The sequence below is a fragment of the Pelophylax lessonae genome, assembly GCF_965119305.1.
Source record: "Pelophylax lessonae genome assembly, chromosome: 1".
Taxonomy (NCBI): Eukaryota; Metazoa; Chordata; class Amphibia; order Anura; family Ranidae; genus Pelophylax; species Pelophylax lessonae.
Genome location: NC_138768.1, coordinates 350,734,603 through 350,955,284, shown reverse-complemented (window position 1 = coordinate 350,955,284; position 220,682 = coordinate 350,734,603). Strand labels below are relative to the sequence as shown.

The following is a 220,682-nucleotide window of genomic DNA, read 5'->3' as shown; positions in this document are numbered from 1 at the left end:
GGGTTTCTCCACCAAGTACTGAGGTAAGATGTTTCTTATAGTTGGTTACCAGGTTTGCACACATCTCAGGAGGGATTTTGGTCCACTCTTCTTTACAGATCGTTGAGGTTTCTTAGCTTTCGCATGGCAACTCAAAGTTTCAGCTCCCTCCATAAAGTTTCTATAAGATTAAGGTCTGGAGACTGGCTAGCTAGACCACTCCATGACCTTTTGTGCTTCTTCCTGAGCCACGCCTTTGTTGCCTTGGTAGGATGTTTTGGGTCATTGTCCATGACCCATCTTCAATGTTCTGGCTGAGGGAAGAAGGTTCTCATCTATGATTTTACAATACATGGCCCCTCAATGCGGCAAAGTCGGCCTATACCTTTAGGAGAGAAACAGCCCTAAAGAATCATTATTCCACTGACTGTAGGGATGGTGTTCTTGGGGTCATGGTCAGCATTTTTCGTCCTCCAAACACAGCGAGACAAGTTAATGTCAAAGAGCTCAATTCTGGTCTCATCTGACAACAATACTTTCTCTTTCATTCATCGACGGACATAGTGCTCCATAAATCATAACTACTGGGTTATATTGCCTCCTATAGGAGTAGGACTAGGTAGAACAAAAAAAAAAAAACAACCTAGCTAAACCCATGGGCCGTCCCCAGCTGTTATATAACCCCCCTCTCTGCTCTAGGTAATCAGTTTTAATCTGTCTAGTCAAGAGTAAGGACCTAGGCTCCTGGCTGGGATCTCTGGTCCTAGAAATTTTCTCCTTCCTTACATCTTTTTAGTTTTTTCTCTTAAGAGACCTACAATCAACTGCCAGGCTGGATAATCTAGATCCAGTGGTTCCCCCAGCCCAGCCAGCAAGTGCATGCAGACCGCAGCTACGTGCTAGGTCGGCTGCTTCATAGCCTCTCAAACAGAGGCTGGCCTGAGAGTTAAACGTCTCCCAGGGTCGCATATGACCGGGCTTGGGTCTGAGTTGCAGCGATCCCTTGGCTGACAGCTCCCCTACTTTGGTGGTGAGGAGTTCTGTCTGGAGCGTTACCCACACCAGGGAAGGGTAAGTACAGTCCCCCCGCTCCCCTTTTGGTGGTTTCTTTAGGGTGGACGCGGGTAACCTCCAGAGACGGTCGGACCTGCCTGCAGGTTCCCTCCTCCAATGCCTAAATACCTTACTGAGCTGGGCTTCCCCTACTCCCATTCCCCCCTGTCTGGACCTAGAGTCTGGTGGGGGTCCCAGGGCAGAGAATGCAGCAGAGACCCCTAGGGTCTCCCCCTCTATCCCCACTCTGTAAGGGTCCCGGGATAGTGTATGTCCCGCCCTGGTAGTCTGGAGGGGTCCCAGTGTAGGAGACCCCTAGGTGCTTGCCCTGCTGTTTGCAGTGTGGGTATAGTGCAGGGGGTTCCAGTGCAGAGACCGGTGCAGCATGCTTTAGTTTGTTGATGGTGGCCATTTTCCCTTAGTCTGACTGGTCTCTGATTGGCGCCCATGTTTCTGTAGCCAGATGATGTCACGGAGGCCATTTTCCCTTAGCCTGGGAGATGCTGGAGACAACTGAAGCCTCATGGGGACGCCAAAGCTTTTCCTCCTTAGTTTCCTCTTCCTGTGCCCGGGACATATGAACAGGGATAGCGTCCATGATGATGCTGGGTTTGAATTTTCAGGGCTTCTCTGGTAGGGTGAGTCTTTGGGGGGCATTGTTATCTCTCGCTCTGCTGATAGGTACCCTGAGCCTTGAGGGGATCCTTTAGTGGTGGCAAAAGATTGTTTCTCTGTCGCTCATTGACAGACGTAGTCTTCTTGATTCACAAGAACTGGGTTATGTTGTCTCCGCAGGAGCAGGACTAGGCAGAAAGAAAAAACGTTCTGGCTCCACCTTAGGGGCAGTCCCTGAGGGTATATCCTCCCTCTCTATGCTGCAAGGCATCAGTTTTTTTCTGTCTAGTCAGGAGTAAGGACCTAAGTTCCTTGCTGGGATCTTTTTGGGTCCTGGCAAGATTTTTTCTTTAAAAAAAAAAAATATATATTTTTTAGGGGCACCCCGGATGTGGATCTGTTGGCATCACGATTCAACAGGAAAGTACAGAGATTCGTGGCTCGCTCCCGCGATCCTCTAGCAGAGACCGCAGACGCACTGATCGCCCCGTGGGGGCAATACCAGCTAATGTATGCCTTCCCTCCTCTCGGGTTACTGCCAAGACTTCTTCGCAGGATAGAGGAGGAAGGAATTCCAGTAATCCTGGTAGCTCCGGACTGGCCTCGCCGAGCTTGGTACGCCGACGTGGTCAGACTGGTGGCGGACGTCCCGTGGAGACTTCCTCTCAGGGAGGACCTACTGTCTCAGGGACCGATCTTCCCTCCTGCTTTACGATCGCTGGCTTTAACGGCCTGGCTATTGAGACCCAGGTGCTGAAGGACAAGGGATTGTCAGCTTCAGTTATTCCTACTCTAGTTAAAGCAAGGAAAGCGACTTCCAGAAAGATTTATCATCGTACATGGAAGTCCTACATTGCATGGTGTGAACCTCTGGGGTTCCGTCCACGGTCTTATTCGGTTAGCCGAATATTAGCTTTTCTGCAACAAGGGGTTGAGCAGAAACTGGCCTTGAGCACTATCAAGGGTCAGGTCTCAGCATTAGCCATCTTCTTTCAGAAGCCTTTGGCTACTCATTCCTTGGTGCGGAATTTCATCCAGGGGGTGCGACATCTGGCTCCGCCAGTGCGCGCGCCGTTACCACCCTGGGATCTTAATTTAGTATTGTCGGTTCTTCAGAAACCTCCCTTTGAAGATATTAGGGAGATTCCTCTACCTACGTTGTCCCAGAAGGTGGCCTTCTTGGTGGCTATCACTTCTGCACGCAGGGTGTCAGAACTGGCCGAATTATCTTGTCGTTCCCCATATCTGGTGGTTCATAGAGATAAGGTGGTTCTTCGTCCGAATCCATCCTTCCTACCAAAAGTGGTTTCAGAATTTCATCTGAATGAAGAAATTGTATTACCTTCCCTGTGTCCTAAGCCCAGTCATCCTCGGGAGTTTGCTTTGCACTCCTTGGATGTGGTCCGGGCGATCAGGGTATACTTGAAAACGACAGACTCGTTTCGCAAGACGGATTCACTTTTTGTGGTCCCGGATGGACCCAAAAAGGGGTTGCCTGCATCTGCCGCGACTATTTCCAAATGGATCAGACAGACGGTGGTACAGGCTTATTCTATTAAGGGTCGGGAGCCCCCGTTCCCTGTTAAGGCGCACTCCACTCGGGCACTTAGTGCGTCATGGGCCTTTCGCCATCAGGCGTCAGTGGTCCAGGTGTGCAAGGCGGCTACCTGGTCGTCGGTGCATACCTTTACAAAACATTATAAAGTTGATGTAATGGCATCGTCTGATGCCTCGTTTGGCCGCCATTTGAGGAGACCAGTGGTCTGCCTCGAGGGTTTTTTTCCGTTGAAAATTTTCATTTGAGTCTCATTCTTTGTTTATAATGAGCCTTTAAAACTTCTAGTTTGGCACCAGTTGGGCCTTCTAGATTGGATTTTGATTTCGGTCAATCCCACCCCTCATTTGTGGCACTGCTTCTGGATGTCCCAGTTCTTGTGAATCAAGAAGACTACGTCTGTCAATGAGCGACAGAGAAAATCGGATTTTTGTAAGATCTTACCGTAAAATCCTTTTCTCTTAGCTCATTGACAGACGTAGTACCCGCCCCTCTATCATTGAGTTGGGTTGGGTTAAATTCTCTGTTGCTGCTTTGTGACAGAACTGATGCCTTGCAGCAGAGAGAGGGAGGATATACCCTCAGGGACTGCCCCTAAGGTGGAGCCAGAACGTTTTTTCTTTCTGCCTAGTCCTGCTCCTGCGGAGACAACATAACCCAGTTCTTGTGAATCAAGAAGACTACGTCTGTCAATGAGCTAAGAGAAAAGGATTTTACGGTAAGATCTTACAAAAATCTGATTTTTTGTCCTGCAGGTCTTCCTTTCCTTATGGAGCCTCAGGGTCACATCTCCCCCACTGACCCCCTCATGGAGGTGGCAGGTCCCTCATAACCCCAAAATAAAGGAGAAAAAACAACTGCGCTAATTCAAAAAAGCAAAGCAGCAGCTTCAAGTGCGACTGACACCCCAAGAAGAAAATATATAAATAAAGCTGCGCTAACAAATGAAACAGTCCATGTGAATGTCCATAAATGAAAGGGAAAAATGATGACCCTTGTGCAGGTACCGCTTACCAGATTCCAATCATTAAAGAGCCAAGAAATTAAAGGCAGAGTCTTCAAATGTGGAACACAGCAAGCTTCATAGGGCTCCGATGTAAATCTCCTCAGTGGTATATGAATAGAAGGAGAAAAACAACACCATAGTGTAAACCAGTAACAAAAATGGGAAAAAATGCGTTGTGACTTGTGCGGGTACCGCTTACCAGAAGTAGCAGATACTGTAGCCAAAATAATGGGAACCGAATCCACAGACCTCAGAAGGCAGCAACCCGTACCGTGGTGATGCAGGTGTCCAGGGATACGTTTAAATGAGGAAAAAAAAGGCAAACGCCATAGCGTAAAACCATAAAACAAACGATGATAACACCCAAATAGTGATAACTAAAAATCCAATAGTGGTGAATAGTGACAGCCACCACCGAAGAGGATAGGTTCCCTTATAGACTGTACCAAGAAGTTTAAGCAGGTAGTGAGATAAACCGCTTACCAGATAGACTAAAAGGTGGACGTATAATAGAACCTAGAGGGCACCAGTGAGAATGGGTACTCTTACCAGCTCCAGATATTGATTGAGCGGGGGTTCAAAGTGACACTGGACAACACTCCTGATAGCGCTCGTCAACCAGACTGGTATGTTAATGTGTAGAACAATTGCTACTGCTGTGGAGCTTTCAGCACTTTTCTCTGAAGAAATAGCTGTTTGTTTCATTTGGTCTTTGCAAGACTGATTCCTGAACAGGAGGATCAGCACTCATGAGTGTTGTCCAGTGTCACTTTGAACCCCCGCTCAATCAATATCTGGAGCTGGTAAGAGTACCCATTCTCACTGGTGCCCTCTAGGTTCTATTATACGTCCACCTTTTAGTCTATCTGGTAAGCGGTTTATCTCACTACCTGCTTAAACTTCTTGGTACAGTCTATAAGGGAACCTATCCTCTTCGGTGGTGGCTGTCACTATTCACCACTATTGGATTTTTAGTTATCACTATTTGGGTGTTATCATCGTTTGTTTTATGGTTTTACGCTATGGCGTTTGCCTTTTTTTTCCTCATTTAAACGTATCCCTGGACACCTGCATCACCACGGTACGGGTTGCTGCCTTCTGAGGTCTGTGGATTCGGTTCCCATTATTTTGGCTACAGTATCTGCTACTTCTGGTAAGCGGTACCCGCACAAGTCACAACGCATTTTTTCCCATTTTTGTTACTGGTTTACACTATGGTGTTGTTTTTCTCCTTCTATTCATATACCACTGAGGAGATTTACATCGGAGCCCTATGAAGCTTGCTGTGTTCCACATTTGAAGACTCTGCCTTTAATTTCTTGGCTCTTTAATGATTGGAATCTGGTAAGCGGTACCTGCACAAGGGTCATCATTTTTCCCTTTCATTTATGGACATTCACATGGACTGTTTCATTTGTTAGCGCAGCTTTATTTATATATACCCTCATAACCCCAGCTGCCTATGATTGCCCGGATGGCGGTCCTGCAGTCCTTAGTGTCCCGAGTGGAAGTGGCATGTGGACAAAGGCCCAGGAGGAAGCGTCACCCCGCCTTCCCCTGCTCAGTCTGTCTCACCTGATTCTGATGCCGCCGTGGACATGGCACGCAGCAGCAAATGAAAAAGTGCTGGTAGACACTCTTATCACTGCAGTGCGTGAGACTTTAAAAATGGAGGATGCGGCTGATGTAACCGCAGACGTGGCTGTGTCGTTTGGTACGCACAAGTCGCATCGTACTCCAAAGGTGTTTCCTTATGTGCCTTATTTTGACAGGTTTTCCTGTAAGGAATGGGAACAACCAAAATGACCCTTTGTGGTTCCCAAACATTTTGCTGTATGTTACTCTTTGAGGAGTCACTTTTAAAACAGTGGGCTAGTCCACCAGTGCTGGACCCTACTGTTTCCAGGTTGAATAAAGCAACCATGATCCCAGTAGAGGAATCCCCGTCCTTTAAGGACCTGGCTGACAAGAAAGCAGAGGCTGTGGCACGCATGTTTACTATAGCTGGTTCGCCATTGCGGCCAGTCTTTGCCTCAGCCCTGGTGTCTCAGACTCTAACTGAATGGGCCAAGCTTTTGCGCCAGGGCCTGGGGGGGCGAGCAGGTCCCCGCTGCTTATGTTGATTTAGCGGACCAGTTTGGTCCATGGGCTGTAGTTTGTTTGTGATGCAGCTTTTGGATACAGCTCCTGTGCTGTCCAAACTTTCTGTTTCAGTGGTGGTGATTAGGTGCGTGCTGTGGCTTAAGAATTGGTCCGCAGACCAAGCCTATAAGAAAGCTCTCATTGATCTGGCCTTTCAAGGCGATTGCTTGTTTGGGGCTGGCTACCTTGAATGATATCATTAAGGGTATCATGGGGGGAAGAGTACCTTCCTGCCACAGTCAAGGAAAGGGAAGGAGCCTCGCCGCAGATGGGGGGCCCTCCTCAGCCCAAAGAAAATGTTGTGCTTCTGGGATGGAGAATAAGGGAAATTAATCTTTTAAATCTTCCCTGGGAGGTTCCAAGCAACCTTGGTCTGGTAAGCCTAGAGCTAGCTTCCCTGGGCCAGCAGACAAGACTCCTTCAGCATGAAGATCTTCCCTCACCCATTATTGGGGTGGGGGGGGGGGGGGCATCTTCGCTGGTTTCTGGTCCCGTGGGACTTCTTTGGTGAGTGTCAAGGAGATCCGCCAAATGTTTCTTTTGGGGGGGACAAAGTTTGTCCTTTTTCAGGTTTAGGTCCTGAGTCTCCTTGTGTGGATTTAATCCCTGCAAAGGTTCAGGTGATGTCTCAACTACCTAATGTCCCCCCTATCCCTGTCCAGGGAATTTATTTACATAGGTCTAAGGCTGCATTCACATGTCAGCGTATGATCGCGGGCAGAACCGCCGCGATTTTGTTTGCGTGTTGCCGCGATTCGGCGGGCGTAAATCGCGGCAACATCGATCAGCGTTTGGGGGGCTATTGCAAATCAACGGGCAACGCTAGGCGTCCCGCGATTTGCAATAAATCTCCGAATCGCGGGCGGAACCGCGGCGGTTCTGCCTGCGATCATACGCTGACATGTGAATGCAGCCTAAATTGGTGATCGACTGATATCGTTTTTTTTTTTCATTGCCGATACATATGCAGGGAGTGCAGAATTATTAGGCAAATGAGTATTTTTGAGGATTAATTTTATTATTGAACAACAACCATGTTCTCAATGAACCCAAAAAACTAATTAATATCAAAGCTGACTATTTTTGGAAGTAGTTTTTAGTTTGTTTTTAGTTTTAGCTATTTTAGGGGGATATCTGTGTGTGCAGGTGACTATTACTGTGCATAATTATTAGGCAACTTAACAAAAATCAAATATACAGTATACCCATTTCAATTTTTTTTTTTTACCAGTGAAACCAATATAACATCTCAACATTCACAAATATACATTTCTGACATTCAAAACAAAAACAAATCAGTGAGCAATATATCCACCTTTATTTGCAAGGACACTCAAAAGCCTGCCATCCATGGATTCTGTCAGTGTTTTGATCTGTTCACCATCAACATTGCGTGCAGCAGCAACCACAGCCTCCCAGACACTGTTCAGAGAGGTGTACTGTTTTCCCTCCTTGTAAATCTCACATTTGATGATGGACCACAGGTTCTCAATGGGGTTCAGATCAGGTGAACAAGGAGGCCATGTCATTAGCTTTTCTTCTTTTATACCCTTACTTGCCAGCCACGCTGTGGAGTACTTGGACGCGTGTGATGGAGCATTGTCCTGCATGAAAATCATGTTTTTCTTGAAGGATGCAGACTTCTTCCTGTACCACTGCTTGAAGGTGTCGTCCAGAAACTGGCAGTAGGACTGGGAGTTGAGCTTGACTCCATCCTCAACCCGAAAAGGCCCCACAAGCTCATCTTTGATGATACCAGCCCAAACCAGTACTCCACCTCCACCTTGCTGGCGTCTGAGTCGGACTGGAGCTCTCTGCCCTTTACCAATCCAGCCACGGGCCCATCCATCTGGCCCATCAAGATTCACTCTCATTTCATCAGTCCATAAAACCTTTGAAAAATCAGTCTTGAGATATTTCTTGGCCCAGTCTTGACGTTTCAGCTTGTGTGTCTTGTTCAGTGGTGGTCGTCTTTCAGCCTTTCTTACCTTGGCCATGTCTCTGAGTATTGCACACCTTGTGCTTTTGGGCACTCCAGTGATGTTGCATCTCTGAAAATATTTGCGCCTTGGTTTTTCCACACGCTTCCACACGACCCTGTTGACTATTTAGAATGAAATGCTTGATTGTTCGATGATCACGCTTCAGAAGCTTTGCAATTTTAAGAGTGCTGCATCCCTCTGCAAGATATCTCACTATTTTTGACTTTTCTGAGCCTGTCAAGTCCTTCTTTTGACCCATTTTGCCCAAGGAAAGGAAGTTGCCTAATAATTATGCACACCTGATATAGGGTGTTGATGTCATTAGACCACACCCCTTCTCATTACAGAGATGCACATCACCTAATATGCTTAATTGGTAGTAGGCTTTCGAGCCTATACAGCTTGGAGTAAGACAACATGCATAAAGAGGATGATTTGGTCAAAATACTCATTTGCCTAATAATTCTGCACTCCCTGTATTATGGTCATCGCGTATCGGTATCGGCCGATATTTTCATACATTTAAAACATTTTTTTTTTTTTTACTTTACAGGTACTCTTGTGGAGGGATCTGGGGCCAGTAACCGGAACTTCCGGAAGTGATGTCATGACATCACTACCGGGTGTTTGCATAGAGACCCGATCAGAGCTGAAGGCGGCTTTGATTGGGTCTTCGGCGGCCGTGCAGCCTGGTTGCCCGGGTCCACACGGGGGGACGTCCCCTCCTGCTCCTTGTAGTGACAGCCGCATCGGTTGTCATTACAAGACAGCCGACTGTCTGCTATGGACGCCGGTACTGGGATGATGCCTCTAGCTGCAGGCATCACTCCGGTACAAGCACTTTCCCCAAAATATCGGTAACCTCCGGGGCCGATTCCGATATATCGGGGAAAATGCATATTGGCCCTCGATATATCAGCATTGCCGATAATCGGTCTATCCCAAGTCTAAATCTATTTCTGACCAGGGTGGTCCTTCCTCTGGACAAACTTCAGGAACCACAGGCTGTGATTCACCGGCTGCTGTCAGGCAGATAGTTCTCTCTCCCATTTTGCATACAGGTTAGGAGTCTGGTGGTATCCACCTTCAAGACCGTTCTGTTTAATCAGTCTTAAGCCCCGTACACACGAGTCGAAATTCGGCAGGGAATTTTCGTCCGACGACCGATCTGCCGATTTTCGGCTCGTTAGTATGATGCTTCCGACAACCGACTCCGACTTTTCGGCCGGAAAAATCCTGGTGTGCAGGCTATATAATTTTTTGTCAACCATCAAAACACGTCCGATTTTCATCTCATTAGTACAGATTTCGATGGGGAAAAATCTTATGAGCAAGACTAGACATGCTCCGAGATGAAAGAACACATACAAAGCAATCCAACACATGACATCACTTCTGAAGTAGAATTCTGTCGTGCGGGAAAATTCGTGTGCAGTCTTGAGCACATTCCAACCAACAGACACCACTCTGGACAAAAGACGGACGACCGGTCGGCATGAAATTCGTTGCGTGTGTACGAGGCTTTACATGCAGCTCCTTTAGCAGGTTTGGCTCCACAGGAGGATACCGAGGTTCGTGACGGGATCCTCTGACAGACGCTGCAGGCGTCCAAGGGCCATGTTTAGGCCAGTATCATCCTCAGCTAAGGCTTCTTCTGCAGTCCCTGTGAGGAATCAAGAGCGAGAATCTTCCAATCATCCTGATGGCTGTAAACGTCCCTTGGAGCCTTCCTCTCAGAGAAGACCAGTTGTCCCAAGGGCTGATCTACCATCCTGCTTTACAGTCGCTGGTTTTAATGGCTTAGCTGCTGAAAGCTAGGTAATGAGGGATAAGAGGTCTGTCTGGATCAGTGATCCCTACTATGGTGAAGGCGAGGAAGTCCTCTTCCAACATGATATACCAGGGGTATTGAATTAAAATTAATGGAGGTTCGATTAGTAAAATTTTCTTCCAGCAAAAATCCAGATTGCAATTTTGTGTGATGACTTGGATTCTTTACATCACAGCCCAGGTGTGCAGACACGACAGCCTGCTGTGTCTGCGTTTTCTGCTGGGGAAAAGCCCTGGCACCTTTTAAAAAATGCAGTCGCATGGAAACTGCATGGTACGTTTGCACCATGCAATTTCCATGTGCGGGAAACCGCACCTTGTATTTCATTGCGTTTAAGAGTCAATAGTACCCCTGCACGTTTTCTGTGCAGCTGCTTCTCCACCTTCACGTCTTCCCCACCACTCTCAGCACAGTCCCCCTTCACATCACCACCCACCACACACAGCATTGTCCCCCTTCACATCACCACCCACAGCGCTGTCCCCCTTCACATCACCACACACAGCATTGTCCCCCTTCACATCACCACAAAGCACTGTCTCCCTTCACATCACCCCCCCCCCCCCCCATACACACCACTGTCCCCTTCACATCATCCCCACAGCACAGCACTGCCTCCCTTCACATATCACCCCTGCAGCACTTCCCCCTTCATATCCCCTCCACAGCATTGCCCCCCTTTACCTCCTCCCACAGCATTGCCCCCTTCACATATCCCCCCCCCCCCACAGCACTGCCCCTGTCACCTATCACCCCCAAAGCACTGCCCCTTTCACATTCCCCTCACAGCTATGTCTGCCTTTACATCACCCCCCTCCTGCACACACGCCACTGCCCCCTTAACATTTCACCCCCCCCCCCCAACAGCACTGTCCCCCTTTACATCACCTCCCCCCCCCATACACACCACTGTCCCCTTCACATATCATTCCCACAGGACTGCCCCTTTCACACCCCCACCCCACAGCACTGCCTCCCTTCACATATCACCCCTGCAGCACTGACCCCTTCACATATCCCCCCCCCAACAGCACTGTCCTTCTCACATCCCCTCCACAGCACTGCCCCTTCACATACCCCCCCCCCCCCAACAGCACTGTTCCTCTCACATCCCCCCCACAGCACTGCCCCCTTCATATATCACCCCCAAAGCACTGCCCCCTTCATATATCACCCCCAAAGCACTGCCCCTTTTACATCCCCCTCACAGCACTGTCTCCCTTTATATCACCCCCCTCCTGCACACACACCACTGCCCCCTTTACATCACCTTCCCTCCATACACACCACTGTCCCCTTCACATATCATCCCCACAGGACTGCCCCTTTCACATCCCCACCTCACAGCACTGCCTCCCTTCACATATCCCCCCAACAGCATTGCCCCCTTTACATATCCCCCCACAGCAGTGCCCCCATTCACATATCCCCCCCACAGCACTGCCCCCTTCATATATCACCCCCAAAGCATTGCCCCTTTCACATCCCCCTCACAGCAATGTCTCCCTTTACATCACCCCCCCCACAGCACTGCCCCCTTCATATATCACCCCCAGAGCACTGCCCCTTTTACATCCCCCTCACAGCACTGTCTGCCTTTACATCACCCCCTCCTGCACACACACCACTGCCCCCTTAACATTTCACCCCCCCCCCAACAGCACTGTCCCCCTTTACATCACATTCCCCCCATACACACCACTGTCCCCTTCACATATCATCCCCACAGGACTGCCCCTTTCACACCCCCACCCCACAGCACTGCCTCCCTTCACATATCACCCCTGCAGCACTGCCCCCTTCACATATCCCCCCCCCCCCCAACAGCACTGTCCTTCTCACATCCCCTCCACAGCACTGCCCTTTCACATCCCCCCCCCAACAGCCCTGTCCCTCTCACATCCCCCCCACAGCACTGCCCCCTTCATATATCACCACCAAAGCACTGCCCCTTTTACATCCCCCTCACAGCACTGTCTCCCTTTACATCACCCCCCTCCTGCACACACACCACTGCCCCCTTTACATCACCTTCCCCCCATACACACCACTGTCCCCTTCACATATCATCCCCACAGGACTGCCCCTTTCACACCCCCACCCCACAGCACTGCCTCCCTTCACATATCCCCCAACAGCATTGCCCCCTTTACATATCCCCCCCCCCACAGCACTGTCCCCTTCACATATCCCCCCCCCCCACAGCACTGCCCCCGTCACATATCACCCCCACAGCACTGCCCCTTTCACATCCCCCTCCCAGCAATGTCTCCCTTTACATCACCCCCCTCCTGCACACCCCTCTAACAGTACTGTCCCCCTTTACATCACCTCTCCCCCATACAAACCACTGTCCCCTTCACATATCACCCCCACAGCACTGTCCCCTTCACCTTCCCCCCCAAAGCACTGCCCCCTTCACATATCCCCCCCAACAGCACTGTCCTTCTCACATCCCCTCCACACCCCCCCCCTACAGCACTTCCCCCTTCACATATCACCCCCAAAAGCACTGCCCCTTTCACATCCCCCTCACAGCACTGTCTCCCTTTACATCACCCCCCCTCCTCCACACACACACACTGGCCCTTAACATATCACCCCCACAGCACTGCCCCTTTCCCCTTAAGCACTGTCCTCCTTTACATCACCCTCCCCCCCACACACACACATATCACCCCCACAGTGCTGTCCCCCTTTACATCATCCCCACACACATACACAGCACTGCCCTGTTAACACACACCCCTATACCCCCCCACCACACAAACACCACTGCCCTCTTAACATATCACCCCCACAGCACTGCCCCCTTCACCTCCCCCCTACAGCATTGCTCCCCTTTACATCCCCATACATTGCACTACCCCCTGCTCCCCATCCCTCACAACATCACAGCCATGTCCTCCCTTACACAGAGTGGAGAGCAGGAGGTGGGACAATTCTCAACTGAAGACAGAGGAACAGCAGCACTGCATGGAGAGAGGCAGCCGACTGTGTGACTCCCAGCCAACGAGAAAAGTTCATTCAGGCAGCTGGGAAGAAAAGCGGCAGCCAAATGGCGTGATCGCGGTGGTCTAGATAGAGCAGTAGCTTGGGTTGGACGCGTGCTGCCATTTAGTGATGCCTGTGATATACCATCGTACGTGGAAAGTACACATTTCTTGGTGTGAGTATATATGCACACATTCTCGTACCTTTTCTGTGGCTCAGGTCTTAACCTTACTTCAACAGGGCGTTGATCAGAAGCTGACCTTGAGTACCATCAAGGGCCAGGTGTCTGCCTTGGCAATCTTCTTTCAGTGACCCCCCTAGTCAGGCACTCTTTAGTTTGTATCTTCATTCAGGGGGTTCAACCTGTGGCTCCACCTGTACGGTCTCTTTTGCCACCATGGGGTTTAAACTTAGTGCTTTCAGTTCTCCAGAAGCCTCCATTTGAGAATATTCGGGAGATTCCCTTGCCTATGTTATCCCAGAAGGTCACATTCTTGGTGGCTATTACCTCAGCCTGCACGGTATCCAAATTGACAGCATTATCCTGTCGCCGTCCCTATTTAGTAATCCATAAGGATAAAGTGGTTCTTCATCCCTGCCCAGAGTTTGTTGAAGGGAACTATAAATCCCAGCATGTACTTTCAGGCTCAGCCCTGCTAACTCCTGTGACATTTTTTTTATTTTTATGGTGAGGAACTATAAATCCCAGCATTACCATTCACGCTTATCTCAGCTAACTCCTGGCTGTGTCTCTGCCAATTCAAACAGCGCATAGGGATGCTCACAATTGTACAATTACTGTGGGGGATAGCACTGTGTACGGGTTTTTATCTGCCAATAGTTCCAACTGTCAGGCACTGCAGACCCATGGGCGCATGTGCAGTAGCTTTGTGCTGCCGAGAACTCCAACTCTCATGCACTGCTTTGGAGTTCTCTGTGCACGGGCGTTGGCTTTGCGCATACGCAGTAGCTGCAACTTGCCAAGATCACTGACCGGAAGTGATGTGGGTTGGAGATCTGGGCAAGTTGGAACTATGGGCAGGACACCGGCTCATCCCAAGGAATTTGCTTTGCATCCTTGGATGTGGTTCGGGCAATTTTTGAGTATATTTGGCAGCTACTGAGTCTTTTCGGAGGTCAGACTCGCTTTTTGTGGTTACAGACAGACCAAGAAAAGGGCTGGCCGCTTTTTCGACTACGATCTCCAGATGGATCAGACAGACAGTGACTCTCTCTGCCTAATCCATTAAAGGTCAGGTTCCAGCATTCCCAGTCATGGCACATTCTACTCAGGTGCTGAGTGCTTCTTGGGCCTTCTATCATCAGGCTTCAATATCGCAAGTTTGCAAGGTGGCCACTTGTTCCCTCTTGAGGGGTGTTTTCTTTAAACTTTAATTTTTTTTAGAAGGGGATCCTATGACCCGGGTTAAGGCTCCTGTGTCCATCCTGGTTAAGGACTCTTATGTTTTAGCCTTGGGTTATTTTTACCACCCCTCATTTTCCTTTTGGATGTCCTACTAGTTATGATTTATGGAGCGCTGTTCGTCGATGAACGAAAGAGAAAACTGGATTTTTGTTTTACCGTAAAATCCTTTTCTCTAAGGTTCACTAACGGACACAGCTTCATGTCTTCTAGACCCTTGGGCTTATGCTGCTCACTCTTCAGGAGAAAGACTAGGCGGAAACAATTCTGGCTAAAAGCCTCGTACACGCGCAACGACCGACCAATCGGCCGTCTTTTGTCCAGTGTTGTTGTGTTGGTTGAAATGTGCTCTAGCTAGCCTGCACACGAATTTTATCGGCCAACAAAAACCAATTTCAGAAGTGATGTCATGTTCTGGTTTACCTTTCGTGTTTTTTCTTCTCTGAGCATGCCCAGTCTTGCTCATCACATTTTTGTCTGCCGAAATCTGTACTGACTGAAGAACAAGCGGCCGTTCTGTTGACAACCAACAAAAATTTTATAGCATGCACACCAGATTTTGTTCGGCCGAAAAGTCGCAGTCGGTTGTCGGAAGCATCATACTAACAAGCCGACGATCGGACGTTGGCCGAAAATTCACGGCCAACAATCGTTGCGTGTGTACGAGGCTTTAGCCCCTGAGGCAGTCCCAGGGGGTATACTATCACTTCCTGCTTTAGGACTTCAGTTTGTAACAAGCAGTGTCAGAAGAATACATATCTCAACCCAACAGAGGGTGTGGTGCTGTGTCTGTCAGTGAACCTCAGAGAAAAGGATTTTACAGGAAGACAAAAATCCAGTTCGGAGAGATACAGCTCCATGTCTTCTAGATGCTAGGGATGTCCCAAAGCAATATCAACATGAGGGGTGGGGGAAAAACACAGCAAGCCATATAATTCCCAACAAAGCTAAACATAGCTCACCACCAGAAAAAAAGAAATCTACCCTCAAGAGGCGGGAGCTTCTGCAACCACAACCTGCAAAACTTTGCAGCCTTGCACACCTGAACCACTGATGACAGACAGAAGGCACTAACTGCCCTCGTAGAATGCGCCATGACAGGGAAAGGAGGAACCTGACCCTTAATAGAATAGGCCTGCACCACCGTCTGCCTGATCCATCTGGAAATGGTCGCAGTAGATGTGGCCTGCCCCTTACAAGGTCCATCCGTAAGAACAAACAAAGAATCTGATTTCCAAATCGACTCAGTGACCACCAGGTACACCCAAATCACCCTGACCACATCTAAGGAATGTAAAGCAATTTCTTTAGGATGTTTCGGCTTAGGACATAAGGACGGTAACACAATATCTTCATTCCAATGAAACCCCGAGACCACCTTAGGAAGGAACGCCTGACAGGGTCGCAACACCACTTCCCTGTGACCCACCAGGTAAGGGGACAGACAGGACACCCTACGTGCAGAAGTAATAGTGACTAAAAGGGCCACCTTCTGCGACAAAGTGACCAGAGGGAGTTCATGGATATTTTCAAAAGGAGGCTTTTGAAGCACAGACAGTACCAAATTGAGATCCCACGGCGGTATCAGGGATCAAACCGGAGGAGCCAGATGGCGAGCTTCCTGCACAAAAGTGTGAACAAAGGATTTCGCAGCCAACAGCCTTTGGAAAAAAAAATATGGCCAAGGCAGAAATCTGGCCTTTTATGATGCCCAGAGCCAAACGTTGATCTAGACCTAGTTGTAGAAACTCCAACAGGCGAAACACAGTAAAAGGAATGGGGAGAAACCACCCCCGGACTCACACCAAGTAATGTGTGCCTTCCAAACTCTATGATAAACTTTTCTGGAAGTAGATGCCTACTTTGTTAAAAGCTAGGAAATCACTGACTCAGACAGCCCTCTGTCCTTCAGCACTTGGCTTTCAATAGCCAAACTGTTAAAACCAGCAACTGTAAAAGTAGGATGGAAGATTGGTCTCTGAGACAGAAGATCTTCCCTGAGAGGAGTTTCCAAGGGACGTCTGCTACCAGCCTTACCAGGCCTGCGTACCCAGACCAGCGAGGCCAGTCTGGGGCCACCAGAATGACTAGAATCCCTTCTACCTCGATTCTGCATAGCAGTCTGGACAGAAGTTGAATTGGAGGAAAAGCGTAAATCAGCCGATACTGACTCCCCAAGGGGCCACCAGGGCATCGGCCAGAGGATCCCAAAACCTTGACACAAACCTCTTCACCTTCCTGTTTAGATTGGAGGCCAACAGGTCCAGATCAGGGGTCCCCCACCAAAGGCACAGCTGATGAAACGCCTCCGGGTGAAGAGACCATTCTCCTGGATCAAACATCTGCCGGCTGAGATAGTTTGCTTACCAATTCTCTACCCCCAGAATATGCACAGCAGAGCGGACCTGAACATATAGTTCTGCCCACCTCAAAACGCCAGCTGCTTTGTTCCCCTTTGATGATTGACATATGCCACAGCCATAGCATTGTCTAATTGTATCTGCACAGGGCGTCCCTGCAGGCGATCTGTCCACTGAGACAGACAAAGCCTGATCACTTGAATCTCCAGGATGTTGATCAGCAGACTGGACTCCTCTCGAGTCCAAACACCTTGGGCTGAGTACACTTCCAAGACACCTCCCCACCCAGACAGACTGGTATCTGTGGTAATCACTGTCTAATACAGGGGAAGAAAAGATTTTCCCAGGGGAAGCGCCGGGGAGCAGAGCCACCTTATCAGAAACTCCCTCGTATCCCCAACTCAACAGGAACAGATCGTTTAACAACAGTGGATCCTTGTTCTATTTGGCCAGAATCTCTCTTTGCAGAGGTCTGGTATGGAACTGAGCAAACGGAACCGCCTCGAAGGTGGTAACCATCAGACTCAGCACTTGCATGCAAGTCCTGAGCGATGACCGTTGGTTGGAAAATAGGAGCCAAATCGCATCCTGCAGCGTCAGTAGTTTCGCCTGTGGAAGAAACACCCAGGCTGATGCTGAATCCAGTGTCAGACGCAAGTAGTCCAGCTTGGTGGACAGAGTCTAAGCCAATTTCTGAAAATTCAATGTCCACCTGAACTCCTGAAGAGTTTGCACAGTAATGTTCAAGTCTGCTTCTAGAGCCAAAGAAGACTCTGCACGCAGAAGCAGATTGTCCAGGTAACCCAGTACCATGATCCCCTTCTGCCAAGGCCAGCACTGGGGCCAAAACCTTTGTGAAACCCGAGGAGCTGAGGCGAGACCAAAAGGGTAACGCCACAAATTTTATATATATATATATATATATATATATATATACTGTACGTATAAATATACTGCGTTAGGCTTTAACTGGTTGAATATAAAAAGACGCAGCTGACACACAATCTTTGAATGCATACAAAAGATCAAAACAAATAAGTATATATAGGTGCAGCACTAATCAGTTTCTCAGAACTCCTCATCCAAGAGGACGAAAAGAAAGTCCTTGAATAGTGTGCTGCGGCGACCAACACCCAATTTCACAGCCTCTTACCAAATGACACAGACCCTCATTATAAAAGGTCTATGCAAGCAGGTCTACGGCAGCAACAGATGGTTCATTAGGTACTGGCAGTATTGGAATCCCAGTGACTTGTCTCCAGAGTAATCCTCTCCTCTATATCTCACCCAGAAAAATCGTCATGCAGAAATAAATAGATTCCTCCTAGTGTATACCACACGTGTCAAAGACAAGGCCCTGGGGCCGAATCTGGCCCTCCAGGCCATTTCATGTGGCCCTTGAAATAGGGTTGCCACCTCATCCCTTTAAACCAGGACACACAATTACACAGATTCTGTGGCTGATTAAGGTGGTAATTAAACTCACTCAGTGCCTTGTGTGCATTATATTAGCCTCAGAACCTGTGTAATTAACCACTTGCCGACTGCCGCAAGTACATATACTGCGGCGGTCAGCCCCCCCCCGGGCAAAGTGATGTATAGGTACGTCACTCGCCCGCGAGCCAATAGGGGGGAGGCGCACCCCCGCTCGTTCACTGCCATCCCAGCGCTAGTGACCGGCGGCTCTGATGTCTGTCGGTCACTCGCAATCTCCCGCTGGAGAGGGAGAAAGGCAGGCGGCTAATGTAAACAAAGCCTCCGGTCATTCTCCCTGATGTAAGAACAGAGATCATACGATCCTGATATGTAGGATCGTATGTCTCTTTGGTTACATCAAAAGCCACGCCCCTTTACAGTTAGAAGCACGCCCCTAGGGACACACTTAACCCCTGGATGTCTAATAAAGTTAACCCCTTCCCTGCCAGTGTCATTTTTACAGTAACAGTGCATATGTATAGCACTGACTACTGTAGTAATGTCACTGGTACCCCCAAAAGTGTCAAAAATATCAGTCAAGGGTCCGATCTGTCCGCCGCACTGTCGCAGTCCCACAAAAAAAAAAAAAAAAATCGTAGATCACCCCATTACTAGTTAAAAAAAAAAATTGCGCAAACCAATCACAATACGCTTATTGCGATTTTTTTCACCAAAAATATGTAGCAGAAAACAAATTGGCCTAAAATGTTAAATTTTGATTTTACATTTTTTTGGGGGGGGGGAATTTCATACAAAAAATGTGAAAAATATTGTTATTTTTTCAAAATTGTCACTCTTTTTTTTGTTTATAGCACAAAAAGTCAAAATCGCACAGGTGATCAAATACCACCAAAAGAAAGCTCTGTTTGTGGGAAAAAAAAGGACGTCAATTTCATTTGGGTACAGCATCGCACAACTGTGCAATTGTCCATTAAAGTCACACAGTGCTGAATCGCAAAATAGGCCCTGGTCTTTGAGAAGCCAAATCCTCCGGGGCTTAAGTGGTTAATATGTGTCCTGGTTTAAAGTGAGGAGATGGCAACACTACCCTCGCACCGCTCCTGCAGTTGTGGCAACCCCTTCATAGTTGCCCCCACCTTGTCTCAGCAGAACCCGTGATCCCCTTGATGAAGGAAAGCTACTACCATGTGGATGGACTCCATCCAAAGTTTCTGAACCCACACAAAACGGTTCAGAGCCTTTAGGTCCAAGATCAGACAAACCTTGCCTTCCTTCCTGGGAACTGTAAACAGATTTGAATAAAAACCTTTAAAACGTTCTGACTGGAACCGTCACAATGACTCCTTGTACTAACAGGTCCTGCACTGCCCCCTAGAGGCCCTGTAGCCGATCATGAGACAGGCACAATTTGGAAGAAAAGAACCTTGGCGGAGGCAAGGACTGAAACTTGATCTTGTAACCAAACGGAATCAACTCATGGATCCATTTGTCTTGAATGAACAAGGTCCACGATTCTGGGGAAAAAAGGCGAATACGTCCCCCCCCCCGCCCTCCACCCCAGATGCGGGTGAGGGCATTGTTTCAGGCTGGGAAAGGCTTGTCTGCAGGAGTGTGCCCATTTTCGACTTACCATTTCAGGGTCTCTTGGAGCCTCCTACAAAGTTACGGGTGGATCTCGAACCCTTTTCCTGCGATCCAGACTGCTTGTGAGCCGAGAAAAAAAAGGCCACGTTTACGACGAGGTTCCTTACCCCTAGCAACCTGCGGAAGTAATGTATTCTTACCTCTCCCGTAAGGCCCAAATGATCTCCTACATAGAGGCACCGAACAAACAGTCACCTACAAAATGTAGATCAGTCAGCACCTTTTTAGAAGCCTGGTCGGCCGACCAGTACTTCAACCAAATCATGCGGCGAAGAATCACCGTCGTCACAGATACCCTGCCGACCAAAGGGGGCCGCATCCAAAGATTCATCACAAATGTACTGTAACCCCTGGACCAACTGATCCGCCAGCTCAGGAGGGTGTTGACCCCCCTCCAGATCCTGGCGTAAAATTTTAGCCCATTCTGTTAAGATCTGGGATAGCAAACATCGGCCTCAACATTGGTCCGTTACCTTTTCACCATGTCACGTTCAGAGCCTCAGCTTCCTTGTCCACAAGATCCCTAAAGGATGGAGAATCCTCCATCAGCAAAAGTGTGGCCTTATTAAGCCTGGAAACCTAAGAGTCCACCGGCAGTGGAACCTCAAAGGAATATCTTCAGGCGAAACGCTTAACCACTTAAGCCCCGGAGGATTTGGCTGCTCAAAGACCAGGGCCTATTTTGCGATTCGGCACTGCTTGAATTTAACGGACAATTGCGGGGTCGTGCAACACTGTACCCTAATGAAATTGACGTCCTTTTTTTCCCCAACACCAGAGCTTTCTTTTGGTGGTATTTAATCACCTATGCAATTTTTACTTTTTGCACTATAAACAAAAACAGAGCGACAATTTTGAAAAAATAATATTTTTCACTTTTTTTATATGAAATTCCCCCCAAAAAAATTTAAAAAACAAAATTTTTTAACACATTCTAGGCCAATTTGTTTTCCGCTACATATTTTTGGTGAAAAAAAAAATCGCAATAAGTATATTTTTTTTTTACATAGTTAGTGAGGTTTAAAAAAAACTGAATTTTTGTAAAATCTTACCTGTAAAATTCCTTTCTCCGAGTCCTCCGACAGTCGCCGCCATCTTCATATTCGTCACAATGGGGTATTAGACTTTGCTCCGAAGGAGTAGCTAGGCAACAGAATATGTCAGTATTAAAGCTTTTAACATATCCCCACCCCAGGGGGTGGTCCCCTCAGTCTATACCCTCCTGCTTCCTGTTTCCTGCTTCAGTTTCAGTGGAATAGCAGTAGAGTACCTAAACCCCAAAAGAGGGGCGGGGGCGGCGACTGTCGGAGGACTCAGAGAAAGGAATTTTACAGGTAAGATTTTACAAAAAACTGAATTTTTGTAAAATCTTACCTGTAAAATTCCTTTCTCTGAGTCCTCCGACAGTCGCCGCCTCTTCATATTCGTCACATATGGGGTATTAGACTTTGCTCCGAAGGAGTAGCTAGGCAACAGAATATGTTAACATTAAAGCTTTTAACATATCCCACCCTCAAGGGGTGGTCCCCTCAGTCAAAACCCTCCTACTTCCTGCAACCATATCTCAGTTTTAGTGGAATAGCAGTAGAGTATACAACCAAACCCCAAAAGAGGGGCGGGGGCGGCGACTGTCGGAGGACTCAGAGAAAGGAATTTTACAGGTAAGATTTTACAAAAATTCCGTTTTCTCTTACGTCCTCCGACAGTCGCCGCCTCTTCATATTCGTCACATATGGGGACGTCCCAAAGCAGTGCAAACATGAGGGGTGGGAAACGCATCCGCGCCGAAAGGCAAAGCAGTCTCCGCATCAAAGAAAGGAACCTTACCAAAGGAAGGAAACCAGCTGGGCTACAGGAAAAACAAGTGCTCAACAGGAGCAACAACCCAGGAAGAGACAAATAACCAGGGGATAGAAAGCTTATCCCAACAGCCAGAGGTCCCCAACAAGGGACCCTAGGGAATTGCCGCACTAAGAACCTTGCGGCCAAAGGAAGCATCCGCCGATGCCTGAACATTTACTTTGTAGAATTTTGTGAAAGTGTGTACGGTCGACCAAGTCGCCGCCTTACACACCTGGGCTACAGAAGCCCCATGACGACAGGCCCAAGACGTACTCGGAGATCTAGTAGAGTGCGCCTTCACAGGCACAGGGGGAACCTTCCCCTGCAAAGCATAGGCCTGTTCAATGGTCTGCCGGATCCATTTGGCGATGGTAGAGGCCGACGCCGCCATGCCCTTCCGAGGACCCTCTGGAAGAACAAACAAGGAGTCCGTCTTTCGAAAAGACTCAGTCGATTTAAGGTAAACCCTTATCGCCCGAACAACATCCAGAGAATGTAATCTCACCTCCTTTGGATGTTTAAGCTTCGCGCACAGCGAAGGCAAGACAATATCCTCATTAAGATGGAATTCCGAAACACGTTTCGGAAGAAAAGAAGGATTAGGTCGCAAGACCACCTTATCCAAATGAACAACCAGATACGGAGACTTGCAGGACAAAGCTGCCAGCTCCGACACTCTGCGAGCCGAAGTGATCGCCACCAAAAAGGCGACCTTTTTGGACAACATAGACAACGAGATCTCCCTGATCTGTTCAAAAGGAGCACGTTGCAACACAGACAGAACGAGATTCAAGTCCCAAGGGGGCAAAGGATCCCTCCTAGGAGGAACCAGATGCCGCACACCCTGAACAAAAGTGCCAACCAAGGAGTTGGAAGCCACGGGACGTTGAAACAGAACGGCCAGCGCAGACACCTGACCCTTTATCGTAGCCAGCGCCAAACGCTGATCGACACCCGTTTGAAGGAAGGACAGCACTCGGGAAACCGAGTACGTGCGGGGTGAAAACCCCCTGGACTCACACCAGGCAAAATAGGCCTTCCAAGTACGGTAATAAACCTTCCCCGAGGAAGACTTCCTCGCGTTGATCAAAGTATGAACGACCTCTGGGGAGAGACCCTTCTCCTTCAGGACCTCGGTCTCAACAGCCAGGCCGTCAAAGCCAGCGACTGTAAAGCAGGATGGTAAATCGGTCCTTGAGACAGGAGATAGTCTCGAAGAGGCAGACGCCACGGGGCGTCGACCGCTAGATTCACGAGGTCTGCGTACCAGGACCGGCGAGGCCAGTCCGGTGCCACAAGAATCACCGTGCTGCGTTCCCAGTGTAACCTGCGAAGGAACCTGGACAGCAACTGAATCGGTGGAAATGCGTACATCAGCCTGTACTGATGCCACGGGGCCACTAACGCGTCCGACGCGTCTGTCCGAGGGTCGCGCGTCCTTGCCACGAACCTTCTCACCTTGTTGTTGAGACGAGATGCGAACAGGTCCACATCTGGAAGACCCCACTTCGCGCACAACATCTGGAAGACAGCCGGGTGGAGAGACCATTCCCCTTGATCCAGGGTTTGGCGACTCAGATAGTCCGCCTGCCAGTTCTCCACCCCGGGAATGTGAACCGCCGTTATCGCCGGGACATGAGTCTCGGCCCAAGACAGAATGTCGGCCACTTCTCGAGCCGCTCGGGCACTCCTGGTGCCCCCTTGGTGGTTGATGTAGGCCACCGCCGTGGCATTGTCCGTCTGCACCCGAACCGGGCAGCCCTGCAGCCGGTCCGTCCAGCGATGAAGACAGAGATTTATCGCACGCAATTCCAGAATGTTGATCGGAAGGGAGGACTCCCCCTCCGACCAAGTTCCCTGGGCGGACAGAACGCCCAGAACACCACCCCAGCCAGACAGGCTGGCATCCGTGGTGATCACCGTCCACGAGATAGGACGAAACGACTTGCCCCCGGACACCATCGGGGACTGGAGCCACCACAGAAGGTCTCTTCTGGTGCGATGACTCAACGAGATTTGAAGATCCAGAGATTGAGGTCGCCTGTCCTACATGGACAGGATCTCCGCTTGGAGACCCCGCGTGTGAAACTGGGCGAAGGGAATCGCCTCGAAGGCCGAGACCATCAATCCCAGACATCTCATGCACGTCCGCAGAGACGAGTGCGGAACGTCCCTGAGGGACCTGACTTCCTCCTGAAGAGTTCTGAGTTTGTCTTCCGGCAGGAAGACCTTCGCCTGCACAGAGTCCAGAATCATTCCCAGGTAGGGAAGACGAACCGACGGACTCAGTGTCGACTTTGGAAAATTTATCGTCCAACCAAACTCCTGCAGAGTTTGCATCGTGACAGACAGGTCCTTCTTCAGACCCTGGCTGGTCGCAGACCGAACCAGAATGTCGTCCAGATACCCCAGGACAGAAATGCCCTGGGCCCTCAATAATGCCAGAACCGGTGCAAGCACCTTGGTGAAGACCCGCGGAGCCGAGGCGAGACCAAAAGGCAACGCCACGAACTGGTAGTGATCCTCTGCAATGGCAAATCGAAGGAACCTCTGGTGACCCTCGAAAATGGGGATGTGAAGATACGCATCCTTCAAATCGATGGAGGCCATGAATTCCCCCGGAACCAGGGCAGCCACCACCGACCGCAGGGATTCCATGCGGAACTTGCGAACCCGCACAGAGCGGTTCAGAGCCTTCAAGTCCAGAATTGGACGAACCTTGCCCTCCTTTCTGGGCATGGTGAACAGATTGGAATAAAACCCCCGAAACCTGTCCCGATGAGGCACCGGAACTACCACTCCCTGAGCCCTCAGGTCCCGCACCGCCAGGTGCAGGTCCCGCAAACGCTCTGGAGACAGTTGAAGATTTGAGGGAAAAAATCTGCTCTCCGGCCGAGAGAGAAACTCGATCTTGTAACCAGATCGAACGATCTCCTGAACCCACCTGTCCCGCACGTGGGTCAACCAGGGTTGAAGAAAACCGAGCAAGCGTCCCCCCACCCCAAAACTGGGTGAGGGCGCCCCTTCAGGCCGCACTGTTATGGGCTGCGGATCCGGATTGACCGGACTTCTGTTTTCCAGACCAGGGCTTCTTCTGAGAGCCTTGACCTTTGAACGGTTTGCCCTTGTAGTGCGACCGAAAGGCACGAAAGGACCCCTGAGGGGGCCGAAAATTAGCATGCTTCTTCCCAGAAGCCCCCTTAGCCTTGGGGAAATGGGGCAAGAGAGTGCTCTTACCTCCGGTGATCCCCTTAATCAACACATCCAAGGACTCCCCAAAAAGGCGAGACCCATCATAAGGCAGATTGGCTAAGGTCTTACGTGAAGACTGGTCCACCGACCAACATTTCAACCAAACCAGGCGGCGAGACAACACCGCCACGGTGTGCACACGCGCAGCCAACGGGACTAGGTCCAAGTCCGCATCACACAGATACATGACACCCTGGTGGATTTGATCCACCATATCCAGGGTCGCCGGCGAGGCCGAATCGGCCACTAGGACGCGCCTAAGCATCTGCGTCCAACTTGCGACCGCCTGGGCCGCCATGAGAGAGGCAAACAGAGCCTTGAGCATAGAACCCGTAACAGAATAAGTATGACGGGCAAGAGACTCCAATCTCCTATCCGTGGCATCACGGAACACAGGGGAATCCTCTGCAGGAATCGCAGTGGATTTGTTTAAAACCGCAATAGCGTGATCCACTGGGGGTGGCACACACCACCTTTTTATCAGTGGAAGGCGAGAAAGGATAACGCAGCTTGAACCTACTTGGTACAGCAAAGGGTTTGCGTAGATTGCGCCATTGTTCCTTAACAGCGCGCTGAAAATCATCATTGCAGGGAAAAACCTGCGGCGTCCTGCGTTTTCTCTGCGTCCCATAAGCCGCCAAGGCAGCGGGGGGACACACTTCATCCTGCAAACGCAGCGTTTGTTTTATGGAAGCAATCAATTCATCCATGATTGCAAGCTCTTCAGGCGAGCCAGGGGGAGAATTATCAACCCCTTCAACTTCAGCCTCCACCTCGGACCCCACTAGATCTAGGGAGGAGCGGGACCCCCGATAAGGAGGCCCCCGCCATAACAACCCCATCACCTTCACCCTCAGAATCAGAGGAAAGAGCAACTCTGGGTCTTTTAGTAGATTGAGCAGCCACCAGCATCTGCACCTGAGCAGCAAGGCCAGCCACAATAGTGGCTAAATCCCCCCCTGGGGGGGAAACAGCGGTCCCCTGGCTTTCCACCAAGGCGGTAGGAAATTTGCCCTCCTGAGAATCCATTGCCCCTATAACAAATGCCGGATAATAAAGGGTTAACTGCCCCTTTAACAAGCGCGGCGAGCGCAGCCCACCGCACCACACACAAGCACAAAGAGACCCCCACAGGGACAATAAAACTGACACAGGCAATGGATAGGAAGGATATAACCTGAGGAGACCCTCGCCGCTGCTGCTGCCTCGATCGGTGTTCCTGGAGAAGAGGATGTGATGCTGCCAGGGCGCTCTATGAAAGCCTATGGGAGGCTACAAGAAAATGGCCGCCATGCATGTAGAACATGCGGCCGGAGCGAGTGTAGGCAAAATGGCGCCGTTTGGCGCCGAAACCGCCGCTCCACAGTACAGTAATGCACACATGTCTGTATATAAAAAAACATGTCAGATCGCCTCAGCGATCGCTGTATAATGCCCAAACATGCCACAAAACATGCCCCACAGCACACAGCTTCTCACACTGACAAGGCTGACATACACAGTGTCACACAGCTCCCCCCCCCCCCCTTGCAGCCCACAGCATGCAGCCGAGAGATAGGGAGACAAACAGTGTGAATAGAGGCAGGTTACACAGTCCCAGACTGACACCCCCCCAGACAGACAGGTCCCCACATAAATACACTTACCTCACAGTGGCGTGGGGGACCCGCACAGGCGAACAAGCCGCTGCACATGAGGCAGGGAGAGTCGCATACAAGACGCACAGAATGGGGGTTAAGAAACCGCACAGCGTCCAGTGAGGTAGCCACCTCACCAATCATCCCTGCACCGAACAGGGATGGGTCGTTCACTGTGCCAGGAGCGTTACCTGGCTGAACGCTCGATGGCAGGCTGGGAAGCCACTGACCCACGACCTGCGACCAGGGGGATCAGCCCGAGACCCAGCCCGCATGATCCTCTTCATCCGAAGAACTAACTAATGCTGACAAAAAGAACAGCTAAGTAAAGGTAGAGAGAAAACTCAAACAAAAAATCAAAAAATAAGAAAGAGTCTGGGGCACAAAGCCCCAGCACAGAGAGAGCCAGCCACTCCTGACAAGCTAGACATTAAAACTGAGATATGGTTGCAGGAAGTAGGAGGGTATTGACTGAGGGGACCACCCCTTGAGGGTGGGATATGTTAAAAGCTTTAATGTTAACATATCCTGTTGCCTAGCTACTCCTTCGGAGCAAAGTCTAAAACCCCATATGTGACGAATATGAAGAGGCGGCGACTGTCGGAGGACGTAAGAGAAATTCCGTTTTCTCTTACGTCCCCCGACAGTCGCCGCCATCTTCATATTCGTCACAATGGGGACGTCCCAAAGCAGTGCAAACATGAGGGGTGGGAAACGCAGCCGCGCCTAAAGGCAACGCAGTCTCCACATCAAGAAAGTAACCTTACCAAAGGAAGGAAACCAGCTGGGCAACACGAGAAAAAAATTTGCTCAACGGGAGCAATAACCCAGGAAAAAAACAAATAACCCAGGGATACAAAGAAATCCCAAACAGCCCAAAGGACCAAAACCAGGGACCCTAAGGGACCGCCGCACTAAGAACCTTGCGGCCAAAGGAAGCATCTGCCGATGCTTGAACATCCACTCTGTGGAACAGAGTGAAGGTGTGCACGGTCGACCAAGTCGCCGCCCTACACACCTGGGCCACAGAAGCCCCATGACGACAGGCCCAAGACGTACTCAGAGATCTGGTAGAGTGCGCCCTCACAGGCATAAGGGAAACTTTTCCCCGCAAAGCATAGGCCTGTTCAACGGCCTGTCTGAACCAATTGGCGACGGCAGAAGCCGACGCCGCCACGCCCTTCCGAGGACCCCCGGAAGGACAAACAAAGAATCCGACTTGAGAAAAGATTCAGACGAGTTTAGGTAAACCCTAATCATCATGAACAGCATCCAAGGAGTGCAACACCACCTCCTCCGAATGTTTAGACTTCGCGCAAGGCAAAGGCAAGACAATGTCCTCATTGAGGTGAAATTCCGAAACCCTCTTCGGAAAAAAAGAAGGGTTAGGTCGCAAGACCACCTTAACCAAGTGATTGACCAGATACGGACAATGGCAGGACAGGCTGCCAGCTCCGACACTCTGCGAGCTGAATTGATCGCCACCAAAAAAGGTGACCTAGGACAACATAGACAACGAGATCTACCCGATCCGTTCAAAAAAAGAACCATGTTGTAACACGGGCAGAACAAGATTCCAGTCCCAAGGAGGCAGAGGCACCCTCCTAGGAGGGACCAGATGCCCCCGACCAAAAGTGCCAATCAAGGAGATAGATGCCATAGGACGTTGAAAAAAGAACGGCCATCGCAGACACCTGACCCTTGATCATAGCCAGCGCCAAACGCTGTCAACAGCCTTTCAAAGGAAGGACAACACCCCAGACACCGACCACGGGCGAGGTGAAGACCCCCTGAACTCACACCAGGCAAAATAGGCCTCCAAAATACGGTAAAAGACCTACCCCGAGGAAAAATTCCTCGCGTCGATCAAAGTGTGAATGACCTCAGGGGAGAGACCCCTATCCCTCAGGGCCTCGGTTTCAACAGCCAGGCCGGCAAGGCCAGCGACTGCAAGGCAGGATGAAATATCAGCCCTTGAGACCAGAGACCTTCCCGAAGAGGCAGACGCCACGGGGCGTCGACCGCCAAATGCACGAGGTCTGCGCACCAGGACCGGCGAGGCCAGTCCGGTGTCGCAAGAATCACCGTGTTTTGGTTCCGAGACCAACCTGCGAAGGAACCTGGGCAGCAATTGAAACGGTGAAAACGCATACATCAGTCGGTACTGATGCCACGGAGCTACCAACGCGTCTGACGCGTCTGCCCGAGGATCGCGTGGCCTTGCCACGAACCTGTACACCTTGCTGTACAGACGAGACGCGAACAGGTCCACCTCCGGAAGACCCCACGTCGCGCACAACATCTGGAGAACACCCGGACGGAGGGGCCATTCCCCCTGGTCCAGGGACTGGCGGCATCAGATAATCCGCCCGCCAGTTCTCCAACCCCTGGAATGTGAACCGCCGATATCGCCGGGACATGCGTCTCGGCCCAAGACAGAATGTCGGCCACTTCCCGAGCCACCCGGGCCCTCTTGGTGTCCCCTTGGCGAATGACGCAAGCCACCGCCGTGGCAATGTCCGTCTGCACCCGAACCGGACAGCCCTGCAGCCTGTCCGGCCAACGTTGAAGGCAGAGAATCATCGCACGCAATTCCAGAATGCTGACCGGAAGGGAGGATTCTCCCTCCGACCAAGTTCCCTGGGCGGACAGAACGCCCAGAACACCACCCCAGCCCGACAGGCTGGCATCCGTGGGGACCACCGTCCATGAGAGAGGACGAAAAGACTTGCCCCCTGACACCGGCGGGGACAGGAGCCACCACAGAAGAACCCTTCCGGTGTGATGGCCCAACGAAATCCGGATCCAGAGATCGCGGTCGCCCGTCCCACCTGGACAGGTCCTCCGCTTGGAGACCCCGCGTGTGAAACTGGGCGAAGGGAATCGCCTCGAAAGCCGAGACCATCAATCCCAGACATCTCATGCACGTCCGAGTGGACGAGGACGGAGCGACCCTGAGGGACCTGACTTCCTTCCTGAAGAGTCCTGAGTTTGTCGTCCGGTAGGAAGACCTTCGCCTGGACAGAGTCCAGAACCATTCCCAGGTAAGGGAGACGAACCGATGGGCACAGTGCTGACTTTGGAAAAGTTATCGACCAACCAAACTCCTGCAGAGACTGCATCGTAACGGACAGAGCCTTCTCCAGACCCTGGCTGGTCGCAGACCGAACCAGAATATCGTCCAGATACCCTAGGACAGAGACGCCCTGGGCTCTCAACAAAGCCAAAACCGGTGCCCGCACCTTGGTGAACACCCGTGGAGCCGAGGCGAGACCAAAGGGCAACGCCACAAATTGGTAGTGATCCTCCGCTATGGCGAATCGAAGGTACCTCTGGTGACCCTCGAAATTCGGGATGTGAAGATACGCATCCTTCAAGTCGATGGAAGCCATGAACTCCCCCGGAACCAGGGCAGCCACCACCGACCGCAGAGATTCCATGCGGAACTTGCGCACCCGCACAAAGCGGTTCAGCGCCTTTAAGTCCAGAATCGGACGTACCTTGCCCGCCTTCCCGGGCACGGTGAACAGATTGGAATAGAACCCCCGAAACCTGTCCCAATGAGGCACCGGGACCACCACTCCCTGAGCCCTCAGGTCCTGCACCGCTAGATGCAGATACCGCAAACGCTCCGGGGACAGTAGAAGATTTGAGGGAAAAAATCTGCGCTCCGGCCTATAGAGAAACTCGATCTCGTAGCCAGATTGAACGATTTCCTGAACCCACCTGTCCCGAACCCGGGACAGCCATGGCTGAAGGAAACCGAGCAAGCGTCCCCCCACCCCAGAGTCAGGTGAGGGCGCCCCTTCAGGCCCCACTGTTGTGGGCCGCTGAACCGGACTGGCCGGACTTTTGCTTACCAGTCCACGGCTTCTTACCAGGAGCCGTCTTAGCCTTGTGGGATTAGGGTAAGAGCGTGCTCTCACCACCCGCGATCCCCCTAATTAACGTATCTAGGGACTCACCAAAAAAGGCGAGAACCATCATAGGGCAGATTAGCCAAGGTCTTACGCGAAGATTGGTCCACCGACCAACACTTCAACCAAACCAAAACGGCGAGACAATACCGCCACACCATGTACACGTGCAGCCAACGGAACCATATCCAGGTTCGCATCACACAAATACACGACACCCTGGTGGATTTGATCCACCATATCCAAAGTCGCCTGGAGGGCAGAATCAGCCACCAGGACGCGATTAAGCACCTGCGTCCAGCTCGCGACAGCCTGGGCCGCCATAAGTGAAGCAAATAAAGCTTTCAGCATAGAACCCATAATAGAATAGGCATGACGGGCAAGGGACTCCGTCCGTTTGTCCGTGGCATCCCGGAACACCGGGATATCCTCAGCAGGAATCGCAGTGGGCTTATTCAGAACCGCTATCGCGTGATCCACCGGAGGTGGGACACACCAACGCTCATCAGTAGCGGGCGTAAAAGGATAGCGCAGCTTAAACCTACTTGGTATAGCAAAAGGCTTGCGTATATTACACCAATGTTCCTTTACAGCGCATTGAAAATCATCAGTGCAGGGAAATACCTGCGATGTTTTGCGTCTTTTCTGCGTCCCATAAGCCGCCAAGGCAGCAGGAGGACAAGGTTCATCCTGTAAACGCAGTGTTTGCTTGATAGAAGCAACCAATTCATCCATGAGTGCAAGCTCTTCAGACGAGCCAGGGGGAGAAATATCAACCCCCTCAACCTCAGCCTCCATTTCTGACCCTACAAGGTCCAGGGAGGAACGGGACCCCGACAAGGAGACCCCAGCAACAGCAGCCCCATCACCAACACCCTCTGAATCAGAGGAAATTGAAAACTCTGGGCCTTTTTGAGGATTGAACAGCCATCAGCAATTGCACCTGCGATTGTGAGTCGCAAGGCTAGCCACAATCGCAGCCAAATCCCCCCCCCCCCCCCCCCCCCGAGGGGGAAAAGCGCAGTCCCCTGGCTTCCCACCAATGTGACAGGAAATTTGCTTTCCTGAGAATCCATGCCACAAAATGAGTAAAATAAAAATGGGTGACCGCCCCTTTAAATAAGGCGCTGCGAACGTAGCCCACCGCCACACAAGCACACCCACACCAGGGACCCCCACAGGGAGAAGTTATACTCAGGCAAGGATACAGAGAATAGAGGGAAAAAACCTGGAGAGACCGCTGCTGCTGCTGGCCAGATCGGTGCTCCTGTAGAAAAGGAATTGCTGATATTCCGGGCGCTCCATTAAAGCCTATGGGAGGCTACAAGAAAATGGCCGCCATGCATGTGTACCATGCGGCCAGAGCGAGTACAGCCAAAATGGCGCGGTTTGGCGCCGAAACCGCCGCTCCCCCACCTCATGAAGGTGGAATAAAAATACACCACATAGTTATAAAGAACATGGTGGACCGCCGCAGCGGCGCTGTAATGTGCCCCAAACATGATAGCATCAAGTTCCACAGCACACAGCCGTTCACACACTCAGACTGACACAGAAGTGCAGCACAGCCCCCCCTCCTTGCAGCCCACAGCATGCAGTGTGAGAGATAGGGAAACATCAATAGTGTGAACACAGGGCAAGGTAACACAGTCCCAGACTGACACCCCCCAGACAGACAGGTCCCCACATGAATACACTTACCTTTTACATGGCGTGGGGGACCCGCACAGGCGAACAAGCCGCTGTACATGAGACAGGGAGAGTCGCATCCAGGAGGCAGCAGAAGGTGGGTTGAGAAACCGCACAGCGTCCAGTGAGGTAGCCACCTCACCCTAGCATCCCTGCACGGAACAGGGATGGGTCGTTCAGAAAACTCAGGAGCGGTACCTGACTGAACGCTCGATGGCGGGCTGAGAAGCCACTGACCCACAACCTGCGCCTGACCCACAATCAGCCCGAGACGCAGCCCGCATTATCCTCTTCATCCGAAGATCTAACTATTGCTGGTAAAAATAACAGCTAAATAAAGAAAGAGAGAAAAAACTCAAATAAAATCAAATACGAGAGAAGGCAGAGACAACCAGCTACTCCTGACAAGCTAGACATTGAAACTGAAGCAGGAAACAGGAAGCAGGAGGGTATAGACTGAGGGGACCACCCCCTGGGGTGGGGATATGTTAAAAGCTTTAATACTGACATATTCTGTTGCCTAGCTACTCCTTCAGAGCAAAGTCTAATACCCCATTGTGACGAATATGAAGATGGCGGCGACTGTCGGAGGACGTAAGAGAAAAGACAACAGTCCATCCAATTCAACCTATGATGTGTGTGTGTGTTTGCTTTTAACCGTACATTGTATACCCCTGTATGTTGTGGTCTCTAAGGTGTCCATCTAACAGTTTTTTGAAACTATCAATGCTCCCTGCTGATACGACTGCTTGTGGAAGAGAATTCCACATCCTTACTGCTCTTACAGTGAAGAACCCCTTACGCATTTTAAGGTTAAACCGCCTTATATTTTGATTGATTTGCACAAAAGTTATTGCGATTACTAACTACGGGAAAGATTTATGTAATTTTTATTGTTTTTTTTTTTTTTAACTAGTAATGGCGGTGATCTGCAATTTTTTTTTTTGCGGACTGCAACTTTGCGGCGGACAGATCTGGCCCTTGACTGACATTTTTGACACTTTTGGGGGGGACCAGTGACATTACTACAGTAATCAGTGCTATACATATGCACTGTTACTGTAAAAATGACACTGGCAGGGAAGGGGTTAACTTTAGAGAGCAAGGGGTTAAGTGTGTCCCTAGGGGCGTGCTTCTAACTGTAAAGGGGCATGGCTTTTGGTGTAACCACAGAGACATACGATCCTACATAGCAGGATCGTATGACCTCTGCTGTTACATCAGGGAGAATGACAGGCGGCTTTGTTTACATTAGCCGCCTGCCTTTCTCCCTCTCCAGCGGGAGATCGCGAGTGACCGGCGGACATCGGAGCCGCTGGTCACCCACGCGGGGATGCCTGTGAATGAGCAAGAGCGCGCCTCCGGCGGCGCAGCGCTTGCCCCCTATTGGCTCGCAGGCGAGTGACGTACCCATACGTCACTTTGCCTGCACGGGGCTGACCGCCGCAGTACATGTACTTGCGGCAGTCGGCAAGTGGTTAAGTATTCCAACCATGCGTTTTGGGGGAACCCCACGGACTAGTGACAATCTCGACAAAATAGTCAGGAGAGGGGAACACCTCTGTCACCTTGGAAGATTTACAGGTGCCAAACTGCACCGTCGTCGCCGACGCAAATCAGCCGAGTCCTCCAACTTTAAGGTTTCCCGCACTGACACAATTAATGCCTCCACCAGCGCCTTTTCATCCGCAGCTGTGGAAGAGGAGGAGGATTCGTCCTCACTGTTAGAGCACTCACACCCAGTGGGCTGAATCTCATCTACGGTGGTCAAATCCACATAAAATCTCTGAGGAGGCAGAGGATACAGGTGAAGGCGGGGGACGCTTCTTGTTAGGCTGCCTTTGCAGGGCCATATCAACCTTAGATACAAGTGAGTGCAGGGCCGCTAGGGCAGACTGAGACCCTGAAGGTCCCGCCACTTCAAGGAGTGGGTCAGGTGGTGATGCACGCTCCAGAAGCATCGTGCACAAAAAAATGTTTTCTTTATTTCAAAAAGAAGCCCCCTGCATACCGCTGGAGCACCACAAGAATCAGTGCACCCACAGTGCTGTATATAGCACAGGAAGGATCGTATACCCTAGAACTCACCATCCCAGAGCTGAACTGCGCCAAACAGCCTGCCACACTGCGATCAAAGAGGAAGCGCCAGCACGAACACTAGAGGCCCCCATCACTGCACTCGGACTACAATGGGAAACCCAAAACATGGCCGCTGGACTACACAAACTTGGCCGCCGAAGCCAGTGAAGATCATCCACGGCAAAATGGCTGCACCACGTGGGAAATAAGAATCCACCAGGAGGAGACCCCCCCCTGCAGCACCCAAGGTACAGGCACCCCCAAAGGGGGGGCAGGCAGCGACACACACACCCACCGCTCTCTGGCCCAGTGCCAGTAAAGCCCCACACGAACACAGACCCATGCCCCCCAAAAGGGGACTAAGGGGCGGGGGGATATAGGGGGCAGGTGAGGGCGACCTACACAGGGGAACCCCACTAGGGAGAGGGGGGGGGGAAACGTGAGGGGAGGTAGGACACAGAGGGAGGCCTACCATCCCCAGGGAGAGCCCACAACCACCCCAGCAATTCCCAAAGAAAGGAGGGTGATTTTCCTCACCACAGCATGGCATTAGGCGGGCGCCACTCCCAGCAGTCCACCACACACCATCTTGGAATGTGGGTGTTGCGGCCCAAGGTACGCTGCGACTCTGATCATGACCGCTGTCATGACCAGTGCTATGCGACCTCGTGAGGTGTTTCACTCGCAGGCCAGCCCCCGTGCAGTGGGGCTATGGCACGGTCAACCTAGCGAGAAGCTAATAGTTAGGCAGGCCAGATTGGGAAGACTGTAAGGATTTAGAATATGAAGTGCATCGTCCAGTCCAGCTGTTTGTTGATTGTAGTTCACACAGGAATAAAAATAAGAAAATGGAAAAAAAAATTCCATTATAAAAGAAAAAAAATGCCAGAACCGCAGATCTCAGCACAGATCCAAGTCCTTACTCCAGACTAGGCAGAAAAAATTGAAGTTCTATAGCAGGAAGTGATGGTATATCCCCCTGGGACTGTCTCAGGGGCGCAGCCAAAGTTGTTTCTGCCTAGTCCTACTCATGAAGAAAGAGCAGCATAAGCTCAAGAGACCCAGGAAGAAGACATGGAGCTGTGTCCATCAGTGAACGAAAGAAAAAAAAAAAAAATGGGATTTTTGTACTTACCTTAAAATCTATTTCTATTTCTTAAAATCGATTTCAGCACCCACCCCTCTATGGAGTTCTGTTACTTTTAATACTGCTTTCTCCTAAACTGATTATCTGGAGCAGAGAGGGGGGTTCTATACCAGCTGAAGACCATAGGCGTAGCCAGGTGTTTTTTGTTCTGCCTACTCCTGGAGGAAGCAATATAACCCACTAGTTATGATCAACGGAGCGCTGTGTTAAACTCAGAGAAAACTGGATTTTTGACTTCCCATAAAATCCTTTTCTCTGAAGTTCATTGACAGATGCAGCTCCATATTCTTTTTAACCATTGGGTTATGCTTCCCCCTAGAGGAGTAGGACACTAGGCAGGAAAAAAAATTTACCACGCCTATGGGGCAGTCAACTGCAGGCATACACCAACTCACTCTGCTATAGGATTCCGTTTTGTTGCAAGCAGTGTCGGAAGTAAAAACCCACTCAAAAATAGAGGGGCGGGTGCTGCGTCTGTCAATGAATTCGTCTTAACCATTGGGACGTCCCAAAGCAGTATTTGCATGAGGGGTGGGAAAACAATCCAGAGAAAGAAAGTAATATCCCAAAGGCTAAATTTAGCCAACCAGGTAACATGGAGCTCAACCAGGAACAACTGGAGCTCACCTAGAAACAACATACACCCTCAAAGAGAAAAAATTGCTCTTTTAAACAGCAGCCTGCAAAACCTTGTGGCCAAAAGAAGCATCCGAGGATGCCAACACATCTACTTCCTAGAATTTAGTGAACGTGTGCACAGACGACCAAGTCTCTGCTTTGCAAACTTTTATTACGGACATCTGATGGCGAAAGGTCCAAGAGGCACACAGGGGAAAGGTGGACCCTGACCCTTCAGTGAATACGCCTGTACCACCGTCTGCTTGATCCATTTGGAAATGGTCGCAGCAGATGCAGTCAATCCTTCCGAGAGGACAAAAGGCGAGTCTGATTTCCTGAAAGACTCAGTAACCGCCAGGCAAACCCCAATTGCCCAAACCACAGCCAAAGAATGCAAGGCATTTTCTTTGGGATGCTTGGGCTTAGGACAGAGTGAAGGCAGCACAATGTCTTCATTCAATGGAAATCAGAAACCACCTTAGGAAAAAATGACTGATTAGGTTGAAGTACCATTTAATCTCGAGCAAATAACCGTGGAGGTTGGCCCATGCCCCAGAATATATGCAAAAACAAAATACAGAAAAAGTAGGGGTTTTGAGGGCAATTGGGAGAAGGAAGACCAGGGTATGAACACTTAAAAATAAATCAGTTTATTGGTATGTATAAAAGAGTTTTGTGTATAGATGACGGATACAAAGAGAAAAAATCCCTCATATATTCACCAATGTATTAAAAACAGAATAAATATATCCCCAATAAGGGAACAATACAGGCTTCAAGCTGATGTTGACGCAAGAAGTCTTTGATAATATTTGGTTTGAAGGTCCCAATGAGCCATTGGGACCTTCAAACCGAATATCAAAGACTTCTTGCGTCAACGTCAGCTTGAAGCATGTATTGTTCCCTTAATAGGGATACATTTCTGTGCTGTTTTTAATACATTGGTGAATATATGAGGGATTTTTTCTCTCTTTGTATCCCTCATCTATACAAAAAACTATTTTATACATACCAATAAACTGATTTATTTTTAAGTGTTCGTACCCTGGTCTTCCTTCTCCCAATTGCCCTCAAAACCCCTACTTTTTCTGTATTTTGTTTTTACCACTTAATCATGGTGGACCACCAGAGAAGAATGGCAGGACAGCGCCGCCAATTCAGACACTCTGCAGGCAGAGGTAATAGCCACCAAAAAGGCTAACTTCTGTGACAGTGTAAGCAGAGGAATCTCCCCAAGTTTTCAAAAGGGAGGTTTTTGAAGAACAGACAGTACCAAGTTAAGATCCCACGGAGGTAGCGGGGACTGAATCGGAGGAGCCACATAACGAACTCCCTGGATAAAAGTGCAAATGAAAATGCGAAAAACATCGCCAAAGCCGACACCTTGCCTTTAATAGTACCAAAGGCCAACCGCTGTTCAACCCCTCTTTGGAGGAAAGCCAATATCCTAGCCACTGAAAAGGAGCGTGGATGCACCCTAATCGATTCAAACCATTAGATGTACGATTTCCACGTACAATGATAAAGCTTCCTGGAGGTAGATTTTCTAGCCTTCAACAGTGTAGGAGTCAGAAAGACCCCTATCCTTCAATACATGGCTTTCAACAGCCATGCCGTTAAAGCCAGCGACTAAAGCAGGATGGAAGGTCGGCCCTTGAGACAACAGACCAGATCCGCATACAAAGACCGGCGAGGCCAGTCTGGGGCCACCAGAATGACCGGAATCCCTTCCAACACTATTCAGCACAGAAGCTTCGTCAGAAGTTTCAGTGGAGGAAATGCATAGATCAGCCAATACTGACCCCAAGGAGCCACAAGTGCTCTGTGGCATTGGCCAGAGGATCCCGAGACCTGACTATAAACCTCTGTACCTTCTCGTTGAGCCAAGAAATGACCAGGTCTACATCGTGTGCCCCAGTTCTCCATTCCGGGTATATGCACAGTCGAGAGGGTTGGAACAAAATGTTCTGCCCATATTAAGATCTCGGCCACCTCCCGGCCCGCCAGGACACTCTTGGTGCCCCCTTGATGATTGACGTAATCCACAGCCGTGGCATTGTCTGATTGAATCCGAACTGGACAACCCTGCAGACGATTTTTCCAGTGACTCAGGCAAAGCTTTTATCGCTCTGAGTTCCAGAATATTGATCGGAAGTCTGAAATCTTGCAGAGTCCCCCCCCCCCCTCCCCAGCCAGACAGGCTGGCATCCATGGATACAATCGAAGGAAGGACTTGCCCTGACGCAGGGCCAAGGAATGGAGCCACCACAGAGGAGCACTTCTTGCATTTTTACTCAACCAAATCAGATTGTCCAAAGATTTTGGATCCTTGTTCCGCTTGACAAGAGTACCCCTTTGCAGAGGTCTCGTGTGAAACTGAGCAAACGGAACTGCCCCGAAGGTTGAGCAAACTGAACTGCCCTGAAGGTAGATACATCAGGCCTAGAGCTCGCATGCAAGTCCGCAATTAGGACAGATCGATAGATAACAGCAACCGAATCGCTCTATGCAACTTCGCAGCTTTTCCGGGGGAAGAAACACCCTTGCAGTCCAAAGTCAGTCCCAGATAAACTATTTTGGAGGCTGGGACCAGAGCAGATTTTCTGAAAATGATGGTCCAACCGAACTCTTGCAGAGTCCGTACAGTGATTGACAGATCGCCCACCAGAACGGAGTTCGAGTCTGCTCTTAACCACTTTACCACCGGAGGATTTTCCTGCTAAAAGACCAGGGGTTATTTTGCGATTTTTTACTGCGTGACTTTAACGGACAATCGCGCGGTCGTGCGACGCTGTACCTAAACGAATTTCACGTCCTTTTTTTCCCACAAACAGAGCTTTCTTTTGGTGGTATTTGATCACCTGTGCGATTTTTTGATCACGCGCTATAAACAAAAAAAGAGCGTAATTTTTGCAAAAACAACAATATTTTTCACTTTTTTTTATATGAAATTCCCCCCAAAAAAAATGTAAAAATCAAAATTTTTTAAAATTTTCGGCCAATTTGTTTTACGCTACCTATGTTTGGTAAAAAAAAAATCGCAAAAAGCGTATTTTGATTGGTTTGCGCAAAAGTTATCGCGTTTACTAACAAAGGGAAAGATTTTTGTCATTTTTGGTGTTTTTTTTTTTAACGAGTAATGGCGGCGATCTGCGATTTTTTTTGCGGTACTGCGACATTGCGGCGGACAGATCGGACCCTTGACTGACATTTTTTACACTTTTGGGGGTACCAGTGACATTACTGCAGTAATCAGTGCTATATATATGCACTGTTACTGCAAAAATGACACTGGCAGGGAAGGGGTTAACAGTATTGGACAGGGAGGGGTTAAGTGTGTCCTAGGGGCGTGATTCTAACTGTGTAGGGACAGGTCTACTAGTGTAAAAACAAAGATCAACAGTTCTACATAGTAGAACTGTTTGATCTTCACTTTTACACAGGGAGAACTGACAGGTGGCTTGTTTACACAAGCCGCTCTGTCTTTCTCCCGCTGTAGCGGCGATCGTAGTGTGACCGGCGGACATCGGGTCCGCCAGTCACACTCCCGCACTCCTCCGTGAACGAGCCGAGGCGGGCGCGCGCCCGCCCGCTATTGGCTCTGGAAGGAGTGACAGGCGAGCGACGTAGACCTACGTCACTCTGCCTGGCCGGGGCCGACTGCCGCAGTAAATATACTGTGCGCAGTCGGCAAGCGGTTAAGAGTAGATCATCCAGGTATCCCAGTATCGCAATCCCCAGCTGTCACAGTAATGCCAATACTGGAGCCAACACGCTGGTGAAGACCCTGGGGGATGGAGGCGAGACCAAAGGGTAACGCCACAAATTGTTCCTCTCTTACAGCGAAAAAAAGAAAAACGCTGGTGTCCAGTGTAAATAGGGATGTGCAGATATGCGTCCTCGATATCGATAAGAGGCCAAAAAGTGCCCTTGGTGTAGGAAGGCCACTAACGTGCAAATGGACTCCATTTGAAACCTCTGTACCCGCACAAAGCGATTCAGAGCCTTGAGGTCCAGAATTGGATGCACTTTCCCATCTTTCCTGGGAACAGTAAACAGGTTTGAATAAAACTCTTGAAAGTATTCCTGAGAGGGAACCGTCACAATCACCCTTTGCGACAGCAGATCTTGTACCGCCTCTCGTAGATCCCTTAACCTATCTGAAGATAGGCGTAGATTGGACGGGAAGAATCTGTCCAACAGTCGGGACCTGAATTTGATCTTGTAACCCAATTGGAGCAGCTCGTGGGCCCATTTGTCCTGAATCAAGGAGGTCCCTGGTTCCGGACAGAAAACTAAGACATCCCCCCACCTCGGATAGGAGTGAGGGCGTCCCTTCATGCAGACAGAGATTTGTCCGCAGATCTGGAGGGGCCTGTTCTCGGCTTACCCGACCATGTCTTCTTGGAACCCCCAGATGACCTAAATGGCTTAGGTCCTTTTTCCTGCATAGCAAAGGCTCAAACAGGCCGCCTGTGCGCTGAAAAATAAGGGCCCGTCTATTACGCCGTGACTTGCCCTTAGTGGATAGAGGAAGAAGAGTACTCTTCCCACCTGTGAGTTATTTGATCAGTTCATCCAACAAAGACCCAAATAGGCGGACCCCTGTAAAGGGGAGTTCTGATAAAGCCTTTTTAGAAGCCTGGTCCGCAGACCAGCTTTTCAGCCACACCATGCGTGTTTACTGACTTGCGATATTGACACAGTAGGCGAGAAAATGTATCCCGCTTTTAGGGGGATCTGTGGGCCCCGAGAGGACCGGCACCCCCCATGTTAACATTTGCTGCACCGATACAATCAGTGCATCCACCAGTGCTCTTACATGGGCATGTGCAGTAAAAAGGGAATAATCCTCACCGCAGAGCACCCGAAGTGCGTGGACGCAGACCCAGTAGAGTCGCTATATGCTAAGCTCACCCTGAGAATATAACAAGCAGGGGAGGTCGCCGACCACAGTCCCGCAAGGAGATGCTGGCTAAAGTTCCACAAAAAGACCCCTATCAGACCAAAGGGTTGCCCACCATAAATGACATAAAAGGACATAGCCCCCTATAAAGGGGAAGAGGGGGCCCATCGTGATGCAGGCAGAGTACGCCCCCCCCCGTTCAAGGGAAGGGGAGGGCGGAAGCCCATCCGCTGCTCTTTCACCCCGGTCAGCAGCTTGGTCAGCCAGCCTCGAGTAGGCCGCAAAGCTGCTGCTTAAATTTGGTGCCTGATCTGGTCATGAGTCTGCTGTCAGCTCTGTCAGCAGCTTGGACCGCTCGGTTAGAAGCTCGGATAGCCTGTTCAGTCGCCCGGTGAGCTTGGTCACTCAGACAGCCAGCTCCGTCAGCCACGAGTAGGCCGCAAGCCGCGGCCTCAATTTTTGGCCCGATCCGGCCACGCAAGGCAACCACCGGTCAGCTTGGTCAGGCACCTCAGCTCGGTCAGGTACCCGGACAGCCACGAGTAGGCTGCAAATTTTCGGCCCGACCCAGACAGTGAGGCGCAGACCCGCAGATGAAGAAACATCCGCTCCCCCCCCCCCCCCAAGCCTATAACCACCGCAGGGAGCCCAAAGGACATCACTGCCCCAGTCACTAACACCCAGGGGGCTGGGAACTTGCTCAAAGACCCCCGTGTGTGATTCGGACAGCCCGGTCAGCAACAACCACATCCACCCCCCCTTACTGGAGCAAGTGGCAAAGCCAGCTCCTACCTAACCCCGGGAGGGGATGGCATGGGGGTAGGTTGGGGCCAAAAGACCAACGTGACTGTCAGAGGGGCTGGGGGAAATGGAAGGGAACCCGGGGGTCCGACCATCACAAGGAGGGGCCCACGTCCACCCTGAGATTGCAAGCGCTATGGGGGGGGACACTACTCACCATTCCAACAACAATCGGGTGAGCCCCACTGTGGACAGACTACCTCTCCACTTGGGGTGGGGTTGCTGACCACCAAGGGGCACGCTGCGACTCAGGCCGAACCAGGTAGTGTGCGTCCTGGCGAGGCGTTTCACTCGTGGGCCAGCCCCTGTCCATTGGGGGTCTGTCGTGGTGAGGCCTAGCGCTGGCCTATAACCTGCACACGCTCACTGGCTGGACTGGGAGACCTTAAGGATCTAGGACATCCAGTCCAGGTGTTGATTACACTTCTCTCAGGAACAGAACTAGCTAAAAAATGTAACATTTTAACAAAGGTTCCCTTTAAAATAAAAAAACAAGCTAAGACCGAAGTCCTAGCCGGGAACTAGGTCCTACTCCTAAACTAGGCAGAAACAAACTGAATCCTATAGCAGAGTGAGTGGGTGTATTCCTGCAGGGACTGCTTCATTGGCGTGGTAAGTTTTTTCCTGCCTAGTGTTCTACTCCTGTAAGGGGCAGCATAACCCAATGGTTAAGAAGAACATGGAGATGCGTCTGTCAATGAATGATAGAAAAATGGATTTTATGGCAAGTACCAAAATCCCATTATTTTAAAGTGTTACTAAACCCAGGAGCCTGCATTCACTATATCTGGTCTCCCACAGTACACAGAACATGGAAATGCAAATATTTTAGTAAATATAAACTGCTAAATACCTTTTCTCATCAGCAGTGCATAGCGGTATTGTGACTTGTCCCACACAGGGGGGAATGGGAGTGGGGGCAGCCCAGCTCAGTGAGGGCTTTAGGGATGGGAGGGGAACCTGCAGGAAGGTCCGACCGTCCCTAGAGGTTACCCGCGTCCACCCCGAATTAAACCACCAAAAGGGGAGAGGGGAGACTGTACATACCCTTCCATGGTGTGGGTAACGCTCCAGACAGAACTCCTCGCCACCAATGTAGGGGAGCAGTCCAAGGGACAGCTGTGACTCAGACCCAAGCCCGGTCGTATGCCACCCTGTGAGATGTTTAACTCGCAGGCCGACCTAGCGATTAGCTGCGGTCTTTACGCGCTCCCTGGCTGGGCTCTGGGGACCACTGGATCTAGATTATCCAGCCTGTGGCCTAGCCCGGCAGTTGATTGTAGATCTCCTGAGAGAAAAAACAAAAAAGATGTAAGGATGGAGAAAATTGCTAGGACTAGAGATCCCAGCTGGGAGCTAAGTTCCTTACTCCGGACTAGACAGATTAAAAAACTGATTACCTAGAGCAGAGGGGGGGGGGGGGGGTTATATAGCAGCTGAGGACGGCCCAGGGGCGTAGCCAGGTGTTTTTTGTTCTGCCTAGTCCTAGAGGAGGCAATATAACCCACTAGATATGATTTATAGAGCGCTGTGTCGGTTGATGATTTTTACGGTAAGTACAAAAATCCCATTTTCTCCCAATCCTTCTCTGAATCATTTAGATGTTCATTGGCAAATTTTAGATGGGCCTGTACATGTGTCTTCTTGAAGAGGGGGGTGCAGGGTGCTGCAGGATTTAAATCCATAGTGGCTTATTGTGTTACCAATAGTTTGGTGACCGTAGTCCCAACTGCCTTGAGATCATTAAGAAGCTCCTCCTGTGTAGTTCTGGGCTGAGTCCTCTCTTTTCGCATGATCTTTACCCCATGAGGCGAAATCTTGCATGGAGCTCCAGGCCGAGGGCGATTGATGTTTATTTTGTATTTCTTCCATTTGCAAATAAATCATTCCAATAGTTGTCTCCTTCTCACCAAGCTTCTTGCTAAAGGTCTGGTAGCCCATTCCAGCCTTGTGCAAGTCTTCAATTTTGTCCCTGACATTCTTTAACAGCTCTTTGGTCTTGTCTATGATGCGGAGGTTTAGATTGAAGAAAGATTCTGTGGACAGGTGTCTTCTATACACATAACTAGTTGTCGTTAGGAGCACCTTCTTAAAATTAACATGACTAATCTGTGCACCACATGAGCACATACTGTAGCCAGTCTGTAGGAGCCAGATTTATTGTTGGTTGGTAGGGGATTAAATACATATCTTACTCACTGAACTACAACTCAATTTAGAACAGTTGTATTTTTCTGGATTTTTGGTTGATATTCTGTCTCTCATTTAAAATACACTTATGATAAAATTTATAGACCCTTAATTTCTTTGTAAGTGGGCAAACTTACAAATCTGCAGGGAAAACAAATAATTTTCCTCAATGTATATGAAGACATCTCACCGGGCAACCTTCTCTTTTAGAATACACTTGTTAGCTAGTTCTAAGATGTTTTAACCTCTACTCGCATCACGGTGATAAGAATGGCATTCAATTTGTTTGCTTGCCAGAGTTGTACCTGTAGAACTAATCCCATGGGAGCTGCTGGTTACAGATTCCCCTGGGTTACCCATAGCAACAACACGACAGTTTAGCATTTTCAAAGTGCTTGGCTCACTCAGAAAACAGTCCAGGGGTTTTGTTTTTGTGTGGTTTTATTTGAGAACTTGGATAGGAGAAGGGATGAGTGGGATACTACAACTTGAATAACTATGCACAATTGCTGGGACTGCTGAATAATTGAATGCGGCAAGGCCGCTGCTTCACCTTGACTATGCAGTGAAGTAGTATTTAGATGAGTTGTACTGTAATGTAGAACACTCATGTAGAACTAGTAACTCTCTGTGTGAGCTGGCTCCCTGATCCCCTGACTTCTCCGGAGTGATCCCCCTTCCTGGGCAGACCCTTAGGCAAATCTCCTGGTACTCACGGACACTTTTTCCCGAGAGACTATGCCAGCAGCTCCACTGTCCGCTTCACTGGAACCTCTGCAGCTCAGCTCCACACCTGGTGCACTAGGCCGACTGCCTAAGACCACCTTCCTCATACACAGCCGTCTGCCTCCTCCTGGGACTCTGCTTCCCGCCCAAGACGCCCTGTCACATGTCCCCCAGCTCTTATGAGCAATCCCAGGATGCATTGCGAGAATGCCCTTCCACTGGGATTCCCACAAATGCCAATGTGTCACTGGCTGGGTTTCCTCCACTGTCCAACAAACTCCCTCATTGGATACAGTGGGGACACTCCCTCAGACCCAGTGAATCACACCTGGACACATGTAACAGGCAACCTAATAGATCAGGCTCCCCTGATAAGCAGAAGGAGCGATGAATGCTTTTGCCTAGTACCTACCTACCTAGGAGGGTGCTACATATCATTTGAAGATTTTGTTCTACATGCTAAATTATAGGCAGCTATTAGCATACAATTATAGTGGCTGCTACTGGCGACTTTTTAAAAAAATGCAAGTTCTTGGCCTATATTCCTTTTCCTTGTTTGTACATTGTACATTTTTTTTTCAAAATAGGTGACCAGACAAGTCACGATACTCAATTTTTCTTGCTTTGACTACTGACTCATGAAGTAAAGTCAAAATTTACAACTTTCCCCCATCAGCAAAATCCTCATACAAATTTGGTGGTAGACAGCAGCAAAATCCTTCAAGCCTCCCTCTTGCTGAGAGATCGCTGTCATTGGTTCTGGTTACATCTCTAGTGCATGCACAGTTGAACACTTAGTAAGAATACTTCACCTCCAATGTTGGTTTCCTAGGTGTGTGGATGAAGCTGCTGCAATATGTATAACTTAGGTGCATTTACTGGTGTAGTGTACAGCCTCTGCAAGTCAGCCTGTACAAAGCATTGGCAGGCAGCAGCTTTACACATGTATATGTGAACTTGAGCAGCTACACAAGTACAGAATGCCTGCATATGGCCCTGTAAACATGTAGCTACTGGGATTCTTGTATATGGCCACCTCCAACTATTAAACTATACAGGATGAGTAGTGGTGGATGTGAATTGTACCTGTCTCTCCGAGCAGGATAAAATGCAGCCATGTGCATGAAGCCTTATATATTTTATTCCACACTAAAATTTCTTGAAGTCCCTGATAACATTTTCTTGTCACATAAGTAAATGAGACATACATCTTGCGTCAGAGTGTAATCTCTATTTTAATACAAATACAACAAAAAGGTCATAAATTAAAAATCGTTGCTGAACAATTTACCTACGCCATGAACAATACAGTACTATCCCATTTAAAATTACAAATTATTCCTATGAAAAGTAAAAATAAATTGATCTTTAATCTTTTTAAGAAAAGAAAAAAATAATTAGAAAAAGGAGCACGTACCCTGCATTTCAAACATCAGTTAACCTAAACAAGTCCTGGTTCAGGAATTCATTTTAGCTACATTCATAGTACATGGTCATGCATTTCATATTAAGGCACAAAATCATGAGTTTAGTATTTTGGTAATACAGACGCTCTGGTGCACATATTTCTGTAGAAGTGAAACATAAATCTGGCAATTTCACTGTGAAGTTTGTTGTGTATATAGCCATTACGTGAAGGTTTTTATGAAAATACCGTTTGAACCTTAATGCTGGGCAATACGATATGAACCAGCATGGTCATCTATATGAACAGCAGGTGCTATTTAGTTGCCAGAACATACTCTCTAATTGGTCAAATTATAGTCTGTCCCACTAATCCAGGGGCTATGCACTATGCAAAATACCAGCTTAGCTGTGGGTTGCTGCTCAACAATAATATTTAGGCAACTCATTACATTGTTAGATGTGGGGAGTGTTATGCATAGGCACTGCAACACGGATAAAAGCATATGTACACTGCATGTATCCAAAATTCATGTCCGGAGTCCCCTGTCCAAAAGGAAGGTATTGATTAGCATGTTATGGTGCCTGCTATTGCAAGAGAACACTGGTTAATAATATACGGTCCAACATTAGGCCCAAACCTACATTAACAGTCCTTACACACAAGTGCCAAAAGCAGACGCTCATGGTCTTGAGCTTACTGTATACATTCTTAAAAGCCATGGCTCAGTAAACGCAGGCATACAGTGAAACCATTGCTTAGCACTGTCTGTGTAGCTGAGACCTGCCAAAGTGTGACAAAAAAGAAAAAGAAGAGTGTTTTCACGTGGTGTTCAGGGAATATAAGCATCAGTTCCCTAAAGCAGAACGAACAGTATTTACATAGATCACCAATAGTAAGTTCCGATGAAGGTTTAGTGAGGAAAGCAGAAAACTGAGTTATCCCAGGTAGAGATAGAACTCATGGGATAAACACTAATTTATGGGAAATAGAAGCTTTCAAAGATTTTGTGAACTGAACATTTTGATGCAGAAATTAAAAAAGAAAACAAACCCATTTAAAATGACTAAAGTGGCTTTTTGAAATTACATAGTACTTACGATGCAGTGCTGGGCTTCCCTTTCACAAATGGAGACTGGAGTGACACATTTTAACACAGCCTTCATGTCTCTAGCATGCGTATCCCGATCATTTAATGTGTGAATGTTAAAAATATAAATCACTTCTTTTGCTGGTGTCTGGAGTGCAGTTGCACCTACCCACACATGCATACATACACGCACAAAAAAACAATCTTTTATATGTACCAGTAACATATGTTCTATCCTATACTTAAAGTGGACCTAGATTCAGCATGGGGTCCTAATAAACACTGTCTCACTTTCAATTCCTTTCGTTAGCTGTGGTTTATGTTTGGATCTGCATGAGCCCTTCTTTTTCTTTACCATGGCTAACAGAGGGAATAGGAAGTAAAGCAGTGGTCACTGGGACCGCATTCCAAAGACAGATACATATCAAGGGGGACGTTTTTGTAATGGCAGCCTCTAGAGGGACCAAGAGGCTTAAAAGTGTTTTTCTGAATTTAAGGCCACTTATTACACTAGAACAGTTTTTTTACAGCCATTGCTCTTAAAGTGTGCCTAGCTGTCATTGTCATTCTCAGCTCCTACTCAAGGTGTACTGACCCAAACAAATCTGCAGGTAGGAAGTTGTGACTGCACTAGATGCATATTTGTAATGACCCAGTATACAGTGGAGAAAATGAAGAATAATGGCAAGGCAACAAGATTTAAAAGTCAACAACCATAGGAACCCCATTTTCAGCATTGACTAACTAAAGGGTTAGTCAACTCTGAGCTGAATCTTTGTAATGAAAGTAAACTGGGGCATAGTGAATGACCTAACGACTTCTTATTTCTCTTTAGGAATCACGCCAGAGTTCCAAACTCTGCCCTCTCATACCTTTGGCCAACTAGTCTCCCACCTGCAGCTGTATTAATAGCCAATGTATAATAATAATCAAAAATGGAGAGCGAGACCTCATAATAGTGAGGGAGATAGATGGCTCCGAGTTTGTGTACAGAGATCTCACCTCGAGTCTGAGAGACAGAAGATGGTTGTTTGGTTACTATATACAGCATACTACAGTTCTGGGGATCACTATTTTGGTCTCGCCAATTTTACTTGGAAAGCTCTGCATTTGCGTTGACTATGACTTGGAACATGTGTGATTTATTGGAAAAAAAGGTAACTTCACAAACAAAACCTGATAGGAATTGGAAAACAGGAGTGACTAGGGCAAATGCATGATGTGCTGATGACAGATTCTATATCAAATTATTGACAGTAAGGCATTCGCTTTTAAAAGAAAAAGTTGAGAGCACTATTCTAAAAAAATATTTTAGTCGGATAACTGTATTAAAAAAATGTAATGATAGTATTCAGTAAAATAATTCCATATTATATTATAAATAACACGGTCGGGGATGTTTACAGCAGCCACCCTTTATTCCCATGGTGTCAGTCTACTTTAACAAATATGAGATAAAAAGGAGTCCATATACTGAATACTGTCGTAAGTATAAACTGCCACATACAGTATAGTTATCAGAATAAAATATTTTCTGCAATAGTGGTTCTTTAATAAAAGCCTTAAATACAAATTTTTTTTAAATAAAGAAAATTAAAACCTCCTTCAAGTCCCATTTGCTTGTGCTGTATTATGCAAATGTCTTGAAAAGTCTTAAAAAGGGACAAAGAACAGTCTGATTTCATGTCAAGAGTCTATGTGAAGGGGAGAGCTGTTATTTTTAAGTTGGATTGTCGTCGTCCTCTGCTTCTTGTACATTCAGTCCGATTTGGATTTTATCATCTGTTAAAAAAAAAAAAAAAAAAATTGTAGCTTACTGCATAGTAACAAATGTGGCTGTAACTTTTTTTAAGGAAGCACATTTAAATACTGACAAAAAGGTTTTAGAATATATTAGATTGTAAGCCCCACGAGCAGGACCCTCCCATCCCTTCTGTATTGTAATTGTACTGTCCCCACCTACATTGTCAAGTGCCACGCAAACTGTTGGCACTATATAAATCCTGTATAATAATAACAACAACGTATGCCATTTATAACTGATCACTTCTCTAGAAAACAAAAAAAACAGAAGGGATAATAAAAGTGCCACCCACAGCAAGCAGAAAGGTCACAGATGGCATTCTTTTACTGCCTATTACCATTTTGGATACAAAGATTTGGTTGCTGTGAGTACAACATTTTCCTTTAACAGTCTATGGGGACCTAAAGGATAACTTTGAAACCACTTCGCTAGTTCAATATACCCAGCAATACCAAGCCATGTGGCAAATATCTTTTAGGGCATGTTCACACTTGTGGAGAGAGCAGCATTTCTATGCAGAAGAAAAATGCAGCTCTCTATAAGGGCACACAGAAAACAATGGATCCTGTTTCTTCTTGCTGGAGGTTGCCATTTTGCTGAAGCCCAGAGCCCTTGAACAGCAGTTAATCATAAAGTGGAACTAAACCCATCAAGTTAACGAGCAATTGCATTCCTGGATTGCCAACTGTCACATTTGCTTGTGTCCTAAACCAAACGGTCAAACCATCAAATGGCTGTTGTAATAACTGATCACCTGTGCAGCACCATGGCGGTTACAGATCAAACAGAAGCAGCATTCTTGGCTGTAAAAGATAGGAGGGTTTACTTCCACTTTAAGGCTGTCAGTAGATCTGCCTCTACAAATTTAGTAGTGCCTCAAAATGGAGAGCAACTGAGCATGTGCGGAGCAGGGTGGCACAGTATTACTGGATTTTAAACAGTATAGACACTTATTTTTAATGTTTTACATAGCTATACCTGCAAAAGGGGCCAGACTGAAGTCATCTAGCAGAACTTTGTTTTCCAACTAAAGTTCCACTTTAAGACAATGACTTAAAGTGGAACTTTAGTCATAAAAATGAATTTCTGCTAGAGGACTTCAGGCTGGCCCCTTTTGCAGGTATTGCTTTGAAAAGCATTAAAAAATAGGTGCCTATACAGTTTATAATCCAGTAATGCACGATTTTACCCTGCTCTGCACATGCTCAGTTGCTCACCAATTATTTTAGGCACTGCTGAGTTTGTAGAGGCAGATCTTCGGACAGCCTTAAAGCAGAATTAAACCCTCCTATCCTTTACAGCCAAGGAAGCAGCTTCTATTTGATCTGCAACTGCCATGGTGCTGCACATGTGATGAGTTATGACACCAGTTATTTGATGGTTTGACAGTTTGGTTGGGGACATTATTTCTCTTTCGTTCATTGACGGACACAGCTCTTCATCTTCTTGACCATAGGGTTATACTGCCCCTACAGGAGTAGGACACTAGGCAGAGAAAAAGCTTGAACACGCCTATGGGGCAGTCCCTGGGGATATACTCCCACTTCCTGCTGTAGGCATTCAGTTTTTTTTCTGCCTAGTTAGGAGTAAGGACCTAGTTCCTAGCTGGGATCTCTACAATGAAGTGCTGGACTGGGCGACGAACTGGATAATATATATATATAATATTATATTAGATCTCCTTAGGGTCCCCCCAGTCCGGCCAGCGAGTGTGTGCAGACCACATTACGATGGAGTGGTGTCTACCCTGTTCCTGGTGTGGCAAGTAGCTGTTCCCCCACTACCACTGGAAGGTTTTGTGGTGGACATGAGACCCTCCCTGGGATGGTCGGACCCCCGGGTTCCAAACCCCCCTCCCCCCAGCCCTTCTAAAACTTTGGTCACTGTGGATCTTTGGGATCCACTAAATTTTAGGCCGCAGCTTGAGGCCTGCTAGGCCATGTGGTCAGCTTGGCACCTCTATTGGAAGGGAGAATGCGGTTGGGGAGTTTTATTTATTTTTTTTTAATGACAGCCTTGCCGCCATTATTGTTATTACTGTATTAGTGAAGATACCCTGCCTGCGCTTCTGCGTCATGGCGGGCGGCCCCCTTTTAAGGGGGCTATGTCCTATTATGTCCTCTATGGAGGGCGACCCCCTTGTTTTTTTCTGTGGGGTCCGATAGGTGGTCCATTGTAGGCTCTTGGCTGGCACCCCCTTTGCGGGATCACAGTCGGCGGCCTCCCCTGATTAGATTTTTTGGGGTGAGCTTAGTCTATAACGACACTACTGGGTCTGCGTCCATGCACCCTGAGTGCTCAGATATTGAGGATGATTCTTCTGCTCCTCCAGCCAAGCTTAAATAGGCGCCGATAGATGCACTGCTGTTTTTGTCAGTGCGTGACATTTTACAAATGGAGGTTGCGGCTAATGCTGCCTCAGAGGCACAGTTTCCTTTTGGCACCCACAGGCCCTCCAAAGCGGCAAGGGTGTTCCTCTTTCCGCTCAGGGGCTGGTTTGGCGATTAGGCCGGTAATTACTATTGCCCTGGTGTCGCAAACTCTGACCGAGGCGAGTGGACTAAGTTTTTACGCCGGGACCTGGAGGAGAAGCAGCTTCCCCCCTGCCTTGGTGGAGCTGGCGGATGAGTTGGTCTAAGGGCTACAGTTTGACACCTCTTTGGATGCCGCTCCCCTGGTTTCTAGACTGTGTCTCAGCAGTGGTCCTGCAATGCATTATCTGGATGATATGCTGGTCTGCATATCAGGCATATCAGGCTTCTAAGAACATCTTGTCTGATTTTCCATTAGTGGGGAATCGTCTGTTTGAAGCTTCCTTGGATGACATCAAGACCCTCACAGGGGGAAAAAGTACTCTTCTTCCTCAGGCTTCCAGGTGTAAAGAAACCTGTCGCAGATAGGGACCCCCCTTTTTGGCTCACAAGTGACTAGGGATCCAAGCCTAAGCCCTTACAGGCCTCTGCTGGGTGTTCCAAAGAGTCTTGGTCGGGCAAACCACGAGCATATGCTGCCAGACCTGCGGATAAAAATTCCTCCGCATTAAGGGGTGCCCTCACATTTCTCTGGAGTGCGGGGACGTCTTCGCTACTTTCAGAGTCTGTGGACCTCCCTGATCCAGGACAGGTGTGTCCACAAAGTCATTCGCTCCAGCTACAAGATCGAGTTTCAATCATATCCCCCAGAAAGGTTCTTCCCTTCCAACCTGCACTTATCCCCAGATCGCCTAAAGATTCTCTATGGGGTGGTACAAGATTTGTTACTTCAAGGGGTGATTGTTCTGGCTCCAAAGTCAGAACATTTTCAAGGTTTTTACTCAAATTGGTTTACAGTTCCCAGGGGGAAGGGCAAAGGGCGCCCAATACTGGACCTCAAGGCGCTAAACCGCTTTGTGTGGGTACAGAAGTTCTGCATGGAGTCCATGTGCACGGTGGTGGCGTCCCTACATCAGGGCCGATTTCCTCGCCTCCATCGACATCAAGGATGCCCACCTTCACATCCCAATATGTGTTGCCCCTCAGCATTTCCTCCGCTTTGTCGTGGGAGAGGGGCATTATCAATTCGTGGTGTTACCCTTTGGTCTCACTTCCGCTCCTCTGGCCCTCACGAAAGTGTTGGCCCCGGTTCTAGCATTACTGCGTCAGCGGGGGATCGAGGTACTGGGCTACCTTGACGATCTGCTTTTACGAGCAGAGTCTTCGTCCACCTTCTTGGACAACTTGGAGATTACTCTGCAAACCCTGAGTTCGGTTGGATTCGGAATCTTCTGAAGCCTAGTTTATCTGGGTCTGACTCTGGACTCGTCCTCACCCAGAGCGTTTCTTCCTCGGGAGAAACTTCAAAAGTTGCAGGAGGCAATACAGCTTTTGCTGACCAACAGACGGTCGTCTCTTCGGACTTGCATGAAAGGCCGGGTGGGGAGGCATCCTCAGCACAGATAGTGCTCAGGGGGTCTGGTCTCAGGAAGAGTCCAGACTACCGCTTAATGTACTTAAGCTCCAAGCGATCAGACTTTGTCTGGATCATTGGACAAGTCGTCATCGGGAGTGCCCGTTGCGGATTTAATCGGGCAATGTCAATCACCAAGGGGGCACAAGAAGTGTCCTGGTGGCTCAGGAAGTAGCTGGCATTCTAAGGTGGGCAAAATGGTTAGTTCAAGCCCTCTCGGCTGTGCACATTCCAAGAGTGGAAAATTGGCAGGCGGACTATCTTATTCGACAGGCATTAGACCAAGGTCCGCAGGTGTTTCATCAGTTGTGTCTCCAGTGGGGTACTCTCGAGGTGGATCTGTTGGCCTCTCGCCTCCACAGAAAAGTACAGAGGTTTGTGCCATGGTCTTGGGATTTTCTAGCCGACGCCACAGATGCCTTAGTGGCTTCCTTGAGTCAGTATTGTCTAATATACGCCTTTCCTCCTCTCAAGCTTCTGCCGAGACTCCTGCACAGGATCGAGGTGGAAGGGATTCCGATCATACTAATGGCTCCAGACTAGCTTTGCAGGTACGGCTAGTCACCGATGCTCCTTGGTGACTTCCTCTCAGGAAAGATCTGCTGTGCCAAGGACCGATCTGCCATTCTGCTTTACAGTCGCTGGCTTTGATGGCTTGGCTGTTGAAAGCCAGGTGCTGAAGGATAGAGGGTTGTCTGAATTGGTGATTCCTACACTTTTAAAAGCTAGAAAATCTACTTTAAGGAAGATTTGTTATCGTACTTGGAAGACATACATTGCATGGTGTGAATCCCTACGGGTTCACCCTCGCTCCTTTTTGGTGACTCGGATCTTGGCCTTCCTCCAGGGAGGGGTCGAGCAGCATTTGGGCTCGAGTACCATCAAAGGCCAGGTCTTGGCCTTGGCGATTTTCTTTCAAAATCCGTGGGCCACACACTCCTTTGTGCGTACCTTTCTACAGGTAGTGAGACACTTGGTCCCCCCCGGTGTGTTCTCCATTGCTGCCGTGGGACCTCAATTTGGTGTTGTTAGTTCTCCAGAAATCTCCCTTTGAAAATATTCGGGAGATTCACCTGCTTACGTTGTCCCAGAAGGTGGCCTTTTTAGTGGCTATTACTTCTGCGACCGGGGTGTCAGAGCTGGCGGCGCCGTCTTGTCGTTGGCCTTACCTAGTAGTTCACAGGGATAAGGTGGTTCTTCGGACATGTCCATCGTTCCTTCCAAAGGTCGTCTCCAATTTTCATCTGAATGAAGACATTGTGTTGCCCTCCCTGTGTCCCAAGCCTAAGCATCCTAAGGAAGTTGCATTGCATTCCCTGGATGTGGTTCGGGCAATTAGGGTGTACAGTCAGGCTCGCCATTTGTCCTTACGGATAAACATCGCAAGGGGCTGGCTGCTTCTGCAGTGACAATTTCCAGATGGATCAGACAGAATGTGATCCAAGCTTATTCTTTTAAGGGTCAGTTTCCTTCTTTCCCTGTAAAGGCACACTCTACTCGGGCGCGCCGATTAGTGCCTCCTGGGTCTTCCATCATCAAGAGTCAGTGATGCAGGTTTGCAGGCGGCTACCTGGTCTTCTGTACACACATTCATGTTTTATAAAGTGGATATGTTGGCATCTGTGGATACTTCTTTTGGCCGCAAAGTTTTGCAGGCTGCGGTTTAGAGGACAGTTTAGCCTTGGGGATGTTTGTTTTTTCTGCTGTTCCCACTCCTCATGTTTGACACTGCTTTGGGACGTCCCTATGGTCAAGAAGATGAAGAGCTGTGCCCGTCAATGAATAAAAAGAGAAAAACTGAATTTTTCTCTTACCGTAAAATCTTTTTCTCTGGTGTTCATTGACACAGCTCCATATCTTCTTTGACCCTTGGGTTATGCTGCTCTCCATAGGAGTAGGACTAGGCGGTATACTTCCACTTCTTTCTATAGGACTTCAGCTTGTAACAAGCAGTGTCAGAAGAATACATAACTCAACTCAACAGAGGGGTGGGTGCTGTGTCCGTCAATGAACATCAGAGAAATGGTTTTTATGGTAAGACTAAAATCCAGTTGTTTTCTCTTTCGCTCATTGATGAACACAGCTCCATATCTTCTTTGACCCTTGGGACGTCCCAAAGCAGTGTCAATATGGGGGGGGGGGGGGTTACACAGCAGTAGATAGAATTCCCAAAAAGGCTAAGCACAGCCGACCAGGTAAAACTAAGAGCTCAACCAGGAACAACTGGAGCTCACCAACCAGGAAAAAATACACCCTCAAGAGGCAGGAGTCTCTGCAACGGCAGCCTGCAAAACTTTGCGGCTGAACGCAGCATCCGCAGATGCAAGTACATCCACCTTGAAAAACTTTGAAAATGTGTGCACAGACGACCATGTGGCTGCCTTGCACACCTGGACCACTGACGCCTGATGACGGAAGGACCAGGAGGCACTAAGTGACCTTGTAAAACGCAGCTTGACAGGGAAAGGAGGAACCTGATCCCTGATGGATTAGGCCTGCACCAACATCTGCCTGATCTAGCTGAAAACGGTCGCAGCAAATGCGGCCTACTCCTTACGAGATCCATCCTTAAGGACAAACAAAGAATCGGATTTGTTACACCCTGATTCCCCGAACCACATCCAGGGAATTGAAGACAATTTCTTGTGGATGTTTTGACTTAGGGCACAAAGAGGGCAACACAATGTCTTAATTTAAGTGGAAACCCGAGATGACCTTAGGAAGGAACGACCGACAGGGATGTAACACCACTTTGTCCCTGTAAACCACTAGATAAGAAGACCGAATAGGACAATGCAGCCAGCTCCGACACCCTGCGTGCAGATGTAATAGCCACCAAGAAAGCCACCTTCTGTGACAAAGTGAGTAGAGGAATTTCACCAATATTTTCAAAATATTTCAGTGAGGTACCCAGACCTCACTGAAGGAGCCAAATGGCGAACCCCCTGGATGAAAGTGTGAATCAAGGAATTGCAGCCAACGGTCATTGGACAAAAATTGCCAAAGCTAAAATCTGGCCCTTGATAGTGCCCAGAGCCAAGCGCTGATCTACACCCTGTTGTAGAAACTCCATCAGACAGGACACGAAAAAAGGAACAGGGAGAAACCCCCCCAAGACTCACACCAAGAAATGTACGCTCTCCAAACCCGATGATAAATCTTCCTTGAAGTAGATTTTCTAGCTTTTAACAGCGTAAGGATCACCAAATCAGACAACCCTCTGTGCTTCAGTATCTGGCTTTCAATAGCCAAGCCGTTAAAGCCAGCGATCCTAAAGCACGATGAAAGATCGGTCCTTGAGACAAAAGATCTTGGGAGTCTCCAAAGAGCATCGCTACCAGCCTTACGAGGCCTGCGTACCAAGACCGACAAGGCCAGTCTGGAGCCACCAGAAGGACTAGAATCCCTTCTGCCTCAATTCTGCACAGAAGTCTCAACAGAAGTTGTAGTGGAGGAAAAGCGTAAATCAGATGATACGGACCCCAAGGGGCCACAAGAGCATTTATGCATCGGACAAAGGATCCCAAGACCTTGCCACAAACCTCTGAACTTTCCTGTTGAAATGATAAGCTAACAGGTCCACATCAAGGGTCCCCCACCTGAGACACAGTTGTTCAAACACTTCCAGGTGAAGAGACCATTCGCCCGGCTCCAACGCCTATTGACTGAGATTGTCCGCCTGCCAATTTTCCACCCCTGGAACGTGCACAGCAGAGAGAGCTGGAACATATCGTTCTGCCTACCTTAGAATGCCGGCTACATCCCGGGCCGCTAGGGCACTTCTTGTGTCTCCTTGATGATTGATATATGACACAGCCGTGGCATTGTCCGATTGAACCCTTACCGGGCACCCCTGCAAGTGATCCATCCACAGGGACAGGCAAAGCCTGATCGCCCGAATCTCCAGGATGTTGATTGGCAGACTGGACTCCTTCCGAGTCCAAACTCCTTGAGCTGAGCCTGTGCCCAAGACACCTCCCTACCTGAACAGGCTGGCATACATGGAAACCACTGTCCAATACAGGGGGAGAAAGGACGTCCCATGCTGAAGCACTGGGGAACGGAGCCACCAAATCAGGGATCCCCTAGTACCCCGGCTCAACAGGATCAGATTGTCAAGTTATTGAGGATTCTTGTCCCATTTGGCAAGAAGCTCCCTTATGGTATGGAACTGAGCAAACTGAACCACCTCGAAGGTGGAGACCATCAACCCCAACACTTGCATGCAAGTCCTGAGAGATGACCGACAATTGAACAGGAGCCAAATCGCATGCTGCAACTTCAGCAGTTTCACCTCTGGAAAAAAATACCAGGGCTGAAGCTGAATCCAGAGTCAGGCCCAGGTAGTCTAGGTTTGTTGGACGGAGTCAGAACCGATTTCTGAAAATTCAGTGTCCAGCCAAACTCTTGCAGATTACGCACAGTGATGTCCAGATCCTCCTTTAGAGCAGACGAAGGCTCTTCTTGCAGAAGGAGATTATCCAGATACCCCTGTATCACGATCCCCCTCAGCCTGAGCACTTTTGTGAACACCCGAGGAGCTGAGGTGAGACCAAAGGGTAACGCCACAAATTGATAATGCTCCTCTCCCACTGCAAATGGAAGGAAACACTGATGCCCGACATATATAGGACATCCTTGATATCGATAGAAGCGATCGCTGCATATCCGGATCTCGCCGCTGAATGCTGGGAGGATACAAGCAGACGCGGTGAGAGTGGCGTAGCACCTGGGATCCTTGTATATACATGCTTATGGTTGCTTTTATTGATGTAAGCAGAATATAATTGGGGGAACCTTTGTGTAATATGTGTGGGCAATAAAAGTTTGAAAATGGTATTACACTATTGGTCTCCTTTATCTCACTCCCCTCCAATTGGTGGCTCTGTGATTTATGATCCGGCCATTTGAGGGAAAACCAAGAGGCTTACTGACCTGATTTGGGGAAGCTGTACTGGCCCGAGGAACCATGTTTGCTTATAAGAGCTGAGGAGGAGAATGATTTGAAGAGAGGATTAGATGCTGATAAAATAGAAGTGCCTTTTTTACTGTTTATCCGGTGAGTTTTCATTGCTACGGGGTGCACTGGAGGTGTGGTGGAGGATTTACAGCCCATACTGATCCATCTATCCGAGCACTGGGAGTACCACCGTTTGTCAAGTTCCTTTGATTTAAATGTATACAAACGGACTAATGCTGAGATATACTCACCTAGCGATGTAGCAGTTTATGGACAAAAGTTTGCTTTTTTGATTTCATGCATCTATTTGAACTCTCTTGATCACTGACATTGAGTAATTAATGTAGGATATGTGTAAGCATATTCAGCGCTGCTGAGTTGTGATTGATGCTGTGGTTCGTGGGGAGTTGCAGTATTGGTTACATTTTTTTGGCTTGTGGTAACTTTACAGCAGCTGCTATCAGTGGCGTTTTGTTTATTTTTTATCCTATAATTGATCATTAGCGCTGGGTGAGTGTTTGTTGGTCCTATTGGTCAGCAACCCCTTTTTATAGGAAAGGGGAACACCTTAGTCATCTTGGATGGTCTACAGGGTGCCAAATTGCACAGGCACAGCAGTCGCAGCATTAGCGGCGTCCTCCACTTTTAAAGTTTCCCGCACTGATACAATCAGTGCCTCCACAAGCACCTTTTTATGCACGCCCCTAGTGGAAGAGGATTCATTCTCACTGTCAGAGAGCTGGGGTGACTCACGTCCCTGGTGGCCGAATCAACCTCAGAATCTGAGGAGGCAGAGGATACAGATGAAGGCGGGGGGGGGCGCTTCTTGCTAGGCCGCTTTTGAAGGGCCATATCAACTTTGGACACTAATGACAGCAGGACTGCCGTCATGGCCGCCAAGGCAAACTGAGATCCAGAGGGTCCCGCAGCTTCAGAGACTGGGTCAGGTGGTGACACATGCTCCAGGGACTCCATGGCTACCCCGGGGGCCACCCGCAATATCTGAAAAAATTGCAACAAAAAAAGCCCCCCACCACTGCAGCGGTAATACTTCAAGTCCCAGCGCACCAACGGCACGGAGCTGTACACCTGCAGAGACTCACCACCACCGACTTAGGGAAGGATAAAGAGCGCCAAGCTGCTTGCCATGCGGCAATCAGAGAGAAGGAGGAAGCAAAGTCACTGCCACCAAAGGTCCACTGCCACATCACCGCTCCACAGGCTACAAGAAAATAGCTGCCGCATTGATTTTAATAGGATACTCCAAAAACATGGCCGCTGGACTACACAAACATGGCCACCGAAGCTTCAGAACAACCATTCACAGTAAAATGGCGGCATTGCACTCAGGACCCCCAACGGCCCTCCAGGTACTTGTAGTCTGCCAGGGGGGCCCTAACTATGAGCCGCCGGCTGCACCCTCCCTCCCCCTCCAGCCCAACACCGCATTAACCGGTACCTGAAAGAATAAATAAAAGAAAGGAAAAGGAGGCACAAACACCTAGTGCATTACCCGTGGTACTGTTAAAATAATTTAATAAAATGCTGAATGCATACTCACAAACATGAAGAATTAAAATCGTATTGCAAATTCCCGTCACCCATGTGTTGGACCATGTCCTGGAAATTGCGACCGCTAACGCGTTTCGGGAGTCAAGCCCCCTTCCTTGGCGTACCTGAAAGAAGCCTGACCACCCCGGAGAGGGGGGACTAAGGGGGGTAGGTAAGGATGACATGTGCAGGGGAACCCTGCTAGTGAAGGGGGGTGGAGGAAACTACACCATGTGGGAAGAAAGGGCACATAGGGGGTCTACCAACCCGAGGAAAGGGCCCAGAGGAGGGGGGCACTACTCACCTACCTGGGAACCAAGCGGGCACCACTCCGGGCAGTCCACCCCACCATCTTGGAATGGGGGTGCTGTGGGCCAGAGGTACGCTGCGACTCAGGTTGTGATCAGTGTCGTGACCAGGGCTATGCGCCCTTACGAGGTGTTTCACTTGCCGCCAGCCCCCGTCCAGTGGCTCTATGTCGTGGCCAACCTAGTGCAGAGCTAAAGTTGGGTTGCGCTCGCTGGCCAGACTGGGAAGACCATAAGGATCTAGGATATCCAGTGCTTCGCCCAATCTGGCAGTTGATTGTAGTTCTCACAGGAACAGAAAATAATAAAATAAAAAAATTCCATTTAAAAAAGGAAAAAATGCTAGGACCAGAGATCCCAGCAAGCAACCAGGCCCTTACTCCTGACTAGACAGAAAAAACTGAAGTTATGTAGCAGGAAGTGAAAGTGTACCCCCTAGGACTGCCCTAGGGCCATAGTCAAATTTGTTTCTACCTAGTCCTACTCCCTATGGAGAGCAGCATAACCCAAGGGTCAAAGATGATATGGAGCTGTGTCCGTCAATGAAAGAAAAATAAATGGGATTTGGTCTTACCGTAAAATCAATTTCTTTGATGTTCATTGACGGACACAGCACCCGCCACTCTTTGGTTTTTTCCTTCTGACGCTGCTTGTTACAAAACTGAATACCTATAGCAGGAAGTGGGAGTATACCCCCAGGGACTGCCCCATAGGAGTGTTAAAGCTTTTTCTCTGCCTAGTGTCCTACTCCTGTAGGGGGCAGTATAACCTTACAATCAAGAAGATGAAGAGCTGTGTCCTTCAATGAACATCAGAGAAATGGATTTTACAGTAAGACAAAAATCCATTTTTTTTATCAAGCGGTTATGGGTAAAGTTCCACAAAAACTAAACCTATCAATTTATTGGTTTAAAAAAAAAAAAAATACATTCAAGGCAATGCCGGGAAAGCTAAATGTCACATTTGCTTATGCTCCTAGCTGAACTGTCAAACCATCAAATGGCTGGTGTTATAACTGATCACATGTGCAGCACCATTGCAGTTGCAAATCAAAGAAGCCAAGATAGCAACTCAGCCTCCTTGGCTAAAAAGGACAGGAGGGTTTAGTTCTGCTTCAAAAAGATACACTAGATTACCAAAAGTATTGGGGCGCCTTCCTTTACAACCGCATGAACCTTAATGGCATCCCAGTCTTAGTCCATAGGGTTCAATATTGAGTTGGCCCACCCTTTGCAGCTATACTAGCTTCAATGCTGCGTAAATTGATGGCGTTATACAAGTACCTGAAATAAACTCTTCTGGGAAGGCTGTCCACAAGGTTTAGGAGTGTGTCTATGGGAATCCATTCTTCCAGAAGCGCATTTGTGAGGTCAGGCTCACAGTCTGCGCTCCAATTCACCCCAAAGGTGTTCTGTCGGGTTGAGGCGAGACCCGTTCCTCCACCACAAACGCGCTCATCCATGTCTTTATGGACCTCACTTTATGCAATGGTCCATATCATTTGGTGTGTGGGGGGGGGGGGGGGGGGTTATGGTGCGGGGTTGTTTTTCAGGGGTTGGGCTTGGCTCCTTAGTTCCGGTGGAGGGAACTCTTAAGGCGCCAGCATACCAAGGCATTTTGGACATTTTCATGCTCCCAACTTTGTGAGAACAGTTTGGGGATGCCCTTCATGTTCCAACATGACTGCATACTAGACTAATCACTAAACCCGCCTATCCTTTTCAGCCAAGGAAGCTGCTATCTTAGCATTTTTTTGATCTGTAACTGCCATAGTACTGCATATATGATCAGTTATGACACCAGCCATTTGAGGGTTTCACAGTTTGGTTGAGAGCAAAAGCAAATGTGACAGTTAGCATTTTCGGCATGCCTGGAATGCAACCTTTTTTTGAACCAGTTCAATTGGATGCTTAAACGGAGCTAAATCCATCAACAGATTAAAACTGTACCATGCATAAATACTATATAGAAATGCTGGAAAGCTCACATTGGTTGAATTATAAAACGCTATCCTTAGTATTAAAGCCCAACTAAACTCCCAAAAAGGAGTTAGTTCTGCTTTAACACTCTGCAATAAGACTTGTGGAATTTGTTTTTTCTTTAAACAAAATTATAAACAAAACACTTTTGTTTTTTCCCACCCATTTTTCATGAGCTGAACTCAAAGATTTAAGACTTTTTCTGTGTACACAAAAAGCCTATTTCTCTCAAATATTGGTCACAAATCTGTCTAAATCTGTGTTAGTGAGCACTTCTCCTTTGCTGAGATAATCCATCCACTTCACAGGTGTGGCATATCAAGTTGCTGATTAGACAGCATGATTATTGCACAGGTGTACCTTAGGCTGGCCACAATAAAAGGCCACTCTAAAATGTGCAGTTTTACTGTATTGGGGGGGGGGGGGTCCGAAAGTATCTGTTGTGACCACCATTTTCCTCAGGCGGTGCAACACATCTCCTTGGCATAGAGTCAATCAGGTTGTTGATTGTGGCCTGTGGAATGTTGGTCCACTCCGCTTCAATGGCTGTGCAAAGTTTCTGGATATTGGCAGGACCTGAAGCATGCTGTCATATACGCCGATCCAGAGCATCCCAAACATGCTCAACCGGTGACATGTCGGGTAAGTATGCTGGCCATGCAAGAACTGGGATGTTTTCAGCTTCCAGGAATTGTGTTCAGATCCTTGCAACATGGGGTCGTGCATTATCATGCTGCAACATGGGGTGATGGTCGTGCATGAATGGCACAACAATGGGCCTCAGGATCTCGTCACGGTATCTCTGTGCATTCAAAATGCCATCAATAAAATGCACCGGTGTTCGTTGTCCATAACATATGCCTGCCCATACCATAACCCCACTGCCACCATGGGCCACTCGATCTACAACATTGACATCAGCAAACCGCTCACCGATACAATCTGCCATCTGCTCTGTACAGTGAAAACCAGGATTTATCCGTGAAGAGAACACCTCTCCAAAGTGCCAGACGCCATTGAATGTGAGTATTTGCCCACTCAAGTCGGTTACAACGACGAACTGCAGTCAGGTCGAGACCCCAATGAGGACGACGAGCATGCAGATGAGCAAACCGATTGTTGCAGCAGCTGTCCGGGTGGCTGGTCTCAGACGATCTTGGAGGTGAAGATGCTGGATGTGGAGGTCCTGGGCTGGTGTGGTTACACGCGGTCTGTGGTTGTGAGGCCGGTTGGATGTACTGCCAAATTCTCTGAAACACCTTTGGAGACGGCTTATTGTAGAGAAATGAACATTTAATTCACGGGCAACATCTCTGGTGGACATTCCTGCAGTCAGCATACCAATTGCACGCTCCCTCAAAACCTGCGACATCTGTGGCATTGTGCTGTTTGATAAAACTGCACATTTTAGAGTGGCCTTTTATTGTGGCCAGCCTAAGGAACACCTGTGCAATAATCATGCTTTCTAATCTGCATCTTGATATGCCACACCTGTGAGGTGGATGGATTATCTCGGCAAAAGAGAAGTGCTCACTAACACCGATTCAGACAGATTTGTGACCAATATTTGTGAGAAATAGGCCTTTTGTGTACATGTACATAGAAAAAAAGTCTTAGATCTGTGAGTTCAGCCCATGAAAAATGGGGGCAAATGTATATTTTTATATATTAGCCCCCCGCTACCATTCTGGTCCTGCAGTCCCCTGGGATACTTACATCACATCTCCCAGGGGGCTGCAGGATTGGCACACACAGCAGCTGGGAGGTGGGATGGAAGGTGTGCCAGAGGGTGGGGGTCTGGCAAGTCATCAGAGTTGACTACCTGCACCCAGAAGAGGCAGCCATTTGGAAAGGACCAAGACACCACAGGTAAGTGTGGGCGGGGGGGGGGGGGGGGGTGAGCAGAGATAAGCATTTAACTAAGTGTTTGTGTTTAAGTGCATTTAATTAAGCGTTTTAACTAAGTTATACAATAATAATTACATAAAAGAATTGCTGATGAGGGAGAACCTACAAAAACTACTTTTAAGAAAACTTTACAGTGATGGCTAAAGGAATGTTACAATAGCTAGATGGCAGAAAGAACGAAGAAAGATAACATATTCAAAGCAAAGATAAAGGTAAATGTGTTTACCTTCCAATGCAAAGAATTAAATTGCATCTTGGTATTGATTCAGATTATTACAACTGTCCACTGGTGACTGATTCTCTCCAACGTTAAGAAGTATGTGCATTGACATACTGACAGTTTGTCAGAAAATTACAAAATGAGTCAGCAAAGTGGGGCATTTATTCAGCCACATTAATGCGGAGTTATATGTGTTTCCCAATCCAACACAATTACACAGCCAAAAACAGTGATTGGCTTTTTAAATAAATAAAAAAACATGATCATATTTTAGCATTAAGGTCATTATCCTGTCTTTCCAGGGTAAAGCATTATTATCTTAGGCACCGATAGATGTTCAAAACACAACCTTGGGGAGGAATAGAGATCATCTGTGTTGTATAATATCAAGTAAACTCTTCCATTTTCTTCAAGATAAAATTAAGTTTTTCTGTCGTAACCCTTCACTCTTTGTTACTGATACTTTAATTATTGGTGTGTGTCAAATTTAGGTGCAAAAAAAAAAAAATATAAAAAAAAAAAAAAAAAAAATGTAAAATACCTTTCAAGTTCGGTTTATTGTCATTCAGCTCAGCCTGTTTTTCTGCCTCAGATTCAGCTACATTTGCTTCATCCCCATTGTAGTCATTTGGGTTTTCTGCATCTTCTTCCTGTTCATTCTGTTTTATGCCTTAAAATAGAAGAAAATATCTTCAATCAAGCACCAATCAGACTAATTAAAAAGCAGAACCTTGCAGTTGTCTCCACTTGTAATGACTGATGCTGCATTCATGCATGCATGTGTCAGATTTGGATGTTTTCCTACAATACAAGCATTTATTTTGATTGTATATATTTGTGTAAAAAAAAAAAAACCCAAAACAAATACAGGTCGAATCGCATGACAAGTCGTACCCTATTGTCAGCGATGGCAGTGTTCAAATCTGGGTGACGTTGCTTTGCAGCACCGATTTGAAAAAGTACTTCCTGCACTATTTGGCGATTTTGGGTGTGATTTGCATAGATATCTGTGCATGAATCCCCCCAGATGTCTTCAAAGGACCCGAAAACCAATCGCTGCATTTAGGCTTTCTAAGGGCGGAAATTGTTGATTTCACTCCTCACTACCTATCCATTTCGGAGGCCATGAAATGCCAAGACAGCACAAACCCCCCCCAAATGACCCCTTTTCAGAAAATGGACACCCTAAACTATTTGCTGAGAGGCATTTTGAAGATCTCGCTTTTTGTCGCAAAGTTTTGAAAAAAGAAAAAAAGAAATAAATAAATTTCCTTTTCTTTCTTCATTTTCCAAAACAAATGAGAGCTGCAAAATACTCGCCATGACTCTTATCAAATACCTTGAGGTGTCTACTTTCTGAAAAGGGGTCATTTGGGGGGGGGGGGGGGGGTTTGTGCTATCTTGGCATGTCATGGCCTTCGAAATTGTGATAGGTAGTGCGGAGTAAAATCAACAATTTATGCATTTTGGGTTGTCATGTAACATATAGCCATGGCATGTTTATGCAATATATAAATTTATGTGACAACGTTGTGAAAAAAAAAAAAAAAAACTGAATTTTTGTAAAATCTTACCTGTAAAATTCCTTTCTCCGAGTCCTCCAACAGTCGCCGCCATCTTCATATTCGTCACAATGGGGTATTAGACTTTGCTCCGTAGGAGTAGCTAGGCAACAGAATATGTCAATATTAAAGCTTTTAACATATCCCCACCCCAGGGGTTGGTCCCCTCAGTCTATACCCTCCTGCTTCCTGTTTCCTGCTTCAGTTTCAGTGGAATAGCAGTAGAGTACCTAAACCCCAAAAGAGGGGCGGGGGCGGCGACTGTCGGAGGACTCGGAGAAAGGAATTTTACAGGTAAGATTTTACAAAAATTCCGTTTTCTCTTACGTCCTCCGACAGTCGCCGCCATCTTCATATTCGTCACAATGGGGACGTCCCAAAGCAGTGCAAACATGAGGGGTGGGAAACGCAGCCGCGCCTAAAGGCAACGCAGTCTCCACATCAAAGAAAGTAACCTTACCAAAGGAAGGAAACCAGCTGGGCAACACAAGAAAAAAATTGCTCAACGGGAGCAATAACCCAGGAAAAAAACAAATAACCCAGGGATAAAAAGAAATCCCAAACAGCCCAAAGGACCAAAACCAGGAACCCTAAGGGACCACCGCACTAAGAACCTTGCGGCCAAAGGAAGCATCTGCCGATGCTTGAACATCCACTACGTGGAACAGAGTGAAGGTGTGCACGGTCGACCAGGCCGCCGCCCTACACACCTGGGCCACAGAAGCCCCATGACGACAGGCCCAAGACGTACTCAGAGATCTGGTAGAGTGCGCCTCCACAGGCATAGGGGAAACTTTTCCCCGCAAAGCATAGGCCTGTTCAATGGCCTGTCCGAACCAATTGGCGACAGCAGAAGCCGACGCCGCTACGCCCTTCCGAGGACCCCCGGAAGGACAAACAAAGAATCCGACCTGCGAAAAGATTCAGACGATTTTAGGTAAACCCTAATCGCCATGAACAGCATCCAAGGAGTGCAACTCCACCTCCTCCGGATGTTTAGACTTCGCGCAAGGCGAAGGCAAGACAATGACCTCACTGAGGTGAAATCCCGAAACCCTCTTCGGAAAAAAAGAAGGGTTAGGTCGCAAGACCACCTTAACCAAGCGAGTGACCAGATACGGACAATGGCAGGACAAGCTGCCAGCTCCGACACTCTGCGAGCCGACGTGATCGCCACCAAAAAAGGTGACTTCTAGGACAACATAGACAACGAGATCTACCTGATCCGTACAAAAAAGAACCATGTTGTAACACGGACAGAACAAGATTCCAGTCCCAAAGAGGCAGAGGCACCCTCCTAGGAGGGACCAGATGCCCCCGAAACAAAAGTGCCAACCAAGGAGTTAGATGCCATAGGACGTTGAAAAAAGAACGGCCATCGCAGACACCTGACCCTTGAACGTAGCCAGCGCCAAACGCTGTTAACACCCTCTCGAAGGAAGGACAACACCCCAGACACCGACTACGGGCGAGGTGAAGACCCCCTGGACTCACACCAGGCAAAATAGGTCTACCAAGTACGGTAAAAGACCTTCCCCGAGGAAAAACTCCTCGCGTCGATCAAAGTGTGAATGACCTCAGGGGAGAGACCCCTATCCCTCAGGACCTCGGTTTCAACAGCCAGGCCGGCAAAGCCAGCGACTGTAAGGCAGGATGAAATATCAGCCCTTGAGACCGGAGATCTTCCCGAAGAGGCAGACGCCACGGGGCGTCGACCGCCAAATGCACGAGGTCTGCGTACCAGGACCGGCAAGGCCAGTCCGGTGTCACAAGAATCACCGTGTTTCGGTTCCGAGTCCAACTTGCGAAGGAACCTGGGCAGCAATTGAAAACGGTGAAAACGCATACATCAGTCGGTACTGATGCCACGGAGCTACCAACGCGACTGACGCGTCTGCCCGAGGATCGCGTGGCCTTGCCACGAACCTGTTCACCTTGCTGTTCAGACGAGACGTGAACAGGTCCACCTCCGGAAGACCCCACTTCGCGCACAACATCTGGAGAACATCCGGAGGGGCCATTCCCCCTGGTCCAGGGACTGGCGGCATCTGATAATCCGCCCGCCAGTTCTCCACCCCCGGAATGCGAACCGCCGATATCGCCGGGACATGTGTCTCGGCCCAAGACAGAATGTCGGCCACTTCCCGAGCCGCCCGGGCTCTCTTGGTGCCCCCTTGGCGAAAGACGTAAGCCGCCGCCGTGGCAATGTCCGTCTGCACCTGAACCGGATAGCCCTGCAGCCCGTCCGGCCAACGATGAAGGCAGAGATTCATCGCACGCAATTCCAGAATGTTGATCGGAAGGGAGGATTACGCCTCCGACCAAGTTCCCTGGGCGGACAGAACGCCCAGAACACCACCCCAGCCCGACAGGCTGGCATCCATGGTGACCACCGTCCATGAGAGAGGACAAAAAGACTTGCCCCCCGACACCGCCGGGGACTGGAGCCACCACAGAATATCCCTTCTGGTGCGATGGCCCAACGAAATCTGGAACCAGAGATTGCAGTCGCCCCTCCCACCTGGACAGGATCTCCGCTTGGAGACCCCGCGTGTGAAACTGGGCGAAGGGAATCGCCTCGAAAGCCGAGACCATCAATCCCAGACATCTCATGCGCGTCCGGAGTGACGAGCACGGAACGTCCCTGAGGGACCTGACTTCTCCTGAAGAGTCCTGAGTTTGTCGTCCGGTAGGAAGACCTTCGCCTGGACCGAGTCCAGAATCATTCCCAGGTAGGGAAGACGAATCGACGGACACAGCGTCGACTATGGAGAATCAATTGCCCAACCAAACTCCTGAGAGTCAGAATCGTGAAGGACAGGTCCTCCTCCAGACCCTGGCTGGTCGCAGACCGAACCAGAATAACTTCCAGATACCCAAAGGACAGAGATGCCCTGGGCTCTCAACAAAGCCAGAAACTGGTGCAAGCACCTTGGCGAAAAAAAAAAAAACCCGTGGAGCCGAAGCGAGACCAAAAGGTAACGCCACGATTGGTAATGATCCTCCGCAATGGCGAATCGAAGTCACCTCTGGTGACCCTCGAAAATCGGGATGTGAAGGTACGCATCCTTCAAATCGATGGAGGCCATGAATTCCCCCGGAACCAGGGCAGCCACCACCAACCGCAGGGATTCCATGCGGAACTTGCGAACCCGCACAAAGCGGTTCAGAGCCTGGAAGTCCAGAATTGGACGTACCCTGTCCTCCTCCTTGGGCACAGTGAACAGATTGGAAGAGAACCCCCGAAATCTGTCCCGATGAGGCACCGGAACCACCTGAGGGAAAAAATCTGCTCTCTGGCCGGGAGAGAAAACTCGATCTTATAACCAGAACGAACGATTTCCTGAACCCACCTGTCCCGAACACGGGCCAACCAGGGTTGAAGAAAAACCGAGCAAGCGTCCCCCCACCCAAGAACTGGGTGAGGGTGCCCCTTCAGGCCGCATTGTTATGGGCAGTGGATCCGGACTGGACGGACTTATGCTTACCCGACCACGGCTTCTTTTGGGAGCCTTGGCCTTTGAATGGTTCTCCCCTATAGGGCGACCGAAAGGCACGAAAGGACCCCTGAGAGGGCCGAAAAGAAGCATGCTACTTACCATGAGCAGCCTTAGCCTGGTGGGATCGGGGCAGGAGCATGCTCTCACCACCCGTGACCCCCTTTATCAGTGCATCCAAATATCCGCCAAAAAGGCGAGATCCATCATAGGGCAGATTGGCTAAGGTCTTGCGCGAAGATTGGTCCACAGACCAACACTTCAACCAAACCAGGCGGCGAGACAATACCGCCACACTGTGTACACGTGCAGCCAACGGTACTATATCCAGGTCCGCATCACACAAATACACGACACCCTGATGGATTTTATCCACCATATCCAATGTCGCCGGTGAGGCTGAATCAGCCACCAGGACGCGCCTGAGTGCCTGCGTCCAATTCGCGACAGCCTGGGCTGCCCTAAGCGAAGCAAATAGAGCCTTTAGCATAGAACCCGTAATAGAGTAAGCATGACGGGCAAGAGACTCCAGCCTCCTGCCCGTAGCATCCCGGAACACCGAGGTATCCTCTGCAGGAATCGCAGTGGACCGATTCATCAGTAGCGGGCGCGAAAGGATAACGCAGCCTGAACCTACTTGGTACAGCAAAAGGCTTGCGTATATTGCGCCATTGTTCCTTAACAGCGCGCTGAAAATCGTCAGTGCAGGGAAAGACCTGCGATGTCTTGCGTCTTTTCTGCGTCCCATAAGCTGCCAGGGCAGCAGGAGGACGTGGTTCAACCCGTAAACGCAGTGTTTGCTTGATAGAAGCAACCAATTCATCCATGAGTGCAAGCTCTTCAGGCGAGCCAGGGGGAGAATTATCCACCCCATCTACCTCAGCCTCCACCTCAGACCCCACAAGACCCAGGGAGGAACGGGACCCCGATAAGGAGACCCCAGCTATAGCAGCCCCATCACCAGCACCCTCTGTCAGAGGAGATTGAAAACTCTGGGTCGTTGTGTGGATTGAACAGCCACAAGCATTAGCACCTGAGCAGCAAGATTAGCCACAACCGCAGCCAAAACCCCCCCTGGGGGGGAAAACAGCCCTTGGTCACCCACCAAGTGGTAGGAAATTTGTGTCCCTGAGAATCCATTGCCCCCATGATAAGCCGGAAAATAAAGGGTTAATTGCCCCTTAAACAAGCGCGGCGAGCGCTGCCCACCGCACACACACACTGGCACAATTTTTACCCCCACCGGGAGAAAAAGGCTCAACACAGGCAAGGATAAAGGGATAGGGAGGTAAAAACCTGTAGAGACCATCGCTGCTGCCTCGATCAGTGCACCCAGGGAGAGGAAGCGATGCAACACAGGGCGCTCCATGAAAGCCTATGGAAGGCTACAAGAAAATGGCCGCCCGCAGTGATACCATGCGGCCGGAGCGAGCGCTGCCAAAATGGCGCCGTTTGGCGCCGAAACCGCCGCTCCTCCACCTCAGCGAGGTGGACCAAACATAGCATAGCATGTAAAAACATGGCGGACCGCCGCAGCGGTCGCTGAAAGTGCCCCAAACATGATAAAAATCATGCCCCACAGCACACAGCCGTTCACACATACACAAACTGACACAGACAGTGCAGCACAGCCCCCCCTCCTTGCAGCCCACAGCATGCAGCCAGAGAGATAGGGATTTCAATAGTGTGAACACAGGCAGGGTTACACAGTCCCAGACTGACACCCCCCCCAACAGACAGGTCCCCACATAGATACACTTACCTCCTAATGGCGTGGGGAACCCGCACAGGCGAACAAGCCGCTGCGCATGTGGCAGGGAGAGTCGCATCCAGGACGCAAAAAAATCGGGGTTAAGAAACCGCACAGCGTCCAGTGAGGTAGCCACCTCACCAATCATCCCTGCACTGAACAGGGATGGGTCGTTCACTGTGCCAGGAGCGTTACCTGGCTGAACGCTCGATGGCAGGCTGGGAAGCCACTGACCCACATCCTGCGACCAGGGGGATCAGCCCGAGACCCAGCCCGCACGAATCCTCTTCATCAGAAGAACTAACTAATGCTGACAAAAAGAACAGCTAAGTAAAGAGAGAGAAAAAACAAACAAAAAATCAAAAAAGAAGATAAAAGGCTGAGACAAAATGCCCCAGCATAGAGAGATCCAGCTACTCCTGACAAGCTAGACATTGAAACTGAAGCAGGAAACAGGAAGCAGGAGGGTATAGACTGAGGGGACCACCCCCTGGGGTGGGGATATGTTAAAAGCTTTAATATTGACATATTCTGTTGCCTAGCCACGGAGCAAAGTCTAATACCCCATTGTGACGAATATGAAGATGGCGGCGACTGTCGGAGGACGTAAGAGAAAAAGGATTTTGGAATTTTCCCGATACTTGTGGCAAAATAGAAAAATGTTCCATGGACTCACTATGCCTCTTAGCAAATAGCTTGGAGTGTTTACTTTCCAAAATGGGGTTATTTTGGGGGGGGGGGGGGGTTGTGCTATCTTGACATTTCAGGGTCTCTGAAACTGATAGGTAGTGAGGAAGTGAAATAAGCTATTTACGCCCTTAGAAAACTTGGAGGTTTCACATATACCCATAGCATGTGTGAGCAATATATAATTTGACAACTTTGTGTAAAAAAAAAAAAATAATAATTTTCCCAAAACATGTGGCAAATTATAAAATATTCCATGGAACCAACATGCCTCTCAGCAAATAGCTTGGGTGTCCACTTTCTAAAAAGGGGTAATTTGGGGGGGGGGGGGGGTGTTTGAACTGTCCTGGCATTTTATGCCCAATATTAGAAGCTTGTGCCACACATCACCCACTCTTCTAACCACTAAAGACCAAGCCTTTCTGACACTTTTTGCTTACATGAAAAAATTACTTTGAATCCCCAAACACTATATATTTTTTTAAAACAAACAGAGGCCCTACAGAACAAAATGGTGGGTGTTGCAATTTTTTTTTACACGGTATTTGCGCAGAATTTTCCAAACCCAATTTTTTTTGGGAAAAAAAAAAAAAAAATAAAAACACTTTTTTTAAAATTTAATGCACAAATACACTATATTGCCCAATTGTTTGATAAAGTATAAAACATGATCTTATGCCGAGTACATAGATACCAAATAGGTTACCACTTTAGATTTACAGAAGAGGTCTACTGCAAGAATTACTGCCCTCGATCTGACGTTCGGCGATACCTCACATGCATGGCGCAATTGCGGTGTACATATGACACTAGACCGAAGCTCGTGTTCGCCTTTGCGCGCAAATGCGGAGGGACAGGGGTGCTTGAATTTTTTTTAAATTATTTCTTTTGCAATTTTATTTTATTTGGACACCTTCCCTATCTTTTTTTTTAATCATTTTTATTCTTATCACATTTAAATATCCCCTATGATAGCAATAAGTAGTGACAGGTACTCTTTTTTTTCAAAGAATTGGGGGTCTATTGGACTCTAGATCTTTCCTCTGCCCTTAAAGCATCTGACCACACCAAGATTGGTGTGATAAGATGCTTTCCCAATTTTCCAATGGTGCTGTTTATATCTGGCGAAACTGAAGTCGTGAAATGCTCAAAGCTTCCGGTCTCTTAGGCCATGGAGATGATTGGAGCCATTCTGGTCTCCAATCAGCTCTATGGTAAGCTGACGGAACCACCGGCTGCAGTCTCGGGTTACCTGGTGGGACAGGAGAGCCCAAGAAAACTGTGGAAGGCGGCGGGGAGGGAGGGTTGGGAATCCCCTACTACTGCTTCTAAAAGCAGTCTAGCGGCTATTTGTCTGCTAGGATTGCTTTTACATGAAAGCTGACCGTTGGCTGTAAAAAACGATACCAGAAAGTGTGTGGTATTCCCACCATTAGACCTCTTAGCATCCACCCACTTCTAATGATGGGCATACATGGGCTGAAGGAAAAAGAAGACCATAGCAGATTCCTCCAGTCACATCGATCGATGTGGATGAAATTTCTTTTTTTTTTTTTTTAACTGCGGTGGTGAAATCACCTCCTACAGCGCTACAATCATTGATTACGTATATGGTGAAAGCAAACGCTGTTGCTGTCAGAACAAATCAGTGCTGCAGTTGATGAGCATACCTGCAAATCAAACAATGGTTAACAATAAAACACAGTAACAATTAGTGATCGATCGATATCGGTTTTTCGTTGCCGATACCGATATTTTGGCCATTGCATATCGGTATGAAAACAAAGTATGCAGCGCTTAACAAAGTAATCACAGAAATTGGTCAACAATTGAAGTAATGATATGCACAGTACATCAACAGGTGACTAAGAGCAATTAGTACAGTCCATAGGGAAAGAAGTCCATAAAAAGTCCAAGACCCAAGTGTTGAATCGGAAGATAAAGCCTCCACCAATCACCAGTGAGAATGGCCCCTTACCCTGTTCAGATGACCCCCATTACAGGGATCTCAAACGCTAATGATAAGGACTCCTCACACCCCAACATATGGACAAACGGGTGATATCCGCCAACAAGAAAAAGCCTCTAAGTGCTCAATCCCCATCCTCTCAGGGGAGTGTCATTGGACCCAATCAGCATGAAAAACAGGAAAAACTCCTCATGGTGCATTATGTTCAAACAAAGACACTTTATTAAGTAGGAAAGCCAATAGAACACTCACATGTAATCGATGTATAAAAGCCTCAGAAGTCAATATCCTGTGGGGGAAACACAGATGGATAGTGTGGTTGCTGTAGCCATGGCATCTATTCGACCACGATGAAGTTTCTCTTCTGTCCTTTGTCTTATTGGACATTTTTCTCTTTTTGAAGCATCCTGCTCTTCCACATTAGAAACCTGCTCTTCTTGGACTTTTCTTTTCGGCAGGAACATCCTGCACCTCCTGTTGAATATCTTCTGTCAGCCATTGTTTTGCTTTGGCCAATACATCAGAAGAGAAAAGATGGTTCTTGTATTGAGGATCCAAAAGACATGCAAGCACAACATTTTTATTCTCTTCATGCTTCTCAAAACGTTTGGCGAGGCTGTCCCTCGTGGCCTGCCTACATGTTTTAGTGCCACGTGTGTTGGGTCCTTCATTCTGTTGAAGAAGCATCTTCAGCACTCTCACACATGGGATGACAGATGACACAGAGGAGTCGTAATGACTCACATCTAGCGTCACTTTCTCTATGGGGAGGAGGGTCTCAATGATATTGGCTACAATGTCCCACTGATCAGCAGGACAAGAATATCCTCCATATTCACCTGAGCTCGCTTCTGCTCAAGCATTCTTTGCAGCATGTGAAGTGTTGAGTTCCATCGTGTTGGAACGGTGTTAATCAAGTTGTTTTTGGGTAGGCCAAGGTCTTCCTGAATGCACCTCAGTTGCTGCTTGGCAAGGATTGAATGGTGGAAATGGCCTGCGCACCTCTTCAGCATGCTAATTATGTCAAGCAAAGCTCTCTGGTTTGATAGACCATCATTTACCACAAGTTGGTGGGTGTGTGCCACTTCAGCAAGTGTCATTCCTTTCACCATGTTCGCTCCGCTGTCTCGAAAAACAAGCATCACTCAGTCTTTGGGGATCCTCCATTCTTCCAGCATGCCTAGAAACCTTTCTCCAATGTACTCCCCAGTGTGGGATCCTTGCATCACTATTGTATTCAACACCAAATGCCTTTGTGTCCATCTGCTGTCAATGAAGTGGCATGTAAGACTCATTAGTGATTCAGTTTGTCCTGACCAGCAGTCAGTCGTGAATGAGAGTGAGTTGCCAGCATTCTCTGGTTTCAGCGTAGCCTTTACTTTCTCAATGACCTTCTGGTGAATCTTTCCAAGCATTTTGGTTTGATAATACTTGTCACTCTTCAGTGTGTACCTTGGCTCAAGTATGGACATCAACCACATAAATCCAGAGTCAGACATCATTGTAAATGGCTGGTTATCAGTGAATATCATCATTTTGATTACTCTGTCCAGCAGTTGGGATCTTCCATCCGATTTTAGCAACCTGTTTTTTTTTTTCCCTGAAACAGATCTGTTATTGTTGCCTGGGATAGTGATGTTTCACTTTGTTTTTTCCTTTTGTTTTTTCTGTGCTGCATGATATAATTCAACATGATGAACTCTTAGATGGGCCCAAAGATTTGACATATTTTTGGTTTTTGCAGTCATGCTTATATTGTTTGTGCATGTGTTACACATTGCTGCTGCTTTTCCTGGAGATGGAGATGGAGATGAGAAATAATCCCAGACCACACTTAAATTTTTCCATCTGCATCTACCTCCATTGAAATTTGAAAAAACACTACTGAATTTGAATATAGGCTTAAAAAAAAAAAAAAAAAAAAACTGGCTGGCTGGCACCCGGTGGTGATGAGTGGTCCTGGGCCTGTACCAGGCAGCCACCCACCACACAGGGTGCCAGTCAGCCACCCACCATACAGTATGCCAGCCAGCCACCCACCACAGGGTGCCAGCCAGCCACCGCAGGGTGCCAGTACCCTTTGGGGGCTGCTGGCTGGCACCCTGTGGTGACTGGCTGGCTGGCTGGTACAGGCCCAGAGCCTGTGGCTCACAAGCTGGTACAGGCAGGGCCTGTGGCTGACTTGCTGGTACAGGCCTGTGGGTGGCAGGCACCGGGCAGCTGTGGGTGGGTGTTATGGCCGGGTGGCTGTGTTAAACACACTGACTGTACTGTATGAGAATCACTCACTGTCCCGACTCCAGACTCCGGTATGTGGCTGTGTTAAACACACTGTGCACTGTGACTGTAGTGTACGTATACTCAATGTCCCGACTCCAGACGAAGCGGAGGGAGGTGGCCTAAGAAGGCAGAAGCTGTGCCAGTGCACAGAGGCACATGGCGCAACATACGCAATGACTTAACGAAAATAAATCGGCAATATTGGTAACCGCTGGGGCCAATTCGGATATTGGGGAAAGTGCATATCGGCCCTCGATATATCGGCTTTGCCGATAATTGGTCGATCTCTAGTAACAATAAAACATTACAGTATAATAGTATATTATAAAGTACAGAAAGAGTAGAAAAGTAGAGTAAGAACAGAAAATGAACTCAATAAAACGACAACTGTTTTTGGCTTATTTTTTTTACACTTTTTTGTAACTGTAAAAAAACTGCTCCAGGCTAGGGTCTCTCAAAATGTGATAGCCAACATCTTTCGAGACCATGTGTGAAAAAAAGTGTGCCCTAGACTGTGCTGTACCCTATACTAATATTCTACTAGTGTGTGGTAGTGACGGAAACAGTCACTGATGCAGAAACCAGGTTGGCCAGGACAGGAGGGTGTCATGCCTAAACCCGCATTTCCTACAGACAAATCTTCTTTGGGGTGCTCTTTGGGTAGGGGTACTAGGGAGGACATCCAGAAAATGCCTCTTATGCAGCCGGCTCACTGCATCTGCATAGTGAATTTGGGCTACAGCACCTCCTGGATACAGAAGGGCTGTGATGATCTCTTCCTGGAATTTTAGGAAGGATCCACTTTTTCCTGACGCTTTGTATAGCACATAAGCGTTCAGCAGAGCCTATTGAAATAAGTATACAGACACATTTTTGTACCGGCGTCTGCCCTTACAGGCAACTAAGTATGGCACCATCATCTAGTCGTTGAAGTTCACCCCTCCCATATGAAGGTTGTATTCATGGACACAGAGAGGCTTCTCAACAACACCAGTCGCCGTTGCAATTTGGATTGTTGCATCTTCGTGAATAAAGGACAGAACGAAAACATTTTGTATGTCCCTCCACTTCACTGCAAGCAATTTATCAGACTTCAAGCAGGCTCCCTCTCCCCGTCCAAGTCGGGAATCTAAAAGCCGTTGGGGAAAGCCCCGTCGATTAGGTTGAACGGTGCCAAATGCGCCAAATTCAAAATAAAAAAGGGGTCTAAAAAGCATCACGCTTGTATAGAAGTTGTCCACGTATAAAATGGTACCCCTTTGCGAATAAGGGTGACACCAAGTCCCAAACAATCTTGCCACTGCTCCTCATGTGGAATGAGCAGTTGGGGGGCTCCACATTGCTACATTTTCCCTTGTAAACCCGGAAACTACATGTATAGCCTGTTGCCCTGTCACAGAGCTTCTACATCTTGACCCCGTTATCTGGCACGCTTGCTGGGCATAAACAGTTTGAAAAGCAAGGCGGCCAGAAAACTTAATCAGGGACTCATCAACGCAGACAGCTTGTTGGTGAGTATACGAGGCTGAAAAATTCTGGTTGAAGTGGTTTACAAGGGGCCGAATTTTGTGGAGCCAGTCATATCCAGGGTCACCCCGGGGACAGAGTTCATGGTCACTGAAGTGCGTGAACCCCAAGATTTGCATGTATCTAGTCCAGACCATGGCAGCAGAGAACACGGACATATGATGAATTGGGTCAGTGGACCAATATGACTGCATCTCACTCTTTAGTAATGCCCATAAGGAGGGATAGGCCCGGAAAAGTTTTAATTTCAGAAACTGCGATAAGTTTCCATGCAAATTCTCTGGCAGGGGTCAAATTTGGATTTGTGGGATGAATTGATCGGCATATAAATTGCTTTGGTCCACAATAGATCTGTAAAAATCTTCCGTGGAAAACGGCTCAAAAAAACCAAGAGAAGTAAAATTGTCTGTTTCCACCTGAACTCCGGGTTGGCCAGTGAATGGAGGAAGTACGGGCGCTGCAGAAGTGGTTGGCTCCCAATCAGTATTTGCAAGCGCATCAGGAATGATACTATGGGCTCTACGGGCCTGTGTTTTAATTATTGGTGGCTGCGGGACACTACTTGTGCTAGCCACAGCACCAGCTTGAGCTGCACTTATGGGATTCGCCACATCACCGAGTGTTACTGCACTGCTGGTTTGACTATGACCAGGATATACTAGGCCGCTGGTGCTTGCCAGTTCACTAGAAAGTTGGGCGGCACTAGTACCGACACTCTACTCCATATGAGAACCCTGCAGTTGTTGCACCTCAGCAATAGAAGAACGGGTCAGGTATGCCTGACCTTAGCAGGGACCACTACTCTGTTGTCAGAGCTATCTGTCAGGGTGCCGCTGCTGTCTACAGGTTCAAAAACTGAGCCTGATTCTGACAGTGAGGCTTCCCCATCACTCTCATCTGTCATGCTCAGCATCGTGTAGGCCTCTTCAGTAGTATACAGTATCTCACAAAAGTGAGTACTCCCCTCACATTTTTGTAAATATTTTATTATATATCTTTTCATGTGTAAACACTGAAGAAATGACACTTTATACAAGCTGTACACTCACTACTTTACATTGTAGCAAACAGTGTAAATTTGCTGCCCCCTCAAAATAACATACATGCAACAAAACAGTACACCCCTAAGTGAAAATGTCCAAAATGTGCCCAATTAGCAATTTTCCCTCCCCGGTGTCATATGACTGGTTACGGTTACAAAGCCTCGGGTGTGAATGGGGAGCAGGTGTGTTAAATTTGATGTTGTCGCTCTCACTTACTCATACTGGTCAATGGAAGTTCAACATGGCACCTCATGGCAAAGAACTCTGAGGATCTGAAAAAAAGAATTGCTGCTCTACATAAAGATGGTCTAGGCCAGTGATGGCGAACCTTGGCACCCCAGATGTTTTTTAACTACATTTCCCATGATGCTCATGTGCTCTGTAGTCTAGTTGAGCTTCATGGGAAATGTAGTTACAAAACATCTGGGGTGCCAAGGTTCACCATCACTGGCCTAGGCTATAAGAAGATCGCAAGGACCCTGAAACGGAGTTGTAGCACGCTGACCGAGACCATACAGTTGTTTAACAGGACAGGTTCCACTCAGAACAGGCCTCGCCATGGTCAGCCAAAGAAATTGAGTGCATGTGCTCAGCGTCATATCCAGAGGTTGTCTTTGGGAAATAGACATAGGAGTGCTGCCAGCATTGCAAACAGTTTGCTGAAACCAAACAGACTACGGACATAGATTACTGGAACCGGGTCCTGTGGTCTGATGAGACCAAGATAAACGTATTTGATTCAGATGGTGTCAAGCATGTGTGTCGGCAACCAGGTGAGGAGTACAAACACAAGTGTGTTTTGCCTACAGTCAAGCATAGTGGTGGGAGTGTCATGGTCTGGGGCGGCATGAGTGCTGCCAGAACTGGGGAGCTACAGTTCATTGTGGGAACCATGAATGGCAACATGTACTTTGGCATACTGAAGCAGAGAATGATCACCTCCCTTTGGATTCCAACATGTTAACGGCCCAAAACACACCTCCAAGACAACCAATGCCTTGCTAAAGAAGCGGAGGGTAAAGGTGATGGACTGGCCAAGCATGTCCCCAGACCTAAACCCTATTGAGCATCTGTGGGGCATCCTCAAATGGAAGTTGGAGGAGCGCAAGGTCTCTAACATCCACTAGCTCCATGATGTTGTCATGGAGGAGTGGAAGAGGACTCCAGTGGCAACCTGTCAAGCTCTGGTGAACTCCATGCCCAAGAAGGTTAAGGCAGTGCTGGAAAATAATGGTGGCCACACAAAATATTGACACTTTGGGCCCAATTTGTACATGTTGACTTAGGGGTGTACTCACCTTTGTTGCCAGTGATTTAGACATTAATGGCTGTGTGTTGAGTTATTTTGAGGGGACAGCAAATTTACACTGTTATACAAGCTGTACCTCCCTACTTTGCATTGTAGCAAAGTGTCATTTCTTCAGTGCTGTCTGATATAATAAAATAGTTACAAAAATGTGAGTGGTGTACTCACTTTTGTGAGATACTGTACCTCTGTTTGGACATTTTGGCCAATAAATTTATATGTACCTAGTGTGACTCACAGGAAAAAAGCACCTGGTTGTCAAGGACTGTTTGAACCGCTACCAAAAAAATTTAACTGCTAGTACTAGTAGAGGGCAGGCCTGACTCTGCTAATGGGGCAGTTTAGTGTGCTGTGTATTGGAAGTGAGGGTAATCTGTTCATTCTGCCCTTCTTGTGACACTGGGACAGAGCAATGAAGGGGTTAACTGGGGGAGATCAGGGGGTTAAATCTTTATTAGAGGATGTATGGCGGGTACCCTTACCCTATCTTGGATTACCACTAACTGCCTCTCATACTAACTTGGATTACCACTAACCGCCTCTCATACTAACTGAGGTCACAAGTGACACTAATACAGTGATCAGTAAATTGTTTGTATACTGTATATAGTGTACACTGACAGGGAGTGAAAGGGTTAACGTGGGGTGATCAGGGGTTAAATATTTATTGGGGGATATATGGCGGGGACCCTAAACATATTTGGGACTACCACTAACTGCCTCTCACACTATCTGAAGTCACAAGGGACACTAATACAGTGATCAGTAAATTTTATCTGTATACTGTATATAGTGTGCACTGTGACAGGGAGTGAAACGGTTAATTAGGGGGTGATCAGGGGGTTAAATGTGTGCCTATACAGTCAGGTCCATAAATATTGGGACATCGACACAATTCTAATCTTTTTGGCTCTATACAACATCACAATGGATTTGAAATGAAACAAACAAGATGTGCTTTAACTGCAGACTTTCAGCTTTAAGTTGAGGGTATTTACATCCAAATCAGGTGAACGGTGTAGGAATTACAACAGTTTGTATATGTGCCTCCCACTTTTTAGGGGCCAAAAGAAATGGGATAATTGGCTGCCTAGCTGTTCCATGGCCAGGTGTGTGTTATTCCCTCATTATCCATTTTACAAGGAGCAGATAAAAGGTCCAGAGTTCATTTCAAGTGTGCTATTTGCATTTGGAATCTGTTGCTGTCAACTCTCAATATGAGATCCAAAGAGCTGTCACTATCAGTGAAGCAAGCCATCATTAGGCTGAAAAAACAAAACAAACCCATCAGAGAGAGATAGCAAAACATTAGGTGTGGCCAAATATACTGTTTGGAACATCCTTAAAAAGAAAGACCGCACGGTGAGCTCAGCAACACCAAAAGACATAGAAGACCACGGAAAACAACTGTGGTGGATGACCGAATAATTCTTTCCCTGGTGAAGAAAACACCCTTCACAACAGCTGGCCAGATCAAGAACCATCTCCAGGAGGTAGGTGTAGGTGTGTCAAAGTCAACAATCAAGAGAAGACTTCACCAGAGTTAATACAGAGGGTTAACCACAAGATGTAAACCATTGGTGAGCCTCAAAAACAAGAGGGCCAGATTAGAGTTTGCCAAACAACATCTAAAAAAGCCTTCAGTTTTGGAACAACATCCTTTGGACAGATGAGACCAAGATCAACTTGTACCAGAGTGATGGGAAAAGAAGAGTATGGAGAAGGAAAGGAACTGCTCATGATCCAAAGCATACCACCTCATCAGTGCAGCATGGTGGTGGTAGTGTCATGGTGTGGGTATGTTTGGCTGCCAATGGAACTGGTTCTCTTGTATTTATTGATGTGACTGCTGACAAAAGCAGCAGGGTGAATTCTGAAGTGTTTCGGGCAATATTATCTGCTCATATTCAGCCAAATGCTTCAGAACTCATTGGACGGCGCTTCACAGTGCAGATGGACAATAACCCGAAGCATACTGCAAAAGCAACCAAAGAGTTTTTTAAAGGGAAAGAAGTGGAATGTTATGCAATGGCCAAGTCAATCATCTGACCTGAATCCGATTGAGCATGCATTTCACTTGCTGAAGACAAAACTGAAGGGAAAATGCCCCAAGAACAAGCAGGAACTGAAGACAGTTGCAGTAGAGGCCTGGCAGAGCATCACCAGGGATGAAACCCAGCGTCTGGTGATGTCTATGCGTTCCAGACTTCAGGCTGTAATTGACTGCAAAGGATTTGCAACCAAGTATTAAAAAGTGAAAGTTTGATTTATGATTGTTAATCTGTCCCATTACTTTTGGTCCCTTAAAAAGTGGGAGGCACATATACAAACTGTTGTAATTCCTACACTGTTCACCTGATTTGGATGTAAATACCCTCAAATTAAAGCTGAAAGTCTACAGTTAAAGTACATTTTGTTTGTTTCATTTAAAAAAAAATTAGAATTGTGTTAATGTCCCAATATTTATGGACCTGAATGCATGTACTGGTGTCAGTGTGCTGCTTCTGTACTCACAATTGAGGTTATCTCCTCTCTCGTTGGAACCAAAAAGGACTCCAAAAAACATTGGCCTGGACATGACGGATCGGTTCTAAACCGAATCAGAACATCGTGGGTACGATGGGGCCGCGCGCGCCGTACAGGTATGGCGATTCGTGCAGCCAAGTCAGCCTGCTGCAGTATATCTGTGGCGGGCGGTCGGCAAGCAGTTAAAAGACTTTTGGGGAGAATACTATTTTAAGGTCTGGAGTTTCCTTCCTGGAGAACTTAAACCTGAGATTGGAGACTTGGTTTCCCATGGGAGAAAGACTCTAGCATGTAGTGTCCAGCACTAGACACTGATACTCCAAATGATATGTCGATTCCAGCGACGATCTCTGAAGTCATGCGACAACTAAACCATCATGGCTGTGTTACTTAACAGAGCCTTGCAGACTGTTCCCTCAACAAAAGGTAATCTAAGTATTCCACAATGGGGATGCCACGAGAGGGCAGCAGGGCTAGTATTGGCACCAGCACTTTGGTGAACACCTGAGGTACAGAGATGATGCTGAATGGCAGGACTATAAACTAGTAGTGTGAAGCGTACGGAATGCTGGTGTGGAGGAAAAACTGAATTTTTGTAAAATCTTATCGTAAAATTCCTTTCTCTGAGTCCTCCGACAGTCGCCGCCCACTCACAAGTCTTCACCAATGGGTATTGACCTTTGCTCCGCAGGAGTAGCTAGGCACAAGATTTGTTAATAACAAAAGCTTTTAGCATAGACACACCCCTAGGGGCTGTCCCCTTAGTCAATACCTCCCTGCACCAGCATTCCCAACTCAGTTTGGTAGCATAGCAGTAAGAGTACACAAAAACCCCAAAAGAGGGGCGGGGGGCGGCGACTGTCGGAGGACTCAGAGAAAGGAATTTTACGGTAAGATTTTACAAAAATTCTGTTTTCTCTTACGTCCTCCGACAGTCGCCGCCCACTCACAAGTCTTCACCAATGGGATGTCCCAAAGCAGTGTAGACCTGAGGGGTGGGAGACGCAGCCGCAGAAAAAAGCAACGCAGTACCCACATCAGAGAAAGGAACCTTACACACAGTAAGAGGACCAACTGGGCAACAGGAAAAAATGTGCTCAACAGGAGCAACAACCCAGGAAAAACAAGTAACCCAGGGGTAAAACACCCCAAAGCCAAAGACCCAAAAACAAGGGTCCCTAAGGCACTGCCGCACTGAGAACTTTACGGCCAAAGGAGGCATCGGCCGATGCCTGAACATCCACCTTCTAAAACTTTGAGAAGGTGTGAACGGACGACCAAGTCGCCGCCTTACACACCTGGGCCACAGAAGCCTGATGCCGGTAAGCCCAAAACGTACTCAAAGACCTGGTAGAGTGCGCTTTTACAGGGAAGGGAGGAACCCTCCCCTTCAAGGCATAGGCCTGCACAATGGATTGTCTAATCTATTTGGCGATAGTCGCAGCCGACGCCGCCATGCCCTTCTGAGGTCCCTCAGGAAGGACAAAGAGGGAATCAGACTTGCGAAAAGGCTTAGTGGATGACAGGTAAACCCTGATCGCCCGGACAACATCCAAGGAATGTAAGGCAACCTCCTTAGGATGCTTCGGCTTCGCGCAGAGCGAAGGCAAGACAATTTCTTCATTAAGGTGAAAATCCGAGATCACTTTCGGCAGAAAGGACGGGTTAGGTCTAAAGACCACCTTATCCTTGTGAATCACCAAGGAGGGAGAGCTGCAGGACAAAGCCGCCAGCTCTGACACCCTGCGAGCCGACGTGATCGCCACCAAAAAGGCCACCTTTTTGGACAACAGAGGCAACGAGATCTCCCTGATCTGTTCAAAGGGAGCATGTTGCAACGCGGACAGAACCAGGTTCAAGTCCCACGGAGGCAAAGGCTCCCTCCGTGGAGGGGCCAAATGGCGCACCCCTTGAACAAAGGTGCAGATCAACGAGTTTGACGCCACAGGGCGCTGAAAAAGAACGGCCAGCGCAGAAATCTGGTCCTTTTTCTGGGCCAGCGCCAAACGCTGGTCCACTCCAGTTTGGAGGAAAGCCAACACTCTCGACACCGAGTACGAGCGAGGGGAAAACCCCCTGGACTCACACCAGGCAAAGTATGCTTTCCAAGTACGGTAGTAAATCTTTCCCGAAGAGGCTTTTCTAGCCTTGATCAAAGTGGGAATGACCTCAGGGGAGAGACCCCTGTCCTTCAGGACCTGGCTTTCAACAGCCAGGCCGTTAAAGCCAGCGACTGTAAAGCAGGATGGAATATTGGCCCTTGAGACAGAAGGTCTTCTCGAAGCGGCAGGCGCCACGGAGCGTCGACTGCCAGATTGACGAGGTCTGCGTACCAAGACCGGCGAGGCCAGTCCGGTGCCACCAGAATCACTGTGTGCGGTTCCGAGGCTAACCTGCGAAGGAGCCTGGACAGCAGCTGAATCGGTGGAAAGGCATACATCAGACGATACTGATGCCAGGGCGCCACTAACGCGTCCGAGGCGTCCGCCTGAGGGTCGCGCGTCCTTGCCACGAACCTTTCCACCGTGTTGTTTTGACGAGACGCGAACAGGTCCACATCTGGGGAACCCCACTTTGCGCACAACACCCGGAAGACATCCGGGTGAAGGGACCATTCTCCCTGGTCCAGGGTCTGGCGACTCCGATAATCCGCCTGCCAGTTCTCCACCCCCGGAATGTGAACTGCCGTTATCGCCGGGACGTGCGTCTTGGCCCAAGACAGAATTTCGGCCACTTCCCGAGCCGCTCGGGCACTCCTGGTGCCCCCTTGATGGTTGATGTAGGCCACCGCGGTGGCATTGTCCGTCTGAACCCGAACTGGATGGCTCTGAAGCCGTTCCGACCAATGCCGAAGGCAAAGCTTTATCGCTCGCAATTCCAGAATGTTGATCGGAAGGGAGGACTCCTCCTCCGACCAAGTCCCCTGGGCGGACAGAACGCCCAGGACACCACCCCAGCCCGACAGGCTGGCATCCGTGGTGACCACCGTCCATAACAACGGACGGAAAGACTTGCCCCCCGACACCGTCGGGGACTGGAGCCACCACAGAAGACTCCTTCTGGTGCGGTGACTCAACGAGATCCGCAGATCCAAGGACTGTGGACGCCCGTCCCACTTGGCCAGAACCTCCGCCTGGAGACCCCGCGTGTGAAACTGGGCAAAGGGGATCGCCTCGAAGGCTGAGACCATCAACCCCAGACATCTCATGCATGTCCGGAGGGACAAGCTCTTGTTGGCCCTGAGGGCCCTGACCTTGTCCTGAAGCGTCCGGAGTTTGTCCTCTGGTAGGAAAACCTTCGCCTGAACAGAATCCAGAACCATCCCCAAGTAGGGAAGGCGAACCGAAGGACACAGAGTCGACTTCGGAATGTTTATGGTCCAACCGAACTCTTGCAGCGTCTGCACCGTGGTGGACAGGTCGGTCATCAGGCTCTGGCTGGCATGTGACCTTATGAGGAGATCGTCCAGATACCCCAAGACCGCAATGCCCTGTGCCAGCAACAGGGCCAGGACCGGCGCCAGCACCTTGGTAAAAACCCGCGGAGCCGAAGCGAGACCGAAAGGTAACGCCACGAATTGGTAGTGTTCCTCCGCAATGGCGAATCGAAGGTACCGTTGATGACCCTTGAAGATGGGGATATGTAGGTACGCATCCTTCAGATCGATGGAGGCCATGAACTCCCCCGGACTCAGGGCAGCCACCACCGAGCGCAGGGATTCCATGCGGAACTTGCGAACCCGCACAAAGCGGTTCAGAGCTTTCAAATCCAGAATCGGACACACCTTGCCCTCCTTTCTGGGCACAGTGAACAGATTGGAGTAAAACCCCCGAAATCTGTCCCAATGAGGCACCGGAACCACCACTCCTTGGGTCCGCAGGTCCCGCACAGCCAGGTGCAGATCCTGCAAACGCTCCGGAGACAGCTGAAGATTTAAGGGAAAAAACCTGCCCGCCGGCCGAGAGAGAAATTCGATCTTGTAACCAGATCGAACGATTTCCTGAACCCATCTGTCCTGAATGCGGATCAGCCAAGGTTGGAGGAAACCGAGCAGACGTCCCCCCACCCCAGAAACGGGTGAGGGCGCCCCTTCAGGCAGAATTGGCGTGGGTTGTCGAACCGGACTGGCCGGATTTTTGCTTACCCGCCCACGGCTTCTTCTGGGAGCCTTGGCCTTTGAAAGGCTTGCCCTTGGATTGTGACCGAAAGGCACGAAAGGACCCCTGGGAGGGCCTAAACGAGGAATTCAGTTTGCCATGGAAAGATTTGTGCTTGGGATTCTGGGGTAAGAGAGTACTCTTGCCCCCCGTAACTCCCTTAATCAGAGTATCCAAAGCCTCGCCAAAAAGGCGAGATCCCACGTAGGGAAAATCCGCCAACGTCTTGCGAGAAGATTGGTCTACCGACCAACTTTTCAGCCATATTAGGCGACGGTTAAGCACTGCCACGCTAGACAGGCGTGCAGCCAGAGGAGCCAAATTCAAGTCTGCATCACACAAGTACATGACGCCTTGATGGATTTGATCCACCATAGCCAATGTGGTAGGCGGAGCCGAATCAGCCACCAGGGTGCGCCTGAGCACCTTCGTCCAATCGGCAACCGCCTGGGCCGCCATAACCGAAGCAAAAATAGATTTTAGCATAGAACCAGCAACCATATAGGCATGACGGGCAAGAGACTCCAACCACCTGTCCGTAGGGTCCCGGAAAACCGGGGTATCCTCAGAAGGAACCGCAGTAGCTTTGTTTAAAACGGCTACCGCGTGATCCACCTGAGGCGCCACACACCAACGCTCGTCGGTGGATGGCGCAAATGGATAAAGCAGTTTAAACTTATTCGGCACTGTAAAGGGCTTCTTTAAATTGCGCCACTGCTCATTAACAGTATGATGAAATTCTGCAGGGCAGGGAAAAACCTGCGCTGATTTGCGGGTCCTTTGCGTCCCAAAGGAGGACACCCTAGCAGGAGGGGTGGGCTCATCCTCCAGGTGCAAAGTATCCTTAATGGAGGCAATCAGCTCATCCATGAGTGCAAGCTCTTCAGGCGAGCCAGGGGGAGAAACATCAACCCCTTCCACCTCCGCCTCCCCCTCAGACCCCATGAGGTCCAGAGATGAGCGAGACCCTGAGAAGGGCACGCCAGCCACAGCAGCCACATCGTCCTCTGAATCAGAGGAAATGGATAACCTGGCCCTCTTTGCGGATCGTTCAGCCATCAGCACATGCACCTGAGAAACCAATGACGCCACTACCGTGGCCAGATCAGCCCCCTGGGGGGGTGCAGCAGCCCCCTGGTCCCCCACCAGGGCGGGGGGAAACTTGCTATCCTGAGAATCCATGCCCACAGCAATGAAATGAAAAAAAAGGTACTGGCCCTTTAACACCACGGCGAGCGCTACTGTATGCACTGATCCCGCAGGGATAGAGAACACTGAGCAAGGAATGACAGGACAATGAAGGAAAAACCTGGAGAGAGCACAAACAGGCTGCTGCCACCGATCGCTGTCCCAGAGAAAGAGGAAGTGATGCAATAACCGGCTGACATACATAGCCTATGAAGGCTCCGCAAAAATGGCCGCTCGGCTGAGGGATCGAGGCTACAAGAAAATGGCGCCGACATGTGCTCGAACGAGCACGGCCCGCCAAAATGGCCGCGAGTGGCGCCAAAAACCCAGCGCTGTACAGGGACAGGGCCGACCATAGCACTTTCTGCAAAAAAATTGGCGGACCGCAACAGCGGCCGCCGCTCAAGCATGTCTGCATCCAATCTGCCCCACAGAATTCACAGCAGAGCGGGAGGGCCCCCCCCTCGCAGCCCACAAAGGCATGCAATCCATACAGGGACCTGACAGGGAGCCCGCAGTTTACACAGACATGGGTGTACACACAGCCACAGACTGACACCCACATAGATGGTCCCCACACAGAAGTGCTTACCATACCGGATGGCGTGGGGAGCCGTCTCCAGCGACAAACCGCTATCAGGATGACAGGGAGTGCCGCAGCCAGGACGCAGTGGACTGCAGTACAAGATCGCAGAATGGCGTCCAGTGAGGTAGCCACCTCACAGGCAGCATCCCTGTAGCGAACAGGGATGGGTCGTTCATAGCGCCAGGGCGAACCGTAGCTGAACGCTCGATGGCAGGCTGGGGATCCATCTGGCCCTCAGCCCTGGGATCCAGGGTGGCCAGTCCGAGACCCAGCTCCGCATGATCATCTTCATCCGAAGATCCCTAAACTAAAGCTGACAAAATAACAGCTAGTAAAGAAAATAAAAAATACTTGAAATAAAATCAAAAAAGGGTAGAAGGCTGAGACTGAAGCCCCAGCACAGGAAAGCCTGCTACTCCTAAGCTAGGCAAGATCAAACTGAGTTGGGAATGCTGGTGCAGGGAGGTATTGACTAAGGGGACAGCCCCTAGGGGTGTGTCTATGCTAAAAGCTTTTGTTATTAACAAATCTTGTGCCTAGCTACTCCTGCGGAGCAAAGGTCAATACCCATTGGTGAAGACTTGTGAGTGGGCGGCGACTGTCGGAGGACGTAAGAGAAAATAGGAACATGCATGTACGCCCACATGCCCTCTTTGGGTTTAGGAACTGAACAGATAGTAAAGCCCCTAAAACCACTACCACAGGAGCTGGGGCAATGACACCTTGATCCAGAAAACCAAAAAGGGCTTGATGGAGATGTGTTAATCTGTGCAGTGACACATGAAAGATGAAGGTGAGAAATTGTGGATGAACAGGGAGCAAATATCCAGCTTGCAGCCCTTTGAAACCGAAACCCAAGCATCGAGATGCAAGCTGTACAAGTGTTCCCAAAGGGTAACAAACAAACATTTTCCTACTCTGGAAAGGGAGGGAGCACTTTTTTTTTTTATTCTTAACTGCCAAGGAAGGATGGACTTAACCAAACTGAGGCTTAGGTGTCTTTTGCTGAAAAAGTGAAGTACACTTGCTAAAGGTAGATTCCTTGATCAGAGTATCAAGAGTAGAAGCTTAGAGATGCTGTCCTTTGAAGGCTGTTCAGATCAGGTGCTTTTCAGACACCGGTCCTGTAGTCCAGCACTTTAGCCAAAGTGTACTCCACATGTGTGTACTCCAAAAGCCAGGCTGAGGATGACCACATTGGATAGCCACAATCAAAAAGACCAGCTCTTGCAGCAGTATAGAGCAGAGTCTTGTTTGAAGAAAACATTTTGAATAAAAAAAAAAGTTGCTAGTAAAAATTAGGTTACTCTTTTACACTAAAGAAAAGGTGTTCATCCTCTTAAGACACTAGCAAGAAAATGGGACACATTGGTAGGAAGGGTAACCCTGACTGCTCTACAGAATTTTCAATCCTCCTGTAAGTGGCAGTATAACCCAGAGGGCAGTGACTTCCTGAGTCCCTCAATGAACAAGCTATAACCGTTTTGAAATGTTTGCATACAAACTCCTAATTCTGCAATATGATGTACCATGAAGAAGACTGCAGCAAAAAGAAAACAAACACACATATAAAGCCACCCAAAAGGAAATCCACTAAAAGTGTCCAGGATCTTCCAAAATTGAATTACATAGCTTATGTGCTTACCCTTTTCATCTTCCTGTTGACCATCATCTATGTTTATTAGATTTTCTCTCTCCACTTCCTCATTCTCTTTATTGGCCTCTTGTTCCTCAGCATCTTCTTCTTTAGGTTCATCTTCCTCCTCTTCTCCATTAACATTGTCAGGGTTTATTTGATTTCCTGCCTTTTGTACAGGGTTTATTTGATTTCCTGGGTCCTGTAAAACATCTTTGTTGTCATCCTGCTTAGGCTTCTGCGGAGCAGCACTGGGCCTAATTTCTTCTACATTTAGTTTCAAATCATTCGTTTCTTCTGAAAGAAAATAAAGACACCATCATCATCATCATCATCATCACAACAACAGATACAAGAACTGTCAGGAATGCTGTAAATAAAATGGTCTGGGATTTTAGTAAAGCTTTTCTGGTCTCTGGTATCTGCTCCCTAAATAAACTCAGCTTGTTGTCCAACAATTGTTTCTGACTGGTTGCAGTTGAATTACGATTGCATTCACGTTGTTGATGCTGTGAACTCTGTATGCAATTAAGAAATCTATATCTCATTGAAAGAGTCACTTTAGAAGAAGTAGTAAGGCAGGCCATACACGGCACAAAAAAATAAATGTGCACAATTCCTCCATCAACACAGTCAGTGTTGACAGGGGGAACAGCAATGGCCTTCTCCTGGCAGGAGAAGCCAGTGATCAATATCAATCAATCAATAGCCGCTAGCTAGAATCGCAAGAGAATCTGGCAGGCTGTTTTTACCCAAGTTGCTCGATCGATCAACTTGCTACATTCAGCCTGCCCATTAACTGTTCAAATCTAGACCGGTTCCTGCTGTGTATGGCAGGCCTTAACCACTTCTGGACCGGAAGGATATGCCCCTTTAATGACCAGGCCATTTTTTGCGATTCGGCACTGCGTTACTTTAACAGAAAATTGCGCGGTCGTGTGAAGCTGTACCTAAATAAAATTTAGGTCCTTTTTTCCCCCGCACAAATAGAGCTTTCTTTTGGTGGTATTTGATCACCTGTGCAATTTTTATTTTTTGCACTATAAAACCAAAAAAAGAGCGACATTTCTGAAAAAAAAAATATATATATATTTTTTTTACATTCTGCTATATAACATTCTCCAAAAAAAAAAAAAAAAATTCATCCTTTTAGGCCGATTTGTATTCTGCTACTTAATTTTGGTAAAAAAAAATATAGCAATAAGTGTATTTTGATTGGTTTGCGCAAAAGTTATTGCGTCTACAAACTAGGGGAAAGATTTATGTTTATTTATATTTTTTATTTATTTATTTTTTAATAGTAAGGGCGGCGATTTGTGATTTTTTTAGCGGGACTGCGACATTGCGGCAGACAGATCGGACCCCTGACATTTTTGACACTTTTCAGGGGACCAGTGACATTACTACAGTAATCAGTGCTAAAAATACGCACTGTTACTATAATATTGACACTGGCAGGGAAGGGGTTAACCTTGGGGTGATCAAAGGTTTAAGTGTGAGCCTAGGGGAGTGTTTACTAACTGTATGGGGGATGGTCTTGTGAAATGACCACAGAGACCTGTGATCCTATATAGAAGGATCACAGGCACTCTGATCATTTCAGAGAAAAAAAACAGTCAGCTGTTTTGTACAACAGCTGACCGTCCTCTCTCAGCGGGGAGCGATCGGGGGTGCCTGGCGGCAATCACAGCCCACCAGCCCCATGCTTAGCCATCCCCGCTGCCTGGGGGGGCAGGAACGTGGCGCGCGTTCGCCCCCCAGCAATACGTGCGTGGCCAATGTAGGACTGAGTCGGTTTGCGCAGGAGAGGCTGCCTGCCGCAGTAAATGAGCGGCGGGCAGTCTTAGGCCCCTTTCACATGGAGCGGACCGTATTGCGATCCGCTCTGGCACTTTTTTTTCACGGACACGGATGACATTTGTGTCATCCGCTCCATATGTCCGCATATCATCCGTTTGCGGATGATATACGGACATAATGTATGTCTATGGGATTGCGGATGTCAGTGGATGACACCGCTGACATCCGATTTTGCGTCCTTTCCGTTTTTTAAACGGAAGAAAAAAAAAGGGTTCTGTTCCGTTCCAAAAAACGGAACAGAACTGAAAAGGACGCAAATCGGATGTCAGTGGATGGTCATCCGCTGACATCCGCAATCCCATTGACATGCATTATGTCCGTATATAACCCGCAAACGCCCGTGTGAAAGGGGCCTTAAAGTGGAGTTCCACCCTATTTTTATACTTACCTCCATCTTCTCGCTCTGGGTCACCTGAAAAAGAAATGGATAATCGCATATTTTTTTTTTTTTTTACTTACCTCGTAGCGAAGAAAATATACTTACCTTACTTCCTTCTTCCTCCTTCCTCAGCCGCGGCCCGTCGTCACTTCCTGGCTCTGCAATGATTCCTGGGAGCTGGACGTCATAGCTCCCAGGAATCATTGCGCCTGCACCGGCCCCGACGTCAGTTCCGGGTCGCGCGCGTCATCCCCTTCTAAACAGCTTCTGGGCATGCCCAGAAGCTGTGGAGGGATGACGCGCGCGACCCGGAAGTGACGTCGGGGCCGGCGCAGAGCATCGTGGGACCAAAGAAGGCGGAAGAAGACGCCGAAGAGGACGCGCTGGCTTCAAGCTGCCCACATCTGAGATGGCAGCGCTGGACAAGACGTTTGCAAGGTAAGTATTTGTCCTAACAGGTAAGTGCAACCCGGGACAGATCAGAGGCTAGCCATTGTGGAATGCACTAGCCCTGACTGTCCCGGGGGTATTAAAAAAAAAAAAAAAAAAAAAATCCAGGGTGGAACTCCGCTTTAATGTGGTTAAACATTTGTTTCAGTATATGTGCCGCAAGTGTTGTGTGGGCTTTCTTCATCTGCAACAGCTACCAAGCAAATAATCATCCTGCTGCTAGTTTTAACCCGAATTCCAAAAAAGTTAGAACACTAACTTTTAAGCAATATTTGCTTAAAAAAGACAATGCATTGATTTGCAAATCTCATTAACCCATATTTTTTTCACAATAGAAAACATATTAAATGTTTAAAATGAAAACGTACCATTTTAAGAAAAACGTAAGGTTATTTTGAAATTGATGGCAGCAACACACCTCAAAAGAGTTGGGACGGGGGTAACAAAAAGCTGGAAAAGTACAGAAATTACCAAAAAGTTGGGACAGGGCCATGTAGCATCCCCTCTTCTTTTAACACCGCCGCTCTGTAAATGTCTGGGAACCAAGGAGACCAGTTGCTGGAATTTTAGGAGAGGAATGTCCCATTCTTGCCTGAGCATATGCTGCTCTAAAACCTGGATATATTTTTCAGCATTGATGCTGCCTTTCCAGATGTGCTAGTTCCCCATTCCATACTCACTAATGCACCCCCATACCATCAGAGATGCTGGCTTTTTAACCGAGCACTGATAAACAAGCCAGAAGATCCCTCTTCTTTTTAGTCCAGAGGATGCGACGGCCATGGTTGCCAAAAAAAGAATGTCAAAATTTTGATTAGTCTGACAACCTTGCAACAATTTTTAATTTTAAATGAACTTTGGCCCAGAGAAGACGGTAGGATTTCTGGATCATGTTAAAATATGGATCCTTCTTTGTATGATAGAGCTTCAACTTGAAAATTTTGGATGGCACAGCGAACTGTATTCACAGACAATTTTTGGAAGTATTCCCAAGCCCATACAATAATGCCCTTTACAGAATCATGCCTGATTTTAAATGCAGTGCCGTCTGAGGGCCTGAAGATGGCGGGCGCCCAATATTGTGTTTCCGCTTTGTCAATTGCGCACAGAGATTTCTCCAGATTCTTGGAATCTTTTGATATTCTGTACTGTAGATGATAGATTTAAAGTATATGCAATTTTACATAGAGGAACATTTTTCTGAATTTTTCAATAATTTTAGATACAGCTTTTCAGACTGGTGAACCTCTTCCCAGCTCCATTTCTGACACGGACTCTCCAAGATGCACTTTTTATACCCAATCAGGTTACTGACCTGTTGCCAACTAACCTAATTTGTTGCAAAATGTTCTTCCAGCTCTTCCTTGTTACTACCACTTTGCCAGCTTTTTGTTGCTTTGTCCCAACTTTATATTATAATATATATATATATATATATATATATAAATGTTTAAGCTTCTATTAATTTCAATTTTAATTTTCAATTTTTTAAAGGGTTACTAAACCCACAACAGTAAAATCAGTCTGTATATACAGCAGTAAATAATGCTTTTACTCACTACGTACACAACCTAAGGGGTTAATCCTGCATATTGTGTAAAACGGCTGTTTAAACCAGTCTTCTCTGATCCTCCCCCTCTTCCACGGTCCCAAATCCATCCCCTGATAGTACAGAGCCTTGGGAGCATTTTGCACATGCTCAGTTTGGTGTGTATTGCTAGAAAAGTTTTTTTTTTTTAATGGGGAGGGTGGATGTGGTCAGCAAAGGGCCACTCAGCACTGTCCAGACAGAAAGTTGGGGTCATGCAGCCTCATAGGACAGTCAGGGGAGAATTAAAAACCCCTCCTACAAGCTTTAACCAGTGTCGGTCGGACACTGATTGAAGTCACAAGACCGCTATGCACTGCTGATGAGAATAGGTATTTAGCAGTTTATAATTACTAAAATAGTTGCATTTTCATGTTCTGTGTACTGTCGTAGACCAGATATACTGAATGCAGGGTCTTGGGTTTAGTAACACATTAAAATAACTGGATTTTCGTCTTACCCAAAAATTATTTTCTCTGAGGTTCACTGACAGACAGCTTCAAGTCTTCAGACCATTGGGGTATTATGCAGTCTCTCTTCAGGAGTAAGACAAGGCGGAAACCTTTTTGGTTACACCCCTGGGGCAGTCCTAGAGGGTATACCATCACTTCCTGCTGTAGGACTTCAGTTTGTAACAAGCTGTGTCAAAAGAACAAATAACTCAACCCCAACAGAGGGGCGGGTGCGGTGTCTGTCAGTGAACCTCTAAAATCCAGTTTTTTCTTTCGTCCACTGACCGACACAGCTTCAAGTCTTCAGACCACTGGGATTTCCCAAAGCAGTGTCAACATGAGGGGTGGGGAAAAAAAACACAGCAAACGCAGAATACCCAACAAGGCTAAACCCAACAAGGCTAAACATAGCAAACCAGGTACAACGGGAGCTCAACTTAACAACTGGAGCTCACCACCAGGAAAAAATGTTACCCTCAAGAAGCGGAAGCCTCTGCAACCGCAGCCTGCAAAACTTTGCGGCCAAATGCCCGATGACGGCCCAGGAGGCACCAAGTAGAATGCGCTTTAACAGAGAAAGGAGGAACTCCCTTAATGGAGTAGGCCTGCACCACCGTCTGCCTGATCCACTTGGAAATGGTCGAAGCAGATGCAGCCTGCCCCTTACGAGGTCCATCCGTAAGAACAAAGAATTGGATTTCCTAATCGGTTCAGTCACCACCAGGTAAACCCGAATCGCCCTTACCACATTTAAAGAATGCCGGACAATTTCCATAGGATGTGTAGGCTTAGGTAGCACAATGTCTTCGTTCAAATGAAACCCAGAGACAACCTTAGGAAGGAACGCCTGACAGGGTCGCAACATCACTTTGTCCGTAAGAATCACCAAGTAAGGTGGCCGACAGGACAACACAGCCAACTCCGATGTGCAATGTGCGGAAGTAATAGCTACTAAGAAAGTCACCTTCTGCGACAGAGTGAGCAGAGGAATTTCTTGAATATTTTCAAAGGGAGGCCTTTGAAGCACAGACAGAACCAAATTGAGATCCCAAGGAGGAGCCAGATGATGAACTCCCTGCACAAAAGTGTGAACCAAGGACTTCGTCGCCAACAGCCTTTGGAAAAAAATAATCAAAGGCAGAAATCTGGCCCTTGAGGATGCCCAGAACCAAACGTTGATCTACACCCATCTGTAGAAACTCCAACAGGAGAGACACAGAAAAGGAGCAGGGAGAAACCCCCCACGACTCACACCAAGTAATGTACGCCTTCCAAACTCGTCTGCTACCAGCTTTACCAAGCCTGTGTACCAAGACTGGCAAGGCCAGTCTGGTGCCACCAGAATGACGAATTCGTTCTACCTCGATTCTGCAAAGCAGTCTCGACAGAAGTTGTATTGGAGGAAAGGCGTAAAATCAGACAATATTAAACCCAAAGGGCCACCAAGGCCCAAGGCCTTGACACGAACCTCTGCACGTTCCTGTTAAGACTGGAAGCAAGTAGGTTCACATCGGGGGTCCCCCACCGAAGACAGTTGATAAAATACCTCCGGGTGAAGAGACTATTCTCCTGCATCCAACGTCTGCTGACTGAGATAGTCCACTTGCAAATTCTCTGACCCCGGAATGTGCACAGCAGAGAGTGCTGGAACATATTGTTCCACCCACCTCAAGATGCCGGCCACTTCCCAGGCTGCCAGGGCACTTCTTGTGCCCCTTTGATAATTGACATATGCCACAGCCGTAGTATTGCCCGATTGTATCTGCGCAGGTCATCCCTGCAGACGATCCGTCCATTGAGACAGACAAAGTCCGATCGCCCAAATTTCCAGGATGTTGATCAGCAACCTGGACACCTCCCGAGTCCAGACACCTTGGGCTGAACACACTCCCAAGACACCTCCCCATCCAGACAAGACTGGCATGCACAGTGATTACAGTCCAATACAGGGGGAAGAAAAGATTTTCCTAGATGTAGCGCCAGGGAGCGGAGCAACCACAGGAGAGACCCCCTTGAACCCCGACTCAACAGGATCAGATTGTCCAATTTGATCAGATTCTCCCTTTGCTCGAAGGCGGAGACCATCAGACCCAGCACTTGCATGCAAGTCCTGAGTGATGATCGATAGTTGGGCAACAGGAGCCGAACAGCATCCTGTAGCTTCAGAAGTTTTGTCTGAGGAAGAAACACCCGGGCTGATGCTGAATCCAGGGTCAGACCCAAGTAGTCCAGCTTTGTGGATGGAGACCGTGCCGATTTCCTGCAGAGTTCGCACTGTAACGTCCAAGTCGGCTTCGAGAGCCAAGGAAGACTGCACACAGAAGCAGATTGCCCAGGTAACCTAGTAAAGCAATCCCCTTCTGCCGTAACAAGGCCAACACTGGGTCAAAACATTTGTGAACACTCGAGGAGCTGAAGCGAGCCCAAAGGGTAACAACGCAAATTGAAAGTGCTCCTCGCCCATGGCAAAACAAGGAAAACGCTGATGCCCGACATATATTGGAATATGAAGGTAAGCGTCCTGGAGATTGATAGAAGCCAGCAGATCTCCTTGATGAAGAAAAGCTACTACTGTGCGGATGGACTCCATCCAAAATTTCTGAACTTGCACAAAGTGGTTTAGAGCCTTGAGATGCAAGATCGAGCGAACCTTGCCTTCCTTCCTGGGAACTGTAAACCGATTTGAATAAAAACCTTGGAAATGTTGAGACTCTGGGACCGGCACAATAACTCCTTGTGCTAACAGGTCCTACACTGCTCTGTAGAGGCCCTGTAGCCCCTCTGGAGACAGGCATAGGTTGGCAGGAAAGAACCTTGCCGGAGGCAAGGACCAAAACTCGATCTTGTAACCAAATCAAATCAGTTCGTGGACCAATTTGTCCTGAATGAGCAAGGTCCATGGATCCGGCAAGAAGCAAAAACGTCACCCCCCCCCCCCCCACCACAAATGAGGGTGAGGTCGCCCCGTCAGGCTGGGGAAGGCTTGTCTGCGGAACCAAAAGTGCCCGCTTTAGACTTACCATTCCAGGGTCTATTGGAGCCTCCCGCAAAGTTACGGGTGGATCTCGAGCCTTTTTCCTGCAAGCCAGCCGGACGAAAGGGCCGCTTGTGATCTGAAAAGAAGGGACCCCATTTATGGCGAGGTTCCATGCCCTTATCAGCCTGTGGAAACAATGTACTCTTGCCTCCCATGAAGCCCTCAAAGATCTCTTCCATAGAGGCAAGGAACAGATGGCCACCTACAAAAAGGAAGATCAGTCAGCACCTTTTTAGCAGCCTGGTCAGCTGACCAGTACTTCAAACAGGTCATGCAGCGAAGGATCACCACCGTCAAAGAAACCGTGTCGGCAAAGCGGGCCGCATCACAAATATACTATACCCCTTGGATAAAGAGAAAATGGGATTTTTGTACTTCCTGTAAAATCCAGTTCATCGATGTACATAGCGCTCCATAAATCATAACTAGTGGTATGTCCAGAAGCACTGCCAAAAGGAAAATGAGGGGTGGGTAAAATAACCCAAGACTAAACATAACAGCCCTTAACCAGGAGACAGGAGCCCCGTCTGAAAAAGAAAAGTTTTAATAAAAACCTCTCTAGAGAGAACAGCCCCTCTTAACCACTCAACGACTGCCCAAAGACTATTTACATCGGCCGTTTAAACCTAAATACCGGTGTTATGGCAGCAGATAACTGCCATAACCCTGGTATTTTTTTAAAACGGCGGGGGGGTCAGCTTTCCGATAAGGGTGGTGACAGCGGCGGATTCGCCGCGGGATCACCATTCCGGGGTGGCGGAAGAGGTGCCCCCCCCTCCCGGTACTTTTCCCCACTTACCGGACCGCCGGCAGCGGGGAAAACGATCCGCTCCCTGATTCTCACGGACAGAATGTCGAGTGAGGGCAAGCTTGCCCTCACTCGACTCTATAGTCTTGGAGGACCGGAGCGACGGCAAATGTCATTGCCTAGCAACCGGTTTAAAGGTCCTTTTTTTTTTTTTTCCTCATTTTATTTTATTTATTTTCTTTCATCTTTTAGTGTACTTGTGAGATCTGAGGACTTTTTGACCCCAGATCTCACAAAAAGAGGTCCTGTCGCGCCTATTTATATTACAAGGAATGTTTACATTCCTTGTAATAGGAATAAAAATGATCACATTTTTTTTTTTTTTGAAACGGTGTAAAAATAAAAAATAAAATAAATAGTAAAAAAAAAAAAAAAAAATTTAAAGCGCCCTATCCCTGTTAGCTGGCGCGCAGAAGCGAATGCATACGGAAACCCCACCCACAAACCACACGTGAGGTATCGCCACGATCATTAGAGTGAGAGCAATAATTTGAGCCCTAGACCTCCTCTGTAACTCCAAGATGGCAACCTGTAGAAATTTTTAAAATGTCGCCTATGGGGATTTTTAAGTACAAAAGTTTGTCGCCATTCCGTAAGCAATTTTGAAGCATGACATGTTGGGTATCCATTTACTTGGCTCAACATTATCTTTCACATTATGGAAAAAATTTGGGCTAACTTTACTGGTTTCTTATTTTTTTTAATTCAAAAAAGTGAATTTTTAAAAAAAAAAAAAATTGCGTTTGGAAGACTGCTGTGCAAATACGGTGTGATAAAAAAATATTGCAATAATCTCATTTTTTTCTCTAGGATCTCTGGTAAAAAAAAAAAAAAAAAAAAAAGAATGTTTGGGGGTTATAAGTAGGTTTCTAGCAAAAAAAAAATGATTTTAACTTGTAAACACCGAGTGTGAACAACAGGCCTGGGGCTTAAGTGGTTAAAACAGGAGCCTGCAAAAAATTGCAGCCAAAAGAAGCATCCGCAGATGCCAAAGTATCTACCTTACAGAATTTTGTAAAGGTATGTACAGACGTCGAATTGGCCAACTTGCAAACTTGCGATAGCAAAGCCTGATGACGGAAGGCCCAAGAAGCACTCAGCGCCCAAGTAAAATGTGCCGTGACAGGAAAGGGTAGAACCTGACTTTTAATGGAATAGTCATCTGTCAGATCCATCTGGAGATGGTAGCCGAAGAAGCGGCCAGCCCTTTTATTGGTCCGTTCGTAACCACAAAAAGCATGTCTCACCCCTGAAAAGACTCAGTAGCCGCCAGATACACCCGAATCGCAGGAACCACATCCAAGGTATGCAAAGCAAATTCCTTGGGATGAGCCGGTTTGGGACATAAGGAACGCAACACAATGTCCTCATCCAAACTGAAGTCAGAGAGGAAGAACCACTTTATCCCTATGCATCACCAAATAGGGACTGCAACAGGATAATGCCGCCAATTCTGATACCCTGAGGGCCGAGGTAATAGCCATCGAGAATGTCACCTCCTGGGATAACATAGGGAAGGGAATCTCCTGAATATTCTCAAATGGAGGTTTCTGGAGAATTGAAAACACTAAATTTAAATACCATGGCGGCAAAAGAGACCGTACAGGTGGAGCCACATGTCGAAAGCCCTGAATGAAGGTATGAACTAAAGATTGCATGGCTAGGGGGTTGCTGAAACAAGATTGCCAAGGTAAACACCCGGCCCTTGATGGTACTCAAGGCCAATTTCTGATCAATGCACTGTTGAAGAAAGGTTAAGATCCGAGCCACAGACAAGGATCCAGGGTGAACGCCAATCGACTCACACAAAGAAATTTACGCTTTCCACGCACGCTGGTATATCTTTCTGGAAGAAGACTTCCTCGCATTCCACCATAGCAGGGATCACTGATCCAGACAGACCTCTATCCCTCAGTACCTGGCTTTCAACAGCTAAGCCATTAAAACCAGGGACTGTAAATCAGGATGGTAGATCAGCCCTTTGGAAAACTGGTCTTCTCTGAGAGGAAGCCTCCAAGGGACATTTACAGCCATCAGGATGATTGGAAGATCCTCATTCTTGATTCCTCGCAGGAACTGCGGGAGAAGCCTTAGCCTGAGGATGATACTGGCCTTACCTTGGCCCTTGGGACGCCTGCAGCGGCTGTCAGAGGAACCCGTGACCTCGTCACGAACCTCGGTATCCTCCTGTGGAGCCAAACCTGCTAAAGGAGCTGCATGTAAGAACTGTCTTGAAGGTGGATACCACCAGACTCAGATCCTGTATTCAAAATGGGAGAGAGGACTATCTGCGTGACAGCAGCGATGAACCACGGCCTGTGGTCCATGAAGTTTGTGCAGAGGAAGGACCACCCTGGTCAGAAATAGAAATCAGACCTAGGTAAATCAATTCCCTGGACAGGGATAGGGGGGACCTTAGGTAGTTCAGACATCACCTGAACTTTTGGAGGAGTTAAATCCGGACAAGGAGACTCGAGACATGAAAAACCTGAAAGGGACAAGCTTTGTCCCCCTTTCTGGGTACCTCCAGGTGAAACATTTCGCAGATCTCCTTGATGCTCACCAAAGAAGTCCACAGGCCGGAAACCATCGAAGATGTCCCCCCACCGCAATAATGGGTGAGGGCAGACCTTCATGCTAAAGGAGTCTTGTCTGCTGGTTTGGTGGAAGCTTGCTCTAGGCTTACCAGACCAAGGTTGCTTGGAACCTCCCAAGGAAGATTTAAAAGATCTATTTCCCTTATTCTCCTTCCCAGAAGCACAAAATAATTTTCTATGTGCTGAGAAGGAGGGCCCCCGTGTGCGCAAGGCTCCTTCCCTTTTCTTGACTGTGGCAGAAAGGTACTCTTTCCCTCCCCACCCGGTGATACCCTTAATGATACCATCCAGGGTAGCCCCAAACAAGCGATCGCCTTGAAAGGGTAGATTAATGAGAGCTTTCTTAGAGGCTTAGTCTGCGGACCAATTCTTAAGCCACAGCATGCGCCTAATCACCACCGCTGAAACAGAAAGTTTGGACTGCACAGGAGCTGTATCCAAAGCTGCATCACAAATAAACTGCAGCCCATGGACCAACTGGTCTGCTCAATCAACATAAGCAGCGAGGACCTGCTCACCCCCCAGGCCCTGGCACAAAAGCTTGGCTCATTCAGTTAGGGTCTGAGACACCAGGGCTGAGGCAAAAACTGTCCGCAATCCCGAACCAGCCATAGTAAACATGCTGCGTGCCACAGCCTCTGCTTTCTTGTCAGTCGGATTGGGATTCCTCTACTGGGAACATGGTTGCTTTATTCGCTGGAAACAGGAGGGTCTAGCACTGGTGGACTAGTCTACTTTTTTTAAAGTGACCCCTCAAAAGGGTAACGTACAGCAAAACGTTTGGGGACCACAAAGGGTCATTTTGGTTGCTCCCATTCCTTACAGGAAAACCTGTCAAAATAAGCCACATAATGAAACACCTTTGGAATACGATGCGACTTGTGTGTGCCAAACGACACAGCGACGTCCGTTTGAGATATTAAGTCCCCCTTGACGGGCCGCGTCCACGGCGGCATCAGGCTCAGAATCAGAGGAGACTGCAAGACCGCTGTCAGTGCAACCATGGGAAGCTGGGGTTCCAAGGGACCTGCCACCTCCATGAGGGGCTCAGAGGGGAAGATGTGACCATGAGGCTCCTCAAAGGAAAGGAAGACCTCGCAGTACAAAAACAATCTTTTAGTACCACTAAAGGATCTCCTCAAGGCACCTATGAGGAGAGGAGAGGAGAGAGAGAGCAGGGACCCCCAAAGACTCACCCTACCGACCGGAGTAGCGCAAAGAATTCAAACCCAGCATCATCATAAACGCTATCCCTGTTTATATGTCCCGGACACAGGAAGAGGAAACTAAGGAGGAAGAGGAGGAGCTTTGGAATCCCCACGAGGCTTCAGTTGTCTCCAACATCTCCCAGACTAAGGGAAAATTGCCCCCATTACATCATCCGACTACATAAATATGGCCGACAACCGAAGACCAGCCAGACTAAGGGAAAAATGCCCACCATCAGCTACAAACACTGAATCATGCTGCCAGGATCTTTCCTGCACCCTCTGCAATGCTGCATCCTCTGCAAGGGGACCCCCCCTGAAGGTAGGACACGTTTAGGGGAGACTCTACTGTGTACCCTGTACCGGTCTCTATACTGGGACCCCTCTGCACTATACCCACACTGCAAACAGCAGGGCATGCACCTAGGGGTTTCCTACACTGGGACCCCTCCAGAGTACCAGGGCAGGACACACTATCTCAGGACCTTTACAGAGTGGGGATAGTGCGGGGAGACCCCAGGGTTCTCTGCTGCATTCTCTGCCCTGGGACCCACACCGGACTCTAGGTCAAAACAGGAGGGAACGGGAGCAGGGAAAGCCCAGCTCAGTGAGGGATTTAAGTATGGGAGGAGGGATCCTGCAGGCAGGTCCGCCGTTCCTGGAGTTTACCCGCGTCTACCCCAAAGAAAACCACAAAAAAGGGGAGAGGGGGGAACTGTACTTACCCTTCCATAGTACGGGTAATCCAGACAGAACTCCGCATCACCAAAGCAGGGGAGCCGTCGGTCAAGGGATCGCTGCGACTCAGATCCAAGCCCGGTTGTTTGCAACCCCAGACATTTAACTCGCGTGCCAGCCTCTGTCCGTGAGGCTATGTCGCAGCTGACCTAGCGCGCAGCTGACCTAGCGCGTAGCTGCGGTCTGCACACGCTCGCTTGCTGGGCCGGGGGACCACTGGATCTAGATTATCCAGCCCGCCGCCCAGCCTGGCAGTTGATTGTAGATCTCCCGAGAGAAAAACGATGTAAGGAAGAAGAAAATTGCTAGAACCAGAGATCTCAGCCAGGAGCCTAGGTTCTTACTCCTGACAAGACAGATTAAAACGGATTACCTAGAGCAGAGAGGGGAGTTCTATACCAGATAAAGATGGCCCATGGGCGTAGCCAAGTGTTATTTGTTCTGCCTAGTCGTTTGCTATGTAAACAAGCCAGATGGGCGCTCTGACTGAAAGACCGAGATCTTGTGTTCCTGCTAAGCAGGAACACAGATATCCATCTTTCTCCAGTCAGAGCAACCCCCACACAGTTAGTAAGCACCCCCTAGGGACACACCTAACCCTCTGTTTGCCCCTGATGTTAACCCCTTCCCTGCCAGTGTCATTAGTGCCTTTAGTGCAGTGATGGTGCATTTTTTTTTTTTTTTTTTAGCACTGATCACTGTAATAATGTCACATCAATTTTATTTGGGAACAGCGTCACGCAACTGCGCAATTGTCAGTTAAAATAAACGCAGTGCCGTATCGCAAAAAATGGCCTGGTCATTAAATGGGTAAAACCTTCTGGTCCAAGAGTGGTTACAGAATAACTTCAATTAGCGAAGTAGTCCTTTATTAACCCCCTTACCTTATTCGCTATAGTGGCTACCTGGTGGAAAAATGCTTACCTGCAGGTCCAGTTTTTAAATCTTCACTGTTTGGCCTTGCTTGGTGCAGCATTGTCTTTCCCTAAATATAGTCATGCTTTTCTTTTGTCACACATGCACACTGCGGTCCCCATTCATTTATAAAGATGGCAATATGTTTGTATTCTGCATGGAGTACAGAGCCATCCTTAGGAATGAACAGAAATTGTTGTATGCATGCAGAGAAAAAAGCATGACTGTGCAGTGCCCAAGAGGGCCACACAGTGAAGATTCTTTTTTAATGTCCCTATTACAGGCATATACACTGCAGTGTCATAAACCAATAAACCCACCTGTGTGTTTTTTGTTAAGAAATCTCAATCTGAAAGAAGCCTACAGACTATGGGGAGAACATACAGTGTACTGCGTAGGAAATAAAATGTGCAAAGAATACATTTATAAAAATAACAAACCTATTGGGGATCCTGCTGAAAGCAGAAAACACAAATAACAATGTAATAATTATAAAAAATACATTTTGAATTGAAATATACTATAGACTTACAATATACAGTATTCCTTAAAAGTAATCCCTTTAAGGAATACTATATATTGAAAGCCTACAGTATATTTAAATTCAAACTTATTTTTTATTAATATTACATTCTTACTTGTGTTCTCTGCTTTTCAGCAGGATCCCCAATAGGTTAAAGGCAGAAGTTTTTTTTTTTTTTTTTTTAAACTCTGTTTGCAGCAGCTCCCCTCAGCCTCCCTAATACTTACCTGAGCCCATCTTTATCCAGCGATGTTGCAGAAGTTTCTCAGCTGCCCAGGACTCCCCTCCTTGGCTGAAAGAGCAGCACGGTGAGATTGGCTCTTGCTGTTGTCCATCAAAGTCAGCCAGCCAGCCAATCAGGGGAGAGAGGGGGCATGGCCGGATTTGCAGCTCCGTGTCCCCATAGCAAGCTGCTTGCTGTGGGGGCACTCAACAGAAGGGAGGGGCCAGGAGCAGAGAAGAGGGACCCAAGTAGAGGAGTATCTGGGCCACTCTGTGCAAAACCAACTACACAGAGCAGGTAAGTATAATATGTTTGTTATTTAAAAAAACAAAGACTTTACAATCTGTTTATTGCCTTGAGAGGCTCCTAATCTCCACCCTGGACTAGAAAAGGCATACCTTTTTTTTCTGGAGGAGGAAAGACCTCTTTCTTGTCATCCTTGGAAGGTGGAATTAATGCAGGTTTTAGATTTAGTTTTTTGTATTTCTCTTCTTCCTTTTCATTGTCTTTTTGCTGAATATTCCCCTGTTTTGTGGTTGGCTAGATAAAAGTTAAGCTTATTATCACTTTAAAAATGTTTAAATAGAAAAGCTGTACATAATTTAAGTGCAAGATTAGAGTAGTAATCGAATCTCAAGACAATAAAACTTGAATTACAAGATCACATTTATAAACAACTACCATAATAATTTACAGATATATTTTTATAAAATGTTTTACGAGATTTTAACACTTAAATTACATTTTAATTAAGATTAGGATGGTATAGGAAAATAATTTTATGCACATAGCTTTAAATTCAATAACCCAGTCACTACAGAAGGCAAGCATAGATGTCAGATCTTTTAAGGAAAGTGACCAGTTAGGAGGGATCGGTCATTATCCTCCTCAATACAGCAATTGGCCTCTACCATGTCTTTTTAGACTCTGACAACATTAAAATCTAGCACACCTGCAAGGATAGCTTTTGGAAAATCTTCATAGCAGACATGTGCAATTAGTTTCAGTCCGAATCTAAAATTCGGATGAATTTTTGGCTATTCAGAGATTCGGATGTATCCAAATCTATGAATGACAATAGTACCAATTTTGTTAAAATTGGTTTAGTTTCATCACCTTTATTTGTTTACATTCAGCTGTCAGAGGGGAAGCCAGCTGACAGCCAATGAGTCATTGGTTGTTAACCACTTGCCGACCAAGCCTATTCTGGCACTTTTTGTTTAAAATTTAAATCAGTATTTTTGCATTATACAGCATCTTACAAAAGCGAGTACAACCCTCACACTTTTTTCTAAATATATTATATTTTTTTATGTGACAACACTGAAGAAATTACACTTTGCTAAAATGTAACGTAGTGAGTGTACAGCTTGTATAACAGTGTAAATTTGCTGTCCCATCAAAATAACTCAACACACAGCCATTAATGTCTAAACCACCGGCAACAAAAGTGAGTACACCCCTAAGTGGAAATGTTCAAAATTGGGCCCAAAGTGTCAATATTTTGTGTGGCCACCATTATTTTCCAGCACTGCCTTAACCTTCTTGGGCATGGAGTTCACCAGAGCTTGTCAGGTTGCCACTGGAGTCCTCTTCTACTCCTCCATGAGGACATCACGTTGCTGGTGGGTGTTCAAAACCTTGCACTCCTCCACCTTCCATTTAAGGATGCCCCACAGATGCGCAATAGGGTTTAGGTCTGGAGCCATGCTTGGCCAGTCCGTCACCTTTACCCTCAGCTTCTTTAGCAAGGCAGTGGTTGTCCTGGAGGTGTGCTTGGGGTCGTTATGTTGGAATACGGCCCTGCAGCCCAGTCTCAAAGGGAGGGGATCATGCTCTGCTTCAGTATGTCATAGTACATGTTGGCATTCATGATTCCCTCAAACTGTAGCGCCCCAGTGCTGGCAGCACTTATGGAGCCCCAGACAATGACACTCCCACCACCATGATTGACTGTAGGAAAGACACTTTTGTCTTTGCACTCCTCACCTGGTTGCTGCCACACATGCTTGACACCATCTGACCCAAATAAGTTTATCTTGGTCTCATCAGACCACAGAACATCCATATCCTTAGTCTGCTTGTCTTCAGCAAACTGTTTGCGGGATTTCTTGCGCATCATCTTAAGAGGCTTCCTTCTGGGACGACAGCCATGCAGACCAATTTGATGCAGTGTGCGATGTATTGTATGAGCACTGATAGGCTGATCCCCCCTCACCCCTTCAACCTCTGCAGCAATGCTGGCAGCACTCATACATCTATTCCCCAAAGACAACCTTTTGGATAGGACGCTGTGCACGTTCACTCAACTTCTTTGGTTGACCATGGCGAGGCCTGTTCTGAATGGAACCTGTCCTATTAAACTGCTGTATGGTCTTGGCCACAGTTTCAGGATCTTGGCAATCTTCTTATAGCCAAGGCCATCTTTATGTAGAGCAACAATTTTTTTTTCAGATCCTCAGAGTTCTTTGCCATGAGGTGCCATGTTGAACCTCCAGTGACCGGTAAGAGAGCAATAACACCAAATTTAACACACCTGCTCTCCATTCACACCTAAGACCTTGTAACACTAACGGGTCACATGGCTAATTGGGCCCAATTTGGGCAATTTCACTTAGGGGTGTACTCACTTTTGTTGCCAGCGGTTTAGACATTAATGGCTGTGTGTTGAGTTATTTTGAGGGGACAGAATATGTACACTGTAATACAAGCTGTACACTCACTACTTTACATTGTAGCAAAGTGTAATTTCTTCAGTTTTGTCCAATGAAAAGATATAATAAAATATTCACAAAAATGTGAGGGGTGTACTCACTTTTGTGAAATACTTTTTTTTTTTTTTTATCATAAGCAGAGACCCTAGAGAATAAAATAATAAAATGGCGATTTTTACCATATTTTATGTTACATGGTATTTGTGCAGCGGCTTTTCATACGCAATTTTTTTGGAAAAAATACACATAAAAAAACTTAATGCAAAAGAAAAAAATAATGATAATTATATATTATATTATATATATCCCAATTTTTTGATAAAATATAAAAGATAATGTTACGCCTAGCAAATAGATACCCAACATGTCACACTTCAACATTGTGCATGCTCATGGAATGGCGACAACTTTTGTATGTTTTTGTTTCTTAAGCACAGAGGGATGGGGGTGGTTTAACTTTTTTTTCACTTATTTTACTTTTTATTTTACACTGTCCCTTTAATTATTATTTTTTTTTAATCGCTTTTATTTTTAAATGACAAGGAATGTAAATATCCCTTGTAATAGAAATAGGCAATAACCGGTCCTCTTTATGGAGAGATCTGGGGTCAAAAAGATCAAAAAATTATGTCACTCCAGTCCGCCAAGAGCATAGAGGCGATCAGAGACAATCCGGTCTCTGGGAACCTCTATGGCCAGCCACGCGATCCATCAGATTTTCAGGTGCGCTGGTAAAAACGATAAGCCAGAAAAAACACAGATGAGCAGCAGGAAAGCACTCTGAAAGAGATCGAGAGGCTAATTAACCACTCAGACTGCTTTCATGAGAAAGCCAGTCACCGGCTGACAAAAAAAAAAAAAAAAATACCAGAGTTATGGCTTTGGAATTGGAAATTTGTTCAAAAATGTATAAACTAAGCTAAACAAATTCCGAAACGAATCAACGAAACAAAATTACCATAACGAATCTATTCGAAACAAAAACTAAACAAATGATTCCGTTCTACACATGTCTACTTCACAGCTAATAAGTAACAGTTCTAAAGATGGCATTTATGTGCAGGTCCCACGTGTCAAGATTGCTTGAATCTGCAGTCCAAGGGCTGCATGCAAAAAAGGTAATACGTGGCTAGTACAAAGAACCTAACACACCAATGAAGGTGCTAGTAACCTTAAAGAGGTATTAAACACAAAATACAAAAATGTAATATATTGCAGCTTTCCAATCTTTAGATGTGGTAGCTGCATCAGTTTTCATTTTTAAGCTTTGTTTTAACCCCCTTTCACCTGGTGATCCAGCCAATAACACTTGCTGTCGTAGAGTTTCTGCATTCTGGATGAAGTAGAAAAGCAGACTTGGGCAGAAGCATTGTCAGACTGGGGGGATAGCAGTGTTAGACTAGCAAAATTAGATGGACTTGACTAAAAAATTGACGCTAAACTCCTGATAAAACTCCATGAGCAGTTTTTCTCCTTTGGAACAAATCATTTACATTAAATAAAATCTGGCCATTGTAAGCACTGCTGTTAGTGTTAAAAGGATTGTCTCAACCCTCAACTGCTCAGGACAGCTTTGTCTGATAAATGTAATTGAAAAATAACAGACTCCCTGGCTGGATAACCAGGTGAAAAAGGAGAAAGCCTAAAAAATGAAAGCTAATGCAGCCACCATAACTATGAATATAAAGTAAAATTTATTTAATTTATTACTGGTTTTAAAGCATATGTAAACCCAAGAACAACAAAAAAAAAAAGAAGAACATTTTCAGCAAGTACAGAAAATACCTGTTGATCTTGACAGAAATGCAGTGTCCCTGTCACTTCCAGTAAGCTGCAATGAAAGCACCAACATAATCTTCCTTACAAGCCATCATGTGTAAAATTTAAGTTCCCCTGCTCCTGATGGAACGGAGATAAAGAGGAAAACATGCGTTTGTAGTCCTATCCTAGTGTACCAACCATGATCCACCCCAGTGGTCAAGTGAGGGCGTGAGTGTAACCACCCTTGGACAGGAAATGTGTTATTCAAAGGATTACTAGGTGAAAAAAAAAAAAAAAAAAAACACAGAAGACAACTCATCTAAGGTCTGGTGAGCTGCAATATATTACATTTTTGGTTTTGGGTGGATTGTTCCAGTGCTTGCTGGTTGCGGCTTTAGCTCCTATTTTTGACCTTTTCCTGCAAGCTTTCATAGGGCAAAAACTGACTAGATTTCCTACCTTTAGCTTTTCGGTCTCAATTATATTTTTTTCAGTTTGTTCATTCACTGCATTATCCTTCAAACCCGCTTTTCGAAGCCGCTCTTCACATTGCTCCTTTACTTCTGCTATCTTACTGCCACACTGTGCCCTAAGAACAGAAAATTAGCTTACAGATAGGAAAAGCCACAATGTCAGCAAGTGAAAGAAATAGATTTCTAGATTAACCATTGTAGGAGTTTCAAGAAGTGCAATGTTTAACATGGAACTCCGGAAACAACTGACAAAGCACATATTGTAATGCCCCTTCATGTCGAAACCAATATAAAATATTTCTTCAGCCGCATGTGTTCACAAAGTGTAAACGCATTTTTACGAAAAAAAATAAATAAAAAATATCACCATTTTGAGGTAAGTTAACGATTTTGTGTTGGGCTGCATTCATAGCCATCTTGGGCCATGGGCCACAGGTTGGACACCCCTAGCATAGAGCACAGAGTCCTTTGATATCCGACAGCTTATTAGAGGAAAGACACACTCTCCCCCCCCCCCCCCCTCTACTAAGCGAAGGTTGAGTCACCTGCTGGAGGGGGGCGGGCTGCCTCCTGGGAGGCTGTTGTAATGTGAAAAATGGTCAGAAGTGACAACTGTCAGAGCTTAGGATTCAGGCTTGAGTTTAGGAGCTTTTGGCGTTTTTTTTGCCAAAGCTTCTAAACTCAACTCCATAAAAGTGTGCGTCAATGTACACATACACAAGAGTTTAGAAGCGGTTGTGGGTGGGGTGGGGGGGTAAATTTAACCTCTCTCAACCTCCCTCTCCTGAACGCAGAAGAATCGAGTTCAGGATAGGAAATTTATTGCTGCAGTTTGCGCACTCCTGTGGCCATCAGCCAACCTAGTCTGTGTGTGTACATGATCCCTTTAGGGGGGTTATTTTGCCATCCAGTGGACCACCTGTGGGTATAGGGTTTTGTATATGGAAGGTTTTGGCTTATTTTTTCTATTAGTTGAACTAGATGGACTTTTACAACCTGACCAACTACGTAATTATAGGGGTTGCACATCAAGGAATGCTGGGGGCGTAAGGTCTATTATAATAGGGTCATTATAGAATATATTAAACCTTCAGCTTTTAGTTTAACACACTGAGCACAGTAAAAAGACATTTTCAATACCCGTTAACTCAAGAAATATGATGATAGGTAGTTAGGAAATTAGATGCATAATTTAGGCTCTTTGAAAGCTACTTGACACACACACCATAGTTGGTAAACTTTCACACAGACTAAATAGTATACTGTACACTGATTTTTCTATTTTAACTAAATAAGAAGATCTAGGCTCAAATCTATGAAGAAAGATTAAGATGAAGAAAGATTAAAGATAAAGAAACAAAGAAAACTGGTTTTACTTACCGTAAAATCCTTTTATCTGAAGTTCGACAGACGCAGCTCCATATCTTAGACCACTGGGTATGCTCCTCCTCTAATCAGGAATAGGACACTAGGCAGGAAAAAGCTTTCCCACACCTATGGGGGCTGTCCCTGCAGGCATAACCCCACACACTCTGCTACAGCAGCCAGTTTCATTGCAAGCAGTGTTTAGAAGACAAAAAAAACCCCACACACTCAGAAGCAGAGGAGCAGGTGTCGATGAACTTCAGAGAAAAGGATTTTACAGGAAGTACAAAAATCCTGTTTTCTCTATCGTTCATTGACAGACGCAGCTCCATGTCTTCTTAGACCATTGGGATGTCCCAAAGCAGTACTTTCATGAGGGGTGGGAAGACAAACGCAAAAAAGAACGCAACTACCCATGGGCTAAAACGTAGCCAACCAGGTAATATGGAGCTCAACCAGGAACAACTGGCGCTCATTTAGCAAAAACATACACCCTCAAAGAGAACAAAAAGGATTCTCTTTAAACAGCAGCCTACAAAACCTTGCGGCCAAAGAAGGCATCCAAAGATGCCAACACATCAACTTTGTACAATTTTGTGAACGTATGCACAGACGACCAAGTCGCAGCCTTGCAAACTTGCATCACTGATGCCTAATGGCGAAAAGCCCAAGAGGCACACGGCACTCTAGTAGAATGCGCCTTCACTGGGAAAGGAGGAAACCGACACTTCTGCGAATAAGCCTGAACAACCGTATGCCTGATCCACCTGGAAATAGTCGCAGCAGACGCAGCCAAACCCTTATGAGGTCCCTCAGTAAGGACAAAGAGCATCCGACTTTCTGAAAGACTCAGTAGCCACCAGGTAAACCCTGATCGCTCGAACCACATCCAAAGAATGCAAGACAATTTCCTCAGGATGCTTGGGCTTGGGACAGAGTGAAGGCAGCACAATGTCTTCATTCAAATGAAAATCAGAAACTACTTTAGGGAGAAAAGATTGATTTGGTCAGGAGTATCACTTTATCTCTGTGGACCACCAGATAAGGTGAATGGCAGGACAACGCCACCAATTCAGACACCCTGCGGGCAGAAGTGATAACCACCAAAAAGAACCTTCTGAGAAAATAAAGGCAGAGAAATCTCCCGAATGGTCTCAAAAGGAGGCTTTTGAAGAACAGATAATACCAGATTTAGATCCCACTGAGGAGCCATATGGCGCACTCCCTGAATGAAGGTACTAATCAAGGAATGCGTAGCTAATGAGCGTTGAAAATATAAATCGCCAAGGCCGACACTTGGCCTTTGATAGTGCCCAAAGCCAACCGCTGTTCAACCCCTTTCTGCAGAAAGGCCAAAACCCTAGTAACTGAAAACAAGCGAGGGTGCACCTTCAGCAATTCGCACCATGAAATGTACGATTTCCACGTACCAGGATATATCTTCCTGGAAGTAGACTTCCTAGCCTTCAAGAGCGTAGGAATCACAGAGTCAGAAAGACCTCTATCCCTCAACACCTGGCTTTCAACAGCCATGCCATTAAAGCCAGCAACTGTAAAGGAGGAAAGAAGAGAGGACCTTGAGACAACAGATCTTCCCTAAGAGGAAGTCTCCAAGGAGCATCAGCGACCAACCTTATTAGGTCTGCGTACCAAGACTGCTGAGGCCAGTTTGGAGCCACCAGAATGATCGGAATTCCTTCCACCTCTATTCTGCGTAGAAGGCTCGGCAGAGGTTTCAGCGGAGGAAAGTCATAAATCAGCTGATACCGATCCCAAAGGAGCCACCAGTGAGTTTGTGGCATCAGAGGATCTTGAGATCTGGCTACAAACCTCTGCACCTTCTTGTTGAGGCGAGAAGCAAACAGATCAACCTTGGGTGTCGCCCGCCTGACACACAGGAGATGAAACTACCCGTGATCCAACACCTGACGACTCAGGTAATTCGCTTGCCAGTTCTCCACACCTGGGATGTGCACAGCAGAGAGCTGAAACAAACTGTTCCGCCCAGGCCAAAATTTCGCCCACCTCCCTGGCCACCAAAAACACTCTTGGTGCCCCCCTGGCAATTGATGTAAGCCACAGCCGTGGCATTGTCCTATTGAATCCGAAACTGACAATCTTGCAGACAAGTCATCCAGTGGCTCAGACAAAGCGTTATTGCTCTGCGCTCCAAAACATTTAACGGTAGTTTAGACTCTTCTACTGTCCAGGATCCCTGTGCACAGAAATTCCCTAGTACCCCGCCCCAGCCCAACAAGCCGGCGTCCATGGTTACCACTGCCCAAAACAACAGGAGGAAGGACTTGCCCTGGCATAGTGCTGGAGAGTGAAGCCACCATAACAGAGCAGATCTTGTGTTGTGGCTCAACCGAATCAAAGTGTCTAAAAACTTGGGATCCTTGTTCCATTTGACCAGAATCTCTTTGCAAAGGTCTGGTATGGAACTGAGCAAATGGAACAGCCTCGAAGGTTGATACCATCAGACCCAAGGCCCGCATATAAGTTCGCAGAGAGGACAGATTGTTTGCCAAAAACAACCTGATCGCCCCCTGTAACTTCTGCAGCTTGTCCAGGGGAAGAAAGACCCTCGCCAAGGCTGAATCCAGAGTCAGGCCCAGATCCAGTCTCAAGGAAGGTATCAGGGAGGATTTCTTGAAATTGATGGTCCACCCGAATTCCTGCAGGAAGCTGACCATGATCCCAAGGTCGCCCATCCAGGCTGAATGAGAGTCTGCTCTCAATAAGAGATCATCCAGATACCCCAGCACCGCAGTCCCCCGTTGGTGCAACAATGCCAACACTGGGGCCAGTACTTTGGTAAACACCCTGGGAGCAGAGGCGAGACCAAAGGGTAACGCCACAAATTGATAATGTTCTTCTGCTACGGCAAAGCGCAGAACCCACTGGTGTCCAGCGTAGATAGGGATGGGTAGATATGTGTCCTTGAGATCTATGAGTCCTTCATATCTATGGAAGCCAATAAGTCTCCCTGGTGTAGTGACGTCACTACCATTCGAATGGATTCCATGTGAAACCTCTGTAGCTGCACAAAGTGGTTTAGAGCCTTGAGATCCAGAATTGGACACACTTTGCCCTCTTTTCTAGGCACAGAAAACCAGTTTGAATAAACCATTGAAAGTGTTCCTGAGAGGGAACTGGTACAATCACCCCTTGCGACAGCAGATCTTGTACCGCCTCCCGTAGATCAATTAACCGGTCTGGAGGGAGGCGCAGGTTGGACGGAGAGAATGTGTTCGACGGACGAGACCGGAAATCGATCTTGTACCCAGATCAGATCAGTTTGTGAACCCATTTGTCCTGAATCAAGGAAGTCCAAGGTTCCGGAAAGAAGCGAAGACGTCCCCCCACCCCAGAAGCAGGGGAGTGTGCCCCTTCATGCAGACGGGGATTTGTCTGCAGATCCGGACTCGCCGGTCTTTGATTTACCTGACCATGGCTTCTTGGAATTCCCAGAAGACCTGAATGGCTTCCCTTTGTCTTGCAACCTGGAGGTACGAAAAAGCAGCTTATGAGCAGTGAAGGAAGGGCCCAGTCTATGACGTGGCGCCTTGCCCATAGATGACTGAGGAAGAAGAGTACTCTACCCCCCATAAGGATCAACTCGTCCAGGAAGAATACAAACAACCTCTCCCCTAAATAGGGAAGATCTGTCAAAGCCTTTTTGGAAACCTGGGCCGCAGACCAGCTTTTTATCCACACCATGCGTCTAATCGCAATCCCCACTCACGACACTCTGGCTACTAGGGGAGCCGCATCCAGGGACACATCATACATGAACACCAGGGCTTGAGCCATCTGGTCCATTAGTTCCAGCACCGCTGGGGGGGGGGGGGGGGGGGAGAGCTGCCCAGCTTCCAAGTTACCTCTTAGTAACTTCATCTATTTAGCAACCGTCTGTGACACCATGACATTCACAAATATTGGTTTCAAAATGGAACCCGCAAGCACGTGCAGATGGCGGGATAGAGACTCCACCCGCCTATCCATTGGGTCTGCGAAGGCCGGGGATTCTTCCACCGGAACCACGGTAGACTTATTCAGCCTGGAAACCGAGTGATCCGCCTTAGGTGGCACGGTCCACTTAGTGGACACTGCATCTGCAAATGTATAACGGCGTTTAAAGCGCTTAGGCACCACTAGCATGTGCTTGATGCGCCGCCATTGTTAATTGACAATATCGTCAAAAAGTTCCAGACAAGAGAACACCTTGCCCGATTTTCGAGATTTGCGAGAGCCAAAAGACAACTGTGCTGTAGATTCATCAGCCAGTTTGAAAGTTTCCCGCACTGAAACTATAAGTGCTTCCACAAATGCGCATTCCCGCGCGGCGGCGGATGACAGGTTCTCTTCACCATCAGAATGCGAAGACACCGACCCAACAGGATGGGGTGCATCTGCGGTGGAAACTACAGAGGGAGGCGAAGGCAGAGGGCGTTTGCGGCTAGCAAGGCTTTGACATACAAAATCTACCTTAGACACCAGGCTTTCCAAGACTGCCGTAAGCGCATACAGGGGATGCGACCCAGAAGGTTCCGCAGCCACTATTTCACCTACAGACCTAGGGGGTCTGTAGGTGAAATAGTACCCTGGGACTCCATATTACACCGATATGAAAAATGTGTCACTTTAAAGTCCCTAAATCGCAATCCTACCGCTAACTTAGTGGTATACCTAGTTCCAATCCAATACAAGCACATAAGAGTGGCTGAGCAAAACCTACAGGGGCCCCAGAAAACATTACCAGACCGCTCAGGAGACTGCCAGCGCGTTCTTGTGAAAGTAAAACACTCCTGAAACAAGCACAGCCTGTCAGATAGATTTTCATGTTACATGCCGCTCGCCTGTCCAGCATTGTGGACTACAAGAAAATTGCCGCCCCATGCATTCCTATGGGGAACTAACAAAAAATGGCTGCCCGTGCATTTCAATGGGAGAATAGAAAGCATGAATCTACAGCAAAATGGCGTGCCTTGTATCCTGGAGGCCCTGGGAACCGAGGGAGCCCTGAGGGTCCGACTATTTTAGGGAGGGGGCCCACGTTCAGCCTGAGACCGCCACAGGATTGGGGGGACTGTATTACTCACCATACCACTCCGCACCGGCCACCTCCCATCCGGGATGGGGGTGCTGCCACCCAGGGGGTACGCTGCGACTCAGGGCATTCCAGGTCGATTGCGTCTCAGCGAGACTTGTCCACTCGCAAGCTCGTCCCCATCCATCAAAGCTCTGTCGTGGTGAGGCCTAGTTCTGGACTATAACCTGCTCATGCTGGACAGGCTAGGAGACCTTAAGGATCTAGAATATCCAGTCCGACACCAAAGCCAGCTGTTGCTTGTGGTTTCCCAGGAACTTTACCTAGTGAAAAATAAAAAATAACAAAATAACAAATTTCCCTATTTAATAGCCAAGACCGAAGTCGCAGCAGGGAACTAGGTCCTATTCTTAAACTAGGCCGAAACAAACTGGCTGCTGTAGCAGAGTGAGTGGGGTTATGCCTGCAGGGACAGCCCCCATAGGCGTGGTAAAGCTTTTTCCTGCCTAGTGTCCTATTCCTGATTGAAAAAGCATAACCCAATAGTCTAAGAAAATATAGAGCAGCGTCTGTCGAACGATAGAGAATAATGTTTCACCCCACCCCAAAATGTTTAGTCTTTTTTCCTTTATATAGTAAAAAGGTAAAAAACACCCAGTGGTGATCAAATTCTACCAAATACTCCATCTGTTTAAAAAAAAAAAAAAAAGATATAAAATTTACCTAGATACAGTGCTGCATGACTGACTACTTGTCATTCAAAATGTGCTAGCGCTGAATGCACAGCGCAGAAACTGAATTAATGGCCTGGACTGAAAGGGGCTGTAACAGTCTGGTCTTCAAGTGGTTAAAGTGATAAAACATAAGGAAATGTGCATGTGTTGCAGAGAAATATATACGCTGCTCAAAGAAATTAAAGGAACACTTTGAAAGCACATCAGATCTCAATGGGTAAAAAGATCATGCTGTATATCTATACTGATATGGATTGGGCAATGTGTTAGGAACGAAAAGGATGTTGCATCGTTTAACGGGGAAATGAAAATTATCAACCTACAGAGGGCTGAATTCAAAGACACCCCGAAAATCAAATGGAAAAAAATTATGCAGCAGACTACTCCATTTTGCTGAAATTTCAATGTCATTGAGATGCGGGGTTCCCGCATCTCATCTCCCTCACAGGCAGTTCACACGCTGCCGGATGACAAGCAGATCGGGGATTTCCTGCTTACCCAGCAGTTGCTGTCATACAAAGTCCCGCTTCCTGGCCTGGCTCCTATGACAGACAGCACATTGGTGACTTCCATCATAGGAGCCGGTCCAGGAGGCAGGACTTCATATGACAGCGGTCGCCAGGTAAGTGGGAGATCCCTGCTCTGTGTAATCCAGTGGCTCTCCTCTCTCTTCATTGCAGACTGCATTGGATGGGCACGCACTGGTGAGGCTACATTGGATGGGCATGCACTGGTGAGGCTGCATTGGATGGGCACTGATCAGGCTGCATTGGATGGGCATGCACTGGTGAGGCTGCCTTGGATGGGCACTGATCAGGCTGCATTGGATGGACACTGATCAGGCTGCATTGGACAAGGCATGCACTTGTGAGGCTGCATTGGATAGGCACGAAATAGGCTGCATTGGATGGGCATGCACTGGTGAAGCTGCATTGGATAGGCATGCACTGGTGAAGCTGCATTGGATAGGCATGCACTGGTGAAGCTGCATTGGATGGACACTGGTGAGGCTGCATTGGATGGGCATGCACTGGTCAGGCTGCATTGGATGGGCATGCACTGGTCAGGCTGCATCGGATGGGCATGCACTGGTCAGGCTGCATCGGATGGGCATGCACTGGTCAGGCTGCATCGGATGGGCATGCACTGGTGAGGCTGCATCGGATGGGCATGCACTGGTGAGGCTGCATCGGATGGGCACGCACTGGTGAAGCTGCATTGGATGGCAATGCACTAGGCTGCAAGTGCCGTGCGATCCCCCGGCTGCCGCAGGAGACTTAGGATGTCTGCAGTCAGTGACAGAGCCACTGCTTCCTGTATAGTTCCAACTCTGTCACAGGTTGAGTGATATGAAATGCACTCCACCTGTGACAGGAGCCATACAGGAAGCAGCGGCTCTACTCTCCACTGCAGCCGCTGCTTCCTCCAGCAGTACCCAATGTAATGACCAGCAGTACCCACACGACCAGCATTACCCGCCAGCAGTCTGCAAAATAAGTAGAAAAGGTATGTGCATTAGTGTGTAAATTGTTGCAATATGTTTTTTAATAACTAGTTGTGTTTTGTCATAATAGGTCATGTCCTTGTTTATACATGTATGAATACAGTGAGGACATAACATTTTCTGGCTGCCTAAGTCATGTGCTAGGGGTGCAACAATCCCCCAGCACATAAATGTAAATATCCCAGCATGTGCAGTGTTTCTGACTCCTCCCACCATGACCACTTCAAATCACTGAAGTGGTGATGGTGGTTAGAGTGTTTCTTTAACCACTTAAGCCCCGGAAGATTTGGCTGCTCAAAGACCAGGGCCTATTTTGCGATTCGGCACTGCGTGAATTTAACGGACAATTGCACGGTTGTGCGACGCTATACCCAAATGAAATTAACGTCCTTTTTTTCCCCACAAACAGGGCTTTCTTTTGGTGGCATTTGATCACCTGTGCTATTTTAATTTTTTGCGCTATAACCAAAAGAGCGTCAATTTTGAAAAAATAACAATATTTTTCAAATTTTTTTATATGAAATTCCCCCCAAAAAATGTAAAAAATCAAAATTTTTTAACATTTTAGGCCAATTTGTTTTCCGCTACATATTTTTGGTTAAAAAAAAAAAAAAAAAAAAAAAAAAAAAAAAAAATCGCAATAAGTGTATTTTGATTGGTTTGCACAAAAGTTATTGCGTTTACTAAGGGAAAGATTTGTCATTTTTATTGGTTTTTTTTTTTTAACTAGTAATGGCGGCGATCTGCGTTTTTTTTTTTTGCGGGACTGCGACATTGCGGCGGACAGATCGGACCCCTGACTGACATTTTTGACACTTTTGGGGGTACCAGTGACATTACTACAGTAATCAGTGCTATAAATATGCACTGTTACTGTAATGAAGACACTGGCAGGGAAGGGGTTAACTTTATTAGAGATCCAGGGGTTAACCACTTAAGCCCCGGAAGATTTTACCCCCTTCCTGACCAGGGTTTTTTTTGCGATTTTTTACTGCGTGACTTTAAACGGACAATTGCGCGGTCCTGCGACGCTGAATTTCACGTCCTTTTTTTCCCAAAAACAGAGCTTTCTTTTGGTGGTATTTGATCACCTGTGCGATTGTTTGATCATGCGCTATAAACAAAAAGAGCGTAAATTTTGCAAAAATAATATTTTTCACTTTTTTTTTTTATATGAAATTCCCCCCCAAAAAAATGTAAAAATCAAAATTTTTTAACATTTTCGGCCAATTTGTTTTATGCTACATATGTTTGGTAAAAAAAAAAAAAAAAAAAAAGCGTATTTTGATTGGTTTGCGCAAAAGTTATCGCGTTTACTAACAAAAGGGAAAGATTTTTGTCATTTTTGGGGGTTTTTTTTTTTTTTTTTTTAACGAGTAGTGGCGGCGATCTGCGATTTTTTTTTGCGGTACTGCAACATTGCGGCGGACAGATCGGACACTTGACTGACATTTTTGACACTTTTGGGGGTACCAGTGACATTACTGGAGTAATCAGTGCTATACATATGCACTGTTACTGTAAAAATGACACTGGCAGGGAAGGGGTTAACTGTATTGGACAGGGAGGGGTTAAGTGTGTCCTAGGGGCGTGATTCTAACTGTAGTGGGACATGGCTACTAGTGTAAAAACAGAGATCAACGGTTCTACGTAGTAGAACCGTCTGATCTCCATTTTTACACAGGGGAGAATGACAGGCGGCTTGTTTACATAAGCCGCTCTGCCTTTCTCCCGCTCTACCGACGATCGTAGTGTGACCGGCGGACATCGGGTCCGCCGGTCACACGCCCGCACTCCTCCGTGAACGAGCCGAGGCGGGCGTGCGCTCGCCCGCTATTGGCTCAAAACCCAGTGACAGGCGAGTGACGTAGATCTACGTCACTCTGCCTGGCCGGGGCTGACTGCCGCAGTAAATATACTGGGCGCAGTCGGCAACCGGTTAAGTGTGTCCCTAGGGGCGTGCTTCTGTCAAGGGACATGGCTTTTGATGTAACCACAGAGACATTACGATCCTACATAGCAGGATCGTATGATCTCTGCAGTTACACCAGGGAGAATGACAGTCAGCTTTGTTTACATCAGCAGCCTGCCTTTCTCCCTCTCCCGCTGGAGATCGCGAGTGGCCGCCGGTCACTCGCGCGGGGATGGCCGTGAACGAGCAGGGGCAGGAGCACGCCTCCGGCAGCGCGCTCCCCCCTCCAGGCTTCTGGGCGAGCGATGTAGTACTACGTCGCTTTGCCCAGGAGGGGCTGACTGCCGCAGTAAATGTACTTGCGGCGGTCAACAAGCGGTTAAAATCTCTCAGAAGAAGTAAACCTCTGTATACTGATTGCATTTAATTTAATCATCCTCTAGTTGTGTTAGATTAGTGCAGGGGGGGGGAGGCGTGGCACAGTGCGGCGCGGGAAGGGTGTGGCAGCGTTTTATTACATATATACCTTAACTATAGTATAATTTTATATGCGGCCCGAGAAAATTTCTCTACACTCAATGTGGCCCAGAGAAGCCGAAAGGTTGGACACCCATGCTGTAGATGCAAGTGGTGTAACAGAGTTTCCAACCAATTGATCAAAAATTTCAAAATATACTGTCTATAACTTTACATTGCCAATTCTCTAATTCAGACTCTCTCTATAAAGTACATAGATTTCCCTAGGTTGCTTATTAAAAGGTAACCAGTATCAACAAATATAGGGTCAGACAGATCTAGACAGGCTATAGGGCATACCAGGCATTTGTCCTTGTGGGGCCCAAAGCCGAGCTGCCACTTGAGCCTGCGCGGCTCATCCATCTTCTCCACGGCTGGCCACCCATTAAGTCCTCCTGGCCGCTCTGCACTCGGCCACCTGGGCCCAGGGAGGTGGAAACTAGAGATGAGCTGACAGGTGAGTAAGGCTGTGAAGGGGGAGGAGCTGGGAGAGGTCTCCCTTGCATGAGCTGTGACTCATAGCCTGTGAGGAGAACCCATCTCCTGATCATAAGACAGGTGTCACAGTGAGACAGACTGACACTGCTGCTGACTGACACGTGGAGGGATTATATTATATATCCCCCAAGGTAAGAACTTTTCAGGTGGGGGGGGGGGGGGGAGCGCTGGGGATGGGGAGGACCAGGGATGAAGATCGGCATGAAGGCTTCCATAGGAAGACCAGACCTTATCACTGGAGTCTAACCCCTCCACCTGGCTGCATTTCTTTCTCTCCTCTATCCACCTGGATCCATTCTCCCCTCCACCTAGCTGCATCTACTTTGTCCACTCCTCCACCTGGATGCATCCCCCCCTCTCCTGTATCCACCTGGCTCGGTCCTCCCCTCCACCTAGCTGCATCCCCCCTCTCCTCTGTCCACCTGGCTGCATCCCCCCTCTCCTCTGTCCACCTGGCGCTATCCTCCCATTCTCTGTCCACCTGGGTGCCCCCCCTCCTCACCTTCATCTGGCTCTGTCCTCCCCTCCGCTCCTCCCCTCTGTGAGGAGAGATGCATACTATGCCATTGCCTTGCATTTTTTTGTTTTCCTGCAAAATCCGTGGTTTACAATTGCTTTAAGGGGGCTGACAATCACTGAAGAGCTTTCTCAGTAAGTGTCGGAGTGCCGGTTCACATTTATGCGATGCGGGAACGCTGCGAATATACAGCGTGTTCCCGCATCACATCCGCAGCACAGGCAGTTCACACTGCCATATGCGATACGCTGGGGGGCGTCAATTTACAGTTAACGACACCCCCAGATCAGATCGCATATCGCAGTGCGATCTGAGAGTTTGCACAGAATCGGATCGCAATAGTGTGAACCACCATGTGATCCGATTCTGCTGCGGACCAAAAAAAGGGTCCTGTGCGTGTTTATTGTGATTGCGGTGCAAATTCAGCCATACAAACTGTATGGCTGAAATTTGCACCGCACAGAGATCGCATGTAATTTTAGGAGCAGTGCGCTCCGAATTACATGCGATCTCTGTGATCGCATAAATCTGAACCGGCACTGAAAGGGACAAGCCCACATCCTGGCTTCACCCTTATGGATTAACATCCCCTCAAGGGGGTCATCAAAGACAGGGTGCCACCTGCTGATAAACCTGTATAGCACCCTGCAATGCATGTCATGCCAAGGTGAGCGGCCACAAATGAGCAAGTGCCCAAAGTGACATTACAGACTGGCCCTGCATAATCTTTCACGTAGGGTCAGGGTACAGCCCCCCCCCCCCAAGGCTCAGCTGAGGAGTCAACCGATCCAGAAAACTGAACAGGAAAGCTGCTGTGGACATGAAGCAGCTACGGTTTGAAAGAATCTCCCAACAAAAAAGTGGGAAGTATAATATGAATATATGGTTTCTGGACAGCCATGGTTTTACCAAGAAGAATGCTAAAATGTTGGCAGTAAATCAAATGTATCTAAGATGATGATGAATAGCCAGAAGAGGGTATCCTTCACCAAAGGCCACAGGCTAGGCCATACAGGAACATCATCCTTTTATTTTATATAAAAAGGCTCATGCGGGACCCAGGCAAAGCAGAATACAGATACTGTAAAGAATATTAATATTGTCACTTCTATATACCACAGTAAATCCAGAAGCAACGGGCATTTCTACTATAAACACTGGCTTGATTTAGATCATGCGTGCCCACCACAAAAGAGACAACAGTGCACTTACAGTTCATAAGATAATTTCTTAGTCTGACTTTCCTGAAGTTCCTTGAATTCTAGCTCAGACTCCTCCAAACGTTTGTGAAGACCGCTGATTTTTACTGCAAAAACAAAAAGAGAAGGAATTTGAAAAATGGCAAATATGGCATGGTCACTCTTCCTTTCTCCCAATCCTTGGGGATTATAAACTATTATAGGGCCTGAATACAATGTCTAACACGTGCACAAATATATACAGTGCCTTGAAAGTATTCATACCCCTTGAAATGTTCCACATTTTGTCATGTTATAACCAAAAATATTGGAATTTTATGAGATTGACCAACACAAAGTGGCACATAATTGTGAAGTGGAAGGAAAATGATAAATGGTTTTTTAAAATGTTTTACAAATATCAGTGTATTATTTGGTCTTTGTGAAAGTTCTAGTCTACAAGCTATGGTGCCAATTACAGAAAACTTGATCACACCAGATATACTGAAGGCCAATCTAATTTCTTGAGACACTAACAAGCCAGGACAGTACAAATACCCCCCAAATGATCCCTTTTTGAAAAGTAGACATTCCAAGGTATTTAGTAAGACCCATGGTGAGTTGTTTTGAAGTTGATGTTTTTTACCCACAATTCGTGGCATAATGAAGATTTTTTTCTATTTTACAAAATTGTCATATTAACCACTTCCCGGCAGCTTAAGTTATATTTACTGCAGCAGGCTGGCTCCTACAGGCAAAATTACGTAGATCTACGTCGCTCGCCTGGAAAAAGCTAGGGGGCGAGCGGGCGTCGCCGGCGCACTCCTGCCCCCGATCGTCAGTGGGGAAGCCGATGCGTGTGTCAGGCGGCCGCACGCAGAGAGAGAAGGACAGTCGGCTGTTGTATACACAGCCAACCGTCCTTTTCCCTGAAATGATCACAGAGCTCATGTGATCCTTCTATATAGTATCACATGTCTCTGTGGTCATCTCAGAAGCCACGCCCCCCCCCCCCCCCCCCACAGTTAGAATCACTCCCCTAGGGTCACATTTAACCCCTTCCCTGCCAGTGTCATTATTACAGTAATGACATATGCGATACGCAGGGGGTGTCAGTTAAATGTTAACGACCCCCCAGTTTGATCGCATATCGCAGTGCGATCTGACAGTTTGCACAGGATCGGATCGCACAAGTGTGAACCACTGTGAGATCCGATCCGGATGCGGCTGAAAAAAAAAAGGGTCCTGTGCGTGCTTGGTGCGGATACAGTGCAAATTCAGCCATACAAAGTGTGAATGCAGTAAATATAGAAGCTGCCTGCTACTGTAAGAAAAAAAAAAAAAGGCCAACTGACAAAGTTTTTATAAATACTGCTCAGATGGGAGATAGTAAATACTAAAGTAACAATGTGCACTTTACATTTTTATTTATTTTTTAATCCCATTAAAGCGCTATTAACCATTTGTTTACTCTAATTAGCCCTAATGAACTTCTTACCCTTCACTATTATTATTTATATTTTTCTAACCATTAGGGTCCTTTCACACGGCCGCTCCGTGTGTCCGCAAATCATCCCATCCGTTTGCGGATGATTTGCGGACATAATGTAAGTGAATGGCATTGCGGATGTCAGCGGAATACCATCCGCTGACATCCGATTTTCCTCCTTTCAGTTCTGTTCCGTTTTTTCGAATGGAACAGAACCCTATTTTTTCATCCGTGTAAAAAACGGAAAGGAAGGAAAATCGGATGTCAGCGGTGTCACCTGCTGACATCCACAATGCCATATACTTACATTATGTCCGCATATCATCCGCAAACGGATGGGATGATATGCGGACACACGGAGCGGATGACACAAATGTCATCCGCTCCGTGAAAAAAAAAAAAAAAAAAAGTCCCGCAGCAGACTTAAGCAGCGGAGCGGCCGTGTGAAAGGACCCTTACATTTAATTTTGTATTTTTTTTTTTGGTTTCTTTGTTTTTTTAATTTGTAAATTAACTTTGCAATATTTTGTACAAATTACAATTTTAGTGTCATTTTTAAAATAAGAATAAAAATATCGAACAAAAACAAATCTACAGTGATTTTTTTTTTGTTTTTACCATTGGTAAAAAAAAGTGAATATTTTTATGGATTGCATATGAAAAAGGACATTGCAAAACCAGGTCATCAAAAGAAAGCCTTGTTTGTCCTAAAAATGATACATGTATTAATTTGCTATTTAAGGAGTCATAAAGACAATGTTTTTTTATCGTAATGCATTCTATGCAAAAAAAAAAAAAAAAAAAAAAATCGCACAGGTGATCAAATACCACCAAAAGAAAGCTCTATTTGTGGGGAAAAAAAAGGACACCAATTTATTTGGGTACAGCGTTGCACGACCGTGCAATTGTCCGTTAAATAACGCAGTGCCGAATTGCAAAATAGGGCCTTGTCATTAAGGGAGCAAATCCTTCCGGTCTTAAAGTGGTTAAGTAATGATAAAGTTATTGTCAAGTAACGAAAACTTTTATTTTTTTAGGATTTGGATAGTGGTGGATAAAGGACTGTACAATGTTCAGGTTTTTATTGCAGAGTGTGCACCATTAGGGAGATTCTCACTTTTCAATTGTCCTGCTTACTAATGTGGGAAATGAAAGCGAGAGTAAATCCAAAATTTTGTGTTGCCATCAGAACAGGCTAAATCTTCCAATAAGGACACTTTTGCCCATGAAAACTAAAGAGGGTATTATTCTTACATTGGAAAGAGATCTTCTCACTTCCCTTTGAGTCTACAGGACAGAAAGTGAATGACAATCTCCCTAAAGAGTCACAGATGGCAAAAAATGAGCAGTTTTAAAGTGTTTGTAAACCCCAACAATGGACTTTTTACTTGCCCACTTTTGGTCTGGTCAATATACCACTGGAAGCATTTGGTTATATGTAACTGATTGAGAATTGGAAAAAAAAAAAAAACAAATTGATAATGTCAGGAATTCAGAGAGTGGTCATGTGTCTTCTGCATTGCACCTTTTCTGTGAATTTTCTGACAGTTGGCAACCCAGGCACATATAGTGGAAATCCCAATCCCCTTTATTATTTATTTTTAATTCTAGCGTGGCTTCCACATCACAAAAGAAAACAAAACCCAAAAAAAGAAAAAAGTTGTGGATGAAGGAAGATTGTTCAAGAAAAAAAAATATTACTCCATTACATAATTATGATGATATAGGATTTACAGTTTATGCAGCACTTTACAACTTGAGGGTAGACAGTACAACTACAATATACTTTAATACAGTAGGAATCAGAGGTCCCTGCTCGTTATCTAGATTAGTGATCGTTCATTTGTGATTTGCCCAACTTTTTCTGCTCATCAATTATCCTTATTGTTAGTGTATTTTAGGTGTGACCCAAGACAATCCCTCTTCTTCCAATGTGGCCCAGGAATGTCAAACAGTTGGACACCCCTGCTGTAACTGATTGACACTATAGCTTAACACTGTACATTGTATTTAGCATTAAGCATGGTTTCTATGGTGCTGTGCAAGTCTCTGTTGACCTATAACAAGGGATTTTCTCTCTCTTCTCTAGTGTTTTCAGACTGTCTCTGTGTTACACTGGGTGTGTCTGTTCAGTATCACAATTTGATTTATACCAGTGACTTTTTTCAATGTAGCTGTTTAAACACTTTAGCCCCGGAAGGTTTTACCCCCTTAATGACCAGGCCATTTTTTTGCGTAACGGCACTGCGTTGCTTTAACCACTTAAGCCCCGGAGGATTTGGCTGCTTAAAGACCAGGGGTTTTTTTGCAATTTTTTACTGCGTGACTTTAACGGACAATTGCGTGGTAGTGCGATGCTGTACCTAAACGAATTTGACGTCCTTTTTTTCCCATAAACAGAGCTTTCTTTTGGTGGTATTTGATCACCTGTGCGATTTTTACTTTTTGCGCTATAAACAAAAAAAGGAGCGTAAATTTTGCAAAAATAACAATATTTTTCACATTTTTTTATATGAAATTCCCCCCCCAAAAAAAATGTAAAAATCAAAATTTAACATTTTTGGCCAATTTGTTTTCTGCTACCTATGTTTGGTAAAAAAAAAAAAATGAATTTTTGTAAAATCTTACCTGTAAAATTCCTTTCTCTGAGTCCTCCGACAGTCGCCGCCCTCTTCATATTCGTCAAAATGGGGTATTAGACTTAGCTAGGCAACAGAATATGTTAATATAAAAGTTTTAACACATCCCACCCCCAGGGGGTGGTCCCCTCAGTCAATACCCTCCTACTTCCTGTATCCATACTCCAGTTTCAGTGGAATAGCAGTAGAGAGTACAAACAACCCCAAAAGAGGGGCGGGGGCGGCGACTGTCGGAGGACTCAGAGAAAGGAATTTTACAGGTAAGATTTTACAAAAATTCCGTTTTCTCTTACGTCCTCCGACAGTCGCCGCCCTCTTCATATTCGTCACAATGGGGACGTCCCAAAGCAGTGCAAACATGAGGGGTGGGAAACGCAGCCGCGCCCAAGGCAACGCCGTCTCCACAGCAGAGAAAGGAACCTTACCAAAGGAAGGAAACCATCTGGGCAACAGAAGAAAAAACTTGCTCAACAGAAGCAAAAATCCCAGGAAAACAAATAACCCAGGGATAACAACATGTATCCCAAACAGCCAAGGAGCCCATACAAGAGGCTCTAAAGAACTGCCGCACTAAGAACCTTGCGGCCAAAGGAAGCATCTGCCGATGCCTGAACATCCACTCTGTAGAATTTTGTGAAGGTGTGAACGGACGACCAAGTCGCCGCCTTACACACCTGGGCCACAGAAGCCCCATGACGACAGGCCCAAGACGTACTCAGAAATCTTGTAGAGTGCGCCTTCACAGGCACAGGGGGAACTTTCCCCTTCAAAGCATAGGCCTGTTCCACAGTCTGTCTGATCCATTTGGCAATGGTAGAGGCCGACGCAGCCAAGCCCTTCCGAGGTCCCTCAGGAAGGACAAACAAGGAATCCGACTTGCGGAAAGATTCAGTCGATTTTAGGTAAACCCTAATCGCCCGAACAACATCCAAGGAATGCAGCTCCACCTCCTTCGGATGTCTGGGCTTCGCGCAGAGCGAAGGCAGGACAATGTCCTCATTGATGTGAAAATCCGAAACTCTCTTCGGAAGAAAAGAAGGGTTAGGTCGCAAGACCACCTTATCCAGATGAATGACCAGATACGGAGACTTGCAGGACAAAGCTGCCAGCTCCGAAACCCTGAGAGCCGAAGTGATCGCCACCAAAAAAGCGACTTTTTTGGACAACATGGACAACGAGATCTTCCTGATCTGTTCAAAAGGAGCATGTTGTAACACGGACAGAACAAGATTCAAGTCCCAAGGAGGTAAAGGTTCCCTCCTAGGAGGGACCAGATGTCGCACCCCTTGAACAAAGGTACTAACCAAGGAGTTAGACACCACAGGACGTTGAAAGAGAACGGCCAGCGCAGACACCTGATCCTTGACCGTAGCCAGCGCCAGACGCTGGTCGACACCCGTCTGAAGGAAGGACAACACCCTAGACACAGAGTATGTGCGAGGTGAAAACCCCCTGGACTCACACCAGGCAAAATAGGCCTTCCAAGTACGGTGATATACCTTCCCCGAGGAAGACTTCCTCGCGTTAATCAAAGTGTGAATGACCTCCGGAGAAAGACCCCTATCTTTCAGGACCTCAGTTTCAACAGCCAGGCTGTCAAAGCCAGCGACTGTAAAGCAGGATGGAATATCGGCCCTTGAGACAAGAGATCTTCTCGAAGAGGCAGACGCCAAGGAGCGTCGACCGCCAGGTTCACGAGGTCCGCGTACCAGGACCGGCGAGGCCCGTCCGGTGCCACAAGAATCACTGTATGTGGTTCCGAGTTCAACCTGCGAAGGAACCTGGGCAGCAATTGAATCGGCGGAAACGCATACAGCAGCCGATACTGATGCCACGGGGCTACTAACGCGTCGGACGCGTCTGCCCGAGGATCGCGCGTCCTTGCCACGAACCTTTTCATCTTGTTGTTCAGACGAGACGCGAACAGGTCCACATCCGGAAGACCCCACTTCGCGCACAACATCTGGAAGACAGCCGGGTGGAGAGACCATTGCCCCTGATCCAGGGTCTGGCGGCTCAGACAATCCGCCTGCCAGTTCTCCACCCCCGGAATGTGTACCGCCGATATCGCCGGGACACGAGTCTCGGCCCAAGAAAGAATGTCGGCCACTTCCCGAGCCGCTCGGGCACTCCTGGTGCCCCCTTGGTGATTGACGTAAGCCACCGCCGTGGCATTGTCTCCTGACAAGCTAGACATTGAAACTGGAGTATGGATACAGGAAGTAGGAGGGTATTGACTGAGGGGACCACCCCCTGGGGGTGGGATGTGTTAAAACTTTTATATTAACATATTCTGTTGCCTAGCTACTCCTTCGGAGCAAAGTCTAATACCCCATTGTGACGAATATGAAGAGGGCGGCGACTGTCGGAAGACGTAAGAGAAAAAGCGTATTTTGATTGGTTTGCGCAAAAGTTATTGCGTTTACTAACTAAGGGAAAGATTTCTGTCATTTTTGGTGGTTTTTCTTTTAACGCGTAATGGCGGCTATCTGCGATTTTTTTTCGCGGTACTGGGAACAAGGAAGTGACAGGCAAGTGACGTACCGATACGTCACTCTGCCTGGCCGGGGCTGACCGCCGCAGTATATAGTCGTGCGGCGGTCGGCAACCGGTTAACTGACCATTGCACGGTCATGCAACGCTGTACCCAAAAAGAAAAAAAAAATTGAGGTTTTCCTTTTCCCCACAAATAGAGCTTTCTTTTGGTGGCATTTGATCACCTCTGGGGTTTTTATTTTTTGCGCTATAAAACAAAAAAATAAAAAAAAGACAATTTTGAGGAAACAAAAAAAAAAAAAAAAAGTTTTAATTTTCTGCTATAAAACATTCTAATTAAAAAAAAATTTAAAAAATCTAATTTTTTTTATCAATTTAGGCCAATATGTATTCTACTACGTATTTTTATTAAAAAAAAAAAATAAAAAAAATCGGATTTTTGTAAGATCTTACCGTAAAATCCTTTTCTCTTAGCTCATTGACAGACGTAGTCTTCTTGATTCACAAGAACTGGGTTATGTTGTCTCCGCAGGAGTAGGACTAGGCAGAAAGAAAAAACGTTCTGGCTCCACCCTAGGGGCAGTCCCAGAGGGTATATCCTCCCTCTCTCTGCTACAAGGCATCAGTTCTGTCACAAAGCAGCAACAGAGAATTTAACCCAACCCAACTCAATGATAGAGGGGCGGGTACTACGTCTGTCAATGAGCTAAGAGAAAAGGATTTTACGGTAAGATCTTACAAAAATCCGATTTTCTCTGTCGCTCATTGACAGACGTAGTCTTCTTGATTCACAAGAACTGGGACATCCAGAAGCAGTGCCACAAATGAGGGGTGGGATTGACAGAAATCAAAATTCAATCTAGAAGGCCCAACCGGAGCCAACCAGAATTATCAAAGGACTCATCGAGTAAACAGATGAGACCTACCCCACAAATCCTCGAGGTAGACCAACAGTCTCCTCAAACAGTGGCCTGCAGGAACCTTGCGGCCAGAAGAGGCATCTGACGATGCCATCACATAAACCTTATACAATATTGTAAAGGTATGAACCGACGACTAAACAGTCGCCTTGAGAACCTGAACCACTGACGCCTGATGGCGGAAGGTCCAGGAAACTAAGCGCCCGAGTAGAATGCGCCTTAACAGGGAACGGGGGATCCCGACCCTTAGATAAAATAAGCCTATACCACCGTCTGTCTGATCCATCTAAAGATGGTCGCAGCAGAACAGGCAACCCCTTCTTAGGGCCATCCGTGATCACAAACAGTGAATCCGTCTTACAAATTGAATCCGTAGTATTCAAATATATCCTGATCGCCCAAACTACCTCCAAGGAATGCCATGCAAATTCTCGAGGATGATTGGGCTAAGGACATAGGAAGGACAATACACTGTCCTCATTCAATGAAACTTTGAAACCACCTTAGGAAGGAAGGATGGATTCGGATGAAGAACAACCTTATCCCTATGAACCACCAGATCTGGGGAACAACAGGATAATGCAGCCAGTTCTGACACCCTGCGTGCAGAAGTGATAGCCACCAAGAAGGCCACCTTCTGGGATAAAGTAAGCAAGGGAATCTCCCTGATATTTTCAAAGGGAGGTGTCTGAAGAACCGACAGCACCAAATTAAGATCCCAGGATGGTAACGGCGCGTGCACTGGCGGAGCCAGGTGTCGCACCCCCTGGATGAAATTCCGCACCAAGGAATGAGTAGCCAAAGGCTTCTGAAAGAAGATAGCAAATGCTGAAACCAGACCCTTGATAACACTCAAGGCCAGCTTCTGCTCAACTCCCTGTTGCAGAAAAGCCAATATTCGGGCTACCGAATAAAGATGTAGATGGAACCCAAGGGATTCACACCACACAACATAAGACTTCCATGTACGATGATAATCTTTCTGGAAGTCGCTTTCCTTGTTTTAACTAGAGTAGGAATAACTGAAGCTGACAATCCCTTGTCCTTCAGCACCTGGGTCTCAATAACCAGGCCGTTTAAAACCAGCGATCGTAAAGCAGGATGGAAGATCGGTCCCTGAGACAGTAGATCCTCCCTGAGAGGAAGTCTCCACGGGACGTCCGCCACCAGTCTGACCAAGTCGGCGTATCAAGCTCGACGAGGCCAGTCCGGAGCTACCAGGATTACTGGAATTCCTTCCTCCTCTATCCTGCGAAGAAGTCTTGGCAGTAACCCAAGAGGAGGGAAGGCATACATTAGCTGGTATTGCCCCCACGGGGCGATCAGTGCGTCTGCGGTCTCTGCTAGAGGATCGCGGGAGCGAGCCACGAATCTCTGTACTTTCCTGTTGAATCGTGATGCCAACAGATCCACATCCGGGGTGCCCCAACGTAGGCACAACTGGTGGAAACTTCTGGATGGAGGGACCATTCCCCCTGATCCAGAGTCTGACGGCTGAGATAATCTGCCTGCCAATTTTCCACCCCCGGAATGAACACCGCAGAGATCGCTGGAACAAATCGTTCCGCCCAGCGAAGAATGCAAGCCACTTCCTTGGCCGCTCGGACACTCTTGGTGCCCCCCTGGTGATTGACATAAGCCACGGCCGTGGCGTTGTCCGACTGGATCCGAACCGGGCTGCCCTGGAGCTGCTCGGTCCAGTGAATCAGACAAAGTCTGATCGCTCTCAGTTCCAATACATTTATCGGCAACCTGGATTCTTCCGGGGACCAAAGTCCCTGGACAGATAACTGATCGAGAATTCCTCCCCATCCGGATAGACTGGCATCCGTGGTCACTATCGTCAAATATATTGGCAGAAATGACTTTCCCTGGCTGAGCATCGGAGACCGAAGCCACCAGACCAGAGACTCTCTGGTCTGTTTGCTCAAACGGATCCGATTGTCCAGGGATTCCGGATTCCGATTCCATCTGAGAAGAATCTCTTGCTGAAGAATTCGGGTATGGGACTGGGCAAATGGGACTGCTTCGAAGGAAGCCACCATCAACCCCAGAACCCTCATGCAAGTTCGAAGAGAAGACCAGCTGTTGGATAGTAACAACTGGACTGCTGATTGAATCTTCCGGAGTTTCCCTACCGGAAGGAAAACTCTTGTCCTGACTGTGTCTAGAATTAGACCCAGATATTCGAGCCTCTGGGTGGGAACCAGAAATGACTTTTGCTGGTTCACCAGCCACCCGAATTCCTGTGAAGAAATTATAGTAATTTCTGTGTTTTGTAGCAGGGTCTGAGGAGACTCTGCATGAAGCAGGAGATCGTCTAGGTAACCTAGAATCGATATGCCTCTTTGGCGCAGTAGTGCCAACATTGGGGCCAACACCTTCGTGAAGACCCGAGGAGCCGTGGCGAGACCGAAAGGTAACGCCACAAACTGATAGTGGTTCTCTTCTACGGAAAAACGTAGAAACCGCTGATGTCCTGCGAAAATGGGAATGTGAAGATAGGCGTCCTTGATGTCTATGGACGCTAGGACATCCCCTGGATGCAGGAAGGCTGCTACTGTGCGAATGGATTCCATCTTGAATTTTCTTATGTTGAGAAAGGAATTGAGTGCCCTTAAGTCCAGAATTGGACGCACTTTGTCCTCTTTCCTGGGTATTGTAAATAGGTTTGAATAAAACCCCTGAAAACGTTCTGTCCAAGGAACGTGGACTACCACTCCTTGTTGTAGTAAATCCGTGACTGCTCTCCGCAGATCTTCTAGACGATCCGGGGATAGTCGGATATTGGAAGGGAAGAATCGCGCCGGTGGGAGAGATCGAAACTCGATCTTGTACCCTGACCTTATGACTTCGCAAACCCACTTGTCCGGGATTCTGGAAGGCCATGGATCCGGGAACCGGTGAAGACGTCCCCCCACCCCAGTTATGGGTGGGGGCGCACCTTCAGGCTTTGGACGATTTATCTTCAGGTCTGGAGGGGGCGGGCTTTTGCTTGCCCGACCAACGTCCCCTGAAGCCTCCTGAAGGAGCTTTGGAGGACTTAATTTTTTCACCCGCGGGACGAAAAAACTTTTTGTGAGCAGAGAAAGAAGGCCCTCGTCTTTGACGAGGTCCTTTACCTTTAACATTTTGCGGTAAAAAGGTGCTCTTTCCTCCCGTAAGATCCTTAATGATCTCATCTAAGTTGGCTCCAAATAGACGCTCTCCTAAAAAGGGGATATTAGCCAATGCTTTTTTGGAACCTTGGTCGGCTAACCAACCTTTTAGCCACAGTGTACGCCTGAGAACCACTGCTGAAACTGATGCTCGCGCCAATAATGGAGTGGCGTCTAACGCCACATCACACACAAACTGTAACCCCTGTATCATTTGTTCCAACAAATCTGATACCGCCTGAGGGACTTCTTCTAAGTCCCGGCGTAACCACTTGGTCCATTCAGTTACAGTCTGCGAAACCAGTCCAATAGCAATTATTGGTCTGAAAGCTGATCCAATCAAGGAAAACATGGTGCGAGACATAGCTTCTATCTTGCGATCCACTGGATCTTTAAAAGACGGAGCCTCTTCTAAAGGAATAACCGTGGCTTTATTCAATCTAGCAGTTGGTGAATCCACCACAGGTGGTTCTGTCCATTTCTTAATGAAGGTTTCCTCGAACGGATAACGCCTGTTAATGCGTTTAGAAATAGCAGAAGTGCGTTTTGGCAGACTCCATTCTTTTTTGATTGGATTGCCAAAACATTTGGGCAATGGAAAAACCTTCGCCACTTTAATGCGTTTTTTAGTCCCAAAAGGGGATTTCAGTTTCAGCTATTTCCGATGGAGTACCCTGTAATCTTAAGGTTTCTTGAACAGATACAATGAGTGCGTTTACCAACGCTTCCTCTCGGGCTATGGCTGATGCCGAAACATCCTCCTCACTGTCTGAAGAGACAGTACCCGAGCCACCAATCCCAGATGAGGTACCTGCAACTGCAGAAATAGGCTCAGATTCTGAATCCGAAGTTTCAGATAATATGGGGTTAGGCGGGGGCTTGCGCCCTGTCCCTGACAAGCCACTTCCACCCGGGACACAAAAGTTTCCATAATAGCTGACAATGATTCAATTGTCAGTGGGGTGCTGGAGGATCCTGCAGACCCCTCTAAGGGATTTGGTGGAAATACAAGAGTGGCAGGGTCCATGTTAATCCAGGACACTTTGCCAGTAAAAAAGAAAAAAACATCTCTTTTTTTTTTTTTTTTTTTAAATAAAAAAATACCTCCTTTTTTTTTTTTTTTTTTTTATGTGTATCCCCCTAGCGCAATAGCGCCGCTCAGAGTACCTGCTTCTCGATCCCCGCAGAGAGAGAGGGACCCTCAAGGCTCACCACCCGATGCAGAGAAGTTTCCAACCAACTGCAGTCAGCGTCTGTCTTTTACAGACTGGAAAGAGCTGTGTTAGTTTTCCCGGGTAGAAGGACGTGGCTCCGCCCCCTGTGTACGCCTTCCGGCGTTCCCAGCTCTCCACGAGGTAGCTGGGCTCATCAAACATGGCCGCCCCCATACAGGAGACAATAGACTCCAAAAACATGGCGGCCGGCGTGACCTGAGGACATTCATGCACCCGGTCTACGGCAAAATGGCGGCGGACTGCCGAAATCGTTTTTCCCAGCACATCCACCTGCATCTCTGCTAAATGGCGGATTGATCTGCAGGAGGTACACTACAATTAAGGTAGGATTATACCTCCTATGTCTGCTGTAATACTACAGTCTGCTGGGTAGAGTGTTAGCTCTCAAACCAAGTCCACTTGCCACCAAACACATGCTGTATTTACAAGGGGGACTTTTAGTGTCAGACAGATACTGACCATGTATGGAGGGGCCCATAATTCATACTGCCTCATAACGAGGAAAAAAGGGAACGTTTACTCACCATACCGAACCGACAGGCACCCTCTCTTCACAATACCCTCTCCACCGGGGTGGGGGGTTGTGGACCACTCCGGACGCCTCGACTCTCTGGTTCCTGGCGTCCAAGCGAGACTTTTAACTCGCAAGGTCAGTCCCTCCAATGGGACTCCGTCGTGGCCGACCCAGCGCGGAGCTCTGGTCTGCACGCGCTCGTAGGCAGAAACCGGGGTGACCACTGGATCTCAACATCCGGCCCGTCGCCCGGCCCCGCATACTTACTTGAATGTGTCGCGGCCGACCAAGCGCAATGCAATGGTCTGCACGCGCTCGTAGGCCGCCTGGGGTGACCACTAGTGTCGCCCAGTCCGGCATATTTGTTTGAAGATCTCACAGGAAAAAACACTGGAGGAAAATACCTAAAAAAAAATATTTTTTCTAAAAAAAATCTTGCCAGGACCAGAGATCCCAGCAAGGAACTTAGGTCCTTACTCCTGACTAGACAGAAAAAAACTGATGCCTTGTAGCAGAGAGAGGGAGGATATACCCTCTGGGACTGCCCCTAGGGTGGAGCCAGAACGTTTTTTCTTTCTGCCTAGTCCTACTCCTGCGGAGACAACATAACCCAGTTCTTGTGAATCAAGAAGACTACGTCTGTCAATGAGCGACAGAGAAATCCTGGTTTGCGCAAAAGTTATAGCGTCTACAAACTATGGAATAGATTTATGGCATTTTTATTTTTTTATGGTTTTTACTATTAATGGGGGGACTGCGAAATTGCGACGGACAAATCCGACACTAAAGCCCCGTACACACGTACCGATCGTCGGCCAAACGATCGGCCGTCTTTTGTCCCTGGCTGTCGTGTCCGCTGAAAAGTGCAAAAGACTGCACACGAATTTTGTCTGCCAACAACAGCCGACTGCAGAAGTGATGTCATGTGATGGTTAACTTTCCCTGTATTTTTTCTTTTCTGAGCATGCCCAGTCTTGCAAATCTGCTGTCTGTCGGCCGAATTCTGTACTGACTGGCGAACAATCGGCCGTTCTGGTGTCGGCATACAAAAATTTTAATGCTTGCACGACAGATCCTGTTCGGCCGAAAGTGCGCTGTCGGCTGTCGGAAGCATCATACTAACAAGCCGAAAATCGGCCGATCGGTCGTCGGCCGAATCTTTTCGGCCGACAATCTGCACGTGTGTACGGGCCTTAAGTGACACTTTTTGGTGACCAGTGACACCAATACAGTGATCAGTGCTAAAAAAAAAAAAAAAAATGCACTGTTACTGTATAAATGACACTGGCAGGAAAGGGTTAACACTAGGGGTTATTGAGGGGTTAAGTATGTGCCTAGGGAGTGCTTTCTAACTGTGTGGGGCATGGATGTGCTAGAGGAAAAGAGATCTCTATTTCAGCTTTCTGTGACAGAACAGCCGTCTGCCTTGTTTACATAGGCAGACGGCCGTTCTGTCAATCTCCTGCACGATCGTGGGTGGCCCGTTGATTGGCTCCTGCTAGGCTAATCACAGCAATGCAGTGCTCCGGTGGCACGCGTGCGCCCCCGTGAACCCCTGTACAAGATCACGTACCTAAATGTAATTTTGAGCAGCCGGTCCGCCCTTTCACAGTATATATGCGGTGGGTGGTCCGGAAGTGGTTAAGAATTGCTCGTGTTTGCAGTATGAAGCCTGTACTTGGTGTAAAACAAGGTCCGAAAACAAGGTCCGAAGATAAGTAGTTGGTAATACATTTTAAAGGCTATAACAGTGTTGCTTATGTCATGATGGTGGATTTTTAATGAGCTGTATAAAAAAAAAAAAAAAAAAGGTGGTCTGATACTCAGGGCTCTGTGTTCACGGAATTCAAAGCTTTTTGCCCATACTGAACAGTGGCTGCATTCATAGCATCAGCTTTTTATCCTTGCAGTCACTTCTTTCCACCTGCCCAAGAACTTCCTACTTGCACTCACACATCCTTCTGAGTAAATTGTAAGCGTAACGTCAACAAAAGGGTAGAGCCAAGTTGGATCCATTTCATAGTACATAAGAATCAGTCTGACACTATGCTGAGATGATCCATTAAGCTGCAGCCCATTAAAGGATCACAGTGAAATTATTTTAGCTACAGTTGAACAGATGTCTCACTGAAAGTAACAGGTGAGGAGATCCAACGTCTATTACAAAGGGTTGATAAAGAGCCAATCATTTAATGAAATGCACATGTACAAGAAAACAGGAGAGACAGGCTTTTCATGTCTTTTTTTTTTTTTGTTTGCAGTTCATAAAACATTGTCAACTGTCAGTCGCATCTATATACTTATCATATGCAAAAGAAAGGGTTTTCAGACTCCAGCAATGCATGGATAACTTTTTTTTTTTTTTTTTTTTTTTATCTGTTGTTCCTATATATTATCACTTTGTATAGTTCCCAAAGAAATGCTGATCCTACATATAAAAAGTGACAAACAGGATTTATGAATTTAATTATGTAACATTACAGTTGCTAGGACAATAAAACCATAATGTAAGTGGAACAGACCCAAAACAGGACAAGGGCTTTTACAGGGGACTGCAAGGTAGCCTCTTGCCTGACCATGGGCCCTGGCTTTTGAGGGGGCTTGATTGTTGAAAGGTGTAAGCCTGGGGGGACCCTTGGAGTGGTCTTGCTTCAGATTCAGGTCCATGTCTCCCTGAAACACAGACTCTGGGAACCTAGGACCTGGATACACATTTAGGGCCTCTATGCCCAAACCAGCAATGACTGTTTAGACTGGCTGAGAGCAGCTCAAAACAACCTGATGCTACAATTTGGAGTCTTTGTGGTATAATTTCCCCATTGTGTGCCTCCTAGGTGTGAATTCCAATTGTTATTGGAGTCACCTTTTGTTTGTCTGTATGCTAATCCTTTGAGAGATTTGGACAGTCCTAGGTCTTACTTACTGGGAAACTGGTGCCGAACGGTCTGGGCACCTAGGCTTGTTTAAGGGACTAGTTGTTAAATAGCTTACTGTTTAATTAGCTTAATGTTTATGTTTAAGTTGGCTGTTCCTTAGCTATGTTAATTATCTTACGGATTGCATAACATGATCAAACTATTATTGGATATATATTCTGTGTGAGTTTACAATAAAAGGGAGTTCCAGTTTGCCCCTAAGAGAGTATCATCTAGCTCTTGGGTGCGCAGCTATAATACCTGGTTCCAGACTGGAGGAAGCTGTGTACTGACGGAAGCACCCAAACTGGGTGCTGGAAAGTCCATCACAATAAGTATATAGTTTAAAAAAAAACAAAAAAAAACCGTACAATCACATATACACAATCCTATACCCACAGTTGATCCAGAGGAAGATGAAAAACTCCAGCAAAGCATGATCCAATTTGCTCCAGCAGGGGAAAAAATTTGGATAGTCCCAGGATGGACTCTACCTATAAAATGTTAGCACCATGTTATATTATGTACAGTATCTCATGAAAGGGAGTACACCCCTCACATCTTTGTAATATTTTATTTAGAGATGGACTGGATATCGGCGAGGGTCGATATGCACTTTTCCCGATATATCAAAATCGGCCTCTGAAGTTGCCGATATTTTTGTGACGTCATGGCGTATGTTGCGCTGCACACGTTCTGCCTTCTAAGACTACCTCCCATGCCTGCGCGGCGCATACGTGAAGTCATTTCACCACGCGCTGCACACATTCTGCCTTCCAAGACTGCCTCCCACAGCCTTGTGTGCAGCCAGCTGCAGGCCGATCATGGTGCTCACGGTGCCAGCCACAGCCAGCCACCCACCCACAGGCCCTGGCCTCAGCCACCCACTACAGGGTGCCAGCCATCTGACCAACAATAGAACAGGGTGCCAGACTCCAGCCACACACCCCACAACAGGGTGCCAGCAGCCAGCCACCCATCCCACAACAGGGTTCCCAGCAACCCAGATGACACCAAGCCAGCCACCCGCCACCACACAGTTTTCCAGCAAGCCAGCCACCCACAACAGGCCAGGGTGAGTGACACCAAGCCAGCCACCCACAACAGGGTGACCCCAAGCCAGCCACCCACAACAGGGTGACACCAAGCCAGCCACCCACCCACCACAGTGTTCCAGCAAGAAAGCCACCCACAACAGGGTGACACCAAGCCAGCCACCCACCACAGTGTTCCAGCAAGCCAGCCAGCCACCACAGTGTTCCAGCAAGCCAGTCACCCACAACAGGGTGACACCAAGCCAGCGACCCACAACAGGGTGACACCAAGACGACCATCCACCCACCAGTGTTCCAGCAAGCCAGCCACCACCAACAGGGTGACACCAAGCCACCCACACTGCCAGGCATCAGCCACCGACCCACAACAGGGTGACAGCAGCCAGCCATCCCACAACAGGGTGCCAGCAAACCACCCACACTGCCAGGCGTCAGCCACCGACCCACAACAGGGTGCCAGCAACTTAGCAAGCCACCCACGCTGCCAGGCGTCGGCCACGGACCCAAAACAGGGTGCCAGCAAGCCACCCACACTGCCAGGCATCAGCCTCCGACCGACCCACAACAGGGTGCCAGCAAGCCACCCACAGAAGGGCAGGGTGCCAGCAGCCAGCCATTTTTTTTTTTTTAACTTTTTTGTCTCTTTCAACTTGCAATGGCGATGGATGAGGACAGAAAAAGTAAAAGTGTGGTCTGGGAATATTTCTCATCTCAACCATCTCCAGGAAAAGCAGCAGTGTGCAACACATGCACAAACAATATAAGCATGGGATCAGTAACTGCAAAAAAACAAAAATACGTCAAATCTTTGGGCCCATCTAAGAGTTCATCATAATCAATTCTATCATGCAGCACAGAAAAAACAAAATGAATATCATATGTGATTTACAAATACTTCCTCCACTATCCCAGGCAACAGATAGGTTTCTGAAAAAAAAAAAAAAAACACAGGTGTAACTGTCTAGATTCAGATGAAAGATCCCAACTGCTGGACAGAGTAATCACAGAGATGATTGTCACTGATAACCAGCCATTTACAATGGTGTCTGACTCAAGATTTAAGCGGCTGATGTCCATACTTGAGCCAAGCTACACAATGAAGAGTGAGAAGTATTATCGAACCGAAATGCTGGGAAAGATTCACCAAAAGGTTGTTGAGAAAGTAAAGGCTATGCTGCTACCAGAGAATGCTGGCAACTCCCGCTCATTCACGACTGACAGCTGATCATCAGGACAAACCGAGTCAGAGTCACTAATGATTTTTACGTGCCACTCATGCCACTTCATTGACAGCGGATATACAAAAAGGCAATTGGTGTTGAATACAAACGTGATGCAAGGATCCCACACCGAGTACAGTAGAGAAATGTTTCTAGGCATGTTTGAAGACTGGGGAAACAACAAAGACCGAGTGATGCTTCAAGACAGTGGAGCAAACATGCGAAACGGAATGAGGCTTGCTGATATGTCAGACATCAGGGTCATGTCACACAACACCCTCCAACTTTCAAATGATGGTCTGTCAAGCCAAAGAGCTTTGATTGGTATAGGTTTTGAGAAGCATGAAGAGATCAAAAATGTTGTGCTTGCGAGTCTTTTGAATCCTCGATACAAGAACCATGCTTTCTCTTCTGATGATGTATTGGCTAAGGCAAAACAATGGCTGACAGAAGATATTCAACAGGAGGTGCCTGCCAAAAAGACAAGTCCAGAACAAAAACAGAAAAATGTCCAAAAATATGTCAATGAACAGAAGAGAACTATCTTCATCGTGGTCGAATTGTTCAGGACATTTTCAGTGTTTTATTGGGGCCTCATGAGGAGGATTCAATTTCTTCTGAATCTGCAATAATGAGCCTGGATGATGAACTTCATCTTTATTTGAAGGAACCAGTAATTGACAGAAGAAGTGATCCTCTTCAGTGGTGGAAAGGAAATGAGGCACGCTACAAAAGACTTGCTTCCCATGCTAGAAGATACCTCTCTCTCTCTGCTCCTCTGTCCTCCTCCAGAAGCCGTTTAACAGGTGACCATGGACATGCTGAAATGTTCTGCTTTCTCCAGTATAATATTGTTCTACTTAACTGGGAGTATTGAAAAGTGTAGTAGTAGTAGTAGTGTCCACTCCAATCCACTGTGTAGCTTTTGTCTAGCTTTTTTCTCGCAGTTTTGCACTAACTGCAGTAGTTGCAGTGAGTGCAATACTGCAGCAGTAGTCCACTGATTCCAGTCCAATCCACTGTCTAGCTGTTGCCTAGCTTTTTTCTAGCAGTTTTGCACTGACTGCACTGCAGTAGTGATTTAAAATTATTGCAGTGATTGAGTGCACTATTGCCAGGGGAGGGCTGGCAGCCTTAGGCCTGGGGGGCAAGTCTAGTCAAGTGGCCCATTGAACCACCGAATCAGCTCACCATCCATGCCCATCTGGTTTTATAATGGGAATTGATGTGGTTATGAAACAAGACCAATATGACCCCGATCTCGTTAAAGAGCCGATGCCGCGGCTGATTGCACATGTGATTGGCTGTGTCCAATCACAGTGGATCATGTGTAAAATGTGGAGAGCCAGATCAGTGGCATCTCCTCGCAGGGGAGACCTGTAAAGATAATCAGAGCACAGCATTACAGTGCAGCCTCAGCAATGCCCAGCAAGTGACGCCAATCAGTGCTACCTTTCAGTGCCTGCTCATCAGTGCAGCCCATCATTGCATCAGTGCCCAACAGTACTGCTTACCAGTGCCACCTATTAGTGCCCCATATTAGTGTCTCCACATCAGTGCCAACTAGAAAAATGTTTTAACCACTTCTGGAGCGGAAGATTTTCCCCCTTAATGACCAGGCCATTTTTTGCGATTCGGCACTGCGTTATTTAACGGACAATTGCGTGGTCGTGCGATGCTGTAACCAAATAAAATTGATATCCTTTTTTTTCCTCACAAATAGAGCTTTCTTTTGGTGCCATTTGATCACCGGTGCAATTTTTATTTTTTGTGCTATAAACAAAAAAATTGACAATTCTGAAAAATATATATATATTTCACATTCTGCTATATAAAACATTCCCAAAGAAAAAAAATGCAAAAAGCACATTTTTTCATAATTTTTGTCCAATTTGTATTCTGCTACATATTTTTGGTAAAAAAAAAAAAAACCCAACAGGTGTATTTTGATTGTTTTACGCAAAAGTTATCACGTCTACAAACTAGGGGAAATATTCGCTTGTCATTTTTATTTAACTAGTAATGGCGGCGATCAGCGATTTTTAGTGGGGCTGCGACATTTGGGCAGACAGGGGCGATCAGAGGGTTAAATGTGAGCCTAAGGGTGATTTCTAACTGTGGGGGGGTGGGGGGTGGGCTTGTGAAAACAACACAGAGAACTGTGTTCCTAAATAGGAGGAACACAGGCGCTCTGAGTTGATTCCAGAGAGAGCGGTCTGCTGTGTTTACAACAGCAGACTGCCATCCTCTCTTCACAGGGAGCAGGTGCCTAGCGGCAATCGTGGACACCGGCCCCTTGGATCGGCTTCCCTGCTAGCGAGTGGGTGCGCGCCGGGCACCCGCGATCCCTTCCCGTGAAGAGAGAATGGTGGCCTGCTGTTGTAAACACAGCAGACCATTGTTCTCTGGAATCAATGCAGAGCTCTTGTGATGCTCCTATTTAGGAACACAGGTCTCTGTGTTGATTTCACAAGCCCCTCTCCCTCACAGTTAGAAAACTTCCTCTAGGCTCACATTTAACCCTTTGATTGCCCCTGGGTTAACCCCATACCCGCCAGTGTCATTAGTACAGTGACAGTGCATATTTTTAGCACCGATTACTGTAGTAATGTCACTGGTCCCCCCAAAAGTGTCAAAAATGTCAGTTAGGGGTCTGATCTGTCCGCCGCAATGTCACAGTCCCGCAAATCGCTAATCGCTGCCAATACTAGTAAAGAATAAACATGACATAAATCTTTCCCCTAGTTTGTAGACACGATAACTTTTGCGCAAACCAATCAAAATACGCTTATTGGGATTTATTTTTTACCAAAAATATGTAGCAGAATACATATTGGCCTAAAATTATGAAAAAGTTGGATTTTTAATTTTTTTTTTTATTATTATTATTGTGAATGTTATATAGCAAAAAGTGAAAAATTATTATTATTTTTTTCAGAATTGTCGCTCTTTTGTTTATAGTGCAAAAAAAAAAAAAATGGCAGAGGTGATCAAATACCACCAAAAGAAAGCTATTTGTGGTGAAAAAGGACATCAATTGTATTTGGGTACAGCGTCGCATAACCATGAATTTGTCCGTTAAAATATCGCAGTGCCGAATCGCAAAAAATGGCCTGGCCATTAAGGGGGGGGAATCCTTCTGGTCCAGAATTGGTTTTAAAGGACATACAGCGACAACCGTACATCCAGTGGAGATCTACACACGGGGCTCCATACATAAAAGTGAAAAGGAAAAAACAGCACATGTCCCATAGTAATCAGAGTGTCCATTGTAGAAGTCCAGGAGAGTGAAGGCCATGTCAGACCAGCAATCCTCTAGAACTCACCAGTAACAAACCACTTACCTTTTCCTATGGTGTGGCTCCCTCACTGGATCAGTGAAATGACGCTCTTTGCTGGGTCTAAATGCTGTAGAAATTCACTCACTTGGAAGCAAAGGAGCAATTCTATCAGTGGTTGGTCTTGGGATTTGTCATCAGTAGCAGAAACACTCATTTGACATGGGGCTTAAGAGGAGCAGGAAAGTCTGACTGACTGGTTTCTATGGCCAACAAGAACAGTTCTGTGACCTGGGTACTAGACTTTGAACACCACTCAAAGCCAGGAAAACAACTCAGTCATCAGGTAAAGAAGGTGCAGGCTGCCTAACAAACTCATCTAAAAGGATGCATATGCAGGATTAGAAAAGCACTGCACTCCCGACTAGCCAGCTTTAAATTTACCCGCCCACACTCGAGACAGCCCTCGTGATGTGAAGAGAATGCGGGGGCAGGCACAGGAAGAGAGGGGCGGGAGGAAGCAGAGCATATCTGTTCTCTCATTTGTGCAGAGGAGGGGGGAGAGTTGTGCTCCGTAAGAATGGAACACTCTCAGCCCTGTGTGACAGGTACAGCCAACATCCCTGTCACAGGACACATCGCCGGCTCGCAGCTGCAGTGGAGGATAGAGGCATTCTTTCACTATTCCTCCACTCTGTAACCCCCGCCAGAGCCGCCCGAGCAGTAGCACTCGGTCAGCTCCGGCACATGCGCAGTCCTGAGCTGCCTGCACAGCGGCCCATTTTACAGGGAATCAGAGCGGCCTGGGGGAAATTGCCACTCTGCCCCCCGGCCCAGCCCGCCCCTGACTATTGCAGCAGTTTATTATGCATTAATGCACAATCGGATGATGTGAAACTAATGTCCCTGCAAATGCACTTTTCCTATCAGTTTTCATGCTGTGAAGGTGTGAAGAACGAGCCCTTAATATTAAAAATGTTAATAAATAAAGATTAACATGTTCAGTAACAGATGTGTGTCAAAATTTGTGTTTATGTTGCAAAATTTTAAATGTACAAAAATATCGGCCAATATCGATATGCGATCGCCAAAATATCGGTATTGGCAACGAAAAAACAATATTGGTTGATCGCTAATTTTTCTTTATCTTTTCATGTGACAACACTGAAGAAATGACACTTCGCTACAATGTAAAGTAGTGAGAGTACAGCTTGTATGCTTGTATAACAGTGTACAACACACAGCCATTAATGTCTAAATTGCTGGCAACAAAAGTGAGTACACACCTCTAGAGTTCACCAGAACATTACAGGTTTTCACTGGAGTCCTCTTCCACTCGTCCATGAGGACATCACAGGCCTGGTGGATGTTAGAGATCTTGCGCTCCTCCAGCTTCTGTTTGAGGATGCCCCACAGATGGCTCAATAGAGTTTAGGTCTGGAGACATGCTTGGCCAGTCCATCACCTTTACCCTCCACTTCATTAGCAAAGCAGTGGTCATCTTGGAGGTGTGTGTTGGGGTCATTATGTTGGAATACGAATACTGCCCTGCGGCCCAGTCTCTTAAGGGAGGGGGATCATGCTCTGCTTCAGTATGTCACAGTACATGTTGGCATTCATGGTTCCCCTCAATTAACTGCAGCTCCCCAGTGCCGGCAGCACTCATGCAGCCCCAGGCCATGACACTCCTATGCTTGACTGTAGGCAAGACACACTTGTCTTTGTCTTTGTACTCCTCATCTGGTTCCCACCACACACTCTTGACACCATCTGAACCAAATAAGTTTATCTTGGTCTCATCAGACCACAGGACATGGTTCCAGTAATCCATGTCCTTAGTCTGCTTGTCTTCAGCAAACTGTTTGGGGGCTTTCTTGTGCATCATCTTCTGGGATGACAGCCATGCAGACCAATTTGATGCAGTGTGCGGCATATGGTCTGAGCACGGACAGGTTGACCCCCCCACCCCTTCAACCTCTGCAGCAATGCTGGCAGCACTCATACTTCTATTTCCCAAAGAAAACCTCTGGATATGACGCTGAGCACGTGCACTCAACCTCATTGGCCGACCATGGCGAGGCCTGTTCTGAGAGCAACCGTAACTGTTATACCGCTGTATAGTCTTGGTCGCCGTGCTGCAGCTCAGTTTCAGGGTCTTGGCAATCTTCTTATAGCCAAGGCCATCTTTATGTAGAGCAACAATTCTTTTTTTGGATCCTCAGAGTTCTTTGCTATGAGGTGCCATGTTGAAATTCCAGTGACCAGTATGAGAGAGTGAGAGCGATAAAACCAAATTTAACACACCTGCTCCCCATTCACACCTGAGACCTTGTAACACTAATGAGTCACATGACACCAGGGAGGGAAAATGGGTAATTGGGTGTACTCACTTTTGTTGACAGCAGTTTATAAATGAATGGCTGTGTATGGAGTTATTTTGGAGTGGACAGCAAATTTACACTGTTATACAAGGTGTACACTCACTACTTTACATTGTAGCAAAGTTTCATTTCTTCAGTGTTGTCACATGAAAAGATATAAAATTATATTTACAAAATGAGATACTCTACATAATATAACTGGGTACTAACATTTTATAGGTAGAGTTGATCCAGGGAAGAGGACTCTATAGGCAACCTATGAAGCCCTGGTGAACTCCATGGCCGTGCTGGAAAATAATGGGGGACACACAAAATATTGACACTTTGTGCCAAATTTGGACATTTTTACTTAGGGGTGTAGTCTTTTGTTGCCTTTTTTGGCTTATATTTATATTTAAATATTAATGCAAACACCCACAAGAGCTTTATATACCTTGTAGATTCTGTATTATGTAGTCCTTATTCGTAATGTTGTTTACCAGGCTTTCCTGTAAAAAAAAAAAAAAAAAGACAAGCAGTTGCATTACAGAAAATAAAATACTTAAAAATAAACCATTTAAAAAAAGGGAACCTGTAACAAAGCTCTGCCTCTATTTCAGAAGCCCTTGGTGAAAGCCACCATCCCCCAAAATCATGACCAGTATACCAGTCCCAGGACAATGAAGCCAAGAATTTTCAGCTTCATCCTGAAATCAAGTTATAGAGCAGAAAGTAGCATGAAATCCACAAACGGAAGGGCCATTTCCACTAACAGCTTCTGAGGATCCTTTTAGCCATAACGATATACTGTTAAAATGTATGATATTTACACATTTCTACAACAAGACAAGCTTTAACAAGAACGGTTTAGGACCAGGCTTGCATTTTAGTTTGCAATGTCATAAATGAGAATGTTGCCAGCAATCAGTTAGCATACATGTTAACACAGGGTATATAACTAGTTGCTATAATCTTCTAGATTTATGAAAACAATTACGTCTAATGAGTATCGTCCTGTTCACCCTATCATAAAAATAAAGACAGCACTCATGGCAGTGTTAGCTGGCTGTTTACAAAAAGGGCAATTATGGATATTCACTGTACAGTAAAATGTAAGCTGCCTCCACAGACAATGACAAACGTACATGGTTGAAAGACTCACTCACTTCCAGGATCTTTTTCCAATATGGCTAATGAATAGATGAAAGTAGTGAAAGTGCAGTGAATCTTATGTCCTTTTTTTCACAAAAAAGGAAAAAAATGGCATTGAAGTGCTTAGAGAATTTATCAGATAGTCTAACGTGCTTATCAGTGCATTTCTATAAACCCTACATACAAACAATGCTTATAGTACATCTATACAGCTTTATATACACAGTGTAGATGATTTAGTAACTTTCAGTTATTTTAGGCTCCTTTCACACTTGTGTGACTTTAGAATCAGTGTGATTTCCATTGCGACTTTGCCGTGCAATTTGACAGGACTTTGATGAGACTTGTGCAAAAATGAAAAATTTGTGGTTAGGTTTTTTATTTTCCAATGCATTCCAAATTTTCAGAACGAACAGAATTCAAACCAGTCGAAAATTGATGAACGGATTCAAATTCTGTGTGAAGAATAGCTGGTTAAGAAGCGGGCCGGGAAGACAGGCGCCGGGTCCTTAACAACAGATGACTCCTCAGATGTCAGGGAGTTTCCCCACTGACAGCTGAATGTAAAAAAGAATGCCGGCAATTTAAAAAAAATAAATAAATGAAAACAAACAGAGTGGGGTCCCACCTCCCATGCATACCAGGCCCTTCAGGTCTGTTAAGGATTTGGAGGGGAACGCCATGGCAAAATGTAAAAAAAACAAAAAAAAAAAAAAACCACACACAACAACAACAACAACAACAGGTTCCCCCCCCTAAAATCCACACTTAACCGTTATCTGAGCATGCAGCCTGGCAGTTTAGGAAAGGGGGTGGGGGACAAGCGATTTTAAGCATGCCCTTAAAATGGGGGGGGGGGGGTTGCCTCTTATGTTGATTTGGGGTGGGATCTGGGGGCCCCCTTGTTAAAGGGGGCTTCTAGATTCTGATAAGCCAGCTGCCTGCAGACCCCCACAACCACCACCCAGTTTTGTGGGGGATGAGGTCCTTGTCAAAGAAGGTGTTTTGCTTTAAAGCACCCCTCCCCCATGTTGAGAACATGTGGCCTGGTATGGTTCAGGAGGAAGGGGGGACTAGCGAGGTTGCATGCTCAGAGAAGGGCCTGATATGGATTTTAAAGAAGGGGGGACCCCACACCGTTTTTTTTTCAAAGTTTGGTATGGAGTTCACCTCCAAATCCAATCCAGACCTGAAGGGCCTGGTATGCATGGGAGGGGGGACCCCAAGCGTTTTTTTTTTTTTTTTAATTTTTTTAAATTTTTAAATTTTACAGCGGTCAGTGGGGAAACTCACTGAAAGCTGATAAGTGATCGTTGTTAGGAACGCGGCGGCCGGCTTCCTGGCCTGCTCAACAACTAGCCGACAACCACACAGAATTCAATTTGGTTGATCAATTTTCAACTGATTAGAATTCTAAAGTTTCTGAAAACTTGGAATTCGTTAGAAAAAAAAAAACCTAACAAATTGTTAATTGTTGCACTCACCCAAAGTTGCATCAATATCGCATCGTAACATTGCAGGTGTGTCTTTCATGCAAGTCTGACCAAAGTAGTGCAGGAACTCTTAGGAAAACATGGGGTGCGACTTGTCATGACTTTGGGGTCCAAAGTTGCATGACAAGTTGCACAAGTGTGAAAGAAGCCTTAATGTTGCCTCTGACCTCACAGTAGATAACATTTTACTGTACAGGGAATAACAGGACTAACGTAGTGTGGTTTTACAGTTACAGTCCCACAGTTACTGTGTGAGAATCCATAAAGAGGCACAAGAGGCGTTCAACTGTCTCCTGATGTGTTAGAAAGTCAATGGGTAATGTAGGTTTGAAAAAAAAAGCAGAAAATGTCAGGACACCCAAGGTCACCCACCCATAAAGTTAATGATGTGACTTTAAAATTTTTCATGATTTGTACAATGTACATAGAACATGAGCTACATGCAGGTAGGGAAAAGAGCTCCATATTTTTTTGGCAACATCCTTATATCATAACTATCCCCATCTAGCACAGTAGGTACACAGTTGACATTAGCAGGTCTAGATTGCTTCCCTTGACCGCTCTTACCAAGCCATTCCCTCTGACCAGGTTATTCTGTACTCAAGTTTTATACTTTTTGTAGAAAAGTAGGGTCATTTTTTATTTCTTTAATCTATCATAAAGATATGTGAAGTAAAAAGGACGATGAAACCTTAAAAAAACCTTCAGTCTTTCACCCTCTATAACAGCTTTTATAAACCTTTTCAACACAAAGGAACCCTTGAAATAAAATTTCTGGTCTCGGGGAACCTCTGCTAAAAATTAAAAAAATTTACAACTCATGACACATTAGTGTGACAGTCAGTGGGAAGAATGCTCCTTACTCGTCATCATTGGGAAGAATTACCCCTTACAGATAGCTAAAAAGGAACAATGGTGTCGTTGGAAAATTATCTGAGAGGCAGAAAATGGCCATTGCTCAAGAAACCCCTAGAAACCTCAGGAGGAACCCTAGTTGAGAAACCCTGCTTTAGATATCAGCCAGTATGCAAAAGCAGGGGACATAGCCAATACCTGTTCCCATACAACAGTATCTCAGAAGACAATTCATAAGTATATGGATCTTACAGATTTGAGATACCGAGACCGGATGATGAAAAGCCAAAAGGAGGACTCATTTTCCTGGTGGAGTGAGCCTAATAGGAAAAGAAAGCCCTTTATCTAGTAATTCAAAGGCTTGCACAGAAAATGGTGGTTGAAGCAAGAGAACCTGTTTTAGGAACTTTTCTGGAACAACAAAATCAGAGATTCTGTCTAAAAGAAGCAGTGGTTGATAGGTAAACCCTGAATGTGAATAAATATATATGTAAAGCGCTGCATTAATTGATGCCGCTGTATAAGAACCTGTAATAAATAAACAAAATCACTTAAACACTTCTGGCCACAGTGATGGTCACAATACATTTATGAGATAATAACCGCAAAGAAATGTCGCAAATGGGTTCAAATTGGATTCTATATAACACCAACAATACTAGATAAAATTAGTGAAGGATTAGCAAGATCTTGAAAAAAAAAAAAAAACCCCAACAGACAATTGCCTTCTATAGTGCTAAAGAAAAAAACACGGGCCACAAAAGGGTATGTGGGGTAAATTCCTTTAGACTTAAAAGGGATTTTTGACTTACCGTAAAATTCATTTCTCTGATGTTCATTGACGGACACCACTCCTGATCTTCTTAACCATTGGGTTATTCTGACCCCTACAAGAGTAGGACACTAGGCAGAAACAAAAAAAAAAAAAAAAAAGTCTGGCTACGCCTATGGGCAGTCCCAGAGAGTATACTGCCTCTCTCTGCTAGAGGTACTCTGTTTTATTACAAGCAGAGTCAAAAGAATTACAACTCCACAGAGGGGTGGGTGCTGTGTCCGTCAATGAACATCAGAGAAATGGATTTTACGGTAAGCCAAAAATCCCATTTTCTTTTTCGTTCATTGACGGACAGCTCCTGATCTTCTTAAACATTGGGACGTCCCAAAAGCAGTGTTCAACATGAGGGGCGGGGACAAAAATAAAATTCCCAAGGATAACTATAGCCAACCAGGTACACAGGAGCTCAACCAAAACTGGAGCTCACCTGAAAAAGCACTGTGAACCACCAAGTAAGGTGAACGACAGGGTAGCGCAACCAATTCCGACATCCAGCAGGCAGAGGTGAAAGCCACCAAAAAGGCCACCTTCTGGGACAGCGTAAGCATCTCCCGAAGATTCTCAAAAGGAGGCTTCTGAAAGACAGAGTACCAAATTGAGGTCCCAAAGCAGCAACAGAGACCGCACTGGAGGGGTCAAGTTCCTAACTCCCTGAAGAGCAGTACCCACCAAGGAGTCGTTGAAAGAGCTAAGGCCGACATCTGATCCTTGATAGTACTCAAGGCCAGTTTCTGCTCCCCCCCCCCCCCTTGTGTGATCTCAGCCACTGAAAAAACGAACAATGTACGTCTTCCACATACGATGGTAGATCTAACAGTGTTGGAATCACTAATTTAGATAAACCTCTATCCATCAGCACCTGGTGTTCAACAGCCAAGCCGTCAAAGCCAGCGACTGTAAAGCAGGATGGAAAATTGGTCCTTGGGACGGCAGATCCACCCTGAGAGGAAACTTCCAAGGAACATCTGCCACCAGCCACACCAGATCGGCGTACCGAGCCTGGCGAGGCCAGTCTGTGGTCACTAAGATGACCAGAATCCCTTCTGCCTTGATCCTGCGTAGAAGTCTAGGCAGAAGCTTGAGAAGAGGGAAGGCATAAATCAAATACTGACCCCACGGGGCCACCAGCGCATCCGTGGAGTCTACCAGATGATCCCGTGACTGAGCCACAAACCTCTGCACCTTTCTGTGCACCCAGGATGCCAACAGATCAACCTCAGGGATGCCCCACCGGAGGCACAACTGATGAAACCCGTCCAGATGAAGGGACCACTCTCCTTGATCCAACGCCTGCCGACTGAGGTAATCCGCCTGCCAGTCTTCCACCCTGGGAATGTGTACAGCGGAGAGGGCTGGAATGGACCATTCTGCCCACCTTAGAATGCCAACTACCACCAAAGAACAAAGCCACCATATTAGGGACTCTTTCGTTCCCCGAATCGGATTGTCCAGAGATTGCAGATTCTTGGCCCGTTTGGACAGAATCTCCCTTGCAGGGACCTCGTATGGAACTGTGTAAATGGAACCACCCCAAAAAAGGTAGACACCATCAGGCCCAGCACCTGCATGCAAGTCCGGAGGGATAACCATCTGCTTGACAGCAGGAGAGGAATTACAGCTTGCAGTTTCTGGAGTTTGTCCAGAGGAAGGAGCACTCTAGCTAAGGCAGAGTCCAGAGTCAGACCCAGATAGTCCAGCTGTGTGGACGGAGCCAGAGCAGACTTCTGAAAATTCAGAATTCAGCCACACACCCTGAAGCTCATATCGCGATTTCCAGGTTCTCCAGCAGAACAGTAGGAGACTCCACTCGCAGGAGGAGGTCGTACAAGTAGCCCAGCACTGATCCCCCATTGGCGCAACAATGCTAGCACCGGGGCCAACACTTTCGTGAAGACCCGAGGAGCAGAAGCGAGCCCAAAGAGTAACGCCACAAAGTGATAATGCTCCTCTCCCACAGCAAAGCGGAGGAAGCGCTGGAGACCGACACATATTGGAATGTGAAGGCAAGTGTTCTTGATGTCGATGGAGGCAAGAAAAATCCTCCTGATGCAGGAAAGTCACCACTGTGAGAACAGACTCCATTCTGAACTTCTGCACCCGCACAAAGCAGTTCAGCGCCTTGAGTCCAGAATTGGACGCACCTTGCTTTCCTTTCTGGGGACTGTAAACAGGTTTGAGTAAAAAACCCCTGAAATCGTCCTGAAGTCAGACACGGGATCATCACCCTTTAAAAGTAAAAGTCTTGCACCGCCACAAAATGTAAGCAGGCCGGGAACAGTCACATGTTGGAAGGAAGAACCTTACCGGAGGGTAAGAACGAAACTATCTTGAAACTGGTTCAAATTACCTTGTGGACCCTCCTGACTTGTACCAGGGGAGTCCAAGCGAAGACACCCCTCCACCCCCGATACAGGTGAGGGTACACCTTAATGCTGAAGGGGCTTTGTTCGAGGGTCTGGAGAAGCCCGTTCTTGACTTGCCAGACCAAGTTCGCTTGGATCCTCCAGAGGAGGCCCCAAAGGGCTCCAATACCTTGTCAGTCGACCCTGAGGGACGAAAAAAAACTTATTTTTATGAGCCGAGAAGGAGGACCCACGTCTAGGATGAGGGTCCTTGCCCTTAGTAGCCTGTAGAAGAAAGGTACTCTTCCATCCCTGTGAGATCTTTGATGTCACCCAGGGTAGCACCAGACGATCTCCTTGAAAGGGAAAATCAGTCGAGGCCTTTTTAGAAGTCTGGTCCGCAGACCAGCATTTGAGCCAAAAGACACGCTGAAGGACCACTGCTGAAACAGAGAACCAAGCCACTAGGGGAGCCGCATCCACAGCAACATCGCAGATAAACCGCAGCCCTTGAACCAGCTGGTCTGCCAGCTCAGCAAAGGCAGGGGGACCCCACAAAAAAGTGTAAAGCACTGCTATGGGACAACCCTCACCGCTCCGGCAGCCCACCCGGTTGACAGCCAAAGAGCACCAATCGATCCTCAGTAGAGAGGGCGAGGACTCCACCAGACTCACAACCCCGCAGAAACCACGCAACGCAGCTACCAGGAGAATCTGCACGGCACGAACGATCAGGAAACAAAGACCCAGGAGTCAGCACCAGAGGATGGGGAGGGGCTCCAACTACCGAAATTGCTGCCCAGTGGGCTCCACTGTCATGGCCACCACTATTTTCAATGGCAAACCACTGAAAAATGGCTGCTGAACTACACAAACCATGCACACAAACTACAAAAAAAATGGTGGCACCATGAGGCTCCCAGGAGGGATCCCTAGGCCTCAGAAAATGGGAAGGCAGGAAGGGGAGCCCCCACCAGGTACAGCCCCCCCCCCACAGCCATTTGCCCCCTGCCCCAAATCGCCAGCACAGTACCCTGCCTCCACCCCTGGTGGTTGACAAAGCCACCCCATAGTGCCAGCATCAGTAAAGGAGGGGGGCGATATGGCCCAAAGGGACCACCAGACCGATGAGGGGGGTGCCTAACGAGAAGGAGGGGAACCCAAGGGTCCGACCGTCCCATGGAGGGGCCCACATCCATCCCAAAACCCTCCAGGGGGAGAGGGGGGGGGGGGACAATCACTTACCATACCAGGAACCAGAAGGGCACCGCTCCAGACAGAACCTCCTTCCATTGAAATAGGGGGGCTGTCAGGAAGGAGGAACGCTGCGTCTCGGGTTGAGACCCGGTCGTGTGCGACCTCATGAGGCATTTAACTCGCAGGCCAGCCCCTGACTGGTGGGGCTATGTCGTGGCCGACCTAGCGCGAAGCCGAGGTCTGCACTGGCTCGCTGGCCAGACTGGGGTGACCACTGGATCTAGATTATCCAGCCTGTCGCCCAGTCCAGCAGTTGATTGTAGATCTCACAGGAAAAAAAAAAAAAACACAGGAGAAAAATTGTATCTAAAAAGAAATAAAAAAATTGCCAAGACCAGAGATCCCAGCAAGGAACTAGGTCCTTACTCCTGACTAGGCAGAAAAAAAAAAAAAAAAAACTGATTAGAGAGGGAGTATACCCCCCCTGGGACTGCCAATAGGCATAGCCAGACTTTCTGCCTAGTGTCCTACTCCTGTAGGGGGCAGTATAACCCATTGGTTAAGAAGATCAGGAGCTTGGTCCATCAATGAACGAAAGAGAAATGTCTTTCACATGAAACTTGTAGGGAGATTACAAGCTTTAGGCTGGGTTCACACCCAATACGGATGTGGCTCACAGCAGGGACCAGGTACGTCCCTGTTCTCCATTTTAGGGATAAATCAGGTCTGAATTTTTGTCTGAATTCAGACCGGAAATGGAGAGGATCCACATGCAATGTGCTCTGCGGCCGCCCCGGAGATGTGTGAACTGGCTCCATTGAGAGCCAGTCAATCTCCTGTCATGCAAATTGGATGAGGGTTTCCTTTAAGGCTGGGTTAACTTTAGTCCCAATTGAATGCTGGTTTCCCTGGATCCAATTCGCATGTCAGAAGACTAACTGGATCTCAATGGAGCCGGTGTCCTGTGAGAATTACCTACCCCGTGAGAAAAACCTACCCTCGTCACTTCCGGTGCACGGCAGTGTGTGTAACGCGGCGGTTACATTAAAACAGCTGTGCTGCAATACGAGTCATCTCCGCTCCTGTCCCTGTCACTTCCCTGATCTGGGCTAGTAAATATAAAAGCGGCGGCGGCTGTATGAAAAGATAAATCCCGCAGCCGAGAGCCGCTTTTATATTTACTAGCCCAGATCAGGGAAGTGACAGGGACAGGGGCGGAGATGACTCGTATTGCAGCACAGCTGTTTTAATGTAACCGCCGCGTGGGCAGGTTTTTTTCACGGTACACCGTGATCATTTCATACTAGTGCGCATGCGCACTAGTCAGCTCCTCATCTGTTCCATTACGTATCCGGGGCTGGGCGCATGCGCTCTGCTCCGCTGCTCAGCTGTTCCTGGCCGGAAGTGACGAGGGTAGGTTTTTCTCACGGAACACCGGTTCACACAGCTCCAGGGCGGCTGCTGAGTCCTGTGCATCTTCTGGTCTGTTTAAGGTCGGAATTCTGCCAAGAATTCGGGCCCAATTCATCCCTGAAACTGAGAACAGGGGCCCATCGGACCCGTACTTTGAGCCGGTCCTCACAGAAGTGTCAACCAAACCTAAACATAGTTTGCATGTCAGATTTCATAATGCCCAGATTTCTAATTTTCTAGGAATTTTCCCATGCTGTAACAATTTGTTGATTTGGAATTAATGCCCGGCAACAACACTGCATTCATTACAGTATGCCCATTGTGGTGACATTGTAAAACGGGTTACTGCAACCCCAATTTTTTTCAATACTAAAGCTTTTTGGTGGCCCCCTGTACAGGTTTGTTGGTTGGACTAGATCGGATACCCGAGATTTATTAGGTGGGCCACCACTGATCTAGACAGATACCTACCATTTTTTTCTTCTTTCAGATGCCTTATGTGTTGATTTACTAAAAATGGAGAGTGCAAAACCTGGTGTAGCTGTGCATGGTAGTCAGCTTGTAACTTCAGCTTGTTCAATAAAGCTTTGAAAAAAAAAAAAGAACCTGGAAGCTGACTGTTTTACTCCAGTTTTAGTAAATTAATTCATTAAAAATCAGGTGTGTGTGTGTGTGTGTGTGTGTGTGCGTGCGTGTGCGTGTGCGTGTGCGTGTGCGTGTGTGTTGGTAAGCTAAATCATTCACTTGCTAAAATCTCTTTCCTTTCTAACTATGCCCCCAATCCCACTAAACTCTCCCACTGCCCGCTACATTTTTTTTTTAAATGGATGATTACACTTTAAAACAGTATATGTCAAGGGACTTCAAGCAATTTGCAAATATAAATGCTTGCCTTTTCTTTCTGTGTTTTAAGCACGGTCATTTCAGGCTGCGGTGGGTCTAAAGTTTGCATTGTTTACATTTAGCATGTTTGCAGTCTTTATATTATTCACGGATCTGCAGTTTACACTGTGAATTGTAGAAAGCAGCATGACTGAACAAGGAAGGCATACCCTCTTTATATGTAATCCTGTTTTTCACAATTGGCTGTTTGGGCATGCATGTATTTGGGAAAAATGGGGGCTTGGTAAAAACTTATGCAAGGGTGGTTTTCTTCAAGTGATTTGCGATCGGTTTCTTCAATTACTACATGACTTCAGCATGGTACAGAAAGCCTCAAAACATGTCACTGAGAAACTTAAATCAAACAGGTAACTGTTCTCTATCTGTATGCACTGATCAGCAGGAGTAGTGTAGACTATAAGAGCCGGTTCACACTAAGGCGACATGACTCCTTACTACTTCGGGGGCGACTTGTGCATTGCCATGCACCACGACTTCGGAGCGACTTGCAGGGACTTCACATAATGGAAGTCTATGCAAGTCGCTCCGAGGTCGCCCCGAAATAGTACAGGACCCTTTTTCTAAGTCGGAGCGACTTGTGTCGCTCCTATTAGAACGGGTCCCTGTAGTGGTCAATGGACCGCGAGTGAGCACGACTTGTCAGGCTGACAAGTCGCCTGACAAGTCGCGCTAGTGTGAACCGGCTCTAAACTAAAGATTGTATTTACTAATCTGGAACTGTTACGGCAGCTCTTGGAATACAAAGAAAGAAAATGTATGAAGCAACAAGTTATAATTTGCAAAGTTTCTTGCTGTCCCTGAATATATTAATGGGTTATTATGCTATAATAAAAGTGCATATATACTTTATTATTCTTATTGGAGCTGTGGAATTTAGATGCAGAGAGCTTGCAATCAGATTCCCAGAGATAAGAAGCTGGAGCATAATACAGGCCACGTACGTGTAATAAAACCTGAAATATATGGTTCGTCTAGCCAAAAATTAAGCACATAAGTATCTAAAGGCTGCACTGGATATTTCCAGTAATTCCCAATGGAACAAATTATTTTACAGGTATAGATAAAGCATCAGTCTCAGTGTATGCGCAACTACAGAACAAAATGCCATAATTGGTCTCCCTGGGAATAGGATGCAGTGTTTGCAAGGCCACATATATCGTAAGAGTTTAATACAAAATACACCTGGTAAATCAGAAACCAGAATAGGTAAAGGCAGGGAACTGGAAAAAAAAAAAAAAAAAAAAAAAAAAAAAAAAAAAAGGAGGCTTACATTTAAAATAACTAAATGATCATCAGCATCATCATCATCATCATTCCAGGTCTATGTTTAATTACCTAGCTTTGAGGAATGAAAGCTTTAGAGCTCAAATACACAAGAGAGTACTTGATCCATATGCTAAAGCATGGCATATGGATACATTTTTAACCACATCTACATTATGACTGTCCTGTGTACATGGCTTACTGGAGATTTACTGTGGCCTTGTTTTGAACTGTAAAGCAAAGCATACATGGAGCAGTGAAGAAATAACCTCCATTTAATTAATTTGAATTTCTATTTGTCTAGTTCTGAGATTCTGGAGAGAGAGGGAGAAGAAAATCGGAGAGAGAAAAGAAAAAGCAAGAGAGGTGACGGGACAAATTCTGCTGCCAGTAAGGCTTCATTCACACCTGAGCATATTGTTTTCAGGCCTTTTTCAATTTTTTGCAGGCGCTTGACATCGAACAAAAATGCCTGTAATCTGCCAAAAAAGAAGCTCATACTTTGAGCTTCAGAAATTTTGCTTCAGGCGTCAAAACACTCATATGTGAACAAGGGACATTGAAATGAATGGGGATTTTGCTTGTTGGGCGTTTTGGCACTTCAGAGAGCCTTTTACAAGCTGAAAAAGGCTCAGGTGTGAACAGGGCCTAAGACACAAAAGAGTTCAATGTAGATAGAGTTTTATCTTATCTTCCTGAAATTCTTTTCTTTCAAGATGGGCCGCATCAGTGCTATGCACTTCAGCACTAAAAAAACTTTCCTTCTAGCTGAGGCAAGAAAGAAAAAAAACAATCAAGGCTGCACACATTTTAATTACAGAAAATGACATATCATTTTTGAGACCAAAGAGGGGAAGAGTTCTCAGTAAAGAAATAAATACTAGTGGTGCACTGAAATTTCGACAACTGAAATTTTATGTCGAAAATGGGCCCATACCATTTCGGCCGAAAAGGGGTTAAAGATGCCGAAAATGTATGGCTGCAAATAGTAGTAAGAAGTGAGCCATTCACTTCCCTGTCAGACGGGTATCTCCGCTGACCGCTCCGTTCCTCCGTCGGTGCTTTAGTGTGAGCAACACTGGTTGCTAGGCTGGCCGACTGGCATCTAGCAACCAGTGACGTCCGAGGAAAAAACCCAGCATGCACAGCAGAGGAGGATCCTCGTCCTCCTCCGTGCCTATTGCAGAATCGCTCCACCCACCTCCTCCCTTCATGTGCTCTGCTCTGGTGCTGTGTGCTGCCGAGGAGGGCAATATCTCTCTCTCATGTGCTGTGGTGCTGTGTGCTGCCGAGGGAGGAGGAATGTTCTCTCTCTCTCTCTCTCTCTCAAGTGCTGTGTGTGCTGCCGAGGGAGGAGGCATGTTCTCTCTCTCTCTAGGGCTGTGTGTGCTGCCGAGGGAGGAGGAATGTTCTCTCTCTCTCTCTCTCACGTGCTGTGTGCTGCCGAGTGAGGAGGAATGTTCTCTCTCTCTCTCTCTCTCTCTCAAGTGCTGTGTGTGCTGCCGAGGGAGGAGGAATGTTCTCTCTCTCTCTCTCTCTCTAGTGCTGTGTGTGCTGCCGAGGGAGGAGGAATGTTCTCTCTCTCTCCCTCTCTCTCTCTCTCTCTCTCAAGTGCTGTGTGTGCTGTCGAGGGAGGAGGAATGTTCTCTCTCAAGTGCTGTGTGTGCTGCCGAGGGAGGAGGAATGTTCTCTCTCTCTCTCTCTCCCTCTCTCTCTCTCTCTCTCAAGTGCTGTGTGTGCTGTCGAGGGAGGAGGAATGTTCTCTCTCAAGTGCTGTGTGTGCTGCCGAGGGAGGAGGAATGTTCTCTCTCTCTCTCAAGTGCTGTGTGTGCTGCTGAGGGAGGAGGAATGTTCTCTCTCTCTCTCTCAAGTGCTGTGTGTGCTGCCGAGGGAGGAGGAATGTTCTCTCTCTCTCAAGTGCTGTGTGTGCTGTTGAGGGAGGAGGAATGTTCTCTCTCTCTCTCTCAAGTGCTGTGTGTGCTGCCGAGGGAGGAGGAATGTTCTCTCTCTCTCTCTCTCTCTCTCAAGTGCTGTGTGTGCTGCCGAGGGAGGAGGAATGTTCTCTCTCTCTCTCTCTCTCTCAAGTGCTGTGTGTGCTGTTGAGGGAGGAGGAATGTTCTCTCTCTCTCTCTCTCTCAAGTGCTGTGTGTGCTGTCGAGGGAGGAGGAATGTTCTCTCTCAAGTGCTGTGTGTGCTGCCGAGGGAGGAGGAATGTTCTCTCTCTCTCTCTCTCCCTCTCTCTCTCTCTCAAGTGCTGTGTGTGCTGTCGAGGGAGGAGGAATGTTCTCTCTCAAGTGCTGTGTGTGCTGCCGAGGGAGGAGGAATGTTCTCTCTCTCTCTCTCTCAAGTGCTGTGTGTGCTGTTGAGGGAGGAGGAATGTTCTCTCTCTCTCTCTCAAGTGCTGTGTGTGCTGCCGAGGGAGGAGGAATGTTCTCTCTCTCTCTCTCTCTCTCTCAAGTGCTGTGTGTGCTGCCGAGGGAGGAGGAATGTTCTCTCTCTCTCTCTCTCTCAAGTGCTGTGTGTGCTGTTGAGGGAGGAGGAATGTTCTCTCTCTCTCTCTCTCAAGTGCTGTGTGTGCTGTCGAGGGAGGAGGAATGTTCTCTCTCAAGTGCTGTGTGTGCTGCCGAGGGAGGAGGAATGTTCTCTCTCTCTCTCTCTCAAGTGCTGTGTGTGCTGTCGAGGGAGGAGGAATGTTCTCTCTCAAGTGCTGTGTGTGCTGCCGAGGGAGGAGGAATGTTCTCTCTCTCTCTCTCTCCCTCTCTCTCTCTCTCAAGTGCTGTGTGTGCTGTCGAGGGAGGAGGAATGTTCTCTCTCTCTCTCTCTCAAGTGCTGTGTGTGCTGTTGAGGGAGGAGGAATGTTCTCTCTCTCTCTCTCAAGTGCTGTGTGTGCTGCCGAGGGAGGAGGAATGCTCTCTCTCTCTCTCTCAAGTGCTGTGTGTGCTGCCGAGGGAGGAGGAATGCTCTCTCTCTCTCTCTCAAGTGCTGTGTGTGCTGCCGAGGGAGGAGGAATGTTCTCTCTCTCCCTCTAGTGCTGTGTGTGCTGTTGAGGGAGGAGGAATGTTCTCTCTCTCTCTCTCAAGTGCTGTGTGTGCTGCCGAGGGAGGAGGAATGTTCTCTCTCTCTCTCAAGTGCTGTGTGTGCTGCCGAGGGAGGAGGAATGTTCTCTCTCTCTCTCTCAAGTGCTGTGTGTGCTGCCGAGGGAGGAGGAATGTTCTCTCTCTCTCTCAAGTGCTGTGTGTGCTGCCGAGGGAGGAGGAATGTTCTCTCTCTCTCTCTCAAGTGCTGTGTGTGCTGCCAAGGGAGGAGGAATGTTCTCTCTCTCTCTCTCAAGTGCTGTGTGTGCTGCCAAGGGAAGAGGAATGTTCTCTCTCTCTCTCTCTCAAGTGCTGTGTGTGCTGCCAAGGGAGGAGGAATGTTCTCTCTCTCTCTTCCATACTGATAAAGGATGTCTGTCTGTCTATAGGAGACTCATTGCTCTGCTGGGTTATCATATCAGTGACAAGTATGCTCATTGGTGTAATTAGCTACATTTTATAATTTCCTGTTAAATGACTTTAATATCAGGGATAATGTGATTATAGGAGCAGTATAGCCTCCAACATCAGTTTCCCATGGCTGCAGGACTACAAGTCCCAGCATGTTCTCTCGAGTCACTGGTGGCTTGTTTTTTTCTGGATATCAATGTGCCACATATAAAATGATCAACTATTCTCTCTCTCTCTCATTTGTGGGAAAAAGTCATTTTCGGTTTTCGGCCAAGGGCATCCTGCATTTTCGGTTTCAGCCCAGAATTTTCATTTCGGTGCATCCCTAGTAAATACTCCAAGCTTCAACAAAATGGCAGCCTCCAGCAAGAATAAAAAGGAGCAATGCTGCAAGCAATTTACAGCACACAATTTTGGTGGCAAAATTATTCATGTGGAATGTATGTTATTTTGTTAAAGAACATATCAAACCATTAGGAGTAAAGTTTAATTTTAAGATTGAACTTCTCATCCCAAATTGTGTGGTTGTGTGTCTTCTTCGGAGATGGAAGATTAAATCGTTTTGTCCCAATGATAGTCACAATTTCAAAATTTGTATATTTTGTGATTATATCTACTTTTAAGCTCTTCTCTTATCAGGAGTGGAAGAGATATCTTCCATCAGAGAGGAGTGTTACTTCCCTGCCCATTTCTATCTCGTGCTCCAGCAGTATCTTTTCCTACTCTCTCTTACTCCCGCATTTTTTCAGCCTCAATTCTTATTGCTTTTTTTTAACCCCCCCCCCTCCCCCTTTCCTGTTACCTCCGTAACACTATCCGTACATCCCGCAGAGGTTCTCTCTCCCCCCAATACCCCCAACCCTCCATACCTTTCCCAACCTTCCACGATCTCTGATTTTACGTTGAGCATCCCACTCACTGGACATGTATATTGTGGCTATTCTTTAGGTCTTCCGGTATGAATTTCCTACCCTCCCCCTCTTGATGCACGTTGGAAAATTGGAAAAAAAGAGGAGTATCTCGGACAATGGAACCTCTTGCGCAGACAGAGTGACCTTTGTTCCTATATTTCAAATATTAAATGAAGTTGACAAGGGTTTTATGCATAAAAAGGTACTTTGTTGATTGATATGCTTTGTGCGATTGTCTCTTACGTAATCTAAATGGATTTATACCATTAGGCTTGCCAGTATGCTTTTTCCTTAATTTTCTGTGAAGTTATAAAAAACAAAACAAAAAAAAAAAAAAAAAACAAAACCCTCGGATGAAAGGTTCTTTCCCAATCTATTTAAAATAAGTAAAAATGTTTTTTTGCTGGAGTTACACAGAAGATTTTCATTTTGAAGCCTTTGTGTGTCCTGTCAAATGTAGGTTCAGACGAGCTTGTCCAAAAGGTTATGAGTAGTATCATTTTGGCCCTATGGCTTATTTTTTATATTTGCACATCACTAACACTGTACGCTTATAAAAGAATACACAAGGCCAATCATACATGGTCAAAGTTAAATCACAATCTAATGACCATAACAAGAAAAAAAAAAAAAAACGCCCAACAAGACAAATCCTATTCATTTCAATGGCCCCTGCTCACATCTGAGCGTTTTGACGCTGTGAGCAAAACGCCCAACGCTCAAAAAAGTACATGAGCTTCTTTTTGGGCAGATTACAGGCGTTTTCCATTGGTCTCTATTCAATCTAAAAACGCCTGCACAAAAAACGCCTGTAAATCGCGGTAAAAAACTAGCGAAAACCCTACGCTCAGGTGTGAATGTAGCCTTAGGGCAATATTTTTAAGCATATGCCAGCCTGCAGAACCAAATTACAGTTGGGACATCAAAACAGATTCCAGCTTGTGTTTTGAATGTTTATAAGCTGGACAACAACTCTTCACAACTAGTTTGATAACTTTTAGGTTTACCCTGCATGCATTCCTACACTTCAAATAATCTACATAGCATTAGATGGTGTGTTTTGATTTAAATAGGGACACAGTTATGTGGGCTTTTTCAAGATTGTCGCTGGCTTAACGTTTTCTAGGTTTCAGATTTAAGAATGTTTGGTGGAATAATAAATTGGAGGAATTTTTAAAGGATGATATTTCTATTTTTATTCACAAGAAGTTATGCCAACAGTATGATCCAGCAATGATGATTCAGAAAAAATGGCAACTTTCATTTACACAAATAAAATACACATATCTAGCCATACATACTGTATGGCTTCCAAGGATACCACCATGTTCATTTAACAGAGAACAGAAATGGAGCCGAATGCCTCACCTTCTCACTATTACACTGTGAATGAACATTCTGCATCTGAGAACTGTGCAAAGACTGAATGGTGTCAATCTGTTTTTTCTGTTTAGCCAACATGTCTTCATACTCATTCTTTTTCATTTCCACTGCTCCCCTTTCTGCTGCTGCTCTTCGTACTCTGCCCTCCAGTTCCATCACACGATTCTTAACACAGAACACACAGTTAGAAAAAAGTTAGATGAATAAATGTCTGCCATGTCAGTGGCAAAAACAAAAGTATATTTACTATGAGAAAAAAAATGTAAACAGTTATATGTAACCCAGTTATTAAAATCTAAATATCTTAAATAAAATGAAAAGCTGAACTTTAAATCCTATGCCACCCTCAATCACATGGACCTCCAAAAAAGGACAAACTTCTCCCTTTAAGTCCCCAAAGCTATATTAATTTTTACATTTTTTTTTTAACTTACCTTTTTTTTTTCTCTTTTGGCAAGTCATTTGACATGCTGGTTCCTTTTGCTCTTCAGTCTTCTCCAGTAGATGGCCCTGGATGATGCAGAGAGCAGCGCTGAGGTGATGAGCACTGTTCTCTGCGTCAATACACTGTAAAAACAGTGTGCCATGGTCAGGAAGGGGGGCCATGACACCCTGCACTTATCTTGCACAGTCTTCTGGGTTGAGTGATGCTGGCTGTCATTTAACTGGGAAGATTGAAGACTTAGTTGCAAAAAAAAAAAAAAATAGGGTAAAAAAAAAAAGAAGGGGTACTGCACAGCCAAAGCTCCCCATTTTTAAAAATTCTCCAGGGTGACTTTTTTTGAAGAATACACTAGACCGGAGATGAGCTTTAAACATGGTAACGCAATTTCATAAGGGATTTCCAGTATTTTTTTTAAAATACCTCTGTGTTCAGGTCTCCCAGTTACACTCATGCATTGTCACACAAGCTTTTCATGGAGACTATAAGTGGTTGTTTTACAACACATTATTCAGGCATAGCCCATTGCTGTTGCCATGGCTGGATGGCATACGTGTATATGTGGACAAGAATGAGCTTTAAACAGACTGCAAGAAATTAGCTACATTAGGATGTAAGAAGAGGTAACAAAAAGAAAAAAAAAAAAAAGTTAAGTGAATTTGACACAACCAATATTTCCTAAGAGTGGAGCAAGATCTGGGCTTGAACAGCAAAATTCTCCTTCAATACAACAATTATGGAAGCAGCCCACAAGTTACCCTTTAGGGGTTACCGGGTACCAACTTGGACTGTAAAAGCTCGACCATCATTTATTTACAGGCGTTTCCAAGGATGTGGCCAATTGGGCAATGTGCTCCACAAATGGTGGTCCTGTTCGAAATGGATATCCTTTTGGTCGAGAATCTTTAATTGTATTCAAACTGTTTCCTGTCACTATTCAGAAAGACCTTAGAATACCCCTTCTACACCTTCCTATTCCAGACATCGCTAATCACCAACAAAAGCTTATCACCTTATTTTTTATAGTGGTTAAATAGACTATTGCCAGAAGTTGGAAGAAACCTATCGTGGCCATACAAGAAGTTAAAACACTGAGTATACTGCTTGTTAAGGAGAAGACTTCTAGTATCCTCAACAACTTGCAAATAAAATATGTAAAAGTCGGGAACCCTGGCTTAGATATGCGCTTCCTTATCTTGAATACATTTAGCTTCAGTTGACTAAAAAGGTTTTATTTTGCCGTTTGTTTCAGGCCCATGAGGGACCATTAGAATTTTTCTCTTTTTTCTCCCCTTTTCGATTATTTGATCTTATATTTACCCCTTTCCTGTTCCCCCTCGTCTCCTTTTGCTTCCCCTTTTCCTATTGCCAACATGGGTCTCTGCAATTTACATTTAAGTCTGCATGTGGGTCATATACATGGGTCGTCTTTGTCGGTGTACTGAATGTTTTGCATTATTTTCTAACTACATGCCCTAGTTCCTTATAGCCTTGTTGTACAAAACTGTTGCTTTGTATTCAATATTCAAATGATGAAGAAGAAAAAACATGAAGTATGTTAAAAAAAAAAAAAGTGCTGTGGTACCAAATGTCACACACTTCTATCATAAATAAGGCACATTTCTAAGGCTCCGTTCACACTGCCTCATCTTTGCCAGGCAACTTCAGGGCGACTTGATGCTCAGTTTTCAATGTGTTTCTATGCTGAGCATTTCCTCCCTATTATATCTGAGCAACCATTGGGACACACATGTGGGCGTATATACTGTGGTAAATGACAGCCCACTCCCTCCTTCCTCCATGCCCACTAACCTGCTAAACACAATGGGGGCGGGATATTACATTCAGATTCATGGAAGCATCACCTCCCTCTTATTCTAATACACAGGCTGAAGGGGCGCGACACAGCCTGTGACTGTCAGAAATCCACCTACACTATGCAATTGACAAAAAAATAAAGGCTTGATTTCAAATATATATTTGTATGACAACAATTTAAACATTTATTGATATTAATTTATTTTTATTTATGTATTCCAAAGGCTGTTTTTTTTTTTTTTTTTTTTACATTTTGAAAATGTGATCAACAGCAGACTAGAAGCTCCTCCTGCCACAGTTTTCCTGTAGACAGGCTGGGAAACATCTGGGTCATGTGACAGCTGTGTAATCAGATAAAAAAAAAAAAAAAAATCCAAAAGTACCTTTTTCTTTTAGAATAATTAGGGTCATCACCCACATATAGAAATAGAAGGGACAATGAAAATTAAACAGTGTGCGTTTAGTATCACGCTAACATTTCAGAAATGTCTCCGAGCAGAATATTCAAAATGGTAGGGAGTACAAAAAATGTAAAAAAGTAACCCTTTCCAGTTTTGTTTTTTTTTTTTTTTTTTTTTTTTTTTAATACTTCTACTAGAAAAACGGAAAGATCAGGCCACCCAGCCTGAACTAAAGTCAACCTATTCTTTGTCCATGCAAAGCAAACAAAATTTATTTTATTTACCTCTAACAGGTACTTGTATAGCGCCGTCCATTTACACAGCACTTTACATATATATTGTACATTCTCATCAGTCCCTGCCCTCAAAGAGCTTACAATATAATGTCCCAAACTCACATTCACATAATAGAGCCAATTTAGATAGAAGCCAGTTCCATGCAGGTAGTGTCATGGTTGGGATTCGAATAGACGACCCCAGTGCTGCTAGGCAGAAGTTCTAACCACTTAGGCTTCTTTCACACGGAGTGGACCGTATTGCGATCCGCTCCGGCACTTTTTTTTTTTTTTTCACGGACGACACTTGTGTCATCTGCTCCATATGTCCGCATATCATCCCATCCGTTTGCGGATGATATACGGACATAATGTATGTCTATGGGGATTGCAGATAGCAGCGGATGACACCGCTGACATCCGATTTTGCATCCGTTCCGTTTTTTTAAACGGAAGAAAAATAGGGTTCCGTTCCGTTCCAAAAAACAGAACAGAACTTAAAGGACACAAATCGGATGTCATCCGCTGACATCCGCAATCCCTTTGGCATGCATTATGTCCGTATATCACCCGCAAACGGATGGGGTGATATACGGACATACGGAGCGGCCGTGTGAAAGAGGCCTTAGGCTTATTTAAATGTGGCCACACCAGTATCGCATACTCCCATTCTCATGACTGCTCTGCTGCACCCTCAAGACAGCAGAAGCAAAGGGGAAAAAAAAAAAAAAAAAAAGTATGGGGGGGGGTTGTCGACATGTGCTATGCAGGGTAACATTCAAATGTGAACCTGTGCCTTCCCCATTCCCCACGTGACAACACTGATGCTTGGTGACTGGATGTTCAGCCACCCATTGCTGTTACATGGGGCAAAGAGTCCAGGCACAGTGCAGGTTAATATTTAGCCTACATGCACGTATAAGCAGATTTTGAAACTTTTCTTGGGTGTTTTACAAGCTTTGCACAAGTATTTTCTCACGTGTATCAAGCTTCAGCCATTTGATTCCTGGGCCAGGCAAGGGGAGGCAAGACATTTTAGACAAGAGTTTTTTCAGGCATATAAATGGGCACAAAAAACATGTGTCACACATTTACCATCGCCTTTGAAGTCTAAGCAAGCAAACTGCTTGGGAAAAAAAAAAAATTTTTTTTTTTTTTTTTTTTTTTGAGCATAGGCAGAGAGTATTGGGGAACTGAGCAATTCGAAATAATGGAATACTGCATTTTGAGTAAAAATGGTCAAGTGTGAATAAGGGCTTAGTTTGACCAAATATGGTAAAGCATGGGCCACTCTGGATGAAATAAGTGCAAGGAAAAAATCTGTAGGACCCTGTTTGGTTGCCCTTTACAAACTTTCGGATCATTAAGAAGACAACATAAATCTCAAACGATAACTGCATATGGGCGCCAAGGCTCTTTTACTAAAAAATATCTAAACGCTTAAAGAGGAGTTCACTCTCATAGGCTCAGCGGCGCGGGGGGGGGGGGGGCGGAACTTCCATGAGACAGTGCTGCGTTGCCGTCCTGCGAAAGTGGGGAAGGGTACCTGTTAAAAACCGGTACCCGTTCCCCCCCCCCCCCCCTCCCCCTGAAAGGTGTCAAATGTGGCACCGAAGGGGGTGGGGAAGCAAATGAGTGGACGTTTTGACTTTTGGGTGGAACTCCGCTTTAATAATTTGGTAGTAAAGTCAAGGAGGACTAAACAAATATTATTTAGAACGTGTACACAAAAGATGTGTACTGTTCTTTTAAGGGTTTGTCGAACTTTATTGTAGCAGAATCTTCAGCAGAGCATTTGCAACATATATTGACCATCTTTTGTGGTATAGAGAAACTTAAACTTTTGGTAAATTGGAGGCATTTTAAAAAAGGACAGTGGTTCTGATGGGTGGGTACATGCAGGGTTGGAGAGCTCTTCTAGAAGAGATAGATAGATAGATAGATAGATAGATAGATAGATAGATAGATAGATAGATAGATAGATAGATAGATAGATAGATAGATAGATAGATAGATAGATAGATAGATAGATAGATAGATAGATAGATAGATAGATAGATAGATAGATAGATAGATAGATAGATAGATAGATAGATAGATAGATAGATAGATAGATAGATAGATAGATAATACTACATATGGAGACTGCCTTTGGGTGAAAGGAGGCAGTGGCAGGAGTAAAGAAAAAACTTTAAAGTGGAAGTCTAGAAAGAACATTTTTTTAAATTGTGCACCATACAAATAAATTACCAATCATGATGGTAATCCTAGGTCTTCATTGTTTCTGTGTAGACTAGAGTACAAATGATAGCTACATTTATGCCAGATGTCCCAGTCAGTGCTTTTTACCCAGCGCTGTGACTCCAGCTCTCCTAAAATAAAGGGATCATGTCGTATACAGGCTGCTTGCTCACCCCTTGTCCATTTTCAAGTCTTGCATTCCGTAATAAGAAAACCAGGCTTTTTGTGAATGGACAACACAATCCCTGCACTGTATGAAAACCGGCATACAGAGCGGCAGTGCCAAAAGAACAGCGCTGACCGATATCCAACATCAATAAACCTAGCATTTTCTTACTACGCTGCAGAAATGAATACACGGAAATGATCAGTGCATTCTGACAGCAAAGAGTCCCGCTCCATAAACTTTGTGTGGATGGGAGAATCTTTTTTTTTTTTTTTTTCGTTCAGCCTGCCGGCTTAAAAAGGAAAAAAAACAAAAAAGCAAAAAAAATAAAATAAATAAAAAGTAAAAAAAATCATGTATGACCAGCTTAAGGATTACCATCATTAAAAGGGAACTCCATTGTACAGACTTCTAAAAAGTAGATCAATAAGCAATACTGACTTTTATTTGTCTTTAAAGTGGCGCCAAAAGGCTGAAGGTATTTTACCTTCATGCATATATAAAAAAAAAAAAAAACACCAAAACACACAGACACACACAGTGTTTAGAGCTCTCTTCCCAGTCCCATCTTAGGCCTCATGTACACTGCTGCTGATAAATGGATAATTAGGGGCAGTTAGTCATTTTTTTCAGCAGCCCCTGAACTCTCCTCTAGGTTATCTTATCTATCCATGTACACTGAGAGGTTTAAAGTCATTTAGAGGCAGTTGAATTTCATGGCATTTTTTTTTAAAGCAAAAAAATGCATTCAGACGGAAGTTTATTGGCATTTGAAACACCAAATGCTTGTAACAGCGTGTAAATGCATGTAAACGCGGTAACTCGCGCTTATAAGTGTTACGTTTATAGGTGATTTCAATGGGAATGCACTTACAATGTAAAAACGCTTCTAAACGCATACGCTGCGAAAGGCGCATAAACACGGCATGTAGGCGTGGCACAACGGACATTTTTAACAGTCGGATTACTAGCCGTCAAGTTTCAGCATTCAGGAGAGGTTTTCAAACGTCCTATGTACATGAAGCCTTATACTTACCTGACCCTGATCTTGATCTAGTGATGTGCACGGGACCAGTGGCTCTCCTGGTTCTCTCCCTCCTCATTAACTCAGACAATCACGGCCAGCAAGGAGGGTGCGGGAGGCAAGGCTGGGCCATGCTCTGAGTGTACTATGGACATAAAGAGGGGGGGGCTCGAGAGCAAGCATTTACAAGTGCCCCCCCATAGCAGGTGGCTTGCTATAGAGGGCACTTAACAGGAAGGGGGGGGGGGGGGTAGAAGCACTGGCAGGGGACCCAATACGAGCAAGTAAGTATAACATAAAAAAAAAAAAAAAAACACAAACACAAGAAAAACACTTTCCTGTCTATTCCTTCCTATAGAGTACCAGTTAGAAGGACATTTATTTAACTTATCCCTTGCTCCTGCAGGCATCCTCCATGCTGTAAGGCCAGCTCCCACTGCCTCTTCTCTAAGTCAATCAGTCACTTTGCTGATCGCAGGTACTCTGTCATCACATAGAATGCATGGCCAATAGCCCTGCATTGTATGAAAGGTCTCTAGGGGACTATAGAGGAGAAGTAGTAAGTGCTGGATGCCTGGGGAGTGAAGGATAAGGAAAGTAGTCCTTTTACCTGTTCCTCTAGGGCTAGGCATAACAAGCATTTAACCATTGCAGTGAAGGGTGAGTCCCACTGTGAGTGATTTTTTGTTTTCACTGAATTCCAGCTTTAATGTGCTGCATTTTTGTTCTGGATTAATGATCTTTTCAGAAAAAGGTCAACAATGGTAGGTGTACATTATAAGTGGTTGCCCACAAGCAAATTATCAAAAAAAAGGTAAAATCTAGTTATGAAGACATTAACTACAACTTTAATTGGGTTACATTATATTGCCACCTTATATGCAGATGGTGCTGAGTGGAGTTTTGTTATTCGTCTTTATTTTTATATATGTATGTGTGTTTAACACATATCAGCTTTCTTTCCTGACAGGTTGTGAAAACTTATGCAAGATATCTTACCTAGCCCTTTTCTATAAGCAAACGACTACTTGGTTCAACAAAAGCCCCACATTTCTCAGCATTAATATCATTTAACACGTTGCACTCTGTTCCAATGGGTGTGCTACCAATTGAGTAGCTCAGCAGAACATGTGATGTCATTCTTGGCTGCCAGACATCTCTCTAAAAGCAGCTTAGCTGCTTTCAAGACAGTCATTATGCTCCAAGGTTCCTATTCATATTCTGGAACAGAAGTGCCCACATTCCAAAGCTCCTGTCAGGTGTAAGCTTTCTCAGGTCAGACTTTCTTAAGGCTCCATTCACGCCTGGGCGTTTTTGAGTGTTTTTCAGCTCCAAAAACGCTAAAAAAAAAAAAAAAAAAAAAAAAAAAAAAAAGAAGGTTCCAAAACGCCCAACAAGTAAAACCCCATTAATTTAAATGGCCCCTGTTCACATCTGAGCGTTTTGCAAAACGCCTGTAGCTGAAAAAAGTACATGAGCTTCTTTTTGGGCTGATTACCAGCGTTTTTGATAGAGGTCAATGCCTGCCTCCAAAAACGCCTGAAAATCGCGGTAAAATTGCTGTAAAAATCGTGGTAAAAAAAATGCGGTAAAATGCTACGCTCAAGTGTGAATGCAGCCTTAAGAAAACCCTAATTCCAAACACATACAATCCACTACAAATACATATACTGTATGTACACACCCCCCTATGCTCATTTCCTGTTCCAATCATTTTCTATGAGCTATGTTATAATGTGTCAGTTCACAAATGTACTCCTGTTACCAGAAAGCACACAATTTCCATAGCTTCAGTTAAACTAGCAATGATGGTGCATAAAAAGTTTAAATTTTGCGGTCTCCAAACTGCGGCCCTGGGGCCAGATGTGCCCCTTTGCTTGACTTTATCCGGCCCTTGACACATTATTTCTGTCATTGACACCAACAAAGGGGCATAATTCCTTCCACTGACAACAAAAATGGGGCACTATTCTTCCCAAGGACACCAACAATTTCTTCCCCTAATACCGAAGATTGGGAATGGTTTACTCCCACTGGGCACAGTCCAGCCCACCTAAAGTCTGAAGGACAGTAAACCAGTCCTTTCTTTAGAAAGGTTGGAGACCCCTGGTTTAAATTATTGTACAATTGATCGGTCATTAGAAAGGTTGCCAACAAGGTAAATCCATGACCAGCAGCCCAAGCCACTCCTGTAAAAGCCCTTGATAATGGATACACGTATCTTTGCGAAGTACAATTTGCAAATGTCCTACCTGTAGCTCCACACATCTTGAGCTTGTAATCCAGTAGTTTATTCCAAGAACGAAAACACATGCTAGGAGCACGGCAATGAGAAGAGGTGGGGACTTCATTCCTCTACGTCCGGTCCCCAATCCCATCCTATGAAGACAAGCTCTTTAAACCTGCAGAAGAATTGAAAGCAGCGTTAAAAAAAAAAAAAAAAAGTGGGCGAAAGAATGTCTCTAAAAAGAGCAACTAGATATCAAAAGGCTCTTAAGTAAGCAAAAAGGGGCAGAGCACAGTTCTTGCATTGTGCTGACATCACCTATCAACATCTTCTTATTTTCTTTCCAGGAACCTCTCCACATCAATGAAAGACTTTTTTCTTCCTTAAAAAAGGTCAAGTCCAACCTCAGTTACAGGTGGATATTAGTAGGTGAAATCACTAACAAGATATTATCACCCCTTCGACTATAATAACAAAATCTGCTTGCAACCTTTTCTCTGCCATCCTCCTCCAACCTGTAACATTCTCCATTATTTAACATAAATAAAAATATGGATATGGATGTAACAAGGTATATCAGGTGGACTTTTTTTTTTTTTTTTTTTATTTCTTGCTTTTCTACACACGGTCAAATGTAGTTTCTTTTTTTTTTTCAATCTTACAGATGAACAGCAGTTTATAATTAAATATTTGATATCTTTCAATTAGCTGAGAAAATTAAAGAACTAATGGGAAAACTCCCCCCCCCCCCCCATTTTGGATAGCATAAGGGAGGGTTATACCCCTGTAAGGTTTATATTTGCCCTCTTTGTCCCAATTAGGAGATTTCTCTCGATTTCTTGTCCGAAAGCAAAGACAGGAAGCGAAAAGGAAATCCCTGCAAATTAAGGGAATCTATTGAGGACCCCCATGTCTTCAGAATTATTGTCCCCATTGGAAGATTTCCCCTCTTAATTTTCTGGGGATAACCCAAAATTTAGGATTCTCTTTTACTTTCAATTTAAAATGATGATGGATGGTAAAAAGAACAAATAGAGGAGGATGAATCTCCCCAAACGGGGACACTGTCGGCAATATAAAAAAAAAAAAAAAAAAGAAACCACGGATGATCACCTACCGTATTTTCCGGCGTATAAGACGACTGGGCGTATAAGACGACCCCCCTAATTTTCATCTACCGGTAATACTTATACTTAGGTTACCTTGGAGATATTGTACTTGGCGTATAAGACGACCCCCAATTTTTGGGGGATTTTTTTGAGGTTCAAAAGTAGTCTTATACGCCAGAAAATACAGTATTTACATCTGCATCCATCAACATCCTTTTTTTAAATTAATCAAACCCCCATTTGTGTTCCATAAATTTTTTTTTTTTAAATGGAACAGATGAAAAAACGGATGTAAAAAAAAAAATAAATAAATAAATAAATAAATAAAACACGATGTAAAAACTGATGCACAGCTGATGTAAACTTTATTCTTTTTTTCATTGAAAAAAGCATAACTGAACTGAAGAAATGAAAGTCCGTATGTGAAAACCGTGCATGGTGGCCAGCTGATAGGATGCAGTCACTGTACACCTGACAATTTTTAAAACCAATTTTTTTGTGCTGGGTGGTGCTTGTAAGACTACACATGGCTCGAAATTCAAGCGGTCTGTAGCCAGCTTAAGTAGCAATATAGCAAAGTGATCTATTCATCTGTGGAACCCTAGGCCAACAGGCAACCAATGACTGTACATAATTTGTAGTCATTGTAGCCATGTGTTAGAATTGTGGTAATACTATAAACCTAAATTTTCAGATCTTAATATTGGCTCTATCCTTTAACAGCAATCTGGGCAACAGAAATGAGCAGTTTTTCCTATGCCAATACCGATTCCTACACTATGTCAAGTTTTAAAACAGATTATACTGCAGTACCTATAAATTTGCTATGCTGCTCAGTGCTGTATCCTGGCCTAGGCCAACAAGGCCCAGGCCTAGGGCGGCACTTTGCAGGGGGGCAGCAAAAAAATATTTCATTGTCTTTGTATAATGACTATGGACTTCCTATTTATTATGAAATAAGTGAAATAATCATATAATTACAATTAGTGGCAGCAAACACAAATCCAAATATCTTAAAAGAGTAATCTTACTAAACCTGTGACATAAGGCTGTACTAATGGGCACTGATAAGGCTGCACTGGTGGCCACTGATGGGGCCACACTGATATGCTGCACTGACGGGCAGTAAACAGGCGGCACTGATGAGGCTGAATGTATGGGAACTGATGAAGCTATGCTGATGGGCAATGATAGACTGTGGTTATGGTCTGTGGTTTACAGATGACAGGGTGGGTCATAAACAGGAAGGGGTGTGGCCTTTACAGGAAGGGGTGGGTCATATTTAAATTAGGGGGTGCACACGTTTAGTCAGGCCTAGGGCAGCACAAAACCTAAATGCACCACTGATGCTGCTAGTGCATACTGTATATGCTCTTTGTAACAAGAGATCTTCTTAATGTATCCTTTAATTCAAATAGAAAACTGCTGGCTGCAAGAAAATGGGCATGTTTTACTAGAGTAAATTGCAATAGCAAACTAAATGTAGCGTACTAAATAAATTCCACCTTTAAAATCAGTAGTGTTCAGAAATCAATAATGATTATAATTTATAATAATTAATAATAAACACTATCTCAGCCAATGGAAGGATTTGTAATCATATACTACTGACCCTTCTGTTCGATAATCCCATGCTATGTAGTGGAAACTTGGAGTTAGAAAGTTGGAAGTGTGACATTTGTGGAACATCACTGAATTTGAAATAGCAACGCTACCAAGGCTAAGGTCGGCCATAGAGAGTCTGAATCATGTATCAACTTAGGTACAACCAGCCTGCCAGACTATGCATGTGACTATAACTAGAAGCTAGTATAGCCACTAGCAATAATCACTGTCTTCAACCGGCAGAGTCGGCTTCCACCCCCACCCCGGGAAGAATACAATCACTTGGCGGGAGGTATTCCCCTGTCAACATGGTCTGGGTTGATGGGTGAATACAGCAAATTTCTTTCGCTCTGCATAATACATGTCCTGTAATGTCTCTGTTTACCAGGCAAGTCATAAAATCCTTGGAGCCTAGATTGCACCATTTCTTGGCCACATTTCTATTGCTCTGCGTATGGCCTCCATTACACATGTCCTGTACATAATATCTGTTTACCAGGTAAGTCATAAAATCCTTGGTGCCTAGGTTGCACCATTTCTTGGCCACATTTCTATTGCTCTGCGTATGGCCTCCATTACACATGTCCTGTACATAATATCTGTTTACCAGGTAAGTCATAAAATCCTTGGTGCCTAGGTTGCACCATTTCTTGGTCATCAACACTTTTTTTTTTTTTTTTTTTTAATACTACATACCCAATCAACAGGTCTAGCTAGTGTTAAATTACAACTTTATAGTAACCATCTAATGTTTTAGGGGTACTAAAAAAAACTGTAAAAATACTTAACCAGAGATGGATTAAAGACCCCAAGAAACTGCCTACAGGTACATCCTCTCATGCGAAGGGACAGGAAGGTGGCCAGTTTTGACCAATTGATTTTCTGCAGGCACGTAAAGGCTGTGGCTAGGACTGGGCCCTAGGGACCTGCATAGGTTGCCTTGTCAAGGATCAGGCTCTGCACTTTGAAAGTAGTGTTTGCTCACATACATTTGCATAGACATAATTATGCCCTAGGTACACGTGAACAATGAAACACATGGGTTGATTTTTTGAAATTGGAGAGTGCAAAATTTGGGGCAGCTTTCCCTTTTTTTTTTGTAAAAGCTTAAATTAAACAAGCTGAAGTTAGAAGCCGGATTGGCTATCATGCACAAGTGCACCTCATTTTGCACCCTTCAGTTTTAGTACATTAACCCCACTTTTTACAAGCTCTGTCTTTTGTAGAAGGCAATTAATAAAATCTGGTGCTACTGTGGAAAACTGTCTGCTTTTTATTCACTACTATCTTATGAAGTACAGTGCTTTGCGAAAGTATTCAGCCTCCTTGAACTTTGACCTTTTGCCACATTTCAGGCTTCAAACATAAAGATATAAAACTGTAATTTTTTGTGAAGAATCAACAAGTGGGACACAATCATGAAGTGGAACGAAATGTATTGGATATTTCAAACTTTTAACAAATAAAAAACTGAAAAATTGGGCGTGCAAAATTATTCAGCCCCCTTAAGTTAATACTTTGTAGCGCCACCTTTTACTGCGATTACAGCTGTAAGTCGCTTGGGGTATGTCTCTATCAGTTTTGCACATCGAGAGACTGAAATGTTGCCCATTCCTCCTTGCAAAACAGCTTGAGCTCAGTGAGGTTGGATGGAGAGCGTTTGTGGTTTGTGAGTTCTTTCCACAGATTCTCGATTGGATTCAGGTCTGGACTTTGACTTGGCCATTCTAACACCTGGATATGTTTATTTGTGAACCATTCCATTGTAGATTTTGCTTTATGTTTTGTATCATTGTCTTGTTGGAAGACAAATCTCCGTCCCAGTCTCAGGTCTTTTGCAGACTCCATCAGGTTTTCTTCCAGAATGGTCCTGTATTTGGCTCCATCCATCTTCCCATCAATTTTAACCATCTTCCCTGTCCCTGCTGAAGAAAAGCAGGCCCAAACCATGATGCTGCCACCACCATGTTTGACAGTGGGGATGGTGTGTTCAGGGTGATGAGCTGTGTTGCTTTTACGCCAAACATAACGTTTTGCATTGTTGCCAAAAAGTTCGATTTTGGTTTCATCTGACGAGAGCACCTTCTTCCACATGTTTGGTGTGTCTCCCAGGTGGCTTGTGGCAAACTTTAAAAACACTTTTTATGGATATCTTTAATGGCTTTCTTCTTGCCACTCTTCCATAAAGGCCAGATTTGTGCAGTATACGACTGATTGTTGTCCTATGGACAGAGTCTCCCACCTCAGCTGTAGATCTCTGCAGTTCATCCAGAGTGATCATGGGCCTCTTGGCTGCATCTCTGATCAGTCTTCTCCTTGTATGAGCTGAAAGTTTAGAGGGACGGCCAGGTCTTCGTAGATTTGCAGTGGTCTGATATTCCTTCCATTTCAATATCATCGCTTGCACAGTGCTCCTTGGGATGTTTAAAGCTTGGGAAATCTTTGTATCCAAATCTGGCTTTAAACTTCTCCCCAACAGTATCTCGGACCTGCCTGGTGTGTTCCTTGTTCTTCATGATGCTCTCTGCGCTTTAAAACGGACCTCTGAGACTATCACAGTGCAGGTGCATTTATACGGAGACTTGATTACACACAGGTGGATTCTATTTATCATCATCATTTGCCATTTAGGTCAACATTGGATCATTCAGAGATCCTCGCTTTACTTCTGGAGAGAGTTTGCTGCACTGAAAGTAAAGGGGCTGAATAATTTTGCGCACCCAATTTTTCAGTTTATTTGTTAACAAAGTTTGAAATATCCAATAAATTTTGTTCCACTTCATGATTGTGTCCCACTTGTTGATTCTTCACAAAAAATTACAGTTTTATATCTTTATGTTTGAAGCCTGAAATGTGGCAAAAGGTCGCAAAGTTCAAGGGGGCCGAATACTTTCGCAAGGCACTGTAAACCTAATATGAACATATTTTTAATTATTTAGGGGCATATTAAAAGAGGAGGGGTGGGCCCCCCTCCAGGCTCACCCACCCTTTGCCTATTCTAATGCATGTGCTTCTACTATGGAGGCTCTAAAAATTTAGAGTTAGGACTGCAAATAACACACGGGTGCAGTGAAGAAGAGGCTCTGCAGCTTACATATGTATTCTAAACCCCTGGTTTTAAACACATACTGTTAGACAGGATAAGCCGCTTAATTGCATGCTTGTCAATAAGTTGAGCTGGGAATTTTCTTTGGCAGATTTAAAGAAGTGTATCTGACATTTACCCACAGTGGCGGCCTGTCCAATGGGGGCGCCGCCCCCCATCCATGCATCCGGCCCCCTAATCTACATTCAGGTCACCAGATGCATGGATTCCAATAGGGATTTTTTTTTTTTTTTTTTAGCTGGTGATTACAGCCACAGGCTCTAATAGGCTTCAAAAAAAAAGGGTAATCTCGGGGCACAAGAGCACTGCCGGCTGTCCCACGGGGGGTGTGGGTTTTGCTGCCCCCGCAAATCATCATGCACCAGCCGCCACTGTTCACCACACATTCAATGCAGGTGAACTGTACAGATGAAGAGACAAAAACAGCAGAGATGGTTTAACATTTCCTAAACTACAGAGTCTCTTGACTCCTTATCATTCCCTGTATATACTTTCCCCATCAGTATTTAGCCACAAAATGTATTTTAAAATTATTTATAAAGAAGTGAATCTGACATTTACCCCAGACAAACATTCATAGAATGAAGATGTCCCGTTCCCCCAGCTAAACGCCTAAATAAATTTTATGACCCATACATTATAAAGATTGAGGGTAAATGGTACCATCATTTCGGAAAGAACACTGTCAAAAGCAAAACAGGGTTTAGTTTACAAATGGCAACTGAGAAATATTGGTACCATTGCAGTCCATAAGAGATGATGCCTGCAGGTTATTCAGCTTACCAACGAAAATATTTTTCAGTTTTATCAACCAGGTGGTGTTATGCTTAGCCGAACTATAGGAAAAAATTCCTTTTCTGAAAAATAAGGTAGGCATCATCCTTGTTCAGGCATTATTATGGGTCAGCCTGACCCTGTACTTTTTGCTTCCCAGCTCCACCCCAGCAGCAGCACAAGGTAACGGGGGGGGGGGGGGGGTACACTGATGTAAGGGAGGATGGGGGATCCCACTTCTGATGGTGGTGGTGAGTGGCTCTTGACATCTGATGTTATGGAGGGTGGGGGTGCTCTGGCCATCTGATTAGAATTATTAAGGGAATAAGATTAACTTTGCCCACTCTTTCCAGAGGAAGTGAATCAATTTCATGAAATGAGAACATTTAGTCCCAGTGCCATACATACTTTACCAAGTCTATTTGGCTACGTATAACAGAAGGGACTGTTTGCTATTCCTCTCACTTCATGAACATGTTGCAATATATGGTCATTATTATTTTATTTATGCACGTGTATTCTACAAATGTGATGCATCTTTTTGGTTTTTGAATAAAAAACTGTATTCAATTGAAACTGACCAATCCTTGGATGTGGTGGCTGCCTTTGTTTTTTTTAAACTTTATCCCCTTTACTTTCAAGTAATGATCCTGCTTTTTTTTCTAGTCCTAGGTTTAAAACATACACTTACACTTATACTGTATAGAGAAGCAGTGTTCTCAACTGAACAGGACTAAATAACTTATTCCCTCTTCTTTTCTCTATAAGAGAAGGAAGGAGTTCTGTATCCCTCAGAGAAAACTGGGAGCGTACTGTAAAGCAATAATAACAAAAAAAATGTGCTAAACACAAAAAAAGAAAATAAAATGCTGCAGCTACAGTGGGAAACACCAAAATAGAAAATATCAATAATAAAGCTGCGCTAATGGTGATGTAGGTTATTGCAACATATACATATATTGTAATACAAGTAGCAATATACAATCAACAACAAAGGATCACAACGTTAGGCAAGGTATTGTGAGCCCCCGTACATAATAATTGGTGCAAGGAGATTGCAAAACCTTGTAAATACTAGTGCCATAAATTAAAAATAAAAGAAAAAGGAAAGTCCAAGGCAGGGAGTATTGGATGTGTAGGGAAATTGAAATCCTCCACCACAACTAAAAATTCTTCCTCCACGGTGTTTAGGTGCCAAAAGACAAGCTATTGCGCTTACCAGATGGAGTATATAGTAAAGCCTTTCAGAGTATTTAATGGGGGTTCAGAAACCAGCTCCAATGGATCCCTCATGAGTCTCCACGTTATGCCGAGCAAAATGATAGGTACCGCGGCATTCAGAAGCAGCACAGGCAGCAAACTCCCCCGCAATGTCATAATATAAAGATAAGGGCCAGCATAGTGAAGTATGCAGCAAATGGTATTTTATTAAACAAACAATGTATAAAACTCACATGTTAAACGAGAAGAACAGCGCTGTAAAAAAATGGCAGAATCCACAGGACGCAGCCGCCCGACTTCTGAGCATCACGTGGGGACGTCAGCATGCCTTCCCGGCGCGTTTCGTCATAAATGACGTCTTCCTGGGGACACGGGCGGCGTGCTGACTCACGACTTATATGCTCGCAAACTAACGAGCAGACAACAACATTACCGCCCCTATCTGAGCCGCACCAAAGTACAGCGGGCGCCATATTTAATCCAGGAAAGTGCCAGTAATGGCCATCAGCGTGACCCAGATCCAAGCCATAAAAGGACCGAACTTGGTTAAAAATGTAATAAATCAAATACACATGGCATATCTAATAAACTAGTTATATAAAAATCCTATAAAAAAATCCCCCTATCCACGCCGTACTGACATACAGCAGGCACCATTTTGGATTAGGGAAAATTGCCAATAGTAACCTTCTCTGTACTGCGCTGACCTGCAACAGGCCACATATAAATCAGAGAAAATTGCCACTAATAAAATGATGATTATCCATTAAATCTAAAAATATTTACCAAAATGTAGAAGCTATATTCGCTCAAAATTGATCAGCTACACCGGTATAATTACTCAAAAATAAATAGATAAATATCGAAAAACACATGCCAGCCAGCACAGGCCAGGGCTGGCCATGGTACTGTAAAGCAAACCTAAGGAACTCTCTAGGGAAAAAAAACTTAAACTCTCCTAGTAAGGGGCAACAAGCCTACCAAAGATGCAACAACAAGGTGTAACTATTTGATTTATTTCATTCTGCTCGGTTTCTTACTTTTAGTCCCTGTTCACACCTGATCGTATTTCAGCTCGTCTCTGAAGTCTCAAAACGCCCAACAAGCAAAATCCCATTCATTTCAATGGCCCCTGTTCACATCTGAACGTTTTGTCGCCTGAAGCTCAAAAAAGTACATGAGCTTCTTTTCTGGCAGATTACAAGCGTTTTTGTTAGATGTCAATGCTTGCCTCCAAAACACCTGCAAAAAACGCCTGAAAATGATATGCTCAAGTTTTGTATTTCTGTTTTGTTAATACTCAAACCAAGTTCTCACCTTGAATACCCTTTGCATCAACACCGAATGCATCATCATACGTTCACAAATGTTACCTTATCAGTCTGTCTTAACCGTTAATCTGGCTCACTATTTTGTCATCCAGACTTCTAGCTCACCCCGCCAGAAAACGATTGTTCTCAAAATCTTCAAACTACAGGCGGTCCCCGGGGTACAAACATCCAACTTACAAACAACTCCTACTTACAAACGGAGGGAGACAATAGGAAGTGGGAGGAAATCTACCCCTAGGAAGGGAAATTCATTCCTGTAAGAGTTCCCATGGGAAAAAAGGTGTCTCCACTGAAGCATTATCACCAATCCTTGTTTCCCCAACAACCCAAAATATCTAAAATCCAATTGTCATAGGGACAGAATTTTTTGGCTGGAGCTACACTTAAAAAAATGCACTTTCCAACTTACAAACAACTTTGACTTAACAAACCTACAGACCCTTTCTTGTTTGTAACCCGGGGACCGCCTGTATAAGCATACTTTTAAAGGCTAAAAACAAAAACCGTCCACGGTTAGTACTTATCTTACATTATCTTCTTACACCTTATAACATCTCTATACTTTGACATCAATATGTTTTAGGTTTCATAAACTGTGCATATAAATGATCTATACTCCCATACCTTGTATGCCTAATTGGCTCTGTATATGCTGAAAATATTAAACATTAAAAAAAAAAACTGGGAACAATGTAACTGATACCAGTGCAGCACAGGCAGAAAACCCAGGATGTAATTGGCTCACAAGGTTTCTGGCAGGATCAACAGGTATTCTTTGTACAGAGATCTAACAGATATATATAAAAAAAAAAAATACCCTTGAATTATTTCCTGCAGGGAGACAAGCAAAGTTATATATAGGTGAGCCATATGCTGCTACAACAACTAGACAAAAATACATACATTTCTCTGATCCCTCTTACATAACGATTACCCAGCAACCCCTGGGGCTGCAAGATCTACTCTGAACAATCAACAAATAATTTTGCACATACCAAAGAATGACTCGAAACACTGGTACCGACTTCCATCACTGTCATTTACGCATTAATACAACAATCCAATCATTGTTTTACAGGCATATCAACTTAGAAAATCTTGCTTTCGGCTTCATGAAATAAAGACATATAGCCATATAAATGTCTCATTCTGCTTCATAACATGATAAATTAGGCATAAACCTATGTTAAGGTGGCACAACCTAATAAAACCAGTAGACTTTGCCCTAAATACCATTGCATGTGTGTACTTCACAGCAGTGCTTGACTGTAGGTTAGTCACGTACTATATAGCAGGGCTTGCTTGGTTAGTCATTACCAGTATATTGAACAATCACTTCATTGTAAGCCATCGTACAGCACAAGGCTCACACTTCTGCAAGAGAAAATTAAGGATTTTCTTGGATTTCTGCTAAACCACAGAGAAATATTACAAACACGAGTTTCCCAGCATTTTTTCTATCTTTACAGCAAAATGTCTCACAATCAATTTGATACAGTAACTCATCATTGTGGGTTTAGGTGGTATGGCCTGGCCAGTACAGAGTTTTTCAATTGCACATTCAGAGCAAATAATCATGACTAGGAATAGAGTAAATAAACACATTCTGGCTTCTGACAATGTATGGGTTAAGGCAGATCTAAAGTCAAGTATGAAAAGCTTACAAAACAGGCAGGCTATTTATTGCAGCAGAAACATGCAATGTATTTTCTGCACTGAAATAAACTTACCATGCAGTCTTCTGCAGAATGTACACTTAGCTTCACATGTGTAGCTTAGTTTACATTATTGGCATGGTACCTGTGTGGCGAGATGACAGAACTCCTGCACATGCGCTTGAATGTCACCACCCCACGCAAACCAAAGACTGGCACCAAAATTAAACAGGGGAGAAGAGGTCAATGCTGGCGAGTGAGGTTATTTGAGCGTTAGAGACAAGGTACAGTAAAACCTTGGATTGCGAGCATAATTAGTTCCGGAAACATGCTTGTAATCCAAAGCACTCTTATAAAGCAAATTTCCCCATAACAAATAATGTAAACTTGGATGATTCATTTCATAACCATTTATTCATAAGTCTTAGTTTATAGTCCATAAAAAAGATTTTAGCAATGCTATAGTAACCATAAAATGTCCATTCACAAATGGCAGCCTCCACAAGGGGATTAGAAGCAAAATCCAGCAGAACTTAAAGAGTATAAAAGGAGAAGAGAGGTGCCTCCAAGTGTAGCAATGTGGTTACATTCAATGAAGGTGCAACTCACATGGTTGAGGATTAAAAAAAGGCACATCCAAGTATGCAGGCATCTGGGGTAAAGCTGTCAACATAGACCATCCTCCGCACCGCCGCCTCTCATTGCTGTCAGTCTGCAATCTTGACTGGGAAGACTACCCTGCAGGAGAGCGATCTGAAAGCAAATCTTAAAGCACTCGTGGAGCACAGCGTGGAAGGGATGACGTCAATGGCAGTGGCAGTGTGGTGGATGGTCTATGCGGACAGCTTTACCCCGAATGCCTGCATACTTCGATGTTCCTCTTAATTATTAAACCATGCGAGTTGCTAAATGTTGTACCTTCATTAAATGTAACCATATTGCTACACTTAAGCCCCGTACACACGCATCGAAAATTGGCAGGGAATTTCCGGCCAACATCCGATCTGCCGATTTTCGGCTTGTTAGTATGATGCTTCTGACAACCAACTCCGACTTTTCGGCCGAAAAAAAATTTGGTGTGCAGACTATAAAATTTTTGTTGGCCGTCAACACAACGGCCGATTTTCGTGCAGTCAGTACAGATTTCGACAGGGAAAAATCTGATGAGCAAGTCTGGGCATGCTCAGTGAAGAAAGAACACATAGAAAACAAACCAACACATGACATCACTTCTGAAGTAGAATTTTGTTGGCCGAGAAAATTTGTGTGCAGTCTAGGCATATTCCAACCAACAAAAACAACAACTTGGACAAAAGTCGGACGATCGGTCGGCCGATAATCGTTGCGTGTGTACGAGGCTTTAGAGGCGCCTCTTTTCTCTTTTATACAGTACTCAGTTGTGACGGGACGCTACTTGTATATCAAGACATCGCTTGTTTATCAGGTCAAAATATATTAAAAAAAAAAAAAAAAATTTTGCTGGTCTTGTAAAACACTCCCAAACCAATTTCGAGGTTTTACTGTAATTATTGCAGACTTAGTTTAATTTAGGCTTGACAAAACGTTTTAGTCAAGTTACACCAGTAAAATGCAAAGTTCACACTGGAGTTGTATACAGGTTACGATCTCAAAGTTGCAAACTCCCAGTTCCAAAAAATTTGTGACACTGTGAGACAAAAAGTCCACCTAGTTCTCCAGGAACTCGAACCCCTCCTTTCTACGCCAGTTCCTCAGCAACTTGTTAACTTCCTAAATCTCCTGCTGCCTCTCTGGCATGGCTCGAGGTACAGGTAGTATTTGCGAGAATACTACCTTGGAGGTTCTACTCCAAAATTTAGCGCCAAGTCCCTGAAATAGTTTAGGACTTTCCACCTTCCTCTAACCTGGTCATTGATACCCACGTGTACCATGACAGCTGGGTCCTCCCCAGCCCCACCCAATAATCTGTCCACCAGATCTGGGATGTGCCAAACCCAAGTGTCCGCTAAACAGCATACAGTTCGGCGCTGACTGTTTTTTCCAACATCACGCAACAGGGCCTATTTATTGGGATGTTCCAGCCCAGGACCAGCCTTCTTTACTCTTTCCGCTCTACCCTTCTTAACAGTCACCCAACTAATACGCGCTGGTGCCTGCACCCTTGTATCTCCACCCGCCTCTGTTCTGGTCCCTGCCGGCACCTGGCGGGTATGTTCCCAGCTCTCCTTGTGGAGCTTCTTCTCAGAGTTTGCCAGTTGCTTCCCTAGATCGAGGAATGCATACATGCCACAAGATGTGCACTGAGTCGCATCTCCACACCCGCTGGGCATCGTACCCACTAATCTAATCTTTTCATGACCTGCCAAATATCCATGGTTGCAAAAAATTTTAATTTTCTAATGGTCTGACCACAAAACAGTTTTCCACTTTGCAACAGACAATTTTAAATGAGCTTTGGCCCAGAGAAGATGGCAGTGTTTCTGGATCATGTTCAGATATGGGTTCTCCTTTGCATGATCAAGCTTTAACTTGCATTTTTGGATGGCAAAGTGAACCCTGTTCACAGACGGTGATTTGAAGTATTCCTAAACCAATGCAGTGATGGCCATCACAGAATTGTGCCCATTTATAATACAGTGCCATCTGAGGGCCAGAGAAGATCATGGGCATCCAAAATTGTGCAGATTCTGTTTATTTCAATCACTTTAACAGGCTGATGATCCATCCCTCGAGAATTCCTGGACTCCCCTGTCCCACCAGGGAGCCCAGGACCAATCACACCGGCAGCATCAGCTTCCCTGTGCACAATAATAGGAATGGACATTTTTCTTCCCACTGTATGACACCAGAATTTGACGGATTCTGATCGGAGGTCAGAATTATGAGGAAGACTGTCACCTCCGATTTAGGTTTCTTTATTTACAAGCTGTTACCAGCTTGTAAAGTAGCCGATCATACCGATCTCAGTTTGATGGGATGCTTTGGAGGTAAAAGGAAAGATATAAAGTTCTGATAGATCCTAGATCTCTCCGCAAAGAGGACATGCCAAGGCCCATGCTATCACAATTTGATTTAAAAAAGAAATAAAATTAAAAAAAAAAGTAAATATTAATAAATTTGATGCCCTGCAGATTTTGTAAGTTTGCCCACCTTACAAAGAAATGAAGGGTCAATAATTTTTATCATAGGTGTATTTTAAATGATAGACAGTATAGACAGTATATCAATCAAAAATCCAGAAAAGAAAACACAATACAATACAATAGGTTATAAATTGAGTTGCAGTTCAGTGAGAAAAGCCCCAAAGAAAAACATGACTTCGTACTAGGTGGGGAAACCCTTGTTGGCAAGCACAGGTAAGAGGTTTCTAGTGGTTAGTGACCAGGTTTGCACACATCTCAGGAAGGATTTTGGTCCACTCTTTACAGATCTAAGGCTTCTTGGCTGTCGCTTGGTAACTCAATGTTTCAGCTCCCTCCATAAATTTCCTGTAGAATTAAGGTCTGGAAACTTGCTAGGCCACGCCATGACCCTAATGTGCTTCTTTTTGAGCCACCCATTTGTTGCCTTGGTGCTATGTTTTGGGTTATTGTCATGCTGAAAGACCCATCCACGACCCATCTTTAGTGTTCAAGCTGAAGGAAGAAGGTTCTCATCCAAGATTTTAAAATACATGGCACCATCTATTGGCCCCTCAATGTGACAGAGTCAGTCTGTACCTTTATCAAAGAAACAGCCCCTAAGCGTAATGTTTCCACCTCCATGCTTGACTGTAGGAATGGTGTTCCTAGTGTCATAATCAGCATTTTTCTTCATCCAAACAAGGCAAATCCCCCTATAAAAAAAAAAAAAAAAAAAAAAAAAAAAAAAAAGGCACATGCACAGGCATGCCAATGAACCTCTAAAATGATTCAGAGGATTTGGAGAAAGTGCTGTGGTCGGAGGAGACCAAGATTGAGCTCTTTGTCATTAACTCGACTTGACTTGCTGTGTTTGGAGGAAGAAAAATGCTGACTATGACCTTAAGAACACCACCCCTACAGTCAAGCATGAAGGTGGGAACATGATGCTTTGGGGCCATTTCTCCCACATGTGATGACAAGTGCAAAATTCCAGCTAAAAACAATCATGGGAAAATGTCCAGATTTGGGAGAACAAACAACAAAACGTATTCAACTGAGCACTATTCACTATCAACTTCCATAAAACTAAGAGGGGTATATGCAAGGAGCATGGCTAAAAATAAAAAAAAAATAAAAATATGGATGAGTTGGAACTGTTAGTACATGAGGAGGACATAGACCTGGTGGGAACAACAGAAACTTGGTTTGACCCCTCACACAACTGGCTGGCCAATATCCAAGGGTATTCTGTGTATAGGAAAGACAGGGAAGGAAAAAGAGGGGGGGGAGGGGTATGTCTTTATGTCACGAATAATGTATGGGTGGTAGAGAGGAGTGATATTATGGAAGGGAGGAGTACGGAGTTCGAATCGGTGTGGGTAGAATTCCATAGGGAAGAAGTAAAGGGGAAAGTAATTATGGGGGTTTGTTATAGGCCACCCAACCAAAGGGAGGAGGTATCACTGTTGGGTGATGTGGCAAAGCTGGGATCAGTCATCATATTAGGGGATTTCAATTATCCCGACATTGACTGGGAAGAGGAGACTGCACACTCACTAAAGACCCGTCTCTTCATGGAAACCTTACAGGACAACTACATGTCTCAGTTGGTGGATTCTCCTACTAGAAAGAATGAAGTGATGGATCTATTAATTACTAATGACCAAGATCTAATCTCAGATGTAGGAGTCCGGGACAACTTGGGTTCTAGCGATCCCAGGAAGACCACATTTAATGTAAATCATAATATAGCAAGGCAAGAGGGCAATATAAGAACCCTAAACTTCAGAAGGGCAAACTTTCCCAAACTGTGCTCAATGATAGAGAAAATAAACTGGGACCAAACCCTAAAAACACTGACCACGGAGGAAAAATGGGAATGCTTTAGGAACATATTAAACAAAAGCATCTCACAGTGCATTCCTATAGGAAATACATTTAGAAGAGCCAAAGCCAAACCTGGCTGGCTAAACCGTTAATGTAACAAAACTTATTAGGGAAAAAAATGGCCTTTAAGAAATATAAAAATCGGAGGGCACATTATCGGCTTTCCAGCAATACAAGGAATCAAATAAGGAATGTAAATATGGAATCAGAATGGCTAAAATCAACTTCGATAGACAAATAGAGGATAGTAAAAAGAACCCGAAGAAATTCTTTAAATATATCAACAGCAAAAAAAACGCAGTCAGAGTATGTTGCACACATAATTACTGTATTTTCTGGCGTATAAGACTACTTTTGAACCTCAAAAAAATCCCCCCAAAATGGGGGGTCGTCTTATACGCCGAGTATAATATCTCCAAGGTAACCTAAGTATAAGTATTACCAGTAGATGTAATCTCTCAAGGCGCTGGCTGTGTGGGAATCCTGTACCGGTATACTGTATGTACTGTAGCTTCGACTACATACAGTATACCGCGCTGAGCCAATCAGCCCGCCTCTCTGACTCTGCCAATCCGAGCTGGCTTTGCATTCAATAATAGAATACATCGCTCACTGTGATTGGCTCAGCGCGGTATACTGTATGTAGCTGAAACTACGGTACATACGGTATACCGGTACAGGATTCTCACACAGCCAGTTTCTTGAGATTACCTCTACTGGTAATACTTAGGGTACCTTGGAGATATTATGATAGATTACTTGTATTACAGTACTAGGGTACCTTGGAGATTTATGATCGTATTTTGACAGGAACGGTACCAGGTGACTGGCGAAAAGCTAACGTGATACCAATATTCAAAAAAGGGCAGAGGCATATCCCAGGAAATTATAGGCGGTCAGCCTGACTTCAATAGTATGTAAACTTCAGGAAGTGATAAGGGACTATATCCAAGAGTTTGCTAAAGAGAACAACAACATCAGCAGTAATCAGTACGGGTTTACTAAAAGGCGTTCTTGTCCAACCAATCTGTTAACATTCTACGAGGAGGTGAGCTGTGAGCTAGATAGGGGAGACCAGTTGATGTGGTGTACCTGGATTTTGCTAAGGCGGCTGATACAGTTCCCCACAAACTCTTCATTTATAAAATAAGGTCTGCAGGCATCGACCACAAGGTTTGCTCTTGGATACGGAACTGGTTAAAGGGGCGTGTCCAAAGGGTGGTAATAAATAACGCATACTCAGACTGGTCTGGGATGGTAAGTGGGATCCCCCAAGGCTCGGTCCTGGGACTAACCTTGTTCAATTTATTCATAAATAGCATTGAGGACGGGATCATTAGCTCAATATCAGTTTTTGCAGATGACACAAAATTAAGCAGGGAAATAACTTCACATCATGAGGCATGACCTGAAGAAAAAAAAAAAAAAAAAAAAAAAAAACGCAGAGTGGGCAACTACATGGCAAATGAGGTTTAACCACTTAAGCCCCGGAAGATTTTACCCCCTTCCTGACTAGGGGGTATTTTGCGATTCGGCACTGCGTGACTTTAACGGACAATTGCGCGGTCGTGCGACGCTGTACCTAAACGAATTTGACGTCCTTTTTTTCCCACAAACAGAGCTTTCTTTTGGTGGTATTTGATCACCTGTGCGATTTTTTGATCATGCGCTATAAACAAAAAAAGAGCGTCAATTTTGCAAAAATAACAATATTTTTCACATTTTTTTATATGAAATTCCCCCAAAAAAAAAAGTAAAAATCAAAATTTTTTAAAATTTGCGGCCAATTTGTTTTATGCTACCTATGTTTGGTAAAAAAAAAAAAAAAAAAAAAAAAAAAAAAAAAAAAAAAAAATCGCAAAAAGCGTATTTTGATTGGTTTGCGCAAAAGTTATCGCGTTTACTAACAAAGGGAAAGATTTTTGTCATTTTTGTTGTTTTTTTTTTTAACGCGTAATGGCGGCGATCTGCGATTTTTTTTGCGGTACTGCGACATTGCGGCGGACAGATCGGACCCTTGACTGACATTTGTGACACTTTTGGGGTTACCAGTGACATTTCTACAGTAATCAGTGCTATACATATGCACTGTTACTGTAAAAATACACTGGTTGTGAAGGGGTTAACTTTATTTGGAAGGGAGGGGCTGTGTGTATCCCTAGGGGCGTGCTTTCTACTGTGATTGGCTGTGGCTTGAGCTGTAAGGACACTGATCAACGGATCTACATACTAGATCCGTTTTATCAGTGTCTTTACAGCGAGGAGAATGACAGGCAGCTTGTTTACACAAGCTGCCTGACATTCTCCCTCTCCCCCGCCGATCGCCGAGTGACCGGCGGACATCGGGTCCGCTGGTCACACGCGCGCGGGGGGGGGGGGGTCCGTGACCACGCGGGAGCGCGCCTCCGGGGGCGCGCGCTCGCTCCCTAGACCCTCACAAGCTAGTGACGTAGCCCTACGTCACTTTGCCTGTGAGGGGCTGACTGCCGACGTAGATCGGCGTTAGGCAGTCGGCAAGTGGTTAATGTGGAGAAAAGCACAATACATTTGGGGGGGGGGGGGATCTCTGGGGGGAATCAAAAATGGAGAAAAATCTGGGGGTCTTAGTAGAAGATAAACTTAGCAATAGCATGCAATGTCAAGCTGCAGCTGCCAAAGCCAGAATAATATTAGCGTGCATAAGGAAGGGGATGTATTCCAGAGATAAAACTATAATACTACCACTTTATAAAACACTGGTCCGACCGCAACTCTGGAATATTCTGTCCAGTTCTGGTCGCTAGTCCTCAGAAGGGAGGTGTTGGAGCTGGAGAGAGTCCAGAGAAGGGCAACTAAACTGATTAGGGGATTGAAGGACCTAAATTATGAAGAGCGCTTACAAGCTCTTGATTTATTCTCCCTGGAGAGGAGACGCCTGAGAGGGGACATGATAGCGATTTATAAATACCCAAAAACAACCTGATACAGGCTGTTCCAACAAAGAATGAGCACTTAAATGTTAAAAATGTTAATAAATAAAAGATTAACATGTTTGTTAAGAGATTTGTGTCGAAATTTGTGGTTTTTTTTGGGTAATTTTTACATGTGTGAAAATATCGGCCAATACTGATATGCGATCGGCAAAATATTGGTATTGGCAACGAAAAAACGATATCCGTCGATCACTACCCCACACAGTTAGAAAGCACATATAGGGAACACATTTAACCCCTTGATCACCCCTAGTGTTAATCCCTTCCCTGCCAGTTATACAGGAACAGTGCATATTATTTAGCACTGATCACTGTATTGGCATCACTGGTCCGCAAAAAGTGTCACTTCGTGTCAGATTTGTTCGCCGTCATTACTAAGAAAAAAAAAAAAAAAAAATGTAAAAAAAAAAAAAAAAAAAAAAAAAGTCCAAAAATCTATCCCATGGTTTGTAAATGCAATATCTTTTTCGCAAACCAATTATACGCTTTTTGAGATTTGTTTTACCAAAAATATGTAGAATACAAATTGGCCTAAACTGATAAAAAAAAAAAAGTTAGATATTGTTAAAAAAAAAAATTTTTATTGGGAATGTTTTAAAGCAAAGTAAAATTTTTTTTTTTTTTTCAAAATTGTCCCTCTTTTTGTTTATAGCGCAAAAACTAAAAACTAAAAACCGCAGGGGTGATCAAATACCACCAAAAGACTGTGCAATTGTCAATTAAAGCAACGCAGTGCCGTTTCGCAAAAAATGGTCTGGTCATTAAGGGGGGGGGGGGGGGATAAAACCTTCCGTAACTAAAGTGGTTCATCTACATTCCTGGTGCTGCAGGCCACTCTGCAGCGCCCCCTTGTATTTTTTCCCCATACACATTACATGTTCACCATGCTCCCCCAATCCAGCTCTGCCTTAACATGGACGGCTATAGATAACATATTACGTCATGTCTTTTTTTAGGTCGGTTTTGCAGGTACGTTTGTTGTAGTTTGTTCTCCCAAATCTGGACATTTTCCCATGATTGTTTTTAGCTGGAACTTTGCACTTGTTGAGGTCATCACATGTGGGTGATAATGATGGGAGGTGTTTTAGGGTATATATATATATGATGATGTGTTGATTCACTTGTTTGTTATCCTGAGGAAAACAAGCTTTCACCTCTACGAAACGTTAATTAAAATCGCCAATGTGCATTTACCTTCAAGACCCCTGAGTGCCTCTCTCTTTTTTTGGTAGAATACATTATATATATATATATTTTTTTTTTTTTCCTAATATAAAATAATGCACATAGTAAATGAACATGCTTGTTCACTGGGTAAATTAGTATGTGATTTTTATATATATATTTATTAATTACACACACACACACACACACACTAAAGCAGTAGTAAACTTTTTTCTCTGGTTAATGCCTTAATGTTCTAGTATGCACGAATACTAGCACATTAAGACAGACTAATCAGTCAAAGGAAAAACCTCCAGCACTGAGCTGTCAGTGCAGGGGTGCTCCCATTTTCACCCAGCCTTCCTTCCAGGTTTGCTACGTTCAGGTGCTCGAATGGCCAGGCTGCGAATACATCATATAGCCATGGCACAGAGTAGGTGCCGTAATGTACTCTGAGCTGCACACGCACAGCTCAGTGCACATCACCACTGACAGGCAGAAGTGTTTATGGCAGAGACCACCAGAATCTCTTCTGTCATAAAAACCCTGCTTATCAAATGTTGACATTTTTTAAGTTTAATACTGCTTTAATAACAACAAAACATATATAAAAACACATATTAGCACGTCAAGAACAATCCCTTTCACACTTATGCGACGCGATTTTACCGCGACTTTGAAAGCAATGGCAAGGCTATATGCCTCAAAACGCATTAAAATCGTGGCAAAGTAGTGCAGGAACTACTTTGAAGTCGGTGCGACTTCAAAACGCACTGATATAAATGGGGCTCATTGAAAATAATGGAAAACGACTTGTCATGCGATTTTGAGGTCCAAAATCGCGGGACAAGTCGCACTAGTGTGAAAGGGGCCTAAATTTGGAAATATAGTTGTGAACGCCAGGACCTCACATTTCAGGCAAGTCCAACCTGGAACATTCTAGTGTCTCTTTCTATTAGGGTTTCTCATCCAAGGTTCCGCAGAGAAGTCCCCAGGGATTTAGCCTCACAATCAACATAATGGCGGAGGTACATCCACCCAAAGTGGTTTTCAATGCACTGTGACCGTGAGTACTGCCAGTGCACATTGATGCCCGATACCTTCTCTGTAGTTCCAGCACATATGAACTCAGAGGGTGGCGTCTGGCAGAGTGGGAGCATGTGGCAGAATGTAGCAGGAGGGGAGATCCTGTTTATTGCATCGATGAATGCAGACTGTAGAAACAGGGAGCAAAGAGCAGGAGCACATGGCTGAATATAGCAGGAGGTAAGATCCTGTATATGGCAGAGCTGAATGCAGACTGAGGAAAGGGGGAGCAAAGAGCAGGAGAATCTGGCTGGATCAGACTGATTGTAGCATGAGGTGAGATCATAATAGCTTTATGTTATGCCAAACACAGGATCTCACTTCTTGCTATATTCAGCCACATGCTCCCACTCTGCAGTCTGTATTCAGCCCTGCCATAAACAGGATCTCCCCTCCTGCTGCATTTAGCCATGTGCGCCCGCTCTCTCCACTCCTCTGATGTCGCCCTTGAGTTCACAGGAGCCGGAACTACAGAGGAGACATCAAGTACCAATGCTCGCTGATAGTAATTCCTATCAGTGTGCATTGAAAACATTGGATGGATCTACATCTGCCACAATGTTGATTTGCAGCGGCACCCCTGGGGACTAGGCATTGTAAAAAACCCTAGTTAGGAATACCGGATTAATCTTTTTTTTTAAATGGTAATTCTACAATAGCGGTTTCATCTACAGCTCGCTGATTGGATCCAATGTTCCAGCAGAGACATTTGAAGTGTGGAGGAATTTTTGAATTTAGAAGGTCTTGAATTGTTGGAAGGAAAGTCTTATGCCACCTTTTTTTACACGGACATTCCTTTTCAGCCTCTGTAACTGAGTACACTAAGATATCCGCTTGAGATGTATAAAGATTAATTTCCCCCCTCCGCTATCCAAGCCCCTTTTAGAGTGAGCCTTTATCAAGTGGGCTCTTTAAAGGGACCCTCTAGACATTTCTTTGCACGTACCCCCATGCCTTGGGATGATGGAGAGCGACCAATATTGCATGACATGTTTTTATTATGCAAGGCTGACTAAATTCGAAACTTTGATTCTTAAGTATCCACTCTAACCCCTGAAGAAGAGTTTATTGAAATGGGTTGGGTCATCCAGAAGATATAGGTCGTAGAATGTATAAGCATCTGCTGGTATTTTTGATGTTATGTGAAATATAAAGTGTTGATATACATAGCCCCTTTGAGGATAGCGTTTTCTCTGTCAACTTTCGTTTTACTTTTTTGAGATGCTGTAAAATAGAATATGATGACTTTACAGATTTTGTGTTATGGATGCCAATCTATGGCACTTTGCTGCCATAGAAAAAAAAAACAAAAAAAAACACTGCACACTTTAAAAGTCTCTTGGTTATATCCTCCTTCCTTGTGTTTCTGATCCAATATCCTGTGAGCTGTAGATCTGAATTTTTTTTTTTTTTTAGGGGTTCCCCAAGATCTCAAAAAAGTGTTGCCAAGGATTCCCCCAGGGTAAAAAGGCTGTGAATCCCTGATTTTATATTCTGAAAAATTCGGAAGTATTTGCCATTAGTGAGTAATGTATGATTCAAGTGGATTATAGAATGGGCGGGGTCGCAAATTAGAATAAGAAGCCCAGTACAGGGTGTGCCTTGCTGTACCTTCACTGTACATTAGTGATAGACAATGGTGCCACCAGCTGTAGGATATAAACGAAGGCATCAGAAAGTTACAGCTCAGGCTGTTCTAAAATAGGGGTTCCTGGCTTTATAGCTACATGGGTAGGAAACTATTTATATTAAAAAAAAAGTAAAGGAATATATTATTTATGAGCATATGAAGCATTTTTGAAATGCACATCCTCTAAAATGAATAGATTAAACTTTGTGTCCTTTGTGCCAGTTACATATTGCAAACAAGCCAGAATTCTTTTAGTTGGCAGCACAAGGAAACACTTATTAATTAAATGAAAAATGCATCCTGCTGCTATTGTAATAAGTTATTGTTTAAGGAATGACTGGCAAAGACAGAACCAACATGTTTTTTTTTTTTCTTCTACATCAGGTGTGGCCAGATCTGCACACCTTAGCTGAAATGGTGATGAACTTATGCTAAATTAAAAGGAAGACTATACTTTAACAAAATATTACAACAAATGCTATCGTTATGCAGGTTATCTTGTAATTACCTTTTGATAGAGACATTGGTGCAATGGCCTGACCCAGTATCCACAGAACAGAACTGACTCTGCAATGAATTCTGCTAAAGCTTTGCAATGTATATAATTAACCTAAAGAGCACTTTGCTCTCTACAAAAAGGTAGAGGTTCACCTGTAGTAGGTTGTGAATGACGAAAGTCCACTATCAATTTACATATAATCAGTTGACATTTGAGTATCAAACTCCTCTGCCACTTCCCTTTCTCCAGCCTGTAATTTGGAATCCGCAAGGTCTCTCCCTTTGTAGGAAGTTAGCACAATGGTCGGCCTTGGGGGCATATTTATAAAGCACCAAACATTCACTAATGGCGAATCACTGACTGTCATTTAAAATAGATGCACCTGAAGACCAAAAGCAAATAGGCTGTGCACTTTGCAAAATGCAGTTGCACTCTGTTAGAGCAGTTGTTCCAAAGTTTAAACCAGTTGCTGACCACCCGCCGCAGTTTTACTGTGGCAAGGAGGCTCGGCTGCACGCCTGCCATCCTCGCCATGTGCTGATTCGAGTCAGACTAGATCAGTCATCAGGTCCAGGCCAATAATTTTTGGCCTGGACCTGGTGATCAGTTCTGACCAATGGTAGAATTGTCCTGTGCCTGTGTAATGTAAACACAGGCACAGGAAATGAAGCAATCTCCTCTCCTGGAGCCCTTTTCGGTTCCAGCGTCAGAGGAGAGAGCATCTAACGTGAGTACACAAGCGCTACACTGACACCTGTACACATAGGCACATAGTTAACCCCTTGATCACCCTCCAGTTCACTTCACCCAATGGCTTGTAGATTTTTGACTTAGAGGGAGAGAGAGGGCTTGAATTGTAATAAATTGCTTGCAGTGAAGTGGAGGAACACACAGAATGTTTTGGTTCTGTCCTCCATTGACGCAGATACCACTGTCCAAATCACAACGGCGACTGTTGTTGAGGAGCCCCTCTGTGTCCACGAATACAACCTTAACATGGTAGGGGTGGACTTCAACAACCAGATGATGGCACAGTACTTCGTTGCCCATAAGGGCAGACACTGGTATAAGAAAGCGTCTGTATATTTATTCCAATTAGCCCTGCTGAATGCTTATGTGCCATACAAAGCGTCAGGAAGAAGTGGATCCTTCCTAGAATTCCAGGAAGAGATCATCACAGCCCTTCTGTATCCAGAAGGTGCTGTAGCCCAAATTCACAATCCAGATGCAGTGAGCCGGCTGCATGAGAGGCATTTTCCCTGGTACCTCTACCCAAAGAGCACCCCAAAGAAGATGTTGTGTCTGTAGAAAAAAAAAAAACAAAACAAAACACAACACACACAGATATAAGCGTGACACCCTTTTTTTTCCCCCTCCTGTCCTGGCCAACCTGGCCTCTGCATTGGGGGCTGTTTCAGTCACTACCACACACTAGTCGAGTATTAGTATAGGGTACAGCACGGCACACTTAACACAGGGTCTCGAAAGATGTTTAGATGGCTATTGCATTTTGAGAGAGACCCTAGTCTGGAACATTTCAAATTTTTACACACAGTTACAAAAAAAAGAAAAAAAAAATATACAAAGCCAAAAATAGTTGTTTTTTTGGGGGTAATTTTCTGTTCTTTATAATATACTGCTATACTGTAAAGTTTTATTGTTACTGTTTTTCATTATTTAACCATAGTTTGCTTTGCAGATACCACCATTCCGTTTTACTGCACTGTAAACTATTATATTGTAATGTTTTATTGTTACTGTGTCTTATTGTTAATCATGGTTTGCTTTCCAGGTACGCCCATCAGCTGCAGCACTAATTTGTTTATCCTGACAGCAACAGCATTTGCTCTCAGCATATACATAAATCAATGATTGCAGTGCTGTAGGAGGGGAGATTTCCCCAGCGCAGTAAAAAAAAGGGGAGCATATATGGCCAAGCATGAGGACGGATCTCCCTTATGCTTTGCCATATATTTTTTAGCACTTTTTTTGGCAGAGATTTCTTCATCCACATCGATGTGAATGGAGGAATCTGTTAGGAGCATGAGAAAAAAAAAAAAGAAAACACCTTACAATATATGCCCAACAAGGACCAGCAATGTACTGGTACGTCGCTGGACTTTGAGTAGTCATACCAGAATGATGCCTGCAGATTTAGGGATCATCTTGGTATGGTTTCTTACAGCCAGCGGTCGGCTTTCATGTAAAAGCAATCCTAGCCACTAGACTGCTGGTTTTCTCAGGCTCTCCTGTTCTGCGGGTTAACCTGGAGATTGCAGCCAGTGGTTCGGTCAGCTGACCATAGAGCCAATTGGAGACCAGAACAGCTCCAATCATCGCTATTGCCTAAGATACTGGAAGCTACGAGCATTTCATGACTTCAGTTTCGCCAGATTAATAAACAGTGCCATTGGTAAATTGGGAAAGCATCACATCACACCAATCTTCGTGTGGTCAGATGCTTTAAGGGAAGAGGAGAGGAGAGGAGAGGAGAGGAGAGGAGAGGAGAGGAGAGGAGAGGAGAGGAGAGGAGAGGAGAGGAGAGGAGAGGAGAGGAGAGGAGAGGAGAGGAGAGGAGAGGAGAGGAGAGGAGAGGAGAGGAGAGGAGAGGAGAGGAGAGGAGAGGAGAGGAGAGGAGAGGAGAGGAGAGGAGAGGAGAGGAGAGGAGAGGAGAGGAGAGGAGAGGAGAGGAGAGGAGAGGAGAGGAGAGGAGATCTAGAGTCTAATAGATACCCAAATTATTTATTTTTTTTAAAAAGGGAGAAAGAAAAAAAAAAAAAAAAAAAAGAAAAGAAAGCAAAATAAATAAAAAACAAGCACCCCTGTTCCCCCGTGTTTGCGCGCAAAGGCAAGCATCGATCTGGTGTCATATGTACACAGAAATTGCACCATGCATGTGAGGTATCGCCGCAAATGTAAGATCAAGGGCAGTAATTCTTGCAGTAGACCTCCTCTGTAAATCTAAAGTGGTAACCTGTAAAGGCTTTAAAAATGTACGTAGTTTGTCGTCACTGCATGGGGGTGCACAATTTTAAAAGCATGTCATGTTTGGCATCCATGTGCTTGGCATAAGATCATCTTTTTCACCAAACAATTTGGCAATAAATAGTGCATTTGTGCATAAAATAAAAAAAATTCTCTAAAAAAAAAAAAAAAAAAAAAAGTGCATTTGCAAGAATCTCTGCCGTGTGACAAATACAATTGCAACACCCACCATTGTTTTATTCTGTAGGGCCTCTGCTTAAAAAAAAATAAATATATAATGTTTGGGGGTTCAAAGTAATTTTCTAGTAAAAAAAAAAAAAAATAAAATAATATTTTCATGTAAACAAAAGGCGTCACAAAAGGCTTGGTATTCAAGTGGTTAGAAGAGTGGGTGATGTGTGGCAAAGACTTCCAATATTGGGCATAAAATGGCAGGACAATTCAAACAACCCCCAAATGACCCCTTTTTGAAAAGTAGGCACCCCAAGCTATTTGCTGAGAGGCATTTTGAGTCCATGGAATATTTTATATTTTGCCACAAGTTTCAGGAAAATTACAGTTTCTCTTTTCTTTTTTACACAAAGTGGTCACTAAGCCCCCGTTCACACTGGGGCGACCTGGTCGCCTGACAGGTCGCCTTGCATTGAAAAGCTATGGACCCATTCTAATTGGAGCGACACCAGTAGAAAAAGGGTCCGGAGCTTCTTTGGGGCGACCCGCATAGACTTCAATGAAATGAAGTCCGTGCCGGCTCACGCCGCGACCTCGGAGGTTGCCCCGGGAAGTAGCGTCGCCCCAGTGTGAACGGGGCCTAAATGATATATTGCTCAAACATGCCATGGGTATATGTGAAATTACAAATAAGAGGGTAGTGAGGTGAGTGGCGCTGCCTTTCAATAGGTAAGGGCACTAATACTATACACAAACTTGAAAACCAGGATAATCCAAAGCACATGTGATCGTATTGCTACCTCTAACACAACAATGAATATAATCCATACACATAAATAATAAAATATTGAAAAGTGCAAACAAGTGTTGATTCATGGTGTGAGCAGTAAATAATTATAAAATAGGACGCAGTAAAACATATATAGAATATAAATATAAAGTGCTCAGTGGGAGGTGACAAACTTGAATAATCAATAGTTCCACATTATGATGGTAGATCGTCCTAGAAGTAGATTTCCTAGCTTTTAAACAGCGTTGGAATCACCAACTCAGCTAAACCTCTATCCATCGGCACCTTGAGTTCAGCCAATCCGTCAAAGCCAACGACTGTAAAGCAGGATGGAAGATTGGTCCTTGGGACAGCAGATCCTCCCTGAGAGGAAGCTGTCAAGGAACGTCAGGACCAGCCACACCAGATCGGCATATCAAACCCAGTGAAGCCAGTTCGGAGCCACTAGGATGATCAGAATCCCTTCTGCCTCGATCCTGCATAGAAGCCTTGGCAGAAGCTTTAGAGGGGGAGGCGTAAATCAGACGATACTGACCCCACGGGGCCACCAGCGCATCTGTGGCATCCGTGCACCTTTCTGTTGGGCCGAGACGCCAAAACATCCACCTCGGGGATGCCCCACTGGAGACACAGCTAATGAAACACCTCTGAATGAAGGGACCACTCCTCTTGGTCCAACGCCTACCCACTGAGGTAATTCACCTGCCAGTTTTCTACCCCGGGAATGTGTACGGCAGAGAGGGCTGGAACAAACCCTCTTGCCCACCTTAGAATACTGGCTACCTCCAGAGCCACCAGGACACTTCTTGTGCCCCCTGGTGATTGACATAAGCCATGGCTGTGGCATTGTCTGATTGCACCATTGAACGGATCATCTTCAGGGATGTCCAGTGCGCATTCAGACAATCTGATTGCTAGAGGTTCCAAGACATTGATCAGTAGTCTGGACACTTCCAGTGTCCAGATTCCCTGAGCAGAATTTTATCAGATGACTCCTCCCCAGCTGGACACTGTCCAATACAAGGGGAGGAAGGATTTTCCCAGCCGAAGCGCCAGAGAACGAAGCCAATATATCAGGGACTCCTTCGTTCCCCAGCTAAGCCTGATCGGTTTGTCCAGAGAGACTGCGGAGTCTTGTCCCATTGGGCCAGAATCTCCCTTTGCAGGGACCTCGTATGGAACTGTGCAAAAAGGACCACCTTGAAGGTAGACACCACCAGGCCCAGCACCCGCATGCAAGTCTGGAGGGTCAGCAGGAGCCGAATTGCAGTCTGCAATTTCTGGAGTTTGTCCAGAGAAAGGAGCACTCTGGCTAAGGCCGAGTCCAGAGTCAGGCCCAGATAGTACAGACAGAACCAGAGCAGACTTCTGAAAATTCAGAAGCCAGCCGAACTCCCACAGAGTTCGTATTGTGATCTCCAGGTTCTCCACCAGAGCGAGACTCTCTTTGCAGAAGGAGATCATCCAAGTAGCCCAGGCCCACGATCCCCAATTGGCATAGCAAAGCACTTTTGTGAGGATACGAGGAGCAGATGCAAGACCAAAAAGGTAATGACACAAACTGATAATGCTCCTCTTTCACAGTAAAGCGGAGAAAGAGCTGGTGACTGGCACATATTGGAATGTTAAGGTTAGCATCTTTGCTATTGATAGGAGGTGAGGAAATCCCCTTGACGCAGGGATGCCACCATGGCTAAGGCCCAAGTCCAGAGTCAGACCCAGATAGTCCAGCTTTGTGGACAGGACCAGAGCAAACTTCTGAAAATTCAGAATCCAGCCGAACTCCCGCAGAGTTGGTATGGTGATTTCCAGGTTCTCCACCAGAGCAGTAGGAGACTCCGGTCACAGAAGGTCGTCCAAGTAGCCCAATATCATGATCACCCGTTGACGTAACATTGCCAGCCCTGGGGCTAACACCTTTGTGAAGACACGAGAAGCAGAGGTGAGACCAAAGGATAACGCCACAAACTGATAATGCTCCTCTCCAACGGCAAAGCGCAGGAACCGCTGGTCACCGTCACATATTGGAATATGTGAAGGTAAGCGTCCTTGATGTTGATAAAGGCAAGAAAATTCCCTTTGATGCAGGATGTTACCACCGTGCGAATGGACTCCATCCTGAACTTCTGCATCTGCACAAAGAAGTTCAGCACATTGAGGTCCAGGATTGGATCCACCTTGCCTTCCTTCCTGGGAACTGTAAACAGGATTGAGATTAACAACCCCTATAAACATTCCAAAGTCCGAACCGGGACAAATCACCCATCGAAGAAACAGACCCTGTAAACGGTCAGGGGACAGGCGCAAGTTGGAAGGAAAGAACCTTGCCAGGGGGGACAAGAGTGAAACTTGATCTTGTAGCCGGACCGAATGACTTTGTGGACCCACTTGTCTCGTGCCAGGGAAGTCCATGGATCTGGAAACCAATGAAGACGTCCCCCCCCCCCCCAACCCCGATTTAGGTGAGGGCGCAACTTCATGCTGAAGGAGACTTGTCTGTGGGTCTGGAGAAGCCTGCTCTTGCCAGACCAGGTTCGTTTGGATCCTCCAGGAGGAGGCAATGAAAGGCTTCGACCCCCTGTTAGTCGACCCAGAGGGATGAAAAAAAACTACTTATGAGCTGAGAAGGAAGGCCCACAGCTACGACAGGGGTCCTTACCCTTAGTAGCCTGCGGAAGAAAAGTACTCTTTCCCCCTGTGAGACCTTTAATGATGTCATCCAGGGTAGCTCCAAACAGATAATCTCCTTCAAAGGGGAGATCGGTCAAGGCCATTTTAGAAGTCTGATACGCAGACCAGCAGTTGAGCCAAAAGACACGCCGAAGGACCACTGCTGAAACAGAGAGCCGAGCCACTAATGGAGCTGCATTCAAAGAGGCATTACAAATAAACTGTAGCCTCCGGACCAGCTGGTCTGCCAGCTCAGCAAAGGCAGAGGGGAGAATACATATTGAGGGCCACAGCCTCTGCCTTCCTGTCAGCTGAATACTTAAAGGCCGGGGACTCTTCAACCGGAATCATGGTTGCCTTGTTCTATCTGGAAACCAGTAGGTCCACTTCTTAAAAGGACTCCTTATAGGGCTAATACCTAGTAAGTCGCTTAGAAACCCCAAGAGGAGGCTTTGGTCATCCCCACTCTTTAGCGACAATTCTGTCAAAATAGGTATGGAAAGGAAACACCTTTGCCGCTCTGGATGGCTTGTGAGTGCCAAAGGGAACCTGCGTCTCTGTCCCAGCTGCAGCTGTGTCCTCCATCTTCAAGGTCTTACACACAGATACAATCAGTGCTTCCACCAGAGCCTTTTCGTACGTGGTAGCTGATGTGGAGGAATTTTCCTCACTGGAGGATTCCAGGCGCGTGGTCACAGACCCAGCAGGGTGACCCAGGATTCCAGGCGCGGTCGCAGACTCAGCAGGGTGACCCATGTCCGCAGCAGCCAAATCAGATTCAGGATCTGATGAGACTGATGAGGCAGGGCAAGGCGGGGGAATTTTTTTGCTAGCCTGTCTCCCAAAATCCACCTCCACCTGGGACACAAAGGACTCCAGGACCGCCGTCAGTGCATCGATGGATGGTTGGGACCCGGAGGGCCCCGCAGCCTCAGAGAGGGGATCAGGTGTGCTCCAAAAACTACTTGAGTCACCAGGGGGACCCCACAAAAAGTGTAAGACTGCAAAGGGACAACCCCCACCGCACTGGCAGCATCACCCAGGAAATCAGGCACTAAGCACCAAGCGAGCCTCAGCAGAGAGGGAGAGAACCCCACCAGACTCCCCAACCAGCAGAAACAGGCACCTGCAGCCACCAGAATAATCCGCACTCCACATGCGGCGATCAGGAACTGAAAAGATCCAGGAGTCAAAACCAGGGGAGGAGGAGGGGCTCCCACCACCAAAAGCGCTGCCCACAGGGCTCCACTCTCATGGCAGATGCTATTTTCAATGGCAAACCACCGCAAAATGGCCACTGGACAAAACAAACATGGCCTCTGTGCATAGAAAACACACAGGCTACAGCAAAATGGTGACCCAGTGCAGCACCAAGAGGCTCCCAGAGATCCAGGAGGGATCCCTAGGCTTCAAAGACTGGCCCAGGCAGAAGCCCCCACAAGGTACAACCCTCCCTACATAGCCAATCTGGTCGCCGGCGGCGCACCCCCCACCCCCAAACAATCACTAGCAAACCCCCCCTACCCCCTTCCCAGGAGGTGGACCAGATCACCCATAGAGCCCCAGCATAAATTGGAGGGGGGGGGCTAGGATGGGGTGAAAGATAAAGGGGGGTGCCTGACGGGAAGTAGGGGAACCCGGGGACCTGACCATCCCAAGGAGGGTCCCATGTCCCCTCTAAAACCCTGCAGGGGGTGGGGACAGCTACTCATCATACCAGGAACCAGGCGGGCACTGCTCCAAACAGGTCTGTGCGCGCTCCTTGGCCAGACTGGGGTGACCACTGGATCTAGATTATCCAGCCCGTCGCCCAGTGCCGCAGTTGATTGTAGATCTCACAGGAAAAAAAAAAAAAAAAAAAAAAAAAACTGAAGAAAACATTTTATCTAAAAAAGAAAAAATATATTTGTCAGGACCAGAGATCCCAGCAAAGAACTAGGTCCTTACTCTAACTAGGCAGGAAAAAAAAAAAAACCTATAGCAGAGAGAGGGAGTATATCCCCTCGGACTGCCCATAGGTGTAGCCAGATTCTTTTTCTGCCTAGTGTCTACTCCTGTTGGGGAGTCCCAATGGTTATGAAGACTGGAGCTGTGTCCGTCAATGAACGAAAGAGAAAGTATAATTTACATGGCTATTATTGCAAATTTCAAGTTTTCTGATATTGTACTTTAGAGGTATATACATATTCAAGTTTGCACTTTATGAATTACAAAACAAATTATGTGCCAATTTATATGATCTATTGTTAGAGCTGGGCAGGATATTTATTATTACGGGTTAGGGTGGTTGTACTATTATGTACATTAGGGGTGTGACATATGCGGGTTCTTCTGGAGTTACAAGAACTAAAGTATAAAAGCTGCAGTTGAAGTGCTTTGTACAATTCTGTTAAAGAATGTCCTAAAACAGGTCAAGCAAGTGTTTAGCAATGTCATACCAACAGACGGTTATACATTCATTGTACTGAGAGTGGACAGGTGTGACCTAAAAGACTTTGAAAAACTATTACAGAGTGACAAAGACAGATTTGAGCAGTACTAAGATTGCAGCATTAATAGGCTTTTAGAAGGTGGCAACCAAAGAGGTGGTCAAAGGTTGACCTAGAATAGAAGACAGGAATGCTTTGTGAGAGGCAACCCAAAGTGGATGAGTATCAAATGGCTAGGGCCTCAATAGCAATCGCCAATGTACATGGCAACATTAGAGCAACACGATCAATAATTTTAAGTCTTCTCAAATGCATACCCTGTAAAAAAACCTGCTTGCATGCTGCCGATGTTTTTAAACGAAAATACAATCAGTAGGATTTTTTTCCTGAAGCCCAATGGGGAACAAAAAGTTTGTGACATCCGCTGCTCCATAGGGCTGCATGGAGCATCCGATCAGGTCCACCTGACAAACTGACAGGCGGACCAGATCGGAAAGCCCGTGTGAAAGGGGCATAAAGTGCACCTAGCATCAAACAATATGCTAGGTATACACTAACAAGTATTTATTACCTCTAACAGAAATCAAGCTGCTCCCTAGAACTTTGCTTTTCATTCCAGGAAGGCAGTGCCATACTTGTTCAGGCATTTTCCACGATCAACATCTACTTCCTGAACTGAGATGCTGGCTCATAGATTACACATTTACGGAGCTGCCTTTGCAGTTGTTGGCTCTATTCCCAAATGCCGACACAGATCTTCTCCTACGGCGTCTCACCTTGTGATATGGTACAGCGCAGTCAGAGAAGACTGGGGAAATATTTCCTGCTGCCTGCAGCAGAGTGAACAAATAATCCCAGCCTAGGCAAAGTTACCAGAGCGAAGGAGTGCCTTTTTAAAGCAAATCTAAAACCAACAAATATTGAATATATTCTAGTCCTTTTTCAAACCTTTTTTCCCTTTTATTTTCATCTGGTGCCAGCAACACACTTCTTGTACAAGGGCGACTATGCTCACTCACTATACCGTATCTCTGGATGGACAGCATTATCACCCTGGAACAGACTACAGGATTATAGGTCAATAAGATAGGTGTAAAAAAATGCTAAAGGGCCGTACACATGGGCCAAATAGACCAGTTTAACAGAAACCAGCAGTCATTCGGCCCATGTGTATGGCAGTCAGTCCGACATCCAGCTTCTGTCGAAGGGGCATGACTAAAAAAGTCTGCCAAATGGCACCCGACTGTAGTGTTCTGGTGGGGGGGGTATCTTACCGAATGGGCATGCTGGGCAGTTGCCCGGGAGCCCCACTTGGCCAGGGGGCTCGACCCAGCCCCAGCCAAGCATTAGTCCTGATTTCAGTGCGCATCCCGCCGCCAGACTTAGAAGGTGGCAAGCACCTGTCGGCCCTGCGCTGCTGTCAGGCAACTTGGGCCGTGGAGGGGGAGCTCACAACTGCAGAAATGCCTGTCTGCCTCCACAGGAACAGCCACACACAGGACAGTCGAGTGACTCCCGTCCCGTGTGTATGTTCAGTGGACCCAGCCGCCGAACTTGGAAGCATTAGCCTGGCACTGCTGTACCAATAAATATTGGCTTATCGATAATTTGCATTTTTATTCTCTTGGGTGATTGTGTAGGCAGGGCCCCTGTGCACTGCATTGCCCGGGGCCCTTTAATGCTCTTAAGATGGCCCTGGGTGGGTCTCCCTGTCAGAACAATAGCTCAGCAGGGGAGATAGCTGTACTAACTTCAGAATGAAGACCTCAGGAGGAGATCTTGCATTAACAGTTTTTGTTTTTTTTCCGCCTGTTGGGTAAAACGAAAAAAAAAAAAAAAAAAAAACTGATAGTGTGTACTAGACTTAACTGATCACTTCACACTTCATGTACTTTCTGCTTGTGTTCACTGTTATCAGCATAATATATTTGTCAAATTAACAAAATTCTTTTAACTGTATATTGAACAGACTAGGGACCAGTTTAAAGAGAAATTCATGGTTAGGGTTGACACAGACTAAAAGAAGAAGTGGTGTATTTTGATAAAGATACATTTGTACTGTATGTTGTGAAAAGTCAGAAATGTATTCATGGAGGCTTGAAAAGTTACTAAAAGGTCGCAAAGAAAATGTGGACTTTACTGATCGCCTAGCTCAATGGCTCTCCTATGCCTCGTTTCCACTGAGCGGATCGGTTCGGTACGGTACGCTAATTTGAGTGTTTCCATTATGAAAGTGGCCCATACAACCGAACCAAACCGCACCATTCCTGGTCCTGCTTCAGATGTAGGGCCATAGGAAATGGTACGGTACGGTTAGGGCGGAGCTACTGGCGTCACACGATAGAGTCCTCTGATTGGCGGACAGGAAACCATCAATGCTCACATCAAATGAAAGAGCAAAACAAACACCTCATTTGGTGTAAACCCCGCATGGTCCCTGGTGGCCCGACTTGCAGTGGAAACGCTCACCTGAATAGACCGGACCATTCTAACCCTTCCAAACTGTACCGACCCGAACCGTTCCGCTCAGTGGAAACGAGGCAATACTGACCCATGCCTTCAATCCTTTGAGTCACAGACTAACAAGTTGTAATACAAATTCTAACTTCCCTTTGACATCATTTTGGCAGATCTGTTCTGAACCAGAGACCCAAAAAGCCAGGCAATTAGTAGTCAGAGAAGGAGGTCAAAACTACCATTTTCCCCTCACTGCAGATTTCACTTTTAAGGCTGCATTCACACTTGAGCGTAGCGTTTTACCGCGATTTTCAGGCGTTTTTTGGAGGCAGGCATTGACATCTATCAAACACGCTGGTAATCAGCCCAAAAAGAAGCTCATGTACTTTTTTCAGCTACAGGCGTTTTGCAAAACACTCAGATGTGAACAGGGGCCATTTAAATGAATGGGGTTTTACTTGTTGGGCATTTTGGAACATTTTTTTTGAGCGTTTTTGGAGCTGAAAAACACTCAAAAACGCCCAGGTGTGAATGGAGCCTTAGGCGAGACAGAGGGGCTTTTTATTCTTTGTACACTGGCTCTTCGCTACATAGCAGCCAACTTTTTAAAATATTGTGCTCTTATTCAATGCACAGTTCCTATTCTTAAAACCAATTTTATTTCTTGAAGTGGACCTTACCCCATCTGCATGACATCCTCTCCATTGCCCCTCCCCTCTCCCTCTTACACAACTGCAGAAAAACAAATTACAGCTTACCAATGCTTAGATGTGATGGCTGCATTAGGTTGCCATACATGTTAAGATTTCCTTCAATTTCCCCATTGACACGAAACAGCATGCACTGAGAAATCTCTCTACTGTATTGAGACAGACAGCATCTGCAGCTTTTATAATACCCAAACAGTGACTGCATCTGACTGGATGCAGCTGACAGTATTCTGCCTGCCTCCTTCAGAAATAAAACTGCAGATTGAAAATTTTAGATTAAAAAGGAGATTTACAGCCAAAGCTTATTTGGCTGTACATCTCCTTTGGTTTTGCACTCCCATGATCCGTTTTCAGCAGAGAGCGGGCTGAAATCCACTCTCTGCTGGACATCACAGAAGTCAGTCCAGGCACCGCATTATCACGACAATGGAAGTTGGGATCCGCCAGGTGCCTGGACTAACACCTGGCTCGCCCTCTCAGCGAGACGCTGAGAGCCTGAGCCGGCCGCTCCGCACCTTCCACAGCTCAGAGCTCCAATGAGTGAGGAGGAAGCAGAGCAGAGAGCTGTGACTGACAGTCAGCAGCTCTCTGCTAATGGAATTGTCAGAACTGAGTGATCGGCAGTGTTCGATTGCTCAGTTCTCAGTGTTAGAGGCACAGAGGGACAAATGCAGCATCTGACCGATGCTGTATCTACCTAGGCAAGTATAAATTCTAAAAAAGAAAAAGAAAAAAGGAAAAAGAAAGAAAAAGAAAGAAAAAAAAGTAAGGAAGAAGCCCATACTTCTCTTTTAAAGGATGTCGGGCAGGAACTGGCCAAAACTTTTTTTTTTTTTTTTAGGAATTATTACCCCAATTTTAACCTGGTTACCCTTCCAGCAACACAACTGTTGTCCTATGGCGCTTTTCCACTGCATGGAACCGTACCGGTTCGGCACGCTTTTGTGCTTTTCCACTGCTGGTACCGCATGGTATAGGGTCGGAACGGTTCGGTACGGTACGGTATAGGTTTGCTTTTCCACTGCATGGAACCGAACGGTACGGTACGGCTCTGAAAAAACAGTACCTACTCGATTGTGGTTCCAACAGGTACCAAACTGGTACCATATCCCACAATCCTTTGCATGCAGTCACTACTAGCCACTGATTGGTCAGAGAATCACACCCACCCCATTGTTATCCCACCCACTTAACTTTAGTACTACTTTAGTGGAAAAGCAAACCTATACCGTACCGTACCGAACCGTTCCGACACTATACCATGCGGTACCAGCAGTGGAAAAGCAAACCAGGCCAAGCAGGGCCGAGTAGAGCCGAGCCGGTACTAGCCAGTACTTGCAGTGGAAAAGCGCCACAAGAGTGGCAATGCTCACTCACTGCACTGTATCTATCAAACAGGAGCAGTTGTCACAAGACTATAAACACCTCCCGCTATCATCTTCTCCATAACTTAGGGGAATAGGTTCCGCAAGTCCTCAGGGTTAGCAGGGAACAATACTAAGAGAATAAAGTACAGCACAGGAAGTCATCAGCTAACAAGGGTCAACAAGTATAATTTTGCATATACTGCGCTGATAACAGACCACTTTCCATAATACATTTAAAAGAAGTATAGCCAAAGCTTGTTTGGCTGTACTTATCCTATGGATCACAGGAGTGCAATTCGTTTTGCACTCCTGTGACCCATGTTCAGCAGAGAGCAGACTGAATCTGCTCTCTGCTGACTCCATGGACGTCAGCCCAGGCACCGCGTTATAACGACAATGGAAGTCAGGATCCACCAGGTGCCTGGGCTGACACCTGGCTCAACCAGAGAGCCTGAGCCAGCCCCTCCCTGCCCCTCTACAGCCCAGCGCTCTAATGAGTGAGGAGGGGGCAGAACAGAGAGCTGATGACTGACAGTCAGCAGCTCTCTGCTCGGGGAGCTGTCAGAACCGAGCAATCGGCAGCTTTTCATCACTCAGTTCTCAGTGCAGAGGCGCCAGAGGACCGATGCTGCGTCCACCTAGGCAAGTATAAATGGGGGAAAACATTAAAACATCATACTTCTCTTTTAACAGATCAAAAGAAACAAATAGGAGGGCAATGTTTTTATTTACAAACATTTTTAAAGAGGAACTTAACCTACCTATCCTAAATTAAAAAAAAAAAAAAAAAAAAAAAAAAGGTAAAATCCCCAACGCTTGTTCCTGTAAGCAAAAACAAAACAAAAAAAAAAAAAAAGACAGACATACTTACTAGTATATCATAGAGCCCAGTGTTGTCTTCTTGCAAGCAAAGTCTCGCTTGTTCCTCATTGCTACTGCAGCAGCAACTTGAAATGAGATCTAATGTAATCACAGACATGCTGCAGGTTTTGATCAGGTCCCATAGACCTCAAAATTATAACAGTGATACAAATAGATATTTTTTGACAATCCAATATAAGCTCAAAGTGGTTCTAAAGAATTATAGTATTTTACCTTTATGCACTCATAGAATGTATGGAGGTAAAAAAACCTTCAGTGTGCAGCTCCCCCCTTATACTTACCTGAGCCACATCTTGATATAGCAATGTGCAGGAGAGCAGCTCTCCTGGGTCTCTCCCTCCTCATTGGCTGAGGCATAGCAGCGGTAGTCATTGGCTCTTGCTGCTGTCGAAGCCAGTGAGGAGGGAGTGGGCCAAGCAGCGATCGATGTGTCTTATGGACTCACAGAGGCGGCTTGGGAGTAAGCATGCCCGAGTGCCCCCAGAACAAGCAGCTTACAACAACAGCAGGGGAAAGGAGCTAAGAGTGTCAACGGGGGACGCAGATGAGGAGGATGGGGGCTGTTCTGTGCAAAACCATTACACATCGCAGGTATGTTTTTTTTGTTTTTGTTTTTTTAAGCTGAACCATAAGTATTTAAGAGCCCATTCACACAGGGGCGACACGACTTGCCGGGGCGACCTGTGAAGTCACGGTGCACAGCATGCACTGCAACCTCGGCGCGACATGCACGGACTTCATATCATTGAAGTCAATGCAGGTCGCCTCCAGGTCGCCCCAAAGTAGTACAGGACCCTTTTTCTAAGTCGGAGCGACTTGTGTCGCTCCTATTAGAACGGGTCCTGTGCTAATCAATGGCAGGCGACCCACCACGACTTGTCAGGCAACCAAGTCGCCTGACAAGTCGCGCTAGTGTGAATGGGGACTTAATCTCCTTTTTAGGTTGTGAGTTCTGCCTGGCTGTTGGCCATCTCTTTCCAAAACCACCTGAATTCCCTGTATGCTCTGCAGCTTTTGATTTGCTGTTTAGTAGTGATGAGCTCGGTCACTCTCGGAGTAGAATCCGAACCCATCAGAAAAGAGGTCACCTACACTCACAGATATACATGTGTCTTTTGTAAAGGTTCAGCTGCAGGTGGGGGGGGCATCCCGACTGCAGACAATTGGCCCACACAGGCAGAAAAGTTAACTTGTGGGTTTGGATCCTATTCAGTAGGTAGGCTCTGTGAAATGATAAAAAATGATCAGGCGCCGAAAACAGTTGGTTATAAGTTATTCTAAAGATATACTATAGTATGTAGTTGCTGCTAATTTACTGCAGACTTGTGCAGCATAAAGGTGACTCAACAAGTTGTAAATGAGCGCAAATCTACCCTAAAGTACTACAGTGTTCCAAAATCCCCATCCCAAAAAAAGAAAAAAGTTGCAAATCCTATTAGTTATTGATATAAAAATGTTTTTTAAAAAAAAATAAATAAATAAATATATAAAAATGTTTTTTTTATCTCAAAAGTGAAAAAATATATCATATATAAAATGATCAATGTGAAAAAACAAATTATATAAAAAAAAAAAAAAAATTCATAGTGTAAAAAAACAATGAAGTAAATAAGTGTTAAAAAGAAGTCCAAAAAATAGTCATCATAAATAGTGTCCATTCATTAATATTTGTAAACGTCCCAAAAGAAAATCCAATAAAGTGCAAATAAATCTTCGTTGAGTGCCAACCACCAATCACCCCCAAACTGACTCACCAGATGGAGTGGCTGGTATAGTTATAAACCAGCTACTGTGCCTTTATCATAAGTATATTATATCCAGCGTGCAGGTCCACAATTCACTCTATATAATCCCCATTATCCAGACATCCTCGTAGGAGCACATAGGGATATAACTTTAATAAGTGTCTGAGCGACACTAGGAGTTCCAACACGTGTCAATAAATCCTATGCTCTTCACCTCCGGCTGTCAACATCCAAGCCACGAGCGTGAATCGAGCATGCGCGGTAGTGTCCAACGTCCTCTAGTCCCGCCCTACTAGTTTCGTTATGCGACATCTTCACGGAATAGCCCCCTTTTAAACAGTGGTTGTAGTCCCAATGTTTTTTTTTTTTTTTTTTTTTCCTTCATAGAATGCATGAAGGGAAAAACCTGTGTGCAGCAGCCCCCAATTCTTCCCTGAGCCTCATCTCGATTCCGCGATGTGCACAAGGGCATTGGATCTCCTGGGTCTCTTCCGCCTCATTGACTTGAGACATGAAGTATGGCTCTAGCTACTGTCAATCACAGCCAGTGAGCCAATAGAGAGCAGCAGCGGAGCCGAGTTGAGCTCAGTGTGAGAATGGACACACAAAACAGCAGCTCAGGTACCCCCATAGAAAGCGGCTTGTTATGGGGGCACACTCGGTAAGAGCGAGGAGCACTGCTGAGAGACCCGAGAAGAGGAGAATCGAGACTGCTCTGTGCAAAACCACTGCACAGAGCAGGCAAGTAGGACATGTTTATTATTTAGAGAAAAAAAAAAACAAATAAAAATCTGCCTTAGTCCCCGTTCACACTGGGGCGACCTGGTCGCCTCACAGGTCGCCTTCCATAGAGAAGCTGCGGACCCGTTCTTATAGGAGCGACACAAGTCGCTCCGACTTAGAAAAAGGGTCCGGAGCTTCTTTGGGGCGACCCGGAGCGACCGTCAGACTTCAATGTTATGAAGTCCGTGCCGGCCGCTCCGAGGTTGCGGCGCGCTGCTCGCACCGCGACCTCGGAGGTCGCCCCAGGAAGTCGGATCGCCCCAGTGTGAACGGGGCCTTAGGGCCAGTTTACACCACATGCAATCCAGTGTGTTTTTTTACTGCATCAAAAACACATGGAAAGTAGGTTATACAGTGGTGATCGAAAGTTTGGGCACCCCAGGTAAAAATTTGTATTAATATGCATAAAGAAGCCAAGGAAAGATGGAAAAATCTCCAAAAGGCATCAAATTACCGATTAGACATTCTTATAATAGGTCAACAAAAGTTAGATTTTATTTCCATCATTTACACTTTCAAAATAACAGAAAACAAAAAAATGGGCGTCTGCAAAAGTTTGGGCACCCTGCAGAGTTAATATCTTGTACTGCCCCCTTTGGCAAGTATCACAGCTTTTAAACGCTTTGTGTAGCCAGCCAAGAGTCTTTCAATTCTTGTTTGAGGTATCTTTGCCCATTCTTCCTTACAAAAGTCTTCCAGTTCTTCGAGATTTCTGGGCTGTCTGTCACGCACTGCTCTTTTAAGGTCTATCCATAGAGTTTCAATTATGTTGAGGTCAGGAGATTGTGAAGGCCATGGCAAAACCTTCAGTTTACTCCTCTTGATATAATCCCCCCGTGTATTTTGAGGTGTGTTTAGGATCATTATCCATTTGTAGAAGCCATCCTCTCTTTAACTTCAGCTTTTTCACAGATGGCATCAAGTTACCATCCAAAATTTGCTGAAATTTTATGGAATCCATTTTTCCCTTCTACTCGTGAGATGTTCCCTGTGCCACTGGCTGAAATACAACCCCAAAGCATGATTGATCCACCCCCATGCTTAACAGTTGGACAGAGGTTATTTTGATTAAATTCTGTGCCCCTTCTTCTCCAAACGTACCTTTGCTCATTCCAGCCAAAGGCCCCTTTCACACGGTCCGCATTCCGTTGCGGACCGTGCTCTGCTCAGCGGGGATCAATCCGCCGATCCCCACTGAGCCGGCGGATGACAGCTCCCGTCTCTGCACTGTGTGTGGAGAGGGAGGTGTCAGAGCCCCGCTGCTCTCTATGTGGAATCGGATGAGAGCGGACTGCCTGTCCGCTCTCATCCGATCCCCAGGACGGATGGAAAATAGGGTTTCCATCCTTCTGGATTTCACGGACAGGATCAGATGCGGATGGCAGCGGACATGTCACCGCTGACATCCGCTGCTCCATAAGGCTGAATGGGGCATCCAATCAGATCCGCCTAAAAAACTGACAGGCGGATCTGATCGGAACGCCCGTGTGAAAGAGCCCAAAAAGTTCAATTTTAACCTCATCGGTCCACAGAACTTGTTTCCAAAATGCATCAGGCTTGTCTATATGTTCATTTGCAAAGTTCAAACGCTGATTTTTGTGGTGAGGATGTAGAAGAGGTTTTCTTCTGATGACTCTTCCATGAAGACCATATTTGTACAAGTATCTCTTTATAGTGGAATAGTGTACCACAACTCCAGTGTCTGCCAGATCTTTCTGGAGGGATCGTGCAGTCAAACGTGGGTTTTGAATTGTTTTTCTCACAATCCTGCGAGCTGTTCTGTCTGATATTTTTCTTGGCTTCCAGATCTTGCTTTACCTTCCACTGTTCCTGAGGACTGCCATTTCTTAATTACATTCCGAACAGAGGATATTGACATCTGAAAACGCTTTGCTATCTTCTTATAGCCTTCTCCAGCTTTGTGAGCGTCAACTATTTTCAGTTTTCCAGACAACTGCTTAGAAGATCCCATGGTGCAAGGGCAGATGAGTCTGGGCATTTAAAACCTTTGAGATTGACATCACCTGGTCTTCCCAGACGATGATTGAGAACAATCCATGACACTGGCAGGTCTCAGCCTTGCAAAGGAGGCAGTGCATGCTATAAATTCTGCAGGGTGCCCAAACTTTTGCAGACGCTATTTTTTTTCTGTAATTTTGAAAGTGTAAATGATGGAAATAAAATCTAACTTTTGTTGACATATTATAAGAATGTCTAATCTGTAATTTGATGCCTTTTGGAGATTTTCCATCTTTCCTTGGCTTCTTTATGCCCATTAATACAAATTTTTACCTGGGGTGCCCAAACTTTCGATCACCACTGCATGGTCCCAATGGCATAGTTCACACTAGTGCAGTGCAGTTAGTGCCAGAAGAAAAAAGTAGAACATGCTGCAATTTTCCTGTACTGGACCACACCAGAATGCACTGAAAAAAATACACCACAATGCACTGGAACACATCAAACATGCACCAGACCCCAGTACAGTGAAAAAAACCCAATCTAAAATGCATCCGGAAACACATCAAAAATGCACTAAAACATGCAAAAATCGCGTTAAAAACACGCATGCAGAAATGCATCCAGAACAGATCCGGAGTGCGTTTTTGTGGCGTGAACCAAATATCACTTTCAAGATCTTCCAAAGCTGGTTCACACCACAAAAACGCACTCCAGATGTGTTTCTGCATGTGTGTTTTTAAAGTGTTTTTGATGCGTTCCAGTGCTTTTTTGATGCATTTCCGGATGCCTCAGTTTCACCTTCTGGAAGTCCTCTCAGCACCTCTGTAGTTCAGAAGTTCAGCACCTCTGTAGTTCAGAAGTTGTGATGAGCTTGGTCACTCTCAGAACAGAATCTGAACCCATTAGGAAGTGGTCACCTACACAGGCCAATCATGCATTCCAGAAGCTTTTGTCCTGTATTTTTTTTTTTCTTCACTGAGCTGAGGTCTGGTGCATTTTTGATACATTCCGGTGGGTTTGATGTGTTTTACCGCAATCCAGTCCAGTCCAGTGCAGGAAAAATGCAGCATGTTCTACTTTTTAAGGATCTGGAACACCCTGGAACTGACTGCACTAGTGACTGTGAACTATGCCATCGGAAAGCATATAAACCTACTTTTTATGCATTTTTTGATGCAGAAAAAAAAAAAAACAAACACACATGACTGCATGTGATGTGAACTGGCCCTCAAGTTAAAGTAGAAGTCAACCCCAACACTATAATCTGTAAATCTACAATCTGAGATTAACCTATCTAGCCCTGTAAAGAAGAAAAATCGCTATACATATATCTTTTCTGGTCCGGTCTCCAGTGGCGGAAGCTCTGCAGAGGAGACAGCCGGCTACAGCTGTGAAATGCCTAGGAAGTGATGTCAACCATAGACTTACTATGGGGCTTCTGTTGTCAGCTGTCTCTTCTGCACTCACCTACACAGGGAAGCCGTGGCTGACGGTTCAGCGTAGGACAGAATCGGAACGTCTTCAGAAAAGGTATGTGTAACGGAACCGCGACCCCACAATGCTTGTGTGCTTCCATTAGTAGAACGCTTCCTTCGTCTTGAACATAGGTATCAGATATTACAGCCGCCCCCATACAAAACTAGCCAAGACTTAGCTTGTATAAGATCTGGAACATTTATTGAACAAACTCTCACCGAATATATACCCCACCAGGTCAGGTGCCTGATTACATTATCATATGCAGATGAAATTGTGTACAGAAATTTAATTAACATATCTAAAGAAACAACCAACACAAACAAACAGTATTCTACTTTCCCACTAGCAACTAATGAAAGATAATGATTTAATTAACTTGAACCAATTAACTAGCAGACATGCCATCATCGAGCTCATGAAGAACAATATACATTATTAAAAGTGTAAACACACCCCCACAGTAGACAATTGGTGAGTTAATCAGCACAATCAACAATGTGTGGAAGACAGGTGGTTGAGCTACTGACAGTCGCATCTGCTATGAGTCTGAGTGTGCGGAGCAGTCCCCTATTGGCAATAGGCAGCTAGGCCTTTAACATGGATCCTAGGCCTAGAGTCCCAGAGTCTGTGTGTCTTGGGGAGATGTGGACTTGAATGCAAAGTAGCATTACTCCAAGGGTCCCCCCAGCATACACCCCACAAAGAGCAGTGTTCCCATACAAGCCAGGGCCCATAGTCAGTAGGCAAGAGGCTAGCTTGCAGTCCCCTCCAAAAGCCCCTGTCCTGAGCGAGTTTGTCACAGTATGTATAATGATTTCTTCTTTACAAGGCTAGATACATTAGTCTTATGCTGGCCATACACTATAAGAAAAATTGTCTGAAACTCGGTCATTTGGACAGTTGGCTCATTTTCCGGACAGTTAATGAGCACAAATCGGTAGTGACGTTTGAGCCAAAAAAAAAAAAAAGGACAAGTTTGGAAATTTTCTGCTGAACGAACTATAAATTGAAAGGTTAATGTGTTTCTCATCTGAACTGTTTGCACTAGGTATATGTGAAAAAACTAACAAAAAACTGATTCATTTATGCCCATTGAACGATTTATCAGTCAATACATGATGGCACGATCGTCTGCTCTCACGGCTGAGTGTACGTTTTTCGAACAGAAGTTTGAACAATTATTTGTTTAGTGTATGGCCATCTTTTGAATGTGGCTTTGAGATTTTAGGGTTAGCGTGGACTTCTACTTTAAGACCGCATTTACACCGAAGCGGCAGGACTTCTGGGGCGACCTGTGAAGTCGCGTGCACCGCGACTTGCACAGACTTCATATAATGAATGTCTATGCAAGTCGCCCCAAAGTAGTACAGGACCCTTTTTCTAAGTCGGAGCGACTTGTGTCGCTCCTATTAGAACGGGTCCTGTAGAACTGCATGGACCGCGACTTGTCAAGCCGACAAGTCGCGGTAGTGTGAATGGAGACTAAAGCGTTTGTCATACAAGTACATGGTACGGCAGGCACAAATCTGAAATATGAAGTGTTGCGATAACAAAGTCTCTCTTTGAATTGCTTCCTTTGTGTAAAATACCTGGTGTTCCTGTCACTCTACTTTCCTATTAAAAACTGACCACACCAAGCAGGAGAGCACACAGTGGGCAGTTCTCTAGCTATGCTGGAAACTCTGTGTACTCTCCTCCAATGATCAGACTTGTCCTGACATGCGCCCACTGCACAGCCATTCACTTGGAAGCTCAGTGTGCTGTTGTTTTCTGGTCTCGGGGAACCCCTGTTAAAAATTAAAAAGCTTCAACTCATGACACATTAGTGTGACAGTGTGGCAGAATGCTCCTTACTCATCATTGGGAAGCATTACTCCCTTACAGAGAGCTAAAACGATGAATGGTGTCAGTGGAAACTTATGTGAGAGGCAGAAATTGCTCATTGCTCAAGGAACCCCTAGCAACCTCAGGAGGAACCCTTAGGGTTATTATAGGCTTACCTAGAAGTAAAACTTAAAGATGGAAGTTTATTTCCTCTTTAATAGGAGATAGTAATTATAGTAACAATAGTAAATTATTATAGTAATAACAGGAAATATATATATATATATATATATATATATATATATATATATATATATATATATATATATATATATATATATATATATTTTAACAATAGTAAAAGTATTATAGTAATAACAGGAGATAGATAGATAGAGAAAAAGAGAGAGAGAGGGGATTCTACACTTTGACTATACACTGTAATAATCAGTCAGGAACTAATATATAATTTAGTTATTTTTTTTTTTTTTTTCACTAAACAGAAATAAAATACAAAAAAACAAAAAGGGTCAATTCACACCGGTGCATTGATCTGCCATTTGGCGCAGCCATAAAACACAGAACGGAAAGGACATTTCCAATGTGTCCTATTTACACCATAACGCTGCGCATGCTCATCAACAGACGTCGGCGCGCATTAAAACGCGACTAAACGGATGGAAATGTACATGCATTTTAGTGCAAGTCAGTGCGAATTGGCCCCAAGACTGTGACGTTCAATGCTGTGCTATTTTAAAATACTTCCTTCTGATGTTTTCTTCTAGAGTACACCCAGAAAGTAACCCAGCAGTCCTGTCACTGCCCTTGTTATGAGTTTGAGGTAGAAGAGATGACAATAGCAGCCTCCACATACACATGCACACACTTAGCCCAGGCTCCTGTATTATTACAATAGAAGGACAACTCACCCCGGGCCGGCCGGCTCCCTCAGAAGCCAGCTCTCGTGCACGGTGTCCACTCCAGAAGGAAGCTGTCCCCAAAGCCCTGTGTACGTGTGTCACCTTTCCTGTACTACCTCCAGTCCACACCCCCTCCCGTGTCGAGTTCTGCCTTCAGGACTCTGCGATTTCTCCACGGAGCTTCTCACTTTAAATGCGTTGCCAGGCAACCAACAGTTAACCGGCGACCCAAGAGTGGAGGGAGGAGCGGAAGAGGAAGTCACGTGCGTAGCAGGAGACAGCAGGGAAGGGGCGGGGCGCGCTGGCTGAGTTGTCACATGTGACGTTGTAGACTTTGGTAAAGGATCCCGTGTCTCAGCGAGTCTGGTGCAAACTGTTTCTCTGTATCCGATCACAGATTGCACACTGAGCTCTTTTCAGCGGGATCCTCAAAGTCTGGCGGGTTCACCACGTGATTTATGTTAATAAGGGTGTGCAGACAATGGCTGGGTAGCCTATTGTTCTCTATCTGCAGCCTTGGTTTACAAATCCTGCTATGCAGACACTGGCTACGTGGCAGCTGCCTGCTGTCATTGTGACATTGCTGCATTCTCCACTTCTTATTTATTTTTATCTCTTGTCACATCAGGTTATGCATAAGGTGATTTTAGAACCTCCCTTCTAGAGAAATTACCTGATCTCTTAGTGTAAACGCCTGATGTTATTATGACACACTTTATCTATTTGCATTTGCTTAAGCCTGTTAAGTGACTTCAGGCTGAAGACAACAGTAAACGTATTCATTTAGTCATATCCATGTAAGGCAAAAGCTTGCCTTAAAGTGGAACTTCCACTTACCGTATATACTCGAGTATAAGCCGACCCGAGTATAAGCCGAGGCCCCCACTTTTACCACAAAAAGATGGGAAAAATCATTGACTCGAGTATAAGCCTAGGGTGAGAATGCAGGGCGGCAGGCATGGTACAGGAGAATGCAGGGTGACTGGCATGGTGCAGGAGAATGCAGGGTGACTGGCATGGTGCAGGAGAATGCAGGGTGACTGGCATGGTGCAGGAGAATGCAGGGTACTGGCATGGTACAGGAGAATGCAGGGTGACTGGCATGGTACAGGAGAATGCAGGGTGACTGGCATGGTGCAGGAGAATGCAGGGTACTGGCATGGTACAGGAGAATGCAGGGTGACTGGCATGGTGCAGGAGAATGCAGGGTACTGGCATGGTACAGGAGAATGCAGGGTGACTGGCATGGTGCAGGAGAATGCAGGGTACTAGCATGGTGCAGGAGAATGCAGGGTACTGGCATGGTGCAGGAGAATGCAGGGTACTGGCATGGTACAGGAGAATGCAGGGTACTGGCATGGTGCAGGAGAATGCAGGGTACTGGCATGGTACAGGAGAATGCAGGGTACTGGCATGGTGCAGGAGAATGCAGGGTGACTGGCATGGTGCAGGAGAATGCAGGGTACTGGCATGGTACAGGAGAATGCAGGGTACTGGCATGGTGCAGGAGAATGCAGGGTACTGGCATGGTACAGGAGAATGCAGGGTACTGGCATGGTACAAGAGGATCCGGGGTTGTGGGCATACTACAGGAGATGCAGTGCTGTGGGCATGGTACAGGTGGACCATGCCCGCAGCACTGCATCCTTTGTAGTGTGCCCGCAGCCCTGCATAATGGCAGGTAGTGAAGCTGTTTCACTTACCTGTTCCAGAGGCGCCTTCATTTTAAAAATCGCGCCGCCCGGCGCCAACACGTCATTGCGCACGCATCGCCGCCGCTCGTATAATTTCGGCTATTCCCGGCCCCTCCCGAGCGGCGGCGGCGCGTGAGCGGTGACATGTATGCGACGGGTGGTGCCATTTTTAAAGCTTAAGCCCGTCGGAGCGGCCAGTGACTTTTTTTTTTTCCTTGACTCGAGTATAAGCCGAGGGGGACGTTTTCAGCACAAAAAGATGTGCTGAAAAACTCAGCTTATACTCGAGTATATACGGTATCTGTCTTCTCCTCCTCCTCCCTCCAGTGCCGCATTTGGCATCTTTCAGGAGGGGGAGCAGGTACCTGTTTTTGACGGGTACTCTGTCCCCACATTCGTTGGACCTCGCCGTGGCAGGGGTGTGTCCTACTCCTCCTTCCTCTGCTTCTAGGCCAGTAAGAGTGCAGCGCGCATGCACAGTAGGGACCCGGTCTTGAAGCAGCAAGGGTTCCCTTTACCGGCAATGGCAGCGGCAGCATCCGACACCAGATGGAAACATCGGCGGCGGTGCCAACATTGCTGGACTTCAGGACAGGGAAGTGTCCTAATGTTAAAAGTCGGCAGCTACTGTATGTGTAGCTGCCGACTTTTAATTCTTGGGAGAGGGGGGGTGTAAGCCACGTCAACACCACTATTTTTTGGGGGTTCAACAGAAAAAAAAAACTGACAGCTCAGTTTGGAGCCGCTGCACTAACATTCTGATGTTAGTACAGTGATTTCCCCACTGCTGTGCCTTTGTGTTCTGACAGGGACTCCCCCCCCCCCCCACCAGAACACCCCGGTCAGCACTCTCAGCC

General features: G+C 46.0%; 1 protein-coding gene across 1 annotated transcript; it reads right to left on the bottom strand.

Annotated features, from left to right (window-relative positions):
• Positions 1-59,477: 59,477 nt before the first annotated feature.
• On the bottom strand, positions 59,478-218,390 carry GOLM1 (golgi membrane protein 1; the record flags this gene model as incomplete). The annotated part of the gene is made up of 10 exons (XM_082244929.1): positions 218,141-218,390; positions 171,843-171,992; positions 163,209-163,388; positions 146,446-146,500; positions 122,747-122,840; positions 109,422-109,551; positions 104,886-105,027; positions 89,719-90,006; positions 64,537-64,665; positions 59,478-59,488 (listed from the first exon to the last, which is right to left on the bottom strand). Exons 2-10 carry the CDS (start codon positions 171,966-171,968, stop codon positions 59,478-59,480), a joined length of 1,155 nt encoding a protein of 384 aa, XP_082101055.1. The 5' UTR covers positions 171,969-171,992; positions 218,141-218,390.
• Positions 218,391-220,682: the final 2,292 nt, after the last annotated feature.